Here is a 202,010-nt window from a genome sequence, read left to right on the forward strand (position 1 = left end):
TTTTTTTTTTTTCCCCAGGAGATGTTCAAGAATTTCTCTTTCTTGTTCCCACGTGGAATGACTTTATTTTACAAAGTATAAAATTTATAGTATAAAATAACAAACATATAAACAAACATATAACAAACATCTAAAGTATAAAAAACAAACAAGTTCATTCACTGACCAAATCAGGATCTGTTTATCTAATGCATATCTTGAGTGGACAATGTCAGAAAATCTACCTTTGAGAAAATCTTAATATCTTCTGTGTAGAAACAATATCTGTCTAGAAGTCCCTCTTCATAGATTAACTTTCCTGGATAGAGTTTGTCCAGTATTGTTCCCTGAAATATTTTTCAAGAGGTTTGTGCACTTATAGTGGGTACTGAAACAAAAAACAGAAGTGTCTTGCCCCAGACAAAGCTAGTCTGAAACTAGAACTTTTACTGAAAGATGAAAAAAAATACGGAAGCACACCCCACCTAATTTTAATAGAGGACTTTATATTAATCTCAAAGTTTTTGAACCATGGTCTGAAAAATTTGCTTCACCTGCTCAGTCAATCTGTAATTCTACATTCAGCCTGACTAAAGCTCTGGGCATATGAATAGTTTGTAGTAACTACCTGGTTTTAGATTTCTTCAGCTGCTGCTCTTTACCCTTGCAGATCGTCTGTTATGTATGAAATTAAAATGCCTTAAAATAACTCAATACACTAAAAAATGCCTGTAGAGGACTGTACTACCTGGAGAAAAGGTTCCCAGTGTAAATAAATACTTGAATGTGTGCAGGTTTTCAGTGGTGCCCATTGAACAGGACAAGAGGCAATGGGCATCAACTGAATCCTGGGAGTTCCCATCTGAACATCAGGAAACCCTGCTCCTGTGAGGGTGACTGAGTGGTAGCACAGGTTTCCCAAGGAAGTTGTGGAGTCTCTATCCATGAATATATTCAAAAGTCATTTGGACATGGACCTGGGCAAGTTTGTCATTTGACTCTGCTGGAGAAAGGGGGTGGTACCAGATGACCTCCAGAGGTTCCTTCCAAACCAAACCATTACACAATCTGTGATTCTGTGAAGTATCACTCCAATTGACAAAATATTAAAGAGGGAAAATGAAAGAATAAAGGAATAATTAAAACAATCATCTTAAACAAGAAAACTAAGGAAAAGATGCCTGAGCAACTAGAGTAGCAGAATCTTACTGGTACATTTATTTATAACAAGTACTTAATAAAAGCTAGGAAAAATATAAACCGGAAGGAGGATATATGCATCCACAGGTCATAGAAGAATTGCCTAGCTACTTTATGAACCACTGACAATTAAACTGGTATGCCAAGAGAAGCAGGTACTGAGAAATGAAAAAAAAATCCAAAGAGAAAAGTATGGTTAATACTTTTCACAAGGAATTCCAGTACTTGCTTTCCAGTATCTCTTCTCCTTTCAGAAAAGCAATTGGATACATGCTATTAGGAAAAAAAATATATGGACCCAATAAGAGACCAAGAGCAGACTAGGACCGTAAACTACAGTAGAAAATGAATAGGATCAAAAGATCACAGGATAATTCAGGTTGGAAGGTACCTCTGAAATTTATCCAGTCCAGCCTCCAGCTGAAAGCAGAGTCAGCTGTGAGATCTGACCAACTTATTCGTATGCAGATTGGTCTTGAAAACCTTCAAGGACTGCATAATTTCTCTTTGTAATCTCTTCTGATTCCTGAGATTCTGATCTGTTCTTCGCTGACCAAACTGTAAAAAAGCTTTTCTTTAAATCCAGCCTGACCTTGTCTTTTTTCAACTTTTGCCAATTATCTCTAATCATCCCATCATGCAGCACTAGCTCCATCCTCTAAGACCCCCTGAAAGCCATATCTTCTCCATGTTGAACAAGCCTCAGCTTCCCCTCCTGAGGCAAACCTTCCAGTCCCTGACTATCTTGGTGGCCATCCACTAAACTTGCTCCCGTTTTAAATTGAAATGACAGATCCTGGGCAAGATGAATAGCACACTCACTTCAGAGATAACCATAATGCAGTGATGAATAGTCTTTTTAGAACATTTTGGAATTTTTCATCTAAGAGAACTGATAATATACAAAAGATGCTGTTTGAAACTATCTCCCTATTCAGGAATGAAGATAAAGTATTTCTTAACTTTTATTGAGATCAAAGTCTCACTTATACAATTACATTTAAGAATCTAGTTGCATTTCTTAACAGGGATAGACTTGAGCACATGTTAAAGCACTTTCCTGAATCTGGGCAAGAGTTGTTATATGCAAAATATAACCTGTAGCTGGTCTTAATATCTGATTACAGTGCCTTTCAAAACTTTACCCACAAATGATTCATGTTTTCCCAAACCCTTACAAAGCCTTATGAACTGCAAAGCAATTAAAAGACCAAAGCAAAAGGTAATGGAAGAACATATATCAAGTTTGGAAAGAGGTAGTACCAAATGCAACAGAGTTCACTCACTTAAGTATTACTTAAGATTTCCATTAGCTATCCATGGTGACAGATAAACAGCACTTACATTTGTAAATTATATTGAGCCATTATAAAGGTTAGTGAAAAGATTGAAATACATTGCAAAGGAGTCTGAAAATATCAGATTATGAAAGCCAAGGCTGCTTGCCTTGCTGATACAAAATTCCTATTAAAACAATAAGGTGTGCAGAATTTGGCTTCTGGAAATAGGAAATAAAGAAACAAATCCAAAGCTCACTGAAGTCAAGAGGAGACATTCTTCTGACCTCAATGGGCTCTGGATATCACCCAAAATGAGCTTCATTCTGGAAAAATGCAAGCTGAAGGAAATAATCTTTCAAAAAGTATAAAAAGGGAGAGAGATGCTTGGAAAACCTGGAAATCAAAGAATACCTAGGAGACTTTGTGTAATATATGATACGTGAAAAGAGCTTATGAACACTGTTACAAGACTGTACCTTTTCTAAAACCTTATTAGTCTAGAAATGAAGAAAGAATAGAAGATAGAAGAAAACCAATTCCATCCAATTAGGGAGCAGAAGTTGCAGGGATATCACATCACAGGCAGGTTGTTTGGTATGGAATTTAAAATGTGCCAAGCATCAAATAAAAACATCACCAAAGGTAGTTGTACCATTTAAGAAACCACTAATTTCTCAGCTGTTTCCCCAGATATGAGTCTGCTAGTATCTACAAAGATGAAATGCATACATCATTTGCATATAGGAATCCATGGTCAGCCTTCAATATGAAGTGTCACATCTGTAATGTGGTCCTCTTCTCATTTTAGTGATGAAGGTCAACAGAGACTTTTAAGATTCCATTCCATTATACACAAACATCCTGTGCTAACCCAAGCATGTCCTCCTTTGGTGGAAGGATACCCAGTTTCAATCTTCTGTATACCTTGCTGCTGTCAGATGGAGAAAATGTTTCAAGGATATACATATACCTCAGTGAAATGAATGTCTGACCTTATTGTAGATCAAATAGATTCAACATGCATGCTGTAATTTCTCAAGATTCTTATCTCAACAATTATTTCCTACAATTTCATTGATGAGAAGTGGATGAGGGCATTTGTAAGCACATGCTATATAGCAGAAAATGATAAAGGTAGTTTTCCCCCAGCTTGTCTGCTGAAAGCAGCACCTATTCTGTCTCCACTTTTGCAGTGAAAGAACCTAAGAATAGTTTGCATAAAGAGTAAACTGGTCATATTGAAAGACTGGCAGGCTGACTAATGCACCTACCAAAATTCAGAATGGCTTGCTTCTTCTCTGTCACTATTGTTGCTGTTGAGGAGAGGAAAACTTTATTTCTCACCAAAATAACCAAACAAATCACTCAAAAACAAACTGCAACACAAACATGGCTCAACAGATAATATTGACGTGGCACTGCAATTTGCTACTTCATTGGTCCTCTTGGTTCTATATAATTTTTCTTGTAAGACATAGATAAGAAAAGGGTGGAGACAATCAGAAATTTCTGAATAAATATATTGGAATAAATAATTATAAGATGATTGTTATAATGATGACAAAGCTCCAGATCTATTCTAGAATGTCTTTAAGTTCATACACTGTAAATATGCTATTTAGTACCATCATTTCTGGTTTTAAATCCCTCTATTCTTAGATTTTAAAACAAGAATTGATAATTTTTTTTTAATTGTATAGCTAACCCTTCAGAGAAAATGTTGGAAAACATTTTATTTTGAAATATTCATCCTTATGCTTCATATATTCTTGGACCACTTCACATTTAAAGTTCATTGGGTTTTGCTAGAAATTATGCCTCAACATGACTGCAATTCTTTCAGTAGGCTCAATCCTGTGAAATCCTGAGCACTAAATTCAATCAGCTCTCAGGTTTTCTCTGAATCTAATCTTTTGTGACATCATAAAAAGTCTGATGGAATGAAATCACAAAGAAAGAATTTATTCTCATGGGCAGGAAGATAAAGGGGCACATGGATTTTAAAACACAAAGATCGTAAAAAAAGTTCTACAATAAAAATGGGAAAAGAGAAACTGCAGATAACATGGTATACAAGAGAACCCTTCTGAGTAAACTGCTTTGGAAAATCTTTTTATAAAGCTTCAATCATTTTTTTAGAAAGAACAGCCCTATTACCCTAAATCTCTAAATCCTGCCTTATTTTATAACATTGATACTGGAAAAATCAAATCTCTTGCCTGAAAGCTATAGTTTCAATTAACAAGGATGTTAAGCATTTTTTTCAGATATATGAAAAGAGTGACAGGATTATAGACCACCAAATTGGTGGTATTTTAAGAATCTGACAGGCTCAGCACCATGTGCCATTCTAGCCTCTCTGTGTATCCTTTGTGGTTAAAACTCTTAAGCACTTTAAATTCTTTTGGTCAGTATTTTTTTGCTTTTAGGGCAGACAACTAGAAGCACATTCCAAGTAACTATTTATGGTGTACAGAAAATTATAATATACTAAAATCACCTCTTTGAAGGTGTTTCCAGGCGTTGTATAGTAAAACAAATATTTTATTTGTAGAGAAAAAAAAATGTTGTTTTAAATCTAGAATATAATTATCTATATTCCAAATCAAATGAAAGACAGTAACAGCACAAAGACACAGCAAAATAGTACATGTCAAATCCTAGAGCCTTTATTTGGACAAATTTCCCATCAAGCTTCAGTGGCAGCTTTGCCTTATGAAATATAGCTGAGCCAGACCTGAAATAAGCAAAAATTTAAGAAGCCACATGAGTGGAATAAGTTAAGGAACAACAAATGAAATACTTATTTTTGTTGTCTGGAAAATAATGACCATTTAGTGCATTATTAGTATGAAAGTAGAAGTCCACTAAACCAGCAGTCCTCAGATACATTTATCCAGATACAACAGAGGACCAAAAAGATGTTTGAAGAAGCAGATTATTTTCCAGAATATTTGATACAGGCTGGAAGAAATATGTGAACAAATTTTTCAAATCATCAAGCTCCTGGAAAAAAAACAACTGACTGTAGCTTTGCATAACTTCATTTAAAAATGGCTCCATCCTCTCATGTTTCTTCTTTTCCAATGAATAAGACAAAACTGCGGACTGCTCCTTGCAAATGACATATCTGCCTGTTGGGGTTCTTGGTGGGGAAGAGGCCAAAGTTCCAGTGCTGCAGCCAGGAAACACACCTGGAAGCAGGTTCCCTGGATCCCGACTCCTGGGCAAGAGCCGCTGGACATGCAGCCCAGCAGACTGTCCCACTGGGCAGAGCAGAACGCTGGGAGAGAATGAGAGGAGCTGCCAACCACCTGCAGCTGGTATATCAGGTCATGCAGCAGGAGACAGATTCTGGCACTGCGCTAGGAAAGTCTGTAAGACATACCCCTATCTGTGGGGGTGAGTGGATGCTGGAGCCAAATCTATGAGTCTCACACTCGGTGCACAAAAACTTAACAGCTCAGATGGATGGGTAAAATCTGTATCAGTGTAGAAACTGCATGCCATGAAAGCTTTACAGTTCTGCAGAGGAATCTGGTTCTGCTCTGTACCATCTGTGCACCAATTGTGTGGATTGTTTGTTGAGCTTTGTTTGGTTGGGTTTTTTCGTTTGAGAAAGATACTTAAGTCAGTAAAAGAATGCACTTCAGGTCAGTTTAACTCCTGAGCTATTCTTTTCAGACCTCACCACTGCTGACTATAGGTTCAAATTTTGTACATGAGTTGAAAAGATTTTTAGTGCCTAATTACTGTTTTCTGCAATTTATTTAATTTCAAAGACAAAAATTTAACTTCAAATTTTGGTCAAATTAGAGGGGGAAGTGGAAGAAATCTGGAAATACAGAAAAGGTATGATTAGAGATCTGATTTTCAGCATTAGATCCTTACAGCTGCCTGTATATTTCTATGTGCATGTAATACACTCACAGTCTGTTTGAAACATAATGATCATGTGATAGTAAATATCTGGCACAGGCAGACCATGAAGTGGATGCTTTCATTAGGTTTGTGCTTATACCAATACTAATATGAGGAATTTGTTTGCATGTATTCTTACAATATACACACAAATTAGACTGAACGATTCTTAGCAACAAGGAAAAGCAACAAGAAAAAAAACTACAGGCTTATACATACATTAAACATTTATATAACACTGCATCTTCTATGTGAATAACAATAAACATATTTCAGTCTACAAGCATGAGTAAACACATTCCAGATGACAATTTAAAATTAATGTCCACAGGTACTCCAAACATTCCATGGCATTCTTGGAGTGACATCTGAGGCTAGTAAAACAAATAGGAGCCTTACTTAATCAGGATTTTTGCAGACTGCAGAAGTCCAGAGGTGGATCCAAGAGAATCCTTGAGGAAATTTAAGATCATATGATATCAAGGTGAAAAAAGGCATCACTCCTATCTGCTTCTCCTTACAGGAAACACAACACCTTATGCTCTCAATCAACTGAAAGCAGCAATGAAAGAGATGGACTAAGACTTGCATAAACATTGGTAAATGTCCTACAGGAATGTTTTTTAAAATCACAATGTTCTTTTCTGGCTTCTGGGGTTTTGGCAGGAGCTCCAGTCTCTAGGCCCATTTCTGCATACACAATTTAATGATGGGCTTGATTAAGAGACAGTAATTCCCGAGAGGTTTAGCTGTCTTACTTATTGACATGAACACAAGTACAATGCCAAAATCAAATGGTTACATCCCAAACCAATGAAAATTCACAGATGCAAAAGCACGATGGATTCCTAATTTTTCGGGTTTCATGCATTACTATTGTTTTCCACTGTATATAATCTATAATGCTTTGTAATTGAAGCAACAACCAATCTGGCCTTGCAAGACCTTTTGACAAACAACAAGTAGCAAAAAACATCAGCCTACATCTGCCCATGAGGGAATTACATTGAGGTCCAGTTATATTTGTGCCAGTAATTCTGTCTGCCAAGTGAGCCAGTTTCCCTCAAATGAGAATTTAAAGGAACAACACAAATGTTGGCTCTGGGGTAAGCTAAGACAAGACTGCAAAGGCAAATTCTAGACAGTGAACTCTGTTACCGGGTAGTTCAGAAACAAGGCAATGAGTTCATAAAAATGAACTTGTTGACCTCCTACACAGGATTACAAATTTCCAGCGAGGTTAGTAGGATTTTCAGGCATATAATATATCTCAGGACAAGACATAATATGCTCTCAAAACTGGCTTTTCATAACTGAAAGGCAATATAAAGAAAACATCCTTGACAACCCCTGTATTTAACAAATGGTACTGAACTTCATACTAATTGACCATTTTCTTTTTCCTCTCCCTGGCAGACTCAAGGAGAAGAACCTTCTCCTATGGCTCTACATTCCATAAAAACTCAGTTTCCTGAAGTCTTTTCTCTTGCAGGAGAAAATGGAGATGATCCACAGCCTGCAACTCTACCATATATTCTTTTGCTGGAATAAGAAATGTTTTTAGATCAACAACTTGAGAAGCCAATGGAGCATCTGTGTGCCAACATTAAAGTCTCTTTTCAGCTGTGAGAATTCCATGCTTTCTAAAAGCCTTGCCTTCTCATAGGAAGATGGCCAAAATCCCCCAGATAGCAGTTTGTGGCAGAAATCTACAAGTTTGGATCACTAATTACTGCTTTTGAATATATATCAGTGTACATGAATACATTATTCTGTATGTCTCAATTTCTCTTTTATTATTTCCTTCAGTCTGACTTCCATCTGAATTCCAGTTTATTATGAAATTTTGAATGTCTTATTTTTCATCCTTTTTCAGTCTTGTGGTTGTTCTCATCCTGGCATTCAGTGACTTTTCCCTTCACTTGTTCCTTTGTATTTCTTTAAGGCAGTGAGCCATTCCTGCGGTGTTGGATGGGGATGGGGAAAGTTGCCAGCAAAATTTTTGGTGCACGTGCAGTAAAAGTCCTCTCCCCACAAATTCAGGTTAGTAAAAGGTAACCCTTGATGGAGTTTCTACAAACAGTGGCACATTCTTTCCAGAGGTAATTGCAAGGTATTAATTTGTCTCAATTACTCACACATACTATATGCTCATATATTTGTCACCTAATATAATAATGTAACAAGCACTTATGCATATTAGACATATGAATATGAGTGCAAGTATAACATTTTTCAATATTCCAAGTAGCACAATGAATTCTCAAATAGCCTAGTGCTTGCAAATACCATTTCATGAACAGAACAAAAAGTATCTGTCAAACAACTAAAAACATTCATGTACAATAAAACACAAATATGTTCTTTGTATCTTACAATATTTTTAGAAAATTTTTAGACAATTATATTTCTCACATAAAAATACTTTCACCTAATCCATATGAAATTTTACTTTCCATTTGCTGTACTAGAAACACAACAGTGTGATAATCTTCAAGAAAAAAAATAGTGAAATGAACTATAAAGAGAGAAAATCCTTGCTTTCTATTTCATTATTATGACAAACTGCAAAACTCAAATATTGAATCTGAGATATATAAATTACATTGTAGTTAACATAAGTCTGATGCAAAACCCACTGATATATTTGGAAAACAAATGAGTTTTACAACTCACACAGAAAGTCATCAAGCTGCAAATCAAACACAAGAAAAAAAAGTTGGAAAGCAATATAAACTGTGTAAAGGTTAGTGATGGTACAATGAAACTTTGACTATTGTGTTCCATGCCACTTCAAGAGATGTTTAGCTGAAAGAGAAAGGTGTCAAAGACAAGTAATGAAAATGTGGTTACAGGCACAATATGACCCTATTATAAGAAGAAACTGAAATGAATAAGTGATAATATGACACAGACATCAGATAATTAAATTTTGGCAGTAAATGCCAAGAGCAGCTATGTCCACAATGTTATTTCACAGGAATTCTCAGCAAAGAAATACATAAAGGAAACTTCATGGTTTTGATCACTACTGTAAATGAAACAAAGAAAGAAAATGGAGGGGCTCAGTCATAACCTTCAACTGCCTGCCAAAGTAAACAAGAAGGCGTTTGATTTTCAGCCAATAAAGATGAAGTGAAAAATGAAAGTGGGAAAGCTCTGCATAGAGCTTTTTCTGGTAGAGAAAGACAGGCAGATGTGCATGATGCTTTATTTATGGCTTTGGTAGAATACAAATGATTGAAAAAAAAATTGAAGCCCTTTTTAAAAAAAATATTAAATTTAGAAAGTATTAGTCTTTCAGATGTCTGCTGAAGATGTCAAACAAGGTACAGAAACTTTGCAAAAGTGGAAAATCAGTACGGGAAAGTGCACTTTTCTTTATTAATGTTGTTTCCCATAGAAACTAAACTCAACTATGGGCTTAAGCTTCCAACTACATTATCAGATTATCTAACATACATCTTTCGAGACAAGACTACCAGAGAACACTGATAGATGATAGATGAGAAAGAGTCAGCAAGAAAGAGACACAAACTATTTCTGGAGTTAACACCCTGTACAACAGAATATAAATCAGCAAAGTAATAAATTCTGAAAAACACTTTTTAACACATTTCATGAGATGAGAATTCATATTTCCACAGATGTTTGACAAAAGTAATTGCATTTTCCATTTTGGCCATTACACAACTTCCTCAAATCAGTTTTAAAGTTAGCCCTCACACTGCTTCTGCATATGGATAAATGATCAGTGTTTCCTCCAAGTCAGGAAGTGTTGGCACACCACACCACTGCATGCAAATTAAACTTGTTTTGAAATCGAAACAAGCAGTAGTTTGATATTGGAAAGATACTTTTTCTAAAATAATTCACAATTTAAGGGTCATTCAGAGGCAGAGGTCAACAATCCCCAGCCCAATAAGACTATATTAGATTGTACCAGGAGTGAGACACTGACCTTTTAGATTCAGTCTGCTGCTATCCATTTGTTTGGCCACCTCTTTCTCTATTTCCTTTTTGTTTTTTCCCCCCTTATATAGATATTTATTAGTTTCTTTGATAGTTCTTCCTGGTAGAAAGGTAAGAGATGATTGTTCATTTTTAAAAGTGATGAAGTGCTCATTTTCCATTTTTACAGAAAAAAAAATATAGTTCATTGGTAATTGTCTTATTAAATATTTGATGTACTCTTTGACACTATGACAGATCATTGACTGCAAATACTCCCAGAAATTTTGTCTTCCAGCCAAGGATGAAACTTAAAACATGACTTTAAGTCAAAATTGAAAGGGAGGAAACTGAAAGATGCAGAGTGGAGAACTATTGCAATACTGTCTTACATTTTCCACTGTGTTCCGTATCCTGCCAATTAAAACATGCTTATCAAGATATTTTCTATATCTTTCCATCGAGTATACCATTATGTCCTATGACATAACCTAAGAAAGCATGAGATCCTAAATTATAAGGCAAGCCAAGCTGAAGGAATTATGGAAAGAAAATACTTCAATAAGCAATATTCACTTCTAGAGAAAGAACCAGAAATTATGACTATCAGAAGTCCTACCTATTCAGGAGGAAACATTTAAAAATAATTTTAAAACATTTTACAGTGACATGTATTTATCTTCCACATACTGAACACAGTGACAAACAAGTGTAATACAAGAAACAAAGCCAATTTTAAGGAAAAAAAAAATGTTTGCTATTCAAGCCATAGATCTAGTAACAGATGGAAATTGAACCTTTTAGACTGTTCGTACCATAATGACTACTTGGAGAACTTACTAAGTCCAATTATAGCCACAATTAGCACTTTTTAAGGACATAGATGTATAAAGAACTGAGACAGATCTAACACCAATAAAAAAGTACCCTGCTTTCTCTTATGTTGTCTGATCAGACTCCGCAACTGGAAAAGGATTCATCTTTTTCACCACTTCCCCAGATTTTCCCTGTTCTGGCTTCCAGGGAATGGATTTGTCTTCATGATTTTTAGTGACACCTTCAGTTCTCTAAGTAAAGTGCACTACACAGTTTTTTCCCCGTGGTGCAACCCCAGCACATTGCCCTCTATCCCATTTCTCCAATAACGAGGCACTGGGCAGAGCCAGAGGGCACAAAATGAAGTTTTCCAGTGGCTGTTGGATCATCCCAGTGGGGACATTGGCAGTCAGCTTACCTGGGATAGACCAACTCAGAGCACTGCTCTACTATCAGAGAACTTATATAGAGCTTTCTTCCCTTTCCCCAAGGCAGCTCCATGGTATATCCCACTTGCAGCTCAAGGTCCAGCAATGTCTCTTAAGCTAACCTAGAATCCTGGCGCTGTTTAACTATCGCTTTCCAATACACTGTATCTTCCTAGAGCTCCTTCTCATAGAATTTCATCTTCTTTCATTCATAGACATATTTTAGTTAAACATTATCTGGACAAGAATTATTAACCCACAATGCAGACTGAATGCCTCTTAAAAAGAACTTCTGACATCAGGAGGTTGTTGATACACAATTATTGTTTATTTAAAGAGCTTCTGAGAAACTGTGAGAAGGCTCATTGCTATTTATCCGAAAGCATGGATGTTAGCCTGCAGTTGGAATGGAAACAGACTAATGTTTCCAATGAAAAAAACCCCTTCTAGCCAAATTTTAATTGAAGCTAGATTGCAATTGAAACATTTTTTTTCGCCTGGGGAATAGAAGACTCTGAAAACAAAATTGTATCAATGAATTTGGGGTTATTTTAATACCAAAATTATAAACAATATAAATTATATACAGAAAACTATTTAGAAATTCTTTTGTGAATAAAGAAAAGCCAAAACTTTTTTCCAGAAAATACTGAGGTGGATACTGATGTGTTTTTCCAATGTGAAAATACTTATCTGTTGGAAATCTGATATCCCCAGCTCTGTCTGCTCATGATCATAGACTAATTCTCAAAATTAATTCTTAGGATTTTCATTCCACAGTTTTAAAATGAGTATCAATGTGTTCTGAAGACTTTGTTGTCTCTTCAAATTTTGTGTTAGGCATTAAACAATCACCTTTCTTTGTATACACTGTTTACATCTTGCAGCAATGTTTATCTTTAATAAATGGTGGTCCAACAAATATTCTGGAACAGACTAATTATTTATCACTACAATTCACAGATTTGTCAAAAAAAAAGAAGAGATGCTGTTATTCTGTAACTTATAGAAATAAAAATATAACGTACCCAAATATGCAATTGCTGTCTTTTTTGTTTACAAGACACATATACTAAAATCTATTCAGCGAAGCAGTTTGTAATTCTTTATTCTTCTAGGAAAGCTTTATCCAGAAGCTTCCTCTGTAATTCAAACTTACCTTCACACATACACCTTACTAGATCCTAGCTAAATACTCTGGATCAAGACCATAGCTGTAGTGTTCTATAAGCAAGGAGTGTCTGGAAAAATTACTCATAAAATATTTGGTTCTCTGGGAATATCAAAACTAGTTACTTTAAAGTTTGTGTAAAACCTGGTATCATGGTGAAATTAAAGTGCCGTCAATGGCTATGCAGAAAAGTTGTGGAGGCTTGGATGGTGAACTTACAGGTGTGCCTTAGTGCTGCCTAGGCAAGAGCTATTGTACAGATATTTCATTGTATTTAAAAGATAAGAATATTATGAGCCCTGAAGAACTGTTTTCTAAGGGCTAACACTAATGCTATCATATAGAATATTACTCTTATGCACTGCTATCTATTCCCTTCAGTAATTAATTACCTCTGATAAAAGACAGTTTATTCACTTTGAAATACTGATTGACTTCCTCTCTCAAGTCCTTTGATTGCTAGACATACTGAAGCCAGGATTCCTAGCTTGCCAGTTATTTCAATAATTTCTTTCAGTAGCCAGAGTCTCCATCCAAAATCTGAGCACAGAATGTAGAAAATAGGGGCATCCTGTGTCTATTGCAAGTTCCCTGGGAGGAAACATAAATCAAAAATCTAAAATGAATAATGCATGGCCAAGGCTTACAATCTTCAAAGCCTGTGAAGGCACAGATCATCTAATATCAGTAATTAGTAAAACATTGTTCCCTTTGCAAGAGAAGAGTCCTGTCCAACAGAACTGGTCTAAGAATTCTAAAGACTGTGGAGTGGAGCTTAATTCTGGAAATGAAAATGAAGGAATGATTAGACAGCAAATTCTCTATGAGTACTGAATGACCTAGGTTGACCAGCGTTCTATAGCTATGTAAGTCACTCCTTATGAACAGGTAAGACAATAGAATGGGAACCTACATCTGCCATATCAAGAACAGTCAGGAGTGATGTCGTGGCTGAGAGACCATCTGGCCTTCATTAAAAAGAGAGAAGGAAGTATTAGAACAAAAGAACACAGAGAAGAAGCCATTTGAATCTGTGTCTATAAAACAAAGCCAAATAGTTCAGCAGCCAACACTGCAATGGTGTTGAGAAATAAGCAAGCCCACTTAGACTGAGGAGAGAGGAAGTTGATCCACTTAAGCCAATTCAAGAAACAGACAGCCTTGGAGCAAAACACACACATACCACTGGGTAGTGATGTGGAGAATTTAGACTCCCTGGCATGAACTCTTCTTTTAGTGATTAGAGAGAAGATGAAAATACAAAAGCTTTCTTAACTCCTGAGAAAACCTCAAAGTCTAGCTGCCTTTTGCACAGTATTTGCATCTTGAACAATCAGCAAAGAGCCACATGTAGGCTTGGTCATGTGACTTAACATTTGCATGTTCTGCACAGCCAAAATGAGATTTTGGACTAAATCCTCAATTCAGGAGAAGCAAATATATTAATTGCAAAAGATATGCAAATCATTCCCTTTCAACAAGAGAAGTTCCTTGTATGAAGACCAACAGCACATCTCTAGTTATATCACAAGGACAAAATTTTGGATCTTGAGTGCCTGTGATGTAGCAAACCCATTGTAATAGCTAACAAGGACCCATTTCAAGAACTTGTGGTTTGAGAACAGATACTGTTTAAGACCAGAGGGCATATCTAGGACTTGATTTTTTTTTTCCCCCCAGCAACAATAACCTTTGAAGAAAGAGTATATTCTCTAGAAAGGTTGATCAAGCAGTAAATGGAAACAGCAGTGCTAAATATGCAAAGCATTTTGGGGGCCTGTTTCTTCAAATAAATACAGATTTGGGGCAGGTGCCAGACTTAAGAGGGAGAACAGAAATTTGGGGACTGTTCCTCATCAAAGAGATTATCCAATAATAGGGAAATACCAGAAGAATCCCCTTCCCACAAGGTGAACTGCATGTCTGTTCTTTCCTTAAGCCACAACTAACATACCATGCCTAAAATATGAAGTTGTTCAAAGGAGTAATGACACACATTCTTGGTGCACACAATATCACCCTTAAAACTACAATAGCAATAGCCCTGAAAATGTAAATAGTGTTACAGTGTTTATCTCTGTACTGGATCACATAAAAAAAAACACCCCAGGAAACCTTTTATCCTTCAATGCGTCCAACTGCACACTGGTGTCCAAGGTCCTGCTCCTAAAAACAGGGTCAAAGCAGAAAGCTATCAATTTCAACAATGGAGGATATAATTGTACGTGTAACACTAGACAAGAAACTCATATTTTCAGGTAGATCATTAGTCAAAGACCAATTTCTTCAGTACAGTATTTATCGCAAAAATACTATGTGAACATAATAAAGGGTTAAGCAGAAACATTTAAAATCAAAACACTTATCAATTCTTTCCAGTTTTATCCCTATTCATATCATAACTCCTCAAAAAAGAGTGAATTATTTAAACAGTTGCAGCTGGCATAAAATGCATTTGGAATAACCATTAAGTTCTACAGCTTAAGCAGCAGCACACTTTATCTTAAACAGTCAAAGGATGCCTCAAATTTGATTAATCTCTTCCTCAAATAAGTGTTTTCTACCTTGTGTGAAAAAAAATAGTAAAATTTTATTTTATAGTAAATACAAACTAGCCAAAGTAGGAAATTAAACAGTTTTAGAGTTCAGAAAGGGATGGGAAAACATAAACTACATTAGATATGACAAAAAATGAGTGGAATGACCAATTAACTGAGGTTCTAAACAAACTTAGAAGTCTAATGAACACTAATTGATTTATTACTTCAATTAAGTCTAATAGTACAGGAACAGAAAAGGTGGAAGCATTATTGATGACAAAAATTAGTCAGGACACTCAAATCTAAAACTTACTGCTAGCATTTGCAGAATTATGCTGCACTGAGCACAGGAAGTTAAATTCATTAACTACAAAGACAGTATCTGACTTTGGAATTTCCTGAACTGCAAACTGCTGGAGCTGGGAAATTCTGAAAAAGTAACAATCCATGATTGCCCTGTTTGAACAATTTTTTTTCCAAGAGTATTTTGTTTTAGCCAGTGGCAAAGGTAGGAAACTGGCCTAGGGTAACCTCTAGTTCAACCTAGGACTCATGTTCTTAAAACGGATTGTGGATGCATAAAATCAATAAAGGCAGCATAATACATAAGATGAAATAATATAAGAATATAATCTCTTTTTATTATCACAATGAGGGGTGGTCTAAAGAAGACTAATTCTGGATAATTCTTTGAAAATAGCACTTAAATATATACCAGGATTCAAAAAGGCATACAATACAAACTACTAGAAAAGAAACCAGAAATAATTCTAAAACAACATAAAACTACCATGTTCCCAACATCTACAAGTTTTGACATTCTATCTCAGAAAAAAAAGACCTCATAAAACAATAGTTTTAACTTCTACCATAGTATCTATAAAACTACAGAAACAGTATCAAAGACAAATGAAAGTGTGTAACAGCTTCACATGGCTGCTCAGAGCATGGATGGCAGCTCTGTTCACTGGGTGATAAACTGGCTGGATACAGCGAATGGTGGTGACTACATTTACATCCAGCTGGTGACCAGCCACCAGTGGTGCTCCCCAGGGATCAGTCTTGGGGATCTTGGAATCCTTGGGGATCTTGCCAGTCCTGTTTAATATCTTTATCAATGATCTGATGAGGGGATCAAGGCACCCTCAATCAGTCTGTTGACAAACCAAGCATGATCTGCTGGAGGGCAGGGAGGCTCTGCAGAAGGATCTGGACAGGCTGGATTGATGGGCCAAGGCCAATGGTGTGAGGCTCAGCAAGGCCAAGTGCCAGGTCCTGCCCTTGGGTCACAACAACTCCTGCAGTGCTACAGGCTGGGGACAGAGTGACTGGAAAACTCCCCAACAGAAAAGGACCTGGGGGTGCTGGTCAATAGCAGCTGGACTTGAGCCATTGCAAGCCCAGGTGGCCAAGAAGGCAAATGGCACCCTGGCCTGTGTCAGCAATAGTGTGGCCAGCAGGAGCAGGGCAGGATCATCTCCCTGTACTCAGCACTGGTGAGGCCATACCTCAGGTGCTGTGTCAGTTTGGGGCCCCTCAATTCAGGAAGATGATTGAGGGGCTGGAGCATGTCCAGAGAAGGGCAGTGAAGCCGGGGAAGGGTCTGGAGCACAAGTTCTATGAGGAGCAGCTGAGGGATGTGGGGATGTTTAGCCTTTAGAGGAAGAGGTTCAGGGGAGACCTTATTGTTCTCTACAGCTACCCAAAATGAGGTTGTAGCGAGGTGCAGGTCACTCTCTTCTCCCAGGCAACACATAATAGGACAAGAGGGAATGGCTTCAAGCTGTGTCAGGGGATGTTTACATTGGATATTAGGAAAAGTTTCTTCATGGAAAGGATGGTGAAGCATGGGAACAGACTGTTCAGGGAAGTGGTGAAATCATCATCCCTGAAAGTGCACAAAAACCATGTAGATGTGGTGCTTAGGGACATGGCTTAGTGGTGGACCTGGCACTGTGATGTTAATGTTTGGACCTGATGACCTCAAGAGTGTTTTCCAATCCTAATGATTCTCTGTTTCTACAAAAAGAAAAACAAAACACAGCAAGTTGCTTCACTTAAAATAATCCAGAAGACTGAAAGCAAAAGATTACTAATATTAATGTTGGGATAACTAAAGTCATTAATGCAATTAAAGAGGCTAACAGAGAAGAATAATCTGGTTTTTGTTGCTCTGCAAATAATAAGGCTCACCAACAGAATTATCACATAGCAAGTGAGAAGCCATATTAAGCTATACTGACCTTTAGTCTCATTTCATGTGACTGATCTGATATTCTAAATTACATTAAGTAAATGGAGTCAATAACTTATACGTAAATATTCATATAAAAATAATATAAATAGAACAAATGCTTACAATTATTATTATTTTATATATATTTATTTTTATGGAAAGAGCTACTTAAAGTTGAATCAGATTAGTAATTAGAGTTCAGGAAAATGCCAGCCACAGTAGTTTCCTGTACATTTTTACACCTTCTTTTGAAAGCACAAATGTATCAGCAATTTTCAGAGACAGGATACAGGGCCAGATGGAATTCTTATATTCAGATGAACATAAAGTACAAGCCTTTAAGGTTCTGATTTTTCACAATTCCTGAATAATTTTCATCGAACAGAGCCACATATTATTCCAGGCAATATACTTATGAGGTCTTGTTTATGGTTCTGTATTGTTGATGTTTCTCAAATCTTTAGCCCAGGACTACTTCTTCTAAAATATACTTCTTGTCATCTCCCACAGCCCAAGCCTACCAATGTTTTATTTTTTCTTTTAAATTCCAATATGACTTAGGCACACTGAGTAAACACATTTAATAAGCTGAACTCAATCGTGACTTCTCCACTTACATTTTTTGGCAGAAAATGCCTTTCTGAGTTTCTATTTCAGTAAGATTCACTTAATACATCCAAAGCTGAGTAGGCTTTGATCCACAATTACAAAGTTAATATATATGGAGAAAGAATAATGCTGGGAAAATGCTCTCTTGGCAAATAGAAGCTGGAACAAATTAATCCCACAAATTTCCCACCTTTAATGAGTTCAAACCATCATTAATAATACTGAAATAGTTATTAACATTTATATAAATATAATGAGAAAAGGTCTTTGGACCTGCCAGCAGGATCGAAAGCTATTGGAACTTTTATCACATGAGCAAGATCAAAACTAAAGCAGCTATACTCCTTTTTTTTTCTTTTGCTTTAAGTAACTCCATAGCCCAGGCATCTGACTATCGTCTTGACTTAAAGTCCTTGGCTATAACCCAAAGAAAGGTTCAAATAAGGTTCTTTGATTCCACACACATGCACATACACACGTTCTTTCAATCCACTCTCCTTGCATGCAGGAGTCAACAGGAGTTAAGGGCAGCACTTCAAAGTACTCTCAGCACTTTGCAGGATGTGGCCCTTTATCCTTATTTGACCCCTTGTTCTTGCTTAGTTCTGTTTTTACCAGTTCTACTAATAATGTTTCTCTGCAACAACAAATATTGTCCAAAACTGATGCCTACTGCCATCTTTCCTTGAGATCCTATACACCATCTAGCCCCAAGTTACTAAATGTAGTTTATATATTCTATGTCATTAATTTTAGAAATTAAGATAATTCTGAAAACTAAGACAATAAAATCTCACTTAAATTTGCAAGGTTGGAAATTCTTTAGTAAATACATATTTTTTTCCCTGAAATATTATTCTATTGAAGTCTGTAATGAGATGTCTATTTATTTTTTAAAATATCAGGACTGAATTCTCATTGCTTTAATCCTAAAATGTGGATTAGGGTTTACCCTGTCATCCAGTTACTCTAATTTTATTCAGACTGGTAATCTGTCTAAACTGAAAACTTTCTGCCTATATCCTTAGGTTCTCATTCAACACAAATAACAGCATTATATTAGTGGAAAAGAGGAATGATATGCATATGGAGCTTGTTCTGACAGTCACTTAAGATGCATGTCGGTATCCAGGACCTCACAGACACCATAGCAGAATTCAGTAGTGTATGCACAGCAGTTTTACAAAATTAGTAGTGATGAGTGCATTAAAAAGTCATGAGTCTTTTGGACTTTGTTTATGGATCACCAAATGAACTATTAAAATTTCCTACAAATCAGCCCCCAAAGGTTGAATTTTTAATACATGTTTAGATACCAAAACAAAAGTGACTTGAACTTTTTGGAAGATAGTCATCAGTTTGACTGTTTATGCCCCTACATAGCTGTTAAGGAATCACATTTTAGCACCAAAGCTTGCAAATATGAGTTTGAATGGTTTTGACTTTATTCTTAGAGCTCATTCTGCATTTAACAGTGTAGACATTTAGCTTATCAATTCCTTAAAATTTCTATTGTTAAAGTAATCAATACATTTCCAACAAAGTTTTAGAAGAGCCAGGATGGAAGTTTATGTGATTGGAACCTGATTTGTGGAAACAGCAGTGCAGAAGGATTTTTCATTATTGGCTTTTTAACAAGAATGTTCCTAATTTCAAGAAGCTAGGTAAAAGGAAGAAAAAGTTGTCCTCCATTTGAAACACATTAATTGTTTAAAATTTTTGAATTTTTGATGTTTACAGAAGTATAACTTTGTATTCTGTTTCCAAGTAAATTAAATATTAATTGAGTTTTCATCTTTCCTCAGGTCCATTAATAGTTATGGAAAGAAGCAGCTAGCAAGACAGGGAAGAGCACCCCTACTGTAGTATTTGACACTCAGGTTAACACATCCCAACTTCTTTGAGATCTCATTTTTAGTGTTTAACCATCACACCTCCTTTCCAGGCCTCTTTCTGTTCATCCACAATATAAAATTCTTATCAGAGTAATCAGATCTTTACCATGTTAATATTTTTAAGTGCTTACACATTCTTAGATTATTGGCACTAAATAAATTAAAATTGCTGCATACAACTTGCAGACTCCTTACTTAACAAGTCTCATGAGATAGTTTATTAGCAAATAAATTCTCTGTGAGAAAATGAGAACATTGCCCACATATTAGTGCATAAATTCAATATTTTAAGAACTCCATTCATAGAATCATCTCTTTCTTGGAAAAATTGGCACTAGAAATTGCTTAGCAGTAGTCTCTATTATTGTTATTTGCACTAGAACCCATATCTACTGCATTATTAGTACTAATGCATTAATAAATCAGGATGTATTTTTATATTAGTAAGATACAGTAGATGACTACTGTATGATTGTCAGAAAAAATTATAATGTGCACACCAAGTCATACATTACAGATGTTGGATGATGTTACAATATAACATCATATCACATTAAATACAGTCCAGAAAATGAATTAAAATAAAAAGATCACAATACCCTGTAGAAACACCACTTTCCCAAAGTCTGTCATATACACTACAATGATTTTTTATTTTCAAGTACAATTTAAGAGACAGAATTCTACAATCTGTTTTAAAATACTTAAAAGACAGATATGAACGATGCTCACAAAAAAGCTTTGGAACCACCAATGCCTTTCAAGGCAAACAGTAAAGCTGAATGGTCTATTGGTTGTTTTCAATCAAAATGTATTGTTCTTATCCCATATAGGAACTACAATTTAATATATGTCACAGCTCACTCTTTCCAATGAATCAGTGGTAGGAATCCTAAAAAATGCTGGCCACTGTCTTCTCAAATTTGATATTAGTGCACTATTGCTAATCTCAAAACAGGCAACTGATTCACCTTGAAACATACTTTTTAATCTACACTATGTAAAACATTGATATCTGTCCCTAGTTTTGGAGCATTTTAATGTAATCAGTTTCCAAACTAAAGATTATTTTCACACTTAAACACACACAAAAAAGAATTAGACCAAAAAAATTACAAGAAAATAAAAATACTTCAGTCTGGAACACAATACATAATATTACATAATCCACAGGCACACATATGCAGAATGCATAAGGTCTCAGATTTTAATAGTAAATATTCTGTCATTTATCATTTGCCTCATTCTTGATATCACTCAGTTTTCAGAATCTTTCTTGTGGTATGAAACCAATTTTTGTTTTTCACTAGAATCAGTAAGGAAGTAAAGGAAGAAAGAGGCAATTCGGGAAAACCAACCCTGTGCATTTACCATTATATTAAATGGACTACAGCAAATTTAGAAAAATTCTAAGCAGTCAAATAAATACTAAGGGAAGCTCAAATATAAACATTCAAGAAAAATTGAAGTTGTTATATACTCTAAAAAGCACCTGGTTCTTCAATTACAAACTGCTTGTATGTAGTCAAAATTCACAATAACAAAAAAAAGGAATGAAAAGGTAAGGAGAGAACAGCAAGGACAACATCTTGGGCTCCTCATCCAAGTGTTTTTCCTCTGCTGATAAAACTGAAAGGAACACACATTTCATTAAGCATTTCAACGTATAAGTCAGTTACTCTAAGACACCTTTGGGGTCACATTTTGTGACCCATTCAGTATAATCTACTGCTACAGTCTAAGATGACATTTAAGGTCCCTTCCATACCAAACGATTCTATGATTCTATGAACTGAGAAGAAAGCACAGAACAAGAGCAAAACAATTCAGCTGGAGCACTGCCTCATGTGGATCATAACTAAGTGAAGAATTTTACTGCTTTTCTTTCTGTAATGCTGCAAGGGCTGATGTAAAACTGAATTTAGAATCTGAAAGTTCTAAGGTTCTCACTGCTGGCCCTTTGCCAAAAAACTCAGCCCATTTTCATTAACATATTTTGAATCATCCTTCACCAGTTTCATCATATAATTCTTACAGAGGCAGTGTTCACATACAAATCTGGTTATTTACTGTAGTGAAGCTCAGAAACATAAAATCCTACCCTTGGTCCCCACCCAGGCAACCTCTGCTATAAAATACTGTCTATTCCAAGCTCTGAAGTTTTTTGTACAACGTGTATGCACTAGTAAATAACAATAAAATATGCAGTTCCTTTTAGCAACAGGAGTACTCTTCTACAATCTCAATTCTTTTTTAGAATGATTTGATAAATCTGTTAGTGCCAATGAGAATTCTGGTTGTGAAAGAACAGCAACATCAGGGACTAGTCAGGAATACGGAAAAAGCAGAGTACTGTGACTAATATAGTTAATGCCTCTTTACACAAGATTACAGAGTCACATTCTCAAATCCTGAGGGGAATTTGGCTTAGTAGTTCACCCTCTCTGATACTTTTAAAGAACAGAATGTAAAGTGCTAAAAATATTTTTTTGGCAAGAAAATTATCTAAGACACTCTTAGGGGTAAAATAATTTCACAGTAGGTGGGTCCAGGCACAGGAAACAGTTTGGAAGGTAATGAAGAAACTGGAGTTGTGATTAACAGACAAAATAATATTATGGAGTCACATTCTCCATTCCTCAAAAGAAACGTGATCAATAACAAACTTTTTCCATGAAGTGTCTCAAAATATCTACTTAATATATTTCCTTTGACTAGTAAATTACTTTGTAAAGTGGTATTATAAACAACAGACATGTAATGAAAGAATGGTTAGAATGTAGAGTCCCATTGGATTTTTTTAATTATCATACAATATATCAGAAGCCATGGGTTTGTTTTAGGTGTTGTTTAGGTAAACATGCATGTTTGTTTAGGTAAACATGCAAAAAAACCAGCATGTAAGATTAGTATTTAGTTAAATATCTTTAAAAGTACAATTTGACTTACATTGCTAATTCCTCTACTCAAAAGTTTGTGTTCTCAAACTGTAAAGGAGCACGTGGAATTTAATGATTGATTTTTAAAGATAATATCAATGAAAAATGGGTATCCTGTCCTGAAGAGAACAGGAAGTGACATAATTACTCAGAAAAAATTAAGAATTAATGTTATTTTAGATTATTATACCAACACTACAGCACTATTTGGTTTAGGCAAAATGTTTCTTTTTCTTAAAGCACTTAGTCCTTTCACACTCCATTACCAGCAATTTTTGTAGCACTGTTTCCCAGGAGAGACCTGCTGAAATACAGAAATAGGCACTCCCTGGAAAAGCTGTGTGACTCCTCTGTCTGGTAGCACTTTTGTTACACAATATGTTGACCAAAACATTTAGAACTCTTGCTTAATTTAGAAATTTGTTTTTATCTCATATCAGTTTCATTTGTTAACTTATTCAAATATAGAAATATGATCTCCCATCACAAACCAATATGTTGATGACTTCAGTACCATATTCTTCATTCACTCTTGCACTCAGCAACTTCTTCAGAGAAAGGCAGTAAAAAGTATGTACCTAGAAATGGTGCCATTTTCAAGCTGAAGAAACAGCTCCCCTCTTACATCGAAAGGTTCTCAGTTTAAAACATAAGGCATTAAATTTAATAGCAAATGGCTCCCAGAACCAGATAATGAATGATTTTCACAGTGGTGAGTACTTATTCTCTTATGGTCCCAGCTCAACAAATAGGACAACTAATTTTGTAAGAGGCCATATTCTGGTCTTCTGTTCTACTTGGTAACAAATGAGTAGTTTTATTATTTCACACTACTGAGAGTATGTAATATTATTAAAAAATGAGAAGGATATAGCTTATTTTTCAACATTCCCAGTCAACTTCTCTTTTCCTCATGTAAGATTTAAAATCTCTATCAGTATGAACCTACCTGTAGCCTAGGTCTCCACTGAATCCCAGGAGGAGCTATACCTTTCACAAGCCAGATTCTGATTTATACCATACCTAGAGACAGTTGTTTGAAAGTCTGCAAAGTAAAAAATAATGCAATATTTTTTCCTCACAAATCCCACAAAGCTGTACATTGAAAACAATTTAATTTTCAAAAACTATAGCTAACAAATTGATACAAAAATTCTACCATCATATAAAGTACTTAGTGCTAAAATAGCTTTTTTTAGTAAACACATTTTTTTCTGACTTCACATTATGGAAAATCACAAAGCTCTTTTATTCTAGAAAGATTAAGCAGTTGGTGCGGAACCTGACTGGAAAAAAGATTCTACTCTCTGTAGTTCTATAGTATAAAAAGTACTTTACATCTACACTTCATTGTACTTTAGGTTCTTATACAGCCTATTCAAATCAAATAAATTCTCAGCACATGCTTATATGATCTGTGTATTCAATTTATATTAAAAAGTAATTCTTAATATTTTCCAGATATTTTGCTTGGGCAGCAATACACATTGGAGTGAGCTGATACTTAATAAGTTTTGCATCAAATCTAAATTACAGCAACTGAAATCAATGAAGACAGATTTTCAGATTTGCTGTCATAGCTCTGCCACATGCAGTTGGTCTGCTTTCTCTAACTTGATATCTCAGGGCCCTTTGTTTAAGACTGATTGCTTCCAGATGTATGGGATAGTACCGGTGGAGAGAAAGAGAACGTATACTTCAACACTGGTGTAATTGAAATTGAAATGAAAAATACACTCTGCAAATCAAAGTCAACCCCTTCGATGTATTTATTTATCCCCTCCTCTGTTACATGCTAAATTATTATTTCTTATGTTTTTAGTCAAACTCTAGAAAAACAGAGACATTTTGCCTGCACAATTTCTTAGACATAAGACTCTGTGCTGCACTATTCAGGGCAAGATGAAAAAAACTTTATTCACTGAAGAACACCTGAATTGAATTCAGTGAAGCCATCTGTAAAGTGACACATTCGCCATATTAAAGATCTAATATTCTAAGCACTGCATGCAGTACATCATTACACCATGACACGGGCTGCTTCCCGTGGTTATTAGTGGAAACAGAGTATAACTGTGCCAGACTGCTAGTTCACATTCTCCAGGTCATTCCTGTGCAAATATTACCTGCACATGACATTGTAGCTCTTCATTGAGCTGTGAGAAATACATCTGATTATTGTATTTCCTGTATTTCTTCACAGATTTCTAACAGAAGTGAACACTCTGCCATTACTGGACTTTTCGTGCAAATCAGCAAGCAGCACGAATTTTGAAAAAGCAGATAAAATGAACCATGTTATAGGTCAACAGAGAAAGATATATCCAAGGAGATTTCACTATTCTTCCTGTGTTGTCTGCCCTGCTAATTCATTTCTGAAGAGCTAGCAGTCAAGCCCCATTTGAAAACAGGATATTGGATAAGAAAGTCTGTGTTTATCACAGAGTTCTTCAACAGTCTTCTGTACTTCAATGAAACACTGAGAAAGCTCTGCACTGGAATCGAAAACAAAAAAACATGGGACTCCATAGCCAAACATATGTTTCCAAATGTTTCAGAATAATCCTTAAACTCCTACATTTGTATTTAAGGTGAGATTCTTACAATTATGAATATATAACACTGCAAATTATAATTAATATTTGGTTTTATTGTACTTCTTACTACATAAACAGTACTTTTTCCAGAAGAAAAACTTTAAAAGGGAAAAAAACACATAGAAGAAAATAACACTTCAAAAAGCACATCAAGTGTATACAATTTTCAGTAACATAATATCAAATTAATTTGATTGTAGTCAATGGGAACACTAAAACACATAATAACCAATATAATACTAAAACTCCATTTTCTTCTGCCCTTAAATGATTAGTTCTGGATACATAGAATCAAGAAATACAGACTTCAAGAGAGGAAAGCAGAAATAGGTACAGGAGACAGATTCACCTGGTGGTACTGACCTATTGAAGAGAATGTGGAACTTAAGTAATTTTTCTTTACTCCCTCAACATTACAGGTTTATTTTTACACAGCTCAAGAGATAAAGAGCATTATTTTGGTCACCTATGATGTAGGACCTGTCTTCATATAAACAGATCACAGCCTGTCACAAACATACAGTTTTCTTTTACAGATACTCTAAAGCATTTCCCTCAGGATATCTGGGTATTATTTCTTCCTGACATAACTTTTCATTTATTTATTTATCTGCAGAATACGCATAGCAGAGGCAGAAATTCTGTGACTTCTCTTTATTTTACATGGACAATGCTCAACTTTCAGAGAAGAACTAGAGGAAAATAACAAGTCAGTCTTCATTGGCAATTCAAACACTGCCAACAAAATCACAGGTTGGTGCTTTCTGTCATTGGCCAGTCTGCAATATAAACTTCTAACTGAATATTTTGGGACAGGACGCATCCAGTTAATTCATGAAACACAGTGTTATGCTGTGACATACAATATTTTGTGACTAGCAATGTGAACTGGAATTAAGTCAGAAGCAAGAGGATCCATAAGTCAATGTAAGACCTTTCAAGCATTTTAACATCTGAATTATTTGCATGGTGTTTTAAAATAACAGCCTTCATTGCATAGTTACATCTGACCCTCAGTGGTGCACTACTTAGAGTACTAATAGTTTTTCTTGACACGTTAAAAATAGTTGTCGCCTCATTCAAGAGAATTGTTTCTTGACTAGTTATTGTTCTATGGTTCTAGAATTATGTTGTAACAAATTTGAAGTTTTCATATTGCAGTTTACCACTGCTGTTTATATGACTATAGCAAACACTGCTCAAGAGCATTGTGGAGCAAAGGCAACAAGACAATGACTTCTCTCTGTGCACATGAGTTGTCCAAATCAAGTATTTCCTTTGGTCCAAGTACAGACCTCAGAGGAAAAAAAAAAAAATGCACTGCAAAAATTTTGTAATATAAATTGAATGCTGGAGAAAAGAATACTGCATTTTTATGTTCTTATTTTTGCTTTTGTTTTTTACGGACAATTCACATGGAAATTAAGAAATCATTTACTTTGAATTCTTTGTACAGAAAAGCAACTTGGCATGGTAGGAACAAATACACTTTTGAATTAAAAAATTAATTTATAACAAACAAGTTATATGAATGATATATCAATACCAGCAGAAGTCCTTTAGTAGCCAATGTTTATATTTTATGGAGCATTAAATGGTAACATTTAAAAGGTATAATGCCACCTACAACATGTCTGCTAAGTCTGTCTATGGAGAAGAAAAATGGAAGCATTGTTAAGCCAGGTGCATGGTCCTCTAACTGGACCTGATACACAAGTGAGCTGGCTGTGTGTCAAATGGTCTTCAAAAGTAAAATCAGAACAGTGGAAACATCAACATGTTCATTCCCATCCACTCTGCTTCCTGCTTGCAGTAATTGCTCCATACCAAAAGCTATAGTTGTGTCTTCAACTGGGTTTTCTCCGTTTCCTACTTTCACTTAGCGTTGGATCTATGTTGTGCATGCAAGAATGGGAAGCATCAAAACCTCCTTATTCCCAAAATACACGATGAAACATTCAGATAAGATTTCTGCAGAATGTGTCACACAAACCCACAAACCCTAACAACACAAACACACAAAGTAAAAAAAAACCCACACCAACCAAAAACCCACAAAAAATATGACATAGGATTTTTAACATAGATAAATTTCTAAACTTCCAGAGCAGGAACATTTTTAGAGGATGAGTGAGAAATAATTCAATTTTTTGTACTATTGATACTCACAGTAAACAAATACACTTTTAGTCTAGACTTCAGCCATTTTACTAAGTTTTAAAAAATGATGCATTGAAATTGCAGTTTGTTCTCTTACACCAAATTTTTCTTTTCCTTATTTTTCCTTAAGCCATATGCTGAATTTTTGAAATTTCAAACCAAAAAAAAAGAAATTAAGAATATTTTATGTGCTTATGCATAACAATATCTAGAGACACTCTTACCATGAGAGTTAAGTTTTAATAGCAGTGTTGAAGAGGAGACTAAAAAGTAGCTGGTGGTCAACCATGTTAAACACCACACCTATAAAAAAGTGACAGTAGCAGAATACAGAAGTTCAATAGTCTGGAAAATCACAATAAATCAATATAAATATATATATATATTAATATCTTTTTTTCTGATAGTGACATAAAATATATGTAGTGATGCTGGTGGCTGGAGCACATGTTGTCATCCCACTGCATGCAGCATTCAGTTATTTGTTCCTTGTTGTGTTATGGAAATCAAAACTCTGAATTTATGAATAATAACAACCACACCCCATCTCTTCAACACACATAAACCAGCCCCCACTCCTGTAGCTGGAGCCTTGTGTTAACACATTCTGCCACTAGAGGATAGTGTTGCCATATGACTATGCACAGGCTTAAGTACAATGAGTACATAAAATTACTGAAAAGTTCAAGTTATTTTGTAAAGCTAGGGGAAAAAAAATATATTTCAATAAATGGATTTTTTTCGCTGACAACCCTGAAGCCTCTTTTTTAATAAAAATAAGAAAGAGCAAAATCATGTTGAATAATTTTTGATTCGCTTATTTTTAGTAAATTTAATATGTACTGTTAGTAATCTTTAACATGTTATATGTTTTAATAAATGAGATTAATGCACCTCAGGCTGAGTGTGCTACCTGGGAATCTCTTGTAAGGACACAGCCTTGATGCAGGGGTCTGACATAAAGCAGGTAACTGAATTTTTTTGTAGTGGTACTTGTGAGAACTAGAAGTATCAGACTAGAAAACTGACTGAGGACTGTTCTGAGGACTAGGAGCCAGATCAGGCCAAGCTTGGGAATACTCACTTATGCTAGTAGTAGGGAATCAGAAACTCATTCCTCTAATACATTACTTACACCTTCACTTCAGCAAAGCGGAGATAAATCAGCTGCAGATTTCCGTCAAAATGTGCAGATCACACTTAGGAGAAAAACCTGTGCAAGTCTCAGGAATATGCTGTATTAAATAAAAAGTCATAATGAATTGCTGCAATCAGGAATAAGAAAGGAAAGGAAGTGATACTGTCTCAGTCATCCCCCACAGTTCTACCTGACACACTACATCTATGAATTTCTCCATGTTCAAAGTAAGAATTCTAATTTCTCTGAGAAAAAAATCAAAATCTAACTTCAATCTGGCAATGATATGGAGAGTATTCTTCCATTAAGAGGGCGAGGATACATTTTACATACATGTTTCAGCAGTGGGAATCTACAGTGGAACACAATGAACTCATTTAGACCTATGGTGACCTTATGATGTTGTTTCCCACACTGAGCACCACACTCTACAGAACCAGAGAGCATTTTTTCTTAATGTTTATTAAATGCTCACAATTTACATTACTAACATGACAATACCTAAAGTGAGGTGTCTATTTAATGAGTTATTTTGTATTGCTTTCATTTTTAGCAATTGGTAATATTTAGAGAAGAAAAACAACAGTACATGTGGCTTAGAAAATACAAGCTATGGGAGAGATGAAGAATTTGAGAGCGCAGAACTTTAATTCTCCTTATACATGAAAAAGGTAGTTATAAAAAGATGATCATTTATTGCTCAATGTATTCACTAAAAGGAGGACTGGAAGAAGAACAGAAAATATTAATTGAATACTACATTGAAAACAATTTAAATATATATAGTGATAATTCTGCCAAGCAGTAGACTCACTAAGAAGGCTGTAAAATCTTCTTTACCAAATGTTTTCAGTAAATGTGAGAGTGTTGTATATTATTCAGGAGAAAAAAGCTGACAGGAGTAATAGGTTATCATGAATTATCTCTTCAGGAATATTCCACCTTTCCTACATATTTGCAATTCTTGTATGATCCTAAACTGCTGTTTTTGTGAGACAAAAATCTCTAGTCACTTGCAACCTTAGCAAAATCAATACAAACTGGGAGAATGGTATTGCGTCTGACAGGTCAACTCACGTTATTAGCAATAGTAATATGATATTTTTAGGAAAAGGGATCTGAACAAGGTATATACAAAAGCTATTAAAATTAAGAAAAATCCACCCTCATTCTTGATGGGATTCTTTCAGTTGTAAACACATTTTTAGCACACTTTTTCTGTGCCCTTGTACAAAAACGGCAATGTAAATAATTCCTCTTTTTTTAGCTATCAGTTCATCAACAATATTGAGCAATATCTTGGAGACTCTACTAACAATTTCTAAAAGTTTTTTCACAGTACTGAAACCAGTGAATAGAAAAAGAAAATAGTAGTTACTAAAAACAAAAGAACCCAAATGCTTCAGCTTTGTCATGCCACAACTGAAGCGTTCTTCTTTCAAATAGAGTTATTTAAATTCAGTAAGGAATATAATTTTATTAGGTAATCTTAATTTAAAATGAAGCAAATTTGAGTAATTTTGAACCCAGCAAACTCCAAAAACATTTAACTGGGATTTTTCCTGTGAACTGCTTCATTACACATTATATTTCTACAGATAGAAGAACCTATGATTGTTTTCATAAACTTATTTTACTCCCATTTTAGCAAACTTTTGTATTAACACCACAATCAAGCTTTACACTTTACTGTTTGAGATATATAAAATTCTCTGTGTGTTCTCTGCATTCTAAAGAAATCCACTAAATCTATCAGATCTTCTAAACTATGAACTGCTTCATTCAGATAAGAGTTTGGGTTTTTTGGCTATGACTGCTGAAACTGGTTTTAAGTTGCAGTTCTGATTTTTCTTAACAATTAATTTCATTTTCCTTGAAACATTTGCAACAGCTATTTAATTGCATACAATATCAGAACATGGGTCCTGCATTGCTCAATTAAATCATTGTTATTATTATTACATAATGCTATTATATCTGCATTAACAGGGTATTTGGCTGTAGGTACAAGTGTTCAGGCTCATTCAGCTTTGCTTTTAAACGTACATGATTAAGTAACTGTGAGTAGATAACTGCTGGCAAATGATCTTTACCAAAATGGCCAAGAGCTTTCATAAAAAAGACGTCCAAATACATTGTCAACAGAGATACTAAACTCTGATGTATGAAGCATTTTAATCAGCATTAAGTCAGTTTTTTGGGCAAGGAGACCTGAAACTGAATTTCAGGTTCTGGACCGTGACCATTCACACATTATCCAGGGACATCAGTATAATTATTCTTGAAATTTAATCAGCAACTCACAGGGATATTAAGAAATTATTTTCTCTCATATTTCCCCTTTCAGTCTCTTGGCTTTTGGGATATGGCTATGAAACATTTTCCAATTGCCAGTGACTCTGGAGGACCTGGATTTTTAATGTCAGAGCTGCAGCTGGCTTTTGTAATTTACACAATTCAGACACTTTTTGCATAATCTAAATAATAAAAACAAGAATGTTTCATATCCCACCTTAATACCCATCTCATCTTTAATGTAAGAGCTATATCTGAAGCTGAGTTTGACTTCAGGAACTTACTCATACCACTGAGTCAACCAAGGCCGTGAACCATACCCTGCTGAATGAGCTACTTACAGTGGTCAAAGTTGTGCAGTAGATGTTGCAATACTAGCAAAAATGAAACAACATTTGTCCCACTTGAACAATAACAATAAATATGACTACAAAAAAAATCCCCATCTAAACCAGTTTAAGGCCCCTCTGTATCTGTTTACCTACATAACCTTTTATACTTTCTTACAGGAGGATGAATACCAGGAACAAAAAATGCCTTTATGCTGGTCCTTTTCCTGAAGGTCAAAACCAAAATGAGCCATCAGACCAGCAAGGAGACCAGTCTGCAGCAAATCCTTAGAGATGCTGTAATTCATGCTGTCAGTTACCTACCAGGCACTGGTTGTCATAGCTATATCTCCTCTGTATACTGTGTACAGTGTACTGCAGTAAAACAATCTTGAAGCCACAAAGGCATAAAACCTACAGAGATCTGTAGCAGAGGTAAACAGCCAAGCCTTTGGTGGCTTTGGCCAGTCATAATACCTGATATTAAAATTAATTTAAAAAAAACAATAGGCTAATTATCTTGTAGATGTCTTGGATCAAGGATGAAACCTGCATGCCGTTTTCTCCCAGACACAAATATTTTCCAAGTCTATACAAACCACTCTTCGTAAGGAAAAAAAAAGATCAATACTTAGAAAAAAGCAACACTTCCAGAGACATTAAAAACTTAACAGCTAGTACAATCTTCTTTTGGCTGCAGGCTTTTAATCTGACAAAAGTTCAGATCATATTGTTCAGCAATTTAAAAATTAAACTCCTCCAAATGATAAAAATGTAAATTATGGGTTTGAATGGCTTAAGTTCTAATGCAATAATTGCATTGCCTGGTGAAACTGTTAATTAAAAATGTTAAAACACTGATCAAAACAAACAAAATTCTCTAGATATTTCTGGTTATTTTTCTAGCACTGACTTTAAGAGAGCTGCACCAATCCATGCCAGCACTCAACTTAAGTCCAGAGCACTGCATTACTTGTTTCATAGCATTAAGTGATTTATATTATTAAGTATCAGTTGTTTTAGTTATAACAAACTGTTATACAAGTTACTCTTCTTTGTTCACACTCCCTCTTTTGGAAAACTATTTTGAAACAGCGATAAAACTTATTAATGTAGTATAGATTCTTATGCAAACAGTAAGCAAACTCATAGATCAATTCTAATTTCATTCTTATGCTTTAATTCCTTTTATCCCCTAAAACAGAAAATACAAAATAACTTGCCAGGGCTACTAAGAAGATGCTGGAACTCAGAACCTAAATAATGATTATATAGTTCATGCTGGAAGAATTAATAGCAACATCAAAGCTAGAGCACAATCCACAAATACATTATTAATGATGTTTTCTTCTCCAATCAGCAGATGGCCACTGAACAGCTCAAGTGACTGGTAATAGGATACTCAGCTTTTCATCTCCAAGTATCTGCATCAGGTCTGTCTCAAGTGGGTTGTAACTGAAAGGTATTATTTGACAGGCATTCAATAGCAAAAATATAATAGCCAGTCTCAGTCTAGAGACTCTGCTTTTCCCATGCAATCTGATTAACAAAGCTGCCATGTTATTTTCAAACTCAGGGTTGAGTAGGCCAGGAGACTTGATTATCCTTTTAGGTCAAAAGGGTCAGCCCATGAAAACAAGTTTGAAACCCAGGTGCAAGTGGGACAACGGACACAGTGGTCAGTTTCTGTTAGTGTCCACCAGTGCTTTTTTCAATTACTAGATTAGCTTTTAAATACACAAACAAACAAAAAGACAAGAAGGAAAAAAAAAACTTAAATGAATGGGGAAAAAATAGTGTAATGAGATAGACTTTTCACGAAAGTTTGCATGAAGGATGTGATGTGTTCTTCATCTGCACACTCAAGGCACAAAAATTTTTTATATGGATACAAACATACAGTATGAATATAAAACATCCGTACTGTCAAAAAAAAGAATTAGTAAATTGATAAAATCAATTATAATTGTGATTGTAACTCCCTTCTGCAGGAAGCCCAGCATCTGCTGTTCTCAACAAAACTCATCATGTTCAGTGGTCTCCCTGAGCTTTGAATATTAGAGGTTTTATACGTTTACTGAACAGAACCACACTTACATTTGCAGGGAATCCAATTGAAATTAAGGGGACTTCAATACAGACTCAAAGGCTACCTTTACCACCTCAAATCTGATACAAGAATTAGTCATAATGCAGAAACCTTTTTGTGAAAAGTAAATTACCATCAGGGTATATTTGGAGTAAGCCTAGCAATAGACATCTCAAACATAATTAATCAGTCAATTTCAAACACAAGGTCAGTATCATATGATAGGTTTTTTATGAGAATATTTCTGAAAACGTATCAGGAATGAAAGAGAATTCTACATGTAAAAGTGCTGCAGAGATCTAGCAATAGGTGATAGAGTTGTTGAGTCAGAATTCTAAAAAATACAACTTTGTTACCACCTTGACATCCATGGACATTATCTTCATGGTTTATCTTCTTCAATATCAGTACAGAATATGAAGACAGATGCTAAAGACTGCTCTCCAACAGGATTAAATCCCTTAGGTTAAAGGTGGCTGAACATACAATTTAAATCTGTATCTCTGTATACCTATAAAAACCTATTACAGTCGTATCTCAATAAAACAATTGGAATTCAGTTTGTATTTAAAGCTACTTGTTATCACTGTTATTAGAATCACAGTCCAGATTGTCTCCTTCCTTATTCTGTAGAGACAAATTGCCATAAAGATAGACAAGAGAGGTATGAGAAAGAAAAAGAAACACTGAGATTAACTTGCCAAAATCACACTGCAAATTAATGGTCAAATTAAGAATAGAATCCAGATCATTAAAACCCCAGTCTGTTGCTGAGCTCACAGAGTATTCCCTCAGGCTTTTTCCAAGACATTTTTATTAGCCATCAGTGTTTACTGGCATTAATTAATGTTAGACCACAAAAAGACCTTTTAAACAAAGCATCTGAATTTACCATCTATCAAAATTCCACTTCCTCTGTAACATTTACAAAATAATCAAACAGTTGACTAGGAGGCTCCTGAATGTTCATGCTGCACCAAATGTATTCAAAGTTCACTCAAGCCTACACGAGCCTCTCAGGCCAGCTGATGTCTTATCAACACCTCCAGCCAACAGCATGCACAGGAACGCATGGAGCAGCATCAGGTGATGAACTTTATCCTTAAGGCCAAGCAATGCTGACCTAGACACAGCTGAGAAGCCTGGAAAAGTACCATCAGAGCTTGAACACTCATGGCAGTGACTAGTGAGCCTTTGCTCCCCTTAACTTATGTATACTTAATAAATTATACTATTTAGTTGCTCAGCTTATGATCACTTTCCCCTCATTCTGGTTTCCAGGCCACAACTTAGGCATATAGCTAATTTAGCATTTAATTGAATAATACTATATATGATGCATATTGCTTGGGAAGTGTATAGCAAAACCAGATTCTTCTGTGAAAAGGACATTTCCCTTACATTTCAATTACAGTGCTATAATGCTTCAGCCTTGAATTTAAATCCCTGGTTGGTTCCATAATACAAGTAAATTTTAAAAAAAACTTTAAAGATTAGACATTAGTTCATCTAGTTTCTGACACTCTAGATAAATATTAAAATGCCTTGACATATTTAGCAGAAATAAAATTCAAATCCAAGTTGGTGAAGTCAGAAAAACATCTAATTAACTTGGTATGATGAGTACATACATTTATATAAAAATCCTAAAGAAACCTTTATTTATGTATCTTACATACCTTATCTTGTTTCTGTACACAATTTATTTACCATATTACCATTATTCTCTTTACATATATGAAAGAAGTTTTAAATGTAAAGTGCCCTGGGAATTATGAACCGGCACTTACCAATCTTCTTCTTTTCTCTGCTAACAACAGGGATTTTTAATTTCAATTTATATTAAAAAGCAGATAACTTTAATTCAAATGCCTTCTAATTCTTTCTTTGAAAAAAAATTAAAATGGAGTACATAAAGAAATCTGGGCATTCAGCCTATAAATTAGATAACACAAGACAGGCAAAGGGCTGTCCATAAAACTACCTTGGTAGCCCCAGGGAAAGGAAGAGAAGAACAGTTTTCACAATTGGTTCTTGAATCATCTTGTTACATTATTATGGAATACTTCTTTGAACAGCCAAGAAATGTATGAACCAAGAGTCTTCAGATAAAGTTGAAAATAAATATGTGAGAATAGCAATAAAAGCAAAAGCAGAGAACATACAGCATGCTGGAGATGGGAGCTGGTCTGGGAAATTAAACTCTCAGAGAAGAGTTGTGATTAATCAGCTGTGCTGACATCAATACATGCCATTTTCGCAGCAATAAACTGTGGACAGAAAAAAAGGAGCATTAAGTTAAAAAAAACACGAACCTCTGTGAAGGCAATGCATAAAATATAAAGATTATGTGTCATGGTTCTGTGGAATGCATGCAGACAAAAAATCTGTGTCAAAGGCCTTGTTTTATGACTTCTTAGTAATTGTCTATCCAATACTTCTAATCAACTTCCTGATGTTCAAAAGAAGTTCTAACATAGCTAAGAACTGGTGATAAAATGTAAATACAACTCATATCTATGCAAAATGTCTGAAATAAATACTGAACATAAGATGCAAACAAATTTAATGTTGGGGCAAAGTCTGTACAGGAATACCAGATAGTCAGTACACAGCATGATATAAATACAGATGGAAGAGAAATCTGCACTTAAGTTGGTCTAACATTTCCTATTGTAAGATTCTGGTTTGAAATGCTTATAAGCTTTGCCAATGTTTAATTGCTTTGTCTAAATTCTTTCAGAGTATCTGATTTGCTTAAACCTTCAGTAAAAATGTGACTAAGCAAAAACATCCTGGTTTGATGAAGCTGATTAATTCTTAATAACTCTTATATTGAAAAACTGAATTTAGAATTATGAATTCCTCAGTACAAACAGACTGGACTAGAGCTCCTGGACTGATCTAGCTGGAGGGCTACAAAGGTGAGTAAGGGACTGGACTGTCTCTCTTATGAGGAAAGGGCTGAGGTAGCTGGGCCTGTTCAACCTCAGGAAAAGCCAACTGAGAGGGGACCCCATCAATGCCTACAAGTATCTGAAGGGAGGGTGGCAAGAGAATGGATCCAGGCTCTTCTTGGTGGTGCTGAGCAACAGGACAAGAAGCAATAAGCAGAAACCGATGACCAGCAAGTTCCACCTGAACATGAGGAAGAAATTCTTTACTGTGCACTGACCATGCATTGGAACAGATTGTCCAGAGAAGCTGTGTAGTTTCTCTCTCTCAAGAACAATCTGGATGCAGCTCTGTGCAATGTGCTCCAGGACAACACTGCTTGAGCAGGGAGGTTGGACACGATGACCTGCTGTGATCCCTTACAACCCAACTCATTCTATGATTCTGAGACTCAGGACTTTTACCAGCCAGTAGAATCTACAGCTGAATCAGAAGCCAAGGCTTCCATCACAAAACAGAAGGAGATTATGAATGCACCTGCGCTATCAGTTTGAATTACTGTCTGTTTTGTTCCAAGGTCCTCTTCATTAGCATTCACTCTGAATGTGCACGTTTGATTATTCCTGGAATACTCCCTGAATCAAAATAACAAGGCTTGCTCTTAGAAAAATTCTATAAGCCATACAGTGATCAGATAGCTCTAGGAAATGGTTTGAGAAAAAAATATCTGTATTCTTGGTCCAATCCTCCAACAACATCCTTGCAAGCCCTTGCCTGGCGTGACCCTGTAACATGTCTTTCTGACAACATGGCATAGGAGGAGATAGGTGGTGTGCCGCAAGCGCTTCTCCTTTTATCTTGGGCAAACAAAAAAAGTCTTGTTATTAAAGAACCTTTCAAAATTGTTCAGATGTCTCATATGCAAAGGTAGACTTCAAAGTGCATCGAGGGAATCGGTCTGGCAGAGGCTTCTAGACTAACACAGTTTTTGAAGACAGGGAACCCTGCAGGATTTACCCTGACTATCAAACCAGACCTGGTTGAGGCTGCTTCATGCCAAGGAGTAGATCCAGGCAATGATACTTAAACCCAAATTTCATCCTTCTTAGAGTACACAGTAAGAACTGGCCTGATCCCAGTATGTGAGCACAGCAGAGGAGTGATGCCTGTGCAATGCATGCAGAGAGGCTGTGGAAGGCCTGCAGAGCTCTGTAAGATCCCTGCAGAGCCTGCTCGGTGCAGCAGCAGGCAGCCTGCCCTAGGAGGAGCAAGACAAAAGCTCTGCTGGTGGAAGCTACTCCCCGCAATCGGACAAGGAAGTACGGATTGCTCCCAAAAATCAAAAATCCAGCGTATGCATCATCTTAGAAGATGGACACTTCTGAGCATACGCAGACACAGACCCTCGTGAGTCCACAAATTCATGGTACTTGCAGGGTTAAGTCCTGAGAATGCCTTTTCAGTGTGTCTTTCAACTCTTCCCACACTGAGATAAAAATATACAGCTATATTAGCTATGACAAACCCTAAAAACAGCAGAAAAAAAGGTATGAAGTGCTGAAGGAGAAAATCTTGTATGACATCAACAGGAGGTACAATTAATTGGTTCTCTTCGTTCATTCTATAAATACCAACTTAAATATGATAAAAATGAAAATGTAGGAGTTTTAGCTGCAGTCACCTTTATGTTACTAGTCTCACTCATCTGATACAAAATTAATCTTTCCTTTGATATAGTGTAGGAAGAAGGAATGCTAGTACATGTATGGGAACATTGTACTTAATGCAGCAAAAAACCTGGAATGAACAAAGACTGCTAAAAATTGCAGCAAAACAACATAAAAATACAATCTGGACATGAAAAAGAGATGAACTATCAAAAATAAATATGTCCCTTCTACTTCCTAAATGCTAGGCACAGACAATAAATTTTAAACAGATTATTATAATATATTTTCAAGTAATTCTTAACTCATTATAAAGACAAAAAACAAACTGACAGAAATAGTGAAAATGTGAAAGCAGACATCCTAATTTATAAATGTCACATAGTTGCATCTCTTTGAGGCTTTTTCCTGAAAAGATTCAACTCCATGACATACAGCAAAGTCTTGCTTTTAACATCTTTTTATTTGCTTCACTGAGGCAGAACATCAAGCGATTTGTACAAAGTGTTTTAATGTTGCTATTTTTGTAATTCTCATCTCTCTGGAATTTGGGTATCAGCACACAAATTCAGGCACTTCTCATAGGAATTGGCATTCTGGATAAGACAAATGGTTCATCCGGCTTAATAGCCTGTGTTTTACTTTGATCATCATCCGAATTCCCCCATGTAGGTCATCTTAATACTTAATAACCGCTGTGGTACACACAAGCAGATAACATTTTTTTAACTATCATTAGATATTTTTGTGATATATTATTTGCTCAGAATATTTCTGAATCTCTGCATAGATGCCTGTCATGGTTTAACCCCAGTAGGCAGCTCAGCATCACACAGCTGCTTGCCCACTTACCCCCGATGGAATATAGGTGAGAATGAAAAGGGTAAAAATAGGAAACTTCATAGGTTGAGAATAAGACAATTTAATAATAATGAAAAGAAAATACACAAAGAAGAAAATATGAAAAAAAAAAAAAAACCAAAAATTGCTCACCAGCAGCCAACAGACGCTCATCTAGTCCCCAGGTAGTGCCAGCCCCAGGCAACCTCCACACACCCCCATCCAGTTTTACTGCTGAGCAAGATATCACACAGTATGGAATATCCCTTGGGTCAGCTGGGGTCACTGTCATCGTTATGTCCCCCCCAACCTCCGGTGTACTCCCAGCCTCCTCATTGGTGGGGCAGAGTGAGAAGGAGAAAAGGTCTTGAGGTTGTATAATCACTGCTCAGCAATAACAAAAACATCCTTATGTTCTTAGTACTGTTTTCATCACAAATCCAAAGCACATCTAGCCCCACAGAATCTACTAAGAAGAAATGTAGCTCTATCACAGTTAAAAGCAGTACAATGCCTTAGTAACCTTCTGCATGAGTTGTCCATTCTCATTATTTATGTTTTTCAAGCTCATTTTAAAATTAAGTTGGCCCAAACAGAAATCCAGAATCCTCCATGTGTTAATTAATATGGACAATGGCTACTGATAAGATCTAATACCAGGCCTCTTTCCACTATATCACATATGGCTATATGTGATATTTCCAAGTGGTCCAGAAGCTCTATTAAAATTTTGGCCTGGGCACCCAAAACCTAGCCCCCTTTGTCAGAGCTGTATTTGCTTCCAGCCATGTCTCCTTCCCACATGATTTATTAACTGAACTTCCAAGGTGGACCTCAGGCTTACATTGCAGGTGCACCATTCTCTCTGGCCCTGGTCTCCTGGATGAGCCTTATAAACAATCTTATGGATGAGCCTGGATCTAGAGCCTCCAATCTAGATCTCCAATCTCTTCCACAGGAAGTCTTGTCTTCATTCTGGCCTTTGGCTCTTTCTCCTGTCACTTTTGAGTGGATTTTTAGGGTGGATGCCTGAATTCTTGCCTTGCCTTGTCTCAGACTGGTACTGGCACCATCCTGACCCCACTGAGTCAATGCCCTGGTCAATGCCTTTGCTTTAGCCATGCTTTGCTCCCAGCTCTTTCCTTCTCATGGAGCATCTTCTGCTGCTCCCCAATACAAGACAAGCAAGCTGACTACTGATTTTGCCAATAAGCCTCTGGGAGTTTACTGAAAAGAATGTTAGCATGAGTTTCACAACTTACCTGAAGGAAAGAGAGTTCTGATCTTTTTTAAAAAGGGAAAAATCTCCTAGCAAATGTTTTCTATAATGTTATAATTGCCTGAATAACTAATAATATTCATTACATTCAAATGAAGCCTTATTTATTTTTTTTTAAACTTAGAGGCAAGGAAGAGAGTGAAAAGGATCTAGAACAGACAAAACTTAGAGAAATCTGTATTTCAATGTAATAGTTCCACAGTGAGTGAAAATTCTTAAAGCTAAGATTCAGATAGCATAATTAATCATACATGAACTTTTTTTTCATTTTTTTACTAGTCCAAATTTTACAAAAATACAGAGTATTATTACAGCTAGAAGGCATCCAATATGACACTACTACACATATATATGTTTAATTATGGCTCTGAACACACATCTCTGGTTCTGTGTTAAGTGATGCCAATAATAGCCATTTGTAATTATGTGGTCACATGTAGGGCTAAAATATCATGTTGTTTACTTTCATGAAGTTCCAAGTTTGACCTGTTACTAATTACCTCAAAAGAGTCTGACTTTTATACAGCTGTGAATAAATTGTTTTGTAGCCTTTACAATACTGCAGATGGTGACAGCAGGGCATCCAACACTAATGGATTTGAAAATAATTGAGGAGAATTAAAGCCTTACAATTTATATTGAGAACAGCATAAGAATTATTTAATGTGATTTAGCGTAAGCAGAATGAATCCATGCTTGTAAAGAAAGTTCCTGAAAGATTTCTAAGCTTTTTTGTGAAGCTGAGTATATTGGTTTTGCAGCTTTTAACGTTAGATTACATAGAAGCAGAATCTATTGCAGGTGCTGATTAAGTAGTTTGCTCCCTCAGTTAGTTCCTTGAGACATAATCTGCCAGTTCCACTATTCTTGCCAGGAAAGTTACCTTAAGTAGTATTTTGGCTCATGAAGGCATGAGAAAAAAATCTGTTTCTATTTCAACCCATCTATTCCAGCCTCTTTATAGCAATTGGTCCTTCAGGTTTCAGTTCTCTATATCTGACACAGTGTGCCAGACAACAAAAGTCTGTCAATGAAGAGATGTTTTGAGAAACAGCCTGACAATGTTTGACAATTATGTATAATGATGGCAGTTCACTGGCTGCTAAAACCTTGTCCACAAGTGCTATTGCATAGTTTCAGCTGAGCCAAATTAACAGCTTCCTAGCAAAAGGTCTCATTGTCTCCTGTTGCCAGTGCTCAGTTAGTTTTCTACCATTTTAACAAGCTGAACTGGCACACCACCCAATTAAACCAGAGACAGTGCATGGGAAGCAATAAAGTCATACAAGTGGGGATGGAAGATGTTATCCCTGTCACAGTGACAGTGATCCATTCAGTAAACTCAGGCCAAAACATGACTGCTCAACCACTGTAAAGGGATTAAAAAACAAGCAACAAAAACATGAAAAGCAATCAACCAGACGAGAATATTCAATACAGCTGGAAAGGACTAACTGTGTAAATATTCCCCTTTCATTGGCACACAGGACACTTGGCCCAGTTTCAAGCTATTAAATATTATCCAGGTGTTTTACACAATACTTGACATTGTTTGGTGACTTAACTTTTGCAAATTTAGAGAATTTGATCAGTACTGTAAAAAATGCATATTAGAAACTATGCTACATGCACTATGTGTTGATGTTTTAATTAGAGTGATAACCTAATCAGTGTCACTATGTTCTGGTTTTTGAAAACACCTAGTTTGCATAAAATGTTCAGAAGTTAATGCAAATATTAATATAGTCATATTCACACACAAATTACATCACCTTATTTACATAGTTATTCCTATTTCATAGCAGAATAATTAGGCCCACAGAGCCATACTGTTGTAGTAAAAGTAAGATTTCATCACTTAAGTCACTTATCTTAGTCTCATGTTTTATGAAGACACTAGAGCATACAGATGGAACTATTTTTCTTGTAAACCTTCTCCACCCACTGATTATTTCACATAATAGAGCAGGCCTTGAAAAACACAATTGCTTTCTGTTACTGGTGAATTAGACTCTGCAGCAAAGTGAGGTGAGGGGGAGTCAAGTTTTCACAAGAGTTTCTACATCTGTGGTCACAAAGAAAACCTCATAAATGTTAACTGAGTCAGTACCAACTTTTGAACCTGTATTCAGTTCAATGTATTGATTCAAGGTTTCACAACTAACTGCAAAATAAGGACAGACAATTTTTGCTGCTCCTATTCAGAAGTACTTGGGTAAGAACGATACTGACAGAGTTTTTCCATTATTTAGAAAAACTATGAGCACTAGCAGCACAAAAGAGGCCAAGAGCCAATGAGAAACTCATTAAGCTGCTTAAACTGATCTAAATCTAGGCTGTTGAGGTCACATCCCGCCCCCGCCACATATTTCCACCCCCTTCCTTCAGCCAATGCTGGTGTTTACAGAAGCAGGTAGTAGGATGTCAGTTCAAGGCAAAAAAAAAAAAACAAAACCCAAACAACAATCTCCAAACTAAAACTAAACCAACACACCAACACATAATTTTGTGAGGACAGTTTTCAACCTGATCAATTCTACAAAGAGGTTTAAACTTCCCAGTACCAGCATCAGTGCAGGGAGAGAGACAGCAGCTGGGAATTAAGAGTAGTTTAAGCTTCTACAAAATTGTAACCTAACTAAGAAATGGAAGCTCTTGCGTTTATCCTTAGCTATACAAACCCTTTCACACGCTGATCAAACTCCAGACTACAGATGGAGGTAGATTTTTTTCCTTTGCTGTCTCTTAGTACTTCAAAAATCCATGTTATTCTGTGGGTCAGAAATGTCATTTACCAGTAGCAACTCATTCATGACTCACTCTTAGCAGAGGCACAACGGTGATAACTGCACCTCATTTCTTAACTCCCAAACCAGAGAGGATGAGAGAAAGGATAAGAGGCAGGATAATATGTTTCCTAGCACTTAGGAAACAGGAAAGAGGACTGAAGTAAGAGGAAGCAGCTCTCCACAGTCAGTAAATTTCTTTGCAGTGCCTAGAAGAGGGAAAGTTTCTTTGTCTTTTTCTCCAGAGCAAAAGCAGTGTTCGAATATAATGAATACAAGCTGATACAAGTATCTAACATTAGATACTATACCATCAGACACAACTGTTTACTAGAATTCCATATCCCAAAAATGACAGCATATGCGCTTGCTCATGCTGGATTTGATACTCACAGGCTGGGTAAGGAATGAGATCAATTTCACTTTTACACTGTATTTATTAAGTTGCAATTTTCTTATCCTTTAGCAGTACAACACAGTTAGAACTTAACAAGTATGTCCAATCTAAATGTAAAACATTTTACATCTTGATGCTATTATGAGTGCTCGTGACCTCTGCACTTTTCTCCTCAGTTAACAATAATTTGTGGCTTAATCTGACCATGGGAGAAATGCAGTTTGCAAATTTTCCAGACTGAGTACTTGCACATTTCTTCTTTTGTCTAAGATTGTCCTAAATTTCGTATTCCGGTTTTGGAAGATTAAAAAGTGATTTGTTTGCTAAAAAGTTACCTCTGGTACAGGTGGGCATCATGAACACGTGCACAACTGAACTTCAGGCTTTTAAAAGCAATCAAGATATCGTTTCAAAACCAGGCTGCAACTTCCCAACGCTCACCTTCCTCATCCACATACTGCACATTGAAGTCCGCAAAATGACGATGGACACACTGGATTTGTACAAGAGGGCCAGCGAACTTCAGGTATGCCCTATATTTTTTTTTTTTCCCCTTAACGTTTCCGCTCCCCAGTGACGAGCGCCCGGACGCCCATGGCGGAGCCCGTGCCCCTCGCCCAAGAGCGGCTGAGGGAGCGGCTGCAGGGACCCCTCGCTTCCCACGGGCTGCCACCGGCTGAGAAAGAGCCTGCCGGAGGCTTGGGGCCCTGAGGACACCTCAGCGCGTCCCGCTGCCCCGCTCAGTCCGCGGGAACACTCCGAGGCGTGGCCGGAGCCCGGGCGGAGCTGAGGAGCCCCGGACCCTTCAGAGAGCGCAGGAGCCGCCGGGGGGCGGGGGCGCCGCCAGCCCCGCCCCCCTGGTGACGCGCCGCGAGCTGAGGCCCACGTGACGCGCGCAGCCAATGGGCGGGCAGGGTCTGCTCCCCGCGGGCGGGGGAGGAAGGGGGGCGCCGAGGCCGCCGCGGAGCGGGGGAGCGGCAGCGCGGGGCGGGCGCGGCGCGGAGCGAAGCGGGGCCGGCGGGGGCTGCGCCTCCGCGGCCATGCCGAATAAAAACAAGAAGGAGAAAGTGAGTCGTGGGGATCGGGAGAGGCCGAGCTCTGCGGAGAGGCTGTGGGGTGCAGGCCCCGCGGGGAGGAGGGGCCTGGGGTGGGGGGCGGCAGCGGCGAGCGGCGCCCGTTCCCCAGTGCTGGGAGAGCCGCGCGAGGGGCAGCCCCGGGTGAGGGGTAGCTCCCTCCTCCGCTGCTGTGTGCCGGCCTCCGCCTCCCCCCGGGTGCCGGGGAGGGGGCAGCTCCCGGCGGGGCCTAGTCTGGGGGTGCCGAGGCGGGGTCCTGGTACCGTCTCGCCGGCGGCCGGCGGAGGGAGGGAGTCGATGGAGGGCGGCCGTGGGTTTGGCGTGCGGGGGAGTGCTGGAGGGAGGGGATGAGAAACGTGTCCTCAGCCGGGGCTGGCTGAGGCGGAGCGGGGAGCGGGGGGGGGGGGTCTCGTTCGGGGCTGGCCCGGGGGCGTTGGGGAGGGGGAAGGGACTATTTCCACGGCAAGATGAGGGGTCTGTCCCCACGGCTACTTGCCCGGGCCCCGTCCTGGAAAGTTTCGCTGCTGCGTAGCTCTGGCTGTAGTGGGAGTTGTGCTTGGGGGATCTCCATAAGTATTCAAGGAGCACTAATCGCCCCTCGGAGTCTTTCAGCTCCTTCTCCTGACAGTAGAATGAACCTGGCTTTGGCCCCGCTTTGCCTCAGGCTCCAGGGAGTGATTTGTCTGGCGGCTACGAAAGGGGCTTGCACAAGTTATGATCGCAGAAAACTTGTAAATCCGGCAGGAAGTTAGCTGAATTACTCTTTATTTTGTGTGATAGGCAATTAGCCATGAGTGGAAGTCAGAAACAGTGAAGTGTGCTGTCTGCCTCAGGCAGCTGCTGCCCCTCTCGACCACTTCTGTTTGGCTTTTAGTTTGTCAACGTCATTTTAAAATTAGATGTAGGGAGGTTGAGTGTTGTGGTTTGTGGGGGTTGTTTGCTTTAAAATTTTCCCAATATCCTTGGCACTTTCCATGTTGAAAACATTGAAGCTTTTCACTTTTCTCGGAGTACCAAATCTCAAAAATGGGTGAAGGATTCAAGGTAAGTACAATGCTGTGAGGCAGAAAATTGATTTGTGGGCCCACTTCTAACACTAGACTTTCTAGTCCTTAGAACAGACAAAATAATAAAGTATAAAATGTGTACTATACTGATGCTAGTTTCAAAGCTAAAGGAAATATAAATGTTTCTGAACCAAAAAATCAAACACAGCAAGGTAGTAGAACTAAGTAATTTCTTAGAATCACTTAGGTTCGAATCACTTGCATTTTTTATCCCTGCCTGCTTACCTGTGTGAAAGCTTGTCTTTATAGGTGAGTTTTGAGGCATAAATAAAATTACAAAGTCTTTCTTCAGATACCAAATGTTTAAAGTGCCTTTGTAGAGACTTATAGTTCGATATTATCATCTTCCAGTTAAAGAGTATAATTTTTATTCTGCCAATTTTATTACTTTCAGCGAGTGTCTAAAAAAGACTTGCAAATCTATCTAGATCTCCTTTTTTTAAGAAAAAACCTGAAACTGCAAACTTTTTTTTAAGGAACCTGCAAAATCAGTCAAGAGTGGAAAAAGTGGCAAAGATGGACAAGATAACCAAGAACATGAGGTAAATATTACTAAAAAACATAGTATTTTTCACACTTACTTGTAGTTACTTCTAAAATGTGTTTTAAGTTTTTCTGCATTGTAATTTTAACATGACAGGTAGTTTTGAGGGAAAATCATTGTGGAACTATTGCCCTGGTATTTGGTAAGATAAGAGACAATGCTTTTAAGGAAGTCAGTTTTATTTAGAGTAAATAAATATTTGCTTGCTACAGTCTTAAATACTCATCTTTTTCCTTTTTTGGTTATGAGATGTACATCTGTCTTATTTTCTGTTCTTACTGAGTTTTGAGCTTCTCTTCTGTCGTTTTTAGAATCCTCTGTAATTCCCAGAGGTCTCTTCTCTCAAACTGTCGATGCTGGCATGTCAGTTAAGTGTCAGTAGCCTGGTTTATTGTCAGGAGACCTTAGGCTTAATCAAAGGCTGCCAGCTGTTGTGTTGTGTGGTTCCTTTTTATAGTTATACGACGAACTATACAATTTTTTACTAATTATTCTGTTGATTTATTTATTTCTGCATTTCTCTCTGTTTTGCCCACCAGCAAGGCACAGCAACTTGAAAAGGGACGATTAAATCATTATTCAATTGCACACATTCATTCAGAAACTTAGAGTTAGTACTTTTGTTTGATTTGGAAATCCACTGTCTACATGAATTTCCTGAAATTTCCTTTAAAATATTCATAGTAGTTTGAATGTAAAATGATTGACTGAAAAGTTATGTATTTCAGCCTCTAAACTTGTCTTGATACTTTAGGATAATTTTGAGAACAAAAATACTCAGCAGCTTTTCTGTTTCCCCTGCTCTGAAATGACTCTTGGGGTAGGTGGGTTGGACTATTTATTGTATGCAGTTCAGTGAGTTCTCATTTATCTGCTGTGCAGAGCGATTCATGCTATTGCCATAAATTAAGATCATTAAAACTTGTAAATTACGTGTAAAAGTATTTTGGTAAATTCCCCTAAGAATGACTGAGTTATGATGGAGCTACTAGAAAGGATCTTAGCTACTAGGGTGGCTTGTAGAATGAAGAGGGAAATGTATCAGTGTAGATGTTTATAGTGGTATAAATAGATGTACTTCATTGTGATGTGTTCTGTCTTTATAGAATATTGCAATAGTATTAAAAAGAGTCTCACTTGGCCATAATTTTAATTCCTGTGCAGTTGTAAGGCTCATAATTGTTAGTATATTTGCAGTATATTTGTTGACTACTTATTTTCTCAAGCTTCTGAATGACAACCTTGCTGAAACCAAGACTTATTTTTTTATTCCCTCTTGGTACTTAAGGATTGAGTGTAAAGATCCCCAAGATAATAAGTGAAGAGCTTTGTATGCTAGCCAAAAACGTATATGTGGGTTTCTTTGTCATTTATTTCTGTCTTTGTAGACCTAGATTTTTGGGTTTTAAATTTGAAATGTGAGAGAGATTAATCTCAATTGAAGAATATGTTTTACCATACACTGTTTCTTTTGTCCATCCTGGTAGAATTCTCAATGAAAAATACAGTTCACTTGTCTATGATTTTTGATCATACGTGAGCAGAGGCTGAATTGGAAAGGAACTGGGAATGTGACTGGCACAGTACGGTTCTCATTCCCAGTGGCCATTATTTAGTCTCGGTAGTTTTGAACACCTCAGTGCTTGTCTCATTATCTTAATTAATAGAGTAATTGCACACAAATAGTAACGTAGACTTTGCATTCTAACGTGGCTGGCTGTAATCCTGCTGTATGTTAGATGGTGCTTATATGAGCAGAAAGGATATAAGGCTATTTATTAACATAGTGAAGATTGGTAAATATGGAAATATTCAGGAGCATGCTGTTAATACATTTCTAGGTTTGCTTTCTCTTCAGAAAAAGGTGTCACGTGTCTTTCTACTTATATTTTAATATGGCTTTTAAAAGAAATCCTTTTCTAGACTGTGAGTAGGTTTGGAAATATAACAGTTCATTTCAGCTTTTTGTTTCTCAAAATGCATTTAATGCATATGCATTTAATGCAAATGAAGTTAATGCAAATGGTAGATTGTAAAGACTAGAAACCGCCTGCTATTCAAAGAACAGGGACAACACAAGCATCAGCAGCCCACAAATACTTTATTTATAGACAGTTTTATAGCACTTAACTAAATTCATGATGCCTTGAACTTCTATAGATAAAAAAGTACAACAGTTCTTGGTATTTACAAAAATGAGTATGTGTTTTTCCTGTCTTGCAGTCAAGGAAATGAGGGTTCAGTTGATGGAAGCTGTACAGCAAGTTTGAAAAGGGATTGAAATGATTCCTGTTATACCAGGTCCAGAATGCCCATTCTGAAAGAGGGTGAAAATCACTTCAGCTGATGGTTCTTGCATTAGCTGTGCGTAGTAACTCAATGTAATACTAAAAAAGCCTTGGTACATGTGAAGTAACATGGATCTTCCTTCTGAATTACTATGTGGTCAGCTGCTGATGCTCGAGGATAGAAAATTAGAAACAGAGTAGATGCATATGTATGATCTTCCATCCTGGTATACTTTTCTTTAAGCCAGTATATGGTTTACGAGGTTGTTTAAATGGAAGTTGCGTAAAACTGGTTTTAAATTACTGATTATGTAATTGACATTTATATATATATTTAATATATATTTTAGATTTAGGGTTTTTTTTCCCCCAAAATCCTGCTTAATGTCCCGTAGATAGGAGGTCTCCTATTACTTTGATTATCCTTCTCTTGTTTCCATCTACTGTTCTGAATTTTGTGACACAGGTACCAGAAAACTGCAGTCTGTATGAGGTAAAGGCACCTTGTCCTTCTGTACCCAATGCCATTTATTCAGTTGCGTGTTGCTCTTTACTGAACACTTAAGGAAAAAGCTGTCTTGTTTTGAAAAGACAGGTGTCTGCTATGGAAGGCAGGAGCCTCTTCTGAAATGGAAAATGTGAACCCCCTCATTCTGAATGATTATAATTTTGAAATTAAAGGGTTTTCAGGCAAAGATATGGGAGTAGGAATAACTTTTTTTTTATTAGTATGTATAAATAAGAGAAAACCAACTAGAACTTAATAGGAAAATTAAAATAAATGTAGTAGTACAAAAAACACTGACAGAGTCAGAATATAACTTGACACCCTGTTGGTTAGGGTGTTGGTAGCAGTCTGGTTAAGTGGTGGCTGTAGTCCTCCTGGAGTGACAGACATGCTTTTGTTGAAGCAGTGATCTTGCAGAAGGGTGTAGTTTTATTCTGAAGGTCTAGTGGTGATGCAGAATGGTCTGTTTTTCTTCTGGGAATCTAGTGGAAAAAGGTTGATGTGGTGTTCTAAGTGTCAGATTATATCCAGGTAGGAATGCTTGGCTCCTCCCCCTGGGTGGAGCATCTCACAATGGGATGATGTAATTTTACCAGTCATGCAGTGAGACTCAATGTCCCATTAACAGGAGATACTCCCCTGGAGGGATAATGGGTCATGGAAGAGATAAAGAACGTTGTTACACTTGGTTTTAACAGCTGGTAATAGAATACATACTTTCGGTTACATCTTTCATTGCAACTTAAGACAAAAGCTAATATGGTTAAGCTCCTATCTAAGCTTATTTTGTAACCTGTTAGTAAACGTTAATAAATTAGACTAAATAGTTGCCAGAACAATTAGGTAGAACCTCCTATTTCATCAGTTAGTCCAGCATATTAGTGTCCTCAGGTTGTGAACAAAGGTTTAATCTGTTTATTTCCTCACTATGGGATTAATGACTCTACTCTGGTAAATTCTTGGGGCCTTTGTTTAACAGTGCCCAAAAACTATATTTGCACCAAAAACTAATACTGAAAATTAAATACCCTGGGTGTGGTGATTGTCCATTCCAACACTTAGTACCTTGTGGGCATATGCCCTGTGATCTAACTGGCTTTTGAAGAATTATTTGTCAGCTGGATAAGCTTTGTTGTAGAGTTCTGTTTTGTGACAGGGGTGTGGAGGTCTCCTATTGAGTTGAGGCAGTAGTAATTTATGGACAGTCTAATTTTTTTAAAAAAGGTGACTTGGTAATATTTAATGACTGTTGAAAAGCATGACCTTTTTTATCTCTAGAAAAACCTAACCTAACACCTAAAATAATTCAAGTGCAGTACTTCAGCAGGGGTTTTCAAATACTACCACTGGGTAAGGAAGTTAAAATTTTAACCCTATATACTCTTTGTTTCTGACTGTTTTTTGTCTGTGGGAGAACAGGTGCTAAAACTTGCTCTTTTCACCAGTCACTGGAACAATCGAAGACAATTAATTCACTACTGTGGTTCACCTGGGGGGATGGAAGAAGTAGCTGGTAGCCATTCATACAAGACAATAGTCTTGTATAAAACTAGGTGACTGTGAGTGATGGCTTCTTCTGTGTCTAGCTGGACTGGCCTAAACTGGCATGAAACTTTTAAATTTAATTTGTATTAATTTTCAATCCAGATGCTGAGTAGTCTGTAGAAGACAAAGACTATTTTTGTTGTTTGAGAAAGTATTGGCTTGGTGACTATCAGCAAATTAAAACAGAAATTATAACTCATTCTCCTACCATGCAGAAAAGCAAATGGAAGACTAATGTGGTTTTGAGGAGCACGTGTGTGTGTATTATTTTGTTTCCACGTGCTGTCCTTGTTGGTTTTTTCTACTTTAAAGGTATTTTGTGGGTTTTTTTGGTTTTTTTTTTCTTTTTAATATGGGCAAATTGAAATGTAATAAAATGCAAATTGTATTAGCCATTTTTCTTGCTGTGCAAGAAATGGATTTATTGACAGCATTTGTTGCCGATGTTGGACTACAATCACTGCCGAAACCAATTTTAAAAATAATTTAAAATCTTTTAAATGCTGATCCATGCTTCTATCCTGCCACTGTCTCACAACCATAGCTTTTCACTAAGTTTATTACTGTAATGGCTTCCAGTGCTGAAATTTTGTAAGGCTTTATTTTCAGAAGTTTTTCTTCTGCACTTTTTGAGGCCTTTTTAATTTAAAAGATAATTTCTTAAGCTACTTAGCATAGTGGTAATACTTTCCAGTAAATGAAATTGCCAAAAAATTACAGAAATCTCTGTTTAATGAGCCATCTTCAAAACACTACAGCACAAGTAAGGATTTTCATTTCATCCTTCTGAAAGAACCTCCAGAGGTGGCTATCCAGTTTTCCATGATCACCTTTCCTATATTAGCCAGCACATAGTGGGGAAAGACTGTCAGTATTCTCACTACTACTTTGAATGATTCCTGATTATATGAGCACATAGAATTGTCACTTCCATTAAAAGTAAGAAATTACAAAAGGAATGAATAGTAGAAGCAATGTTGATGTCTTTTCATGCTTTTATTAGCTGAGATCATATGTGGAAGTAACCTAACATTTAATGGAAAGCAAGGAATAGACAAAAGCAATAAATGCAGCATTATTTTGTGACAACAGGTTTCTGTGATCAGCAGCAGAAGTTATTTATAAAGTTGAGTGGATATCCTCTATATATGCTACTTATTTTTCTTATGTTTACTGTTTGAGATTTTCATTGTGGTGCTATTTACCCTCAGAAACAATTATACCTCACCTTGAAGATGGTGCATGGGGACTATTACACAGTGTCCAGTTTGAGACTAGAATTTTCTACTTCAGAATTTTTTTAAGTTGTATTTGAAAGTCTTGGCACAAGTACTAATTTGGCAGTTCGTTTAGACACCACAGCTTTGGAGATTGGGGAGGGGAGAAAGTTCTGGGATTGTTTTCTCTTCCTTGTTATCATGTATTAGGACTACTCCTAAATAATTTCTGGTAATACTTTCTTGTCACAGATAAATATTTATTCACTTATGTAAAGCATCTATCATTTAGGCCTTTTCCAGTATTGTTGTTCAGTTGTAGAATCACGGAATGGTTTGGGTTGGAAGGGACTTTAAAGACCATCTAGTCCCAATCCCTCTGCCATTGGCAGGAACACCTTCCACTAGACCAGGTTGCTCACAACTCCATCCAGCCAGGCCTTGAACACTTCCAGGAGTGGAGCATTCACAGCTTCTAAGGGGAAACTTCCAGTGCCTTGCTACTCTCACAGTAAAAAACTTCTTCCTGATATTTAATCTAAACCTACTCTCAGTTTAAAGCCATTCCCCCTTCTCCTGTCCCTACATACCCTTGTACAAAGTTTCTACATCTTTCTTGTAGGTGCCGTTCAGGTACTGCTGGAAGGCTGCAGTTAGATCCCTCCAAAGCCTGCTTTCTCTAGGTTAAACAAACCCAATCCTCTTCAGCCTTTTTTCATAGCAGGGGTGCTCCTTCCCTCTAATCATCTTTGTGACCCTCCTCTGGACTTGCTCCAACAACAGCTCGATGTGCTTCCTGTGCTGAGGACCACACAGCTGGATGCAGTGTTCCAGGTGGGGTCTCACCTGAGCAGAGCAGAGGGGCAGAATCCCTTCCCTCCCTTGCTGCCCACGGTGCTTTGGATGCAGCCCCGCACACGGGTGGTTTCTGGGCAGCCAGTGCACATTGCTGGGTCATGTCCAGCCTCTCACCCAGCAGAACCCCCAAAGCCTTCTCAGCAGGGCTGCTCTCCATCTATTCATCCTCAGCCTGGATTGATACTGGGATTGTCCTGAGCCTGGTGCAGCACCAGCACCATGTGGTCTTGTTAAACCACATGAGATGGGCTCATATCTCAAGCTTGTTCAGGCCCCTCTGGATGGCATCCCACCCTTCAGGTGTGTCAGCCCACACACCAGTTGGGCTGTCTCTGTAACTCAGTAGCACTGCTTTTTGGATACATTGCATTCATCATCTGTGAAGTGTAAGATTGTTCCTCATAGAAGCTGGTGTCCTTAACAAAGAGGTACATTTAGCACTGACAGGCATCTTCATCACATAACAACCCTAGCTCGGCTCTGGTTCTTCTCCTTACTGTGTGCTCAGTGGTGTGCCCCAGCTGGACAGCAGAGTAGCCAGTGCTTTCATGAGCCAGTCCCATGCAGTAGTAGATAAAGGTGATCTCAAAACTGGTGGTCTTGCATTTGGAAGAAGACATATATTATGAAATAAAACTGAAATTTCGAACAACTGGTCATCTCAAGTTTGAATCATGGAAGGGCTATAAATAGACAGTGTTAGACACCTTATGTAGCTTTCTAGGGCTATTAATTTGGGATTTTACTTGTAACTTGTAATTAGCAAAACAGGATTTTAAACCAAAGCTGTGTATGAAGCTGAGATGGATTTTCTCTCAAATCAGTTATAACTGATACAAAATAAAGTCTGTGGGCTTTGGAGTGGGTTTGTTTGGTTTTAAATTGGTGTGCCAACTTTTTTAAGAAATTAATTTGAAAACTAATTTTTTATCATGTCTTGCAGTTCTGATTTTCTTTCCTAGAGAGATTATTTTAATGGGTTGATATAACCATTAAAAAATACTTGAGTGTATATACCTTTAGGACTAAACGGGGAGCTATTTACTGAGTAGAGAGGATGGCATATGTGTTATTCTTAGAGCACCTACATAGCTTTTTGTATTTAACTTCTGTAATTTTCCTATTTGAAATTTTTATTGACATCTTGGCTTTTTTGTTTTGGGAACTGGAATTTCCTTCTGTGTTCCAAGCAAGGGCACGTTAATACTGAATAGTGGAGGAGTTAGCTTAGTGGCATTTGTTATGGAACTTGAACATTATGCTTTTAAAATTAATGGCATTATTAAAGTGTACCAAACAGTGCTGTACACAAGTATTTTATTACCTAAAATGGACTGCTTCTGAAAAAGAGGATCTTATGCCCTTCTACTTCTTACACAAGGCTGACAACTACTTGTGTAACATAGGAGGTGTGAGAACTGTGTGCGGTTTAGTATTTGCTATCCTCTGCTTCCTAATGGTGTTTTTAAGCTCTCTGAATCCTTACTGAATGGAAGCAGCACAGCAATGAAGGTAAAGGATGGTCTAATCAAAAGCAGCAAAGTGACTTTCAAAATTGGATACCAGCGTTTTGTTAACTGAAAACATACTTTTATCCTTTGTTTCAAATTGCTTCTCTTAATTTTTTTTCATAAGAGTTAAAGCCTACCACTCAGGGAGTACTCAGATGTACATTAACACATGTAATACAGAATTATTAAAGTAGTTACATCTTAAAGAATACAGTGAGGAAAAAACAGGTAGCTATGAATTTACCCACACGTTCACAGACTGAAAACATACCTTGTGTACATTTCCCCCCCTCCATTTCATTTGAGGCCAGAATAAATATGTAATTCTAGAAATCGGATGGTAGGCTTTGGGGCTTTTTGAAATCGGATGGTAGGCTTTGAGGTTTTTTGGTTGTGTGTCCTTCCCTGCAACAGGCTTAGAGAGGTATTCATAGAAACCAACCATCCAAAAGCTAGGAAAAAAAATCCTGGCCTATTCCTGAATATGCTTCTTAAAAGATGACTGCCAAATATTATCATATGCTACACATTTATGGTGACTTTTATGTACTTCCTCACCACTTCTCATTTTATCAGTCTGAAATACTGACACGTAAGCTTCTCCAGCGACATGTAAATTAAAAGCATGATGAGAGCCAAAGATGAAATTATTTGGTGTAAAAGTTCTGTAGAAGCAGTTAAGGTTATTATTCATAGAATCATAGAATGGTGTGGTTGGAAGAAACTCATACCCACCTGCCATGGGGAGGTACACCTTCCCCTAGACCATATTACTTGTCATGGACTATAACTCTCAAATAGTATCTAATACAAATAACCAAATTGGTGGGCAGGAGACGAAGTAAAAAAAGATTTCAATATGGGTGTGTGAAGTGAGAAGCTTCTATGAATAGATCAGGGAGCACAAAAATATGGATCTCAGTGGTAAAGCCACATGTGCAGTTGCCTTAGCTCATCAGTAGCTGTATATATTTAAATTTACAGTATAGGAGTGGGTGCCTAAAGCAAATGAGTTAGTGTGTGATTTCCTTCAAATATGGGAATCTTACATGTGTATGTGTGTACATGGGTATGTACACATATATATATGTGTATATATATAAAGAACAAAGGTAGTTTTTTTTGCTTTGGTTTTTGTTTTTTTAAAGGCTCATCAGAGAAAAATTATAAATGAAAATCAAGAACTAAAGTAATTTAAGGCAGATCATCCTTTATCCAGATTCTTAATATTTGTATTAATATAAATATTTTAAAATAATACTTAGGACATTATTTGGTTTAAAGCTTATTTAATCAGCTAACTGGTGGTTGCAGTTTTTAAAAACTATTTTTAAATAGTTTTTAAAAACTATTAAAACTATTTTTTTTCTAAGGCCATTTCTTGCTTTGAAGTTTTGTGATAGAAGATACATTAGGAAACAAGGGTTGGCTTTGCTGCTTTTGTGAAGTACCAGGTGCTCACTGATGGTGGTGTTTTAGCAAATGCAAAGCAGTGTGAATCCACTGAAGTCTGAGCCTGGGCACCCTCTCATCTTTGCCAGTACTCTGTGACCTTGGGCTGAAGCTCTGAGTGAACAGAATCAAATATCTTGTTGCTGGAGTAAACTAGATAAAACAAAATTAGGTTTACAAGAAGCAAATGGAAAGCAAGCCTTATGCTACTAATATTTAATTGTGAATGTAAAATTATAGTGTATTAATGTCAAGGATGCAGCACACTAAGCTGAAACATGGGATTGGTTTGGTGTGTTGCAAGTCCTGTCTATTACACAAATCTGTGATGATACAGTTCTTTAGAAGATAAAATTTGAGGTCTGTGTAGAAGCTACTAACAGGAAATACAAGCAATGCTTTGTGTTGTGAAAAATAAGCAGCAATAAGAAAGGCAGAAGAGCTTCAGCAAGTTGTGGATCAGTCTTCTTAAACTGGTTTGTGACTGTAACGTTTGTTGTGGGTACCCATCCACAGCGAAGAGGCCCAGATGGCCTTCACTGCTTGTAGGACACATCCCAGTCACTGACGCAATTCAACAGACTCCATGCTGTCTCTGGCAAAACACTAATGGAACTCCATAGTTAGACATTGAGAATAGCCAGCAGTAGCACTGCTGTATGTAAATGCAAAGTCATGGTTGTTAAACAAGTACTACAACATAAATCTGTGAGTGCCAAAATATACAACTTTGCCATTACTATCCTGTTGAAAAGTTAATCTTTTTGCTTATTATAACAGATCCTCAGAGCTTTAGGATGCAGCTCTTGCTGTAATAAAAACATAGTAAGTTATGCTGAAATGTTACATTGGATAGTAATCTCAGAGTGCTTAACAATAATAAGTGTATTTGCTGGAAAGGGAGATGCAAAGATCATTCAATCCAGGTATCATTCTGGCAAATGATATTGTTGAGGAAAAACAATAGACATCTAAATTGCCATCTGTGTGAAACCACCCAAAGCCTTCAGCACCATAAGCTGCCTCTCCAGAGACTCCTCCCTAAGTTGTCTGTCCAAACTGGCTTGTGGTGGTAAAACTAGTGAACAATAATGGCATAGTAGCAAGAATCCTTAACAAAGAACTTCAGATACATCTGGTGTCCAAAATGGTACCCTGCAAACTTGTTTCCCTGTTTCTCTGCTGTTTTCATCTATGTTGTTTATGGATCAGTGTGTCCTTTTTTATATCCAGTATACTCCATACCAAGCTTTGTATAGTTTGTACTGATTCTCTGTATATTGAAAATCCTGATGTTAAAAATCATACCTACTTGCTCGATAATAAACTCTGCCAGTACTTGTATGTACTAGAATTGATGCAGACTGAAAGCTCTGTCAGGCCTTACCTTTAACACCATTAGTAAAAAGAGTTTGTTCTGATGTTATCCTCTTGGAGCTCATGTTGAATTGCTGCTGTTAACAACACAGAACTGCAATCAGCTGACAAATACTGCTCTCCTGGTTGTGTTGTCTTGAACAACTTTGCCTTTATCCCAGCTGCTGGTGTCCCATCACCAACCCACTTCTGTAGGCATGGCGTGGATATATTTACCAGGTTGATGGTAGCTGGGCCATATGCCAGATACAATCTGTCCTTGTTCCTACCCCCAAATTGGTAAATGAAGATTTGCAAAGGAAAGAGCTCTGTGGTAGTGTTCAAGATTCTTGGAGTGTGCAGAGATTTTCACACTACTTTGAAGTTACTGCAGAGGGGAAAGAACTACACGGAAGGCTCCTTAACTGCCCTCCGCCCATTTTGACTCCTTGATCTTTGATTTCAGTTCTCAAGAGATTAAATTAAATTCAACTTCTCAGCCTAATTACATTGATTATGTGATTATGTGTTAAGCCTCAACCTGTTAGCCAAATTATTTTGGTTTGGTACATACTGGGCCCTTACAGAGTTTTTAAAATCAGGTTGTTAATGTCCCTTTCATGTTTTGTGATTATCTATGTTTAGTTTCAATAACCTCTATTTCAGTTTCATTGTAAGTATGTTTTTGATATAATCCAAAATGCTTTCATAGCATTCTGAGGCTGCCTTGGCAAGAAACAAACTCTTCTGGGTGCTGTAGATCAGACCTCTATTTATCTTAATGAAAAATAAGTCCATGGAGGCTACTTACTATACTAAAAGGAGGAGAGGGAAGAGATTAATTCTGCATTAAAATAAGCATTTTCCCTCTGTTTCAGATTCAGACTGATGATTCTTTTAGTGTTCTGTGCTTTTTGCTCTTGTATTTCACAGGGAACCTTAATCATGTATGAATTGCTACAGGTACAGATTTCGTAGTCTAGAGTTTTTTCTCAAGGTTTTGCTGCTGCCATTGTGGAATGGTGTGCACACTGATACAAACTTGAAATCAGTGGTAATACTTCTTAGAAGGCAGAAACTTGCATATTAGCCTTAGACTGATCTATGTAAAGAAACACCAGATAGGGTGCTGCCACCACCATGTTTCTTCAGGCAGAGGATCTCCATTGCCTTGTGCTTAGGAGATCTGATTTTTGTCACTAGTAAGCCATTCAGTTATCTTAATCTTTTATGACGGATGCACCAAGGTGATTTTACTGTCATTTTCAAAACCTCACCCTGCTCTTACTGGTTTATCTTAGAAAGCACTATGCAAACTTGGTGTATCATTATAGAGTTGACCCCACTCAAGGCTTGGCTTGACTTTTGATTTTGTGGATCAGAAGACTTTGTGTCCTTTGGTCTAATTCAGTTATTAGTGAGTGTGCTTTGAAAGGTAAGGTCAGAGTTCTTCTGGTTGCCCTTGTTTGTCAAGGTAGCTTGAATAGCACTTTGGGGAGACTATCAGAAAGGGAAAAACAGGTTCTTCTGAAAGACTTACTGATGTACATGGCATGCAGGGTGGATCCTCTTTCGAGGTCCCACCATACTCTCTCTTGTGTCTTAGATAGTTGTCCAGAAGTAAAAGTTGCATTGTGGGATGCTTGATGATTGCCAGTTTAATTTAAAAAGAAAAATCAACTGTAACTATAGATGTGGTTGCTCTACTCATATCTTTCTTTCCCTGGTTGCAAATTCAGTGTTGTGTTCTTATCTTTACCTGCCTGTGTAATGTCAGAAGGGTGAAAGATCCAATTTTGCTCAAAAGAGTGATGTCAAGAAAAGGAATGTACCACATTCTGCTTGATGCAGGATTCAAGGGATGAAGAGATGCAAGAGTTATCTACCTTGAACTGTTGTGACTGGCAGGAAACCTTCTCCCCACCTTTTACTCTCTTGAATTAATTTTAAGCTTAGTCCTGAGCATTGAGAAAAGTAAGCTGTATACTTTCAATTCTTAAAATGAGAATTTAAAAGTTGAATTCACACTTTGGCTGATTGTCTTAATGTTCATTGAAGTACATAAAGGTCTAACTTTTCAGAAATAAATTGATCAGAAAACCTGAGGGTTGTGTTTTAATAATGATTTGAAGAAGTATTTTCAATGTGACATTTTTTTCATAGCAGTTTGTGCACATTTTTAGATGTTTATCAGCACTTTTGAAATTGAATGTGTCTGTCTATATAAACATTTGAGTAGGAGGGAGCTGTTTGCCAGAACAAGGGCAAGAATAGGTATTGCTTATTCTAGTCTTAAGAAGAGAATTGATAAAAGGGTGTCTGCAGCTTGACTGTTCTGGTGTCAAATACATTGAACTGTCCACTGATGTAGCAGAATGTCCATCATTTACTCTTGGAAGTTGTGGTGTCTGTGGTGGTTTGGTTTATTACTGGGGGGAGGAAGCTGAGCTTGGCTCTTCTGTCTGAACTCAAAGGCACCGTACTTCCATAGAAAGTGTGTTACCTTGAAATCTTTAGCAGATGAATACACAATTGTTAATCTGAATTTGTTTACCTTTTTTTAAGAGATGTGATTAAAATTGCTGAGCTTTGTGGCTTAAATCAACTTGGCTCACTTTCCAGGTGCTCTTCTATCCAATGTTGTCTGTAAGCCCTGGAAGCCAGCTCTTTTATGGTAGCATCATAATGCCAGTTGCAGAGGTCATTGAGTACAGCTGTGTGGCACTGAAATAATGGTTTAGAAATTTATTCTAGCAGCTTTCTGGTATATGCTGGCTGACAGGAGCATGACTGAAAAGCGAGGGTGATCATGGTGGGAAGGAGTTGGATAAATGGTCCAGTGATTCAGGGCTAGAATTACTCTGGAGTCATCACTTCTAGATGGGAAGTTGCCATAGCAACAACAAATGCTTTCTTTCAACATTCTAATCAGAAATGTTACCCATCCTCTTAAATAACCACTTTTGGCTAATTTTAGAATTTTTCTGCCATTTAGAATACTTGCTTCCCTGAGATGTGTGCTACCTTAGGGTACTGTAGTGTGTGCATGTGTGCAGACACATGACAGCACCTGTTAATTTGAAATGAAGAATTTGTTTGGGAATAGAGGAAACAGGAAAACAGCTTTTCCTGTTCCAAGTAATGAAAAAATACAGGTGGCAATGGAAAGTAGCCAGTTCAGAAAAACACCATTAGGCTCAATAGCAATATTGAAAGTACAGAATCCTGTGCAGTAGTAGTGTTAATGAGGCATCTTAATTAGCATTTATTGCTTAATACTCAGTAAGTCATTGCTTCCTAATTCTTAATGCTGTTTTTCTTTTAGCTTAGTCTATTAATATTTTTGTTTGTAATGCTTTTTAAAATTTCAATTAATGGATAGAAATGATCTTGCATTTCACTTGTATTTCAGCATAAACATTTTAAGCATTTAGTGTCTGAGATTAAAAAGTGAAATAGTCTGAAAAATGCAATGTAACAAGTATTAGTTGTACATAAATGCTTTCATTTTGCTGATGTATTCTGTTTTTACTGGAACAAGATCTAGAGTGGTTTTGGTAACTGGGACTTAAATATTCACTATTGTCTCCCCTTATTTGTTCTATAAGGCTGTATAAGGGGTTTTGCTTTTATAATATTAAATTTGCAAAATGGTCATCTTAAACATGTTTGATGAAACTTATATGTTGCTTTCAGTCATCTTTGATATATTAAGTGCTGTGTATATAATATAATACAATTGTTAATCTAATCTTGAAGCATGTATTCTTTCCCAGTCATGTTGCTAGAAAAAAAATTGAATGAAATTACGTGGAGACTCAAAAGGTAGATATTTATGTATGGTAACGTTTCCATGCACACTAAATGTATACACTACAAGACTATGCAAATTGCTGATGAATAAGCTTTTCTAAGAATACTTTTCAGAACATGAAGAAAGTTGGTTTATCTTATTTTAGCAATATCTCTATGAAAATGCCAGTGATGGTATTTCATGCAGGAATGAAGCTGCTTTCATACCTATAACACTTAACAAAATTCTAATTAAATCAAGTCAAACTGCCAAAGTACCAGTGTTACAACTTAATTTCCATCATGAATCCCATTCCCATCTGATTTTTTTTTTTCCCTATTACTTATCTTGTGGGCAATTTCTGAGAAAAATATGATCTTTCCTGTAAGGAAGAAGTGCCAAGGTATATTTTAAGACATGTGTTCTTCTAGTTTGCAAATTTGAGAGATTCTACAGCAAATTAAGGGCCTACAAAATGAATTACAATGATATTGCAGCAAGAGAACCTTGCCAGCTGTTTCTATATTTTTAGTGTAGGTCACTCCTAGATGTTTTATCATTTTTGTAATGAATGTCATGAAATCATTCATATTTTAAAAGTTAACTATTGCCTCCTTTGAACCTGCTTTTCCTCCTAAAAAAAAAAACAGGGAATGAGAAAGGCAGTACCACAAGTTCTGACAGGCTTTTGTTAATGATGCATTTTATTCAGCTTGAGAGAGAGCACTGTCAAGTGTAGTCAAGGAAATAACAGCAAACAGGAAACCTGTAGTGGGAACCATTTTTCTGGATTTATGTTATAAACTTCATACAGAGGTACAGTGACAATCTAATAAGTATTATTACAGTAAAAGCAACTTGCTTCAAGTAGGCAGTAAACCACTACAAATATTAATGTATGTTTTAGAAGCTGTTAAAGCTACTACAATAGTAAGACTCACTCCTTTAACTTCATAGCAAACCTGACTGCCCTAGCCAAGCTTAGGACTCTGGCAGCAAGGCACAGGATGAACAGGCAGTGGAAGGTTCACCTTCTGTGCATAGACAAGTTTCTCTGGTCCCTTCGAAGATGAACTTAACTACCTAAGAGACTTCTCAGGGGTGGAGAGGTGAGAGTAGTTGCAGAAATACATTATTTGAAAATTTCTTTTCAGTTGTCTGGTAACTTCAAATAAATGGGCTACTGCATGTACCAAGGTGAATTATTCCCATCTGTATGAGGGCTGTGGTACAGAAATGAGTGCTGAAAAGATGAGCAGAACAATAGGTGGCAGTACATTCAGAGGATAATGGATACAATAATTTAATTAAGAACATATTAATTTTCAGTTATTTCTGTGACTAAAATGGCTTTTAAGAAGATTTTTATTTCTAAGTTCAGCTATAATTAACTGCTTTAATTTCTTTTTAAACAGGTGTCAAACAAAAAATCAAATAGCACTCCTCCCCCAGCACAACTATCTAAAATCAAAGTACCAGCACCACAGACTGTAGTGAAGAAGGAAAAGCGTCAGAGTTCTTCAAGGTTTAATGTTAGTAATAACAGGGAGCTTCAAAAACTGCCAGCTTTAAAAGGTATGTCTTTCCAAAGCAGAATTACTGTTGTGGGGAAATTTGGGCGTGAGACCGAGAAGCATCTCAGTTATCATACTGCTAATATGTGGACAGCATACATAATATATCAAGTAAGCACATATGCAGACTGCACATACTTGCACTGGGTGGTTTTTTCTTTTGTCCTATCTGCATTTGAGGACTTCCAGTATGTTGCCTTCTTGCCAATCAGTATGGCAATGTCTGTGTGACAGCATATTCACTCATCTCACATAAAAGCAGAATACTTGGGCTCTCTTTGCAAAATATTAGGCATCTGTACTCAGTGCAGTGTGCTCAAATCTTGTTTTGCTTCTGATAACATTTCTCTTGACATTGTTAGAAGACCTGGTCTATCAGTATGTATGGGTCTGTTTTTCCTAAGCATGGGTCAGGTATGTACTTTTTAGTACATACGAATTTTTCCTTTGTTGATTTTAAGGCTTTGTTATCTCTTAGATTTATATTTACTTCCATCTGTGACAAAAAGATGATGATAATTGATGTCTTTTCTCTTATTAACCCAGCTTTTATCATCTTTATTTGCTCTGAAGGCTTATTTAGAGGAAACAAGAAAAAAAAGACAGTTTTGAAGTGCAGTGTGTAGTGCTTTACAGTGTTCAAGACTGACAGTGAAAGCCTAATAGATCAATGGAATACACAAGTAGTACTGGTGTAGGCAATGAGAAATTATTAGGGAAATTACTGGATTCTTTCCTCCACTCATCATTTTCTTAATATAATATATTAGTGTTTCTTGAAAATAAACTCTCAGCCTATCTGAATTATACTGCATTTCATTCAGATCAAATTAGATTGCAAGAATTTCTCTTCACACAGATACTGTTTTTACAAAAAGAATCTGTATTCTACAATACACAAGATGCTGTTTAATATATTTCAAGACTAAACTACTGTTTATTTAGTTAGTTAATTTCAATCGATTTATTAAATTTTTTAATATGAATATTTAGCACCACAGATTATGAATAATATGTTCTGTCTTTTAAAGTGACATAGAAGGTTCATGCAGAAGCTGTGACAACAGGACATGAGTGATATAAACAAAAGACACTGAATTAAAGTAGTGATTCTTATAAGAAGTTATGCCTACTGCCACATTGACTAGCATAACCTTTTGTTCAGACTCAGCCACAAAGAAAATAATTTGTTTCTTGGTCCTATTTTAAATACAGTGGTTCTAGTAGTGGCTGGGGCTGCAGCTCAGGGATACCAGAACTGAGCATGCAATTAGAAGCAGTGTGGACAGAGAGCTGGAAATGGAGAAAATGAGTGCAGACAGGACAGGGGAGAGCTAATTCATTCTGCAGTGGTAAAGGTGAAGTTTAAGATCTGTTTCTTACTCGGCTGTGTTGCAGTTTAAACCAGTAGCATGTGTACCAGTGAAGTACAGAAGAATGCATGATTGTAGCTGGAGGAGAGAGGAGTAAAAAAAAGAAAAGAAAATTCTTAAAAATTGTCTGAGGTATTTTCTCAGAGCATTCTAGCACTTTTTGACACAGTGTACCTATTTGTGAAGAGATGGTAGGAGTATTGTGCATTCTAATTGCCGTGAGTCTACAATCACTCCCCACACCCTCAGGTGAAAGAAATGAAAAGGTCTTGAGCTTCTCCCTGGTGGATGGCTGGTGCTGTGTGTATGTCCCCAGGCTGTCAAGGGCCAAAGTTGGTTATGGAGCACTGGTGCAATTGTTGATCTAGTGAGGAGTAGTAATTGCCACCTTTTACTGGTAAAGGTAGTAATAGCTTTATTATCAAGCTGTACCCAATCTCATGGATCATACCAGATGTCTGCGTAAATGGCCGTGCTCACTGCATGTGCTTACTCCTGAAGTAATTCCAACCTACTAGGGCTGCTGAGAATACTGTTGGGGCATGCTGTTTCTCTAAAAGATTCTTGATACTTGTCCCTCTGAGAGATACTTGACTTGATGTGCATTTAGTGGATCAAGCAAGTTAGGGAAACTTTCAACATCTTTAAGTGTGTTGTTTAATGTCTGTGTCTGAACAGGAGTTAAATTGGATTGGCAGGCTGTAATTTAAAGGACTGAAATGATGAAAACAGGTTTGACTTCTATGAAATGCTGGGAAGAACATAGTGTTCCTTCAGATTAGCCGCGCTTAACCAGCTTTCAAACTTCTGTTACTCATAACAGGTGGCTGTAGTACCTGGGGAACCTTTCTTTTGTCTGTAGTGAAATAAGAGATGTGTCTTTTCTTATAAATGTTGCATTGACTACTGTGCAGTGTGAGGTACTTTACATGAGACTGTATTTTAAGCACAAAATATAGAATGGAGTTGGCTTTGCATACTTTAAGGTCCCTGTTACATATGTGAAAGCTTGTAACTGGTCAGATATCTAAAATCACCTTTCTTCTGCACCACAGGTCTGGAGATGAGGTCACTTGAAATAGTGGGAGGGAAAGGAGGAGCTGCCAAAGTGGCTTTTCATCAGGATTTCTCATTTTTTGATCTTCAGGCATGTTGCAAACTTTCTCTTGGGTGTTAACAAAAGTGCTGCTTATAAGCTTCTGGAAATACCAGCATATTTGCCCTGGTGACTGGTATTAGTGGGGTATGATTTGTGAACATTGGAGCAATTTATTATTAATGTTACGCACCCTCAGATTATCCAGGAAATGGAGGAGCAGATAGCTCAGATAGTGCACAAAGAAAAGGAAATAGATTATGAATTAAGGAGCTGTGAGAAGAGAGCTGAACGTAGAAAAGAGAAGTCTCTGATGTAGTAGGTTTGTAGAGCATCAAGATCCATATATTAGTGAAGCTCCCTGCAGCACAGTGCAGTGCAGCCAGATTTAGTTGGGTAGAACATGTAGTTTGCTTGCCCACAGGTAACTTAGAAGTATCTCTGGAGAAGTGACTTCAGAACAGTGTCAAACATCTTGAAAAGATCTTACCTATTTTCACCAAAAAAATAAAAATTCTGTGCCAGCAAACTTCTGCTTTGTTGATTTCTGCTTATCCAGTTCGCTTTGTTGGCTAACATTGGTAATACAGATAATTAAGTTACTGAAAATTGACTTTTGCTTTACATTGTTTATGAGGAAAAAAATTACTTACTGGACTTAAAGATGCATTTTATTTTCTTGTGATTTGAAAGCTTGCAGATTAATGCTTTGTTTATATCAAGGATAAATGGCGAAGGGATGCTTCAGCCTTTAGAAACTTAGCAGTTTCTTCATTTTTGATTTCCTGAGAAAGCAGATTGTAATTTAGGATATGTTAAAATTAGTATATTAAATATAAAATATTAAAATTACGTGAAATTTTTTAATTGTTTACCATTTTAAAGATCTGTTCTTTATGAAATAAACAACATAAGTTCAGTATTATTATGTAAATAAATTTTAAAAGTAGCGTATCCAAGCTTATGCATACCTGAGTACTGACACAGTGAAGGAGTTTGTGTTCTTTGCAGATGCTCAATTCAGCTTTATGCAAGAAGCTTGAATTCATTGTTACATTATTGGTAATTTTTTCATTGTAAATGAGATTTTTAACTGTGCAAACAGGTGAATGTACTTGTATTTGTATGTTATTTTGCATGAATGTGTTGATTTTAGTAAACAGTAAGTGCACTAAACTGTAAAATAGAAATGACTGTACAAAGTGGTGAAATTTTTAAGGATGTGGTCTGAATCTTTACAATATGTAAGAAAATTTCACAATGAGAATTTTTAAATATAATATTAAAACACCCTAACTAGGATAAAATGTTTTATGCACTTTCAAATACAGTTGTCACAAATCTAACTTTAACCTTCAAGTAATACTCATTAAAAGGAATGTTCTCTGTCAGTTCTAGAATAATAAATTTGAAAAAATAAGTTAGTACTACTTAATATTCTGAAATGTTGCAAACTTTCCCAATGAACATATGTTAGTCATGCATATGTAAATTTGGTCACGATTCAAAAATACGCTTTTTTGTAGCATTTTCGTATATACTTTTCTAAAGCTGGGTAAAATCCTTTTACATCCAGATAAAGGCCTCTTGGGATATGGTGTTGTGATTTAGTTTGTGCATTTAAGATTGGGCTTTTTTGTTGGTTTTATTTGGGGTTTGGGGGTTTCTTTCAGGTAAAAGGGAACATTGTTAGATAAGATAGAGATTGGACATCAGCTTTTATTTACAAATACAATTCTGAATTTATTTTTAGTTACTATTTGCCTCTTGGAGTTGTACTTTTTGATCACAAAGATATGGATGCAGTATTCTTACAAAGTTTTCTATGAAGGTAGGAGCTTCATACCTTCATGAATTGAAGCTACATTGACAGCTGAGTACATATGTTGTACATGTATTTATATGACTTTATTGCTGAAAAGTATAGAATTGGTTTTTTAATGTAGAATATCTGCATGTGATAGGATTAAACAGATTCTGGTGTTTTGTTGTTGAAGATCTTGCCACACATTTTGATCAGTTCTGGTTTTGATCTTCTGATGATGTCAGTTTCTGCTTTAGCGTGGTTTTAATATTAGAAATACTATTAGTCATATCCATTTGAAAAACTCAGAAACAACAAAAAAATATCCTACCCAATAAAAGTGGGAGGTGGAAAAGAAATGAACATGACTGGTCATTTTTCTGAGCACATTTCATGCAGAGAGCATGGTTCGTGGTTTTTTTCAAGCAAAGACTTCAGAGCTCTGCCAAATTCTGACTCTGTTCTGTGTAAAAGAACATCAGGGTAGTGTCTCAACTTGTCTGCCTGTGATACAGGACTCTGATAGGGAGGCAGGCATTATTAAAGCTTTCCTAATGTTTTTAAGTTGTAAATGGCTGTCTAGGAGATAGCCGTGTTTTCATCGTCTGTAGAATATTAAAGTCTTATGAATCAAAATTGCAGAAGGGGTGATTCTAGTTTGAGTCTGATACCTAGAAAACAATTGTACCAAATTTTAAATGATAAAACTATTGAAACTGTGAGAAAGGAAAAAGTGAGAATTGCTCAGGAGGTCAGAAATGTAAAATTATTTTGTGTTTTCTCAACTGTAAGATAAGTAAGCAAAACTGATACCAAGTAAATGGGAAAGCAAGTCATCTTTTGTTCTCAGTACTGTAGAGAAATTCAACCATGAATGTTGAGAATTTCTACAAACTCATATTGGAATATGTTTAAACTTAAGCAGAATGTGTTACCTGTTCATTTAAAAAGAGCATCTATTTTAATGATACGAAAGAGACTGGATGTGTGCAATATAATTGAATTTATGAGAATCATGGCACTAATGGACTGCTTAGGGCTTTTGAGGTGCATTTTTCATATAAGCTGTTGAAATTGGAGATCTCAATGTTTAAGGTTACTTTCATTGCAGAAACCTACTCCTGTCACTTGTAATTTATGTAGAGAACAAATATGCACTACTTTGGCCTTTCCAGTTTAATTGTACTTCTTATGCCCATGCATGGCAATTAAGGAATTGTGTCCGGCTGCAAGTTGGTAGCATTCCTGTTTTGCTAAAAGTATTTTATGCAAAGTAAGATGGTAGATTATACAAGATAATGCTGCTATAAAATATAATTTGCCCTAATACATAATTAATTTAAAAGGCAAGACACTGAGGCAAAACAAATTAATTCTCATGTGAAATACCAATGAATGCAGTTTCATGAAACAGATCATTCTCCTTTCCCTTTTATGTGATCTATAGTGGAGTAACTCAGTATGCTAAATGCTGTCCTTCTGATCCTGACTGTGTTTGTGCTTTTATATGTTTCTTTGGCAGCCCAAAGTTGTATTTAATTTTTTAAAACAAAAAGTCCATAATGGAAAATACTGCAGAAGCTTGTTCTTTCCTATATCAGTATGGTTGTGTCAGTGAATGTATGTATTATATTTTGTGAAGGAACTGTGGAGGCTCTTTGTCCTGTTGCTTTAGCAACTTTCTCCTTGAACTTTGATCTTAAAAGCATTATCAGTATGGCCTAAACAGACTTTCCTGTACTGATTTTTCTTTTAAATGTTTAAAATATTAAAATTTGTGTAGTAAGCATATACGTTTTTTAAACAAAAACCAGACAATTGTTTGGTGTTCATACAGAAACATATGATCTATCAGTAGTTATAAAGTAATTAATATTAAAATATTTAGAAATTATCCAGTCTGAATTCCTATGTAGCATTTTAAAGATTAAGAAACATGATCGCTAGTGAATGAAGAACTACCAGAAAAAACGGTTGTAGAGGAAAAATACTTTGCTTGAGTGTGTGAATTCTTTTCCTTCAGCTAGTTTTACATGAAATCATAGGCTTGGATTAATGAACCGTTTTTCATTTCAACTGCCCTATCAAACACCTACTCATTAGTCAGCAGCTGAAAGTGTTAGAAGAATGCACTACATCTGTCACTGGCAGTATTTCCTGCCAAACTTGTTTCCACTGAAGTTTGGATAGAATCCATAAAAATACGATTTAAAATGTGGTATTGTCTTATTTTCCAGATTCTAACCTGTCTCTGAATTCAACTCTCTTAAAATGCCTTTTATTATGCCCTCATTCACAAAAGGAACATTTTGTTCCATTACATAGATCCTCATTACAATCAGACCTACATGTTTTTGCTGCTGCACTGAACTGTTCTTCTTAAGACCTCTACAGATCAAACATTGAATTTATACACGTAAATACCAATCAGTGGTTGTTTGATAACTAGCCTGGTTTCAAATTTTTACTCCTAAATGTTGTTTTTGCACTTTGTTTCTTAAAAGTGGTATGTGTGACCTATGTAATAAGGCCACAGACATCAGTGAGTTTGGTGTTATTTTGGTGGATTTTGCACAGGACTTGATCAAAATAGTGTGCCAGTATTTGAAATGATCTTCTGCAATCTGCCCTAGGAATTTGTAGCAGTGGTATTTTTAAAAGAGATTTCTTTTAAGGTAATGATTTTGTGTTGTGCAGCTTACTGAACTCAGCCAATATCTAATGTTTTTTCTCCCTACCCCCACTCCCAAAACTTCTTGAGTATACATGATTGATTGAAGGAAAATGTGGCAGTGTTGAACCTGTGTGCTACACTGACCATGCAAATATTAGGAAATCCAGATAGAGACAGGAAATCCAGTCACAGACGTTTACTAATTCCTCTTTTAACCAATTTTCGCTGTATTAGAAGGAGTGAATATTAAAAATTTTTCAGTGAGGAATTGTCTTTTGCCATTCTTTGGTCTTGGAAATTTTTTAAGGAAGCTGCATAATAGTTCATATCCCTTTAATTTATCCAGGTAAGTATATGTTTCTTATCTCTGTATTTCTTTTGATAGCTAGGTATTAACATGGTGTTTACTGCCTGTTTCCTTGAAGAATTTCTTGGCTGTCCTTTGGAATTGAGTCAGAACCTACCTAATAGGAAAAGCCTATATCATTCTTATTGCTACAGGTTCTCCTCCAGAATATGTAGCATCCAGTACCTTTCCTTCTCTAAAACCAAGTTACCATCTTTGAGTAACTCATTGTTTAGGGTTGTGATGAGACTCATGTTTTCTTTTAGCCTGACATCATTTATGAGAATAGTGAGTTTCATGTAGGCTGTAATTGGAGGGGGGAAAAAGTAAACTACATTGCTCCTACCAGAAAAAGCAAGTCATGTTTATTCCTGTCCCCTTTTTTGGCTGGCTGTCTGGTGGGCCAGATAATGGAATCAACATGGCTCAAACTCACCATTTTCTCATTTTAACTGTGCTCAGTTTCCTAATCTGGTTCAGCCATACAGCTACAGAAACCCTTGTACAGCAATTTCAGACAGTTGGGCACCTGTGCCTCAGAAGAGAGGGGATTGCAGCAGTAGCTCCTATAGGTTCAGCTTAGACTGCCATGGAATTCTAAGTTAGCAGAAAACTAACCTGACAATAAAGTGGCTTTCTATTGGTTTAGGGGATTACACCAACTCAGCTGGTGACCACTGAAGCAGATGAGAGCAAAATGTTTTCAAATGTAAAGAAGAGAGGAGTGCAGGAAGGGGCCTGAAGCAGCCTCCAACAAGGCTGGCTTAGGTTGATGAGGAATAGCAATTTCAGCAATTGTGGAATTATGGCATTAGTAACCTTAGAGCTCAGACTAAATGTCCTCCCTTCCTCTCTCAATCAAAACATGAAAACTCATATACTCTGAGAGGTAACCAACCCAAGTGTCTTCATGTAAACAGAAGTTTGTGTAATTTAAATTATCTTACGTTGTTGATTCTGCCACTATCAGTTGGAATAGTAGGTGATGTAAAGGCAACCTTTGGGCCAGTAAATTTTCTGTGTGTATTGTGGGGGAGTGAGAAGCAGGGTGAGTAGTTGTTTTTTAAATCAATAACCCAAATGGAGTGTTTGTTTTTGAAAAAGTGGTACATAGCCTCCAAGTGTAAAGAGTATTCATCAGCTGTAATGCTGGATCCTAACTAAATTACCTTTAAGGTCCCTTCCTACAAAAAACATTCTATAATTCTAAAAAATTACACAGCTATATCCTGAGAACTTTATAGGATTTTTCCTTCATTCCCATCATTGGAAAGTTAGAAGTGATGAGCAGGGTTCAGGGGAGACCTGTAATAGCTACAGTTTCACTATATTGTCAGTATGGGTTTTTTTGTTCATTTAATGCTAAAAAGGGATAGCTGAAGTTAATACTGTTAATACTGCAACAGAAATGTCTTCATAAATTTGTTAAATTAAGCTCTTCTTCCTCACATTGATATTCGTTAGCTCTGCTCTACTTGAACTAATATTCTTTCCCTTCCATTAGGAAGGCAATTCCTAACTCAATTTTCTTCGCAATTTTTTTTCCTAAATGAAGTTGCTCAAAATAATTCAACTTAAGTAAATATTTTCCTTTGATGGCAAATCAGATATTTTAAGACTGAAACAAAGGGAGGGTATACAAACCTCCTGAGCAGAATGTACTCTCAATCTGTACACTGGTGAGAAGACTGCAGATGTTGTTAACCAGCAAAAGGTCCTATGAAGACCAAAGTGCTTCAGCTCCACTAGTGCCATCTCAGAATGATACCATGAATACACTGATTTGTGGGTGTTTCAACCAGTTTCTTGGTGTTTTTTTAAGTACTGGACTCAAGCTGTTTCTGCAGGAGAAAACTTAATGAATGTGTCTGCTGAGTCTTCTGCCAGTAGGACTGCTGGCTCTTTGAATGTCACATTTACACTCTCTGAAGAAGAGAGAATTTTCTAGGGGGCTTGACTATTAAACCATTACCTAAAATTTGCTAATGAACCTCCAACTATGAAAGTCATGCTTATGTATAAATTAGGAAACAGCACTGTAATTAATGTTCCCTTTTTGCTCTGTTGTTAAATTGTGTCCGTGGCCACAGGGACAGCCTTCCTGATCATTTAATCTTTGCAAAGAGTTTGAGAGAGACAGAAGCAGCAGCTGACTATGAAGCAAAGACATGAGTAGAAAGGAGTGATAGAGCAGCTGTTCTTAAATAGATGGTTACCAGAAAAACTGTAATTTTAAACCTAATTTTTGCCACTTCATATTGTGGTTTATTACTATAAAATAATCTAATTCTGCCTTAAGTTCAGGAAAAGAAACAGAATTTGCTGCAAGATCCTGTATGTAAAAATACTTCAGAAAATTACCCAAGTTGTTTCATTTTTTTCCTTCATCCATCAAAATCTTGTAGAAAACCTTGTTAGAAGTCAGTCTTGGCTTTATTTTTCAATCTAGTTTTTTAAAGACACATCTCTGTGGTAGCTTTTTGTTTTACAAGGCTAAAACTCACACTGAACTTGGTGATTTTAAAGGTCTGTTCCAACCTTGATGATTCTAAGGTATTCTCAAGGGATATATAGATACATAATGTGAATTTTTTGAGAATACACCTTACCTACATTGTAAGGACAAAGGATTTGAATCTCAGTAAGAGAAAAGGTCTAAAAACTTCATGTAGTTCATTTTGATGTTGTCAAAAGCAGGATCAACTACATTTATGTCACACATTATATTTGGTCATTTTAAAAATTACTAGAAACTTTGCAGTAGTTTTTTTCAGTGTGCTTATTGTGATAGGATTTAATTTAATTTCTTACTTAATCTTCTTTGAGGTAGGATGCATTTACTGTTTGTAGTGAATGTAGAAAATTAATTCCTTCCACCTCCGTAATTATTCTTTAAAGGATTTGTATATTCTCAGTAAAGTCCCTTCTATTTAAAAACAAACAAACCAACCAACCAACAGCCCACACACCACATCAAATAGAGGAGCTTTATTTTTTTTAACTAAGTAATATTTTAAAGATCTGTTGTCTTTGGGCCTTCTCATCAGGTTTACATCCAGGATGTACTACTTCAAATTGGGCCTTGTCAGCAATCATTAAATCCAATTGATTTCTTTGTGTGTCTTATGGATGATATTCTTCTTTTTTATATCGTGGTTAGTCTTTTCCCTTCACCAATTGAATAATATTCAGTACAGCTCTAACTCGCCTTTGGCAGTGTATTACTGTAGTGTGATGTAATTTTCCTAACCAGGTACACATATGCCCTATAATTTGTTTTTATTTAAAATTTTCATCAGCAAATTACCTAATGGAAAAGGTCTTCTGATGTGCACCCTTTTTTTGTTTGGTTGGTTTGTTTTGGTTTTTTTTGGAGCAGGTAAAAATTAGGACAGTGTCTTAAATTAAGTAATCTGCATACCCATTTGCACTAGTATGTGACATACAGTATTTGGGGAGAAGGGCAGATTTGGAGACAGCAGAAGTAACAATGCCAATTTCTCTGACCATCACTCCCAGCAGACTAAATGGTCCTTAAAATAGCTCATTGTAAAAATAAATGTGCAAGTCTCATATGACGAAAAAAAGACTGCTCAGTTTTAAAAAATTGAACTAACAAGTTCAGAAATTGTTATGCTGTGGGGTTTTTTTCTATTGTACTTCTAAGATTATGCTGCAAAACTGCTTCCGTATGCCTGTATATAGCTTCTTAGTCCTTTACTTTTCAGTAATAGTTTAAAAAGTTATTTATAATTACTGATCTTTTTAGAAAGGAAAACCGGTATTTTGCAATATCCAAATTTAGGAACATTAACATAAACTGTCTTGAAGGCAAGATCCATTTCTAGATTGATAGAAGTATCCAGGTCCATTTCTAGATTAAAATAAATATTCAGCCTGAAACATGAGTTTTTAATCTGCTGCTTGTCATATATATGTTATTTTTATTCATAATGTACATACTAGTAACCAGTGGTAAAACAGTTAATGGAATGCTTATGAGGTTTTGTATTTCTAAATCACCAATAATAATCCAAGAACCTGTATCTTATCGTGAACTAACTACCTTTTGTTATGGCCCTTGAAAGGTAAAGTTGTAGAGGTTGCGCTCAATGCTGGTTTTTTCCACGGTTAAATTGAACATTGGTTTGATTATCCTGGGAAACCGCACTGAAGGAAAGGCTAAGGAAAGAGAAAAGCTAAACATGCATGCGCTTTTTCTAGCAGGTGCTACTGAATATTATGGAGGGGGCGGGGGTACAACAGCAGCAATGAGATCATCCTGGTAATAATAAAAAACCCAAACCCAACGCAGCAGACCCGTCATCTCCGCAGCCGCTCCGCCCCTGCCGCGGGCGGCGCGGGGCCGGGGCCGGCGCGGGCGCGGGGGGAGCCCCGCACCGGCCGCGCTCATTCGCGGCCTCCTCGGTGTCATTTGAAGTTGCTGCCGTCGGCCAATGGGGCTGCTCCCGCCCGCTGACATCACTCCCCAGCCAGTTCCCTCCAGCTGCAGAGCGCTTCAGTTTCTGTCTTTTTTTAAACTAAAATGGAGGCTGGTTTCTTGCCTTAAGGAATACAGTGCCGTGCCTGCTGGAGCCTAGATGTTGACATGTAACAGAGCTGGCAGCAGGATGGTGGTTGACGCAGCCAATTCCAATGGGCCGTTCCAGCCCGTGGCCCTTTTGCATATTAGAGGTGAGTTATTGTGCGTGTGAGAGTGAATCGCGACCCTCTGACGAGCGAATAAATGGCTATTGTGGAGCTCGGAGAAGAGGAGCAGGAAGTCCTTTGTAGCTCAGTCCCTCTCGGTTTGTTACAGCCGCAGTAAAACCGGCAGAGAGCAAAACCCATTTTCTGTTAAATGTGTTCGGGTAAGATTTAAGAATTCGTGGAGGCATTGCATAGTTAAAAGCAGGTTTTACAGCTTTCTGCCGTAACTCTCCCATCCCCCTTCCAAGCTGTGCTGATGTCAAAGGATGTGAAGTCACTACCCCAGAAAGGTACTGAGGGGGGGAGGGAAGAGCCAAGTTATCCTTATACCATTTCTAAAGAATCAGGGCAAACCTTCGGTGTGCTTCAAAGCCTTTTTTTGTTTGAATTGTTCAGATAAAGCTCCCTTAAAGTGCACTGCAGCTTGTAAAAGAATTGGAAGTGTGGGAGAGGAAGGGGGGGGGAAGAGATGTGACACTTACTATGAAAATATCCTTTATGTATTTAGAAGGCATTTCCTAGAAGAGATGCGGTTTGGCTTTAACAGGCAAGCTCCTATGTGCCTACCGTGTTGTATGGTTCTGAATGTTCAGTTCTTCACTGAATATGTTCTTTTGGGTTTATAGAATTAGTGCATTGCAAATTACATTTTCTATAATTTGAAAATTATTTGAAAGCGTCATGTTGGTATGACGTTTCTGTACAATACTGAGTGTGTACCTCTTGTTCTTTATTTTTTTTTCTACTTAGTAAAATTTTGCATTGTGTTGGGGATTTTTGGTGTATTTTTGGCTGGCTCTTAAGCAACGAGTGCTTTTTTTTTTAATATCTGCCTTAGGGTGGTTCTGGTTCAGAACTTTATGAAGGCAGAACATGTATTAGCTAGGATGAGCACACCTTGAACAATGGTTTTTATATGCAAGAAACATAGCTGATACCATTCTTAATTACCTTTGCTTCTCAGCTTGCACTGGCACGGGCTAGATGATAGTAGTGGAAAGAATATTTTTTCTCATTAATACTCCATACATTAAAAAAATTTTGCTTTGGAAGCTTATAAAACGCAGCTGTTGAGAAGTCTGTTGTTTTAAGTAGGAGCATGGATGTACAGGTATTTAAAAATCATGATTTTGCTTTACCTTTTAAATGAAGCATAACCTTCTCTAACTGAAGTGGTAGTGGATGAATTCTAGAAAATTAATTTTGATATGTGACCGGGGAGGAAATCCAGTAAAATTCCCTTGATTTCAAATAGGGACTGTGCTTGTTGTCAAGGAAATAAAAATGGAACTGCCTGACCTGTGGACAGGCCTTTGCTTTTCACTGTACAAAATCATCTTATTTTTCAGTTAGATGCTGCCTTTTGGAAGGGGAAAAGCACCATCTTTTGAAGGTGGAAGTTAGGAAAACAAACCAAGGTTGGAATCAGAATAATGAAATATTGCAGTGATTGTCCTTAATCCTTTGTCTCAATATGGTAACAAGGTTCTTGTCATTTAACTTACTATCCTGCCTTTGCTCCAATGTAATTCATAATTGTGGAAACGATGGATTTTGAGAAACTGTTCGGAAATTTACTTTCCTGAGACCTATTTTTTTGGTGCACTGAATAATACAGTAGTGAAGAAGAGGTTAAAGGGTTTTGTGGTTTAGGGCTTTTTTGGGTGTTGTGTTTTTTTTGTTTTTTTTTTTTTTTTTCTTTTCTTTTTGGTTGGTTACAGTTTTTCAGGGGATTATGAGTGTAGAATTTCTTGTAAGCAGTTAAAGAATAACTGGGAGATTGTTTTTCATTTTTCAGGTGGCGGGAAATAAAATGGGTCTCTGGTATTATAGCCAAGAGGAGTTTCTTGACACAGGGAACATCTCTTCCATACATCCATGTGTGCAGAAGTTCCTTTGGGTTTTTTATACGTAGCTCATGTCACCAGTTGCATTGATGCTACTAGTACTGATGCTTCCAAAATGAAGCCTGTCAGAGCAATCCAAATGCCAAAATTAATGGCAGTAAAAATTAGCTGGTAATTCTGAAGGCTAATGGCACGTTATTACTCTTTGTCCCAATGCATGCTGCTTTTACAGCTGTCCTTCTGCATCATCTCTTGTAATATAGGATTAAATTCCTAATAGAAGTGTTCCTCTTGGCAGCTGTAAGAGCTAAAACTTGAAGGTCAAGGACAGGGGGTAGGGGCATAAGCCCCTTGGGCGTTTCTCATAGATATAGTTTGTTGAAATAGAAAAAATATTTCTTAAGCATCAGTTCCATAAAATCTTGAAAATTTTGAGATGGTGTAGCTACCATATTTGAACTCAATCTTGCTTCTAAAAATATACATGAAACCTTGTAGACTACACTGTTAGTACATCTTTGAAAATAAAAATTGCAGTCTTACTTTTAAAGTTCATTCCAAAGCACTTTCTGTACCTGGATCATATGAAATATGTAATGTTTGCATAATCAAAGGGAAATTTTTAGCAAGCGATGATGTCATGCCAGATCAGAACCTTGCTCCTGTGCGTCCTGAACTGTAGGGAGCTTTGTTGTCTGGGTTGCTTATAGCTTTACTTAAACAATACAGTTGGAAAAACAGATACAAGTGATTTTTTAAGAATTACGTTAAAGCCTTGTGAATAGGAAATAAGAATGCCAGAATTTTAGTGACTGCCATTGCTGACATTGGTATCTCCGACATCACCAAAGGAAGGAACAGTAGGTACTTGTAGGATAGGAGGTGTCATGGCCACAAATACCCCGTTCTCCAGCAGTTCATTTGGCTGCCAGTACTCAAGTTCATCTTTGGTATGGTGCAGCCATGTAATCCTGACTCAGACTGCTGTGGAAAGAGCTGTGAGTCTTGTTGGGATTCCCCTTTGATTCAGGAGCTGTCTTTAGGCTCAGGTCTGTGGCCTTGCTTGTTGTCTCAGCCGTGTTGCGGCTGTGTGGTTGTCCTGTCATGTGCCTCACTGATCTGGATCCTGGTGTGTTGACTACCCAGCTTGGTGTCCCCCTTCACTGGGCACTTGTTTGGCAACCATGGGACTGTCAGCTGACCCTGCTCAGTGTCAGTAGAGCTGTTCTGCTTTCTTCATTCAGGTGCTGTGAGACTGTGACCTTTGTCACAACTGTAGACTTGGCAGTTGTTCAAGAGCAGCTCGTAGAAATCAGAAATGCAGGTGACTTTTGACCCATTGTTGGAAAATAACAAGCACCAAAAAAGCCTAATCCACACCAAATGCAAGTGGTGTGGCACCATTGCTGTACATTATCTGCTTGTGCTGAAAACATTGGTTCAGTGAGAGTGATTGGCCTGCTGGGGTAGTGAGCTTTTGGTCAGCAACAAGCTCTCCTGGAGATCTGAGTTATGCTACTGCTACATTGGTCTTTCTACAGTACAAAGGTAGCTAAACATTATGCCTTTGAGTTGATTGTCACTGATTGTCATCATGAACTGAAAACTTAGTTGTATTGGAATGATATAAAGCTTCCAGGAAAATTACAATTTCAGTCTAAGAAGCTGTTACAGCCATGGAATAGCTATTGTGGTTTGTGATCTTGAATAGAGACTTGACATTGTGAAACAGCTGTAGCTAAAGGAACTCATCATGAGTTATCTGCATGGAGAGCTCCTTTAGGATCTTTGTGCATCGACAGGCCACTTGCAATCAAGATGATACTAAGACAGCACAGAGGGTTATTAGGTATTATGAATTGAGTATTTTTACAGCAAGGAGGGAAGCAGATCTGGATGGTGTTTTCAGGATTCATCCCTCCTTATGGAGCCCTTCCAGCAGCTAAATGCCCAGGGTGATGGAAGTTGATTCAAGGCCCTGACTGGTCGAGCCACGTAAACAAGGTGAGGTTTGGGGAAAGGAAACATTTTGATTTCCATCTCAGCACTTCAGGCAGAGAAAGTAGCTGTAAAAGCTGCACTGATTAGGACAAACAATAAGCGTTTGTCACTAGACTTCAGAGTTACCATTTCATATTTACTGCTGATTGTTCAAAATCATAACTACAGTACAGAGTGTAGTAACAGGTAGAAAATAATAGTTATTCATTCTGTAGGCAAAATACAAATACTCAGGGGTGACCAGACATTTTTCGTTAGGAATACAGTTCAGTGTTGATAAGAAAAATCCCTTAATATTGTTTTGTCAGAGCACAGAAGTAGCCCAGATGCCAGTGTTTTCATGAACTCAAGATATATTTTGAACAAACTACATATAAAACTCTGTTCTGATCTGCAGTGGCAGAATTAGCATAATGTAAAGGTTACTTTAATGACTTGGTTGCTGACTGCTGGAACTGGTAATGTCTGTTAATGCTTTTCAAAAATTATTTTTAAGATGTTTTGCAAGACATACTGAAAGTTGTGTGGGAAGAAGGGTGAGAACACCCTGATACTATGTTAACTCAAACTGATGCTTCCTGTAGCCCATAACATGCTTCAAATATCTCATTGTCCATCCTTCTCCTTTGCGTTCGAGAGTAGCAAATGTTTTTTGACAGATTTGACTTGTCATCGTTTCAGTTACTTTAGATTTTGTGGAAGATGCATTGACTTTCTTCCAAAGATGATGTTAACTTTATGCATTTTTTCTATGTGTTGCTTGTTCATCTTGTGTGAGGGACCATGGAAGGTAGTTCAGATTCCACCTTTACACAGTGTTCTTCAGGGTAGAAAGTGTCAGTGATAGTGTTGCTGTGATGTAAATATATTAATATTTAGATAGAAATTTGCATGTTCCTCAAAGGTGGTGAGAGATCATTTGGGCAATTTATATCTTAAAGGAGAAAAGCTTGGCGCTTTCATTTTAGAAAAAATTCATGTGTTTGTCTTGAAAAATAATTGATCTGAAAATACTTCTGTCTAACCACAGTTGCTAAAAACTGTTGTTAGACTGTTGCTTTGCAGGAATTGTTTCTGAGCTGAAAGAAGAATAAAAAATGATCCATTTTGTAATTAAATGGGAAGCAGAGCCCAAAGCTCTCACTTCAGAAGTAGTACAGACCAAACTCAGTAGGCAGAGCAGTAACCATTTACCTCATGATGTACAAAGGGAAGCTGAAAGAGTTGGATTTGTTTGGTCTAAAGGAAGGAAGGTGGAGATTTGATCCTCAACTAACTGTTGGGAGGGTGTAGAGCACAGAGCCATGCTCTTCTCAGAGATCCACAGTGAGTGAATGAGAAGTAGCCAATATGACTTAGCAATTGTATGCAAGGCAAAAATATTTTCACTCTAAAAGTGGTTAAAAGCTGGAACAAGATTCCAAAAGGGGCTGTGAAATCTCTGTAATTGGAGATACTTTGACTGGAGAGCAGCTGGGTTTATGTAGTGGGGGATTAGACTAGCAGGAATGACTGTCCCTTCTGGTGAAAATTATTCTATGATTCTGTCGTTCCTTGGTGTTTGTGGGACCAAAAAATGACTGACCTTGCTGTAATGTAAAAATATTACAATATGAATTTAAACATAGGGGTTTTTTTTCAAGGTCAAAGAGCAATATTCTTACTATAAACTCTATTTCTTTTTAGTTACTAAGACAGACTTTTTAATATTTGGTGCTAACATGCCTGTTAGTAGTACTTTTACTTCTGTTAACTCAGAATTTTTGGTGTTAATGGTTTTTAAAATTACTCTTACCATGTTTTAGCAAACTGTTAAAGATGGGTCACTGGAACTGTATGCAGTATTAAAAAAATTAGCATGCTAAAATGATGTTTTATTAATTTCTAAATCTTCAGTTAGGAGCTCAGCAGCACTCCATACATTCTGAATAATATAGAACTAATAAATGAAAATAGCCAGTTATTTCACCCACATTTCTTTACATTTATCAGCTTTTGGAAAGATCTAATAGATCAAATTAATTTGCTCAGTACTGTGAGATTTTTCTCTAGCCTTTTTTGACAAGTTTGAATTGACAGTGAGTACAGCTTTTAACAAACTGTGTGACCTTGCTGTTCATATTCTGTGGTGTTTATGAAAATGCTGAACAGAGTCATTTCTAACACATCCTTACGACATGTTTGTAGTAATCTTCAACATTATGTTTATTTATACATAATTAACAGCATTATGTTAAAAATATAAAAATCCCAGGGTAATTGTCACTTACTGACTTATAATACTTTCCAAGAACTTGATACATTTCAGTCATCATTTCCTTTATGCATGTAGACTTTGCCTTTTGGGGGGTGTTAATATTTTATTACACTCTGAAACTAGCCTATTCTGATTATAAAAGCATACCTAAAAATCTCAAAGTTACCTTTCATGATACTGTTTTTTTTCTCTTGGTATATTGTGCAGCAGAAGATTATTCTGGTTTATACTATCTGTATTTTCTGTGTATCTATAATCTTCACCTTTGCATGTGTCTTGCATTTTCCACATAAGTATGTATTTTAAGGATGGTGAACTTATTTGGTCTGAGCACGTATGTTTATTTAAATCTTAATTTTCTTTAATTGTTTATCACATTTAAATTCAGTAAACATTTAAGGTACAGTCACTCCTTGTTGTGAGACATGAGCAAAGTCTTCCTGAGAGGGAAGGTACATAGAGGAGACATCTTAATTTTCTTCTGAGATGCTTCCATAGTAGTGATGTACTGTGTTAATTCTGATTGAATTTAAATTTTAAAATGGAAGGCTTGTTTGTACCTTTGTGGAAATATTTCCATGCAAAAGACCTGAACTTTTTTTAGCCCTGCCAATCCAATAAATGGGATTTCGCATGGTCAGCACGCACCTTCTGTCCTGCTTGTGAGTCATAGTTGTTGGGTTTTGACCTAATGGATAAACCTCAGTTGTGATTTAAAGGAGATGAAAATGCTTGTTGTTCCCTTTTCTCTGACATTAGCAAATTATCATTTGGTAACCTGAAGGGATGAGAACAGGTATCAACCTTGTGTTCAGGCTGTTATGCTCCTGCCAAGCCACCTGGACTATGTTGGTACATGGCCTGACTCCTGGAGCTCACAGTCATCCATTTTGCCAGAAGTTTCCAATTTCTCCTAGACAATTCTGAGCCACTGCTGCTCTTCAGCATTGCTTAATGACTGGTACACTTAATTCTTAGCTTTGAAACCCATCCACTCCTTTCTAAAAGTGTTGCCTCAAAAAGGAGAAGCTAGGCCATCTTCCTCAAGGACAAGCAGCAGTTTTATTCTTAATGAACTTAGGCCTCTTGTATATATGAAATTATGAAAATTTTCATCTGTTAGTATTAAATACTCACCTGAATTACCAAAGGATTGATATTGGCCAGCAAATGACTCAGTCGTATTACTTCTTTGTTCTGTTTTGCTAGATTTTTTGGAAGGACATTTAGACGTTGCCAGACATAGACTGATGGTGTTTTAATGCATCTACCAAAGAAACTCATGGGGAGCGTTTTTAATACTTGACCAAAAGCAGATTTAAAAGGGGTTGCTTAGTTGTTATTTGTGCTGCCTTTAATTTTAGCATGGTGACATGCTTATTGGCCCTCCACTTACCATGGATCACATTCTGTCAAAGAGTGTGTTTTATCTTGCTCTGCTGCTTTTACTGTTTGTTCTCTGTAACACCTCCTTTCTTGACTTTGTTGGGTTGCTTTTACCTTTGTATAGACCCCTTGCCAATATGAAGAGTGTATGTACGGGTTCTTTTGCTTGAAACAATGGGGATATTAAGTGTTCACACTGCTTGTAAAATATCTGAAGGCATGACTGTAGAATGTCTCTAGAGGGGACTTTTTGTTGAGCTAAAAATACCATGAAATTATAGGAAGGTAGTCAGCTGGAATTTTTACATTACTTTTACTGACTCATGGAGTAACATGCCTGCCCTTTCAAGGAAGCAAAAATGTATGCCCTCAATTTTTTATTCCTACTGTTTTGTGATAGTTGCTATGAAATACATTTTAAGGTAAAAATTAAGTATCTGTGTGGTATTTTTTTCCATTTCTGTTTGAAGAAATAATAATAATTAAATCTAGTCTAATAATTAAGACTACTGTAAAGTCAGCTAATTAATTCCATGTACTGTCAAATAGTTAGCTACTGAAACTGCACTGTAAACCACACAGATTAAGTGAACACCAGCAATATTCAGTAGATACAGGGTTATTAGCGTCATGTGCAGATAAGATGTTCATCTGGGGGAGATGTTTTTTATGCTCTAACCTTTCTGACAGAGGTGGACACCTCGTACTGGTGGAAGCAGGGTCTCAGCAGCCTTGTAGAGCCGGTGTCTGCCCTCTGTGTGCACCATCCTGTCTGTTAAAACTGAGGGAAATGGCACTTGGAGTGCATGATGTTTTAAAGCCACATCCACACATCCTTTAATCAATTCCAATTTAATGCACATATAAATCATGTGGTACCATTTCTGCCATAACTTATCAATGAAGTTTTCTTTTATAAAAGTGTAGTTAAACTTAGGGGTGGGATCTGACTGCACTTTTATCAGTAATGGAAGTGACAGTTTTGTATCAGTTTTCATAATTGCTCTTGTTACTGATAGTGATCTGAATGAAGAAAATATTTTCTTTTTAAGTTACACAAAGAAAAAATATACATGAAATGTAAAATACTAATTTTAAAATCTTTCATTTTTTGGGGACCTTTCTAATTGTTTGTAGAAGCCTACCAATTTGAAACACTTTGTCATTTTAAAGATTTTTATGGAAGGCTTTTAATTTGCATTTTGGACTAAATCTTCCAGCTGTGTGGCTTCACACAGCCTTTAGAACCAAATTCTGTTATTACTTTTATAAAGTGAATGCATAACAATGTTAGTGTTTCAAAGGTGTCCTGTGTTCATTCAAGTCATGTTGGAAAGAAAACTTGAACAAAATTATCAAAGCCTACAAAAAACAAATGTGGTGTCTGTTCTTTGGGTGTAATAAGTTTTTCTTCAAAATAATTTTCCAAAGAGACTAGTCACAGCACTAGAATCTTTCTTCTATTCCCAGAATATTTTTATACTTTTTGCTCCTGTTACATCTAATCTTCTGTGTAAAGTGTCTTAAAATCCAAAAATGGATGCACAAGGCTTTATTGAGGATTGTCTTAAAGTTGTTCGCATGCTAGAAAAACTGTGTTGTTCTTGTCCCAGTACAAAATTAAGATTTTTATGGCTTTTGAATTGGAATATTACACATCCTCTCAAAACCGAAATTTTGAGCATATATTTCACTGCATAACTTTTCTCACTTTATAATGTTGGAAACTCAGTAATCATTAGTGTATCTTAAGGAAGAAAGTATTCTAAAGCTTGTAGTTAAATAGAAGAAATTACAACAAGTTTCTTTCATTGCACATTAAATTTTCTGTTAAAAAGGGAAAATGTAAATAGAATGAGTATTTTGGAAAATGTGCTGGGAGTGAGATGTCTTAACATATCCAGGAGTTGTGGACATGTAGTAGAGAGTCAGTCTTGGATTCATAGCTAATACAGCTAATCAATTTGTTTATACCCTGTAAATTCACAGATTTCTTAGAGGCTCCAATTTAAATGTATTTCCTAATGCAGTTCACTCTTTCTCCTGTGTGGGAGGGGTGGAAATAATCAGCAGAATATCAGCTTTTCTGGCAGCTAAGCAGTAGTGACCCTATTGCTAATAGGTACATTTTCAGGTCTTACTAGAATTCCTTTGTGAGGAGATGAATTTAACCAGAAACCAATGACATCTGTTGAAGCAGATGTGTATATTTTCAGACAAATGTGATGGGAGGAAGATAATGTTGGATTGTAGAGGAATAATTCTTAGGTTAAATGGGTAATCATTATGCTCTTAATTCCTGACGAATGTGCAGGTATATTGTATCTTTAGTTTTCTTAGATGTTGAAAGTATTTATTCTTAAACGGGCATAGTTGGCTTTCTAGTTTGAGTCAAAATTTTCATTGCTGGAAAGTAGTTTTTATTTCCTAACAGAGATTTGCTCATAATTGCTCTTAGCAATTGATATGGTCAGCCTTGACTGCTAAGCAATTTACTGACCTAGTTCTAAACTTTTCTTTATTTTCTTACCAAATCAATGTTTCTTTGTTGTTCGATCATTTCTTTTACCTGTATCACCTCATACAAGGCAGCTAAGTTTCATAGGATGTGGGACTAAGAAGGGGTTGTTAATGCCAAAAAATGAGGAGAACTATGCACTGAATTGGAGTTTTTTTCCAGTGGATACAAAAAAAACCAAACCCATAAAAAAACCCAATCAAACAAGAAAAAACCTAAACCAACCAAACAAAAACTCACCCACCCCCAAATACATACCAAAAATAAAAAGGACTAGACATAGGCCTGCAGTCTACTGCAGTCTACTGAGAAATTGTTCTCAAGAAAACCACAAAAGCCCTGTTGATTTCTGGTGGAAACACGTTTGCATATCTTGTAATGATGTGTGACAATTTGAGATGTTGATCAGCCATTCAGGACCTTAGTTTGCATCTTAAGCTCAGTGTTACCTGTGGTGTTTAAGCTCTTCCTATGAAAAAAGACTTACCCTTCCTATTTCTAATTTTAAATAGAGTCGTGAATTTAGAAAACTAAATCAGGGTTGTCCTCAGGGAATATTTATGGAAGTTTTTGTTAATTTCAAAATAAATGTTTACTTCAGACAAGCAAGGATGCTCTTATAACTTAGCCATAGTTCCTGTGTGGGAACTGGGCCATTTGCTTTAGGTTGCATTGGAGTGTGAAACAACAAATCAGTTTGATCATAGAAAAGCCAGGGGGGCTTTTCTTCCTGCTTTGTAATTTATTGTGTGATCTATTTCTAAGCCTACACAAGATCCAGCTTGTGACATCTGTTAATGATTATTCTAAGTGTCATCATTAAATTCACCAATTTTGGTGAATTTCACCAATTTTTTTGGCATTCAGAAGCATCCAACAGAAAGCAAGCAGCAGCCCCCAGGTTTAGCAAATGTACAGGCTGTGAGGAGAGGGGGAGGCAGTCTGACAGGCTCTGGAGAAGGAACCAAGTTATTTTACATTTTAGCAGTTGGGTGTTCTTTGAATTGTATTTATCACGGATGTGTGACAGGTACTATTGACTGACAAGTTACTCAGAGTGGTATCTGACTAGAATTAGGGATTGGTGTGTGGAGTTGGGTGTGTTTAAGGAAACAGTGCATTTGCTTATAGCAGATGGTTAGGCTTGATTACCTGATAGTTATTTCATCCAAGTGTCCAAAGTGACAGAGTTGATTCAAGTTTATGTGTTTCTTCAGTGTACTTAATGCAAATCTTCTCAGTTACACCGTACACTTTATGTTACAGAACATAATTAAGGTCTGGCCTCACAACAGTAGTGCTTCATTTTCTCAGAGAGACTTTTGGATGTATTTAAAAACTTTAAAAGTTTTCAAGGGCATTTGAAGATGTTGGATAACTTGAGAGTAGATTCAAGCATACTCTAGTGGCTATGAAATTGAGGGGTTTTCTCTTAGTGTTTTGTGTCTAAAAGTGAGATTTGCTGTCTTATTAACTGTATGTGTGACGGAAAGCTTTGCTGAGAGTACTTTGGTTTCTCTCTTTCCATTAAGACACTTCTTTTATTCCATTGTCTATTTGATAATCCTCCTTGACATTTTTCTCCCTAATTTTCAGGTAGAATTTCCATTTCATTAGCTCAAGCCCATTTCGGTTTGTTTCACATGTCATTTCCTGTATAAGCGTTCCTGTTTTCCTCTCTATGCTATGTTGCTCTTAAAATATTTATGCAGTTATCAATTTTACTTTTCAGTTTTGTTTTTGAATGTTTTAATATAGCAGAAAAGTCCTTATTTCTCTTAACTATGATTACAAATACCCTCTTAAGGTTTTTTTAAAATTTCACATGGTTTCGAATAAAACAGTTAACTTTTGATAAAATTCTTTGTAAAGCAAGAGCTTGGTTCAGAGCGGCATTAGTCCACTTTTGAAAAGTCATTAGACAGTTTGGTGTGCGTATTATTCACTGTTGATCTACTCTTACCGTCATTAGACTTATGATTTATACCTGGAATAAAGATACTGGCATTAATTTCCATGCCTGAGGTTGTTTAGTATGTAAAAATTATGCCAAATATTTTAAAATGACAGCAGACTTTTTTTCCTATTTCATTATTAATCAGTCCTTAAAATCTCCCATCTTTAATCCTTGACAGTTAAATGTCATTACTTTGTTCCTCTATCCTCAAAACCATGGTGTAATCTCTGTTAGGAGATAGCTGCTACCAGTGCTGGATTCCCCAATGACTAGAGATTTCAGAGGGGATTAGTGTTGTAAAGCACCTGCCTTGAGCTTCACTCTGGGACTGACAAAATATGGGCTTCCCATTCCTTTCAAGCTCTTTTAAGCTGTAGGATTCTTGAGGTGTTGTCATTTTAATTTTTTGTCTGGTTTTTTTTTTCAGTTGCTGTTTAATTAGTCTGGTAATAGCTCATTTGATTCTAACAGCCTTTTCTTTTTTGCATTACATGGGAAAATGTATTACTTTAAAAGCCTCATAATCAAATAAAAAGCCACTCTTCTGAATGAAAATTTAGCCAAGAGATTTCTTTACATAGAAATCAAAAATATGAAATGCTGTGTACCTTAATGAATTCCAACATGTTGCTGTTGCCTTCCTCTCCCCTCTTCTGTATCATAGAATCATGTCATAAAATGGTTTAGATTGGTGGGGACCTTAAGGAACGTCCATTTCCAACCCCTCTGCCATGAGTTGGCACACCTTCCACCACACAGGGTTGCTCAGAACCCCATCTAACCTGGCCTTGAACATTTTCAGGGGAAGAACATTCTCAGTGCAACCTGTTCCAGTATCTCACCACCCTCACAGTAAAGAATTTCTTCCTAATGTCTACATTAAACCAGCCCTCTATCAGTGTAAAGCCATTACCCCTTGTCCTATCACTCCATTCCCTCATAAAAAGCCCGTCTCCAGCTGCCTTGTAGCCACCTTAAATATTGGAAGGTGCTATAAGGTCTCTCCAGACTGCTCTTAATATGCAGAAGAACCCCATCTCCCACAGCCTGGTTGGAGAAGGACCTTAAACTTATTCCTCAGTTCTTCTAGAGTAAGGCTGTGTTCCTTATGACACTTCACAGCACTGACATGTACATCCCTTTATCTTCAGTAGAGAGATACAGAGCAGAAGTTTGTTCCTCTTTTGTGCCACTTAAAATGTTTATATGCGGTGCTTTCTTGAGCTTCTTGAGAACTTGCACTCTGTTTTTCCATGAGTGTTCCTGTGGCTTTTTGGTCACTGTGGTAATTTTTCTTGTTTTAAGCATTTCTTTTGGGAAAGAAAGATTTTTGCAGGGTCAATAAATGAAGCAATATAAACACCAGTATTTTCTATGCATTTGTTAGTCCAGTGTATCCATACAACATCTTGCCTGCTTTATCTGCAGCCAAACTCCCAGTACTTGAGGTGATAGTTGCACTATAAAATGTATTGTGTATAATTTTAGTACTTTCCTGTATTCCTTGAGTTTATTTTTATATGCTGCTAGAAGAAATAGCTTTAATTAAATTTGTTCATGCATGAATTGGAAGTTTTCTTCCATGTGCCACCCACTTATTTCCAGTATCATGTGTTAGGATAGAATTCTGTTAATGGGAGACTGTCATCTTTAATTAGTGTTAATTATTGTCATCATGATTTCAGTAAAATCACTGAAAACTATAAAGAGTTGGTCACATAATAGAAATGCAATAAAAATCATTGCAGAATTGTGTTTGTTGCTTTGAATTGGGTCGATAATTAAACAATTTCAAAATAAGTTAAATATTTTAAATGGAATTTTATCAAATGTTAGTTCAGCTTTTGTAATATTCTATTTTTTTTGTACTTCTCATTTTTAAGGACTTGATCACTAGTTTTGGAAAAAGTATTAGTTCTTGTAAACCCATGTTTTGACAGATTATGTTCTCCTTTCCATACTATGTAGTTCCTCTGCCTTTGTGTCTGGCAATTTCCATTTCTCTTATTCAAGGCACTGAATTCTATTCTTTGGAAAAAGGCTGCTGTGGTATCATCAACCAGAGTGTTCTAAGGGAACATTGCAAGATGCTAGACCCCCCTTGCTGAAGTATATAGGGCATCTTAGAAAGTTTCAGTAAAGCTTTAATGCTGCTTTTTTTGCCAATGAACATCAAAATTTAAAGTGCACTAATACTTCTGACCAGCAGAAAGGACCGTGTGACCAATAAATTTAGGCATAGCCTCTGGGTAGCACTCTAGTTGACAATTAAACGTTGTTTTTCTAAATCATTAACAATTCTACTCCTTCATTAGGGTTGCTGCTATGTTTAATAAGATGTTTTGTCTACTTGCAAGAAGGAGTCATCTAACATGCTTGGGCTTTTGCTCTATACCAGTGTATTAAAGGAGCAGTTACTTTCAACATACAATTTTTAGTTTGTCTTCTGTGACCTTGTTCTTGCACATGCTCCTTCCCCTTTGTGTGATGATATTCTCTGGCTTAAACTTCTGTCTATCTTTCTGTATGAAAAAAACCTAGCTGCCCATTTTAAATGAGAGGAGCTTTATTTACTGTGTGTGCATAGTCCTGATTGGTAGCTGTGGGTATCTGATAGTGTTAAAGAAAAAAAGAGCTACTTTTCTTTCAATGAAACAGGGACCTGTCAGCCAGCCAAATCTGGTACCTCTGCTAAGCTTTTATGTATGAGTTAAAAAGTACTCACACAACTGAGATGAATTTTGTCTTCTGAATGTATTTTTTGCAAGTTTACAACCGTATCTCTTGTTTTCTACTTTTAAAATGATTTAACAGTGAGTTCTGCTGGTCGTAAATTGTGTTTTGTGGTAGGAATTGCATCAGCTCTTCTCTGTGTCAGAATATGACCTAAAACTTGAAATTCAACCTTATTTCAGTTCCAATCTGTACTAGAAATCAGCTGTTTTATGTGATGTCTCTGGGTCACCTACTTACCCTGCTTTCCCTTTTGTCCTCCATTCAGTAACTATTGCATTACACTGTTGTCACAGAAAAATGGGCTTCAGTGAAAAAGGTAGGGGATGGATCTATCAGCAGTGCCCAGTGATGTCACAATTGCAACACAAAACTAAAAATATAACTTTTAGATTTGAAGGAACATAAAAAATATAATTGAGAAAACAGTAAGATGTCTACAGTCCTACATGGCAAAAATATTTGTGTGTCATAGAACACTGAGTATGAGCTCAGGCACTGAAAACACAAACTTCAGTGTTTTCTCATTTATTTTTACTTCAGCTAATTTACTTAAAAACCAGGAAAAATTTGTTGTAATAGGAAGACCTCTTGATTTGTTCAAATATTCATGTGTTCTTTAGCTGGTCTATACATTAGAAAAGAAAAGGTGTGGGGGTGGTAGCTCCTGGGTGCAAACCAGTGCCACATCCTGGCTGAGAAGCACGAGAGGTTAAGGACAGCTGCCAGCGTGAAGCCTATTGGCAGTGAATTCACACTGTAAGAATTGCTGAAGACATGCCTGCATATTCCAAAGAATGTTTCCATACAGAGTTCAGTGTTTGAATTTAAGCTTTTCCAGCAAATTTGTGTTCTGCTAAAGTACATGGTAGCTGAGTACCTCTTATCTTTACTTGGCTGTTTCAAAGGGAAATATGGACTGGAAGTGCTGCCTTTCAGAGTGAGATACTGGTCTAGTTAATCTGATAATAAAAGTACAGCTAGTATCAGTTATAATGTGGAAAGTAACTTACTTTATACTCATCAGCATACATAAAAGTCTGGTAAGGCCACAGGCTAAAATGATGTTGAAAATTTAATACTGAATAGCTATTTCTGTATTGATACTGTTAAAAGAGAAGGGGAAGAGCTTGCGTGTCTGTAGGTTGTATAATTTGATCCAACAGTAATCCTGTGATTGTAAGGAAAAAACCTCTGAACAACCCAAACAAAACAAGCCGATCCCTCTGTCCCAGAGCCGTACCTTGCTCTCATAATATCTACCATATTTTGATACTTTTTCTGGTGTATATTTCTGTCTTACAAAAAGGACAGTGGGATAAATGATGTGGGCTTAAAATATGCCATAACAAAATTCTGTAAAGCTGTGTCAGGAACTGATGGACATTCAATCCAAATATAAGACTGACCTTCTTTGGGCTTATAACAAGCTGTGCCTCTGTTCCAGTAGAAGAGCAAAAGTAGTACTCGTTTAAGGTATGAGTGCTGACAGGGATAAGTGTTTGGAGTGAATCAAAAAGGTTATTTTACTGCTACTGTTCAGAAGCAAGTCCTGTGAAAATTATGTAAATTGTTACTACCAGTTGGGGAAGAGGGGTAGAATATATGGGGTTTTGGTTTGGTTTGATTGGGAGTGATGGTGTTTGGGGCTTTTTTTAAAAAACATTGCTTAGTGAATAGCTCTAAGTATCAGTTCTGGTGTAATTTTAAGGAGTAGCTTCTGAATAATTATTTACAGTCATTGGGGAATGGAGCACCAGAGTTGCACAAGTAGGAAATTTCTTTCCCCAAAGTGGGGGGGGAATTAATGCCAGTTAATTAAGCAAATGGAAGTGAGGGGTTATTGCTTAATTGAATTGGAAGGTGATTTAGAAATTGGTATGCAGAAAGAACATAACCAGATAGTCCCTGGCAAATGTCTGAGGATAAACAACTTGTTGGGTGACCCAGAGTTGCTCTGCAGGTGTGCACACATGCTCTGCAAAAAAAAAAAAATTATGGGCTACTCAAGTCATCTTAACCATCTTCTGCTTGGTATCATGCTAAAATCATCTTTTCAAACCTTAAAAGTAGGGATGACCCTGGTTTCAAGTCAACTATTCCAGACAAAGTACTAGAAGAGATGTGAGACACTTGAAAGCTGTGGATGAACACTCCTAAGGGAGGGGGTTATATCTCACTCAGATAAACAAAACACAGTTCATTAGAAATAATGTGTGGTTCTCAGTTAGTATAGAGATCTCAAATAATGAGGATGACTCAGGTACTTAAAATAGTTAAGCTACCTCAGAATAAATGGCAAGGGAGGTGGCTTGCCTAGCTGAGGGTGTTTCTTGACCTTCTTAGTTGTCAGTCTTTAACTTTCACTATAAGCTGTAATGACATCTTTAATGCTTCCTCTCTTTAAGGTTAGTGTACTGTAATCACTGTAATTGTATGTCCATTACTTGTATAATTATAGTCTGTATTTAGGCTTTGGATTTTTTGGAGTATGCATTCATAGCACAGTCTCCCTAAGTGTAACTGTTGTTATGCTTCAGGTTGAACCACTTACTATTTTACAGTTAATTGGGGAAAGGTAACTGTCCAAACCACTTTGTATGTCTGAGACTTTTCTACATTCAGGTCATAAATTTGGCTGGCTTTCAGTATGCAAACTTCTCAATTAATTACTTTTTTGACATTTTCTCAGGAGAAATTATTCATTACTTTAGTTTTTAATTCAAATTAAAAAAAGCATGGATATTCAGATACAAAATTTGTGTGGCTTTGTTCGCAACACTGGACAGGAATTTTGGTTTATTTGTCAGAAAGTTGTTGCTGTGCATGGGACACCTGTTACCTAGCACCTTCTTTCTGCTTCTAGAATTCTGCACTGTCTCAGGTGTCTTGGTGACACCAAAGTCTAACTTGTTACGGTTTTTTTCATGAAGGCAACATTTTTAATTTTTATGTTCTTCATTACTGTTACTATACACTGTTTTCTTACTGGAATTATTCTTCAGAGCAATTAGGCACACATAACTTTAAAAAATATTGCCAGTTGTTTTAAACCAAGTAAGTCTTCCAGGTTTGTTATGTAAAAAATACTTTGGAAAGCATCTTCTCTTCAAGGGAGAGGAGCTATTCCAGCTTTGTTATCATAGGAGGTTTTTCAGGCATTTATAAGGGGAGCAACTGGTATTTAAACTGTAGATGTGTTGCACATTCAGTTAATTAGGTTGTACATACACTGTTCTTGTGTTCAGTAATAACACTTGAAATGCTTAGATGGTAGCTCTTGCTGCTTGTGTAAGAAAATTCTAGCATTTTACAATACTCTAAGGAAAAAGGAAAAGTCATCAACTGGAAGAAGTGGGAGTAAATTGCAGTACTATTTACAAAGTCAATCTAGTCCTGTTTTTTAACATGCTTTAGTAGTTCATATCTAACAATAAAAAAAGTCATGCTGAAACATAAAACATGTTATGATATAAATTTAGGCAAACTCTGTTGTGTGTTCACATTTCATGTCTTAAGCTTCATGTTGTAATCATGTGGCTGTTTTAATTGAACATAAATTTTTGCTGCAGTCAAAACATGGTACTGCTTTCTTTACCTCTGGCCAGTTATCTAGTATTTCTTAAATATTTAAGTCCTGATCCTGGAAGTTTTTGCTGTGTATAATTTGTAATCTCACAGATATCTGTCATTTTAACAACTCATGGGATTACTTAAGCAAAACACAAAGCACATTCAGGCATTTTTTCAAGTATATATTTTTTCTATGCAGTGTCTCTTTCTGACATGGGTAACTTTTTGGATCATCCTGACATGGACAAGGTATTTCAATGGGGTTCATATTCTGGATGATGATATTCCTGAAAATCGTGTGAAGATTTAGAAAGTTTGCTTGTAATCTTAAACAGTTCTATACCTGTGTTTCACAAAGTCAAAATGGGGAGGGCAATGAATCCACTACAGTATAATTTAAACATTGTATAATTCTTTTCACTTTTCAGATGTTCCTCCAGCGGATCAAGAAAAGCTTTTTATCCAGAAGTTACGACAATGTTGTGTACTTTTTGACTTTGTTTCTGATCCACTAAGTGACCTAAAGTGGAAGGAAGTAAAACGAGCAGCTTTAAGTGAAATGGTAGAATATATCACACACAATCGCAATGTGATTACGGAACCTATTTACCCTGAAGTAGTACATATGGTAAGTGATTTAACAATGAGAACTTTGTTTTGCAATTTAGTGTTGCTTCTTCAGTTGTATCAATTTATCTTAAGAATTTTTGCTGAAATCTTCGAAGAAGATCAATTATCTGCAAAAGAATAACAGGGCTTTGAAATTTTACTGCCAGTGTTGATTTTTTCCTTTTTCATAAGACAGAAACTAGACACATATATGAAGCAGAATTAGATGATGGTTTAAGTTGGTAAAACCAAAATCTTGTATTTAAAGGGAGAGAAGTTATATATGTATATTTTTAAAAAACATGTAAATTGGAAAACTGAAATTTTATAAAATTAGACTATTACAATTAAGATCACCTGTGCAAGTTTGACACTTGTAATCCTGTTCAGTGCCAGAGACTAACTTTATTCTGTGTTCAGCGGCGAGAATGAGAGTCAGACTTTATTAAGTACATAGGATGGCAGATGAGGTTTCTGCTGGAACAAGTTATGTGAACCATTCAGACCTGCATTGTCCCTCCTTTCTCACTATCCAAATCCTGCCTAGCTAGACTTAGTGTATTTTTCTATTGTGTGCAAGTCCTCTCCAGAGGAGGAAGCCACAAAATTACAGCAGAATCTTTCAGCTCTCATCATGGTGGTGACCAGACACCAGTGGCTTGGAGTAATAGTTGGGTTGAGGTCAGTAGCTGTTGTCTGCAAAACCCTGAGAATAGACAGTATCTGTTGAAATCCCTAATAAGCCTACAAGAAGTTCTTGGCTATGTGTAACAGGATGGTTTTTCCCAAGGCTTTATATCTTAGAGTGAATTTTCAGTGGGTTGAGAAAACGGTGCTGCTTGAACATAAATGGGAATTTAGTCAAGTTTAGTGGTCCTACTGCAAATCAGAGACCTTGTTCAAAGATTCTGAGGATTTATAGTATGTTGGATATTGGTTGTGATGAAGATTGTTATCTAAATCAGCCCTAAGTGTTTACTGAGACAAGCTATTTTCATGAGAACTTCGGAGTGTATGAGAATACTCATAACTCTGGATGTCAAACATGCACCCAAAGCATTGAGGATGGTTAATGAGGAGATGTGGGATCATGGCTTTTGCCATGTTTTGATAACTTATTTATATCTCTGGGTTTTTTTCTAATTTATTGCTTGTTTTGGACTACTTGACACTGTTAAAAGGAGAGATATAAAAGATAATAAGCTTGCTGAGATTTTCCTTGGGCAAAGTGGTGTTCATGATGAATTCTTGAATTCCAAAGTCAGACAAAGTCAGAACAAGCATTCTTGTTCTGTGCAAGAGTTCTTAACTGCCCAACTGTTCATTGCTTCTGCTTTTTGTGCCTGCATTATCTTCCTCCATCAAATAGTTATGGCCAGAGTACATTTGGCTAAGGAGACTGTATACTTTCTTTGCTTTCAGATGCACCCAATGGTAACCTGTCTGCACTTGGTCAGTTGAGCAGATCTTGCAGTGGAATTTGGCTGCTGTCTTGGTTGCCAGTCTTTTGCTGATAGCATGCAGTGTTCGAAAATGGGTGAATTTAAAATGCTTTTTGTGTGCAAAGGCCTAAAGGGTGTGGGGTTTTCTTGCATGGGTTTTCCACAGCACTGTGAGAAACAGTGTCAGTGAAGGCACCTGGACTGGTATTTTGAGGTTAAATTCCGATAGTCTTTTTTCCTTTGGTTATTTGTTGAAACAACTGTATTCTTTCTCCAGTAGTGTTATGATCTTTCCTTCAGGCATGTATGTGTAGATTGTCACATACATTTGCTAAATTCTAGACATAGGTATTTATTGATTGTGAGGATTTTAAGGAAAATAAATGTTATGTCTTCATGTACTTTAAAATTCTTCCAAGAAACATTGTTAAGTTATGTGCAGCTACTGCCACTGAATTATATTAGTAGGGAATAGCATTTTCAATAAAGTTATGAGGATCAAGAAATACTCAGATTTGAGAATGATTCTCAGTTTGGAAAATTTGTGGAGTTGGCAGGGAAACTTGGATTCTGCTTTGCCATTTTGCTAGACTTCACAGCTTGGAGGTTACTTGTTTGTGCATATGTACATGCTATATCTGTGTGTGCCCAAGTTCTGTTTGGTGTTATTAAATTATTATTTAGGCCAATCACTTAGGGCAATACATTTCACAGGTTATGTGTTTACTAGAAATGAAATGCTTCCTTTTCCATAGCTTCAAACATTCTTTCTCTCTGACAAAAGAAACATTTACCTTATAATCTTTATTCTTTGTAATCTTAATGCTTATGTCATGTCTATCCACCCCACCCTTCTTTATTTACTTTAAGTATTCTGGACTAAGTTATAGTATGATCTTTTCTTTAAGCTATATATTCATCTAGTGGCTTAGCTAATAACTTAATGTTAAGCTTAAGTCTTTTTTTCAAAAGGTATTAATTAGGAAAGGAAATTTAAGAAAAAGAAAAAAAAAGGAAATTAATTTCTAAAATGGATTTAATGTTCTTCTTTCAGAGTGGTTTCAAGAGTATTTTCCCTTTCTTCTTCAAAGAGACAGATGATATGTCCTTCAAATTCATTTTATATTACTAAGCAAAGATGTGATAAAAAAGGAAACGTTTTATTAACTGCTTGTTATACATTTCCTAGGTGTAATATAGTTAAGTACCTCTTCTCAAAACTATAAAATGTGTAGGCAAACATCTGAGTAAATTCTGTAAATGTACATGATGTATTTAGGGGCTTGCGATGAAAAGCATCCATTGCGGATTCTTACTTAGAAAATAATACATGATTTTTTTCTTTAGCTTGGCTTTAGAAGAAAGCAGGGCTTTATGAGAATATTCTGTTGTGCATTAGCACATAGGGTAGTACAACTTTTTTTTAATTGATACCATATATAGGAGCAGATCTAATTTTGTTTGGCAACTGAGGTGGTTTCCAGTGCAACTTTTCATGCATTACTAAAACTACATACTCACTTATATCCATGTGAGCTTAAGGTTTTGTTGGTTTCTTGTTTGGTTGATTTTTTTGTTTTTGAAGGGGCATTGCAGGTGTGGTGTTTTCTGTCTTTGCTCTAGAACAAGAGGGATTGTTGTGAATAGGAGTATGCTGCTTGTTGCTCTATTAACTATAAGGTTGGCTTTCTTCATATGAATGCACAAGGCACAGACTTTGGGTTTATGTGCCTCTTCATTCAGAGCTGTTCACATCAAGCTTCACTCAGGCTGCTCAGCAGAAGGGAGGAGAAAATGTGTAGTATCTCTGATGCCTACTTGCTTGAAAAAATATTCTCATATTGTATGAAATGGGCCACAAGAAAAGCAGGATTTGTGACTGCCATTGCAGCAAAAGCCCCTGAACTGGTAAAAATGCAGGTTGTTTTCCTTTCTTTTTTTGTTCTCCCATCCTCTTTTTATGTCCTTTGAAGTCAAGTGTTGTTAGTACTGGCAGCACTGACAGAATTTTGGCACACTAGGCCAGTATTCATAAAGATTCTAATTTCATAAGTTTGGGGGGGCTTGTGGAATTTTGTTGGTGGGAGAGGAATGTTTTTCAGATGTGCTGTTTACTTCTGTGGGAAATTTGCCTTAGAGGAGATCAGGCTTTACAGATTGTGTCATGTCTGTTTGGTCAAGACTGAGAAGTTAGAAGAAAGATCAGCCATTTAGTGGGTAAAGGTCTCACTGATATTAATTCATTGTAAATTTTCCTAAACCTCAATGTCTTAATAGACAAGAGAGTTTCAGGTTTGTGCTTTCAATGCCAGATCCTGCAGCTTGATTTGAGCTATTTTGTATTCTGTTGGTCAAGAATATAAAATGCAAAACAGATCACATCAGGCTTCACTGGTTCCATTACTCATGGAAAAAAAAGTACTCTAGGTTGTTAATCTTTCTATTTTCTGTTTTCAAAAATGCAAAGTATAAAACTTTGTTGCTAACACCTGACATGACCCAGATGTTCTTTTTTATAGTGAGAGTCTGAGACTAAGAATTCGTTAGATAAGCTTATTCTTCCATTTGTTTAACAACCTTAGCAAGTTTTAAATTTCAAGTCTAATCTTCCTGGATTTGTTTTCTTAGAAGACCACTGATTATTGCAAATTTTCACCATATTTTTTTTAAAAAGGACAGAGGTGGTTAATTACTTGATGTCCATGCTTTTAAAAAGTTGAACATAAAGACATACCAGCTTATCAGCTTTACTTGTAATTACTCTGACATGTCAGTCTTCCCAGCCTAAAATCTGGGAAGAAAAACCCAATAGGGATGTGATAACAAGAAAAGTGAATGGGATGACATGAAGTGCAGGAATAGGCACCAAAGCTCACCCACTTGATCCTCACTGAAATTGCAAGATTTCATTTCCCTTCGGGAAAGGGAGTGAAATCTTGAAATTGGAGGACAGAGTTGAACAAACACTCTAGAAAGGAATATGGTCAATCAAATATTAAATTGAAAAAAAACAGAAAATTTGAAATGGAGTGACTACAACCAAATGAACTGAGATGAAAGGAGGTGCAGTGAACAGGACCAAAATCCACCAAAATTATTCCCATTAAAATGCCTAAAATTTGGGAAGAAAGGGAAACAAAGAGATATAAGATAAACAGAAAAAATAAAACTTCAGCAAAGAAACCCAAAAATACCTGATAGGATGTGAAAACAAGAAAAAAGAATGGGATGACTTGAAGTGCAGGAATAGGCACTGAAGCTTGCCCACTTGATCCTCATTGAAATCTCAGGATTTCATTCCATTTCCTGAAGGGAAAATCTTCTTGGAATTGGAGGACAGAGTTGAACAAACACTCTGGAAAGGAGATGGGATCAATCAAAAATGAAATTGAAAAAACCAGAACATTTGAAATGGAGTGACTACAACCAAATCAGACCTATGTCTCAGTTCCTTGAATGAAGGAATATTATGCAGAAAAACAGAGCATCAGGTTGATTTTTCCCTCTTGGGAATATAATGTAAGCCTTGCAGATTTAGCTGATGCAGTTTGATACTGCCTCCCACTGTCTGCTCATCCATCTGTCAGATGTGAGATGGCAGGACAGCTCATACATATGCTCATTGGCCCTTGTATTGAGACAAGCACTTGGAAACTCTAAAATACATGTGTATCAACAACTTGAAAAGTAGTTCCTGTTTGTAGACTGGTCCACTTCCAGGATGCTAAATGCTTTTTAGGGAGTTCAGAATTCAAATATTCAGAGGATTAGGGTGTGTGGTTCTCCCTCTTTAGTGCCCTTTAATGTCAGGTATATGGACATGGTTTAAGAGAAATACCACAGGGGATGGTGATGTTGTGGAATTTGGTTTTGAAGTGTTCCCATATGTGTGCAGCCACTATGTGAAATGAAACTCATATTTTACAGAGAAGAACAGCTGTGAGTTATCTCTGTTTTGCAGCTCTACTTCTGACTTATACTTCTGCAGGTTGCTGCAAGGCCTTGTAAAGTGTGTATATATAAAATGTTTGTGTAAACATTTTACGTACATTTGCTTACATACACGTCTGTGTGTAGAGAGAGCAGAGCAGTGTCCTCATAAACACATGGTGACAGTAGTTTTGTGCTTCAAAGAGTACTTACTGTGTGGAAAAGTGTTCTCCAAGTTAGAACTATTTAAAGAAGTACAAATGTTCCTTACTGTTTCAAATACTGCATTATATAGCTTGTATTTTTGCAAATGTTAATTAAAATAGTTAATGTAAAGAATTCTTAGTCAAAACCATCTTGAAAGTCTTTTTCTTAGTCATTCAGTTGTTTCAGAATTTTTAAAGGCACATGTAATTTCAGTTTGCAGTTAATATGTTTCGAACATTACCACCATCTTCCAATCCAACGGGAGCAGAATTTGATCCAGAGGAAGATGAGCCAACCTTAGAAGCTGCATGGCCTCATCTACAGGTATTACATAGAGGCTGAGGCATCGCAGTCTGTAACAGAATTTTGACATTAAATTAATTGTGTATCTATTCTAAGTTGTTTAGGTTATGTGTTTATCTCAAAACAATTACTTTTTTATGTAGTTTTTAAAATGTGTTCTTTGAATTAAAACGGAAAATCTATTTTAAAAAAATCAGTTTTCATAGGCTCAAGGCTCATTGTTTCTTGTGGTAGAGATGTAACTGCTGAGATTTTAGTTGAGCTTCTGTTTGTCACTATGAATACTTTGATCTGGCTCTGACACAGCTTTAGCTTTCAGAGGTACCATGATAAACAGAGGAGAACAGAGGCTTCTTAGAACATGTAATTCTGGGCTTGATAAATATTAGATTACTGTGTGTCATTTGAGTAAAGTGTAGTGATGGAGCTCAGCAGAATTTCTGCGGTTTAAAGAACCTCCAGTTGTTGTAACTTGTCAGAAGAGCAAGAGCAAAGTTTTTACTGTGTGTTCTATAGATCAGTATAACTTAATACATTTTGCAGTTATGAGCAACTAATCAGTAGTTTTAGTAATGTGATACTTATAAAATGGTTCTTGTTTAAAAGACTAATATTGCATTTTTTGTTGTTTATTTTTTCCAGCTTGTTTATGAATTTTTCTTAAGGTTTTTAGAATCTCCAGATTTTCAACCTAATATAGCTAAGAAATATATTGATCAGAAGTTTGTATTACAGGTGAGGTAAAAAAAGATTTTTTTAACTTCAAGCTTTAAATTATTTTTACAATGCATTAGATTAAATTAAAGTGCATCTTCTTTCCCTCTTTTCAGCTTTTAGAGCTCTTCGACAGTGAAGATCCACGTGAAAGAGATTTTCTTAAAACAACTCTTCACAGAATATATGGGAAATTCTTAGGCTTAAGAGCTTACATCCGGAAACAAATTAATAATATATTTTATAGGTATGTCAGCATCTTAGTATTATGGTACATATGATCAGGTATGCAGTTAAAACACTCCAAGACACTGGTAGCAATTTTTAAAATTCTTAATATGTTTATACTCAATATTGCTACATCTAATAATAATTAATACCACTCTGGGAGATTTAAGTTAGGGTAATCTTGCCCATGGCATAAATCTGGCAGCTGGAATTTGAGTTAATATATGATTTAGTGGGTGGTTTGGTATCTTGGTGGGAGGCTTATTTTTTCTTTTTTTTCTTTTTTTTTTTTTTTTTTTGGGTAGTAGTGTTTGTATTATACTAATGCCTTAATAAGGTGTAGTTCTTTATAATGCAGAAAATGGGCTGAAATTGAGTGATTGAGAGATCTGTAATTTGCTTGAAGGAACATGTTTGCTGCCTCTTCTTTCCTCAGAATTGACATGTGCAGTTGAGCTATTGTGAAATATTTGTTTGTTGCCATAGAATGAACTGTAGTATTATCACTCATACAAAAAAAAACCCCAAAAAACCAGAAAAATGAATCCCCTGTATTACCAAAGGTCTTTGACAGTGTGTTTTTACTGCAGTCACATCCAGTGTGAATGCAAGATTGTGGTGCCTGTTTTATTTTTTTCTTTTTGATATTCTTTGCTTTTCTACAGATGATACCGTTGTATATCAGTTTTACACTCCTTCCATCATTCTCCTTCTCTACCACTGTTTTCATCCCAAAATGAATGTGTGGTTCTCTTTAAGACAGTAGCAAAACGCTTCCAGGCCCTCAATGCCATATCATGAATGGCACCTGGCAGTACCAGCTGTAGAGGGAGCTGATCTTCCCTGCCTGTGGCAACAACTGAGCCTTTGGAAGGGATACAGAGGAGCTACTTTGAAATAATTAGTGAGCCTGTACTGTCCTGCAGTCAACTGGAAGTTGATTTTACAGGAAAAGTGAAGAGCCAGTATAACCCAAGGAAAAAGTACAGGTGGAACTTAAAGATGCAGATTTTTTTTTCCCACACATTAATAAATTCCCCATGGATTTTATTAAATTAAATCCAAAATGCATAATTTTGTCAAATATCTGAACCATATGGTAAAACAGTATCATAGCACATTATATGCACTTCTGAAAAGTGTTTTTATTTTCACTTATTGCACTTCACTTTCAGAGATAATGGAAGTCTTCAAATACAGATAGTTCCGGTGCTAAGTTTTTGAAGGCCTAAGAAATGATCCGGTCATTAGATCAACTTTGTATAGTTTGTATGAGACAGTTTTCAATCTGATATGTATATGGGAGGTTGCATAATTTGCACAGCTATGAAGTTCTGGAGAAAAAGAAAAGCCAACCACAAACTTACAGAAAAGCTTACTTAGCTGTATAATATTTAGGAGCTCAAAGTTTAAAAATTTTGCATCCAAATGTAAACTGGTGCACTTGGATATGATCACCAAGGAGGGAATTTGTTCCAGCTTCTGTCTAGAATTAGTGAATTGGGCTCTGTGAAATTATAAACTCTTAAAGTGTGTGTACAACTTTAAAAATACTTTGTTTTCACATACTTTTACCTTAAAGTTGTCAGTTTATTACCATGCTTACCTAAGAAGTGCATGGCCTTCATGTGTCTTCTAGTCCTTGACCAGAATTACATGAATTCCTTCCCCATAGTGCATTAATCTATTTTTGTTCCCTGAAGTAAAACACTTCTTTTAAAAAATTATTAAACCTGTATGTGCCTATTTATTCAATCCAAACCTTTTTGCATCAGTGTGTTTAAGTTTGCTTGGAATTGTTGTCCTGAATTATGTGGAAAGGATCTTCAAGGATTAAAAACTGTCACTTCAAATATTCTGGATTAAGAATAGCTGTTAATATGTCAGCCTATGACAAATTTTAAAATGAAAAAATGTTTCAAATTAGTGGAATTATTTTCTCCTAAGAGTAAATTTTTATAACTCTACCTGAAGCCATGCATAGAACTTTGGCAATAAATTTACACTCAGGTGAAGGAGGCTGGAAAGGTGACTGCCTGGTAATTTACAGTGCTCTGTCAAAAATAGATTTAGGAAAATGTGACTTCCTTTGTTCATTACAAGTCTTTTATACAAGACCAGAGATGTGTAATGCCAGACAGCCTTTTATATCCAGAAGCAGTAACTGTTCTAATACCTTGTGCATTTCTTATAGAAGGCTGAATAATGACATTTAATTATGCCAGATATTCTTGAGTTATTATATTTAAAGTATTATTTGCTGTGTTCTGCATTATTAAAATGTCATAAAATATGAATATTGGAAAAAGCTTGAGTTAAGGCTCTTTATTAAATGTGGGAGAAAAGAGTAAGCAGGTGTGAAGGTTGAAAGAAGCTGGGTGTGCTAGTGATTCTTGTTTCCACAAAGTTTCTTTTCCACTATGTCTCTGCTTTCCTTTTACTGAGTGACTAAAATATTTGGGATCAAGGCTACCTGTAATGTTAGATGGGGCTCTTGGTATATAGATTCGTATCTCTCTTCAGCAGTAATCCAATAAAATATTTCATTTATTTAGGTTTATTTATGAAACAGAACATCACAATGGCATAGCAGAATTACTGGAAATACTGGGAAGGTAAGTTGTAGGTTTTGTTTAATTAAACTCACTTTGGTTTTAAGTCTTGTTTTCTGCTTAGGATCCTTGTAATTAACATTAGTTGTAAAGCAGCTGTCAGTAGAATGCAGTGAGTTGAAATTTATTAAAAATTCTTCACTGAACACATATTGGGTAAACAAAGGAAGCACAGATTGTGAAACTTCAGAAACCTCATTTTGCTAGCTATAATTTCTCAGACTTCAGTGATGATCTGTAAGCTTTTGACACTAAAATTTTACAGTTTAAAGCTGATAGCCTCATTGAAACTAGTGAGGTTTTTATTAACTGATTTCTGTAATCCATGTGCAAGCTGTTGGCATATTTTTATGCATTAATACTCTACAAAAGATCAGTTAGGATTACCTTGTGGTATTTCCGTATCTTTGCATATTGAAAGTAACAGATCAGCAGGAGCTGGTTGCTCAGGGTTATGTCTGGTCAGGCTTCATTTATCTCCAAGGATGAAGACTCCCCCACAGCCTTTCTGGGCAACAGGTCCCATGTTTGACCACACTCACAATAAAAAAAGGGGTTTTTTCTTGTGTTTGAATTAAGTACCCCGTCTTTCAATTTGTCTCTTGTCCTTTCAATGCACATTGCCAAGAAGAGTCTCACCCTTCACACCATCCCTTCATGTATTTTGTACACATGGGTGAGATCCCCCTGAGCCTTCTTTGCTTCAAACTAAACAGTTATTTTCAGCCTCTCTGTGTATGTCAGATGCTCCAGCCTCCTCATTGCACTTTACTGGACTCCCTCCAGTATGTCTGCATCCTTCATGTCCTAGACACAAACACCAGATGTCAGGGCTGAGCAGAGGTGAAGGATTACTTACCTCAACTTACTGGCTTCTAATTCACCCCAGAAGACTGTTGAAATTGGAAATATGTTTTCAAATTTCCTAGGTCTACATGCCCACCCAGAGTAGTTCTTTAATTTTCAATTGAATGTCCAGTGAGTAAAGAAGTTACATGTCCATCATTACTTCAACACACTATGCTCAGGTAACACTCATCAAAGCTCATCATGAAAACTATAAGTTTAAGTGCTAGAATATGGAGCTAAATCTTCCAAATGGTTACTGAGTCACCAGCTTTTTCATTCTTGGTTTTGTTAGGTTAGCTTTAAGTATTGCAAATTTAAAAGTGACGTTGTCGGTTTGGTTTGGAGATTTTTTACCCCCTCAGGCTTCCAAATCAAAATTTCTAATAGCTCAATGAGGCTTCTGTGCTGTAACTCTTCTGTATTGGTTATTCATCCAGTCTGTTAAGACGTTTCACCGAGCTTGTTGTTGGCACAGAGCTTCTTGTTCTAGTACTGTGGTTTTAGATAAAGGTGCCGTTGACCCAGTACTGAGCTACATCTGCACTCAGCTGTAACTGGGATGTCTTGTGTTGGGATGCTGTTTGGTTGTTCTCCAGGGCCTTGCAGAAATACTGTTAAGCAGAAGTCATGTTTTGACTTGTCTGTTCTCCTGGATTCCCTCTTCTACATCCACTCTCTGTTTCACTCATTAATGCCATGAAGAAGCTGGGAGAGATGTGTATTCAAAGCTTTGAAACAGTGAGTAGTTCATAGTGAAGGGTGAGGTCTAAACTGTAGGTACAGTTCTGTGCAACTTGGAGGAAGAATTTGAGACTTCTGGAAACTTGGTTAAGATACGGACAGGTTGATTTGACTATTCTATTTGTTTGTAAATATTAGGAAACAAGCCCAAGAATTCTTGTATGTCGTGTACATTAGTGCAGACTTCTGTATAATTACTGATCCTTATTTTTAAATTTCTTTCCCTGGCAGCATAATTAATGGATTTGCCTTACCATTAAAAGAAGAGCACAAAATATTCCTATTGAAGGTTTTGTTACCATTGCACAAAGTGAAATCACTCAGTGTCTATCATCCACAGGTAAGTTTTGCTTGGTGTTATTCATATTAGTATTTAAGTAACCTTGCTTGAAGAGGTTGGCAGACTTGAGTAGGTCTGCTGTGAATTTTGTTCTAAGCCCCAAAACTACCCTGCTAACCAGCCTGGGGGAAATTACTTTAACACATATGCCTATAATGCTTGTCAATAGAAAAATAAAAAAACTACCTGTGTGTACAGTAATACCTTTTTAAAACCACTATAGTGTTTACAGATGAAACACATCTAGTAGATGGTTAATATGAGAGTTCTTAGTATTTATCAATACAGGATTCTTTATCTTCTTGTCTGCAATGTTTAGACATTAAAAAATTGCAGGAAAGTATGGTTTTAATGAATGGCATTTATAAACACTTTATTCTAAATTACATGAAGCAATTCAGCTAAATTCAGTTTGTTGGTGTTTTGAAAGGAATTGGGAATTTAGTAGGACATCATTATTTAATTCAATAGATCCTTATAGAAATACACAGAAAAAAAGGGGGATTCTGAATTGTATCGTACTTTTAAACCATCTGTATCTTTTCTGTGCAGAATTTAGTTCCATTCAGAATTTCTATAGGAGTGAGAAATCATACAGTGTGAGAGAAAATACAGTATTGTTGTGATATGCTGAAATTTTCTGTGAGAGATTGTTACACAACTTCTGGGTTTTTAATTTGAAAGTTCAATATTTATTATGTAGTTTGAGTATTCCCGAGTTCTAAGTACCATTTATTGGAATAAAATTACTAACAACTTGTATCTTTTAATACCTTTTCTATAATTAAAATTCTCTAGCAATGAGAAATGCTTGTAAGCATTTGCTTTGCATCATATCTTCAATGGCTTCTGTCAGTTGCTGTTGAAGTAATAGAATAAAATACCTCCCATTTCAAAATTTATTTTTTATTTTCTAATGCCATGAACAAAACCTGTAGGAGTGTGAACCGCAAGACCTTTGTATCTCAGCTAGAACAGATATCTGTGATCACCAGCTTTATTACTGACCTGAGACATATTGTTCTTTATCTGTTCCCTTTAATTCACAAACTAATTGTCCAAAACCTTCAGCTGGCTTGCATTGCTGTTCAGCATCAGTAAAAACAGGGTAGTGACATGGGGATGCCTCTTACATGTCCTGCTGAATGAAATGGAAAAGTAGTTCAAGTGGGTTTAGTGTGTGAAACACCGGAGTAGATAAAAATTCACATTGAAACAATGACAGATAGAAAGATTGGCTGCTAAAGACATACATGGAGAAAGTTAATTTTTGTGTTAAATCAAATTTACTTTAGAATAGGGAAGAACAGCAGCTGTAGTAATCTCAGCACATTCCTCAAATTACCATGGGGCGTTCCTCATAGGAATCATCAAAAAAAGGAAAGAATGGGGTCATCAGCTGGACTTCAATAAATGGAGAGTCTTTAGGAAGATGATTAAATAGTCTGAGATGAGCAGTGATCTCCCCACTTACTTTGGGATTGTTGGCTTCTGGAGTGAAAGGGATGGATACTTGACTATTTAGGCACAGGTGGACCAGTCTCATTTTCAGCATTGCAGTTGGTACATACTGTAATTCAGCCTCAGGTTGCATCTGCTTACATTGATAGGCATATAGTTATCATTAGTTGTGATATATAAAAAAATCCCAAGATTTACAGTGTTCAATGCACTTTTATCTAATTCAGGTTGTGAAATAGAAAACACTTAATCAATCAGCATGGGACACCAAAATGTTAGTGGAAAGCATTCTAGAGGTGAAGGTCATGACTTTTAAATCCCATATTTGAAAAGATGAAGTGTGGTGAAATGCAAAACACTAGGTCTGAAAAAAAACCATCAAGTCGTGTGTCTGTATTATAACACCGAAGAAGGTGAGGACAGACTTGCAAAGGTTGGAAAGAATTGCTAAAGCCTATTTAATTTACCCTTCTGTTTAAGTTGTCTGTTAAAAAGTAAGTTTTAAATTTTAAATTTTTTAAATTACAGAACAAACTTGTATTTTATTTGAAGCATTCAAAATTGTTCTTGACTTATGCTAGTGATTTCAAAATGCGTTCAGTTTCATAGTGAGAATTATAAAAACTCTTTTTCTTTTACTGAAGCTGGCGTACTGTGTAGTTCAGTTTTTAGAAAAGGACAGCACACTTACAGAACCGGTAAGTTTATTTTGCTATTATTACATATTTTGAACTATTAATATACATTACATCTGTAGACTGTTTAAGGAGGTTTGGGGAACAATTTATTTGTAACTGTTTATATTTGAGTCAAATATTAAACCATTTTGATCTATCAAATTCAGTTTTTTCCAACAGTTGTTTGGAATATCCAGAACTAATTAAAACATTAATAATATAGGTCTTACAAAGATTTTATTCTGCTTATTTTGTTCTGGCTGAGGAGATAGGAGACGGTAGATCCAGGAGCAGTTTAGTCAGAAATTAGCTTGCCTGAAGTGTTCTCTGGTGAGAGATGGATGTTATGATGGAACACAGGTTTCTGTGTTTCTGACACACAGCTACCTATTGGTGCAAGGGTTTTGAATCAGATCCTGTTCATGTCTACAAGCCTTGGACAAAGTCAGACTTTGGTCTGGCTGCACATAATTGCATAGATGAATAATTTTAACTGTCCTCTATAGTATCTAGTGGTTTGCTTCGTTACACCCATTATCAAGTAGGTAAGAACTAATCTGTTTAATCAGTGTATCAATAAAACAATTGCTGCTAACAAAATGCACATTATTAGATTATGACCATTTCCATTGTGAAATTAAACTGGGTTTCTTGAAACAAATGGAAGTAGGCACCTGAGCAAGAGTTATCTTCTAGCTGGAGCTTTTAATATTTAATAAGATAGCACATGTCATACATTCTATCATTTGTACTGCATGAGATCTTGTTTTCTTAGCGTTCTTCCAGACATCAGATAGGATATTGCATATTTCCTAGTAGAAATCTAAACTAATGTGCAACCAAGTTTGCTTCCTTTTTTGATGCCAAATTAGTATGTGATTACAACTTTCTTTAAAAACTTAGTACACACATCAGCAAAGTACTAAGTTCCTCTTCAAAGGATGCTGGTCCTTTGAAATTTAAATGCTTTGCTCCTCCTTATAATTACCACATGAGACTTTTTGAGATTTTTTTTTTTTATGTCTGTGTATATTAACCAAGGCTTCATTGAGGACATAATGTCTGCTTTCATGATTAAATAATACATATGTGAAAGAAGCGCTCATTTGTCTAAGTTGTCTTATCAGTGACGATGTTAAATGTTGCTTACAGCTTTTATATTTAAAAATCATAGAATCAAAAAATGGTGTTTTGAGTGTTCATGGTTTGATAGGTAAGCAAGCTAGGTAAATAATGTATTAATCATGGGGAAAGTTAAGACTAAGGTTATAGTAAGATGGCCAAATCAAACTTTAAGAGTAATGTATCTGGAGTAGTTGGTCACCTGTCAATTCAGACATTTATAGTAAATACTTTGTTAAAATATATTGATAGAATTTAATTGCTCGTGTTTTGGATTACATCCCTGAAAAGGAAGAGATTTAAGGTAAAGACTGCTGTCACTTAAGTGGCAAGTCATTTTCCTGATAATGTAGTGGCAAATTTGCACTTTGATCATATTAAGTTAGATGTTAGGTTTTTTCTCTAGTATTTTGATTATTATTTTTGAACATGTCTTTTAGATGTATAACTTAATTTCCTGAAGAAGTGAGTTTAGATCAATCTACGGTTATTTCTGTGATGCTGAACCATGTCTAATCACTACTGCTATATGGGACAAGAAATCAAGAGTTTTGTGTTCTGACTAAAATACCAGGCTTATTAAGGCATTATAATTCAGTTCAAGGTAAAGTGAAATTATCACAAAATTATCTTTCTCTCTGTAGGTGGTAATGGCACTGCTGAAATACTGGCCAAAGACTCACAGTCCAAAAGAAGTCATGTTTTTAAATGAACTAGAAGAAATTTTAGATGTTATTGAACCATCTGAATTTGTTAAAGTTATGGAACCTCTCTTCAGACAGCTAGCCAAATGTGTGTCCAGCCCACACTTTCAGGTCTGTATTTACTACATGTACAATGATACCAGAATTTTCGTAAAGCAGACGTGCAATGTATTATTCACCATAGTGAATTTTACTTGTTGCAAAGAAGTCTTCAATTCTGTGTCAAGTTGCAGGGATCCAAACATTACTATTTATTTTCAAATGTGCATTCATCTTGGGTGATTCACTTCAGTGTTATGCTTAAGATAAAAAAGCTGAAAAACTCAGTATTTTCAGAAGTACGTGAACCCTTCCAGTACAATGTTTGCATTTCATTACTTGTAATACAAGTTCTGCAAATGCTTGTTCTTTTGGAAAATATTTCTTTTCTTGAATTTCAGAGTTCTTGGGTTGTAGATTGAATCATGTCCCTAGCAAGGAAAAAAACAGTTTTTCTGTCTCTCTTTTCATCAGCTCCATGACTCTCATTAGCACTAAAAAATCCAAGTCTGAGTTGCAACTTTTCTTACCTTTCCCTTATATTTGCCAAATGTTTTAATTATTTGCTCTGTGAGAGATTGAAGAAGTGTTCCTTTTTTCGTGTTGTCTTAGGTTGCAGAGCGAGCATTATACTACTGGAATAATGAATATATTATGAGTTTAATTAGTGATAATGCAGCAAAGATTTTACCCATCATGTTTCCATCCTTGTACCGGAATTCAAAGACGCATTGGAATAAGTAAGAAACACTTGTACAAATATCTGTTACTTCACTTATGTGTAGTTCTAGGTTTAAGACTTCAGATCTGTGAGTTGCTAGTTTAACAGTGTTGAGCTGTTTATTCTATGACATTGAAGTTGCTGGATAAAGAGACTTCCGTTGTCAATTTTTAGGAAGTATTAAGAACTGTGGAAGATAGTTTTTCCTGTTTTAATTAAACAAGAAAGAGTGTTTTAGTGCATATAATCTATGATATTCTTCTATAAATATGGAATAAATTTGGCATTCACCTGTAGTTCAGATATTTCTAAAGACTAACTTCGATTTCTGATCACTAACCTATTTACTGATTTGCATTTCTTCTGCATTCTAGTGAAATGTCTTGTAGATCAGATAATTTTTTCCCCTTCTTTTTATTTTCTTTTTGTTTACTGCCTTTTTTTCTTCTTTCTCCATTGATTATTTCAATTTTTTCCCCCACAATAACGTAGTACTTGCGCATGAAAACAGTCCTGGTCAGTTCCCTTCTGCAGCTGTTCCATTGTAAAGTGCCTCTTTATTTGAGCCATTGTGCAACTGCTGGAATGGTGACAGTATCCCAGTCTGGCTCTAGCTGTGAATTGAGGGCTGCTGATGGGCTGGCCAAGAATGAGTAATCAGTCTGCAATTAAGCACTGGGAAAGAAATGGAAAATAAAATGATGTTAAAATGGTTGCTTACTGTCGCTGGGTGCAAGCAGTAACAATTAATGTACTCATTAATAAAATTCCGATTCAGTGATGCAATTGTACATAGTAAATGTGGGTTGTTGTTGGTTGGTTTTTTCTGACATTCAAGGTCATGCATTCATTTTATTCTGAGCAAAAGTCATGCTACTCAGTACAGCTGCACTCTTACTTGTAATTCCATATACAATACAAAGTAATCATTTAACAGATTGCTTTTTGAGCAGCAGTACATTATAGCCTGGAACTGTAAATTAATCTGTAAAAATGCCTCATAAAGCAGATTGGTTTTGTGTAATTTTTGTGACATTTTCAACTTTACTTTTCTAACACATTTCTAAAGATTTCTGGCATAATTGTTTTTGCTGTGTGGCAGTTTTCAAAAGGAATGGGGTCTTTTTTACACTCCTTTTAATCACTAACTCTTTTTTTCTTGAATTTATCAGTTGCCAGTGAGTTACTTACATCAAGATCTTTAATGACATACTGCATTTTCTCTAATAACTGTTATAGATTAGTGTCAGCTACTAAATTTCACAACTAGCCCTGTTGTTACACATAGTGTTAAGAGTGAAGTTCAAATGTCAGAAGTAAGTGTTGACTAGTACTACAAATAAAAAAACTGCATTCAAAGTTGGTAATTCTAGTACTTGTGTTAGGGCTCTTGTGGGTAAATTGAAACTTCCACTAATTAATTTTGTTTCCACTTATTCTGAAATGATGTAATTTTCCAGTTATGTAGGCTATTGGCTACTGTTGACCAGAAAAAGTAGATTTCAAAGTTTAAAGTACTCTGAGTTTCAACCAGAAGTTTTACTTATAGGACAATACATGGCTTGATATACAATGCTCTGAAACTCTTCATGGAGATGAACCAAAAACTGTTCGATGACTGCACACAGCAATTTAAAGCAGAAAAACTGAAGTAAGTTTTCACGTCAGTGTGTGTGTCTGTTCTTGAGTAATTTGTTCAGAGTGCTTTAGCTCTGAAAAAACACTGTGTCATTAGTGGGAAGTTGCCCATTTGATTCCAGTACAGCAGTCTCAAAGTTGACTTGCTGAAACTGCTTCTTATATGTGAACTGAAAATCTTCTTAACAATAAGGTGTCTCATGTAGGCCTAGACCTAATACTTCTGGGGTTACCATCTTCCTAAAAACTTACGTTTTTGAGAGGGACACTGCTAATGGTGTAGCCCAGTGCAGAGGATCTGTTAAACAGTTTAGTTCACATCCTGTGTTTATTTTTGCATGCTTTATTTACCCAGTGTTACTTCCTTTCATGTTGTCACTCAGTTTGCCCCAAAATACTTTGCCAGTATTATTCAGCACTGCATTGTGTGTTAGCATATATTCATATTATTATAAAAGTTACCTGAAATCAAGTTGTTATTCTACTGTAGTGCAAGTCTCTAGTACAGATTTTATTTGATGGAAGAATCCTGCTAAAATGAGATAGAAAAGTCAGAAGTATTAATGGTTTGGGTCTCATTTTAGGGGCTGGAAGCAATTAATAGGTACTGAAAATATCTGAATTTGAATTTTACTTTAAATTTCAAATTTAACAGGGATTCTTTCAAGTAGTGCTTCAGATTAGACACCTATTTTAAACTGATATACTGGAAGTAGCACAAATTCTCAATGTAGATTGATTTGTCCAAGTTTTGAAGTTCCTTGTTAGAATTCAAGAAGAAATGAGCTTGTACTGTAACAAATTCTTAAGGTGTGTATTTATAGATGAAAAAATGTGAATATTAGCTCTTCAATAAAAGACTGTAATTCTCTTTTCCCTCATTGCAAGTAAGTGGAACCCCTTTTAAATGAGAAATCAAATATTTTCTTCTCTGATTTTTGGAAATTTTTTGGGTGATGTTCTGAGTGTGAACTGAAGCAGAGTGCTGAGCGATGAGCTGGTAACACCAAAACCAAAATAAAAATCTCCCACCATATAAGAATTGAAAAGTGGGATGGTTAAAGGGTTCCTACTTCCCATCTTGTATTAACTTAATTGAGAGCTGGAGGCAAAATGTGTATCTGCTTGGATATAACTACTCTTCCTTTTTTTTTCTTGAAATTTGGATCATCTGCTCTGTGCACTGAGAGCATTTTTAGCACTCTTAAAAGTCTTTAAAAACTTAAAAAACTCTTGAAATTCTTTTAAATTCTACCAGCCGTCAAAGACAGGTGATCATTCTAGTCTCTGCAAGATGTTTATTTGTAAGAAAGAACCTAAAACAAACCCTAGACTTTACATTTTAAAATTCCATTATGCATAAGAAGACAAACTTTTTCTACTTTATTTAAAAAACAAAAAAAAGGCATTTTTGTCATCCCTCTGGGCTTGTTACTCCCTAGAATGAGCATGGTTTTGTTGGGTACTTCTCTGTTAGAGTTCAGTTCAAAATGTCTCTGGTGCCTTTTCCTTTACCTTACCTGAAGCCATTGGGCTGACAAGTAAAAATCTCTGCCCTTTTCATTTTCAGTTCTGGACTTTTTATTTACCAATATAGAATTTGAATTATTATAAATAAAACAAAAATATGCTTTCAGCCTAGATCAAACCTTCTTTCTGTTTTAATTTTTACTTTTAGCAATGTACACGTTCTAAAGATGGTGTCAGCCAGTTTGTTGCTTTCATGAGAAAATCTTGAGGTTTTTCCCTTTTAATGTTGATTTGAAATCATACAGTATTGATCTGATGCAAATTATCCTCAACAGTGGTGTTTTGGGCTGTAGACTCAAACAGGTCTAGCTAAATAATTTATTTTGTTCAATTCTTTTACTTCTCTATGATTTTTTTTCAGAGAGAAGCTAAAGTTGAAGGAACGGGAAGAAGCATGGGTTAAAATAGAAAATCTAGCCAAATCAAATCCCCAGGTACTTAGAAAAGATTAACATGATCATGTTTAAATACTCTAATTTTGTTAAATATCAGTGGGGAAAGCAGGTCTGACTGATCATGGAAATAAAGGAATTTCACCAACTGTATTATGAAAGATACACAATAAAAGTACTTTTCAAATTTGTAACCTTTCTCTTGTGCAAGTAATTATTTTTTTAAAAAAAGGCTTCTGAAAAGTATGATATGAAGTACTTTTTCCTTTCCTTATAATAGGACTTATACCATATTGCGGTTTGACAAGTTATTGTGCAAAATTATGGAAAAATATAGAGAGGCCATAATTGGTTTCTCTTGAAAAGCTGTTTTGCAAATAATATATTACGAAAGAGATCTTTCTGCAAACTGTGAGTTTTGACTGGTCAGTTTTCCTTTGTGTCAAATGGATTCAAATAATGTATGTTCTTGTCTGATGCATTCATTCTTATACTTGCACTGGGCCAGTCTGCTGGTGAACCTGCTCCTCAGGCCTTTCCTAAAGGGAAACATCCTGTCCGGCATTACTTGATATGACTCGAATTCTGATAAAGAAACAAATGTCCTTTAGACTGTTCATTGCATTTTGAAATTACGGGAGAAGGAAATGGTTTGGCTTGGGTTCCCCACCCCCATCCCCTTCATTTGCTTGGAGATTGCTGCCAGTTTTCCTTTGTCTCAATCATGTAGTTTTCTGCTATGAACAATTTAAATTACTTTGCAGCCAGAATTTTATTATACTGTAGCAAGAAACTTAATGTGTATTTCCAACTGTATATTTCCAACACCATCTAGATGAGTTTAAAGTGGTGGAAGAGGGAGAAATGATACTCTGTAAACAGAAGTGGGACACTTTCTGATCTCAGTGCTATTTTAAAACAGAAAGTATGAGGTAATCTCTTTCCCTAAGAAGAGGAAATTCATAAATGGTTTTTTCCTCTTGGGTCATTCGTCAGGGAACAATTACTAAAATGCTTAAGTAAAATCTATTAAAATTAATAAAATGTCAGTTGACAACAGATCAGTTAAATTAATCAAAAAGGGCTATTCATATGAATGCAATAATTGTCTTTAAGTGACAAAATATTTCTCTAATGACACAAGTTATACAAAAGCCTTGCTTGAAGAGTGCTTGATATACATGGTCATTTGCTATCACAAAAGGTTAGCTATTACATGTTTGGCTAAAAAAGTGGATTGGGTTGTGGAAAAATTCAGAGTTCTGCAGTACCAATTTCCTTTTTTTTCCAAGGAACTTCCTGTAAATACATTTTCTGATACCAGTTAACACCACCTGTATGTTCTGCAGTCTGCTTGAAGAAAGCTAATAGTTGGAAGAAATTTAAAATAAAAATTACTGAATGCACTGAATTGACATAAGGATATAAATGCTTTTAATGCTCTAGATAATGGATTTTTAGGAGGTTTTTTTTTTCCTGGAATGTCTGTTAACTTTTTAATTTGTCTAATGACTGATGATTCTTCTTGTTCAGAGCTGTTCCTGATTCTGCCTGTCACAAAAGTACAATTTAAGATTTTAAGTCATTATATTGGTTAAATCCTTGCTTTGAGGGTGTTTTTTTAATTTATTCTCATCTACATTAAGTTATTGGTACACTCAGATACCAAAATATTTATGAGGAAAATCTGATGAAAACGTCTGTGTGTGCATGTAAATAAGTTCTGAACTCAAAACTATATACCCTTCATCTAAATTAAAATAAGATCTGACATACTGAGATTATTGGACAACAAATATTCTAATTAATAAAATATTTTTATAATTGTTCCACTTTCCAAAGACAGAAAAGTTTAATATTTTGCTTTGAAATTATATTAACTGTATATTAGGTAAGTTTGGTCTTCTAACAGTGTATTTTCTCTTCCAATACAAAATTACATCAGCAAATGAAATGATTGTGTATGGATTACTACATTGTTCACAGAACACTTCACCCTTATATTAATAAGGTTCCAGATAACTGATTGCCAGAGTAGACATGCAATACTGACAGAATCTAAGTATTTGAAAATTGAGTCTCAAATAATCAAACTTTTTTTTTTTTTTTTAATGCTAACTGCATTTTTCAGCAGCGTATTTTTGCCAAGTGTGAAAGTGTTAGAGTTCCCTTCTAAAATCTATTACTTAGTCCCTGGATGCATAAAATATTGAAGCTAGTCTCAGATAACTAGTCATATTATTCAAATGCTCAAATACACTCCTAGTATTTAGTTATTATGACTAAGAATGATTATTTTAACGTTTTGCATTTTATTAGTACCCAACATACAGTGACACGAGTTTGCTGAACAGTCCTGTTGCAATGGAAACAGACGGGCCTTTAATTGAAGATTTGCAGACGCTGAAAAAGACAGTGAAAGAAGAGGCTTGTCAGGTAAAGCCTTGTGAAGATAACAAAGTATTCCAGTTTATGAGCTAATGTGTTTAAGTGATTCTTAATCAAAAACTTGACTTGTATTTTCGGCCCAGTAACCATTTGTTCTGTAGTAATACACTTCATCAGGGCTGCTACTTTCAAGTGATAGCGTAGCAGCCAAAAATAGTGTTATGTTTCTAATGCCTGTGAATATGTCATGTAGTCTCTTTTAAGGGTTCTTCTCAGAAACTTTGTTTTTATTTTCACTTAGGAATAACTTTTTTGTGTCATGAGAACAATGATGATGCTTTAAGGATAGTGAGAGCTATAGCTAAAATCTACAACATCATGTTCTAGTCTCTATATAAGTGTTTTGATTTTTCATAAGAAAAGCTTGTCAGTGCTAGAATCTGACAATATTTTACACATTTTTATTTGTTATTCAGAGCCTTCATAGTGGTTAAAGCTCTTGTGTTTTTTAAAAAAAAAATATGTAAAGTGCCCACTCCTGGGTCTCCTTCCTCAGTCCACCATCTGTCAGGTTCCATTACCCACTGCAGGGTGACAGCTCTCAAGGTCATTTCCATCTTTCTGTCTTCAGCTAATGCTCAGTAATATTCATGTCTCTTTAATTTAACATCTCTTAAGTGGAATTATAATGCCCATGTTCAGACTAGAGATTTCAACTTGAAGCTGGTTGAAAATGGAGAGATGCCAGGTTACATTGCAGCATCACTAAGATTTCTGGAAGGAATATGTGCTATATAGTACTATAAATCTGTCTAAATCCAGCTAAGTCTAAGACTGTAGAAATGGACCCAGGAAAAAACAGTCGAGTTTGGAGATAAAGTCTGTTAACTTGAACCAATGTATTCAATAAGACATTTATAAAAATAAGCATGTGGTCAACCTAACCTCCTGAATTTCTGTGTTAAAATTCCAGTGTCATCCTGCAATATTATCTTTTCCTTATTATTTGTTATGTGGCATTTTGAGTGAAGATTTGAGTTAAAAGAAATGCTGGAATACCTCTAAGACACACTCAGGGATTGCTGTTATTTAAACACTTATATATGTTGTAGATCCCTGTGTATTACATGTAAATCTTTGTGGCTGAATTACATCCCTCACCAGGACAATGAACAAGAGTAGCATGAACAAGGGAATGATGGATAGAGCTAGTCCATGAGGAGCACTGGGCTGAATAAACTTTCTTAACCTCTGCCTTTCTTCATACCTTGGATAGCGTAGCCAGGCCCACTTGAGGGAGAAAGGGGCCTCCTTTCACTTGCTTCAGAGCCTAAAACCAGTTCTAATGGAGAAAGGTACATACAAAATTATTTAGAAAAATGAGTACTGCTTAATTTATAGTTGTGTTGATCATAGTGTCCATCTTTGACTGGGCTATTTCCTAGTACTTAACTATTTTCTTAGGGTTTATGAGACCATGGTTCACTTTCTGTCCTGGCCAGAGAGCATTAAAATTCCTACTTCATAAGTCGTGAGTGCTCCAATGGGACAGGAAGTTAAGAACAAAATTCCCAGTCCCAGCTGCTTGGAAGTTTGAAGATTTGGGCCAGTATTATACAATATAAAAGACAGAAGCAGTAATGTCAGCCCAGACTAAAACCAAGGACTCTCATTTAGGTTTTACCTGTGTTTCTACAAAGAATTCAGCTTCATGAGCTATAAAGTTTGGGCTACATACAGATTCATTGGTGGCTTTCCAGTTGGAAAACTACTGCGTCATATCCCTATGAGTGAGCTTGATTTCCCAGCTTCCACGATTGTAAGGAAGGGTGGAGACCTAAAAAATGAAACTAATGGAAAATAAACAAGTGGTAAAGAAAATTCTGAAAGTTAAGTTGGAACCCCTCAAGTGTTCCACGGCTATCTCTCCCAAGTGCATGCTTTCTTCCCTTTCCTGGCTCACAAAGTGTGCAAAAAGCGAGATGACTAAAATATGATAAGCCAAGTTTTCAAAGAGAAAGATCCTGTCCTAGCAGAGCTCATAGAATGTCTTAAATCAGGAATTATTAGTAGTATTATTAGTATAAAAACTAAGCCTGCAAGAGAATGGGTAAGAATGGATCACCAGGCAGAAAAAGATTTGATTAAGGATTAGGGTATTGCAGAAAGCAGGTGTAGCGGGTAGCATTCCTGCATCAGTCTTTGAGAAGACACTGGGCAGACAATTAATATATCCCTTGCGAAGTATCATCAGCAGTTGATGTTAAAACAAGATCTCTATGGTTATCAGTTGAGAAAAAAAAAGAGCACTCAAGAGGTCAGCTTTGTTTCTTAAATTAAACTTCAGAAATGAGAAACTACGTAAAGATCTGTATAGTTTCAGTGAAAGTAAGGTTTATTCCAGAAGCTAGCAATGTAGCAGAATGTTCCTATTGAAGAGGTCAGGAAAGTAGATCAGGAATTTTTTTCTGTGTGAGACTAACGTGAGCATTTTTAGTGAGTGCTCTGCCACAATAAAATTGGACCACTGTGACTTAATAACTTTGAACATGCCAATAAATAAATGGCTAAGTAAACACCAGGCAGGTTTTTTTTAAGGATTTGTTTCTAGGGGGAAAAAAAAATAAACAAGCAAATTAGGGTATGAAGTTGAAAGCTACTTTGTTAGGAATTTTGTCTGGTTTTGAGAGAGCATTGGAGAACAGCAGTGATGTCATGATAGCTTAGAATTTCATGGTTGTTTCTAGTTTTCCTCTTCGCAAAAAAATTGATTTTAATACTTGGAACTGCATACCTTGTAGGGTAAGGAGGAGAAAGTATAAACTTCTTTCCAGATGTTTTTATTTCTTTTCCGCTAAATGAGCATACTGATGTGTAAGAAGTACTCTTAGGTAATGTTTACTAATTAGTATGTTTGGCTGACTTTGTTCTATTTTTATTTCAGGCACAAAAAGATCAGAAAAAAGATCGTCCTCTTGTGCGACGCAAGTCAGAACTGCCTCAGGATATCTATACCATGAAAGCCTTGGAATCACATTGCAGAGCTGATGAATTAATATCACATGATGGGCATTAAACTATTACAGTGAAATATTATTTTGGAGGAAAAGTTTTTTTTTTCTGGACTCAGTTCTACAGTAGAACTTAATTTTTTGTGCCATACCAATCAGTTACACACCAAGTCAAAGCTTTCTTCAACCCATTTCTGTAGGCAATAACTTAATAGAGTATGCAGCTCAAGATTAGTAGTTCAAACAATGGTAAATTACCCAGTTCCATTTGCAGAATATTGGGTTGACTATAATCAAGTGGACACAATTTCCTGGAGGTGTTGTCATAGTACCAACCAGCTGTTAAGATGCAGTTTTTATAGTCGTATTTGAGAAAAGCATTCTATAATCTTTCCATCTAAATAAGTGAATGACCAAAAGTTGGTACTAATGATAAACGTGTGTTTTCAAAAGTAAAATTATTTCAAATACAAGTATTAAACTTTTTCTAGGATTTCTCAGCTTTACAGTTGTTTCAACATTATTGCTGTCTTGTTATATACCAGCAGTTTTGAAAATACAATTATTCTTTCGTATTCTAAAACATGGCTTACAAACTGGTAACGTTCATGACAATCCTCAGTCATCATTCCTTTCTAAGAATTCTGTAAATTCGTTTCTCTTTTACTTAGGATAAAGATATATATATCTATATATACCACATCCTAATACTTTATGTAGATTTAAAGCCATATCTTCCAGTCTTTAGTGTATAATATGGCACCAGTATTCCAGGTATGAACTGGTAGAAGAATTTTTCCTAAAAAGAAAATTTGTTTACTATGACTGGGAATAGACTGAATATAAAATTTCATTTTAAGTTTTTTCAAGTCAATAAAGTAACTCTTTCACTGTTTTCTCCCTTATCTGAGCTTTTAATACTCAGCATTTTTCTTGGGCTCTAGGAGTTCAGTATTCTGTGGCAGATACTATGTGTGATTTCAGTTGCATTAGTTTTTATCTGAAAGATGAACACAACATCATAAGCTTAGTAAAATTTTAAAAAAACAAAAAAAACTGCTTCTTTTTCAATGAGTCTAAGAGCTGAGGAGATCGTGACCATAATTTTACCGTGAAAATATTTTTGTTGTTGTTGTAAAGAGCACATGTGCTGCAAATACACCTCACAAGTGAACTGAAAATGCATCTGAGTTGCTGATGATCTTCAAATGCTGCTATATATTCCACAAGATTACTTGCATGTAATGAGCTTTTTGTTGTAGATGGAAAAGCACGGGAGGAAAAATCTCTTTAAAAATATAGTGCTTTGTCTTCAATATTTGATTTCTCTCAGGGTGGCCAGTATTTTGACTTACTTATCCTGCTTACAAGCTGTTTGAAATGTGTTCTGCTATTCTAAATGGGTGATTAGTTTCTTTTGTCTCTGGCAGTAACATGATATAACTTAATGTTTAATGTCTTGATGCATAAAGAGATAAAAAAATGTGGCTTCTTTAAAAATAGTTTTGTTTTACTTTTTAAGGAAGTATGACATCTCCTGCATCCATAAAAAAAATATTCTCAAAGCAGACATTCATAGTAACCTTGTGCAGATGTAGTGCCTGCTGTTTGTTGGTTGCATTTAACATTCAATTTCCAATATTTGTTACATTGTCTATTGGAAGAAAATTGTGAGTGGTAAATATTGGCTTACAACAACTAAATTTAAAGACCAACCCAACCTTTAAGTGGAATGTCCACTGTGTCTGAGAACATTTCCTGTAAAACTTGAAAAAGAAAATGCTTTACCATTAGGATAAACTACATAAAAACAGTTTAAAGATGCCTTCTACTTTTGAGGGGAAAAGGGTGCTTTTTTAATTGTGTAAAGCAACATCTATGTATTTTGATATACCATTGTTTGAACTTCCATCTTTAGCTGGTAGATTCAGTTACCTTTGATTTGGGTGTTCAGTATGTCTGTGCAAGAGATTGCTGAAAGGAATTATTCTTATGTTATCCAAGTGGGGGGGGAAAACCCAACTGTATATCAGTGTTTGATTGACTGTGTGATACTCAACGTATAAGAACATCTTTCACTGTCTAGATTTTATTTTTCTTCTTTACTGAAGATAAACACTCACCAAAAAGGGAAGCATTGTGGTAATTTAGACACTTCAAGTTCTCTATAAAGGCATATTTGAAATTTTGGGCCACTGAACATTTGCTTAGGCAATATTCCAAAATCTTATCACCACTAATCGTTTAGCATGTTTGTTTTCAATATTTATATATTTCGTATAATCTTGTACTAAACAATTCTAAAACTAATACATCCAAAATAAAAAGAAAAATTAAAGTAGAATTTTGGTGACTGTTGTTCTTCATAAAGTTCTGTCTGATACCTTCCCCCATTTTCCAAAATTACACCTGTACATCAGGAATGTCAAAAGTAATATTACAAGTGTCTTTTTAGTGTGGCTTTAGTATGGCTTCATTTTAATATTGTACATACATTGTACCTTGTTTTATGGTAATAAGTAATAAAAATGTAGACTTCATATTTTGTACAGAATCGTCCTATGTACAGAATAAAAAGTTACTAGAAACAGCAAAAATAGGTAAGTGGCACAATTATTTTTCATTAGACAGTATCTGTAACATTATATGTTAGTGGAATGTTAAGTTCAAATGTACCTACATATTTTTTAACATTTTGTAATTCAGTTTTTTGTTCTGGCATTGTTTCTGAAGAACTTCATACACCTGCCATTTGATATGCTTTTATCTAATTTTAAAACTTAAAAAAAAAGGTGTATTATATGGACAAATAAAGAACATGTGAATTTTACTTGCTCATCATGAAACTAAGTTTAACACAAGGTGTTTGGGGATATGTTCAGATTATCACTGCTAGCAGAATCATCTGCACAAATTAACTTCATAAATTTCACAAAAGCAAAAACTACAGAAAGGCCATTAGGTTAAAAAAAAAAAAATAGTTGAAATTCAGTATAAAAAGCAGACTTTACCTGTAGAACAGCAGTCAGTACTAAAATTTGGTAATACTTCAATCTAACAAATATTAAAAGTGCATCTTTCATACCATAGAATTTTCTTCAGTAACATTTGTGTATTGACAGGCTTCAAGCAAAGTAGCCATGAAATCTGGGATTATATTGTGGCACTCAATACATAATCAGGTGGCAAGGATATAGGGAAAAACTGAAGTATGCTGTAAAAGTTGTCTTCCCTCTGCAATCCGTAGAAATCCTCAAAAGAAGTAAGGAAATTAATCCCATAAAGCTGACATTCAGTAATTGGGGGAGTTGGAAGGGGTGTTAGGGAGGTTGAACCTGGGATCAAGAGCCGAGTACTGGCTTGAGTTATAAGATTTGAGTTACAAGTTAGGTCTTTGTGTAGTGAAAGAAAGAGTGTTGTGCATGAGCTGAGTAGTAAACTCAACAAATCATGAATGAAAAACAAGATACTGAAAAAACTGAGGATCCCATTATTCACTCCTGGAAATCAGGGTTAAATATATCTCAAAATACAATGTTTTAAAATACTGACAGCAATGACATTTTTTTCCATATAAATACTTCAGTGGGTTGCCAGCTTTTTCAGGAAATGACCTTTAATTCTTTCCCTCTATGGGTATTAGTCTCAGAGGCTTTGACCAGCAGCCTTTTTTGGCATTGCTTTCATGGTTTGGCTTTGCAGAACTGGAAAGGAAGGTGCTAGTGTAGCATATATTGCTTGTGTTCGGGAATGTGTTCATTTCCTTTATGCACCTCAGAATCATACTTAATGGAGATAGCTGTGATTTCAGGTTATCCCAGTGTTCTGGATCCCTTTATGGGCCACCCACCTAAAACTGGAGCGCTTTTGCCCATTGGATCTTGTCCTTACTGTGCACAGTGATTGTGGAGATTCTGACTGTGTATAGCTAATTAAAAAATGCCATACTAATTACCATACCACTGTCTCCCTGGATTATAGTTTCTTTTCTATGAGGAGATGTGGCTTGAGCCCTTTACTTTATGAAATAAAACTTAGATGTAGTTAAACATTTTGTATGAACAAATTCCCAAGGGAGAATTCACTGTGGAGTAAGAAGAAGGCAGTGCATTATTCCCTCCTCACCTCACTGAAGAGCAGCAGGGCTGCAGCAGGCTCTCGCTGGGGCCAGGCACGTGGGGACTGCATTGGGAAGGTTTGTAAGCAGTGACCCTGTGGTGAGGAGGGAAGAGGGCAGTCACATAATTGCCTTGAGTTATTTTAGCTGTTTTTGTGATCCAAAAAACCACACTGAGAGGATTCATGCTAGCATGAAGACCTTGCCACAGTCATTTTTCTAGTACACTTGCTGTAGAATTAAAGCTGCAAGAGGATTAGAGATGGGAAAGGAGGTGATTTGCTCTAATGGTTATTTGTTGGGTTTTTTTCCTTTGTTTTTGGTCTCAAATACTACCAAATTAGGTTTTCTTTCTACATACATTGTATTGCATTTGCCAGAAGTAAGTCTTGTATCTTGACAAGTCCTGTTCTCATTATGATTCTCTAAAATACACATCTTTAGTTAAATTATGTGGGAAATGCGTCATATTGGCAATCTTGCCCTTTGGATGGCTGATTTCAGTGGCTTCTCACACCTGTAAGAAGTGCCAGGTCTTCCATGTACCCAGGAAAAGGATGTCCATAATTAACTAGAACCTCATCAAGGCAAATTATTTTTCACCCTGATAGGACAAGTGAAGCCTTTTCTCTCTCCGTAGGCTTTGACTGCAGAAGAGAACTTGTGTAAAAAAACTGGTTTGTCTTGTCTCTGCTTTAATTTCTTTTAACTTAATTTGCATTTTCCTCCTGCTCCCTTTAGCATAGTAGATAAGGCTGAAGTGATTAAAGGAATACAAAGTCTCTACCTACATTGGATTTAAGTTGCAAGTAGCCTAACATTTAGATATCAGAATTCAAGACTTGTTGCATAGGGAGCATTTCTCATTATAAAACCTATATTGATGAGCCTTGTTGACAGTTTTTTGACCCTACTTCCTTTGCAAGTCAGCAGCAATATATATAAGTATTTACTTGAATTTTTATTTCCTATCCTTCTTTGTTCTACTTCCTTATTTTTCTTATCTGCATTTCTTCCTGGCAACAGTTTTACAGCGGTGAGATACAGTATATTGCTTTGTAAGCTACAAAAATTCTGTGACAGTTTGGCGAGCAGATGACGACTGTGACTGCTCCAGAAGAACGAAAATGCCAGTACTTGGAACAACTTGAGCTTGCTTGAGCTCACCTCCAAAGAGATGCCAAGTTACACTTGAGATATATCTAGATTTCTTAGGAATATTATCAGCACCCTTTTAAGGAACATTTCCACATCTAGAATGTTAATTTAGCCTGTGGGTTTTGGGTGCTTGGCCTATACTGGTGCTTACTATGTGAATATAAGAAATTCTCCCCACGCTGGAAAGCTGTCAGCCAAGACCAGATACAGGATAGCCATCGTGGAATTCAGACAGACATGCAAAGTTAGTACTGTTTTTCATTTGAAACACAGCCTTGAAACAACCTGCATGTAGGAGAATTATGGTGTTGGGATGCAACATTGGTGGCTGGGTTCTTTTCCCCCTTGGACTGAGATTGATGAGAGGCAGTTTTCTCCTGTTCAGACTTGGTTGTTTATTCTTCTCTTATCTATATTACGTGTATACAGGGTACAAGGAGCTACATGCACTAAGATAGAAAGGTGCAAAATAGTTAACAGAGAACTTCTTCATGGTCTTTGATATGTCTGTTTATCCAATTAACAAATGCCAAGTAAATTATTTTTTATAGTGACCCAATGACTTGATAGCTGTGTGCTGCACTGCAGCGCTTTTTATCCTATCACTTATTACTACCCAAAAATCCTTTGAAGAAGAAAGAAGGAAGAGACAACACCCTAAATCCTCCATCTTGTCTTGTTTTTTAAAAGAGCTTAAAAAGTTACACACTCATGCTCCTAGTTCTTCTATTTAACACTTGTCTCCCTGGTGTTATGTGAAATTCAGTGCTTTCTTGGATGTCAGAGCCAGGTATTGGAGATAAGGGCACACAGTCTGTGCCCCTGACTCCAACAGGTGTGAGCAAACTCGACTTTGGAAAATTGAAATGAGTGTTCTATTAAACACTGTCTCAGTAACCATTCTATGGAGAGAGTATTCAGAGAATTATCTACCATTATTTTTCTTCATCTAAACATTTACCTTTGGGGGGGGGGGGGGGGGTGTTAAATAGGTTTGATTCATCAATAAACAATCACCTCTGTTAGTTTTGGTGGTTGCAGTTGAAAGTTGCTGAAATTTTTCTTCCAGACAAGAATGTTTGAAATTTTTATTACTTAAGAAGTCGATTTTTTCAAAGTTAAACTGGCCTGATAAATGCTTTAGGAGCCTGGCCTGCATAAGCATAGCATGATTTTTCCCTTGGTAGAAATGGAGGAGCTGGGATATGTGGGTGGGCTTTCCAGATTTCTAGTGTTGTAGCTGGACATACGCAATTTAATGCTCAGTTACTCTTGTGTAGAGACTTAGAGATCAGGTCTTCCTTTACCAGGCAAGATATTCCACCCCAGCTTCCTTACTTCTTGGGCAGTACATCCGAACAGATCTGAGCCTGTGGCTCTGCATTTCCCTGTGTATCTCTTGAGGAAATGCATGGGAGGTTCAGACACAGTTTTGTATGGTTGCTTTGCTTTTCTTTTGGGGCCAACATGCCCTTTTCTACCTCCATACAAGCAAAAACTGGAGTTTCAGTCAATGGGCCACCCCTAGTGTACTTCTGGGGAACTTCACTGCCCCCTCCTCTCTCTCAGACACCTCCAAATGGCAACCAGGACCCGGGACTAGTCTGGGTGAAGAGGAACAGGATTGTCAATCTCAGCAGCAGTGAGTTAAACTCATGTAATACCTTGATCAGTCAAACATACATTGGGATGCGGTGGCTGTAACAGATGTTTAGGAATTTTTAAAAATTAAATTTTTTAATTCTCTCATTTTTAATTAAAATCCCCTTTCTCGCTGATGTACTCTTTGTCCCTGTCTCCTTTTTATGTCTTTTGCTTTTGGGAAGCAGTGTCACAAAAGACTGGGATTCATGGTTTGAGTGCTGGATTCATTAAATTGTAATTAGCGCAGCTGGCTGACTGGGCTGGGTATGTAAAGCATGCCCAGAACTGGAGATACTTCGCTGAAGAAGCCTTGCAGTTGGCCTGCTGCTTTCTTCACGGGAATATGTCATTTTTGCCACCTGACCTTATGGCTTCTGAGCTAATTTTTCACGTGAAAGGAACTTATTTTGCTTTGGACAAATGAGCCTCGGGCCTGCTTTATCTTCCGGGTAAGGAGGCAGCAGCAGCAAAACACATCTCTCGCGGCTGCTGCTGCCAGAGCAGTGAGGGGGAGGATATTGCCTTCCCCTTTCCGCTCACATCCCGCCCTCTTCTTCCAGAATAAACCACTCTGATAAAAACGTTGTGAAAGGGTTTCCTGCTGGGAACCCTTCAGTAATTGAAAGGAACTTACAAGAAAGATGCAAAGGAGCTTTTTACAAGAATATATAGTGACAGAACAGTGGGGGAATGGATTCAAACGGAATGAGAGTAGGTTTAGATTAGCTATGAGGATGCTCTTTAGAGTGAAGATGGCGAAGCAGTGGAACGGGCTGCCCAGAGAAGCTGTGGATGCCCATCCCTGGCAGTGCTCTAGGCCATTTTGGATGGGGCCCTGAGCAGCCTGGTCTAGTAGAAGGTGTTGCTGCCTCTGGCAGGCGAGCTGGAACCAGATTATTTTTAAGGTCCCCCCCAAGTTAAACCGTTCCACGATTCGAAGAATAGGTGTTGGCCGGGAGCGGGCGCTGCCCGGGCGGGGCCGGCGGGCGGAGCGGGGCGGGCCGGGCCGCCCGTCCCAGGCTCCCCCGCGGCGCGGCCGGGCGGGGCTGGCGGCGCGGCGGGCGGGCTCAGCCGGGGCGCGGTCAGGCGGGCGGAGCGCGGTGCCGGCCGGTGTCCCTCTGCCTCGGTATGTCCGACTCCGGCGGCGGCGGGGGCGGCGGCCCCGGCGGCGAGGAAGGCGGCATGGAGGTGTCGGGCTCGGCGGTGCTGAACGTGGCCGACGTGTCGGTACTGCAGAAGCACCTGCGCAAGCTGGTGCCGCTGCTGCTGGAGGATGGCGGCGAGGCGCCGGCGGCGCTGGAAGCGGCGCTGGAAGAGAAGGGTGCCCTGGAGCATATGCGCAAGTTCCTCTCCGACCCGCAGGTCCACACGGTGCTGGTGGAGCGCTCCACGCTCAAAGGTGAGGCGGGAGCGGAGTCGCCGCGGTGGCAAAATGGCCGCTGCCGGCCACAGCCGCCGCCCTGCCGCGGGTGGGAGGGGCGCGCCTCCGTCGTGGCCGCGGCCCCGCTCCGCCTCAGCGCGGCCCCGGCCGGGAATCGCCGGGCCGGGCACTGCGGGCCCGCTCCGCCTCAGCGCGGCCCCGGCCGGGAATCGCCGGGCCGGGCACTGCGGGTTTGCTGTCGGGCTTGGGCGACGGCGGCGGCACAGACCGGGTTTGGGCGGGTCTCGCCGGCCGGCCCGGCCTCCCCCGCCGCCTTTGTTCCGCGGTCCGGGGCCCAGGCGGGTGCGCGGCGGGGCTGCTGGCAGGCTGTGGGCCCAGATTTGCTGTGCTGCGGCTGCGGCCGGTCCTGCTTGGAAAGGCACCCAAAGTGCTTCATCAGTCGGCCGTGACAGCGCTCCTGCGGCAGACAGGCTGCCGAGGAAGTGACCTCTTGGCCGAGGCAGATAGCCGCTCTGAAACAGAACAAGAGCGTCAAAACCCCAGATAAAGGGAAAACGAGAACCCCTCAGCCTAAATCGACCTGTAAAAAGCGTTGTTTCTTGGTTGATTAGAGAGTTCCCATAGTTGGCAAATGAAGATGTGGACCTTACCGTGGCTTTGTTTAGTTAACAAAGCCTGGTGACCGTGCTGCTTGTGCTCAGAAACTCATTAAATGCTGCATGAAATATTGCAGCTAAGCTGAGACTGGCTTGAGTGTGTTTGTTATTGACATGCTACTGTAACTCACTGTTTATTTCGAAAATTACTTGTCAACAGATCTATTGCTAAATAAGCTCCTGCTGTCACAGAATGCAGCCTAATGAGCAGTGACAAAATACAGCTAGGTTTCATCAGTAGTGCAGACTTTTACTATTAAACAAGCCTCTACAGTCTGCAAATGGCTACCTGACTGCCAGCGTGATCTTGCAAAATTCTACTATTAAGCTTCTGGATTGCTTCTCCTAGTGTGCTGGTGGTTCTGGTCTTGTATATTTCAAATCCTAATAAAGTCGTATTTCATATTGCATTATTTAACATGTCAACAGAAATAGTGTAACATCCTGATATATGCCCTGCAGTTGCTGCACATAGAGAGAAACATCAAGAAGGTTCTTTCATTCACTGTCTATTCACTGTAAACTTCAGATCTTGCTTAAAAATATCCCATTATTGTTTATTTTTTGCTTATTTCCAGATTATCATCCTCTGTCCCCTTTCACAGTTTTGAGGCTTCTTTTTCAGTAGGGTTAATTTTCTTGAAGAGAACTAAAGAACAGCTGTCTTTATGCATTCATGATGCAGTGTTTAATAAGATGTAAAGAAAACTGTTTATTATTAATGCAGATGATTCCTGCATTTTTGCTGTGCCTGTATCATGAGAATGGTTATCCCTACTTCAGGTTGGAAGCAATAAAGATAGTGGTGATAAGTTGTCTCCAGGCTCATGGCATAGATATTGTTATATATGTGTGCATAAAAAGAAATTAAAAGACTCATTACATCTTTCAAAATCCAAATACTAATTTATGATGCATAGAAGCCATTTCTGTCTGTATCTTCTGGTTTGATAGCAGTTATTTGGGCAGAGTGTATTTTATGAACGACAGACAGGTGTTCAAACTTAACAGATCTGAAACTTTCAGCAGCATATGGAGAGCTCTCACACTGCTAAAAATGTTGTTACTATTGAAGCTTGTCCATGGACTACATAGGGTGAAGTGGATTATTGATTACAAGTACAATAAAACAGAAGCCTTATTTCTACATTATGAAAGCTGCTCTTTGGTATCACTAGCTCCCCAGCCTGCCAGCTGCTCTCATACGGGTTCCTGCAGTCTCAAGTGCTGTATTGTTCTGTGACCAGGCTTCTGGTGCTTGGGGCCACAGATAAGACACCCTGAGGCTGTATCTCCGAAGGGCTGAAGGAAATCAGAACAGGACAGTCTGCTGTATTGTGTCCAGTCAGAGTGTGTCCCCCAACAGGGAGTAACCTTCTGCGCTGAAATCACTGCATTGCAGCAGGACTGCCTGCATCCCCAGCAATTACATCATCTGTGATGCACTGGCTGTGCTAATGCCTGAGTACTTCCCATGGCTTAGCTTTTTGTTCTGTTGAGATTTTTTTCTCATTCAGAGACTTGAATTTCCAAATCATTTTCAAAGTAGATGTCTGAAAATAAAAAGCCACCTTTGAAAGAAAAAAGCAGCTGTTAAATGTTCTCACTGAAGCATAGTTGTCCTGGCAACATCTCTCTGCAAAGAAATGTACGTTCTGTATTGCAGATTTCTCCCTCAGAATGAGTTATAATTCATTTATTGTAATGTTTTATTATTTTTATAGCAACCTAAATCTTAATGGAGTTTTGTTTAAAGACAATGAACCCATTCTGCATCTGAGAGATATTGCAAAGCTACATTTGACCTAATTTAGTTAATTAAGTTGGTGTGGAGCTTAAAGGTTAGAAAATAGTCTGGTAATAGCAGAACGTGGTTGAGAAGGAGTGACAGATATGTTAGAAATTAAGTATTACTTACATACTATATTTTCTTGCAGAGGATGTGGGAGATGAAGGAGAAGAGGAAAAAGAGTTCATTTCCTACAGTATCAGCACTGACATTCATTATGGAATAAAGTCAAACAGGTGAATTAATAAAATAGATCTTAACATTTCCACTCTTTATATGTAAAGCCCACACAGGCAGATTTGCCTACTTTACCTACAAATTGACCTCTGGTATAGCTAGTGCTTTCAGGCAGTGTTTTTGTTCAAGTGGCACAACAGCTTTTCAAGGCTGTTTTTATCAGAGGCTCTGATAAAAAAAGGGTGTGTCGTGTGGCTGAAAAGAGTGGACCTAGGACTTCTAGCTCTGGGGTTAAAGAAACAAAGTTTTATTAATTTTGGCATACATGCAGCTGTAACATACACAACTTGGGTTCAATATTCTTTGGTTATGTCTGGCTCTTACATATTTGTCAATTATCTTGATGCATATTTTACTCTGAAGCTTTGCAAAATGTGTTTTTTCTTTAGTGTGCCCCTACTTCAGAGTCCTTATTGATAGCTTGCTTGAACTGTAAAGATGTATTTATTAGGAAGACTTGTATTCTAGTCTGTTAGAAGAATTGTGAAGTATGATGACACAGATTACCATTTGACTCCTAGACTTGCAGTCAGATTAAAGCTGTTTGTCACTTAAGTTTCAAATGACTGGTTAGTAACTCTTCTCTGTTCCATAGCCTGGCGTTCATCAAACGTACAGCAGTGATCGATGCCGACAAACCAGTGTCTTCTCAGCTCAGAGTGCTCACTCTCAGTGAAGATTCTCCATATGAAACTTTGCACTCTTTCATTAGCAATGCTGTTGCTCCCTTTTTCAAGTCCTATATCCGAGAATCTGGCAAAGCAGACAGGTAATTCAGTATAAATACTGCATTTCTGTGTTAATGAACTAAAGGAAGTGTTTAATGATTAAAAAAAAAAAAAATAACAAAAAGTGAAACACATGAATTGTTTAAGCACAGTTGTGTATGATGCTGTTGCTGACTCTGGAAGCAGTTCAACTCTGACTGTGTTATGTATGGTTTTTGGTTTGCCTTCTTATATGGAAACATCTGCGCTTTTTCAGGGATGGAGATAAGATGGCTCCTTCAGTTGAGAAAAAGATTGCAGAGCTTGAAATGGGCCTCTTGCATTTGCAACAGAATATTGAAATTCCAGAGATCAGTCTGCCAATTCATGCAACCATTACTAATGTTGCCAAGCAGTGTTACGAACGTGGAGAAAAACCAAAAGTTACAGATTTTGGTGAGAAGGCTGAGGATCCATTGTTCTTGAATCAATTACAGTCTGGAGTCAACCGCTGGATTAGAGAAATACAAAAGGTAACCAAACAAAGAACAGGGGTAAAAAGCAACTAAGTAATAAGAACTTCTATGTAGTATTGTGTTTCTTCTTCCCAGATTAACTGGTAAAATGCTGCTTAGTGCAGGATATTCTGAAGATCTGAGACCAGGTTTTTGAGTCACCAAGAGACAGGGGTCTAAATTAGGCTAAGTCTAGTCTAAAATTAGGCTAAGCCTAATCTAAATTTGGAATCTAGTCTAAATTGTTTTACAAATAACCAAGAGTGTGACTATGTTGTACATATTGTAATAGACTCAAGGAACTGGCAGTAACCCTGTGAAATTTGTAGCTGTTCCTCAAAATCCTTACCAGCAGATTGAGAGGAACATCTCAATCACATCTGATTGGCCTGTTTTGTTATTTGCCCCTGGTGCATCCACAAACACTTCACAATGGTCGCTGCAGGCCTATCTTGTAACCTCATACTTCTGCCTGATACTTTTCAGAAGAACTGCTTGTCTGTTGTTACTCAAAAACAGCATCTGTGATACTAGTCTGAATTTTTTGCCTCTGTGCACAGGAAACACCTATTGCTCATGGAACAGTGTTGTCTTTTCTTACTTATGAGCATAAAACATTTGTTATCTTGCCTGGCTCATCTGCTTTTAACCAGAATACAGACACTGTTCAGGAAAGCAGCCAGGTGACATTTTTAGACTGTGCTGAAGATTATTACATGAACGTCCTAAAACCAACCCTTAAGGTCTCTGGAATTAAACTTGTCATTTGTTGCATGTAGTTCCTACACTTTTCAAAGAATGAGTGCCAAAACTGAGGTTGGATTATTAAAACCTGGCAGTTGTTGCATGTTTAAATTATATTTAGTAACAGCAAGTTTTTACAGTTGAAAGTGCACAAATTAAATGCGTTTCTTTCTTCTCTTTCTCTCCATTACTTTGAAGGTGACCAAATTAGATCGAGATCCTGCATCAGGCACTGCATTGCAGGAGATAAGCTTCTGGTTGAATTTGGAAAGGGCTCTGTACCGCATTCAGGAAAAACGTGAAAGTCCAGAAGTTCTGCTGACTCTGGACATTCTGAAACATGGCAAACGTTTTCATGCAACTGTCAGCTTTGATACTGACACAGGTAAAATATCTGTTCAATAACATTTTTCTCAAATATTCTACAGAACTTAAACTGTTTCAGGACTTGAACATTCTGGTACAAAGAACAATGCTGTTTAGAGGAACCTTGGACTAGTTACAGGTAGAGATTTTGGTCTCTACCATTTCAATGAAATGAAAAGTTAAATTCAAAATCTTTTCCATTTAGGTCTGAAACAGGCGCTGGAAACTGTGAATGACTATAATCCACTGATGAAAGACTTTCCACTGAATGACTTGTTGTCTGCTACGGAGCTGGACAAAATCAGGCAGGCCCTTGTTGCAATATTTACACATTTGAGAAAAATCAGGAACACAAAATACCCAATCCAAAGGGCATTGCGTTTAGTGGAGGCTATTTCAAGAGATCTGAGCTCTCAGCTGCTTAAAGTGTTGGGAACCAGAAAACTGATGCATGTGGCCTATGAGGAATTTGAGAAGGTGTGTTCATGGCTTTGTGATATTGGTTGCTGTATTTTTGCATTGGACTGTGACTCTCAGGAAGCATTTAATTTAGGAGCTAAAGTTCCTGTTCTAAAACTTTTTTTAGGTAATGGTTGCATGTTTTGAAGTATTCCAAACCTGGGATGATGAATATGAGAAGCTGCAAGTTCTGCTGAGAGATATTGTGAAGAGAAAAAGGGAAGAGAATCTGAAGATGGTGTGGCGCATCAATCCTGCCCACAGGAAACTCCAGAGTCGTCTTGATCAAATGAGGAAATTCAGGCGTCAGCATGAGCAGCTGAGAGCAGTCATTGTGAGAGTCCTGCGACCTCAGGTAATCTTGGTTGTTACCAAACAAAATTTGTGTGGCTTCTTCGAAGTTGTTACTGTTACTTGAAGTTACCAGCACAAATGTAATGAATGTAACATTAGGTTTCCATGTTTCGCTTTGAGCCCTTGCTAATAGGCTTAGCTTTAATTCTGATTTACATTTCATAATACATGCTCATGTTAATAAACTCAGCAAGTCCAGACATAACACAAGAGGAGATTAATAAGTGTTTAAATCCTTGAATTTGGCTAAACCACAGTGGAAAATAAGATTATGCCTCACAGTAGTGAAAGTTAGTAAAGCAACTGTCTTGCCCTATTCCTACTGGAAGTTAATTCTGAAGCATGACTGAAAGTTTGTTAAGAATTAATCACTGATTGTTAGGGGGTTGGTGCAGTGTTTTTTAGAACCAACTGCATCTTGCTACTTCCAGGGAAATTTTGAAGTATCCAACTCACTAAACTGTGATTCTAATGTAGGTAACAGCTGTTGCCCAGCAAAATCAAGGCGAGGTACCTGAACCACAGGATATGAAAGTAGCAGAAGTCCTGTTTGATGCTGCAGATGCTAATGCAATTGAAGAAGTCAATCTTGCATACGAGAATGTTAAGGAAGTAGATGGGTTGGATGTTTCCAAAGAAGGTACAGAAGCTTGGGAGGCAGCAATGAAGCGCTACGATGAAAGAATTGATCGAGTTGAAACAAGAATAACAGCCCGTTTGAGAGACCAGCTCGGTACAGCAAAGAATGCCAATGAAATGTTCAGAATCTTCTCCCGGTTTAACGCCTTGTTTGTCAGACCTCACATTCGTGGTGCCATTCGTGAGTACCAAACACAATTGATCCAGCGTGTGAAAGATGATATCGAGTCTCTTCATGACAAGTTTAAAGTACAATACCCACAGAGTCAAGCATGTAAAATGAGTCACGTTCGTGACTTGCCTCCTGTGTCTGGGTCTATAATTTGGGCAAAACAGATTGACAGGCAGCTCACCGCTTACATGAAGCGTGTGGAGGATGTCCTTGGCAAAGGCTGGGAGAACCATGTGGAAGGTCAGAAGCTAAAGCAGGATGGAGATAGCTTTCGCATGAAGCTCAACACTCAGGAGATCTTTGATGACTGGGCAAGAAAAGTTCAGCAGCGCAACCTTGGTGTGTCTGGTCGCATCTTCACCATTGAAAGCACTCGTGTTCGAGGTCGAACTGGAAATGTCCTGAAACTGAAAGTCAACTTTCTCCCAGAAATAATCACACTTTCAAAAGAAGTCCGAAACCTGAAGTGGCTTGGTTTCCGTGTCCCACTAGCAATTGTCAACAAAGCTCACCAAGCAAACCAGCTCTATCCATTTGCTATTTCTCTCATTGAAAGTGTCCGCACATACGAGCGAACGTGTGAGAAAGTAGAAGAGCGTAATACTATCTCACTGCTGGTCGCTGGCTTGAAGAAAGAGGTGCAAGCTTTGATTGCAGAAGGAATTGCACTTGTGTGGGAGTCATACAAACTTGATCCATATGTACAGCGGTTGGCTGAGACTGTCTTCAGTTTCCAGGAAAAGGTTTGTGTTATCTGTGAAAATCTGCAAAACTTTTACATTTGTAATTCAGTAATGTGTGGTTATCTAAAAGTGTCAGTGGATAGCTGAGAACCAGTTCTGCAGCTCTTGCACTAAGTAGCTGACTGAACGGATCTTCTAGTAGTGCTAAAATTGCTATTAGCAGTACTATTTTCATTTGATGTTGCTAAAATCGATGGATTGCTGCATCCAAATAAAGATATGTGATTAACTGTTACTGATTATTGTTATTGTTTCCTTGACCTAACCTGTCAAACTAAACGTCCCATTTTTCCTAAACTATCTTAGGTGGATGATCTGCTCATTATTGAAGAGAAGATAGACTTGGAAGTGAGATCATTGGAAACATGCATGTATGATCACAAGACTTTCTCTGAAATATTGAACAGAGTTCAGAAAGCTGTGGATGATTTAAATCTTCATTCATACTCAAATTTGCCAATCTGGGTCAATAAGTTGGATATGGAGGTAGGTTTGAGATCAAGGAGTGGTATACATTTAGAGGTAACATTTTATTCAGATGCAAAATATATTTTGATTATTGTCTTTACAGTCACCCAGAGTGACTTTTATAGTCATACCAGAGACTAAATTCTCATTCCCTGAAAATTTCAGGGTATTTTTGGTATGCAGAAGATGCAAGACCTGTGTTGGGTTTTTTTTTTTTGCTGTTGACCTTTGGGATCAATTAATTCAAGGGGAGTTTCATCTTTTGAAGAAAAGAGTTTGATATACAGTGTGATGGCCTAGAGGGTGCTGGGGGGAGCAAGGTAGATAAAGGGTGGTGGAAATTTGCTATCCTGATAGCAAAGAGTTGTTGCCCTTATATTGTTTCTTTCTGCCTGTTAAGTTTCAGATAACTGGTCAACTAGGCCAACTTCAATATGGTTCAAATTGTTTAATTACATTAAAGTCCATGAGTACCAAGAGAAGCTTTAAATTTTATTCAGTGCAAATTTACCAAAACTCCTAAACCTCTTTAATCCTGGAATGGTTTGGGTTGGTAGAGACCTTAAAAATCATCTAGTTGTGGCCCCATTCCATGGGCAGTGATGGCGCTTATTTAGTAGCTCAAAGCCCCATCTAGCTTGGCCTGGAACACTTCCAGGGATGGGGCATCTGTAACTCTGGGCAACCAGTTCCAGTGTCTCACCACCCTAATACCTAATTCTAAACCTCCTTTCTTTCAATTTAGAGTCATTATTCCCTGTCTTATTGCTATAAGCCCTAGTAAACAGTCCTTCCAATTCTTGTAAGCCCCTTCTGGTGCTGGAATGTCTTAGTAAAGGAGCACATGGTTCTTTGAGGTGCTGTAGTGTACTTGTCAGAATATATTGGAAATGGGGATCTTCATGCAGTGAATATGCAGTTTTTTCCTCCAATGTGCCTCATTTTCTTTAGATTGAAAGAATTCTGGGTGTTCGTTTGCAAGCTGGACTGAGGGCCTGGACCCAGGTTCTTCTGGGACAAGCAGATGACAAAGCAGAAGTTGACATGGATACAGATGCTCCTCAAGTGAGCCATAAGCCTGGTGGTGAACCCAAGATCAAAGTAAGTTTTACTCTTTTTTTTTTTTTTTTGGTTGGTTGGTTTTTTCCTTATTGTCAATTAACTAATGCAGAAATTATTTCTGAGGCTTCTATGGAAGATAAATACTTTTTCTGCATCTCTTTTTGGAGAAGTATTTTCCTCTTTCCATATTAGTGCAAGTTGATAATGGAAAAGTGCTTCTTGAAGTTCAAAATTCTTGTCTATATATAGCAGTATCTGCCAGTAAAACTGGGTGTTTTTACTGTTTCTGCAGAACATTGTACATGAACTAAGAATAACCAACCAGGTGATATACTTGAATCCTCCAATTGAAGACTGTAGATACAAACTTTACCAAGAAATGTTTTCTTGGAAAATGGTAATCCTGTCATTGCCAAGAATTCAAAGTCAGAGGTATCAGGTAAGTAATGAAGCTGTGTCTAAGTCTGAGCAATTGCTTTCACTTAGTAATTAACTGTCTTCAGTATATTAGTGTGTTGATCTAAAACCAAACCTGAGTGCCCTGGAAGTTCATGTATATCACAAGTATAACTGTGGTTCTTAGGTTGGAGTGCATTATGAGCTGTCTGAGGAAGAAAAGTTCTATCGTAATGCATTGACAAGGATGCCTGATGGCCCTGCAGCTCTGGAGGAGTCATACTCAGCTGTCATGGGAATTGTGACTGAAGTGGAGCAGTATGTCAAGGTAGGAGGCTGACAGGATATAATGGAACAGCTAAAATGAACATGGAATTTCAGTTTTCCTTGGGGCTGGAGGGAAACACATCTTTTGGAATACACTGGAGGAGTTCTGAACATTGTGAAATACCTCCATTAGGTTTGGCTGCAGTACCAGTGTCTGTGGGATATGCAAGCTGAAAATATTTACAACCGTCTTGGAGAAGACCTGAATAAGTGGCAGGCCCTTTTGGTTCAGATAAGAAAGGCAAGAGGAACATTTGACAATGCAGAAACCAGAAAGGAGTTTGGACCTGTTGTCATAGACTACGGCAAGGTAAGAAATTGTAATTATTTGTTGTGATAAATGAGTTTCAGAATAGATGTTTAACAGAAAATAGCAAGGATGACAAATTACTATGTAACATTCACTTGTAGGTACAATCAAAGGTGAACTTGAAGTATGACTCCTGGCACAAGGAAGTGCTCAGCAAATTTGGCCAAATGCTTGGTCAGAATATGACAGAGTTTCATTCACAAATTTCTAAGGTAAGAAAAGCTTTAATTCCAGCTTTTAGATTTCAGATCAGCTGTTGTAGAATGCTAAAATGCTAATTTGTGCCCTTAACAGTCCCGTCAAGAGCTGGAGCAGCATTCTGTGGACACTGCTAGCACATCAGATGCTGTGACATTCATCACATACGTGCAGTCCTTGAAACGTAAAATCAAACAGTTTGAAAAGCAAGTTGAGGTATGTTTATTGTCTTTTGTTAATGATTCTGACTTGTAGAAATGTCAGGCTTAGCTAATAAAATGCAGCTTCATCGTAATCATAGAAGTATGTTCAAATTCTCTTAAAAACAGAGTCAAACTTCATATTTTGAAAAATCCTGTGAGCTCTATAGTGAACTTATTAAAGTATGTTTATTTAGCCTTGCAGCTTAAGTTTTGTCTTTTTAACTTAAAACCACTGTGTCTTGTAGCTTTATCGCAATGGTCAGCGCTTGCTTGAGAAACAAAGGTTCCAGTTTCCTTCCTCTTGGCTGTACATTGACAACATCGAAGGAGAATGGGGTGCCTTTAATGACATTATGCGTAGGAAGGATTCTGCCATTCAACAACAAGTAGCAAATCTGCAGATGAAAATAGTTCAAGAGGATCGTGCAGTGGAGAGCCGAACAACTGACTTGCTGACAGACTGGGAGAAAACAAAGCCTGTAACAGTAAGTAGTGATAATTAATGTTCAGTGAATGAGGTAGATTTACTGCATTCAGTAAGAAATAGGGAGTTTTTTCTTATGCTTTTTCTGCAGTTTTTCATTTTAGGTGATAGTAAAAGTCTCTGTAAGGGTTCTGTAATAACCTGTCATTGTTTTGATTTTTGGCAGTATTTGCAGAGGGAAATTTACCCTTAAAACATAGGCCTCTGTTAGGTGCAGAAAAGTAAATTACTTTATTGACTAAGAGAGCTTTGTCTGAGACAAGTATGTGTCAGAGGTATGCATGTAGGAGGATTCAGAAGCAAGCTGCTTTTTGCTCTTCTTTCCCCCCACCGAAGTGCTTTTTGGTAAAGCCAAAAACTGCATGTAAAAAAGAAATGAGAATTATTGCAGACTAACTAGTATGTTGTCTTATTGTCAGCAGAATGGGAATGTAAAAAAATTAGACAAACCAACATTTATATTTAGTCCTCACTTTTAATATGCCTTCAGCGTAACTCTAGGATTATTGGATTAATGTATCCCATGCAAACTTTAGGGAAATCTGCGTCCAGAAGAGGCTCTTCAAGCTCTTACCATTTACGAAGGAAAATTCGGCAGGCTGAAGGATGACCGTGAGAAGTGCGCGAAGGCCAAGGAAGCTCTGGAACTTACAGATACTGGACTGCTCAGTGGCAGTGAGGAGCGCGTCCAGGTACTGCCGGCTCACACACTTGCCAGCTTTGGATAAAAGTGTTTCAGTTCTGTCATTTTCTCCCTCAGGAGAGTGACTGCTGTGTGTTCTGTATTAATATCAGGGCACAGTCTCCTCACTGACTCAATTCTAGCCTTCACAGCTTGTCTGTGATCTCTTCCTTGACTGTCTTAATCTTTTGACATTATTACGTGAGCCGAGATAGAAAATATGTACTTGGTCACTTGCTGTTGCAGTTCTGTTGAGCTGGCAAGGTATCCGAAGGTTTTTGATGTATAAGAAGTATTTTGTTTAACTCACTCATACTATTGACTTTAAAGAAATTAGGAATAACTGCTGATGTTTGATACATTCTTTATTACAGGTAGCCCTTGAAGAGCTCCAGGATCTCAAAGGTGTCTGGTCTGAACTCTCTAAGGTCTGGGAACAGATTGATCAAATGAAAGAACAGCCCTGGGTCTCAGTACAGCCTCGCAAGGTACTTCAGTTTTGTATACATGAAAACATAACTGACACAAGTAAATGCAAATGAGAAATTACACCTCTTGAGACAGACTTGCTCTACTGTGCATCTGGATCATTTTCAGTGTTTAGGTACCTTTTTCAGTATGTTGTGAGGATGTTTCTTCTGAAGCTAAGCTAAAAAATACTCACAGGATTGTCGTAATTTAAGTAATTTTACAGGGAATTTATGCATGTTCCATAGTTTGAGATTGGACTGCATCTACGGAGAAGAAACTGATGTTTTTACATAGGCTGTTAGACCTCATTAGAGAAACTTCATTATACAGTTGAGTAAACAGCATTGATTTTAGTTCAGTGCTCCGGAGGTAAATAGCAGAAAGAACACTCATCTATAAACTAACTGCCTGTGACAAGATTGCATCATAAATCTCAATCAGACCAATAAAATTACATTCTCAGCAGTAGAATAACCTCATCTTAGGGAAATAAAGGTAACACTTAAAAGAGCTGTCCTGTTGCTAAAGTCTCATTAGAGAGAGTTTCTGTGAAAAATGTATAGGGAACTTGTATGACTATGTGCAGGAAGATTGTAGAGGAAGATTTCATTTATTTTATGTTACTAACAGCTTCGACAAAACTTGGATGGTCTGCTGAACCAACTGAAAAACTTCCCTGCCCGTTTGCGGCAGTATGCCTCCTATGAGTATGTTCAGAGACTTCTGAAGGGCTACATGAAGGTAAGTTGCACACATTTCTAAAATGCATGTGTTTTATATTTAAGTTCAAAGATGTAACTTTCTTTTCTTCTGTAGATAAACATGTTAGTCATCGAACTGAAATCCGAGGCACTTAAAGACCGACACTGGAAACAACTGATGAAGAGGCTTCATGTTAACTGGGTTGTCTCAGAATTGACCCTGGGCCAGATCTGGGATGTTGATTTACAGAGAAATGAAGCAATCGTCAAAGATGTTCTGCTGGTGGCTCAGGGAGAGATGGCTTTGGAAGAGTTCTTGAAACAGGCTAGTAGCAGCTCTTGTATGTACGCATGTAAAAGCAAACCTGAGGGTTGCTGTCAGATTGCTACTTGGGTCGTAAACTTGTCACTCTAAGCTGTTGAAACAGGTGCCAAGACTCCATGGTTTGCTCTGTTTTGGGGAATAGTTTAAAGCTATGTAAACTTCCTCTGTTGAAACTTTGATTATTTGGGAAAAGCAGTTCTTGGTAGTGACTGCAAAGATCCCACCTTGAACTGCATCATAGTCTCAATGTTTTTAACAAAAAGCTTGAGTGTAAAGCCAGATTCTTCAGGTAAAAAAATAGTATCTGATTACTGTAATTCATTTCTGCTTTGTAACAATGTTGGAGCAGAAATGATTGATGTCGTATCTGAAACATTGTTTTCTTCAGATAAGAGAAGTGTGGAACACCTATGAACTGGACTTGGTCAATTACCAGAACAAGTGTCGTTTGATTCGTGGATGGGATGACCTTTTCAACAAAGTCAAGGAGCACATTAACAGTGTGTCTGCTATGAAGCTGTCACCATACTACAAGGTAAAATGGAGAACAGAGCTAAAGAATTTTTGTTTATTTCTGCCTTCCCCTTCTGTTTAGTTTTTATTTTTGTAAGCAGGGGCTATATTCACTGTTTAAAGCTGACAGACTGTTAATTGTATATGCATAACTGTGAAAAAACTGTTTCCTCTAATAATTACTAGTAGTCAAACACTTAATAGTATTAAAATGAATATTAATGCAGTGTTTAAATTTCAGGTGTTTGAGGAAGATGCCCTTAGCTGGGAAGATAAGCTGAACCGTATCATGGCACTCTTTGATGTCTGGATAGATGTCCAGAGACGGTGGGTCTACCTGGAGGGTATCTTTACTGGCAGTGCAGACATCAAGCACTTGCTGCCTGTGGAGACCCAGCGGTTCCAGAGGTAACTTTTTAATTTTGTTCTTTTCTTTCCTCCCTTGGGGCACCATGTGGACAGGCCTGAAACTTCATGTCTCTTTTGTAGCACTCTCTTGAGTTGAAATACTGACTGCATTTTTATCTGGTACAGCTGCTGTAGATACAAGTTCATCAAGATGTGCAACTATGGCAGAAAACGTTTATAGTAAACAAGCTGATGTACAATTTTTAGAAGATGATTTGGACTCAGGTGCTTTCCTTGCTAGTTCCTGTCAGTTACTTCAAGGGTTTTTCTGGCATTGTGGCTGCAGCAAACAGATTTCTGTTGCTGCCTTTACTCTCGCCCTTTAAACATTATTTACTTCCTCTCTTTTTAGCTGGTCTGATCGTACTTACTCATTCCACACACATGCTTGCAGTCAGATCAAAGAATCATATTTATGCATCTCCTCAGGAAGTAAAGATAACTAGACCTGCCCTGGACTTCGTAGATTGAACATTACAAAGAAGTTAGATTTTGTTGTTGTGGGCTTGAGGTAGATAAAGAGGAATTTGGGGAATTTAGGCTTGTGCTCCCTGGAGCTGCTGCAACCATTAGTGGTGGGTGGTCATTTAGAGACAAATAACTTTAGTGTTCTGTAGGCCTGTGGTTACTGAGTTTGCACTAATGTATTGTGTTATTTTACTTGCAGCATCAGCACTGAATTTTTGGCACTCATGAAAAAGGTGTCCAAATCTCCACTTGTGATGGATGTTCTTAACATTCAAGGTGTGCAGAGATCATTAGAAAGACTGGCAGACTTACTTGGGAAGATACAGAAAGCACTGGGAGAGTACTTGGAAAGGGAGAGGTCCTCTTTCCCTCGGTAAGCAGTTGACTCCTGAATTAATCTCAAGTTTCTGTGCAGGAATTGGTTTACTGCTCTGTAAAGTCTCTGCCAGTTCTTCTGTGGTGCATATATATGAGATGTTATTACCATTTAAATATGTATTGTCTATATACAGAATTCAGTTACAGCTACTTCTCTGGAAGTGGGGCTGAAACTTCCTTTACTTGCTCTTCTATGGCTGGTTACAGGATTTGAATATTGCCTAAGGAACCATTGCAGCTGATTTCTGTAACTTGAAGAGCTTCTTCTGCCATTTGATTGAAGTACAGTGTCCAAATTGTCACAGTCCAGTATTTCGGTCATTGATTTTGACTTACCTGTAGTCCTCAACTAGTTTGTCACATAGCATGAGAAAGTAAGAGTGAGGGAGGTACTGAGTAGGAGCTCTTCATGGCTGATAGGCAATTCAGTGCCAAACTCTACTGTGGGTATTTCAGAGATGGATTAGTAAAGAAAATGATCCACACTGTGGAGCACGTATACGCTTCTGTATGGTACAGACCACATGAACTTAATGTGGACACTGAGGTATAACACTGAGGTATAACTGCTAGCAAATGGTTCATGCACTCTTGTAGTGTTGAGGAAATGCTTGTAGTGGCCATGGATGAAGCACAAATTATAAATTAAAAGTGATAGTTGGAGTTCTGATATAGATCTAATTTTATGTAATTAATAGGTTCTACTTTGTTGGTGATGAAGACTTGCTTGAAATCATTGGAAACAGCAAAAATGTTGCTAAGTTGCAGAAACACTTCAAGAAAATGTTTGCTGGAGTTTCTAGCATTATTCTCAATGAAGACAATTCTGTAGTTCTTGGAATATCCTCACGTGAAGGAGAGGAGGTACAGCTGCAGTATTTCTTTCAAAATAAAATTACAAAAATAGGTGAATGTGGGCTGACTTAAACCTTTAATACTTGCAGGTGCTGTTCAAAACACCCGTCTCCATCACAGAACATCCCAAGATCAATGAGTGGCTCACTCTTGTTGAGAAAGAAATGAGAGTTACCCTTGCTAAATTGCTTGCAGAGTCTGTTACTGAAGTAGAAATCTTTGGAAAAGCAACTTCAATTGATCCAGCAGTCTACATCTCTTGGATTGACAAATACCAGGTATTAATGTGGAACACTTAAGTATACTGCAGCTTGGTTACTTCAGCAAGGAAAACTATCTGATGAGGTTTTTTTACACAGGCTCAGCTTGTTGTGCTGTCAGCCCAGATTGCTTGGTCTGAGAACGTGGAGTCAGCCCTCAATGGTGGAGGTGGAGACAACAGTCCTCTCCAGTCTGTGCTAGCCAATGTTGAGGTCACACTCAATGTCCTGGCAGACTCTGTGCTGATGGAGCAGCCACCCCTTCGCAGAAGGAAACTGGAGCACTTGGTAAGTAAAAAACTCCTTTCTTTTTCAGGGTTTACAGGTGCGCATTTTTAAATTTTAAGGAAAAAATTGATTAGTCTAAGACTTAATATTCCTCCAGGAAGAGATTTTGTGCGAATTAAGCAATTACTTAAGGGCTTGATCCTTAATGTAGGTGGTGGTATTTTTTTACTCTAGTCAGCGTAATGCATGATACCATGTTATAGGCTATCTCAGTGAATTGATCTTGAAACTGGATCTTCCAGGTATGGAAGTTACTGATTTTTTTTCATTTAAATGTGAAATTTGTCATTAAATTGTTTATTATTGTAATCATAGTGTGCTTTTGTTTGTAGATAGGGATTGGAGGTGGGGGGAGAATTAAAATCATCCTGGGTTATTTCTAGAGGGAAATACTTGGTTTCTGGCAAGTAAAATACCAAGTTCAGTAGTGTAATGGCTAATTACAGCCTAACAGGCTAACTGGGCCAAAGTGCTTTGCTGTAAACTAGGAAAGTCATTAAGAACAGTAGGTGATATTATTAGTTTCGGCTTTGTAGCAAGAGATTTTAAACCAGAGACAGGTTTTAGGTCATGATTTCTAAGTGATGGCAATTCACTGTGCTAATCTGAGAAGCTGTAGGATTCCTGTCTTTATGAGGATGTCTTTCTTGGCTTTTATTGCTGTGGTCTTAACAAGTTACTTCATTCTCCAGATCACTGAGTTGGTGCACCAGAGAGATGTTACAAGATCACTGATCAAAAGCAAGATCGACAACTCCAAATCCTTCGAGTGGCTTAGCCAAATGCGGTTTTACTTTGACCCAAAGCAGACAGATGTGCTGCAACAGCTCTCCATTCAGATGGCAAATGCAAAATTCAACTATGGTTTTGAGTACCTTGGGGTTCAGGATAAGCTGGTGCAGACTCCTCTCACTGACCGCTGCTACCTGACAATGACACAAGCCCTGGAGGCAAGACTTGGAGGGTCACCATTTGGTAAGTTTGTGAGACAAGTGTATAAAATTCTTACCTTCTCTAATATATATGAGAATGAGTGGTTTAGGTCACTTAAAGAATCACCAGTGAGGTATCAGCAAAGGCAGGTTTAATATGAATTTGTAAACACAAAAAATTCTATGGCAAGGTTCATTCTGTTACTTACAGAATATATAGATAAAGCGCACAAGGAGAAATCTGATCTTAAAAAATCTAAAATTGTTTATGTGGAGACTGGGGACACAGAAGGATAAGCAGGGATGACAGTAAGGGATGCAAAGGGGTAAGAGAGACTACTGTTGGGTCACAAGGGTCCCTTGCCAAACTTAGCTTTAGACGGGAACAAATTTAGGTGTAAAAGATTTAGCAACACTTAATTACCTAACAATACAATAATAGCAGTACTTGAGCAATTGATTAATTTAAAACAAAATTATATTCAGTAGGATTTTCTATAAGCACAGCAGTAATTTGATGAAAAGTTTAGCTTAATTATAGACCTAAATTGGCAGCACTCATAAAGCACACAGACATGAAGTATGTGCAAAGATATACCTATAAAAAATTCCCCTTGAGTTCAGTGAAATACATCAGATGTCTTTGCATCTCTCCAGAAATGCAGGGTTGGGTGTCAAGGGAGGGGGGAGGTCAGTCCAGGTTCAGTTGTCAACTTTCAGTGGCAATCCTCCATTGCATACTGGAGGGATCACAAGCTCCAGGAGGCATTCCACTGGGAGGGAGATGCTGCATGCTGCAGTCCAGGAGATGTCAAAGGATCTCACTTAGGACCACTGTTTACAGAGCTGCAAAGTTACTGATTCTAGTCATCAGTAAATTTCCATCCTGGCCATGATCCAAATTGGTAGTTACTGGAACTTTTCTTGAAAAGTCAAACAAGAGAAATATTATTCTACATGCTCTGTTATTCAAGACAGAAAATATTGAACAGTAGCTTGTTAGACAGCAGAAGCTGTGAGTGCAGAGATGGTTTCTGATAAGCTCAAGGGGAGTTAACTGGTGCTGTTAATCAAAGCCTAACAAGCATTCCTGAGACTGTAGTGTCACTTGGGATGGGGTTTAGGGGGTGGACTGGGGAAAGGATGTGCAGCCCCACAATACAGTGTTAATGTGGACATGCAGAACACTTATAACTAAGATACCGAAGAACAAAATAGTCTTTTGGGGGAAGTTGAAACAGTTTAGGTTTTGTTTGAACCCTCTTGAAAAGGCACCTGCACAATCAACATGCTGGCAGATTGCATGAGCTGGCAGTGCTACTCAGATGATAAACTCTAAAGTATGTCCATCCCATTTCAAAAACAGGTCCTGCTGGTACTGGTAAAACAGAATCTGTTAAAGCTCTTGGACATCAGCTTGGCCGCTTTGTGTTGGTTTTCAACTGTGACGAAACATTTGACTTCCAGGTAAGCTGTTTGATTAAAACAATGTAGTCTTTGGTAACAAGCAGTAGGAATCTCTTCAAAACCCTGAAACGGCCAACAGTGTTTATTTTCAAGATGATTATGTGTAAATCCTAACTGAGCTGGTATCTGTGGGTCATGTAGAAGCTCTGTAACAAAAAAAAAATGCCTAAAGCAGAAGTAGGATGGAACATTGCTAGGGCGGGGGTTCTGGGTTTTTGAATAGGTAGTTCTGTAACAGCAAATCGAGGGAAAGGAAATACAGGAGCAGGGACTTAAGCCTGGCTTTAGGAAAGTATATTAGACTATGTAGTTTGCATTAATAGTACTGGTTTAATGAGGAACAGATGAGAGTGAGATTACTGAAGTAGCTGTACTATTACCAAATTATTCTTTACAACACAGCTGTGCAGTTTACCTCAGCATGTGAAGAATTCTTCAAAACTAAGAAAATTTATCCAGATATTTGAAGATTAATGATATCTTCAAACTTAGAACCAGATGAGATGTCTCTGTAAACTGTAACACAGCAAATTTTCTTCAGATGAAAACCTTGGTCAAGTGTATAGATAAAAAACAATATAAAAAGATGGAAAAGGAATCACTAAACTTTACGGACTCTGATGGGTTGCCCGTGTGTGGATTTTTTTCTGTACAGCTGTATTTTGACCAGATCAGGATTCCATTTAGCCAGCATTTGGCTTGCAGGGGTAGCTATAAGAAAATGCCTAAGGGGGAGTATTAATACCACAGATAATGTGATCCTTCCTTGCCCCAGCTCCCTTCCTCCATCTGACAGTTAAGACAATCAGGATGTCCCAGAATAAGTGTGTTACTCTGTTCATGCTCCTTTTCTTCATGTATCATTTCTTCCCTTAAATCCACTTGCACACTTGGTTCTATAACATCTTTACCAAATTATTCCACTGTGCACAATTACTACGCACTTCATGAAGGGGCAGCTTCTTTTTGTCTTTTTTTAATGGTGCTTAAGTTCTTGTAGTAGAAAAGACAGTCAATAATTGATTCCTATTCATCTGAAACCAGTAGATTCTAGACTTCCGTTACATTCCGTCATGTTGCCTTCTCCAGAATCTTACCTTAAAGGTTGTTCTTTATGTAGAAAGGTTATCATACTCTGGCCATCCGATTTGCTCTTCTGAAATGTTTTGTAATTCTTGTACCCTGCTTGTGATAAAGGACTAGGACTGCACCTGACTGTAATGGTATTGGCAAGCAAAACATTATGCAGTGGACTTAGTTTGCCTGTTTTGGAGCAGTACACTGAGTGCAGAAGAGAGTAATAGGGAGCTATGATCATCTTCTGTAGTTCTGTGAAGCAGTGAAAGCTGAACTTCAGAACCCTTTCATAACTCTTAAAATACTACAAATGCAGTAACCTACAAATAAACACAGCTTCTTCCTGCCTTGGATGCACTGTATGAAGTGGACTTCTCTGTTCCTTTTGCCAAAGCAACTGAGTGAATTTTCCCCTCTCCATGCAGGCAATGGGACGCATCTTTGTGGGACTTTGCCAAGTGGGTGCGTGGGGCTGCTTTGATGAGTTCAACAGACTGGAGGAGCGAATGCTCTCTGCAGTTTCACAGCAAGTTCAGTGCATCCAGGAAGCCTTGCGAGAGCATTCCAACCCCAACTATGACAAGAGTATGTAATTCTTCTCTAACTTCTTCATGTTGTTTTCTTGTTCAGCTACATTTCTTGCAAATAATGTAAAGATGAAGCTACTTTATTGCAAAACTTAAATATTTGATGTAACTTTCAGTTCATAGAAATTTATATTGTTTTAATTGCAGTAGTGGAGAACCTGCTGTCCATTACTATAGGAAACTAAAATAGAATAATGTATGACTTCAGTTCTCAGAGTGATGGATCACTGACTCAGGTATAACTAAATGCACTCTCTTTTCAGCTGCAACACCTATTACCTGTGAGCTGCTGAACAAACAAGTCAAAGTGAGCCCTGACATGGCAATCTTCATCACCATGAATCCTGGCTATGCAGGCAGATCTAATCTGCCTGACAATCTGAAGAAGTTGTTCCGTAGCTTGGCAATGACAAAACCAGACCGTCAGTTGATTGCCCAGGTCATGCTGTACTCCCAAGGTTTCCGTACTGCTGAAGTTCTTGCCAATAAGATTGTACCATTCTTCAAGTGAGTAACAAGTTTGGCTCCAGTCAGTAACAGTAGAACTTATATTCTTTACAACTCACTAAGCACATTGTGCAGCAGTTATTTTAAACAATAGTTTCAAGTAAAAAATTATATTTACCTAGTGTTATGTTGGTTCATACTAAGAATCAAATTGTATTTTGTCTCTTTCGTTTCTTAGGCTTTGTGATGAACAGCTGTCCTCCCAAAGTCACTATGATTTTGGCCTGAGAGCACTGAAGAGTGTTCTGGTTAGTGCAGGAAATGTGAAGAGGGAGAGGATTCAGAAGATAAAGCGGGAGAAGGAAGAGCGTGGTGAAGTTGTTGATGAGGGAGAAATTGCTGAGAACTTGCCAGAGCAAGAGGTAATGTGTGTGCAAAATTCTTTACTTCTGTGGTAGAGGATGCACACTAAATAATGAAAGTAATCCTTCAGTGTTTACCATTTAGTATTAAGCCATGTGAACAAAATAATGTTAGCTACCAAAGGTACTTTGATAACTTGAAATCACCAAATTAAACATGACTTCCAAGTCCCTGAATCACGGTGAAAAATGCATTCACAGGAGGTGGTGCATTCATGACACTGCTACTCAGCATCTTCAGCAATTAATTCCAAAAGCATAATGAAGAGACGTAAGAAAGACTTGTATAGACTGCAGATCAACAGGAAATCATTTGGTAGTTCCAAAGTTGAAACCAAATCAATAGCTGTTTTGACTAAGACTACCCTAATCTCATACTTAATCAATAAAATATTTAGTGAAGTATTCCTTGTCAAACACATTTGGTAAAGCGAACTTACAAAAAAATCTTCAATGAAATGTGACTCTCTCTCTGCAGATCCTGATCCAAAGTGTATGTGAAACTATGGTACCAAAACTGGTTGCAGAAGACATTCCACTGCTGTTCAGTCTCCTTTCTGATGTATTCCCTGGAGTACAGTATCACCGTGGAGAAATGACAGCCTTGAGAGAGGAACTTAAGAAAGTGTGTCAGGAAATGTACCTTACCTATGGTGATGGAGAAGAAGTTGGTGGCATGTGGGTTGAAAAGGTAAAATATAAAACTGAAAATGTAGGGCTGAAATTTATGTGTAAGACTAAATTTCCTTTTATATTATGGAGTTGAAAGCTTTTAAATTTTTCTTGTCTTAAACAAGCAATACCTAAAAGCTTAAATTAACTGCTGAAGTTAATTGGTACGTTATTACTTGTGTCACAGGTTCTTCAGCTGTATCAGATTACACAGATAAATCATGGTTTGATGATGGTTGGTCCCTCTGGAAGTGGAAAGAGCATGGCCTGGAGAGTACTTCTGAAGGCCCTTGAACGGCTGGAGGGTGTGGAAGGTGTTGCTCACATTATAGATCCAAAAGCAATCAGCAAAGATCACCTCTATGGTACTTTGGATCCAAATACCAGGGAATGGACAGATGGCTTGTTTACACATGTCCTGAGAAAGTAAGTTTTTAATAGCGCAAATACAAAATGGCTGGAACATTTGTACCTAGGATAACCTCACCTTACTGAGTCTTAATTCTCTACTTCAATGAATATTTCATTTAATATAGAATCATAGACAATGTGAGAGGTGAACTACAAAAACGTCAGTGGATTATCTTTGATGGTGATGTAGACCCTGAATGGGTTGAGAACTTGAACTCTGTTCTGGATGACAACAAACTTCTGACTCTGCCAAATGGAGAACGTCTCAGCCTCCCACCAAATGTAATGTTACTTTTTTTTACATTGTGTTTATGTGCTGTATATAAGCTTGTTGGTTTAATTTAATATATACTAGTGTTGTGCCTCTTTCTCATCACAAGCAAAGTAATACTGAGTTCAGATTACAGTTTGGTGGGGTAAGGGGTTTTTCTGGAAACATTTCATGTTACACTTTCTCTGACCCTGTAAGACAAAATGTGAATTATATAAATCTTACGGTAAATGTCAATAATGATGAACTTGCCTTAGGACCATATAATGCTGATGTTGATTATTCAGAGTCTAAATACGAATTTGCATATTTTAAAAGGTCTCTTTTTTCAGGGAAAGGGTTTTTGTACTGTTTCGATCTTGGTTGTTTTTACTCATAAGTGTTGTTTTAAATTTCTATTTTTCAGGTGCGTATCATGTTTGAAGTACAGGATCTGAAATACGCCACTTTGGCTACTGTGTCAAGGTGTGGTATGGTCTGGTTCAGTGAGGATGTTCTCAGTACAGACATGATATTCAATAACTTCTTGGCCAGACTAAGAAGCATTCCTCTGGATGAAGGTGAGGAGGAAGCTCAGCGCAGGCGAAAGGGCAAAGAAGATGAAGGAGAAGAAGCAGCATCCCCAATGTTGCAGGTATAACTTAGATTACATTATAGAATAAAGTAGTAAGAATGCTTGTCTCACAGGTACACCATACGTAGAATTTATGACAGCCTGTCATAGAAAATCTGACTTCCTCTTTACATATTTTTTTTTTCTTATTTTAAATATGAAGCATTGCAAACCTTGAACAATTTTTTTTCTTTCTGCCTGGTAGTCAAATGAGAAGCAAATGCTTAGAGCAGTGTTTGTCTCCCCCAACAGATTCAGAGAGATGCTGCAACAATAATGCAGCCATATTTCACATCCAACGGCCTGGTAACCAAAGCACTTGAACACGCTTTCAAGCTGGAGCACATTATGGACCTCACCCGCCTGCGCTGCCTTGGCTCTCTGTTCTCCATGTTGCACCAGGCTTGCCGCAATGTGGCCCAGTACAATGCCAACCATCCTGACTTCCCCATGCAGATAGACCAGCTGGAGCGTTACATCCAGGTGAGTGCAATCTGCTGCTACATGACTTCTGTGTTTGCCTAGATTTGAGTTACTCACTGAGCTTCGTTCCGTTACTCTAAAACCAATAGTTGGCTGTTGTTGCTTCTTCCAGAGGTACCTGGTCTATGCGATACTGTGGTCTCTTTCCGGAGACAGTCGTTTGAAAATGAGAGCGGAACTGGGAGAATACATTAGGAGGATCACCACTGTGCCACTGCCAACTGCACCCAACATACCTATAATTGATTATGAGGTAAACCTTTCTTGTGCTAGAAATGTTGCTGTCTCATTTTCTTAAAAGCATGCTTTAGGTTTTGGAGACAAACCTGGAGAATAAACTTCTAGACTGTCTTAAATTTTACATTTTCACACTCCAGCAAACAAGCTGCTTGTTTAAATAAACATATCAATTTTGATGTCACTTAAAAAAATCAGTTTAATTAAGGTTGAGCTGGATTCCTGTTCTAAATTGTATAATCATGTTTTTGTGCTTCTAGGTGTCCATTACAGGTGAATGGGTGCCATGGCAATCCAAAGTTCCTCAGATTGAAGTTGAAACACACAAAGTTGCAGCTCCTGATGTTGTAGTGCCAACCCTAGATACAGTTCGCCATGAAGCATTGCTGTACACTTGGCTGGCAGAACACAAACCTCTGGTGCTCTGTGGCCCACCAGGTTCTGGAAAGACCATGACCCTCTTCAGTGCTCTCAGAGCTCTGCCTGACATGGAGGTACACGAGAGTTGTTTGCGTGTGTGTGCACATGGGTGTGTGAATTACAGAGTAGTAGCAAGTCTTTAATCTTCTTAAGATTAAAGATAGCATGGAATTTATTTCCTAGCCAGAACTCAGTGATAGCTTTACCTCAGTTGGTCATGTGTATATATAGCAAAAAATAAAAATCATGTTGAGAATACAATTTCATTTCTCAAGTTCCTTAGCCTAAAGCTGCTTTCTTCTCTTGCCACTTCAGTAACAGAGGAATATTCCTGCCTGCGTTGAGCGTTCAGTTAAAAACCTGTGCAAATGTTTAAGAGTAGCTCTCATTTTTCTGTGTATTTAGGTGGAGTGACAGTTACATGAGGCTGTGATGTTCAAAATACAGGGTTGGGCAAGAAGCATTGCTGCATAGTAAATGGAAAACCTGCAGTGGGAAGCAGAGTATCTAGGCTGTGTATGGCTGTATATATGTGGCAGTATACCTGTAACATGGATGGTATATGTACTTGCATTGTGAACAGCTGAACATAGCAGGACTCCTGATACATTCTTTCAGTCCTTAGTGTATTTTAATTTTTTTTTCACTATTCTCTTTTTAAGGTGGTTGGACTCAACTTTTCAAGTGCTACCACTCCAGAACTGCTGTTGAAAACTTTTGACCACTACTGTGAATACAGGCGTACCCCTAATGGAGTGGTGCTGGCCCCTGTGCAATTAGGAAAGTGGCTGGTGCTGTTCTGTGATGAAATCAACTTGCCAGATATGGATAAGTATGGCACACAGAGAGTCATATCCTTCATTAGACAGGTTTGTTTGTCTTGCTAATCTACTGCATCACAACAGCTACCTGTAGGGAAATAAAATGTTCCACTGATTTGATTTGATTTTTGTTTTTGTTCCAGATGGTGGAACATGGAGGATTCTACCGTACATCTGACCAGACATGGGTGAAACTGGAGAGAATTCAGTTTGTTGGTGCATGTAATCCACCTACTGATCCTGGAAGAAAACCTCTGTCACATAGGTAATGTGTCTAATAAATTCTAGGTAACAATGGTACAGGAATCAAAACTCTGAAGCATTGATTATGTAATCTGTTCTTAATACACTTGTTTAACAACAGCTGTGCTGAAATTGTGTTCCTTGCTTTTGCACTATCTGCTGCTTGGCTCCTAACTTGACAGCCTGGCAGTGGACTCAGTTTTAGACTGTTGAATCACCTGTCTGAAACACTTGAGAATGGGAGCAGTCAAACCAACTACAATAGTTGCTGATTATTTTGAATCAAGCAGTTATTTAATTTTGGTGAAAGATGCTGAAGAGAATGCAGATAGTAATTTGACTTTCTGTACTGTGTAATATGCTAATCTTTCAGATTTTTACGACATGTTCCCGTGGTTTATGTGGACTATCCTGGACCAGCTTCACTTACTCAGATATATGGAACATTCAATCGTGCAATGCTGAGGTTGATCCCATCACTTCGCACATATGCAGAACCTCTCACTGCTGCTATGGTAGAATTCTACACAATGTCTCAGGTAACTTGTTAGGTGCAACTCCAAACTCCAGTTAGAAGGGCTTTCTTCTATGATGAATCATTTAACATGTGTTGTTGTTAGCCTTTCACATGGATAATATGTGTACAAGAACTCAACTAATTACTTGAGTTCTGGCAAAAATGACCAAATTATCCTGTCAGAATAATATCTTGCAATTGCAAGGCCTGTAAAAAAATATGGAGCAATTTCAAGATAAAGTAACTAAGTAAATTTAAATTTTTAGGAGAGATTCACTCAAGACACGCAGCCACACTACATCTACTCACCTCGTGAAATGACTCGGTGGGTGAGAGGTATATTCGAAGCATTAAGACCACTAGAAACCTTACCAGTTGAAGGGCTTATCAGGATTTGGGCCCACGAAGCCTTACGTCTCTTCCAGGACAGGTAAAAAATTCATGAGCTGGGGAAGCAAAGCCATAAAAAGTTGCCTACTGCTTGCCAACTTCCGTTAGAACGTCAAACTGAAGTGTGCTTTATATGTTAAATAGCTGAAATACCCGTGAGAGTATTTCCTTTCACTCCAGCTTGACTCTCTTGGGAGTTGTATCTGTACAAAGCAGAAATAGACTTCATAATGCTGCCATGTGGTGTGATCATATCCTCCCATTACAGAGGAATGTACTCACTGACTTACTTCTTTATGCAGACTCGTGGAAGATGAGGAGAGACGCTGGACTGATGAGAACATTGACATGGTTGCTCTGAAACACTTCCCCAACATTGACAAAGAAAAGGCAATGAGCAGACCTATCTTGTACAGCAACTGGCTGTCAAAGGCAAGTTAAAATTTAAAAAAAAAATAAACCCCAGAATTAAATCGGTTAGATGCAACTGAGTGATGCAGCTCTTGTGACCGTATTAAAGTGACAATCAGTGCCCATCATGCTGTTAAATTGATCCCCAAGAAATTTTTACTATGATTATCTGAAGTGAACTCTGCCACAAAGTTAGTAGCTGCTGTGCCAGGAATGCTATTGTAAGAGCTACCATGGAATGTAAAGGCAGTCTAAAATCAAAGATAGTGTGACTCTACCATGTGACAGTTATTCCTTACGGAATCTCTTGGATGAGGCAGTGACCCTTGAACAATACTGGTGTTAAACATTTTCTGGTGACCTGTTTTTTATAATCTGAATTGATCCATCTGAGCAACCTGTACAAATCCTGGTGAGTTTAGGCAAAAGTCCACCTAGCTTGCTACCCATCTCTAGTCAATAGTAAAAAAGGAAAAGTTGTTTAAAATAAATTGGAGAAGGAAGTAAGTCTGTAGTGCTACTTCCCAGTCTCTGGTAACTGGCAGCATGGGCTCAGCCTATGGTAAGTTCAGTAGATACAATGTTTAAACCCCATGCTGCTACCTGTGGCAGTTTAGGCAGTGGACATGTTCCTGTGCAAGTTAAATGAGTACAATGTTCTTAAGCTTTTGTAGAGGATTGCTACTTTAAGTGTTCTTGTAGTTCTGCTTTTGGGTACTCATAATTTACCCCTAAACTAATTTCCTTAATCTCACCTTCCATACTGTATTGACTGGTTCTTTTAGGATTATATTCCAGTGGATCAGGAAGAATTGAGAGATTATGTGAAGGCTAGGCTTAAGGTCTTTTATGAAGAAGAACTTGATGTACCACTTGTCCTGTTCAATGAAGTCTTGGATCATGTATTAAGAATTGACCGGTAAGTTCATATAATTGACTGGTGCTGCTTATATAAACAGTATTTAGAGTTGCTCTAAACCAGAGTAGCCTCAGTCCAGAGTAATGGAGCATGGTCTCATTGTTGTCTATAGAAAATAAATTGCCAGCCTCTAGATAGCATGATCCTATCTGGAGAAGGTGTGTCAGTTTTGGTAGTAACTTGAAGCTTAGGTGTTCTAGGGAAAGCTTCAGTAAGTTGCTAACACTTATCAATCACACTTGGTTGTGTTCTTTTTCAGAATCTTCCGTCAGCCACAGGGCCACTTGCTGCTAATTGGAGTCAGTGGAGCAGGGAAAACAACCCTGTCAAGATTTGTTGCCTGGATGAATGGTTTGAGTGTCTACCAAATCAAGGTTGGTGTGCTAAGTTTAACTTCTAAACACCTGTGAGTCAATACTCCCACTTGTATATTGACCCCTAAAATCCCATTAAAAGATAAACCAAAATGTTAATGACCAAAGTGTTAATACTTACCAGGTTCACAGAAAATACACAGGTGAAGATTTTGATGAAGACCTTAGGACAGTATTGAGACGCTCTGGCTGTAAAAATGAAAAAATAGCTTTTATTATGGATGAGTCAAACGTCTTGGATTCTGGATTCCTGGAGCGAATGAACACTCTCCTAGCCAATGGAGAGGTAAGAAGATTTTAATTAAGTATTTTTTGCACCTTTTTGCAACCATAAACTACAACAAAACTGTCTTTTGAATTAGGTTCCTGGTCTCTTTGAAGGAGATGAATATGCTACCCTTATGACTCAGTGTAAAGAAGGAGCACAGAAAGAAGGTTTAATGTTAGATTCACATGAAGAACTCTACAAATGGTTCACCAGCCAAGTCATCCGCAATCTCCACGTAGTGTTCACTATGAATCCATCTTCTGAGGGCCTGAAGGACAGGGCAGCTACCTCTCCTGCACTCTTCAACAGGTAATTGCTACATATTCCAACATGTTTTACAGGTACCATTAAAAAACTACTTTTGGGGAAGTCTTCATAAATGCTTTGTATTTCAGATGTGTCTTGAACTGGTTTGGAGACTGGTCAACTGAGGCACTGTACCAAGTTGGCAAAGAGTTCACAAGCAAAATGGATCTTGAGAAACCAAATTACGTTGTGCCTGATTACATGCCAGTTGTGTATGATAAACTGCCGCAGCCACCATCGCATAGGGAGGCTATTGTTAATAGCTGTGTGTTTGTCCATCAGACTCTTCACCAGGTATGTTATTACACTGCTTAACTTACACTTACCTCTACGCCATGGCATCATTCACCAGTTTCCTAAAAACTATAATCCTTGGCATCCAAATAAATTCTAAAATAGTGCATACTCTACAACACTTTGTTTCCTAAAGGCTAATGCTCGGCTGGCAAAACGAGGAGGCAGAACCATGGCAATCACACCACGCCACTATTTGGACTTCATCAACCATTATGCCAACTTGTTCAATGAGAAGCGAAGTGAACTGGAGGAACAGCAAATGCATTTGAATGTTGGTCTTAGAAAAATCAAGGAAACAGTTGATCAGGTATGTACCTTTAAAACTTTGACCTCTGTAAAGCTGGAGTGAGTAAATAGATCTCAATGCCCAATATGAATTCTCTCTTCCATCTTACAATCAATCTTAGGTGGAGGAATTGCGGCGTGACCTAAGAATAAAGAGTCAGGAGCTGGAAGTGAAAAACGCAGCAGCCAATGACAAGTTGAAAAAGATGGTGAAAGATCAACAGGAAGCTGAGAAGAAAAAGGTAAAAATTTTTGTTAAATCTCTGTGCATAGCAATTACTTTATTTACAAAACAGAGCCTACAGAGCAAGTACTGGAAGAATTTCAGCTTCTAAAAAGCAGTATTTTATCTGTGAAATTTCCCTATAGGTTATGAGCCAGGAGATTCAGGAACAGCTGCACAAGCAGCAGGAGGTCATTGCAGACAAGCAGATGAGTGTGAAAGAAGATCTTGACAAGGTGGAGCCTGCTGTCATTGAAGCTCAGAATGGTATGTTAGCACCTCAAGAGATCACACTGTGGTCTTGGGTCTAAAACTGGTCTGCGGGAATGTGTTTTCTTGTGATCCGAGTTGGTCCTGTCTAATAAAAGAGTAGGCTTTTAGCATGGGGCTGAACAGAGTTGAAGAAATTCCTTTTATATTCACAGTCTTTGAGCTGTGGCTGTGATTTTTGTGTGCTTTTTTTTTTTTTTTTTTCTGTGTATAATAGTACCAATCTGATTCTTGATGCTCCTTCTATGGCTTGTGGCTTAGTTTCTGGCAGACCAGCTGTAGAAAGACCAGTGGTGCCTTGCTGCTTAGCAGACAGCATACAGTCAAGCTGTCCATTCATTAAACTGGGTAGACAAATCACTGATTTGAGTGAATCATTTTTAGGCAGCAGAATAAGTTGCCTGTGCCCATTTGGTAAGTTGACATTCATGGAAGCGTGTCTTGTAATATAGTAATTATTCAGTAGTATCTGCTTCTCTAGTAACCTCATATTCCTTTTCAGAATTTTGAAGCATTTATACAAATCTAGGGTATTTTGCTGGACTTTGCTAACTGTTTGTTTTCTTCCCAATCAACATTTTTTATCTTTCTGGCTCTGATTAGCTGTGAAGTCAATAAAGAAGCAGCACCTGGTAGAGGTCCGTTCCATGGCTAATCCACCTGCAGCAGTGAAGTTGGCACTGGAGTCCATCTGCCTGCTGTTAGGTGAAAGCACCACTGACTGGAAGCAAATACGTTCCATCATCATGAGAGAGAACTTCATTCCAACCATTGTTAACTTCTCTGCTGAGGAAATCAGGTGAAGTGCAACTGTGAAATATTTATGTGAACAAACCAATTACAAAGAACAGAGGGTTTTAAGTGGACTTCCCTCTGTGTAATTGCTTTGGTAGCACTTCACTTCTTTTGACACCAGCTTACTGCACATGGTGAACATGTAGATGCTACAGGAAGTAGACTTCTGAAGCCAAGGTGTATCATGACAACTGGGAAAAAGCAGCTGCTTGTTGTGTGATTTAATGGCATGGTTGCATAGCAGTATATTGGTGTCCAAAGCCACATTGTCAGTTGAAAGTGGTTTTGCAGCAATAATAGACCAGGCTGCTGAGGGCTTTATTTAGCTTAGGAGGTCAGCTTCCTAGCTGGCTCTAAATGTGAGCAGAAGGTCAGACCAGAGACACCTGAATTCCCTCCAGCTCCAGTTTTTTTTAGAGCAGAGTTGAGCAGTTTGTGAATGATTAATTTAAAATATTGGTAATTTTTTTTTATCACCTGTAAGCTGTAATTTCTGAAACACGTTGAACATCCTAACTACTACTCAGCAAAACTGACAGGAAATGTTTCTTGTCAGCTGTGGAAGGCAGGCTAAAGGGATCCTGAGTACCTGTGTGCTGACATATAGTGTACTCATGCTCTCTGTAAAAATTTTTCCCTTGCAGTGATGCCATCCGGGAGAAGATGAAGAAAAACTATCTGTCAAATCCAAGTTACAACTATGAAATTGTAAACAGAGCATCACTGGCCTGTGGACCTATGGTGAAATGGGCAATTGCACAGGTAAAGTCAGCTTGAGGAAGCAAAGGCGAGGTGAAAAGAGTGAGCCAGAAGGCACATAACAATGTCTAAAGGCTCTGAATTTGCCTTTATTCAGCGAAGTATTGCAAGCGATTTGGCTTCAAAGAAATGTGGTAAATGGTTTAGATGAATGCTTATGGGATACATAATGCCATGCCAGAGAATTATTGGCCAGTTGTGATACAGCCTCAGCACTGAAAAACTAGGTTTACAGTGAACACTGGTGGATACTTTCTGTATGTGATGTCATTCTACAGGACAAGACAGTTCTCCACTGGAGAATGCAGTGCAGTCCTCTTAATGAGACTGCATTTGTCTTGCCTCAGAGAAGGACATACTCAAGGCAGACTTTCAAGTTTCCTAAAGGAATAGGCTTTGGGAATCTTGCCCCCAGAGTGAGATACCAAAGAATTATTTTACTTGCTAGTTGGTGTTCCAAAACAGGAAAATTCTTGGCTTGTTAAAACTGTGCCTGCTTAGAATGGCATAATCTGGAGAGACTGTATTTGATTCTTGCAAACAGGCCCTGTCCTAAATGTTCTGTGGCTTAGCTTCACTCATTTCACTGGTAAGAAGGGCAGATTAGCACAGTACTGGCATGGACACCACATTGAATATTTATGTTAACAATGCTGTGCACTTCTTAATGTGGTGTGAACCTTCTGAATTACTTTGTGTAAATCTACAGAGCAGTACAAGGATCTTGCAAAAAGCAATTACTTACGTTTCTGTGCTTAGTTTAAACTAGAGTCCTAGGGACTGATAAACAATACTAAGTTTCTCTTAAGTAGTTATTGATTCTTACACAGGTCAGAAGTACATAAATTTGAAAATATGCAGTTGATAGTATATACACCATGCTGTGGTTCCTGTTAACATGGCATTTTAGAAAGTGTAAAGGTTCTATTTATCATTTGCAGCTGAACTATGCTGATATGTTGAAAAGAGTGGAACCTCTACGCAATGAACTGCAGAAGCTGGAAGATGATGCCAAAGACAACCAACAGAAAGCAAATGAGGTGGAGCAAATGATTCGTGATCTTGAGGCCAGTATTGCTCGTTACAAAGAAGAATATGCAGTACTGATTTCGGAGGCTCAAGCTATTAAGGCAGACTTGGCTGCTGTAGAAGCAAAAGTAAGACTTCATATACCAATAATTTTTCATTCTTTCATCTTTGACAGTCCAAAATGGAATCATTCTTTGAATTTGAGAGCAGACTTGGTTGCTTCTCCTGTGTGGTGCATTTGAACTATTTCATCTCTGGGTGTCACGAGGCTTCTCAAGAAACCTGTCTGGAGTTAAATACCTATTCATGTTGCTACTTGATTAACAAGACAGTTCTCATAAGGTTTAAAATACCTAGAAAGCCTTTGAAAACAGGTGTGGATGTAATGGGATTGTAATGTCTTTAACTGGACTTGAAGGAGGAGAGTGGATTTCTCTTTGAACTTGATCTCATCATTAGCATGTTGCTACTGTACTAGTACTTAGCACTTTTAAGTTCCTCAAGGTTACAGTTGGAATCAACTTAATGAATTAGCACTGAAGAAGCCCAAATTTAATCTCATTCTGAGCTTTTAAATTTAACTTGGGCCTTGAGTTTGAATTTAAATGTTCTGAGAGACTGGTAATATAAGAACATTTTATAATCTTAAGAATCTACTTCACCACTTATTTCTAGGTAAACCGTAGCACTGCTCTTCTGAAGAGTCTTTCTGCTGAACGTGAAAGATGGGAGAAGACAAGTGAAACATTCAAAAACCAGATGTCCACTATTGCAGGAGACTGTTTACTGTCAGGAGCTTTTATTGCCTATGCTGGCTACTTTGATCAGCAGATGCGTCAGAATCTGTTCACTACGTGGTCTCACCATTTGCAGCAAGCAAATATCCAGGTAAAGATACAGTCATAAGTTAACCATAAATTGATTTACTACAGAAGTTAAGCTTTAGGATTCCTAGGTAAAGAATGGAGCTGTTGTAGCTTTGTAGAGCTGCATTTACTTAAAATGTCTTCACCAGTTGTTTGGAGAATGTCAAGTTAAATACTGTGTTTGCCTCCTGCAGTTCCGCACAGACATCGCAAGGACAGAGTACCTTTCCAACGCCGATGAGCGACTGCGCTGGCAAGCAAGTTCTCTGCCTGCAGATGACCTGTGCACTGAGAATGCCATCATGCTCAAACGCTTTAACAGGTACTGCATTCTAAGATGTGAAGTTCTTAAGCAACATTCTTGCAGCAATTTGCACCTGTTGAATCACAGTAGCTCCTTCAAAGCACTGTTTCACTGGGGTGTGAATCTCTAATTTTCCTAAAAGTTTCTCAACCATGTGTAAACATAAAAACTCTCATTCATCTTTGCTTACCTTTTTTTTATGCTTAGCTGTTAAAATAAGTTAACTATTTTGTTATTTGAGGTATTTTGTTGCCCAAATGCAAACTTACCTTTAAAAATTGAAGCGAGTTGTTGAACCTGCCTCAACATAGTGAAGGAATAAGCAAGGATTTAGAGCTGAGATTAATAATGCAGTGTAAATTCATAAAACTGTTTAGACACTGTCTAAAACCTAAATAATATAAATGTTTTATTATTAACTTAAGGTATCCATTGATCATCGATCCTTCTGGGCAAGCTACAGAGTTTATCATGAATGAATATAAAGACCGTAAGATAACTCGCACAAGCTTCTTGGATGATGCTTTCAGGAAGAACTTGGAAAGTGCCTTGAGATTTGGTAACCCACTTCTAGTTCAGGTTAGTGGCATGATTGCGTATTAGAAAGCTGTTTAAATTCTTGAATTCTGTCCTGTGTATTAGAAAAGTTTGCAATTTTTCTCTTAGTAACATGCAAGCAACTTTATTTTCAGTTTGCAATTTAACCAGTAAACTAGTGATACATGTGTTGTTAGTCCTGAGAAGAACTAGTGAGCTACAAAATCAGAAGGTATTTCCTTTTCCACCATTTCAAGATCAAATTCTTTTATTTTGAAATGATCTATGATAAAATTACTTGGTACCTGTCTATCTGTTCATTTTCATGTGCTTTCTCTAGTCATAGATAATGGCAACTAATGTGGTTATCTAGAATTAAATCTACACTGAGTATCAGGGAGAAATTTCAGTAATATGAAGAGATAGGCAATTATAGGAATAATTGACTTTTACTTGAAATGGGTATGTTTTTCACTACTTAGTATAGAAATGGAAAAGGTCAGTAACTGTTGCTTGTGCTCTTCTGATACCTTCTGAGTGTGATCCCTATTCCAAACCAACTGTCAATTGTTTGCTTACCAGAATTTTAAGCCCCTGTTGGATTGTGAGTTTTAGCTTGAGATGTTTGCAAACAACAGTCTTTAACACTTCTTTCTAGGATGTGGAGAGCTACGATCCAGTTCTGAATCCTGTTCTGAATCGTGAAGTCCGAAGAACTGGAGGCAGAGTTCTGATTACTCTGGGAGACCAGGATATTGATTTGTCACCATCCTTTGTTATCTTCCTTTCCACCAGAGATCCAACAGTAAGTAAAATCAAAAGCTGTCCTATTTGTAGAAATGGCATGTGAAGAGAGCTGAGAAAATTTTTTCATGTTTCCTGTGACAGGTTGAATTCCCACCAGACCTCTGCTCTCGTGTTACATTTGTGAACTTCACAGTAACTCGCAGCAGCTTGCAGAGCCAGTGTCTGAATGAAGTCCTGAAAGCTGAAAGACCAGATGTTGATGAAAAACGCTCTGACCTCCTCAAGCTTCAGGGTATGTTTATTAAAATTAACTTCCTCCTGTTCTAAAAGAATACAGTGGGTTTGCTCTAGAATGGTGAAATGTCTTCGTACTCTTTGCAGGATGTCCAATGGCAAAGTACATACAATTCACATAATTCTTTAACATATCTGTACAATGAAACTTTTTTCCTTCTATTTCAGGTGAATTTCAGCTGCGCTTACGTCAGTTGGAAAAATCCCTACTACAAGCACTTAATGAAGTGAAGGGACGCATCCTGGATGATGACACCATCATTACTACACTTGAGAACCTGAAGAAGGAAGCAGCAGAGGTCACCAGAAAAGTAGAAGAGACTGATATAGTCATGCAGGAAGTGGAGACTGTTTCCCAGCAGTACTTGCCTCTTTCTACAGCTTGCAGCAGTATCTACTTTACTATGGAGTCACTGAAACAGGTAGGTTGAGTTCTTCTATCTGGTGCTTTGAGTATTTAATGGTTAAGGCTAAGTAGGCACTGCCCAATATTGCAGTTTGGTAGGCATACTGTCTTGGTTATCAAACAGCAGGATTGTGGAGAGAAAAAATAAACTCTCTTCTCTTTCAGATACATTTCCTGTACCAATACTCCCTCCAGTTTTTCTTGGACATCTATCACAATGTCTTGTATGAGAACCCAAATCTGAAGGGAATTACAGACCATACTCATCGTCTCTCAATCATCACAAAGGATCTCTTTCAGGTTGAGTTTTTTAATTAATAAATGTAATTCTTTAATGATTTTTGAAGGGTCAGAGTTCAAAGCTTCTTACACTACTACTCTGTTTTGTTCCTAGGTGGCCTTCAATCGAGTGGCACGTGGCATGCTGCACCAGGATCACATAACATTTGCCATGTTGTTGGCCCGGATCAAGCTGAAAGGCACTATTGGGTAAATGCTTGTTTTCTTGCTTCATTTCAGTTGAAAAAGGGAGGGCTGTCTTGAAGGCATCTAGCTAAAGTCTTCTTTTCCCTTAACATTAGGGAGCCTGTATATGATGCAGAATTCCAGCACTTCTTGAGAGGGAAGGAGATTGTACTAAACACTGCATCTCTCCCCAAAATCAATGGTTTGACTGTAGAGCAAACAGAAGCAATGATGAGGTTGAGCTGCCTTCCTGCATTTAAGGACCTTGTTTCAAAAGTTCAAGCTGATGAAGTAAGTGTTGGCTAGGGTCTGTCTCTCCACTGAACTAGCTTGTTAAGCTTTTCAGGTGTCTGCTTGAAAAGCTTCATGCTTATGAGTTAGCTCATGCTGTGGAAAGGGAAGTACTAAAGATTAACTAGTTGTAGTTGTGGAAATGAATGTTCATAATTCCTTTGTAAGAACCTTACTTTCCTAGCTGTGAAACTTGTAAAAGACCAGCACTGTTCATCATTCAGGAACAGTTTCACTGTTCATCTGGCTTTGTGGTTGACCACCTTTGGTTCCCATGGTAGCAGAAACTGTGGTGCCGCATATCTTTTGCTGCATCACTATTGTGATAATTGTGCAGCAGAAGGGAGCAGCCCCAGCCATACCTAACTTCATTGTGGTGGGCTCTTGGACCTGCCTATGTGGAATCGATTTGGATAGTACTCCACTGCTGAATACTGTATCTTCTCATGACAGAAATGTTCAAAGAGTAATACATCTTTGTCTTGACTGTGAAACTGTATACCACAAATTATGCCCATATCTTAAATAGTACCTATTTGGTTTGCCCTGCCTAATTTTTATATTAGAAGTTGAATTCTCTTTACTACATCTAATTTTTCTCAAACTGTTCAGCCTGGGGTAGAATAACACACAGCTTGGCCTGGGATTTGATAGAGATTGTAGAATCAGGGGTGCTGGAGGCTATCAGTGAAATGATTTGGCACATTTAAAGATAGGATAACAGACAAAGTGTAATTTGAGTTTTACATGTCCTTGCTATATGTTTCTGATATCTTGAAACTCAGCTTAAGATTTTTTACATGTTTTTTTTTTTAATACAGCAATTCTGTATCTGGCTGGATAGCAGTTCCCCAGAACAGACTGTACCATACCTTTGGACTGAAGAAAAACCTGCAAGTAAGTGAAGGTGCACTGTTGTCTGTACCAGTCCTACTGTACTGATCTAAGCAGTCACTATGATTTTAAAATAAATTCTAAAATAGAATTTAATTTTGGACCTTAATGGTTGAGAAAATTACTAAGTTGGGATTGTATAAGAACCTCAAGTCGAGTGGGTTTGGTTCTGGCTTGTTTGGGGGATTTTTGGGAGGTTGGTTTGTTTTCACTGGGTTTTCTAAAACCCAGCTGTTCTAAGCAGGAGTTACTACACTTGGTTGCTACACTTAACCTGTGATCGGGTCTTCCACTGAGGATGAAATTAATTCTACAATCTCATTAGATTGCATAATAGTTTGGATTAACCTTAGTCATTGCCAGTCTGGAGATAGTCAATACTCTAAAAAGCTCCAAGACAGATTCTCTGTGAACAGAGCTGGTCAAGTTGAGTGTTTAGACCTGCAATTGTACCTGAGCATGAAGCCTTACCTCTTGCTAAATTAGTTGCAGAGCTAACTTCTTAAGAGTGAGAACTTGAAGGTAACTGTTGCCTTTCAGTTCCTCCCCCCATCTAAAGGTAACTTTTGGAAGTGTTTCCTGTCTTTGATCATTCTGATCTCATTCCTGTAACTTTCTAAATTAAGGATTCTAAGCGTGTATTTACTAGCTGCTTATTAAAGCTGCTGGACGATTAACTGAAGCAGCTCTAGGTTATCTACCCTATCCATGCTAGACAAGTGTATTTGCATTCAAAATCTAGCAGAAGAGCAGATTATTTTGTGAGTGAGAAGATGTGAAAAGATCTATTGTCCCTGGAAATTAAAATCACTCATGTCAATAATTCTAGCCTGTAGATTTTGTAAATCAGCTGAAGCTGCTAAGTTTTTTTCAGTTGTCAAATTGAAAACAGAACATAAGCATTTCATTAAAAAGTTGCATCAGATCTTCCAAAGGGATAATTAACTTTCTAGATATGTAGTCTTCAGAACAACATGGGGAGAAATTGAATGGAGAAGTGAAGAGAGGAGGGTGTCAGGAATGGTTTTCTTGCTTGTCCATCTAATCCTGTCTCCTCTTTGCAGCTCCCATTGGACAGGCCATTCATCGCTTGCTTCTGATCCAGGCCTTCCGTCCAGATCGTTTGTTGGCCATGGCACATACCTTTGTTTCAACAAATCTTGGAGAATCTTTCATGTCCATTATGGAGCAGCCTTTAGATCTGACACACATTGTGGATACAGAGGTAAACTACTTATTTTTGAAATGCTTAGTGCTACCTTGCATGAGACACACAGTGAATTAAGCTATCCAATGAATATATCTTCCACTTACCCTTCTCTGGTATGAGAAGTGGATTGTTTTTGTTGTGTTTTTTTTTAACTAAAACTAAGAGTAACATAATGGTTTTAGTTGTACAGAGGGAAGAAACACTGAGCTTACTGCATTCTCATATTTATCTAGTGATTCATTCATATCCTTTTCAACTTCTTGGAGCACAGGTGAAACCAAATACCCCTGTGCTGATGTGTTCAGTGCCTGGTTATGATGCCAGTGGTCATGTTGAGGACCTTGCAGCTGAGCAGAATACACAGATTACTTCTATTGCTATAGGTAAGAGCGTACCTTATTTAAACATCTAAGCATGAATGAAATTGTTAGCAGTAAGAGATTTAGCAACCCTTCTGTCTTTTAGGTTCTGCTGAAGGATTTAACCAAGCAGATAAAGCAATAAACACAGCAGTGAAATCTGGAAGGTAAGTTCTGTATCATTTTCAGTAGAATACTGCATAGTAGAAAGGTAAAAGGGGAAGTTATCTATTGGTTAAAGAGATAAAACTGAGTAAGACAAAAAAGTAGGCCTATCTTTTTAATTTAAGTTTGTAACAGCAAACACATGTTTAAACATCTTCTGTTTAAGTATTTTCAGGAAAGGTAGGCTGTACCTGCAAAACAAGAAAGTTAACCTATTTACAATACAAAGTAACTGATTCTATGTAGAAGTAAAGTTTAAAAGAGGGAGGAAAATTTGTAGCATTGATCCATTCTGTTACTCTTTGTGATGATCACAGCCAGGACCTGTAAGTTGTTCACTAAAAAGCATTTGTTCTGTTTCAAAAATTCACAGATGGGTAATGCTGAAGAATGTTCACCTGGCTCCTGGCTGGCTCATGCAACTAGAAAAGAAACTACATTCCCTGCAACCCCATGCTTGCTTCAGACTCTTCCTTACCATGGAGATTAATCCAAAGGTAACACTGATTTAAAATTTGATTATCTGGCAGAGTAACTGGCTTGCAGAGCTAAGAGCGCTCCCCAGAGAATGTTCTCTCACAGCTGCCTTTCTGCAATAAAGAAGAAGGAAAGTACACACCTGTCAGGGCATTAATTAACCTTGCTTTGTGATAACTGGATTGTAGCTGTAAACTTCATACTGTTCTTTTTGCTGATTCCCCTAACCTCCAAAAGAAGGGCTGTACTTCATGTGCTCACCGTAAGGTTTTGAAGCTAATGCAAACTGTGCTGGGATTTAATTTAGTGAAGGCTGATTTAATTTAGTGAAGGCTAAAGCAGCTGGATTTGAGCTTATTGATCTTCTCTAGGTGCCAGTGAATTTGTTACGTGCTGGCCGAATCTTCGTGTTTGAGCCTCCTCCTGGTGTAAAAGCAAACATGCTGAGGACCTTCAGTAGCATTCCAGTTTCTAGGATGTGCAAGGTGAGGCTGTGGTTTGTCTTGATGAAACTAAATGGAAGAACATGTTTGTTGAAATCTTACCTTAGATGATAAAAGCTCAGATACTAAAATGTACCTGAAGTGTTTTTTCTCTCCTCATCCAAGCAAAGTAGTAGTACCTTTTTCTGTTGGTAGAATGTATTCAGTTTCAGTAACAATCTAGCATTAAATCTGATACTTTCTAGTCTTTTAGAAGGCTTTGGTTTTATCAGCTCACTGAGTAACAGTTGTTTGGTTTTCTGTTGTTTTTCTCCCCACTTCTAGTCTCCAAATGAGCGTGCTCGTTTATATTTCCTCCTTGCCTGGTTCCATGCCATTATCCAAGAGCGCCTGCGCTATGCTCCACTGGGTTGGTCCAAGAAGTATGAGTTTGGAGAATCTGACCTGAGATCTGCCTGTGACACAGTGGATACCTGGCTGGATGATACAGCAAAGGCAAGTAGTGTTGTGTACTTAGGTACAGGTAACAGATTACTTTGGATCTTCACTAAAACAATCTGTCCTGGAAAAATTAAGAAAGTTAAATGAGTAGGCACAAAAAAACCTATTGGCAATTCAACAATTGTTTCCTGCTAATTACAGGGTCGCCAGAACATTTCCCCTGATAAGATCCCCTGGTCTGCACTGAAGACCCTGATGGCCCAGTCTATCTATGGAGGTCGTATCGATAATGAATTTGATCAGCGTTTGTTAAACACTTTCTTGGAACGTCTGTTCACTACCTTAAGTTTTGACAGTGAATTCAAACTGGCTTGCAAGGTTGATGGACACAAAGATATTCAGATGCCAGATGGAATCAGGTATCATTTTTACCTTATCCTGACCTCTTACATACAGCCTTTTTTTTAATTAGAAAACAGCACACAAGAAGAACAAATCAAGCACATAACCTGTATTTCTGTGCTGTGTAAACATCTGTCTCAGGCAAATCGTTACCTTGGCATTCTAGCAGAGGAAACCCTTTAATGAATATTAAAACTCTGCCTTGCAGGCGTGAAGAGTTTGTCCAGTGGGTTGAGATGCTCCCAGATACACAAACACCATCGTGGCTGGGACTGCCAAATAATGCAGAGAAAGTTCTTCTCACCACACAAGGTAAATACAGAACTTTAGCAAGGTCTTCCATAGACTATCAGGCCACCATTTAACTAAAAAGCAGAAGGGAAATACAAATTTCGCTGAAGAGTTGAGAGCTTTCTCCTTCTCCCTCAACATAATTGGTTTTTGAGTAATGCAAAAACTGACCAGGAGCTTGTGAATCAAAAAAGCCAGTTACATTTAGTCTTCCAGATGGCAAGCTCCTATCTTGGTTCTGGAAAGCCTTATTGTAAGCTTCTGGAGCCACCTACAACTGGGCAGTTCTGAATCTTAGGTCTAGATTAAATAATGGAATAATGGAAAGTCCTGATTCTTGCATGTAGTGGGATGTTTTAATCTTGATGCCGCTGCTTCTCTAACAGCAAATCTTCTGTTTTAGGCATAGATATGATCAGTAAAATGCTGAAAATGCAGATGCTGGAAGATGAGGATGATCTGGCATATGCAGAAACTGAGAAGAAGACAAGAACTGATTCTACATCAGATGGACGTCCAGCCTGGATGAGAACACTGCATACCACAGCCTCAAACTGGCTTCATCTTATCCCACAAACTCTAAACCATCTGAAGCGGACTGTGGAAAACATTAAAGTAAGAACTATGTTTTATTTAACATGGGCATAGGAAAAGCAGAAGTTCAGGTGCATTGTGTTTTGCAAGCACCAATTACACTGCTGAGGGGTCAATGAAACCTGTATTGATGCTGGTTTTGAGTGCCACAGCCACATAATGACCTGCTGGGTTTCTTGAAATGCTCCTAAAACCTGGTTTATGATTTTTTGGATAGTATTCGAAGAAATGCAATACCAAACAATCTAGCCAGGCAGTCTGCATTAATTGTTCAACTGTGACTTATACTTTCTTGCTTCTCTCAGGGAGAGGAGATTGTTGGTTGTAAAACAATTTCTGCAGTCACTTTCTGCACCACAGGCTGCATCCTGGTTTTTAGTGCTCGTAGCCATAGTGTCACTGCTCCATCCCCAGAATTTGGGGGTTGTTTATCATAGCAGTTTTCCAGCAAGAACTTTGATATGCAGCTTACTTTGAATGTTTTTACCATCAGGATCCTTTGTTCCGGTTCTTTGAGAGAGAGGTGAAAATGGGAGCTAAGCTGCTCCAGGATGTTCGTCAGGACCTGGCAGACGTGGTTCAAGTGTGTGAAGGGAAAAAGAAACAAACCAACTATTTGCGTACACTGATAAATGAGCTGGTGAAAGGTATGGGAATTCAAATTAGCGTCTCCCAGGGCTCTCTTTGCTTCTTTCACTCTGTAAGAGGCTGCTGTGGTCAGCAGCTTAGGAAAAAAAACCAAAAATGGTAGAAAAATGTGGATAGACTTTGCCATTTGACACAAGTAATACTTAAAGCCGAGCATAAAATTCCCATTGACTTGGTATGAGATAACAAGTTGAGGTTGATAATAGCCTAACAATTAGGGTATAATAATAATAATATAATAGTTAGGTTTTGATAGTAATATTATGAGGCTTTTTTGTACAATTTATATTAGCAGCTTAATTTCTAGGCTGAAATCTTACTCAGATTGAGAGAGAAATTCTCACAATTTCTCACTTATGACAGAACAAAGTTAATTATTCCACCAAATGAGTAACATTGGTCCTGTAAAATCTCCTAGAAAATATTCAAGTTCTCTGAAGTTATATTTAAAGATTGTACATACATGTGGAAATTTCACAGACATGATGCATGTTGTAATATATGGTGATTTGAACAAAAGCATTTTCTGAAACACAGATACTTGACATCTTCAGTTTTTTCTAAAGAACTCAAATCTTCATGCAGAGTTGAAGATTAGGTCTTGCAGTAAATAGCTGTGTGTAACTGCAGCTGCTCTTAAAGGGTGTCTGTAACTGGGTGGTATTTTAAATACCAAGTAGACCTGGAGGCCATCTGCTCTGTAATCTTTCAAAGTGCTTCCACTTACTGAAGAGCTTTTTAAAATAGAGGTTGATATTCTAGTCCAAGTGTTCAAAATTTCAATATAATGTGTTATTTCAACTTGCATATGAACAAAACTTAATTCTAATCACATCTTTGTAGGTATTTTGCCTCGTAGCTGGTCTCATTACACAGTGCCAGCTGGTATGACTGTTATCCAGTGGGTGTCTGACTTCAGTGAGCGCATTAAACAGCTCCAGAATATTTCCCAGGCAGCTGCATCTGGTGGAGCAAAAGAACTGAAGGTACCTTGTACTGACTTCTCGGGGTTATTGGTGGAGCTGTGTAACTGCTTCCTGGAGTCTTCACATCAGGACTTGTAAATACCTCCTCAGTCAATGAACTTGGGTCAATGTTCTCTGAAATGTCTGCAAATAATGCTGAGCATCTCCTGATCACAGCGTGATGAGGCTTAGCAGGCTAACTGCACAGAGATCAGAGGGAGCATTAGTGTTGTGGAATAACGGGAGACAAAGCCTTAGAGTAAAAAGCATCTTAGCAGTTACACTGTGCTCCAGTAGTAGCAGGAATATTTTAGTGTAAACAGATTGCTGAAGTATTTATAATAGTCATTAATTAATACTGCAGCTGAAATACTTTTTTCCCTGTATTTTCCCCCCTTAAACAGAACATCCATGTGTGCCTGGGTGGCCTGTTTGTGCCAGAGGCATATATTACTGCTACAAGACAATATGTTGCCCAGGCAAACAGTTGGTCCCTTGAAGAACTCTGTCTTGAGGTCAATGTTACAACTACCCAGAATGCAGTCCTGGATGCCTGCAGCTTTGGAGTCACAGGTAAACTTAGCTGAAAGGAGGGACCTTGTTCTGAAATGTTTTCAGAAGCTTCTGGTATTAAATGGGCTATGTGAAATGAAAAAGATGCTGTTGTTGCTAAAGTTAATACACGCTTTTTGAAAGTATTTTCAGATTAATTTGATACTAGTTATTAGGGAAGTATCTACAATGCTAATAAATCTCAAGACTGGGGTCAGTGTATATTGACATGGTATTGCATAGTGTATCACCTACAAGCTCTTTATTTTTCAGTATGAAATAGTTCTCATTTAGTGGACTTAGGCCTTAAATGATACAGAGGGAGACAGCCTTTGGATGTATGAAAGGTCTTAGAACTCTAAACTGTATTGCAATTTGCAGGCCTGAAGCTTCAGGGAGCTACATGCAGTAACAACAAGCTGTCACTTTCGAATGCTATTTCAACTGTCCTGCCCATTACACAGCTTCGCTGGATCAAGCAGACAAATGCTGATAAAAAAGCAAATGTTGTAAGTATTGATGAAAGTATTTTGACATCCCTAGCAATTTTTTTTTTCCTAAGACTTTATGGATACTTGTACCAGGCACAACAAATTAAATTGGTGTTCTATAATTCCTCTTGGTGTCAGTTTGCATCTGATTTTGGGGCTAGCACCAAACAGACCTAGTGCTGACCATGTCTTTCCTTTGTAGATAGAAAAAAGGAGAGACATCCAAAAATGATGTTCAGTTCAAAACTCAAATTTATACCTATAGCAGCATCTGTGAATTTAAGTCTTGGGGTTTTTCCTCATATTTTGTGCACTGAGTTATCTGAGACTAAATTCCCATCTCATTGGTACCATATAGTGTTACAGAAACCTGTGACACTCTTCAGCTCTCTTACAGAACTCTTCTATATTCATGTTTTTCCCCAGGTTACTTTACCAGTTTATCTGAACTTCACTCGTGCTGATCTGATTTTCACCGTTGACTTTGAAATAGCCACCAAGGAAGATCCCCGCAGCTTCTATGAGCGTGGTGTTGCAGTTCTCTGCACTGAGTGAACAAATTTATTTTCACTGGTTAATGCTATAGTAAGTGTCAGTCTTCTATGTAGTGCTCACCTGTACTTTTGTAATCAGGGTAGTTTTAGCAGATGGATTTGTGTCAAGTTGGCTGGAACGGCGATGGTGCATTGGGAAGCTGATAGGCCAGAGAGATTTCTTTGAAGGAAAATTGAATAAGATTTTTAGGTGGTTATTGGTAGATATGATATTTGATGGATTATGTTATATTAAATAAAATATATAGTCAAATTTTTTGCTGTCTATTTCTGTTAACCTAATTCTTAGTGATGGTTTTGGTCTGGAAAACCTATACCTGTGATCTTTTCAGAGAATAACTATGAATTGCTCTTCAAGCTAACCTCCAGTAACAGGAACCTTAGAATGTAAGTCTGTAGTGCAGTAAGACACAAAGCCTGACACCTGCTGAGATAATTCAGGCCATTGCATTAATTACTTGCAATGGACTGGGTCTTACTTGAAGTAAGCTGCTACAATGCACTGAGAAGCTGGAGCATCCTCAACTAAATTTCTTGTCCTATTGACCAGAGCTTCCTCTCTCAAACTGCTTTTATGGTGAAATACATCTTCAGATTCATGTTTCAGTAACCCAAGAGGAGGCTATTAAATGCTCACACAAGGAGTTACAATATTATTTGAGAGTCTCACTAATATTTGAGACTCTCACATGTGACCATTATTAAATTAGGGAAGCTGAGAGTTCCTGCTAATTGCTGCTTGTTTGGGCATTTTCTTGCTTTTTTCTGATCCTGAATTCATTGGCTAAGCATTTCTACCTTTCTGACCATCCTCTCAGAACAGCTGTCCTCTCTGACCATGGCTAAAGTCAAGTGTTCAAAGATGTGTATGAAGAACGTGGGTACACAGCTTTCTGACCTCAAAACTGAAATCTTGGGAGCCCCCTCCTTTAGTGATGGCTCCTGTGAAAGCAGTGACTTTCATCAGCTCTAGTATTTTTCTGTGATAAGGGTTCCTACAATACAAGCCTGTACTGGGAGGAAAAATTGCTATCTCAGGCTGCCTCACATACTTGTTTTGGTCAATGCTTGCTGTTTACTAAAACAGAATTATGCTGTCTGCCCTCTCCCTGCTGTTTTGCAAAGTTAATCTCTAAGACTGAACTGTCATGGCTGGTTTTGTTACCTTACAAAGTGTGAATCCCAGACCAGTGAATCATGTAATCTTTGTGCAGTTCTTACCCAGTTGTGAGTATCAGAGATGAGAACTACATCCATCAGGATCCAAGATGAGTTGTAATTATAATGCCTTTGCTTTGTTTCAGCCTCTATGAGAGACTTTGCTCTCCAGTACCAGAATATGTCTGGAACTGGTATCAGTGCCTCCAGCATCTTTTCAATTACATTTTACAGAAAAAAGCACCTCCTGCTAGCAGTGGGCTCTGGGTATCAGCTGCAGTATGAAGTATTAGCTTGCAGCTTCCTCTCAGCAACTGCTATTTGTGCACAGCTCATAGACCTGGGCTGTGGTACCACTTACACCTACTATTAAACTCTGCCTGAACCACTTCCACCTATCAGCAAATGCTGATGAAATCAAGAGTTTCAAGTATCCAAGACCTTGAGCTTCCCAAACTCTTCAGCTCTTTTATGTTAACTTCTGCATTAAGCCTGAATTAACAAAAGATGCAGTTTCACTTCACAAGTTAATCCACAGCTGGATTCTCATACTGAATGAACATATTCCACTCAGTAGATACTGGCCCGTGTTGCATACCCTTCCACTTAGTTACCTCCTATCATGTTTTTTCCTGTGTGAAACAACTACTTTAAGTGAAATCCTCTTGAGGTAGATTTAGGGTTTTTGGCAGCAGTTTGAAGGTCAGAGGGTTCAGTTTTATTTAGCTGATGGGGCTGAGAGCTAGAGTGTTGAACAGCTAGGATTTCAAATGAGGGGCTTCGCTGCATGATAGCATTGTAGTCTTAAGCTTTGCACAAATCTTCATTCCAGAGAGAGCTGTAGCCTAGTTGTAGTACACACAAATCTATAGCTGCAATTGGTTGTTTGTTGGCTTGTTTGGGATTTTTAAAATTAACTTCATGGTTTTCATGCAGCAATCTTTGCCTCTGGACAAGTCAAGGGGCAACCACACTGCCTTCTGTCTGAGGGCAAAGGCCTCTGAAACTTACTGTTAAACCACTTATGTTCCAAGATGATTAAAAAACATTTCCAACTGTGGGAATAAGGATGAAAGAAAAGTTGCTTTAATGAAATAAATACACAGGTGGAAGGGTGCAATGCTAGCAGTTAAATAATATTTTGAGTGGCTTTCCATCTTGCAAAAGAAACTGGAAACTGAAATTCTCTGCCAGTTGTACAGAACAAATGTTCTAGCAAGTTGCTGGTACTAACATCTTTCAAGCTATCATTATACTTTCATAGTTAGTAGTTCCCCTCCCACACAAATGGACTACCCAAATTCTAAACCTGATTAAAGCAATTACTATATTAGGAGAGGGAGATCAGAGATAGCTTTTGCTCCCTAACTGGCCTCCCATCTGTGGGCACCACTCCTGCAGCTCCTGAACAATTGCTTTCACTAAGAAGCTCTGAGCTAATGTGTTCCACATCACATTGTAAACACTGATCTGGCAGCTACACAGAAACTGCCCAAAACATTGGTCAAACGAGGTAGGAGCAGCTGTGGGGCAGCTGTGTTAAGAGCAACTAGACAATTTCTCCCCCTTTGAAGAAGATAAATGCTGGATTGTGGCACTTGCAGTCAGTTCAGATGTTGGTAGTCAAACCTGTGTCGTTCATCACTCAGAAGGAGGTCAGATACAGCAAGAGCCAAACATGACATGAAGCAGGTGCCAGACAAGCCATAGCTATTGGAAGCTAATTGCAGCCACGGAGTCACTCTCCATCCTCGACAAACCCTTGTCAGTGTTGGTGAAATTACATTGAAACTGAGCAGCTGCCTCCAGGTACTGCACACAGGAGCTGGGGCTGGTGCTCCCAGAAGACCTGGGCACCAAGCTTATTTGTCATGCTGTGGATGTACCTTTGCTAATTTCCACTGGAATTGCCAGACAGCTTGACTCTGTTTTTCAGGTGGCTGTCAGAGCTTACTGTACAGCACAGTGCATTTGTAACAGGCTTGAGGCAGCCTGTTTAGTTCAAGTACACTACACAATGCAAAAGAAATCTCTACCAGAATGATCCTTCAGAACAGTTTGTCCAATTATTTATTCATCCCTTACATTAAGTTGCACGGAATTTCTTTCTCTTTAGTTTTTCACTAGCATCCTCTGGAGCAGAAATCCTTCGTTTTCTTTTAATTATGGGCTGCTCGGCCATTGTGCCGTCAGAGGGAGCTGCGAACAGGGGCTGTGGAGCAGTGTCAGCCGGGATTGCAGGGAGATCCGCGGAGAATGAAGGGTTAACAACCATCGGTAAGGCGTGGTCAGATGTCAGCCCCATGGGGGTAAATGCTTCTGTGGCTGGAGGCGGCTCAGGGGTTTGCAGCAGGTCCTGCTCGAGCCCAGGAAACTCCAGGGCTTCTCTACAGTAATTTACTGCCTGAATGTCACTGACATTTGGAGGATTAGGGAAGGATCGTTCATCTTCTGAAGTATCAGCATTCTCCAAAGGCATTGCTTTTGAGGCACTGTTTGGCCATGGTGTATCTTTTATACCACAGTCAGTGTGAACAGATGCATCTTCTGAATCACCATCATAAGGATCTAAAAACTAAAATAAACATCTCTAAACAGGGTGGATTTTTGTCCTTAAAAAAAAAACAAACCAAATGATACAACATACAATGGATTTTAAACTCTCTTTCAAACTAAGTCACAGACTTATGTGGATTCTTTTCTGTTTATCCAAACACTCCTGCCTCCATTTTAGTTTTTGGAAGTATGTAATACCCAAAACCTACTTGTAGTCCCCTGGATTCCTTCGCTTTCTTGAGTCCTCCAGCAAGTGGACTAGGCACAACCTATTTAAGAGAAGTTAACAAAGGTTTATAAAGCTCTTTCCCATAAGTTACCAAATGAACAACAGAATAGGTGGAAATCCTAGAGAAGAGGAAGCCAGATTGTCACTTTGCTAAAAGACAATAAGTGTGTCTCCATCTAACTTTTAAAGGTTTGGTAGAATTGACCTAAAATAGAGCAAATGGTAAGTCTTAGTGCACTTAAAACCTTGCATTAAAGAGAACAGTAAGTAATTACATACCACCAGAAAAATAAACCAAAACAGCACTTAAATAACTGTAGTCAGGATACAATTTAGAGTTTAGAGAGCTTCCCTCCCAACTCGGGTCCCTTTTTTTCTTTCACATGGGGATGATTTGAAATCCTGAAACAATGCTTAGAGTCTGGGTCTAATAATTTTTTTTAAAAAGCCACATAGGGAGACTCCCTTTAGAACATAAACCCCAGGTACCAAGTCTCACAAAGGGAAAGAAATTAACAGCAAGAAAAGTGGGAAGGTTCTTGAAAAGGATCTGCCACAGGTGCTCAGAGAATACACTGCCAGTCAGTGCTGTGATGCTTCCAGTGGGAAGGGGGAGAACTGAGCACAGCTGAGACAAAGCAGGGCTCAGGAATCTGAGCTCAACAGGAAACCGAAGGCTTTATCAGAGGAGCTGAAGTCCAAGCCCGTTTGTGACTGTGTATTTTTGTGCTGCCTCAAGGACAGAGACACCCCCACAAAGCCCTTCTGCTTCTCCAAAGAGCACAGAGATCCCCTGCCAGGACTGCCCTGGCACCTGCCTCAGCACCCTCGGTGAGAGCAGCCAGCTCTTTGTTGAGACTGAGACTTGTGCAAGCCCCTCTTCCACCCTGCCCAGCCATCACACAGCTGGAATTCCAACCTGGTTTCTCCCAGGAGAACACAGACAACTCCAGCCTTGCCCTGACCTTCCTGGAAGATTAATCGTGGCAGATTCCTGGCAGGCAGCTTCTCCAAGTCACAAAGCACAGTGATTCACATAGACCAACAGTGAGCATCAGTTCCAGTTTTACCCACAAATTAAGTATTTTGTTCTCCACATCAGGTCTTTTTTCATCAGCATTAAACACCAGTTTGATAGAACAATGTTCAAAAAGTTACCAATATCCATAACTAACTGCCACAGCAACAGAGCTGCTCTTAATCTCCTCCAAAAGGGACAGTCAGAAGGTAGAGGTTCACCACCCAGGGCTGTAGAAATCCCAATGGACTAGAACTGCAGAAAGTTCACCACCAGGAACAGCCCAGGTTGGCACTTTTTTAACATTTGTCTGCCTAAAACACTGTCTCTTTTCTGCTTAGAATCCCCTTAGAATCAACTTTTCTAAAGTTAGTAACAGCTGTAAGAAAGAGCCTGATGGAATGGGTAGTATTTGGATTGGGGTAGTTTTAGGTTATTTTCCAGCTGCAAAATCAACAGCTCCACAACATGCCTTGGTTGCTCCCTATTGAGGCTGAAGGAAGACTTGGATACACATCAGGGAATTACATCACCATCAGAACACCTGAGAGTCAGTCCTTACCTCTGCCCTGGCTTCAGACTCAGACTCCGTGCTTGACTCCACTGTGCATTTCTGCTGCAGAGGAGGAAGGGAAAGAAATGCCACTCAAAGCAGAAGTTACTGCAGGTTCAAGCTGAAGCTGAAGTTCTAGTACCATCTGCAGGTGCTGAGCCTCTCCAAAGCTTCCCCATCTGAAGGCAGCTTGTCTTTCCAAATATCCCACAGTTGTGGTGCTGGTTGGCTAGTGCAAGTGAGACTCAAGGGGAAAATAGAAGCCTCTCTCATCGCTTCTCACCCCCAAAACCACAAAGGGAAGCAGACCAGAACATGTCTCACACTTGCTAAGAATGGTTACTCCAGGCTTGTAACTTTACAAAACACTTTTCAGTTTGCACTGTGGTTCTGTTCGTTTCTTTGCATTTGGTGGCCCTACAGCTCAGAAATGTAACTGCAGATGACTCAAAACACCCTGATTTTTTCTAAAGCTCTTGCTTAGAAAGAGACCTTACAAACAAAGAGCTCCCTTAGTCCCCAGAGGGTAAGGCAGAAATAGAGGAGTTGCTTCCATCACTCCCATTTAAATTAATTCATCCACACCTGTTCTTCATTCACTCTTTTCCAGCTCAGCCAGCTGCTGATCATCAGGCCAAGGGCAAACCAACAAACACTTTCCAAATTGTATTCTAAAAGGTGTAGGTACAGAAGCAGCAATTAGAACAGTTACCATGTATTTTCGTGCCAGTCTTTCTACGCAGTCTGGGCTTTTAACAGAATCCTCCTTTTCCTGAGCATCTACTGAAACAGGCAGAGGGTAGGAGAGCACATTAGAGGAAACCTTCTCTGAGATAAAATGCCAAGACATGACTACTCCCTTCATGCTAGAAAAATTGATCAGTCCTTCATATAATCTGTTTTAAACTCTAATCAAAGGCAGCTTCTGTTTAAAAATAAGTAAGAAGCAGCCAATGTCTTCTACCACAACAAGATTTCATCTATTGGTCCTTCATACAGTATTAGGAAAATACAATTTTTTTTGAAGAAGCTTATACCAGACCACAGAGGGTTTTGTTTGTTTTTTTTTTCTTTTAGGCACAACAAATTTTCTGAATCCTTAAAGAAGCATTTGTGCTCAAGATAGCCAACCAGATTAGAGAGAGATAAATGCAAAGCTGTGGCATAAGCCAGACCTCTGTTCCAGTTCCCCACTCCCAAAGTTCATTCCCTCTATGCTCACACATCCCCCTCCCCACTTCAGGGCTCTCTTACAGAGGCTCCCTCCCTTCCATACCCTCCATGGCCTGCCCAGTCTCTCTCCTCTTCCTCCGCTGCCTCTTCCTCACCGAGGCCATCCCCATCCCAGCACCTCAAGCCTCTCCAGCTTTATTGGCTGGCCCACGCCTCCACCCTCACAGGCCCCGCTCAACCTCCTCCACCTGGAGAGCTGCTCCTTCAAAAGAGAGGAAAATAAGCAAGAAATAAGAAAAGTCGAGAGTGAAACCCTTCTGTGGCCCTTTGTGCCACTGCAAGGCTCCAGGCTGTTCTGCAGCAGCGCTGACTCTGTGGGGCCTGCACTCCTTTAGTCACTACATTTCCCAAGTGTGCATGTAAAATACACACACACACATATATATAAATATAAATATAATATATATACAAATATATTATATATTTAAAAACACACATATCCAGTCTGCAAGGCCTGGCAGCCAGGGATATGACACTTCCCCTCCACTCACCAATTTATTTTCTGGAGCCCTGTTTCCTCCACACGACCCTCAGGCTGGCAGAAGAGTCAGCATTCAAGGGGAGCCCCTCTCTTCCCTCCAGGCAGGCAGGATGATTGAAGATGTTCCTGTGATTTGCTGGAGCAGATGATCTCCCTGTAGCAGACGGACAGTTCTAGCTGAACACAAAAAACTTTCTGAGCATCCTTCTTAATCACTTACAATCCAGCACAGCCATTTTACTGTTTTTAAACACCAGGAACAGTATTTTTTCAGAGTTACTGGAGAACTACTTTGTTTTTCACAAGGAAGCAGATCTGATTTGACCCTTTTAAAGCCATATCTCCATCCCCTTTCTTGTTCTTTCTATAGGAAATGAGGAACTATTTTTTCCAAATCAAATTTCCTATTCTTCCCATTATCTCTTTCCTAGCTAGCTTTCTTGCATCTTTCTGCGCAGTGCAGAAGGTACTACTGCACAGAAACCTCAGCAAAACAAACATCTCACTCTAAAGCCAGCAGTGGGTTGTTGCTCTGAAAAGGCACCAGGAACAAGTCCCAGTGGGGGTGACAGTGACAGCAGCTGTACCAGGAGCAGCTCACAAGCCCCACAAACCTTCACCCCACTTCTGCCTCCAGCTGATCTAGGTCCTGTTGCTTACATCTCTTTTCTTCACAGAGACCTGCCTTTTCTACCCCTACTAAAACTGCCTCTCTTCAGAATCTCCAACCATTTTCCAAACACAGCAACCAAGAATCTCACTCACCACCCCACAGCACCTCCCACCACTGAACTGGGAGTTAAGGGGCTGTGTTAGTACCTGCAGCACCAGCTGAGCTGAATAAGCACAAATGATCATCCTGCTTCACCCAAGTACAGGGCTGGGAGTCGTTACTCCCACAAAAGCCTGCCCAAAATAAGCTACAAATTATTTACAGGCAGCAGCTGTTAGCATCAAGGTCCTGGGCTCCATGGGCTGGTTGGTCTGTGAGGGGCTGCAGATGAAACGGTGGCTGCAAGGGTGAGCACAGCCCAAGGCTCCCACAGCACACCTGCTCCCTGCACCCTTCTGGGCAGGGCCAGGCAGCAGCTCCAGTCACACAGTTCCAAGGGAGATCTCGGGTGTGCAGCTCCCAGAGCACACAGCTGATGCCATCGCTGAGCCCTGTGGCTGCAGCGTGAACGAGGAGGTGGCTGAGGCTCACAGAGGTGCAGCAATGCTCGCTCCACGGCTCATCCCCATCATTTCCGCTGCTCAGTGCCCTGCACAGAACTCATGCCAGCCCCAACATGCTCTGATTTCCCTTCAGTCCAGGCTTTCTTACACTCTGGCTGCTCAGTGTAACACAGGGCATGACTCAAAAACACGTTCTCAGGGGAAAAATGCTGGAGACACCAAGTTTCACCTGAATTATTTTCTTAAAAGATGTATTAGTTTTCAAGAAAGGTTAAGACTTGTGCCATCACTGAGCAAGCGAAAGTCTTCAGCATTGTCACTGGATGTTTTAAATCCCAGTGTTACTACTTGGAAGGTATTTTCACCATTTTTTCACATTATGGAAGATTTTGTCAAATATTTTAGTCACAAGTCACACGTACCTTAAAACCTCCCTTAGTTTTGATACAATTGAAACAGATTTTTTGACACTGAGGTCTTGAAGCAGTAACCTAAAGACTGATGAATTCTGCTCTCCTGATAACTTCCAACACTGAGAATCACAGAAAGAAGCCTTTTCCTTCTATCATTGCTTTTGCCACCCACGCACCAAACTGAAAGTCAATACTGGTGCACACGTTAGGAACTCTAACTCCCTTTCTGCATCTGGCTTGATGCCATGTTTGATATCACAGCAGCAGCACATCCACCACCTGTGAGGGGTGCGGATGGAACACGCAAGTCTCAGCCAGGGTGAGCAGACAGCTCCTGCCGGGGCACAGGGACACACTCGAGTTCAAAGCACACCTCACACAGTCCCCAGGCAGGGCTGAGGGGGAATCCCAGCTCCTGCCTCACTGTTCAAGGAAATGACAGCCTTGCTTTGACAATGCTGCTTTCAAGTCATGCAGGCACCAGTTTTTTTTGCACTTTTATGAGGTAACCATAATTTGAAATGATTTTAAACATGTTTTGATATAGGTGATGTGGAAAACAGTGCCACACTTGTGACACATATTCAGCCTCCAGCAGCTGTGTAAGGAACATCAAAGCAGTGGATATTCATATCCCATCTTCTCATCTTTGAGAACATTCAGATCTGGAACAATGTGATTATTGCAGTCGAGTGAACTGACATGAACACCAGCTTCAGTTTCAGCAGCTTGCAGTGCCCCAGCCTAGCTACGAAACAGGGATTGACCACTCCCTACCCTCGGAATGCTGCTTTAACATAAGGATCTCTTCAGGAAGCCAGAACTTGCACAAGTTACTTTGGATTAGTTTGTAGGAAACAGGTTTTGCCCTTTAACCCCTCCCTCCTCCTCTCCAACCAGTTCACTGAAGTTAAGCTATTAAGAATACCAAATACAATCTGCTTAAAGCCAGCAAAAAGGGTACGTTGCTGGATGGAGCTGCCAAGAATTTCTCTTTGCTACTGTAAGACAAATGCCAAGGAACACAGAATACAGCACAACCAAGTATTCCCTGGCAGGCTGTGTGATGTGTAATAACCACTTTTCCAGAGACATTTCCAGCTCTGGTTTGTAGTGGGATCACCAAGCACACCCTGTTAATTAGACTTAAAGCACAGCAGCTGGAGCTCAGGCTCCAGCACAACAACTCCTGTGGGCATAGGCAGAGCAGTTTTGTTTCGGTGTGAACAGACAAGTCAGTGACACAGCTCAATTCTTAACACTTTTATTCTTACAGTTCTAGGTTTGAACTGTACATGCAGAGTTGCATAAGTCACAATAGAGATTTACAGTGGATTCTATTCTATGGTAGAGTGCAATCCAGAATCCTTGAACAGTATAAAAAACAACTTTAAACATCAAGACCTTGTTAGGAGCAGAAGGATTAAAGCTTCCCCAAGAGATTCAGCTCTCCTAGATACCTAGTTACTAGGTACTGTATGTTAGACACGTAAGAGTTGAAGAGCTGTGGAACACTAAACAAACTTGAACACCCTGATGTCTTCCCATCTTCGTTACTTCTTCCCACATTTCTGGCAATTAAGAATAAGTCAAAAACCCTGCCACCTGCAACCAGCTAATACAGACAAAAATAACTAACTCCTTACTTGCCTGTTTAGGGTTGTACAGTGTTAAAGAAAATATTCCCTCAATGGCATTTGTATCTCACATCAGCTGAAAAAGCAATGTAACAAAAATAAAGGTATAACATCTTTGAAAATAAATATAAAGAGGGAATGCAGACAAAGTGTCAAAGATTTTTTTTTTTGGCAGGTAACATTCATAATATACAAAATATAACTTATTCATATTAGCCAAGGAAAACATTCATGAGTTCCTGTAAACTGGTTTAATCCACCTCCTCCATGCGTGATGTGTCATCATCTCCCTCAAGAGGTGGCATCTCCTCAGTGACTGCTGGACTGGCTTCTTCTGCAGCAGTGTCATCTTCATCAATGCCTGTGCAGGAAACACACACCCCCCATTAGTGCTGACAACACAAACATTTCACCTCCACAGCACATCACCTGAAGGGCTCATTTTCCACACTACCAAGCAGGACCAAGATAGTAACACCCCAAGTCCACTTGAGCCAGGACAGATTTGGGAACTTACCCAGCCCAAGTTTGATCATTCTATAAATGCGGTTGGCATGTGTCTGAGGATCTTCTAAGCTGAAGCCAGAGGACAGGAGTGCTGTCTCATACAGCAGGATGACAAGATCCTTCACAGACTTGTCATTCTTATCAGCCTCTGCTTTCTGCCTCAGTGTTTCAATGATGGAATGATCAGGATTAATCTCCAGGTGTTTCTTTGCTGCCATGTATCCCATTGTAGAGTTGTCCCTTAATGCCTGCGCTTTCATAATCCTCTCCATGTTGGCTGTCCAGCCATATGTACTTGTTACAATGCAGCAGGGAGAAGTAACTAAACGATTGGACACAACAACCTGCAGAGGGAATACAAAGCACAAGTTTGCAATTTAAGCATTTTAACAAGTAAAACTGCTTTACCCTAAATTCTCTTTAGACTGCACTTTTACACACATGTAAACATGGCACTATTTTTACCTTTTCTACTTTCTTTTCAAGGATATCTTTCATTATCTTGCAGAGATTTTCAAACTTTGCTTTTTTCTCCTCCTGCTTCTTTTTCTCCTCCTCATCTTCTGGAAGCTCCAAGCCCTCTTTTGTTACAGAAACCAGGGTCTTGCCTTCGAATTCCTTCAGCTGCTGCACACAGTATTCATCGATAGGCTCAATCATGTAGATGACTTCCAGCCCATGCTTGCGAAGACGCTCCACAAAAGCAGAGTTGGCCACCTGATCCTTTGTTTCACCTGCAACACACAACAGCACCACAGATTAGCCTCAGCACAAGCAGCAGCTTGTTCAGCTTCTGCAGAGCCTATGCAACAGCTGCGGTGCTTCATGTACCAGCCACAGGAAAAAAACCCAGGGGCACAGACAGCCCAAGGACACTCAAGCTGCTTAAACTGACACTCCAACATCTAGTACTCCGAACTTGTTTTGAAGCCAATTTCTATTTCCGAGTCCCAGGTGAAGAAACGCTTCCCATTACTACCAAGCAAGGGAATTTGGAACCTGGAACCCCCTAACAGCATTTATAAATCCCCCAGAAGATAAACCTACAGCATTTCAGACCATTTCAGCTCCCAACTCACCAGTGATATAGTAGACATGTTTCTGGTTTTCCTTCATCCGAGTGCAGTAATCCTTCAGAGAGACCATCTCATCACCAGATGCAGATGTGTAGTATCTCAGTAATTCTGAGAGCTTCTTGCGGTTCTGCGAGTCCTCATGGATGCCAAGCTACAATAAGCAGGAAGAAAAATCACTAAGTGATTCCCTCAAGTAAGTACTGAACTGTTGTAGTTTAGGAGCTCAGGCACAACAATCTGCATGTGCAAATATCCACACTGCTCAGCAGAAAGACTACAAACCTTGATGTTCTTGGAGAACTGCTCATAGAACTTCTTGTAGTTCTCCTTGTCTTCAGCCAGCTCAGTGAAAAGTTCCAAGCACTTCTTCACCAAGTTCTTCCGGATCACTTTCAGGATCTTGCTTTGCTGCAGCATCTCACGAGAAATATTCAGAGGTAAATCCTCAGAGTCTACCACACCTCTCATGAAATCTGCAAAAATGACAGAAACATCTTTGTTAGTTTCACATATTACCGGTCCCTCTACCTACATGTGGCTCTGCCCATTAGAAATTATGGATTTGTTTCTGAAGAACTCCAGTAAACACGAATTAAGGCATTACTGCTCAGCAACTGTTTGGAATTGAAATCTTCCCCCTTCCCCAATTTCTTTATATACAAAAGGAAACTACAGAATAGCTAAGCAGTTCTTCTAACCTCTTAGGCAACACTTTCCCCACAATTATACTCACTCAGATATTCAGGGATCAGTTCCTCACAGTTGTCCATGATGAAAACTCTGCGCACATACAGTTTGATGTTGTTCTTCTTCTTCCTGTTCTCAAACAGATCGAAGGGTGCACGCCGTGGGACAAAGAGGAGAGCCCTGAATTCCAGCTGCCCTTCCACAGAGAAGTGCTGTGAGAAAGCAAGATGATAATTTTAGTCCATTTGCATGGTTCCACTGCAATAATCACATAACTCTCCAAATGAGAAACACAAATGTCAAGAAACTTACTTTGACAGCCAGGTGGTCTTCCCAGTCATTAGTCAGACTCTTGTAGAATTCTCCATATTCTTCATTGGTTATGTCATCTGGGTTCCTGGTCCAAATGGGCTTGGTCTTGTTGAGCTCTTCCTGATCAATGTACTTCTCCTTGATCTTCTTCTTCTTCTTCTTATCTCCATCCTTCTTCTCTTCTTCTTCATCAGAACCGACATCCTCAATCTCTGGTTTATCCTCTGTCTTTTCTTCCTTCTCTTCTTTTTCCTCCTCCTTTTCCTCAGCCTCATCATCGCTCACCTCCTTATCACGCTCCTTCTCCACCTACAGAACAGCATCAGTAGTTAAAATTCCAAAAGCTGTAGAATTACTAAGTAGCAGTTCTAAGGTACCCCTTGCAGCCTCACAAAGCCAGGGAATTTCACAGTGTCAAGCTGTCCTATCCACATTCCAAGGACTCTCATTCTGGGTGCTGACACAAGTGGTGGTTGTCTCCATGTGCTATTAGCGAAGTTCTTACTGTTCACTTTCACTACACTGAATGACTCAATACACCCAGATGAATTAATCATTTGGTAACCAACATTATTGGCTTAGAAAACGTCTTCTTTTTTTCATCTAGTCCTGTGAAATGCAGTTGTAAGTAATGGAACTACACTTCCCCAGAATTTCTCCATATAACGTATTGGGAGAAACTGAAACTAACCAAAGAAAGATTAACTGCTCCTTCTTACACTAACTCTCACATGTTAAAGTGGTGATACTTGTGTAGCATTTAATGTAAGATACGTACAAAGAGTGTAATTGGGTAGCCAATGAACTGAGAGTGCTTCTTCACGATTTCCTTGATTCGCCGCTCTTCCAGGTATTCAGTTTGATCTTCTTTAAGATGCAGGATGACTTTTGTTCCACGGCCCAGTGGTTCACCTAGAATGGAGTTTACATGCTTTACACTTTGCTGCAGCAGACTTAATGTAACACTTTAAAAATGCAATGCTCCACCAGCCACATTTTCACCATTAGGAAAACAAAGCTTCCATGTAACCTAACCTAGGCTGTTAATTTACACTTTCTCAAGTTTACTGTACCCTGCGTGTATTTCAAACAAGCTTCAGAACATGTTTACTACTCTGTTCAGAGTCTCTGAAGACTCTGCACACATCATTGAAATTTGACTAATATTTTTTCATGTTTTAAGCTTTGAAAGCTTAATGCACCATTCACCTGGGCATTCAATATATACTGAATTATGCCAACTAGAATAGCAAGATGTGACACATTACTTGTATTAATTCTTTCTATCTTGTGTCCTTTTCCAAAGCAGACTATGTATCATTGCCAAGCATCTTTAAAAATCATCATTGAGCAAGAGCACTGAACACTCACCATTATCCAGTCTGACAGTGAAGGACCCTCCAGCTGAGGACTCCCAAGCGTACTGCTCATCATCGTTGTGCTTGGTGATCACTGTCACCTTTTCAGCAACCAGGTAGGCGGAGTAGAAGCCAACACCGAACTGACCAATCATGGAGATATCAGCCCCTGCCTGCAGGGCTTCCATGAAAGCCTTGGTGCCAGACTTGGCAATGGTACCAAGGTTGTTGACCAGGTCAGCTTTGGTCATCCCAATGCCAGTATCCACAATGGTAAGAGTGCGATCATGCTTGTTTGGAATCAGGTTAATTTTCAGCTCTTTTCCAGAATCCAGCTTGCTTGGGTCAGTCAAGCTTTCATATCTTATCTTATCCAGAGCCTATAAAAGAACAAGACAGGCTTTAACATTCCCTGGCTATTCCTTGAAAATTTCAGTAACTGTCAGAATTAACCAGACTAATTTTGTTACTTACATCTGAGGAATTGGAAATCAGCTCACGAAGGAAGATTTCCTTATTGGAGTAGAAAGTGTTGATGATCAGAGACATCAACTGAGCAATCTCAGCCTGAAAGGCAAAGGTCTCCACCTCCTCCTCCATTGGTTGGTCCTGAGTTTGCACAGCTTCCGGCATCTGTGAAGGAAGAAGAGGGAGGAGTTGAAATTCCATCCGGAACAGCTTAGCTAACATATCCTTCGGCAGGCAGTGACAATGGCATTCTGAAATCAAGTTTTTTAACCACGTGTTTTCAGCACCAGGGAACACACATGTATTAAAAAAAAAACAAAACTTCCCAAGTCCTACTCCCAGCCAGTAATCATTCAGAAATTTTAAGGAATGCAGACGATATATGACAGAACTTTAACTACAGGCTTCCTTTACACTCACTTTACCTTACAGCACTTAGGATAAGACCGCACTTTTTCTCTCTCCTTCCTTAGTTCATGGATTAATACGGGACCTTTATTTTCCCTTCTCACGGAAATACCTGAAACTTTTACTTGGGTTCTCTCTTATTCGCATCCCCCCATTACTTCTCATACACATGGACAGCTATCACGTCCAGCAGCGAACACTATACACAGCTCTCACTTTTGTACCAACACTGCTCAATCGAACCCGTTTCTCTGGACAAATATTTACATTAATAAATACTCGTCCTTCACCGGGTACCTGCTGCCCCCATTTGCCCCCCGTGCTACGAGAGCCAAGCCTCAGGGGCGGCGGATTTCGCCCCAGGGAGATCTGTCCAACCGCAACCCGGCTCTAATGGCTACAGAAGGAAGCGGCGCGGCCGCAGGGCGCAGGCCCGGCCACCGCCGCGAGGCGGCCCCGGCTCCCCCGCCCGAGCCCGGACCGCGCCCCCGAGCGGCGGCGGAGGTGCAGCGCCCCCTGGCGGCGCCCGCCGGTACCACCAGACGTTCTAGAAACTGCCAGAGCCTTCCCTGCCCCCCTCAGCCCCGCCCGCGCATTCCGCCCCCCCCTCAAGCGCTGCGGTGCCGAGCAGCCCCCGAGCCCGCTCCCGGCCTCGCTTCCTTGCCCCCACACTCCTGCCCCTTCACGCTGCTCTTTCTCCCCATCCCCCTTTCTTTCCCGCCTACATTCCCCTTTTCTCCCGCTCCTTCCTTCCTGCCGCCCCCACTCTTTCCCCCTTCGCTCTCTTCATTCTTGGCACTCCTTTTCTCTGGCCCCCGCTCCTTCCCCCACAGTAACTCAGCTCATTCTCCCGCTAGCCCCTATTTCTTTCCCCACCGCCGCCGCTCCCTTTTCCTAGTCCTGGCTCCTTTCGTTCCCCCTCTCGCCCCCGCCACCTTCCCGGTCCGGAGCACCCTCCCCCCACCACCGCAGCTCCTCCATCTTGCACGCTCATGGCTGGGTGCCCTCATTGAGAGTGACTCTCTCCAGCCACCCGGTACCTCCGCTGATACCTCAGCCCCCCACAGCCCTCCCGAGCACGCTGCGAAGCGGAGGCGGCGCTGCAGCTGCACCCCGGGACAAGAACAGCCTTCCCTGACCGCCACCTACACCCCCAGGTCCGCTACGATACCAAATCCCCCCAAGGAACTGCTCGGTTTGCTCACCTCTACCGCTATTCCTACAAGAACACAAATTTATCCATTTGGATTCAGAATTATCAATACTGCTCTCTTTCTCAGCCATACCCGCACTATGAGCCCAAATCACTTTTCCCAGTATCTAAAAATACACGGAGGGAAGCACGACCTGCGCCACGCGGCTCGTGCAGCACACCCCACCCCCACCCAACTCCGAACACGAGCCCCGCACCCTCAACCACCGAGCCCCAGGATTCGGTCAGAAAACACTCCCTGCGCCGATCCACCGCCGGCTACCACCCCCACCGCTCACCTTGGCAGGGGGAAGGGGTGCTGCTCTCCTCGGTGGCGCTGTGACACGGCTCTCACGCTCCGCTATAACCTCACTAGTGCGCGCTCCCCACTGCCCGCCCGATTTATATACGGCGGGATCCGCCTCCTTCCAGAACCATCGGGAACCTTCACCGCTGGCGCGGGGGGGCGCGAGGAGGGGGCCGCGAGGCGGGGGCGGAACAAGCCGGCCGAGGGGCGGGGCCGTGCCGCTCGCAGCCAATCACAGCTGTCCGCGACAGGCGCCGCGGGGCCGGCGGCTGAATGGGCGCGAGCGCGCGCGCTCCCCCCGCCCCGCCCCGCTGCGCCACCAGCGATTGGCTGGGCCGGGAATCCGCGGGGCGGGGGGAAGCAGGAAGGAGGCGGGCGCAAGCGCGGGGGCCGCGCGGGCCGGCGGTGAAGGGGCGGGGCCCGGGGCGGTTGAGCGCGGACCGGATGACGTCACTCGCTGCCGAGCCTCGTTCCGAACGTCCTAGAAGGGGGTGGGGCCGGGGTCTCTTCTCCCCCATTCTCCTCCGTTCTCTCCCCGCCCCCGCGGAGCGGCAGGGAAAGGCCTGGAAAACTCCGGGAGCCCCACCACTCCTGCCGAGAGCGGTCCAGCGCTGGGGTTCGGATCCAGGACCACCCTCTCTCTCCCCGTGCTGAACCCTGTGTCTGCTGCGTGGCCGGTGCGCCGGCGTGCGGCTGTGTGGGAGCGCAGGGGTGCGGGTGTGTGAGGGTGTGGGGTGCGGATGTGTGAGGGTGCGCAGGTATGTAGGTTTAGCTGTGCGAGCTCAAGGATTTAAGTTAGGGATTTAAGATATGTGGCTGTGCAGGAGTGCGGGCGTGCAGGTGTGCAGAGGTGCAGCTGCGTGGGGGTGGACAGGTGGAGGTGTGCAGGACTGTGTGTGTGTGTGCACAGGTGGAGGTGTGCAGTTGTGTGGCTGTGTGTGCAGGTGTGTGGCTGTGTGTGTGCACAGGTGCAGGTGTGCAGGACTGTGGGTGTGTGTGCACAGGTGAAGGTGTGCAGGACTGTGGGTGTGTGTGCACAGGTGAAGGTGTGCAGTTGTGTGGCTGTGTGTGCAGTTGTGTGGCGGTGTGTGTGCAGGTGGAGGTGTGCAGTTGTGTGGCTGTATGTGCAGGAGTGTTGCTATGTGTGTGCACAGGTGGAGGTGTGCAGTTGTGTGGCGGTGTGTGTGCAGTTGTGTGGCTGTGTGTGTGCACAGGTGGAGGTGTGCAGTTGTGTGGCTGTGTGTGTGCAGGTGGAGGTGTGCAGTTGTGTGGCTGTGTGTGTGCAGTTGTGTGGCTGTATGTGCACAGGTGGAGGTGTGCAGTTGTGTGGCTGTGTGTGTGCAGTTGTGTGGCTGTGTGTGCACAGGTGGAGGTGTGCAGGTGTGTGGCTGTGTGTGTGCACAGGTGGAGGTGTGCAGTTGTGTGGCTGTGTGTGTGCAGTTGTGTGGCGGTGTGTGTGCAGGTGTGTGGCTGTGTGTGTGCACAGGTGGAGGTGTGCAGTTGTGTGGCTGTGTGTGTGCAGTTGTGTGGCTGTGTGTGCACAGGTGGAGGTGTGCAGTTGTGTGGCTGTGTGTGTGCAGTTGTGTGGCGGTGTGTGTGCAGGTGTGTGGCTGTGTGTGTGCACAGGTGGAGGTGTGCAGGTGTGTGGCTGTGTGTGTGCAGGTGGAGGTGTGCAGTTGTGTGGCTGTGTGTGTGCAGTTGTGTGGCTGTGTGTGCACAGGTGGAGGTGTGCAGTTGTGTGGCGGTGTGTGTGCAGGTGTGTGGCTGTGTGTGTGCACAGGTGGAGGTGTGCAGTTGTGTGGTGCTGTGTGTGCACAGATGGAGGTGTACAGTTGTGTGGCTATGTGTGCAGGAGTGTTGCTATGTGTGTGCACAGGTGGAGGTGTGCAGTTGTGTGGCTGTGTGTGTGCACAGGTGGAGGTGTGCAGTTGTGTGGCTGTGTGTGTGCAGGTGGAGGTGTGCAGTTGTGTGGCTGTGTGTGTGCAGTTGTGTGGCTGTGTGTGCACAGGTGGAGGTGTGCAGTTGTGTGCAGGTGTGTGTGCAGGTGTGTGGCTGTGTGTGTGCACAGGTGGAGGTGTGCAGTTGTGTTGGCCTGCAGATTTAGGTGTGCAGCAGTGCTGGTACATCAGGTGCTGCCATCCCCTGGGCTGGGACGAGGGGCTGCGGGAGGGCGGCGCCGCTCCCCTTGCCCTGCTCGCCGGGCAGGATCCGGCCGCGCCGCCGGGCGTAGCCGGGTGAATCACAGCTTAGGGATGCTGTGGTAACGCGTTTCGCCTGCTCAGGGAAAGCAACACTGGTTCTCACGCAGCAGGTATAAGTCTGTGAGTTAACAAAATTCTGCCTCTCAGTCTGTGCACTTGCACAGGGTAAAAAGAGCCGTGGGACCGAATCCAAGCGGCTCAGCAGACCTACATAGCTATGCAGTTACTTAAGGATTTAAGTGCTAATAGTAGACATGAGGCGTAGGCCAGTGCTGTTTGGTTTGTAATAGCCCACAGCCTGAAACCCGCTGGGATTCTCAGCCTGAACATGGCCTTTGCCAGTTCATCTGGGAAATCTCGGCTGATGTTCAAAGGGCACTGCAAGAGACACCTTTATACATACATTTACATATCCTGTCTAAAGGCTTTGATATGTACACGTCTCATTATACCCAGCAGCTCTGTGATTGCAGCATTTAGCAGGGCGGGTATTTTTATATCCTGAATGACCTGATTGGGAGCAGGGAGTTAAATGCAGATCTTTCGCATCTCAGGAGAATGATCTGCATCCCATGTGTTCCAGACACAGACTTCTGAAACTTTCTTCTTGGAGCTGATCCACTTTCAAGGATATAAATACCAAGAGAAACTACATGTTAAAATTGTGCACTGATGTAAGCATGAATCTAGACAAATCTCCTTCCTCTAAAGAATAGCTATTTATTTGAGGAGTAAAAATAACATTGCTTCTGTTGCAAAAATTGATCTCAGGTGCAACTTCTTTCCATTTTCTTTTGGCTCTTTGATGTGCCCCAGACTCCTGTCTAGTTCAACATCTGTCTGACTTGAGGGAATTAAAGTTTAAGTTGCTTAACCTGCCTTTCTCCAAGTTGAGCATCTGAAATAGACTGGCTAGCATGATTTAGATATTCCAATACTTAGATCCATTAACACATTTACTCAAAAATCCTCATGCTGAACTTAACGTCCTTTGCATTGGTTATCCTGCAGTTTTAACCCAGACAAACAGATCTGAATTGGGGTCCACTGGCTTGATTTTGTTGTAGCATTATGTTTTCAGGGAGTTCTCAGTATTCTGACAAGATATATTAAGTACATGTGTAAAACATGTAGGAACACCAAGGAATTAAAATTACAGCTTGTCTTGCTGCAGTTTCTGCAGTATCTGGATCAGTACATGCATTGTACTGCAATATCTTAAAGGACTCTGCCCTTCTAAATCCTGGTGCTCCAGATCTGACCCAAGCAGTTGGCCAAAATACAGGATCTGCAGATTATTTTAATTAGGTGGAAAAACTAATTGTGGTGTCAACAACATAAAAGGGTGTATAGATGAGCTGCTGCTCAGCCCGCAGGAGAAATCAGGCTTTAAGGGTGAGGTTATTTGCTCACTGTTCTAAGTTACTGAAAAAGCTGGATTTCAGACAACACTCAGCCTCAGAAATTCTGCATTTATGTCCGGGTCACCTTCTTGGTACTTACTTTGGCTGGTTTTTTTCTGTACTCTCTTCAAGTTTGATTTTGAGGTGCTTCTCCATGCATTTCTCTTCCTTTGTCTCAAACATGTATGCCTGTAGGAAATAATGTGCATCAAAATGCTTTCTTGAGTACGACAAGTTCCTTTCTTTGCACAGTGACTATGATTTGAGTGATCTGACAGCTGCTTTGGTTGTCTGCTTCCATAAAGCAGCCTAGTGGCTCTTTACCACTGTCCTAATAAAGTGTGGCAGCTACACTCAGGCATAATGATATAACTTCCATGTTTTATCTTAGATTAAAAAATAGTCATGGTATAGTATAAATTCTGTAGAATGAGTCTATTAGGCTGAAACTTTCTTACATTCAGACTGCATTGACTGAAACGCTTTCTAAAATGTATTTGCATCCAAATAACTTCTGTACTTCAGAGAACATATTGCAATATATGGAAATCTGTCCAAGCATTTTATCAAGCAATATCCTACTAAATTTTCTTGTGTGCTCTCCTTTTGAGGTGTCCAGAATTTTAGGGGTGCCGCTTTCATAAAAATATTCAATATGTTTAAGAAAGTATTTTCCTTTCTAATGTCTGGATTAATGGGAGTCCAGTGATTCAGACTTAGGGATGTATGTAATTTCAAGCATGTGAAGACCTATGGGAGGTTTTGCATATGTCTGCAGGATCACATGCCTTTATACTGTCTAATCTCCAGTCACATCATTCTGTTTTCTCTTTTGTGGTTGTACTATTCAGCTTTCAAAAGAGACTGATTTCTTTTGTCAAAGTTGTTTGACAAGTGCACTGGGAGCATGTCATCTCATACCAACCCATCTAAGTTTTCCCAGCTCTGCTTAATCTGAGTTCCTCTGTGCCTGTGTAAAACACATATTTTCTTCATGACTTGTGAATAACCTGTATCCTTTTTGTTCAGTTATGGAGTGAGGGCTAGCAAATATAGATACTTTGTTCCTATGGTTACTCTATTTTAACTGATCCCAGTTTTTGTATTGCTTCACTTTTAGGCAAGAAGAAAAATAGAAAAAAAGACTGGTTCCAAACTTGGTTCGTGCCAGAGTTAATTTTGGAGGAAATTCTGAGTGAGATAGATTCATTCTTCAACCAAGAGAATGTGCTGGTTTTCGTTGGGGTAGAGTTAATTTTCTTCACAGCAGCCAGCATGGAGTTATATTTTGAATTTGTGCTGAAAACAGTGTTGATAACTCAGACATGTTTGTGTTATTGCTGAGCAGTGTTTGAACATCACCAAGGCCTTTTGTGCTCCTCACACTGACCCCCAGCAAGGAGGCCGGGGTGGCACAAGAAGCTGTGAGGGGACACAGCTGGGACAGCTGACCCCAACTCACCAACAAGACACTCCTTAGCAGAAAGCCTCCATTGTGCATTTCCTGGTTTCCTAAGGATTAGTCCCATACTTGTTCTCTGTATTCATTTGCATCCTAATAGAGTCTTTAATTACACAATTTCATAGAACTCCTTGCTATGTGAATGTTATAATATTTAAAAAGAACAAAGTGAAAGTTGGCTGAAAGGAAGTTATTTAATGTTCAAAGTGTTGAAATAACACCCAGGAATACAGGGGGTATTCTTAATTCAATCAGAGGTTTTTTCTGTATTGCTGAAGAAGATTTTTTTGTTTTTTACAAGCCACAAACAAATTTAAAAACATTTGCATTGAGTATTTGAATTCCAGCATTTAACTTAACTTCTGAGTGTTTGGTGTTGTAGCCTTAATGCTTTTATAGCATTGCTTTAAAATTTATTTTGTTTGAGTTCTGAGACAGTTTTGCCATGTTATCTCAGTGCTTCAGGGTTTACTGGAGGAAAACAAAGCAGCAGCAACTGAAACTGCTTAACAGTAGATTTCAGAAGAATGATGTAAGTAGAAAGATGTGGTAATATATGTCTAGTTTGCTTTAACATATGGAATTATGCATGTAAAATATGTGTTATCATAATGAAATGTAAAGCTGGGAATGGATATCTGTCTGAGCAAAGCTTCATGTTTTCTTAAAACAATTTCCCAGGCTCTCTTCTTTTGTGCTTTCTCATTGCTTGCTGGAAGCTAAAGTGATCATAAGATCTGTAGGTCACAGAAAAAGGTGATTTATATTAGAAATAGGATCGATAGCCACTTAGAAGAAATGTTTTTCTGGTGAAGAAGCTACTTAAGAGGCAAAGAACAGAATCGATCTCATACAATGTAGTTGTACTGTGGAACTGCAGGTGGCAGCAATAATTGCATGGACCATGGGCTCTGTACATTCTTTTTCCCTAAGAGTTTATAGTTCTTGAAGTATGTGTCAGGGACTGTGAGAACCATCAGTCATTTCTCTCAGAAGGAATTCTAAAGGGACTTACTGTTGAACAAGAATATATTTGTTATAGTAGAAGTCGACAATTTCACTACTAACAAATGTCAATTATAATTTTTATATCTATTATATAACATATATTTATATAGATATGTAAAACTTAGCTGCATAGGAAAGCTGAGAGAATGAGAATGGAAAGGCCTGGATTCATGGGACATTGATAAGGTCCCAGAATAATTGTTCAGTCTTATCATAAATTACTTCATGTGTGTTTGTTGCAAAATTAATAGGTTAGCTTTATAACAACTCAAATTTGATATTTTTAATTTTTCCTCATCTTAGTATTCCCTTATGACTGCAACAAAGCATATTTCTTTATAGTTTTAGACCTTATATAATGTTTTACACTTTTCCAGAACAATTACATAATTATGTACTTCTTAGCTGAAATTATACATATAGATCAAGCATGATACCTATGCCAACTGAACTATACGAGACACTTTGCCTTCCACCAAGTTAAAAGTGTTTCTTTCACTCTCTGGTTCTGTTTTTTGTTTTAAGAGCCTAGTAAGATGACTGCAGTACCTGTTCGTGGAAATGTGTGCGGCCTCTGTCTAGCATGGGACCAAAAAACCAGGGCACACAGTTACATGGCTTGGAGAGTGACAGGAGAATGTCATGCCTGTCAGAGCTCCCTTAAATCAGGAACAGTTACATAAAACTGTAAACTTTGGAGGGAGAACAAGAGGTATGGTGGCAGCTATAACTTATTATCCATGGTTAAGAGCTTTGTTCTATTCATAGGCATAAGTTTCAATAGATCCTGATTCAGAAGGACAAGAAGCTTGGAGAAAAAGCCCTTCCAGACAGCAGAAGGTTTGAAGTAAAAAGTCCCTAGACAAACAAAACCCTAGACTTCCCATGAAGATGTTAAAAACAATAGTGATGGTAAAGTTACAGCGTTAGAAAAATAACTTCATAGAGCCCCAGTATCAGCAAGCGTGGAAATAAACCTGACACTTTTTTCCCTGTACATACTCAAGTTCTAGGGGATTAATTCAGTATAACAGTAAAGGTTGTGGGTTTAGTACCTATAGCAACTGAGCACTCTTGCATATTTGCTGTCAAGTGTAGGTATGTGTAGAGCACTTACATACTATTTTGTGTGTGGTAGATTTGGAGACAAAACTCTCCTTCAAGCCACCTTCTAAATGTTGGATACTATTGGTAATTATGTCACAAAGCATGAGTTCTGTACTTCACTAACATTCTTGATGCAATAGTACTGATTTTGCAAATTGCTGATGACAGATGACTTTTCAAAGTTAGGTGATTACGACATGAAAGAAGAGTTGATAGTAGGAAATAAATTTTCAATTCATTTTAAATAGTGGCACAGAAGGTAAGTTCTAGTTATGTGTTTCAAGCAGATAAGAAAGATTATGTATTTTTGCATTAGGAAGATTTTATATAAAGAAGATACCTTTGGGATCAAATTACTCTGGTGACTTCAGCAAAAGGAAGAACAATTGTTGGAAAGGCCTTCATAGTTCAGGAACACTTCCAAAGCATCTTCTTCTTTATAAGTACATTTCCTAGAAGCAAAGAGAAAAAACTTCATAGACAGGTTTACCTTAGAAATCAGAGGGAAAGAGAGAGCAATCTAGTATGGAGATCACACTTTCAGATTTAGTTGTGAATGGAATTTTAGTTGTGTAAAGAGCTGAGAAAGTAGGTTTACTAAGCAGTGATAGCTGGAGTCAGGATGAACTAGGTTAAAGAAAATCAATTACACATTTTTATTGAGGATACTGTGTGCAATAACCTCAATCATTTCACTTTAAAGAGGGCATAGAAAGAATTGAAGACTCTTGCAGAACAACTGCTTAAATTGGTGTTAATCTGATAAACCTGATTCTAGAAAGAATTTGCATGGAGGATTTTTAATTATTTATTAAATCTCAATTATAGGTCAAAAGTAGTTCTGATGTCACAAAGCCAAGTTACCTTGGATCTGACCAGTACGAAAGGAGTTCTGTGAAAAAGATCTGTAAGAAGCCTTGGCCAAGGCTGACTCTTGTCACTCCTTCGAAGAGGTGTCCAGGCAGAATACCTCACAGTCCAGAGAACTGCTTACAAACTTGCTGTCTTCTTTCTTTCTGAAGGTCAAGGAAAACTTGGAAAAATTTTGTTATTGTCACCTTGGTAATTGTGCTGTGCTGCAATAACTGTGAAAAAATACTTGAAGTCAGCTATTCAGAATTCAGTATATGCTGTGTGGTATACTGTGAGTCTGCTACACATCTAGAGGATTCAAATTTCATCATGAAGCATGTTTCAATAAAGGTCTTAGAGGTCATAGAAATTTTAAAAATGTTCAAGCTCAGGATCCACATTTTTCAGGATGGGAGATTGTGACCATTTAAAATAGATGTCAATCAGGTTGATTCTTCTAGTATTTCAAACAGGAAATGCTCCATAATTTGACACTCTATACTTGTAAAAAAAAAAAAAGGCAAGAAATTAATCAAAATTTGTCCATATATTCTGGGTAGGCCCTTTTTTTTCATATTACAGACAGTACTTCCATTTTATTAACAAGATATTGATGGGAAAAAAAACAAGGTACAAAAATTATGGAGTTCTTTCAGATAATCACAGATTAAAACTTAACAACTATCTGTGATGAACACTCTACTTAGGCACAATTTAGTGTTATTTTCTTGCTGTGTCAGACAGATCAAAAGATTTACTTCTTGTGAAAAAACAGAAGAACTCTGAATCCCAGCTTCCTCGCCACAAAAGAATGTTGGAAAAAAAAGAATAGTAGCAGTAAGATATTCTGATTAAAGCTGACTGTGGGTAGGTACTTGGAGAAATTTTGTCAAGAGCTGTGTAAGTACTTGATTAATCATTACAAATTTATCTGTGTGTTACAGGAACCAGGCATAGTGAATTAGACGGAAAAATCGGGTTTCATCTCTTTCAAGGAGATGCTTCCTGCCATACTGAGGCAAATCTTCTGATGTAACTTGGCTCCTTATGCTGAAATCCTGCTTTGCAGTCAGCTGAGCCGAGGGTATTCTTAGCCAGTTAATATGCAGGTCAGTATAATGCAGCTGCTCTGCTCTGGGAAAGTAGGACAGACCACAGCTACTGGAAGTCACCAGGTTATTTCCAGAGGGGTGCTGGCAGATACCTCTGCCTTTTCCCCCCCCCATCACTGACAAAACAAAACAAGGAAGAAAACCCCTCCAGGACAGGTCTTCCAGCACTGTGGGAGTTGCAATGACTCTTGTGACTGACAAACTTAAAACTGTTTCAGACACTGACAGCCCAGAATTTCTTCATCTCTGCTTTATTTGGATTAGATATATCTGGAAGAGTGAAAGAACTTTTATTTTGTCAAATTCAAATTACTTTTTAAATGTCTAGTGTTTAAAATAAAAGCAGCAAGTTCACTCTAACCAGTCAAGTTCTTTTTTTATAAAGCAAAACTATTAAAAAAAATTATAACAGAATGCAATTTCTGTTTCTTGTTTTGGCTGTCCTTCACAGTAGATCTACAAAGCAAAGTAAAGCAAAGGGGCATCAAAAGATTGGGATAGTAAAAGAAGGGATTTTTTGGCTTTTCTTCCTCAGGGCATAGCTGTTCTTTCTAATGACTACCCTAAAATTGTGTTTCCTCAGACCATTTGTTCAAAATGAAATATCTCTCTTGGCTGTGGCTCTATAGAACTGTTCAAGTTTGTTTCATCTGACAGAAATACAGTTCTGAATTTATACTAAAAATAACCGTGATAGCTTGGCTTCCTTCTCCTTTGTAGTTCAAGACAGAAAATTACAGGAGGGCATTCTTTTTCTAGAAACCTCTGTAAGTCACATTCCTATCATATTATTTAATTTGCATGTTATTTCCATCTTGATGAATTCCCCTGCGTGTCCTTGGGTTTGTATGAATAAACATAATTACAGATCATATGAGACCTGTAATTTCCAAGTATTTCCAACTTGGCTTTGCATTTTTGCAGAATTAATTCATTAAATAATACTGATGCACCTGGCATTCGAAGTACCTTCCTAAATTGCCTTCTGCTCATCTGTTCTCACTTTTGGAACTAGAGCCATAATAAGTCTGGCTTAAAATCCAGAATTACTAGTTAGTCACTGCCAACCAGACCTCTTTCAGAAGCATATCTAAATATGTCAGGAGACATCTTTGCCCCTGAAAGCACAGCTTTAGTATACATCAATATAAAATGCATAATCAGAGGTTATTGCTTCACCTGCATAGTTATGATCTTCAGCTACAAGCATGTATTCTCATTGCCAAGTAGTCCAGATTTTAACAAAAATATGAACTGTGTGTCACTAAATCCACTAAGGTAAGTGTTGTCTTTATAAGATTTCCCCTGGTTTGGCGAAGGGGAAGCTCAGCATCTAGACTGATACATGGTATAACTTTGTCCTACATAGGCAATACTCTTTCAGAGTTTATTAGGAAAGCGAAGGGAGAAATTATCACACAATAAAGAGTCCTTCTTGTAAATGTTAATTCTGGCAGTACAGAGACATCTTAGTTAATGTTGTACTAGTAGCATCTGAGAATGATGCAAGGACATTAGGTATGCAACTAGTGTTTCAAAGCATGTACAATTAGCATCTCAAACAAGGCACTTACAAAGAGTGTAATTGGATAGCTGATGAATTGAGAATGCTTCTTCACAATTTCTTTGATTTGCCTTTTTCCCAAGTATTCTCTTTGGTCTTCCTTCAGATATAGGATAATCTTTGTTTTACAGTCATGTGGTTCCCCATGAAGGAAATACCTGAGTTTTAGTGACAGCACAAATGGACAAATAGCAACCTTTTTCTGAAATTAAGGGTTAATACAATAGTAATAAATTCTTAATCATCACTGACTACCTGATAATGCTGAGCTGGTGTTCTGTATCTGTTCCGTGCTCCAACAAATTCAACAACTGAAGCAAGTATACTATTTCAATGTGTATTTCCCCAGCTTTCAAAGCCTTCATGAAGCACAGCAGTACAACATATGAACTGCAAGAGGGAGTCTATAATGCAGAATTCATTAAGTTTGACCTTTCTCTTTAAGTGTTACACGTACTAGAAATGAAACACAGCAGCCATGCTGTATTGTGTGATGCTCATTCATTCTCTGCTGCACAGAGTTCAGTCAATGATAATTACCCAGCCAGGCAAATTTGCTGCTAAAGGTAGAGATCCTGCTCCATCAGACTGCACCTGTGCTCCCACTCTGCTCTGCAAAATTTCCACTTAACTCTCACCAGCCATGAGACAGAGAACAGCAAATTCTGTTGACAAACTTTTACCATTATCAGTGACAGCAAGAAGCCTGGAATGAAGGTGACTTTCCTACTGCCTGTCCTTGCTTTGTGATCACAGTCATGTTTGCAACCAGGGAGGCAGAGAAGAAGCTGACTCCAACCTGACCATTCCCAGAGACACCAGCACAAGCCACGTTTCTCTAGAAACTCCTCTGCTGGACCTCACTGTAGTCATGGTATCAGCTTTGGTCATCCTGTGCCTGAATCCGTGATGGTCAGAATGCAGTTGTGCTTGTCAGGCCTGTCAAACCCAGAACCCAGCTTGTTAGGATCAGCCACTGCCTCGTTCTGGTCAGGGATCACAACAGAAAGCTTGAGCATTCTCAGGGTTACAGTTAAGAATCCAGGCAGTTTTTTACTGGCTGAGTCACATTAATAGCCAGATTACTTGCAACCAATGGTTTGCTAACTGCCTCCATCAGGAAGTTTTTCTTGCTGGAATAGAAAGTGTTGATGAGCAGTTATTTCAGCCTGGAAGGCAAGAGTCATCTTCTCTTCATCCATGAGCTAATCTTCAGTTTGCACAGATTCAGTGTTAATAGGGACGGAGTTGAAACCCCACTGGATTTACACATACACTTGACGGTTGCACATGTGTTTTTAAACAGAAAAAATACAAATAACTTGTCTTGAGACCATAGGGCAGAGAAACTTAATTATTGTTTCAGATATATCTTTAATAATCCAGTGTACATTTTAGATTTTTCATTTTTCCCTGATTTCTTGTTTAAGATTATGTTAAGATTAAGATAACATAGAATAATTGTTTAATCAAGAAGAAATCCGTAGCCCTTTTAATATAGCCATGTTAGATTGTATTATAAAGTTAAAAAAAGTCATCACAGGATTTGATTTATTATCACAAATTAATTTTGCTTGTACATTCTGGGACATCCCAAGATAAAATTTTGCAGTTATGACAAAATAACAAACACAAGGTTTTCACTCTCCTTTAACTGAAACACTACCTCAACAGGAATACTCTGAGGTAACTCTTTAATTTTAAAAATAAGCTTGAAAGTTCTCTGGGAAATAAGAGATATTGGCTTAGTTGGTACAATGATGGGTCTAACACAGATTTGTTTCTAGTCCCTTCAAGCCAGAATTACACTGCAAGGAAACACATTTTATTGAAGGAACATGTTATAGTGTAAAATCCCTTCTCTTGATCATTTAACAGAAACCAAGTCTGAAACCACCTAAAGATGAAGATTTCCTCCTTAAGATAGGCTACTATTTCCTGTTCCTATTTAAGTTATGCTTAAACAATCCCCTTTTTTCACCTCTGATGAAAAAAGACCAGAAGGCCCTTGTGTCTGTCTACTAGCTGTTTTTATTTTGCCGCAATTCTTTCCTGTCACAGATGTGGGAAGGAAAGTAGACAAGAAACAGAATAAATTATAATTTAAACTGACTAGAAATATTATTATGAGATTATGTTTGAATTTTCCAGAGGGAAGTGATGGAAAGAAACATATTATAGCCACATATCAGCTTAGATTAGAACAGCAACTAATCTTCATCAGCTAAGTCTGGCAGCTAAAGAATCGTTGTCATCACTCATCTTTCTACAGAATTAATGCAGGTAACCTTCAAGCTGCTAAAAAAATAAAAAAGAAAAAAAATCAGCCCATCCCTTGGTTTAGACATGCAGCAGGAAAAGGAGAGTAGAGAGAAACTGAACAAGACTCCTTAGGCATGGAGCAAGGCAAGGCAGCTGTGGAGTGTCTTATTCTGACCTACCATATATCAAAGGCTGACAGGGTTTGCTATCCCATGTACTAGAGGCAAGCAGCCTTCTTGTTTCTTGTTGAGAAATTAACATCATGATTCTGCGCTTCAAAAGAGTTTTATAAAAATTAATTTTTACACAAGGTAAGTCAAATGCTTCCTACTCGAAACAGTGTTGATTCACATCAATATTGCACAAAAATAAATTATAACATTAAGGGTAACCTTACAGAATGATGGAGTGTTTGAGGTGGGGAGGAACCTCTGGAGGACATCTCATTTCTCTCTGCTCAAGTAGGGCCACCTGGAGCAGGTTGCCCATTACAGTGTCCACTAACAGCTGCTCTGAAGTGAACTAACTGTGGGTGACATCCCACAATTAGTTACAATTAGTGACATCTGCAATTACAAAAAGCAGACCACAGCCCTCCCAGAAGAACATTGAAAGGTAGAGTCTCTGTTAGAGCAGCTGGTTCAGCCCTGGCACACATGGCCTTGGCACCAAGGATCAGAAATGGAAGATTTCTTGTAAATGGGGGTGACTCAAGTACACTGATGGACTGTGCATGTTTCTGGATGCAAATGAAGAGAGTAACGCCCTGACTCGTGAGATCAATCCATTAAAGCAAAATCCATTAAAGCTAAAAACTTATGACCTGTGGTACTGCCATGCTAATGAGGATTCCTCCTGGGTGCTTGTGCTGTTGCTGCAGTGGGCAAAGGGAGGAATCCGGAGGTCTCCATGCAAGCCCTGCCACTGACCTAAGAGCTGGGACATGAGAGTGCAGCAACACTTTGCCCAGTTTGCAATGCTGTTAGGACTCACCAGATGGGGCTAATACAGCAAATATAAATATTCTGTATGGGAGTCATATTGAACAAATATATAGAGATGGGTAGAGAGAGCAATATATATTTGTGTATATAGCACAGGAGTTTTAACCTTACAAAAGTTGTTCGGTTTCTTTTTTTTTAACCCCTTCAATGAGTCCATTATTTTTAATAGATAGTTTGTTACATTAATTTTCCATGAATCATGTGTTTAACTATTCAACCATTCTCTCCCACCCCACATCCCATAGCTGTCTGAGAAAATCTGTAGGTTGGATCAGGCTTGCTTATTTTTA

At 38.3% G+C, this 202,010-nt stretch overlaps 5 protein-coding genes and 3 long non-coding RNA genes across 53 annotated transcripts; 4 read left to right on the plus strand and 4 right to left on the minus strand.

Moving 5' to 3' along the window:
* Positions 1-6,903: 6,903 nt before the first annotated feature.
* LOC111929811 (uncharacterized) lies at positions 6,904-12,605 on the plus strand. Its single transcript, XR_002864858.2, has 2 exons — positions 6,904-6,979; positions 7,797-12,605. It is a non-coding gene; the product is annotated as an uncharacterized LOC111929811 (long non-coding RNA).
* A 7,619-nt stretch (positions 12,606-20,224) lies between these two features.
* On the minus strand, positions 20,225-24,010 carry LOC147652716 (uncharacterized). Its single transcript, XR_015287744.1, has 2 exons — positions 23,915-24,010; positions 20,225-21,655 (listed from the first exon to the last, which is right to left on the minus strand). It is a non-coding gene; the product is annotated as an uncharacterized LOC147652716 (long non-coding RNA).
* A 1,584-nt stretch (positions 24,011-25,594) lies between these two features.
* Positions 25,595-44,323, minus strand: LOC111929810 (uncharacterized). Its single transcript, XR_002864855.2, has 5 exons — positions 43,879-44,323; positions 35,739-35,843; positions 28,858-28,957; positions 27,947-28,025; positions 25,595-27,453 (listed from the first exon to the last, which is right to left on the minus strand). It is a non-coding gene; the product is annotated as an uncharacterized LOC111929810 (long non-coding RNA).
* Positions 44,324-44,351: 28 nt separating this feature from the next.
* PPP2R5C (protein phosphatase 2 regulatory subunit B'gamma) lies at positions 44,352-120,986 on the plus strand. 7 transcript variants are annotated; one of them, XM_086892139.1, is made up of 17 exons: positions 44,382-44,504; positions 46,054-46,119; positions 62,065-62,224; positions 66,446-66,523; positions 92,927-93,126; positions 98,900-99,010; positions 99,632-99,724; positions 99,820-99,950; positions 102,487-102,546; positions 104,365-104,473; positions 106,579-106,632; positions 108,378-108,548; positions 109,089-109,216; positions 110,747-110,848; positions 112,727-112,799; positions 115,077-115,193; positions 118,090-120,986. In XM_086892139.1, exons 1-17 carry the CDS (start codon positions 44,478-44,480, stop codon positions 118,219-118,221), a joined length of 1,812 nt encoding a protein of 603 aa, XP_086748265.1. In that variant the 5' UTR covers positions 44,382-44,477; the 3' UTR covers positions 118,222-120,986. The 7 variants fall into 7 exon arrangements, with proteins under 7 accessions (XP_086748261.1, XP_086748265.1, XP_086748260.1 ...); XM_086892134.1 differs by lacking the exon at positions 118,090-120,986 and adding an exon at positions 116,422-116,535 and having other exon boundaries at positions 44,394-44,504; XM_086892138.1 differs by lacking the exon at positions 66,446-66,523 and adding an exon at positions 74,088-74,211 and having other exon boundaries at positions 44,406-44,504.
* Positions 120,987-126,123: 5,137 nt separating this feature from the next.
* Positions 126,124-171,229, plus strand: DYNC1H1 (dynein cytoplasmic 1 heavy chain 1). Its single transcript, XM_086892131.1, has 78 exons — positions 126,124-126,474; positions 129,050-129,137; positions 129,734-129,907; positions 130,123-130,378; positions 131,303-131,489; positions 131,676-131,947; positions 132,057-132,284; positions 132,761-133,837; positions 134,144-134,323; positions 135,257-135,406; positions 135,660-135,806; positions 135,951-136,091; positions 136,224-136,400; positions 136,502-136,612; positions 136,695-136,814; positions 137,047-137,286; positions 137,822-137,977; positions 138,342-138,455; positions 139,069-139,179; positions 139,255-139,464; positions 139,853-139,999; positions 140,219-140,385; positions 141,053-141,226; positions 141,930-142,095; positions 142,176-142,364; positions 142,446-142,634; positions 143,327-143,609; positions 144,933-145,033; positions 146,536-146,695; positions 146,961-147,204; positions 147,383-147,566; positions 148,045-148,257; positions 148,426-148,664; positions 148,775-148,931; positions 149,327-149,554; positions 149,786-150,016; positions 150,129-150,269; positions 150,514-150,747; positions 151,336-151,542; positions 151,638-151,759; positions 152,111-152,276; positions 152,521-152,684; positions 152,947-153,076; positions 153,841-153,974; positions 154,234-154,348; positions 154,473-154,634; positions 154,711-154,925; positions 155,012-155,216; positions 155,353-155,526; positions 155,627-155,746; positions 155,874-155,994; positions 156,601-156,796; positions 157,437-157,554; positions 158,493-158,708; positions 159,256-159,468; positions 159,641-159,768; positions 160,176-160,329; positions 160,946-161,092; positions 161,176-161,326; positions 161,497-161,750; positions 161,900-162,034; positions 162,129-162,223; positions 162,316-162,490; positions 163,312-163,387; positions 164,449-164,609; positions 164,866-164,977; positions 165,060-165,120; positions 165,492-165,615; positions 165,967-166,080; positions 166,363-166,533; positions 166,681-166,898; positions 167,090-167,193; positions 167,576-167,787; positions 168,260-168,413; positions 169,258-169,400; positions 169,784-169,952; positions 170,313-170,440; positions 170,849-171,229. The coding sequence occupies exons 1-78, from the start codon at positions 126,204-126,206 to the stop codon at positions 170,975-170,977; spliced, it is 13,950 nt and encodes a 4,649-aa protein (XP_086748257.1). The 5' UTR covers positions 126,124-126,203; the 3' UTR covers positions 170,978-171,229.
* Positions 171,230-172,616: 1,387 nt separating this feature from the next.
* Positions 172,617-179,093, minus strand: LOC111929808 (uncharacterized). Of its 40 annotated transcripts, none has more exons than XM_086892144.1 (7): positions 179,024-179,080; positions 178,215-178,381; positions 177,767-177,925; positions 177,203-177,273; positions 176,500-176,553; positions 174,900-174,959; positions 172,617-174,709 (listed from the first exon to the last, which is right to left on the minus strand). In XM_086892144.1, the coding sequence occupies exons 3-7, from the start codon at positions 177,831-177,833 to the stop codon at positions 174,221-174,223; spliced, it is 741 nt and encodes a 246-aa protein (XP_086748270.1). In that variant the 5' UTR covers positions 177,834-177,925; positions 178,215-178,381; positions 179,024-179,080; the 3' UTR covers positions 172,617-174,220. The 40 variants fall into 40 exon arrangements, with proteins under 40 accessions (XP_086748270.1, XP_086748273.1, XP_086748269.1 ...); XM_086892147.1 differs by lacking the exon at positions 179,024-179,080 and adding an exon at positions 178,970-179,021 and having other exon boundaries at positions 177,203-177,270; positions 178,215-178,358; XM_086892143.1 differs by lacking the exon at positions 179,024-179,080 and adding an exon at positions 178,970-179,009 and having other exon boundaries at positions 178,215-178,358.
* Positions 179,094-181,041: 1,948 nt separating this feature from the next.
* HSP90AA1 (heat shock protein 90 alpha family class A member 1) lies at positions 181,042-187,817 on the minus strand. Its single transcript, XM_086892132.1, has 11 exons — positions 187,738-187,817; positions 185,845-186,003; positions 185,384-185,750; positions 184,791-184,924; positions 184,013-184,321; positions 183,747-183,912; positions 183,296-183,486; positions 183,017-183,164; positions 182,403-182,671; positions 181,948-182,281; positions 181,042-181,791 (listed from the first exon to the last, which is right to left on the minus strand). Exons 2-11 carry the CDS (start codon positions 186,001-186,003, stop codon positions 181,682-181,684), a joined length of 2,187 nt encoding a protein of 728 aa, XP_086748258.1. The 5' UTR covers positions 187,738-187,817; the 3' UTR covers positions 181,042-181,681.
* Positions 187,818-188,485: 668 nt separating this feature from the next.
* LOC147652717 (uncharacterized) lies at positions 188,486-196,587 on the plus strand. Its single transcript, XM_086895157.1, has 4 exons — positions 188,486-188,503; positions 188,554-188,937; positions 189,054-189,525; positions 189,696-196,587. Exons 1-4 carry the CDS (start codon positions 188,486-188,488, stop codon positions 190,007-190,009), a joined length of 1,188 nt encoding a protein of 395 aa, XP_086751283.1. The 3' UTR covers positions 190,010-196,587.
* Positions 196,588-202,010: the final 5,423 nt, after the last annotated feature.

Source organism: Cyanistes caeruleus, chromosome 6 (assembly GCF_971803275.1).
Source record: "Cyanistes caeruleus chromosome 6, bCyaCae1.hap1.1, whole genome shotgun sequence".
In the NCBI taxonomy this organism is placed as follows: Eukaryota; Metazoa; Chordata; class Aves; order Passeriformes; family Paridae; genus Cyanistes; species Cyanistes caeruleus.

What these genes read in the sequence shown, in the direction of transcription:
- PPP2R5C (XM_086892139.1), top strand. Translation starts at nt 44,478, where the DNA reads ATGCCGAATAAAAACAAGAAGGAGAAA. An exon ending in AAGATAACCAAGAACATGAG is followed by an intron (nt 46,120 to 62,064) that starts GTAAATATTACT and finishes CTTTTTAAACAG; the next exon opens with GTGTCAAACAAAAAATCAAA. An exon ending in ATTAATAATATATTTTATAG is followed by an intron (nt 99,951 to 102,486) that starts GTATGTCAGCAT and finishes TCATTTATTTAG; the next exon opens with GTTTATTTATGAAACAGAAC.
- LOC147652717 (XM_086895157.1), top strand. An exon ending in GTGGCGGTGTGTGTGCAGTT is followed by an intron (nt 188,938 to 189,053) that starts GTGTGGCTGTGT and finishes GTATGTGCACAG; the next exon opens with GTGGAGGTGTGCAGTTGTGT. An exon ending in GTGGCTGTGTGTGTGCACAG is followed by an intron (nt 189,526 to 189,695) that starts GTGGAGGTGTGC and finishes GTGTGTGTGCAG; the next exon opens with GTGGAGGTGTGCAGTTGTGT.
- LOC111929808 (XM_086892144.1), bottom strand. Translation starts at nt 177,833, where the DNA reads ATGGGGATGGCCTCGGTGAGGAAGAGGCAGCGGAGGAAGAGGAGAGAG. An exon ending in GACTGGCACGAAAATACATG is followed by an intron (nt 176,554 to 177,202) that starts GTAACTGTTCTA and finishes CCTCCTCTGCAG; the next exon opens with CAGAAATGCACAGTGGAGTC. An exon ending in AGTCTGAAGCCAGGGCAGAG is followed by an intron (nt 174,960 to 176,499) that starts GTAAGGACTGAC and finishes TCTCTTAAATAG; the next exon opens with GTTGTGCCTAGTCCACTTGC.
- DYNC1H1 (XM_086892131.1), top strand. Translation starts at nt 126,204, where the DNA reads ATGTCCGACTCCGGCGGCGGCGGGGGCGGCGGCCCCGGCGGCGAGGAA. An exon ending in GAGCTCTGCCTGACATGGAG is followed by an intron (nt 150,748 to 151,335) that starts GTACACGAGAGT and finishes TCTCTTTTTAAG; the next exon opens with GTGGTTGGACTCAACTTTTC. An exon ending in CAGATGCCAGATGGAATCAG is followed by an intron (nt 166,899 to 167,089) that starts GTATCATTTTTA and finishes TCTGCCTTGCAG; the next exon opens with GCGTGAAGAGTTTGTCCAGT.
- HSP90AA1 (XM_086892132.1), bottom strand. Translation starts at nt 186,003, where the DNA reads ATGCCGGAAGCTGTGCAAACTCAGGACCAACCAATGGAGGAGGAGGTG. An exon ending in ACTGATCCCTGAATATCTGA is followed by an intron (nt 183,487 to 183,746) that starts GTGAGTATAATT and finishes TCATTTTTGCAG; the next exon opens with ATTTCATGAGAGGTGTGGTA. An exon ending in AATGATCAAACTTGGGCTGG is followed by an intron (nt 181,792 to 181,947) that starts GTAAGTTCCCAA and finishes TTTCCTGCACAG; the next exon opens with GCATTGATGAAGATGACACT.